Below are 280,294 nucleotides of genomic sequence, written 5' to 3' on the forward strand. Positions count from 1 at the left end.
TCAACAAAAAAGAATTAAACACATGCAACACCATAAAGAGTAATCTATAAGTTTCCCTTACCTCAAATCTCTCAAAATCAAGGAAAAGGAAGAAGAATGGGACTCCCTAAGCTCTCATTGTATGACAACTTCAAACCTTCGATTCTCAACTCCCAAACCTCAAATTCCAACTCTTCTACAATAATCTATGCTTTGGGGAATAGGATCGAATCACTTTTATGAAGTCAGAAGGAAAAATAATCCCCTTTTGCTCCAAAGCCTATGTCTTTAAAATCTCTCTCTAAATTTTTGAAGAAATGAACTTGTAAAGTTACCCATATAATTCATATAACTCATTGATTTGTAGTGGATTGAACCGAATTTTCAACAAAAAAGTGAGTTAAGTTGATTTACTTTTTAACTAATCTGTTGTGTACTAACCTAGGTGAGTTGAGTTGGCACAACTCATGACCTAATCCATCCTATTGACTTTTGATGGTTGATTTAGATGTGTTCAAATTTTGAAATAAGATGTGATATATTTTTTAGAATGATTTAGAATTATTTTTCAGGTGGTCCTAATCCATTTAGTATTTTATATTATTTGATAAATTGTAATTTTTTTTAACAATAATGTATTAATAATAAAATAATATTTTATAAAACATGACATTGTATTTATAATATTATTATTATTTTAACTAAATCTTAATTTAAGTTTATATTTATCTTATTCTACGATTTACTATATATATATATATATATATATATATATGATATTTAGTACTGATATTCTATATATTTGAGTCTTAAGGTCATGTTCACATAAATAATTTAGTCAAAACTCATATTAGATGAAAAAAAATGACATTGTCAAGGGTGTTAAAGACCATTTAAAACTGATTTCAATCATATTTTTAACTACTAAAATATATTTTACCTTTTATTTAATATATATATATATATATATATATATATATATATATATATATATATCAACTAGTGGAAAAAAAATCCATTTTAAATTTCATATTACGTGATTCCCTTTAATCAATTTTTCCCTTCAATCTAACCTTCTATTTTTATTTTTAAATAGTTTCATTAAGTTTAAATAAATTATCAATAGTTTAAAATAATCCTATGTCACAATTTAAATTATTTATTGATTAAAATATAATTTGTATATCTAGTGATATTTATTCATTATTGTAAATTTTAAACAGAATATAATTCATTTATTAAATATATATTTTTATCATAAATTTAAAACATGTAAAAAAAAACAATTTGTTTAGTGCTGTTTTAAATCATAAAAAGACAACCCTTGAAGTTAATTTTGACGTTTGATAAATTTCTCTTTTAATATCTTCACGAGGTACAAGTGTAGGCAACTTTTTTTAGTAACTCTAATACCACACATGACAGATTTATATGGTAATATGGATTATTGAAATCAACCAAACTTGTATATCATAGTTTAGAACATAATCCATTCATTGGCAAAGGATTGGGAGACAGAGGATCCCAATTCCCAACTCATCTTTTTTGGAAGTTGAGGAATTTTATGCCATAAGCAAAAACAAACATGAAAAGGAGAACCCAACCCAAGTGAACAACAATAACCACTGGGAGGAAGCTATACTCATAACCAAAGTTTTTCTTAATAAGTTCTTTCAGTTCTATATTTTCAGCTCCTGGGATTTCCACTTGTGCATTTTCATTACCAAGTTGAGAGGCAACAAGGCCATAGAGTGTCCAAGAATTAGGAGTAGCCCAATAGTACCATCTCCACCATATAGGAATTTCCTGCAACATTTAACGCAAGTGCCGAATGAAAAAGAACCTCTTTTCCAACATCAAATTATGAATGAATCAATATATGAAAGTGGGAGATAAACGTACCGTCCTAGGAATCATAAAGCCAGAAAAGACGTTCCAGACGCTCAAGAATAAGGAATTGCAAACGGAAGCTATTTGGTAACTCGGGGTTAGGGAAACAATCATCATTCCATATAATGTGTAGTAGATTAAACACATGACCATGAAGTACAAGAACGAAAAAAATTTCGCTGCCTTCCATTCTAACCCCATCATGGAGTACATAATGAGACAATAGATGACCGATTGAATGGCGTTATAAATTGCCTCTATTAACACCTAGACAATCAATGAAGTACACTAGTATAAGAAATCTATCGAGCAATTTTCTCCAATAAAGATACATGAAATAAACAATAATTGAATTTGTAATTAGTTTCTTGTTAAAAATCACTATAATTATACCTGACTAATTGCATAGGACAATGTTGAATACATCCCCGCCGCTTTTTCACGATACAATACAGTTCTTTCTATGTCAACTATGGGTTGCACTCCCATAGTGTTCATGGTTCCAAGGAACATCACAGCAGAGTACATGGATCCTAAAAAATCTAATAAATCTTGTTGCTTTTTGCTGACAATCAAATTAGTTTAGCAAACATAATCAGTCAATATTAACTCGAAATTCGCAAGGTCAATATCATAGCAAATACACTTGTAACACTTAAGAGCAAAGCCTTATTTTATTTTCAATATTATAGACAAATAAATTGACTACATAAATTATTAATTAACTTACATATTTTTGGCTTTTTTCCAGAAGATTAGACCAAAGAGTATCCCAAGGACTATTGTGAAGAAGTATCGAACGGCATTGTACGGAGGATTTCTCCAATAGGACCAATATTGTTTCCAAAAACAAGCTTTCAACTGAACAAAGAATGATTGGGAATATTTGGATGGGAAGCTCAAGTCATTGGAACCTACTGGTGGAGTACTGAGCTCTTTGATAAGCTCTTGATTCCTTCTGCAGAAAGTACCAAGAAAACAAAGTTATCATTCGCAAAGCTAGAATTCTTGTACTTTACCATATAACCCTGCATAGTAGTAAATAATCAGAAAGGAATAAACTTACTGGTAGAGAGTAGAGTTAGCATAAATCTCCACAAAATCTATGCCAAGTTGAGCCTCAATTGAAGCAGTGGTAACCTCAAGCATCCATGTGGCAGGATTATAGCCATCCTTGATTTTTGGAACACCTTCAATACACTGAAGCAAATATGCATATTATATATAGATAAAAAAAAAAGTTTGCCATTGAAATTTTAAGTTTCCCATTCAAAACATAAAGCAAGGAATCAAGAACTCTTGAAATGATAGACAGATAAAAACTTCAATACTTACTTCGAAATATTCTATGAGCTTATGTGAATGATGACCAAGAGGTCCAGCATAAATAACTTGTCCTCCTCTTTTCATCAAAAATAACTACAACAATGAAGAAATCAAATTGAACATCTTATGCAATACAGAGAAACAATCAACTAAAGAAATAACACATTTTGCATAGAACTCTAATCATTTCATGTTCCAAATGAACCTCATCAAAAGCTTCAAAAATGTCTATGCTTGGTTGGTGAATTGTGCACACAACGGTTCTCCCAGTGTCCACTGTGTTTCTCACAGTTCGCATGACAATAGCAGCAGCTCTAGCATCAAGGCCAGATGTTGGTTCATCCATGAAGATAATTGAAGGGTTGGCAACCAATTCTACAGCAATAGTAAGCCTTTTCCTTTGTTCTGTTGATAAGCCATCCACTCCTGGAAGACCCACTAGTGCATTTCTGATTGTGTTAAGCTCAACCAATTCCATAACTTGTTCAACAAACATCTAAATCACCCAACAAAAATAGGACAAAATCAACATTAAAAAATAAAAATAATTAAAATTTAATTTATTCGTTATGGCCAAGAAAATATAACAAAGTTTGTCCCCCCACACCTTTCGCGTTTGTTCATTTACATCTGAAGGAAGGCGAAGCCATGCTGAAAATAATAGTGATTCATATACAGTAATATTTGGAGAATGAATGTCATTCTGTTCACAATAACCACTAACACGAGCAAATGTTGCTTGGTTCTTTGGGTAACCCGAGATGTTAATACTTCCTTCAATGTATCCACCTGTTTTTCTTCCAGCCAACACATCCATAAGGGTTGTTTTCCCAGCACCACTAACACCCATAAGTGCTGTCAATACGCCTGGCCTAAATGCACCACTGGCATCATGTAGTAGTTGAAGTCTATCATCGTTTATTCCTTGACTTTTCATTTCCTGATACCATAAAACAAAACCAAAAGCTTTTTACTATAAACAATTCCCAATAATGTTCACAAGAGGCCTGAAGTTCAAAGTTTCTAAGAAAAACTTAAAACCATTTTGATCAACATATAAAACCATTAATTTCAATTAGAAAATTTACATAATTCCAAGTAAAAAACTAGAAGAGAAATAATAACACACTAACATACTCTATTATTGATTAAAAGTTATTGTTTTTTTTAAAAGTCTGACTTCTTATTTATGAATCTTTTTTTTGTTTTATAAGTTTTAATAAATTCTAACTAATTAAAAATAATGTGGTAAGTAATGCATTGCTTTTCCTTAAAACAAAAAATACTGTGTTACTATATGCATTCAAGAAAGGGAAGTTCCCAATGAAGTCAAAGTTGTTGGTCAGAGCATGACCGCTCCATGTTATTATGTGTTGAAAATATTGTAATACGTACACACCACATTTTTAGTCTACTTATTTTAGGAAGTATGAGAGAAAAACTGATCTCAATGAAAGTGATATTACAATATCATCGGAAGGCATGTGATTGTAATGTTTGAATTCATCAACTTACGCTAGGCATGTCTACATAGTACTCCACATGATTGAATGCAAGTGAAAGAGGTTGAAATGGCAGGACCATTCCTGTTCTTCCTTGACGAGAAACATTTCTCATTTCCTTATCTATACCTGTTCGCCAATAAGGTAAAAAATTTAATGATACAGTCAGTCAATAATTTGAATTGCACAAGAATAATTCGCGATTATTTTTATCTAAAAAATGATGCAATTGCAATGTCATTAAAACATGATATGCAGTTCAAAATCTCAAATTCATAAAGTAGAAATAGCGCAACTAAAAACTTGAATAACACTGAAATACACTTAAATGACCAAGAATTACCTTCAGTGGCATGTTGTCTGGAGATTGAATTTCCACTCTTCTCGTCATCTTCATCTGTAATGAATGCTTTTGAATTGCCAATAGCTGAAATTTTGGTTTGATTAAAAAGGTTTAGTATCGTTGGAAATTCCATTGATTTTCATACTATTAAAATCAAATTGATATATCTTACCATTCATAAAAGTTAATGCAACAACGCTGAGAATGTTGAAAAGAAGAACAAACCCAAACAAGGCTCCAATGCATATCCAAAACCAATATTCATCACGGTAAAAGCCTCTAGCCTTGAGAAGTACTTTCCCAACTGTTGGTTCATCTATTCTAGGGTCCGTATTTGGCTACAAAATATACAAACATATTTGACCATGTTTAGACCTTTTTGAAGTAATCTAGCCTCATTGTAAAGTTTTTCATGCTTAACATAGGCAGTGAAAAATAAAAGGATTGAGAAAAATGTTTCTTACTTTACTCCATCTTTCATCTAAAAATTCATTTATTACAATAGCAGTCTGACCATACATCATAGGAGAAGCATAATATCCCCATGAAATCCATGGTTTGATATTATCTGCAAGTATAAAAGAAAAGTTGCCGAAATAAAGATGAGTAAGAAACATAGCAAATTCAATTTAAATGTTAAAATTTAAAATTTCCATAGACTAAAAGATTAAGAAATGAATGATGATGTCTTACCCTTGGCAACAATAAATCCTCCAAGCAAAAATACTAGTTGATAAGTCAAGCCACTCAGTATATTGGCAACAACATTTGATCTACCAACTACACCAACGAGCCGAAATAGAGAGACAGACATCTGATGAATGCCAAACAATGCCAAGAATTGTTTGAAAAATCTGATGAAATAGAAGGATCGGAGTGAATTTCATAGTTTTCATTGTATATTAATAATAACTATTATTACCACAAAGCCAAAGTAAAATAATAAAACAATCGAAAAGAGTAAATAGTTTATATATTGATTTTACCTGTCAGTCAAATTGGCATTCTCATGTATGATAACTTTATTGATTTTTATAAATTATTTTAAAAGTTACATTTATTATGATTTCTAATTCCTTGGCGGTATAAAATCTTTTACATTGCATAGAAATTAACATCAGTTAGAGTGGGAAAAGTAAGACTATATTTAGAAAAGGCAAACCAAGAATACCTGCTAGCTGAAGGAGCAAAACCAATTGTGTAGTATGTGAGCACAGTCCATATTCCTGTTTCTAGAAAGGAAATAGGGATCCCGAGAATCCATATGGGTAACCCGAATGCCCATCCAGGGTAGAACATGAAATCCCTTTGTTTGTAAAACACAGGAAGCCTGGAAACAATCATGGCTTGTTCTGAGAAGCCATTGAACATCATGTTCACTAGAGAAAAAAATAGTGCTCCAAAGAACTTATTTCCATCTTCAACAGATCCCACTGGCATTTTAGTTCTAAGGAACACAGTAAAGCCTAAAATAGATAAGATTATTAACTGTGATATCCTATAGACGTAGAGAAACATGTTGCGTTTCATAAGCAACCATTCTCTTGAGAAACATGCCTTCAGTAGTTCCATATTTGATATACCATATTTGTCTTTAACTAAGGCAGCACGATGGGTTTGTCTCTTATCATAAGGAACCTTAAACTCTGTTGCAAGTTGTTCTCCAATGTGAAACGATTGGAAGGACTCCGCAAACTCAGGAACTGAAACATATCTATAAGGTTCATCATTTCTAAACCAATACTGTGGTTGATCTTTCTTAGATGTTACTTCTTGTAAAAAGTCAGCAACTCCCTTTCTTGGTGGACATTTGAAACCCATGTTTTCAAAGAACTCTAGCACATGTTCACGGGGACCTTGGTAAACAATATGACCGTCTGAAAGTAGGATAATGTCATCAAATAGTTCAAATGTCTCTGGTGCTGGCTGTAGAAGAGAAATCACCATGGTTCCATCCATTATATGAACCATTTGCTTCATGAACTCGCATATTTGAAAAGTGGTTGAACTATCCAACCCTGTTGATATTTCGTCCATAAAAAGTGCCTTTGCTGGTCCTACTAGCATTTCCCCTATACCCAATTACAATTGAAATAGTAAGTATATATTCAATGTACAACTTGTTAGTTGCAAAGTTCTAAGTCATTAATCATAAAAGAAAAACATTAGAAGAAAGAACTATATTTTTTACACTAATTGAACTAAATTATTTTCAATTTCATAATTTATTTATATATTTATTCTAAGGATGTAATAATAAATTATTTTACTTTTCCTCCTTGCTTTAATTTGTAAAAAATAAGTATCTAATTGACCTGTTGTGACACGCTTTTTTTGTCCACCAGAGATACCCCTTCTCATGTTATCACCAACCATAATATCAGCACAAATATCCAATCCAAGTATCTGTTGAAATACAAGAGAAATTAATGTAAATAAAAAATGTTTAAGCATATATAATATAACTCTAATTTCTTAAAATATGACCTTTGTTTGTTTCAATTTCCTTGAATTTTATTTTTATCTCTAAAAATAATTAAAAAAATTATGTGCTTATAGTCTTTCATACAAACTTTAATCAAATAGAATCTTAAAAAAAATTACATTTTTTTATATAAGAACTAAAATAGAAATCATTATATTTTAAAGAAAATATATTTAAGTCTGAAAATGAATAGATAGAAACCAGAGGTAATACTAGTTAACATGAAGTTGAGTCAACAATGTTACAAACCTTGAGAACATAATCTGTTTGCAAATTGTGTTTTTGACCCGATATGGCTGTAGCCTTCATAAATGCATCAATCTCAGGATCCGGCTTGATTCCTTCTTGTTTCTCCCGACGTAAAAGTTCTTCCACCATATGATACCTTGTGCCAACTCCTAGACAACGCCCTGAAAAATCTAAGGTCTCTCTCACTGTCATCTCTCCGTAGTGAAGGTCATGTTGACCAATATAGGCACAAGTTTTTTTAGCAACAAATTCATTTAGTTCATGGCCACAATAAGTGATTTTCCCAGAGACCTGATCATCGTAGCATACATTTGTCGTGGATAAAAAAAAATTACACGTGAGTTGATAAGAACTGATTAAGAAGAAATTATTAATTGAATGGAACCAAACAAACAAAATAAAATGAGTGAACCTTTAATTCCGGGTCAAGCTTCCCTGCAAGTGCTAGTAGTAATGTTGTTTTCCCTGCACCTGGCGGGCCTAGTAGTAGGGTCATCCTGATTTTACCATGTTTAATAAAATAGGAATAAGAATGTTATTAGTATTAGGCATCTCTTATCATAGGTCCATCATACTATTATTGATATATTTTTATTTACTTGTAATAATAATAAATAAATATAGATAATATTTATTTTAGGTAAGTTCTAGAATGGAGATTGTTATAAATATATTGAGTGTGTGTTTCTCTTATAAATATATTATATCTCTTTATCAAGAATATCAATATAAAAAAATTACTTTTTTTTATATATAATTTTGTTAATGATAGAATATTAGGGATGATAATAGAAAAGTTAACTTTACTCTATCAAATGATGCTTTCAAAATCATACACTTTAAATGTCATTAAATAAATAATAAAATATAAATATAAAAAATCTTATTTTGTATATATAAAAATGTAATTTTTTTCTATAACTTATTGTCGTAAATAGATAAAAAAATTAAACTTATTATTTTTTATTCTTAAAGATTATCAATGAGTTACCTTGAAGGTTTGACGATTCCACTAACATCTTTAAGAATAGTAATCTTTTTTTTCTTGGAAGGTGCGAGGCGGAACAATTCAAGAATCCTCTTTTAACCACAACAAATGAATAAAATACAATTATTTAAAGTTAAATAAAATTAATAATATATCAAATTTAACAAAATCATAGATTCATTAGTAACATCATATGGTTAAAATTAGTCTAAAAGAATTGTACAAAGAACCTCAAAAGTGTTGAGGGTGGCATTAAGCAGGGTAGGAAGTGCTCTAGTTCCAAAATGTACATTTCCCTCCACAGATACTTTCTCGTATCTGACTTCTATTTTTGGAATTTCAATTCCCACCCTGTATTACAAATGTTAATAAAGTGAGAAAAGAAAAAAAAAAGTCCTACTAATATATAACATTGACCACTTTCTTATAATAATTTATAACAACTATGATGATAATATATTCTTAGTTCTTATTTCTATATTTTCTTGAACTATTTGACTTTTCAATTAATATTACAAATTATACCAATATTATATTTGTATTGAATATAAAAAAAAGTCATTTCATTAATGAGATATAAAAAAATATTCCACTAATTACAAATAAAATTAAACTTTAAAGAATAAAAAATGTTAACAAATTATTGATAGAACATATTTTTATACTAATAATAATAATACTTTATATAATTCAATTAGTCCAATAAATTGCATTGATTATTGTAAAGTATATACCTTTTAATTCTATCAGTGAGTCTAAGAAGAAATTTCTCATTGTCATCATCAACAAATTTGAGTACACTCTCGAGCAGCTGCTTCTTGTCTTGCATGCCTAGATGAGTTACATCAACAGGACAATTCACAACCCTTCCATTATCAAGCACAATACTCATCATGCCTTTTCTCATGCGATCCAAAGTAGGCAAACGCTCTATAGCAGCCCATTTGAGAGCCTCCTCTTGTTCGTGTTGGCTGCGTGCACTGCCCCTTATATTGAACACATCCGAAGAAGCTGTCCAATCTGTCCTAAGACTTCTGGAGGACCAGCTCTGGCTCTTTCCTTTCCCCATCATCAAATCATCTCTTGTCAGCGATGTTGATGCCATCTTAGTCTCCAACACTACGATAGTGTATATATGTATTATATATGGCACTGGCTCCTAGGTATCGATCTCGAATATCACGTTCACATTCACATATGAAACACCGTTTAGAGTTTCAAAGGAGAGGGTGATGAATGTGTGTCTCAAATGTCGCGTACATAAATTAATTAAGTACTCTGATCAAAAGGAGAGGTGATGACAAATGGTGTGTAGTGTCGGTCTATATGTATGCATGGATCAGAGAGTTGTAGTTATGAACAATGTTGACCGTTCATTCAATTGATTCACACTTTCATAGTGATTACTGATTATATACCTTGGTCAAAGAACAGAGTGAGTAAATATTAAATTTTTTACACCTTTTCTAGAATTTTATAACTAATATATTAAATGAAAAATATTGAAAATATCAAATACAATTAATACATATGATAAAAAATATAATACAAATTAAAAGAAAAAAATACTTAATATTGTAAAAAAAAAATGAGATGTGAAAAATTGATAAATGATACTATTGTCAACCTTTTTTAACACGTAATCATAAGCTGTGATCGTCTGATAAATGGTAACAAGCATCTGTTTTCCTTAATTACTTGTTAGAAATTATTATAACATTCGTGCCTTATATTTCATGTATGTGGATATGCCGGGTTTAAATAAAGAGTTGATTTTATGTCTTCATTAATGAAACTTTCTTGTACGTTAATTGCCTATTGAGACTAAGAGAATAAGAAAATAATAGTACTTTATTAAAATAAATTATTTTTAATATTATAAATTTTAATTAAAATAAAAATGAAACGTAAGACATATGTAGTAAAAAATAATGTTGCTATTTATATGAAAATCGACATAATTAAGTAATTAATAAGTAATATTATTCAAGGATACATAAATATTTTTTATTTAATTTTAGATGACATTTTAATGAGTGAATCAATATTATTTGATTTTGAAAATTAAAAGAACATGATTATTGAAAATTTTAAATTATTTTTGTGTGTGTCCACGTGTAAGTGTGGAAAGAGGTCTTGGAAATTCTCAGATACTAGTTAAAACAATTATTATCCCATAATTGAAAAAAAAAAACAAAGAGTAAAATAATATAAATTTATAAATGTGGAAAAGTTTGAAGCATTAGTTTTACATTCATATAATAATAATACTTTTAAAGTTGTAAATTAAATTATTTTTAAAAAAAACTTATTATTAATAATTATATTTAACAAATATAAATATTATATATATATATATATATTTCACATTTTATATACTAGAGGAAATGAGGTACTACTTCCTTGGTAATTAAAAAATAAATAAAAAATAAGTAAAGAGTAAATAAGAAAGAGTGGAGAAAAAAGTAAGTAGTTACTTTTGTTTTAAAAAAATAGTAAAAGAAAAAGTGAAGAAAAAAAGGTCACTTTTATTTTCTTAAAAAGAATGTGGAATAGTTATTTTTCTTTTAAATTTCACTCTTTAATAACTAAAATATATATTATTTTTATAGTATAAAAATTCAAAATAAATAGATATATGAAAATGAGTTATTGTATTTATAATACTACATGTTATATATATATATATATATATATATATATATATATATATATATATGTGTGTGTATTTATCTTGTCATGGGATATTGTATAAATGTTTATTTCACAAAGTTTAAATATTATTCTAGTCTAATAATATTTAAAAAAAGTTAAAACATTACAAATACTAAGGATTAAAATTTATAAAACAGTAATTAAAATATCAATAAAAGATACAATAACTCAAATTAAATAAATAAAATAGTGTAATTTAGAATTTTAAGTTAAAATTTTTATTAAAATAATTATATATAAATAAAGGTGTAAGATGAGATAGATATATAATACTTTGTGAATCAATCTCCACCCTCTCCTTTATTTCTACAATATTTTATCCTTCCATTAAAAATTCTATTTTGTAAATACTTATAAGATTCAAGTACATTTTGTTATCTTATAAAAAAAATTGAAGGAAAAAGAGATATAGAAAAAAAAATGATAACCTAATCTATTATTTGTTTTAGTAGAGAATCAGAAGAAAATAAAGGAAGAGAGAGAAGTAGAAGAGAAGTAGTAATTTTATGTTCTTTACAAAGAAAAATAGGTAGAGAGAAAAGTGATTATGATATCCAACTAAATATAAAATCTCATCTTACATGACAAGAAAATTGACAAAATTGAAAGAGTTTCGGCCAAAATTACATAAATATTATTATTATAATTATATAATTTATGTATTACGAAAATGAAACTTTTGAAGAAAAAGATTGGCAAAAATTATTTTTTCATAAATATTAAAGTTAAAAATATTTTTTTATTTTTTATATGAAAATATTTTTTTGTTTTTAAAAAATATTAATTATGCTATATTATATATATATATATATGAGTTAATCACATATACATTGTTAGTGTAAAATTTTTTATACTGACAATCAATTATGTCTTTTAATCGTGTCATGTCACTGTTAAAAGTAAATATGTTTATAATGATATGACACAATTAAAATATATAATTAGTTGCCCGTGTAAAAAAACTTTACACTGACAATATATAGGTGATTAACTATATATATATATATATATATATATATATATATTTATACAAAAAATAACGATAAATATGTTTTTACAAGAAAATGTATTTTCTTTCTCTTCACTTTTTTATCCAACCAAATAAATAAATAAAATTCTCTTCTACTTCTCTCCTATTTCTTTCAATCCAAGCATTTTCTATTCATTGAGTCCATTTTTTAAAAGTAAAAAAAAAATAGTGTTTTTAAATAAATTATTTTAAAAGAAATAATTCTTTAAGAAATAAATATGAGTTACTTCATAAAAAATATATATAATTGTTTATTTTCTTTTTATAAAATAAATAAATACATAAAAAATAAATAAGTAATTATTTTTTACTAAAAAAAAGCATTTTTATATGAATTTTTTTATATAAACAAATTCATTATCTATTCTCTCTTATTGTTTTATATCCTACTTCTTTCTTCATTACTTCTCTCTTTACCCAATCAATACATAAAGTGTGATACTCTTTCGGTATTTTTTTTTATAAGAATTAAATCAGAGAAGTTGATTTGAATTTTTTTCCATAAAATTTAATATAAAATATCTCATGCATTAATATATATTTTTTATAATGATTTCTTTAATTATGAATCTTTTTATTTATGTTCAATAAATAATATGTAAGAATAGATACATTATTGTATTATATTTTATGGAGTCTAATTTTGTCCATGGAAAATTTTTTGGAAACCTTATGTTGTCCTTTTACATTCTTAGTAAAAAAACACTTAAAACAATATAAATAAATATTTTAATAATAATAAATATTGAAGGAATTTAATATTTGAAAAAATAATATATTTCATTAATTGTTAAGAGTAATTTTTCTTTTATAAGAATTAAATTAGAGAAGTTGACTTTTTTTTTTATAAAAATTAATATAAATATCTCATGCATTAATATTTTTGTAATAATATCTTTAATTATGAGTCTTTTATTTATATTCAACAAATAATATGAAAGATACCTTAATGTTTTATATTTTATGGGAGTCTAATTATGTCTATGAAAAGAATTTTGAAAACCTTATGTTCTCCTTTTACATTCATAGTAAAAAAATATATTTCAAACAATAAATGTTTACTAATAGTAAAGATTGAAAGAATTTAATATTTGAAAAATAAGAGTATATTTCATTAATTGTTAAGAGTAATTTTTTAAAAACATAAACTTTGGGCAATAATATATAAGAGAAAGATCATATTTTATTTAAAAGAATCATAATTAATTAATTTTAATTTTGACTAATTAATTAAAAGTGAGTACTTAATAAGGTATAACATGCGCTTGGGCATGTTCGAAACTCGTAGATATAATAATTGGATAGATCAATTTTTATTATTTTTAATAGGTTCATATATAATATGAATTTTGTTTTTGAAGTAATTCGATAATTTGATGTGAGTATGAATTTTATAATAGCATTTGTTTCAATTTTTTTATAAAAAAAATAAGAAATACTAATGAATATAGAATTATTATACTAATAAATTTATTTTCATAAAATATTTATAAAGAGAAATGGTTTTGTTTAGTTGCTACAACGGTTAAAGTTTTTAACATTAACTATAAAGATCTTAAATTTATGTTTTTTTTTTTACTATTAGGATAATAATAATATTGATGACAACAAGAAAGATAATAATAATAATAATGGAGATAATAATAATGTGATGGCAATGTAGAAAAACAATGATTGTAATATGAATAATGACAATAATATAATAAAGGTAATTATATTGGCAGTAGTAATATTTGGTAATTTTATTTGTAATGTTTTAAATTAAACTATATATTTTAATTTAAAATATTTATTTGTTAAGTAAAATTAAATTAAATAAGAGGAAGTATTAGGGGTATTCCAACCTATATACACAATAGAATCAAAATAAGTAGTGAACATTTGACATCAAGAAGTATTTAATGAAAACAAAACAATAAATACATACTTCCTAAAAATATTTTTAATTTAAAGATTGAGATTAAATATTTTTATTGTCACATAAAAATATTATTATGATAATATATGTTCACAACTATATATATAAAAAAATTACTTATACTACAAGAGTAAATCTTAGATCTATTTCGATTTATAACTTTTATTCTATATCAAATTTTAATAATCTAATAATTAAATTAAAGTTTTTAATGTATAAATTAAGTGTGTAATTTTTTAAAAAATTTGAAAACTATATAATATTTTATTTTTTTAATTCAAATTGATAAATAATTATAAAAATATTTTATATATTAATTTAAATTTATATAAGAAAGTAACTTAAAATTTTAAATTGTTTAAAAAATTTGTAAAATTAATTTATATATTAAATTTTTTTAATTCATCAAACTTGTTAAAATTTAATGTAAATCATACTAAGTAAATCTTTCTATTTATATATAATAAAAAAAAAAGTAAGTTCTGTCATAGACAGATGCGACCTAATAACACTACATCGACTTTTTCCTTTCAAACTGTTGCAAAATTATTTTATTTTATTTTTCATAAAATTTATAATTATAATAATCAAATAGTTACAACGAGTATAAATTCTAATGTGAAATAATAGTAAGAAAATTATGATCAATATACTAAATTTATTACGACAAATATATTGTAGATTCTTTTTAATTTTATTTCATCCAAGATATTTTCTATTGATAAAAACAAATTACTATACTTATTTTATAATAATTAAAATAATTATAACTATAGTAAATATATTTAATAGTATTAATCGATAGATATTTCAATTTGAATTAGGACTAATATGTTGGAAAGTCATTATATTTTAATTTTATTGAGAGTTCTTTTTATGTTTATATACCAACAATTAAAACTAAAAGTCTCGTATATGCTCATCATCTTCAATTTGCTCCTTAAATCTATTTAAGGTTATAACATATCATGATACTTAAAGGGTTTACCTCTTCATCAATGTGTTTTAAGTTAGTTCTTAGTTAATGTGTTGCATATTGATATTACAAGGAATGTTATATATAAGGATATATAAAAAATGTTATTATAAATATAATATATATAAATATAAATCTATTTGACATATATTTATATTTAATGTTAATAATTATATCTCATTATATCTTATATATATATATATATATATATTTTAATAAATATGAGAATATATTTACTATCATATAGTTAAATAAAAATAGTTCTTAATGATAAATATCTCACATGTATTATTATGATACAATTTTTTCTTGTAGTGTGATATTTCATATTATTTTTTGTTTCATCTTATTTACACAATTTTTTTAAGGATCTATGAGAAAAAAAATAAGAAATTAGAAAACTAATATGGCATCCAAAAAAATGTTACATTTCTAGAGTTGAAAATGAATATAAAAAAAAACGAGAAAAAAAAATGAAACACAGTCAAATGGACCAAACGTAAAAAAAGAAGAAAAAAGAGGAAAACAAATACTTTCGTACTCATGATATAGAGTTTAATATTTTATCTTCATAGTCGCAATGCTTTTACTGAGAGGGGGAAAAAATCCCCTTGTATTTTATAAGGAAAAGAAAATGAGATAAAATATGTAAAAAAAAAAGGAAGAAGAAAAGTTATAACTGATTGAATGGGATAAAAAGAAGGATTTAAGAAAAACTAGATTTGTTATCGGGAATGGAGTTATTTTGTTACTCACATGATATTATGTGAATTATAAAGATGATGAGAATATTTAATATTTTTTTATAAATAAAAATATTAGTTAATCTTAATTTGGTTATAATCAAAGAATACATGAATAAATATGTTATAAATTATATGTTTTTGGATTTGTCTTTTCTAAAATGATGAGAATATTTTAAAGAATAAAATATAACAATGTTGATTAAAAAATTATTGATTGAAATAAAATTAAATATATAAATAATAAATTTTATAATTAATTATAATATTTCTCGATATTTTTTTTAATCAAAGATTATTATTACACCTTATTTTTAAGGTGAAATATTTTTATTTTAGATGAATCAAACTCATTTTTGTATATATTTTTTAAATTATATTTAAAGATTATTTTAAAAAAGTATTTATGTATTAGTAGCTTTTCTATGATATGTACTAACAACTAGGTGTTTTTTATATATAGGACATGGCTGAATATATATATATATATATATATATATATATATATATATATATATATATCGAAAGGAATTTTTTTTAAGTCAAATTTACAATTTTTATATATAAATATCAATGTTTGTTGATAATTAATAATTAATATTATTTTATTATGTGTTTATAATTTTCTATATTAATGTTAATAAGTCACAATTATTTACATGTTTTACTATATTTTGTTTAATATTTATAATTGTCAATAATTAATAAGTAATATAATTAATTATTAACATTTTGTTATGTTTCTTATATTAATATATTAAGATAATCGATAAATACAATAAACTAATAAAATATATAAGTATATGTCAAGTTTTTATTATATTAATTTAGTATATAGTGAATATATATATATATATATATATATATATATATATATACTAAATAGAAAAAATATTTACATACATGAAAATTTTGTTATATACGTGGATTTTTTTTTAAATATCTCTTTTATAATAGACAAATAAACTAACTAATAATTTTTATATGCGATAAATAAAAAATATACAAATTTTTATATAAATTTACAATAATTTGCATACTACAAAATAAACTTTCTTTGTATATGGATGCTTGAATATTTCTGTATTCTAAAATTTTTATCATAGAGAAAATATTTTAATATGAAATTACAATAAAAGAATACATATTTATTATAATAACTTAAAAAATATTTTAAAAAATAACTTAAAAATTACCTTCTCATTAAGTAGCAACAACTCAATATTAGAGGTTATGCCATAATTCATAATTTCAACATCTTTTTGTCAGACTTTCATAATTTCATGTGATCTGAAGATCAATTTATTTTAAAAAAAAGTTAGCATAAAAAAACCTAGATAACCTTAATTTTTTTTTTTTTTGCATTGAAGCAAATGAAACAAAAAATAAACACAATATTAATAATATAATGAAATACAAAAAAGTAAGTACAACATAATAAAACATGGATTCTGTCAAATAAATAAATAAATTAGGGACAAACATATGCAAGAAAAAAATATACTAGAAGAGAGAGCTTTCCTTTCGAATTCATTTGTACTTGCATCTCCTTTGAATCAGGTTGACAATCACCTTCCTCATATCAAAGTTTAGTTATCTAGAAAAATTCATGATTTAAATCACTAACTGCAATTAAACTGCAAGCAGATAAATCAGCAAAAGATCGAAAGCATGTGAAAAATACTAAAAGAAAACATGTAAAGGTTATTGGCTAAGAATTTTTTTAAGAACAAAAAAATGTTAATGAAAAAATATTCAAGATGAAAATCATTTATATAATAAAAATAATATACAAAAGAAGAGTCAATTAATACTGAAAGTTACATATATTGATATGCATTTATTTAATATAACGAAAAATTATCTTATGGAAAAAGTAACCTATTGGGAGTTTTGTATTAATTATTAGAGATGGTTGTTTCACTTTTTTTTGCTGTTAAACATTTTCACATATTTATTTTCTTTTACTAATTTTCATTAGCAGTTTATTTTATAATAACAATTATATATAAAAAAGTTTTTAAGGAAAGAAGTTGTTTCCTTTATGTTATTTATTTATAAATAATATATATATAATAACTAATAATATATTATAATCTTTTCAAAATTATCTCAATATAATTAAGGTCCATTTTAAAATTAGTTATAGAATGTGTAATATTTTGTATCAGGTAAGATCATATTCGTTATAAAACATTTGATACAAAATGTGAATATTAATCTGACTAAAATATCACATTATATACTTAATTAGCCATTTATTATAAAAGAAAATAAGTTATTTATGTCAAATATTAAATCGTAATAAAATGTGTTGACATGTATGACAAGTTCAAGACCAGCACAAAATCTCTAAAACACTGCATGATTGGCTTTATTGACTCCTTGACTTTTCAATTCCTAATACCATGAAACAAAATAGTAAAAAAAGAGAGAGTAATTGACCTGTTGTGACTTGTGAGACGCTTCTTTTATCCGCCAGTGATACGTACCCCTTCTCATGTTATCGTCAGGGCTGGGTATGACCTTAGGTATATATAGCTGACTTGTGAGATTCGCAGTTTGTATGGTTAACGGATATATATAACCTTTAAAAATATTTTTCAATTCTTTTAAGGGTTAATCACTATACACTCTGTAAGTATAAATTTTTTTTTATATTGACAATCAATTAAATTTTTTAATTATGTCATGTCACTGTTAAAAGTAAATGTGTTTATAATGATATGACACAATTAAAAGATATAATTAGTTGTCCATGTAAAAAAACTTTAAACTGACAGTATATAAATGATTAACTCTTCTTTTAATAGACTTGCGGGCTTGTTAGTTTAAAACATGTTTAACGAGACATGTACCAAAAAAAAAACATTTATCTCATCGACAAAACTTATCTAAACTTTTTAAAGTGGACTTTATTAGTCAGATTTTAAATAGAAATTAATTCAGAACGGGGTTCTAATATTAATATGGATGATAACGTATTAGTGATATATTTATATATATTATTATGTTAAATGTAGTGATATATTTATATATATTATTATGTTGTGTTTAAGTTGATCACATTGTATAAGTTGTTTAAAGCTGTTTCTGATGATATTATTATTGTGTTGAAATATATTGAAAATTGACTTATTGAGTTGTAAGTTGTGAAGTTATTATCAATAGTGTGATTATATGTTAAATTCTTTTTACAAGCTACCGTCCTATGTTTTTTCTTGTAATTGAGATTGCCATAATCATGATTCTTCATAGGAGTAGGATAAGATTAGAGGGATGACTTCTGCAGTCGATGGTAAGTTACATCGGTGATAGCTTTGTTTTATTGATAACTACTTTGATGTGTTAAGGTTGTGTATAAGTGCTTGATTGATAGTGTATAATTTATTTTGTATTCAATTATGTATTTATATAATATATTTATATTTGTGCAGGATATGTAATATAACCCATGAGAGTTTTATTTTCAATAGTTTATCCTTCTAGCCTCTATAGATATAACTTACATGTTGTTTATATAAATGTTACATGATCACCTTAGATATATTGTCAATTATATTTTTGCTAAGAAATAGTTGAATTGTCGTAAATGTGGAACTTATCAAGTCGTTACAACTCCATCTTTTCATTTGAAAACAATTTAAATACAAAACTAGGTACAAAAAGTTTTTCTTTAAAAAAAATCGCTCATGTAAAAGTTTCCTTTTTAATGTGTCTATGGGTGACACATGAGTAGGTAACTTAAATAATTTAAACACCAGTAAACCACATTTAACAATTTGCCAAAAAAAAATTAAGCGACCAACTACTAAATTTACCTACATATATATTATAAGTGAAAATCATCCGAATATTATAGGGGTTTGCTATTGTTTAGATGGCATAAAACATTCCTTAATTAAAACCAAAGGAAAATAAGGATCTAGCTCCTCTATAGTAAGAAGATTTTACTTTAGAAAATAAAATGTAATAATAATAATTAATTAAGAAATTAATAATAAATATTATACTTAATTTTAAATTTTATTATACATGCATTTATTTTTATCAAAATTTCTCATTATTAATTTTTGAATCAATAGTTATTATTACATTTCTCTAAAGTGCATCTTTCACTTTATAAGAGAATTCCTGCCTATCTTCTTTGGAAGTTGAGGAATTTTATGCCATAGACATAGCCAAATAAGAAAACGAGAACCCAAACTACATGAACAATAGTAACTACTGGTAGGAAGTCATAGTCATAACCAAAGCTTTCCTTGAGGAGTTCCTTCACACTAATGCTTTCACCTCCTGGGATTTCTACTAGCGCATTTTTGTCCCCAAGTTGAGAAGTAACAAGCCCATAGATCGACCAAGCACTAGGAGAGGCCCAATAGTACCATCTCCACCAGATAGGAATTTTCTATAACATTTAAGAGAAATAATTTAATTAGAAAGTGTTGATACAATCATAAATTGCTACATTGAAGGTATTTTTATTGGTTTCAATATTAAAATCTCCACTAACCATATATATATATATATATATATATATATATATATATATATTTGAAGAAATATAACTTTCTAAATGTAAAAGAAATTAAAGAGTCTTATTTCTAGCATATCAAACATGGATTATATATCAAAGTGGCAAGTAACATACCGTCCTAGGAATGACAAAGCCGGAGAACAAGTTCCAAAAGTTCAAGAAGACAGTACTACAAATGGTAGAAATTTGGTAACTTGGGGTTATTGCTACAACCATCATACCATACAATGTGTAGTAGATAAAACTCATCAAATTGAAGTAGTAGAATGAGAACAATTTCCCTGCCTTCCATTCAAACCCAATCATAGAATAAAAGACAATAGTGTAAATAGCTGCTTGAATTAAGTTATAAATTGCCTCGACTGTCACCTGCAAAATCAATGAAATGCGTTTTAGTTTGATGATTACATATTAATATTATTATTCTCCATTGGGATAAGGCTTCTACCAAGGAAATCTATGTAATAAAGATGCATCAGTTTAAAACATTCATAAAATTATTTTCATTGAACAAATAACAATGGAATTTATTTGGTTTTGGTTGAATCCAAAGCATGCCTTTATTGAGTATATATAACCTTATAAACAACTATAATAAGAAAATTTGATTTAGATATCTCTTCATATACATAATGCATTTATACCTGACCAAGTGCATAGGGCAATGCTGAATACATCCCCGCGGCTTTTTCACGATACAAAATAGTTCTTTCTATGTCAACAATTGGTTGCACTCCCATTGCATTAGTGGCTCCAAGGAACAACATAGCAGTGAACATGGCTCCCAAAACATTGGATAAATCTTGTTGTTTTTGGCTGTCAACAAAATTAGTTCATCAATAGTCAATATTAACTTCAAATGTGCAACATTATCAAAATATATACCAATACATTGATAAGACTTGAGAGGAAAATCATCTTCTAATTTAAAGATTATAGACAAGCTTGAACAAATATGTAAATTATTCAATGACTTACATTGTTTTGGCTTTATTCAAGAAGATTACACCAAGCAACAAAGCAACGAATAATGTGAAGAGGAGTCGAATGCCATTATAGCTAGGATTTCTCCAATATGACCAATATTGTTTCCAAAAACAAGCTTTCCACTGCACAAAGAATGATTGGGAATATTTGGTAGAGAAGCACAAGTCATTGGAACCTGGTGCTGGGGTGCTAAGTTCTTTGATAAGCTCTTGGTTCCTTCTGAAGAAAGTATAAAGAAAATGAAGTTATATATTTTATAAACCTAGAATTCTAGTACCATATAACCATGCATATTAGTGACAAAATCACAACACTTACTGGTAAAGTGTAGAGTTAGCATAAATCTCTGCAAAATCTATGCCAAGTTGGGTCTCAATTGAAGGAGTGCTGATGTCAAGCATCCATGTGGCAGGATTATAGCCATTTTTTATTTTTGGAACACCTGCAATGGCCTAAATCAGAGAATGTGTATTAGATCTATAATCAATAAACTCCAAACACAATGCTCAAACTATAAAGAAAACATTCGATACTCACTTCAAAGTATTCTACGAGCTTATGTGAGTGGAGACCAAGAGGTCCAGCATAGATAATGCGTCCTCCTCTTTTCATCAATAATAACTGCGAAATCAAAGAAAGAAAATTGTTATATATATTACTCAGATATAGAGCAACAATCTACTAAAGAAATGACACATGACACATATGAACTCTAGTTAATTCATATTCCAGACATACTTCATCAAAAGCTTCAAAAATGTCTATGCTTGGTTGGTGAATTGTGCACACAACGGTTCTCCCAGTGTCTACTGTATTTCTCACAGTTCGCATAACAATAGCAGCAGCTCTAGCATCAAGGCCAGATGTTGGTTCATCCATGAAGATAATTGAAGGGTTGGCAACCAATTCTACAGCAATAGTAAGCCTTTTCCTTTGTTCTGTTGATAAACCATTTACCCCAGGAAGACCCACTATAGCATCTTTAATTGGTTTAAGCTCAACCAACTCCATAACTTCCTCAACAAACATCTACATCACCAAACAAAATTAGAACTACATCAAAGATATTGAAAAAAATGCTGCATTAAAAACTTAGTAAATTGTTCATTGGCTAAGATGACAAAGATTGTTCCAACACACCTTTCGTGTTTGTGTAGTTACATCTGAGGTAAGTCGAAGCCATGCAGAAAATAATAGTGATTCATATACAGTAACATTTGGAGAATGAATGTCATTTTGTTCGCAATAACCACTGACACGAGCAAATGTTGATTGGTTCTTTGGATAACCTGAGATGCTAATACTTCCTTCAATGTATCCACCTGTTTTTCTTCCAGCCAACACATCCATAAGGGTTGTCTTCCCAGCACCACTAACACCCACAAGTGCTGTCAATACGCCTGGTCTAAAAGCACCACTCACATCATTTAGCAGTTGAAGTCGATCTTCGTTGATTCCTTGACTCTTCATTTCCTGATGTATTAAAACAAAATTGAAAACCTTATTATCAAATAAAAATAGGTACCAATAAATTTCAGGGTAGGCTTGATGTTCAACATTTTCATAAAGTGATAGTTTAAAACCACTCTTTTGTGTTGTCTTATTTTGTACGTCGAAATTTTTAGCAATAAGATATGTTATCCAAAACAAAAGTACTCCCCTCTTTTTCATTCTACTGTTTTGGAAAGGAAAAAACATTTTAATGAAAATGATAGAATAGCACCAATTAAGATGATACTTACATTCGCAAGATTAAAGATATTTTTTAATCACAAAAGAATGCATAAATTAAAATTAAGTGACTTACGGAAGGCATATCAACGTAATAGTTCACATAATTGAATGTAAGTGAGAGAGGTTGGAATGATAGGACTATTCCTGTTCTTCGTTCTTGATTAGAAGAGCTAATAATGTTTACACTTGGACCTCCTGTTTATCAAAAAGTTATAGTATAAATGAAATGGCCTTATTAAATAATTTGATTTGCATGAAAAGAATGTGTGATTAAACTTCTCTAAAAATGTTGCAACATCTTGAATAATATGTGTACTTCAAAAACTTCAACTCATTAAGGAGAACAAGTAGCAACTAAATTATCTGATTCCTTTTCCAAACTTAATGTTGTCGGTTATTATAACCTATATTTCTATCAATAACAATAAAATACCGTTGAAATCACCAAGAATCACCTTCATTATTAATGATATGTTGTCTAGAAGTTGAATTTTCATTCTTGTCATCTTCATCCGTGATGAATGCGCTTGAATCACCAAAAGCTGAAATTTCAGCTTCATGTTAAAAAGGTTTACCGGTGCTAAAAATACTATTCACTTATGGACTTCAAAAAAAAAAAAAAAAAAAACTTACGATTCAGATACATCAATGCAGCGACAAAGAGAAGGTTGAAAATAATAGCAAACCCAAGCAAGGCTCCAATGCATATCCAAAACCAATATTCTTCTGTGTAAAAGCCTTTAGAGTTGAGAAGTGCTTTTCCAACTGTAGGTTCATCTATTTTAGGGTCTGTATTTGGCTACAAAATGTACAAACATAGTTGACAATACTTTAGACATTTTGAAAAGTAATTTAGCCTGATTGTAAAGTTTTTCATACATAACATAGGCAGTGAAAAATAAAAGGAATGAGAAAAATGGTTCTTACTTTACTCCATCTTTCATCTAAAAATTCATTTACTACTAAGGCATTTTGTCCATACATCATAGGAGAAATGTAAGAGACACCTTTCAACCATGGCTTAATATCATCTGCAGGCATATATAAAGGCAACATTTGTCAACAATGTAATGACTATAAAAGAAGAGCTACAAATATAAAAAATTTAACTTTAATATGAAAAGATTAAGAAGCGATTGATGTCTCACTTTTGTCAATAATAAATCCTCCTAATACAACTATTAATTGAAAAAGCAAGCCATTCACCACGCCAGCAATAACATTTGTTCTGCCAACTGCGCCAAGGAGTCGATATAGAGAGACAGACATGTGATGAATGACGAAAAATACGAAGAATTGCCGGAAAAACCTGATGAAACAAAAGGATATATATGTGTGTGTCAATATTCATGATTTTCTCCTCATAATTAATAGTCTCCAAAACCAAATAAAAAACTAATTTGAAAGTAATCTCTAAGTTTCTTACTACTACCATGTTAATCAGGAAAATCAGAAGGCAAATTAAGTCATAGTATTACTATACCTGTCAGCTGAAGGAGCAAATCCAATGGTATAGTATGTAAGGATAACACATAATCCTGATTCCATAAGGGATATTGGGATCTTGAGAACCGTCATAGGTAATCCAAGTGCCCATGCAGGGAAGAACATGAAATCCCTTTGTTTGTAAAACACAGGAAGCCTATTAACAACCAAGACTCGTTCTGATGACCCATTAAACATCATATTCGTTAGATTAAAAAACAGTGCTCCAATGAATTTTTGTCCATCTTGAACATTTCCCACTGGCATTTCGGTTCTAAAGAATACAGTGAAGCCTAAAACAGATAACAATGTAATTTGCGACAACCTAAACATGTAAACAAACATGTCACGTTTCATAAGTAGCCATTCTCTTGAGAAGCACGCCTTCAATATTTCCCAGTTTGATATGCCATACTTGTCTTTCACTAATGCAGCAGGATGAGTTTTGCTCTTATCATAAGGTACCTTCAACTCTTTTGCAAGTTGCTCTCCTGCGTGAAATGAATGGAAGGATTGCACAAATTCAGACACTGAAACATACCTATAAGGTTCATCTCTTCTAAACCAATACTGTGGTTGATCTTTCTTAGATGTTACTTCTTGTAAAAAATCCGCGACTCCTTTTCTTTCAGGGCATTTGAAACCCATGTTTTCAAAGAATTCTAGGACATTCTCACGTGGACCTTGGTATACAATTTGACCTTCTGAAAGTAGGATAATGTCGTCAAATAGTTCAAATGTCTCTGGTGCTGGCTGTAGAAGAGAAATCACCATTGTTTCATCCATTATATGAACCATTTGCCTCATGAACTTGCATATTTGAAAAGTAGTAGAACTGTCCAATCCTGTTGATATTTCATCCATAAATAATGCCTTCGCTGGTCCTACCAGCATCTCCCCTACACCCAAGTACAACAGATTAGTAGATAATAAATGTTTTTATACAAACCATTAATTGGAAAATAACCAAGCCGTTATTGTCAATACTTTTTTCATATCAAATAAAATCCCATAGTAGCATCATCCATAAAGATTTGAAGTTACTTGCTAGAATGAAATTAGTTCACCAATATAATAAAAATAAAAATAAATGTCAAAAAGTAATATTGCATTTTTTACAATCAAATATTAGGATTTTAACTTTCAAAATGATTATTATAAAACTCAATATCACACTATATACGATAATATGTAATTGGATATAATAATATAAAAAATAATATATTCTTATTCAATACTCCATTTATTTTAAAAGTTATATTGACATTATAGCGTTATAAAAAATTCATATTGACGGACACTTTTGAATTTCCAATAAAATGTTAATTTTTATTTTAATTTCCCCCGAATAAATATTAGTTTTGAAATATTTAATAATGCATTTATAATAATTGAGCAAGAGAATAAAGAGAGATCTGGACCAAACCTACAGTCAAACTAGTTGAACTAAGAAATGGTCAGTAAACATTTAACCCTATAAAAAAAAAACTTATTCCATCTTTTAATTGAAAAAATTTAATATTGTAATGATTGATATAATTTTAACTTAATATTATTATGATATGATAGATAGTCATATCAAATATATTTATTTAATTTCTATTTGGAGTTGCTAATAGATATTATTATTTTTTATTGAACTTCAATGTTATAACATATATATTTGATTTAATTTTATATTTAATTTTGAATATTATATGTTATGATGTATGAGTTGCTTGTCATTAAAAAAGGTATGAGTTGAGTACCAAGTCACAAATAAAATGTTATTTTTTGTTTAATATATTTTTACATATTATATTAAAAATTAAATAATATTATTTAATGCTCGTTTTTTCAACTACTATTAGACCACAGAATCTTAAACTACTATCTTTATATTGATTAGTTTTAAATTTATTGAGTAAAATATTTCTAAATCTGTGTTTCTAAAATGTTTTAGTAAAATTTAATGGTCCAGTTTTAAGTTATTAATTATGTTTCTAAATCCATGTACTTATCAGTTAATTTGAAATGGAGGAAGTAAATTAAGTCTGTTGGTTAAGCATGGAGAGAAGTAATTTACCTGTTGTAAGACGTTTCTTTTGTCCACCAGAAATACCCCTACTCATGTTATCCCCAACCATAATATCAGCGCATGTATCCAGTCCAAGTGTCTATAAAAATATAACAACATAAATAAAAAGTAAATATACACACAAATAATTAGTACCTAGACATTAATGCTTTTATGGTAGCTAGGAATCCTTCTATACTACCAGTATTATTGTAGTATTATATAACCTAAAGTTAAGTCAATGCAGAGAGTTTATGCTACAAACCTTGAGAATATAATCTGTGACCAAACTAGATTTTTGGCCTGATATGGATATAGCTTTAATGAATGCATCAATATCAGGGTTTGGCTTAATTCCTGCTTCTTTTTCCCTTCTTGAAAGTTCTTCCAACATTTCATTCCTCGTGCCTACACCTAAACAACGTGCTGAAAAATCCAATGTCTCTCTCACTGTCATTTGTCCACAGTGAAGGTCATGTTGACTAATATAAGCACATGTTTTTCTTGCAACAAATTCATCTAGTGTGTGCCCACAGTATGTGATTCTCCCAGAAGCCTGCTCATAACATAAAAATAATCGTCATAAAGAATTACACATAATTAAGATGATAAAAACTAAGAAGAATTAATTGTGAATGAACCTTCAAATCCTGGTCAAGCTTCCCTGCAAGTGCTAGAAGTAATGTTGTTTTCCCTGCACCTGGAGGACCTAGAAGTAGCGTCATCCTAAGGTTACCATGTTAAATAAAATAAGGTTAATTAATTCTCAAATAACATTAAATAAATATTAAAATTATTAATTAATCAGTAAATGTCATCCGCTAATGTTTTATAAGAATTTTTATAAGCTATACCTTGAAGGTTTTAGGATTCCACTAATGTTTCTGAGAATATGATTTTTTCTCTTATTGGAAGGTACAAGGCGAACCAATCCCATGATACTCTGTCGAACACGCAATAAATGAATCAGAAAAAGTTATATGAAACAGCATTAATACTTTCAAATTTAACTAAAATGATGAACACGTGTTATCATCAATAACATATACTAGTATAAAACAAACAGTTAATTAAAGTTTATATGTATTTGTTTCGGTCTCAAATGTAAGTCAGAAAACAGATTAAAAAAAATTAAGTCAAAAAGAAAAAAGTTAATTAACTTCATTTAATTTTCTCAATCTCAATAAGGAAAAGTGAAATTCATTCCTTAAACTACCCTCCAAAGCTCACTAATTGATTAAAAAAAATCAATTTTATATATGTTTCAAATGAGAATACCTTTTCATTACTTTTAAAGGTTGTATAATTTATTTTCCTTGGATAAAAATATCATTAAAAATAAATTTTTAAAAAAATAAACCAAAGGAAAAAAAATAGCTAAAAAAAATCACCTCACAAATGTTGAGTGTAACATTAAGTAAAGTGGGAAGTGCTCTCCTTCCAACGTACACATGTCCCTCCACCGATAAGTCCTCATATCGGACTTCAATTTTTGGAATTTTAATCCCCACCCTGTATTTTTATAACATAAAACTCGGTCAACAAATATTTATTAGCAATTAATAATATCAATAATAAAAAAAAATGTTGAAAGATGAAAAATACTGATCAGCTGTGGACAAGAGTCCGGACCAATGATCCAATCAATCCGAATTAAATCGAAAGAAAAATTTAAATTGATTAAGATAATCTGCAGATTGATTCAAATTAAAAAACTACAAATCAATCAGTTTGATTCGAATATTAGATCTTGATTTCGAAAATTAATTCAAGTATTAATGGATCTATCTAATTAAATAAATATCTTATTATTTTTTATTTTCATTGTGTTACTCATAATAAATAAACTTGAAAATTTGTAGACTTATTATAATAATGTATTTTACAAGTTATTTAATATAACTAATTATTATTTATCATTTTAATAATAACTTCAATAACTCGATGTAAACTAAACTAAATTGAATATGATAAATAGCATTGATCAGATAAAAAACAAAAATAAAATAAAATAAAATAAACCAACCGAAATATTTAAAGTTGATCAAATGACATGAAAATGTTTCCAATTCTATTCAATTCACGTCTATTCTTAATACTAGACAAATGCATGAGAATTTTTCTTTGGTAATGACAAATGCATGAGAATTTAGCTTCAATTATCTCGTTAATACAATTATAAAAAAAAATGAAAAATATACCTATCAATTCTGTCTCTGAGTCTACGTAAGAATTTTTCATTATCATCGTCCACGAACTTTAGTACACTCTCTAGTAACAGCTTCTTGTCCTGTAACCCAAGATTGTTGAAATCAACCGAACAAAACTCAACCTTACCATTATCAAGAACTACTCTGAGCATCCCTTTCCTCACGCGATCCAAGGTGGGTAAGCGTTCGATCAAGGCCCATTTGAGATCATCTTCATCATCCTCTTCGATGTGTCTACTTCTTGTGTTGAACACACCTGAAGGGGTAGATTCCATCCACGTCTCAGAGGGCCAACTCCGCCCATTTTTTCTTCTCGCACTCTTTGACATCATCGAAGCCATCTTTTTGCTAGCTGAAGTGATCTCAGTGTCAGATAATCTCAACTTCAATTAAAAACAATATGATAGCAACATGTTATATGTGTATTTCAAATATATAGCATATACTCTAAGCATTTTTAGTTTGAAAGGAAAAATAGGGAGATCGAATGTAGAGGTGATGAAAATCTGTGGTCATGAATGTGTCATAGAAATGCACGTGATGTATAAAGAAATTTTTAGAATTTGGAATAGTATTGTAAAAAAAAAAGGGTTATCCAACAAAAAAATATAGATGCAATAATGTAAAAATCAATTAAATATACAATTTGTAGTATAATATAAAGGAATCATTCATACATTCATTTACCTACTTACATTTATTAAAATATTACTATAAGTTAATAGATTATTATAATTTTTTATTTATAAAATGCTATTATAGATATAATAACATTACTTTATCTCAATATTATTCTTTATACTTTTTCTATATTTAATTATTTGATAAAATTGAAGTTACACATTAAAAAAAAATTATATATACCCAAGTCGATCCTATTGGCAATGGGCAAACGACGCTTACGCGAGATCTCGTATTTATAATAATAAAGTAAAATTTAAGATAAATAAACTTTAATATATGATTTAAATTTAGTAATTAACTTAAATATATTTCTAGTTAAAAAATGTTAAATTTAAAAAATTTTAAATCTTAAATGACTTGTAGATAAGAGTCATAAAATATAAGTGATAATATAACTTAATTATCATTTTATAAAATTTACAAAAATTAATAACATTATTAAAATGTTACAAAAATATCATTTTAATAACATTTTTAAAAATATTAACATTAATATATAAAATATCGTTAAAAGTCTATAAGTTTTATCTTACACTTATAAAATGTAATAAAAATATATTAAATAATATCTACTAATAATTTATCAATATTTTTTAATATTGTTAAAAACACTTTTTATGTTGTTCAAAACACTTTTTGTTGCAGTGATTATATATACGGAAAATTGTAGAAAATTATCTTTATTCCTTTTTTTTTTCTTTTCGTTTTTACCGATTTCAGATTTACTCAAATGAATAATCATTTATATATTTCTTGCTGTGCTGTATATTTTGTTTTATTCATTTAATTTTAACTCTAAGATACTTCGTATGTATTATTATGTTCTTTAATATTATACTCTTAATATATATATATATATATATATATATATATATATATATATATATATATATATATATGAGTGAATATCAACTTATATAAAAAGTAACTGTGGTAGACTAAATAACTACATGTATATATTAAATTACAATTAAAATTATTAAAAGATTAAAAAGGCAGAAATTAGGGAACATTATAAATTAAATGAATATTAGACTCTTTTTTATTTGTTTATCATAATATTATGAATTATCTTCGCTTTGTAGTGACTAATCTAAAAAAAAAATCTTAATTGATCACGTTTAACATAACTTTTTTTCCAACTACATTTATTCATTAACAAAACATGAACATTATAACTTACTAATTAGTTAGCATTATTTAATTACTAATTTCATTTAAAAATATTTTTTCTTCTAAATTATCATTAATTTGAACTTAATATAAAAATAAAAACGAGTCAATGAAAATTAAATTTTAATAAAAATATTTTAAAAATAATATTATTAAATTAGTTAAATTTACTTATATTTAATTACAGTCGAATTGACAAATGAAATATTTAGGAAAGATAGTAACTTTGATTTTATTGTTTGTTGATTTGAATGTTGTGTATATGTGACGGTTTTATACCGTGATTCTAAGAAAGATTAAGTTATTATAAACTAATATTTAATCTGAATTCGTCACATAAAATTTATATATTAATATTTTATTAATAAAAATATTATATTAAATTTATTTATGTAAGTGATGTTATTGGTGGTATTGAGAGATTAAAATAATTTTTTAGTTATAAAAATTAAAGGATTGATTTTTAATTTTAATAAGTAATAATAAATTTATCTAAATTTTAAATTTTAAAAATATTCTTTTTTATTTCTCTCGTTCTTTAGTCTTTTCTTATTCAAATATTTGACTCTTTGACTACATGTGATTAATATATAATAAATGAGATTTAAATTATTTCTAAAAGGTTGTTTCTTTTATTATCAACTCAATTAATATATGCATAAATGTTTAATTAATAATAAGTTCCTTTTTAATTACTACTTTTTGCTAGATTGACTATATATAATTGAGTAGAAAGGAAATTTTCTGATATACAGTCTAAAGTCAAGCTAGCTGCCAAATTTTCTGCTTGTTTACCAAATTTTGTGTGCCGTCAATTTCTGCATGTGCCTGTAAAGCATAGACGATCTACATTTGTCATTGTGGGCCAAATCTCCTCACTAAATTTTATATATATATTTTCATATATATGTATATAATAATAAAATATCTCACTTACGATATTAAAAATTAATTGTTTTTATTAATTTTTGTGTTTTTACATTGTAAATAAAAAGTCAAAATAAATGTATTAATTTTTGAAGTACTTTTTTTATAATATATGATTTAAACATATTTTTAATCTTTTAAATTTAAGGTAAATTTATTTTTGATTTCTCAAATTTAAAATTAATTTTTTTATTTTTATAATTTTAAAATTTTTTATTTTAATCCTTAAACTTAAATTTTGTTACAGAATCTATTAAATACCATTACATAAAATCTATTTATCAGTGTTCTTGTTAATGAAAATATCATATTAAACTTAATTGATATCGTATAACTATTTCAATGTCCCTTTGATTATGTTATTAATAGCTTAAGAGACTAAAATAAGATTTTAAAAATTATAAAGACTAAAAATAATAATTTTAAATTTAAGAGATCAAAAATAAATTTACTTTAAATTTGAGAAACTAAAAACATATTTGGTCAACATTAGTTATATTTAAATAAAGTAAATCAAGATGTGATTACGTGTTCAAGACTATATTATGCTTTTTTTGAAAAGAAAAATGTCAAAATTTTAATGCTAGATATAAATGACTAAATGATCATTTAGTTACTTATTATTATATAAAAATAATAATTTAAAAAATGTTGAAAATATAAAATTATTCAATATATTTATAAAAAACAATTTTAATGTATACTTATATTTAAAAAAAAGTGTATATATATACATGTTTATTACTACATATTTATATATAAAAATCATTTTTATTACTTAAATTTTCTTAATTCGCCAGTGTTGTAAAGTGCTATCTTTCTAAAGCTGTCAAAGTACTTTTTTTTGTGTGATCAAAGTTCTAACCAGATGTCAAATAGCAATAGATGCAAATGCAATATACTACAGTTTGGCTACAGATGTGTTGTTTAAAATATTATTACTGTTGAATTGAATTACATTGTTACATTACATCATCCAGTATTCTTAGGGACGCTGTTTAGCTAGCACAGAAATAGCCAATAGGATATGTGGCAACGTAAGAAGACGATAGAGCAAAAAGAATAAGAAAATTGTAGTTGCCACTATAATAAAATTGTCGTATAATAATACATATTCTATACTGATACTATATATGTCACTAGAAATTACTTTTACTTATATAATAAGTACAATATATGTCAGTATATTGTTAAAAAGTTTGGTTATAGACTATAGTAACACATAAAATATATTGTTAAATCTCATTCAAAATCAACATTAAAATTGTAACTATATGTCAACGAGATATATACTTACATATATTGTATATCTATAATGACATTTTTTGTATGTTACTATAAGTAACAAGTGTAGTGCGCCAATAACCATCAAATTTTATTAAATCGGGAAACTTTGAAAAACCTTTTTATTAATGAAAACCAGGCCTGAGTAACATATAGCAAGTCCAACAGAAAATGGTCCTCAAAATAACATATTAAATAGATAATGTGATCATTTGTTAAATGTATTCATCTATTGATTAAAACTGGTCAAAAAGAGACAAAAATAAAGTGAAAATGAAAAATACAAATATAACTTAGTTTAAATTAATAAATAAATATTTGAGTACATACAAATTATATTTTAAATTTATAATAAATAATTTATATTGTAATAAAAAAATAGTTTTAATTATTGATAATCCTAATAAAACTATTTAAATTCAATATAAAATTAAAAATGAAAAGGTTAATTTGAAAGAGACATGTGAGATTGAGAAAATTTTCTAAAAAAAAATGTTTCTAATTTAGTAATCAACAAATAAATATGTAATAGATGAACTAAACTTACAGATTAAATATTATAAAGAGAACAAAAGTACAATTCAATTATATATTTTCAAAAAAATAATAAAAATATTATTTGTTTTCATTTAAAAATATATATATTTTTTAAATTATTTTAACATTGACAAAAATAATTCTTGCTACTACATATATTTTGGTGCAATGGTGAACTCATTGTCACGTAGTTTTTGTGTATTGAGTAGTATTTTTTATATTAAAGTTTACATCACCAAATTCGTAAATTTGGGTGTATCATGTTAAAACATAAGATTACTAAGACGTTGTCCACGTTGCATTTATGACGATCGAATAATACAATCACAATAGTTATAATACTTGTGTGTTATTATATATAAAACTCTATTACTTAATTTAACAAAATAAAGAAAAATAATTAATTTAATTAATTTTTTTAGTTTATCAAGAGAGACACACCAAGTGAGACTTTATAATTATGTTGGAGAAAAGCCCTTTGTAGGTTCATTTCATTCCAAACCTACTTTTCTTCTGATATCCCAGCATTAACAATCCATTAAAGAAAGTACGAGTTTCAAAGTTTAATTTAGTTAATAACAATAATTTTATGTTATTATATATATTTTTTAAATTACTTTATACAATTTTCTTTTATTAATTAATACTCATATATTTTCTATAGTTGAAATATATGTCCTATGTTATTTATCTTTCCTAATTTCATATTTCTCATAACTATAAACCTCATTACTTAATTCAGCAAAATTAAGAAAATAATTAGTTTAATTAATTTTTTAATTTATCAAGAGAGGCACACCATCAAGTGAGACTTGTATATTTAGAGAAAGTACGAGTTTTAAAGTTTAATTTAGTTCATGATAATAAATTTGTGTTATTTATATACTTTTTAAAATATCTTATATTATTTTTTTATTAATTAATATTCATATATCTTTATATCAGTCCCATATTATTTATCTCTTCTAATCTCATGTTTTTCATAACTAATTAATTAAAGTATAAGTTCTTTAAAAAAATTATAATTAATATATTTTATCAAATTAAGAAAAAATATTTTAATTATAAATATTTTAGTTTAAATATAATTAATATATAAAATAATATAAATTAAATCTTATATAAAAATAAATAATTATTTTAAATTAATTCTTATAAATAATAACTTTATAAAATACTAACATAGTAGTAATTATTACAGTTTAAAATTGCAATAATGCATATTAGTAAATGAAATAGTAAAAGCAAAGTGGAATCATACATCAATAAATGAAATAGCAAAAGTAGGGTTTGACTTTGACCACTGATCAATTAGGAACGATCCATTAACCATTATCAACTGAAACATGAAAAAAGTTATAACCCATAGACCAATCACTCTTTTTCTTACGGTTACATTGGTTGTGGGTCAAGCTTCGAATTTTCTCACCCTAAATAAAAGAAAATAAGAATCGTATGTAATAAATGAAACAATAAAAGCAAAAAGGAATCATACATCTGGTGCACAGTATAACAGTAGAAATAAAATAAAAATGTGGAAAAGGATAATTAATTTCGTTCTAAATAGCCTTCAAACAAATAATTAAACAAAGGCTCGTGATATATACTTTTTTTTTTTTAAGTACGTCCCCTTTATCATTTTTTAAAAAATAAATATATTTTTTTAATCTTTAATGTAATACCCTCAAAATTTAATTTAGCATTTTTTTTCCTTATTTTTCATTCACCTCTTTCATTATCTCTTTTCTGGTTTTATATACATCTTTTTGTTTTCATCCCATTTCAACAAGTACTTTTTAATTTTTTTGATTTTCACATTATTCTCTTCTTCATTTTCTTTGGGTTTTTACATTGTTACTCTCTCCTCTTTTATTTTTTACACACATTAGATTCAACTTTCTCGATAGTGTTAAAATTGTGAGTTAGACATACATTTTTTTCTAAGTATTTTCTCCCCTTTGACACTTTCAAAAAACACATTAAATTTAATGTTTCAGAAAATACTTTTCAAGACACTAGTTTTAATATTCTAGAAAATATTTTATGAAATAATGAAATTAGTGTTCCAGAAAGTATTTCCTAAAATTGTATTTTTTAAGGCTTAAATATGTTTAAACTACCTCAAATTAGCTCGATTTTCATATTAATACTTTTTTTAAAAAAATTTGTTAAAATTATCTGACAATTTTTTTTTTTAATTTAGTACTTGACGTTAGTTTGCTATGTTAAATGATGACGTGACAAACGAACTGTCACATCATCACCCAATAGTGTCTACCATGTCATCCAAGGGACTGTCACGTGGACATGGTGATGATGTGACAAACACTGTTGGGTGATGACGTGGCAGTCTGTCTGTCACGTCATCACTTGACAGAGGGGGACCAACTTCAGGTACTAAATTGAAGAAAAAAAATTAGTTAGGTATTTAAAACAAAAAATAATAAATTAATAGGTAGTAATCTGAAAACCGACCTAATTGAAAGTAGTAATCTGAAAACCGACCTAATTGGAGGTAGGAATTTGAAAATCGGCCTAATTGAAAGTAGTTTGAACATATTTAAGCTGCACTTGAAATTTTTTTCGAAAGTATCTTAATTCATGGCACAATATAAAACATTTGTTGCTTTTGTTTCTAGTTACAGGTGTTTTATGTCTTCTTCATCTTATTAATCTTCACTTTTCTCCACTTCTTCATTGTCCACTATCTTTGTTGGAATTTTTGGTCCATTTTTTATGACAAACTAAAGTTTGAAGTCGATGGATTGTATGAATATTCGCATATACTCCTTTCACTTAGTGTAATTTATGCAATCGAAATATGGTGGCCTCAAAATAGGTTGTCCTTCAGTGACAATTTTCAGATTACTACCTTCAATTAGGTCAGTTTTCAGATTACTACCTTCAATTAGGTTGATTTTCAGATTACTACTTATTAATTTATTATTTATTGTTTTAAATACCTGACTAATTTTTTCTTCAATTTAGTACCCCCTCTATCAAGTGATGATGTGGCAGACAGACTGCCACGTCATCACCTAACAGTGTTTGCCATGTCATCACCATGTCCACGTGACAATCCCTTGGATGATGTGGCAGACATTGTTGGGTGATAATGTGACAATTCGTTTGCCATGTCATCATTTACAGAGGAAACTAACGTTAAGTACTAAATTGAAAAAAAAAATTGTCAAGTAATTTTAACAATTTTTTTAAAAAGTAATAATCTGAAAATCGAGTTAATTCGAGGTAGTTTAAACATATTTAAGTATTTTTTTTTATATATTTTAAAAAAGCACTTTCTAGAACATTACATTTACGGTTGCGAAAGCATTATATAAAACAACACATTTCAAAAAAGTACTTTTTAAAAATTATGTAAAATAACATATTTGCGAAAAATATTTTTCAGAATACTAATTTTACTATTTTAGAAAATATTTTTCAAAACACTAATTAAACTTCCAGAATATTTTTTTTCTAGAAGTATAAAAAAAAAATTCAATGGAATGCTTATGTCCTGTGTCATCCACTATAGTTACCAATACATGTAACTTGCAAAAAAATTCAATCAATTATTTCTTCCGTTATGCATAAGTAATATTAAATAAATTACAAAAAAAATTATAAATAAAAAATATAATTTTACAGTTAATTCGTACATTATATTGAATGTACAGAATAATACATTGAATAAAAATTAAAATTTAAAGAATGATAACGTTAAAAGTAAAAAAAATAGAATTTAAAAAACAAAAAAATAAAGTATAATTGTCATGATTGTCAAAAGAAGAAAAATAAAAAAGAATAAAATTAATAAAGAATAACTAGAGAGATAAACTAGAAGAGAAAGAAAAAAATGAAGAAAAGGATGAATGAAAATAATAATCTTAAATATAAAACTTAAAATAAAAATTAATTAGAAGGATATTTTAAGAATTTTTCTTTAAAAAAAGCATAAAAGATATATTTATAAAAAAAATAGGAGGTATACATATGATCATCCTTAAACAAAATCATACATGTAACTCAAAGTGACAGAATCATCAAATTTCTAAGTGATGCAGTATGTTCCTCCTTCCTGACACACTTGGCATATATATTAACTTGCGCATTTTCTGGGAAAACATCATTTACCAATCCGCATCTGATTTGCAAACCCGTAAACCTCTCCTCAATTCCTTTGCTCCAATTGAATCTTTAAATACGTTACCTAAGTATTCTCACAATCAAGGACCATTTTTATCTGTAAAATATTAATTTCTTTAAATTGTTCTCCTTCAATGTTGAAAATACGTACGGATATGAACTTCTAAGGTATAATGCACTATTTTTAAATGTTAGGAGATAAATAATATCTTGATAAAACAAGAGAAAAAAAAAATAATTTATATATAAAACTTACATATATTTTAATATTAAATTTTTTTAAAAAAATAATTACAAATAAAATTATAAAAACTTAAATCTAAAACGAATAATATCTCGCTATTTAAATAGAGGATACTTTGCACAAGTCTCGAAACTGATATTAATTGTACATCAATTTTTGTTTAGTATATATACAACGAAAATGTGTCTCGTTGTGTGTGTGTTATATATATATATATATATATATATATATATATATATATATATATATATATATATATATTAATCTCCTATTATTTGAATTAAACTTATATTAGTAATTATTGAACTTTCAAGTACAAAATGTGGTTACGTATGATATGAGGCAATTGTTGATGATATAGGAGTTCTGAAGAAGACTTTGATAGGAACATGATCCAGAGCTCCGAGAGCACCTCCGGCTACTTGAGCTCGCAGAAAAGGCAACGAGTGTTGTAATGAGGACATGAACTCCTCACTAAAATCCTAAGACTAATATGACTTTGCTGAGGCTATCTTTTTTGGAAATTCAAGAATTTGATGCCATAGGCAAAAACAAACGTGAAGAGGAGAACCCATCCTGCATGAGCAACAGCAACAGCTGGAAGGAAGTCATGGTCAAAACCCAAATTTTGTTTAAGAAATTCCTTCATTCCCATGCTTCCAGCACCTGGTATCTCCAATTCTGCATTCTTGTCACCCAGTTGTGAGGCAATAAGCCCATATAATGTCCATGCAACGGGAGAAGCCCAATAGTACCATCTCCACCACATAGGAATTTGCTGTAACATTTGGGAGAAATATAAGCTTTGACATGCAAAGAAAGAGTAACATAACATTTCTAGAATTAAATTATGTGTCTATTTTGATAAACTTCTCCATAACACTTCTAAGAGGAAAGGAAAAAATATGAAAATAAAATAAAATAAATTTCGTCATAAATTAAATAAAATAAGTTAAAATTAATTTATGTATAAGTTTATTTGTACCTTTTTTAGAGGAATTATATAAGAAAATTTCTACAAATTAATTTATTTAGATTATGAATAAACGTTTTTTATTTTTTCTTCCTATTTTTTTTTTCCTAGAAGTACTTCAGGAAAAGTTTATTCAAACAAGTTCTATGAATTACTTAATAAATCACTTACCATCCTAGGAATGATAAAGCCAGAGAACAAGTTCCAGAAACTCAAGAAGAAAGACATACAAATGGCAGCAACTTGATGACCCGGTGTTAGGGCTACAATCATCATCCCATACAAGGTGAAGTACATAAAGCACATGAATATATAGTAGTGGAACCAAAAGAAGTATTTTGCCTCCCACTCAAAACCAATCATGGGGAAAAGGATAAGAGAGTAAATGGTTGCTTGAATTACGTTATAAATTGCCTCTATTGCCACCTGCACGATCAATGAAGTGATTTTAGAACTAGGACTTTCTCCATGGATCTTATCAAAAGATGATTTGTCATTTCCAAAACAGAATAAGAAAAATGAATTTGTTAGTTTTTTTGTCAAGTTAAATCCATCTAAAGGGTGTCTTTATGTCACTGTTTCTTTGGTTTTGTACCTGACCAAATGCATAGGGCAATGCAGAGTACATCCCTGCTGCTCTTTCACGATAGAAGATAGTTCTTTCAATGGCAACAACTGGTTGCACTGATGAAGCATTCAAGGCTCCAAGAAAAAGCACAGCCCCGTACATGGCTCCCAAAAGATTCATCAAGTCTTGTTGTTTATGGCTGCCAATCAAATTTGATAAGCAAACACCAAAATGGAATAGTAACTTGAAATGCAAATTTTAATGTGAAAGACTATGAGTTAAGAGAATACCAAACATAATTGGTAAGAGTGGTAAGCAAAGCCTTTTTGTGTCTTTAATATTATAGACAACAAGTTCAATATGTACATTGTCGAATGACTTACGTTTTTTTGGCTTTATCCCAGAATATCAGACCAAACAGTATTCCAATGACTATAGTCATGAAGAATCGGACAGCATTATACTGAGGGTATCTCCAGTAAGACCAATATTGTTTCCAGAAGTTTGCTTTGCACTGAACAAGAAACGATTGGGAATATTTAGTTGGGAAATACAAGTCCTTAGAATCTGGTACTGAGGTACTGAGCTCCTCAATAAGTTCTTGATTCTTGCTGAAGAAAGTACAGAGAAAACAAGAGTTATAAAGACAGAATTCTTATAAACATATAAAGTAACATAACTATAGCATGAAAAATCATACCGGTAAAGGGTAGACTTGGCATAAATCTCTGCAAAATCTACCTCAAGACGAGCCTCCATTGAAGTAGAGCTGATGTCAAGCATCCATGTGGCAGGATTATGACCATCCTTAATTTTTGGCACCCCTGGAATAGCCTGACATACATGCACAACAGATATAAATATAGGAAACTAAGGTCTAAAGACGATATAGACATAGAAAAGCTTTAACACTCACTTCAAAATATTCTATTAGCTTATGTGAGTGGCGACCAAGAGGTCCAGCATAGATAACTTGTCCTCCTCTTTTCATCAACAAAAGCTACAGCAACAAAAAAAAAAACAAAGTTATATGCAAAAATCAATAAAACAAATAACAGAAACTTCACAGTCTAGAGTCCATACTTACCTCATCAAAAGCTTCAAAAATGTCTATGCTTGGTTGATGAATTGTACACACAACGGTTCTCCCAGTGTCCACTGTGTTTCTCACAGTTCGCATGACAATAGCAGCAGCTCTAGCATCAAGGCCAGATGTTGGTTCATCCATGAAGATAATTGAAGGGTTGGCAACCAATTCTACAGCAATAGTAAGCCTTTTCCTTTGTTCTGTTGATAGACCATCCACTCCTGGAAGACCCACAACTGCATCTCTGATTGGGTTAAGCTCAACCAACTCCATAACTTCTTCAACAAACATCTGCACCACCAATAGAAATATAACCACTTCAAAATTATATTAAGAGTGCATCAAAAACTTGGTTAATTGTTACTTATTAGTGACCAATATGGCAGTTTGTTCCAACATACCTTTCGTGTTTGTGTATTTACATTTGAAGGAAGACGAAGCCAAGCGGAAAATAAGAGTGATTCATAGACAGTAACATGTGGAGAATGAATGTCATTCTGTTCGCAGTAACCGCTAACTCGAGCAAATGTTGATTGGTTCTTTGGATAACCTGAGACGCTAATACTTCCTTCAATGTATCCACCTGTTTTTCTTCCTGCCAATACATCCATAAGGGTTGTCTTCCCAGCACCACTAACACCTACAAGTGCTGTCAATATGCATGGTCTAAAAGCACCACTAACATCTTGTAGTAGTTGAAGTCGATCTTTATTGATTCCTCGACTCTTCATTTCCTGATTAAAAATAACCTAAGAGTTAAACGAGATTTTATATTTATTACATTCAACAAAGCTAAGCTCTTTGTGATGTTACAAGACCAAGAAGATATGGACATTCGAAAGAAGGAATGTTTTTGTAATCATAAACATGTCATTGTAAGGAAAGCACAAATGAATTGAATGCACTTTCTAGAATTTAGTTACTTACTGCTGGCATATCTACGTAGTAGCTAATATTACTGAATGCAAGTGAAAGAGGTTGAAACGGTAGAACCATTCCTCTTGGTTCTTGGTTCGAAGAACTAGCAATTTCTGAAGAACTTTTCACTGCCATATCTATACCTGCTAATTTTCAAAAAGGATTAGAAGCTTAAAAGGTGATGGTGTCATTGAATTGCGAGAGAACAAAGTACAACCAATTTTTTCTAAAAACATCATAGCAAAAAGAAGAAAAGAATGTATATTCAAACACTCAAATCTAATTAATAGGAACTGTTGCACTTGCAACTAAATTAGAATAAAGATGCAAGTTTCTGAAACAAAATTCATTCTGTTGATTCGTAACCTACATTTTTCCAAATAAAAATGAAATATACTTGGAATCATCAAGAAATAAGGCAAAATATAGGTTCTCAAACCTTCAAGGATATGTTGTCTAGAGGATAACTTCATATTCTTTTTATCACCTTCGTCCGCAATGACTGCTTTTGAATCACCCAAAGCTGAAATTTTGGTTTGACATTAAGAGGGTTTATCAAAGGTGAAAAGTTTATTCAATTGCAGACTTTGAAAATCAAAAGGATATAACTTACGATTCAAGTAAGTTAAAGCAACAATGAATAAGAGGTTGAAGAGAAGAGAAAACCCAAACAAGGCTCCAATGCAGATCCAAAACCAATATTCTTCTGTATAGAAGCTTTTAGATTTGAGAAGCACCTTTCCAACTGTAGGTGCATTAATTCTAGGGTCTGTATTTGGCTGTAACAGATTAAAAAGACTGTTTAACAATGCTTCAAGTTCATATAATAGAAGTAACTAATTCTTGGAACAAGTTTATCTTGCTGTTTGCAAGGATGTAACCCAAGTGATGAGAAAATTGATTTCTTACTTTACTCCATCTTTTATCTAAGAATTCATTCATTACTATGGCATTCTGACCATACATCAAAGGAGATATATAATAGCCCCATATCATCCATGGCTCAATGTCATCTACAAGCACCAAAAGAAAATACGTTGCAATAAGTATTTGTGTGAACTATAGAGAAGAAAAACTCAGCATATGTGATCATATTAAGGCTTCTTAAACTAAAAGATTTATCCAAAATTAAAAAGTGATCAACGACTTACCTTTGGCAACAATAAAACCTCCTAGCACAAAAATCAATTGCAAGGTCAAGGTACCCAGTGTATTAGAAACAACTAGTGTTCTACCAGCTGATGCAACAAACCGAAATAGAGAGAGCGCCATCTGATGAATGCCAAATAATGCCAAGAATTGTCGGAAAAATCTGATGAAACGGAGGAACAATTGTGAATTAATAGCTTGTTATCTTCTAGTTCTAGTCTATGGCAGTTATAACTATTATAGCATAGCCAAAAAAGAAATAAAACACTGTAAATATGGTTAAAGTTGCTTTACATTGCCCAATTCATTGTACTAAACTCATTACCTGCTAGCAGAAGGAGCAAACCCAATTGTGTAATATGTAAGGATAATCCATATCCCTGATTCCATAATGGAGAGAGGGATCCTAAGAATCCATATAGGCAAACCAAATGCCCATGCAGGGAAGAACATGAAATCCCTTTGTTTGTAAAAGACAGGAAGCCTAAACACAGTCATAGATAGTTCTGCCATCCCATTAAACATCACATTTATTACACTAAAGAATAATGCTCCATAGAACTTTTCTCCATCTTGAACAGTGCCAACTGACATTTCTGTTCTAAGGAATACAGTAAAGGTAATAATAGACATGATTGTTATTTGTGATGTCTTGAATATATATACAAAAGAACTGCGCTTCATATGTAACCATTCTCTTGAAAAGCATGCCTTTAATAGTTCCCAGTTTGATATACCATACTTGTCTTTCACTAATGCAGCTGGGTGGGTTTGGTTCTTGTCATAGGGAACCCCAAGTTCAGTAGCAAGTTGCACTCCAATGTTAAATGAACTAAAGGCTTTTACAAATTCAGGAACGGAAATATATCTGTGAGGTTCATCTTTTCTAGACCAATATTGTTGTTGGTCTTTTTTGGATGTTACTTCTTGTAAGAAATCAGCAACTCCTTTTCTCTCTGGACACGTGAAACCCATGTGCTCAAAGAACTGTAGCACATTCTCACGTGGACCTTGGTAGACAATTTGACCTTCTGAAAGTAGGATGATGTCATCAAAGAGTTGAAACGTCTCTGGTGCTGGTTGTAGAAGAGAAATCACCATGGTCACGTCCATTATATGAACCATTTGCCTCATGAACTTGCATATCTGAAAGGTGGTGGAACTGTCTAATCCTGTTGATATTTCATCCATAAATAGTGCCTTTGCGGGTCCTACCAGCATCTCCCCTGCATCCAATTACGATTAAAGCAGATATTATTAACTAACACTCTAATAGATAATTACAAATGCGTATTTAAAAGCCATTAGTTTGAAAGATTCTAGGTCATTATTACAAGAATATTTGAATAATAATAATAATATATTTTTAGAAGGGAATTGAAACTCTAGCATACAACATGAGTTAGTTTAATTATATGGTGTGTGAGATTGAATATTTAGTAACTTCGGTTTGTTGGTTATGATGCGTCTACTAAGGAAAAATTTAACCTGTTGTCACTCGCTTCTTCTGTCCACCAGAGATGCCTCTTCTCATGTCATCTCCAAGCATAATGTCAGCACATATGTCCAACCCAAGTATCTGCCAGAACATAATAGATGTTAATGTTAGATTACACACATACAAAATGGATAAAATAGAGGCATAGAGGTCATTTTTAAAATTTGAAGTGGAGACAGAGAGAGACACCAACCTTGAGAACATAATCTGTTACCAAACTGGTTTTTTGGCCTGATAATGCTATAGCCTTCATGAATGCATCAATCTCAGGATCTGGCTTTATTCCTGCTTCTCTCTCCCTTCTTGAGAGTTCCACCAACGCTTCATACCTAGTACCAACACCTAGACAACGTCCTGAAAAATCTAATGTCTCTCTCACTGTCATTTCTCCATAGTGAACGTCGTGTTGACTAATGTAGGCACATGTCTTTTGTGCAACAAATTCGTTTAGCTCATGGCCACAGTAAGTGATTCTCCCAGACGCCTGATCACATCTCACCATAAAGCTCACTTTGTTATTAAAAAGATACACATAGGATGATAAGGAGATATGATTAAAGTAAGCCTTATATCCCTACAATTAAATGTACAATTTTAGTCTTTCAAAATTTTTATTGCAAATTTAGTCTCTATAATTTTCAAGATTAAGTAGTATTGATCTACCCATAGATCGATTTGTATTTGTATTTGTATTTAGTGGGATATATTTTTATCAAAGAAGTTTAAGCCATTTGGTACATAACAATTTTTTTCATGTATAAAAATCTTAAATCCTAAAACTCATGATCTCCAAGAATGATGAAAATCTAGTTGGTCATAAATATTTATAAAAATGTTTATAAATGTTATCCAAGAATGAATTATTATATTAAATAAATAAATAAAGATAACATGAAGTTTTTACTGTATTAAAACTTTAATTTTAATTTGAGAATGTTAGTTTTCTACCTCCCTATAAATAACTCAATGGAAAATCTATGTAAAAATCATTCTTTAGAAATAATGTTTTTTAAAACTGTTATTTTTTAAATGACAAACCAAACATGAAAATATAACACTTCCAACATCATCGGATTCCCTTGAAAGTAAAAAAATTTCCATGTACCAAACATCTCCTTAATATTTAGTTTAGTTGTGCATATTTACACATGTCTCTATATTATTATGCACTTTAGGATTAAATCATTGTGTTGATCATAAATTCGTATTTTTTTACTTTTTTAATTATGTGAGACTTTTTTATCATAACAAACATGTCATTTAAGATTAAATAGAAAATGTTAACTTATTTGTGAATGATATTGTTGGACAATTAGTTATACATGTAAGAAAACAATAGCATTAACAATTTTAAAAAATATTTTAATAGATTATAATTTTAATTGAAATAAAAAAGTAACATATATCTAGTAAAAAAACAATGTTATTCTTTATATGAAAATCAATATGACTAAGTAACTACTAAGTAATGTTATTCACAAACACATTAACATCTATTTAATTTTAGATATCATGTTGATACGTAAACTAATATTAATTTTAAAATACATTAATATTTTTTTGTTTAATTTTAAGTAATATATTCTTAAATAAATCAATATTAATTGATTTTTGAAAACTAGATGAGCTAAATTTGCAATAAAAAAAATTGGGATCTAAAATTTTCAAGTAAGACCAAAAAGTGAAAAGTGTGGGAAAAGTGAACCGATTGTAACAGATGATGAGAACAAACCCTTAAATCACGATCAAGCTTCCCTGCAAGCGCCAAAAGCAATGTTGTTTTCCCAGAACATGGGGGACCCAAAAGAAGAGTCATCCTGAGATTTCCACAACAAATAAAATAAGTTAAATACCATAAAACAAATTGCCAAATACAACTGGCAGTCAACAAACGAATAATGCATCAAATATAATGTTATTATTTTGTAGAACTCGATTCTTGAGAGAAAACTGTTCTAAATACAGCACAAGCAAATATTCATCCATCTTTGAAACTACTAATAACACTTTTCGCTTAAGCTATTCTGGTCAAACTTTGATAGAACTACCTTGATGGTTTCACGATTCCACTAATATTTTTAAGAATCTGGATTTCTCTCTTCTTAGACGGTGCAAGGTGAAACATTCCAAGAACACTCTGCCGTATATAAACAAAATAATCAGAGAAAGCACTAGTATATTTAATAAATCATCATGTTTTGAATCTGATTCAATGGACAAAAACAACAAGGAACAAAACAAGTACCTCAAAAGCATTGAGAGTAGTATTAAGCAGGGTAGGAAGTGCTCTACTCCCAACATACACATCTCCCTCCACCGATAAATTCTCACACCGAACTTCAATCTTTGGAATTTTAATCCCCACTCTGCAACATAACAAACGCAAACCATGTAAAAAAAAAAAAAGGTGATAAATTAAGTAAATATAGAGAAGTAACATGATACATGAATTAAACACGTACGTACTAATTACCTATCGACTCTATCTCTAAGTCTGTGTAGAAATTTCTCATTATCTTCCTCGACAATCTTAAGTATGTTGTCGATTAAGAGCTTCTTGTGGTGTAATCCAAGGTTGGCAACGTCGACTTGGTGGAGGACCACGTGACCATCGTCGAGCACGTGCTTGAGCACGCCTTTTCTCATGCGTTCAAAAGTTGGCAAGCGCTCTATGGCGGCCCATTTGAGCTCTTGCTCGTCCTCCTCGTGCGTGTGGCGGCCACTCAAGTTGAACACGTCCGGCGCCGCCGTCCACACCTCCCTGAAACTCACCGACGTCCAGCTCCGGCGACTGCTCGTTGATAGGGCCAAGTCATCCTCCGCCAGTGGCAGTGCCGATTCCATTCCTCTTTTGAGTTATGAACTTATGATTAACAGCTTAGTTACATGTATATATATGTGCGTGTGTCTCCTGCAAAACATAACATGCACTTGGTTTGCAAGAAGGAGGAAGAAGCGGTGGAAATGGATTGTTGTTTGTGTGTATATTATATATATAAGACTATGAGTGATGAGAAAGTTACGTGTGCTCTGTGAAAGGATTGGAAGAGGATCGCTTTCATCATTCATCATTCATCATTCAGCTAGCTAGTTGGCACGTTTTTTTCTTTGTTGGAAACTTGGATCATTTTCACCCCCTTAACTGAACTTACATCACCCTAAATTTTTTATTTGGTAGGTAATGTTAATGTTTTGTTTATTATCTCTTTTTTTGTCTTATTACTTATTTATTTGAAAATCATCAATATGCACATGGAAACTTTTACTTAAAGTTCACGTGATTACGTGCTTCATTTAATGTCAATACAACATAGCAAGGGATTAATAATGTCACGAGATCATTGATGATCGTATATGGTTGACAACATGTTTAAATATATGTACGGTATTATTGATTTTGTAAAATATCATTAATTTTATAATATAATGAACATGTTTGTGTCAATAATTATATAGTTAATAGTATGATGAAGTTATTAAAATGTCTTAATGACTAATTTTGTCTCATAGGTGGTTAATAGTATTATAAGAATATTAAAATATTTAATAATAACTAACCGCTTGATAAGCAAAATATTTAACTACACCATCTCATGTGTTGTGTTGGGTGGATTGGGGATGAACGAATGGTAATATTGGTACTTAAGTGTGTTTGAAACAAATTAAGTCAGTCTAAAGTGAAGCATAAATAAGTAAATTACTATTTAGTAATGAATTTTGAATAATATACACATAATTTTAGATTGAATTCTATTGTTATAATTTTTACTTATGAGGGAAAAGGTGAAGAACGTACGTAGCTTGTGTATTATTATTCTATTTTGACGTAGTTTTATTGGCTCGATACGATTGATATAGATACGTGTTTCCAAACAGGCTGTAGTGTAATATAACATGCCTTAATCGTTCTGTCTCCGAAGAAAAGATTTATTTTGATTACAGATTGAGGTGAATTGATCACCTGTTCCAACGTACAGGTTGTACTAGGTCATCATTATCTAATTATTATTAGTTAGAATTGATTCGTTAGCAGTGTTAATTAATTAATTATTATGTGACAATTAAGCAGCGCACCTTGGGAAGATATTCCCTTGATGATGTCCACTAACCCCATTAATTACCCAGTTATAATATAAGGTTTCTAAAGATTCCAAAGCGATCTCTTCCTTAGATTCCCTAAGAACAACCAAAACGAGCGTTTAGGTGATCTCTTCTCGCAACAACATGGACCTATTTTACGATTAATTATATAAATGATGCAATTGGAATGAAAATGCCGAACATCATATTTGTGTGAAATTTTGTGTCTGCCTTTTCTAAGTCACAAGGCCTCTTTTTTATTCTTTTTCTTACACTTTTTTTTGTTTATTATTATCTCTTCTATCTTATTTTTTTAGTTGAATAAGAGATCTCGATCTTTTTTATTCATTAATACCAACATAAGGAAATGAGTGGGAGATATGTCACGAAGGAAAAAAAAAGTAATTGATACAACAAATGATGTAATGCGTCAAGCAAAAGAGAAAAAAAAAAACAATGTAGAAGAAGAGTGAAAAAGAGAATAAGTATATATATAAACATTATTGTTTTAATAGCATAATCTTTTTAAAGGCATTTTTAAAAGAAAATTATATGTTATTAAAAATACCTTTAAATATTAATTATGAACACTTTTCTCAATATAAATTTGCATATGAATATTATTATTTTAATAACATATTAATTACATAATAATAATATAATATATTATTATTTATGTAAAATCATACTTGAAAATGCTAGTGAAGGAGTTTAACGTCAAATCCCCCTCATTTTGAATTAGAAAAAATTAAAGATGTAAAATGGGTCAACAATGAATTGGATTTATTTGGACTTATTTTTTTATTGAATTGAAAATCTTAACCCAATCATCCAACTCATGGTGGGTTGGAAGTTGGGTCCAGTTGACCATCCAATTTATAAAGTTATAATTATTTCTTTTAATAAATTTTCTTTAAATTTTATATCAAATATAATTTTAAAAAAGAAAAAAAAATGTTATAAAACTAGTAATTATTCAAATGATTTAAATGCTCAAATAAGACATGTACTTAATAAGTCTATCAATAAGAATTAAATAAATTTATCAAAAATGTTAAATTAAATTCACAATATAACCACAAATAAGTTTATCAACAATGATAAAAATAAATATACAAATACAATCATAAATAAATCTTAATAAATAAATAAAATATCATAAAATAATGTCAATAAGTAAAAATCACAAAATAAAAAATTATAAGTCAACTTAGCTCAACTTTTCATTTAATTCGAAGTTGATGGGTTGATACATGAGTTTATAAAATTGAAAAGTGCAATCAAATCATTAATACATTGCTTTGAATCTATATTTTAACATTAATAGAAGAGATGTAGGTAGTGCGCAGCCAATAACTCATTAAGTTAAATGAAATTATAATGTTGTCCAAAACATAACTTTACATGAGACTAACATTTGATAAAGAGTGATGCCATTCTAATTTATATTATTATAACTATTTTAAACATAAGGAGAGATTTGAAACCCAATAATATCCGCTTAATGATAAGATAAAATTGAGTAACTTACATATAATTTTAAATTCATATCTAATTGTCTCAGTGTTATATTGTACATAATAAAAAAGTGAGTTAAGAAAAGAAGGAAGAAAAGTGTAAAATAAAATAAATAATATAATTAAAAAAAATATAGTCTTATAACGTGGCATGAGAAAATATTTTTATATGAAAATAACAAATATATTTTATTAACCATTTACCATGAATAATTCATATTAAAAATATTTCATTAATAATTATAAATCTTTTCTCCACTCTCCTCTAATGAACCATTTCCATATATTATAGTATTTAATATCAAACTCAAATTTTAAATATTGTATATAATACAACATTGTTTAGAGATTTAATCTTAACACATCTATCGAGGAGTTTAGAAATCTTTGATTAACCCATATAGTCTACTTAATAAAAGAGTCGAGTTCGGACTTAACAAATATTAGTAGAATAGGGGTGACAATGAATCAAACTAATTCAAAAATAATTTTAAAACTCAATTTGATTATTAGTTCGTTAAATTTGATTCATGAATTAAATGAGTTGAATTTGAGATCAATAAATAAATGAGCCAGACTTAAATTACTTATAATTCGATTCATGAATTAGCTTGATGTATAAATATATAATTTATATAATTGAATTTCTATTGAATTCTAACTTATTAAAATTTGAAAGATTTTTCAAAATTTAGTTATAAGTTAATAATATCCTAAACATGATTTCATAGTTATGAATTGAATTTTTTTATTATATTATGCAAGGTAACAAAGTTTTTTATTTATATAAATTTTGGTTGTAATTGTGTGTTTTTCATTATACCTTATAGCCTTGTAAAATCAATAAAATAAGTTTTGTTTTATTCTTTCCAAAAACAATTAAATAAATAAATGTTTTATCTAAAATCTATTAATAAAATGAAAATTTGAAATGTATAGGTTTCAAAAATTTGAAGTTTTAGTTCATGTGATTTGAGTTGAACTAAACTTGAATCGAGTTCAAAAATCATGTTAAATTTCAAGTTAAGTCAAATATTATCAATTTTTTTCTACTTTTTTATTTCTCTCGACTTTCTCATCTTTCTTTCTCTTCTCTTTCTTTTCTATATTTTTCTCTCTATTTGCTCTTACTCTTCTTTATCTCTTGTATCAATATTAAAGTACAAAATTTTAGAAATAAAATCAATTTGTTTAGTTTATAAAAAAAAATTAGAAATGAAAAATAATGATTTTTAAACACAATTTTAAAAATGATGGATTTGATTATTTTTAAAAAAAATATATTTTTGGACATCTTAATTAATAGCTCTAACATTGCTATATCCGCTAAGAAATGATGTAATTGCAAGACTTCTGATACTTGTGCATTACTATATATCATAATTTAGAATAGGATGTTAGTTGTTATTGTTAGATCCTTTATTTAGACGTCATATATATGATGATAGAACAAATATTGTGAACCACACGCCAAGTACTTTCCTTCTCATGTGAACAAATATTAATGATCATGCCAAATGAAAAAACAAATAAACAATTTAATTTCTTTCAAACTTTATTATTTAAATATTTATAAAAATAAGATGAAAATTAGTATTATCACCTGATTCTATATATATATATATATATATTGTTTACTTTTATCAATAACGTTAATTTTATACAATATATATAAGAAATTCTTCAACTTTTGTATATAAGGATTTTTAACTTAAATATATTAACTTGTACAAACTTTTATTGTGATGTATCACCATTATTTTTCTTTCATAATACAAAAATCTCTAACAATAATTTATAGTCTTGTATAAATGAATAGTAAGTTTAAAAGTATCTTTTTAATAATTGTGTATTAAATTTTTTATTATTTACACATTTGAATTTGAAAAATTAGATCTTAAGTCATAATCAAATAATTACCAAGGCACCACTTTTATATTTGTTCAAGGTACTAAAATACTCAAAATTGACCCTTTATATATAGAGGTTAAAATAGGACATTTTATTAACTGTAAAAATAAAAATAAAATTTAAAAAATTATAGGGAGCTAACGATTCTAATAACAACACTAGAGAAACTAACACAATGACACGAAACTTTAATTTATCAACTTTAAGGCTTACTCATTTTGCATATATATTCATATAATTAACCTACATAATCTACTTAATAAAAGAGTTGAGTTAGGACTTAATAAATGTTAGTAGAATAGAGGTGACAATGAACTAAATTAACTCGAAAATAATTTAAAACTTAATTTAATTATTAGTTTGTTAAATTTGATTCATGAATTAAATGAGTTGAGCTTAAGATTAATAAATAAATAAGTCAGACTTAAATTACTTATAATTCGATTCATGAATTAGATTGATGTATAAATATATAATTTATATAATTGAATTTCTATTGAATTCTAACTTATTAAAATTTGAAAGATTCTTCAAAATTTAGTTATAAGTTAATAATATCCTAAACATGATTTCATAGGTTATAAATTGAATTTCCTATTATATTATGCAAGGTGAAATAGTTTTTTATTTATAAAAATTTTGGTTGTAATTATGTATTTTTTGAGTTGTACCTTATAGCCTTGCAAAACTAATAAAAATAAGTTTTGTTTTCTCTTTCCAAAAACAATTAAATAAATAAATATTTTATCTAAAATCTATTAATAAAATAAAAAATTGAAATGTATAGGTTTCAAAAATTTGAACTCTTAGTTCATGTAATTTAAGTTGAACCAAACTTGAATCGAATTGAATTTGATCTTAAAAGAATTCATGTTAAATTTCAAGTTAAGTCAAATATTATCAATTTTTTCTACTTTTTTATTTCTCTCCACTTTCTCATCTTTCTTTCTCTTCTCTTTCTTTTCTATATTTTTCTCTCTATTTGCTCTTACTCTTCTCTGTCTCTTGTATCAATATTAAAGTACAAAATTTTAGAAATAAAATAAATTTGTTTAGTTTATAAAAAAAAATAGAAATAAAAAATAATGATTTTTAAACACAATTTTTAAAATGATGGATTTGATTATTTTAAAAAAAAACACACACACAAACATTTTTGACATCTTAATTAATAGCTCTAACATTGCTATATCTGCTAAGAGATATTGATGTAATTGCAAGACTTCTAATACTTGTGTTTTATTATATTATAATTTACATTGCAATGTTAGTTGTTATTGTTAGATCCCTTTATTTAGAGTCGTTGTTGATATATATGATATTGAACAAATATTGTGAACCACACGCGAAGTACTTTCCTTTTCATTCCTTCAGTTGAAACCAAATATGTCATAGGTTCATGGGAGCGAGTGGATTGCAACTTGCAAGTAATAAATCATTATCGTCTTCAGCTAGTTGACTTGTTTGAGATATAATAAAACTTTAACGTGATCCTCAATTGGGAATTGTCTTTGTCTAAAAGAATCTTTTCGAGAAAGATCTCTTTTGAATTAAGGTTGGACATACTTGACAAATTGAGAGTTTCAAGCAACGCGCAAATCCAGCTTACATGTGTTCTGGGAACACAATCAGTCAATCATTCTACAACTTGATCAACTTATTATCAAGAGTATATCTGTGGTTGTCATCCCAGGTTGATGTTGCAGGGTTACGTTTCCCAACTCTAGTTTATATTAATTTAGTATTGTTATTTTGTTGGGTTTTTTTTGCTCTTATTTCTTTTGAAAAATAAAAAAGGACTCTGACATAAATTTAAATATCATGTCATGGTACCGTTTACTAAACAATTCAACAAACCAAAAAGTACTTTTTGAACATATAACTGATTTTGTGTTAGAAATTTTATTTCGTAATAAGTATCAATACTCCTATTTCAATTTATTTATAAAGTCGTTAATTGAATATTATCTTAATGAATCAAAATATTCATAATGTGATTGACGAATAATAGATTTCACATGATAAATGTACTTGAATAGTATATAGTATATAGTTGAATGGAACCATAATATACTAAAATCATTATAACATGAAAGGATATGGTTTGAATGGATATTATGAATGAACTAATGAATTCCTGTATGAAGGGTAAGTCTCTCTATAAATGTATGTATTGAAACATATGGTCTTGAAAGTTTTTGTCTAGACATACTTACTCATGTAGTTTGAGAAAGAGAGGGGGGATTGTAACAGCCCAAGCAACCCGCATGTGGATATTGTCCGCTTTGGCCTACGGCCTCACGGTTTTGCTTCTGGCAATGGCACGCATGCCACCCCAAAAGGCCTCCACACAAGGAAGGTATCCACACCCATATATATGGCATGCTTCGTTCGCCTTCCTAACCGATGTGGGACTATATCCACCCCCCTCAAGGGAGTCCAGCGCCCTCGCTGGCACACCGATCCGGGTCCCGGCTCTGATACCAAATGTAACAGCCCAAGCAACCCGCATGTGGATATTGTCCGCTTTGGCCCACGGCCTCACGGTTTTGCTTCTGGCAATGGCACGCATGCCACCCCAAAAGGCCTCCACACAAGGAAGGTATCCACACCCATATATATGGCATGCTTCGTTCGCCTTCCTAACCGATGTGGGACTATATGTGAAGTCCCACATCGGCTAGTAAGGTGAACGAAGCATGCCATATATATGGGTGTGGATACCTTACTCTTGAGGACGCGTTTAGGGATGCCATGAGGGCATTGCCTAGAACAAAACCCTGAGGCCTTAGGGCAAAGGGGACAATATCTGGCCATGTGGGGTCGCTGTGCTACTCTGATGGGTTGGCAGGACTTGCCTTGGAGGACGCGTTTTGGGGTGGTGTTGGCCATTCCCGAGAACAAAGCCGTGAGGCCGTGGGCCAAAGCGGACAATATCCTCATGCGGGTTGCGTGGGCTGTTACAGAGATTCTATCCTATAACCATTGTTAGTTAAGGAGTATTTGAAGCCATTCAAGAAAATTACTAGAACATTCAAAGAAGACTTAATTAAGAGAACTTGAAGAACAATAACATCAAGTACTTCTTATTTTGACCAAATAACTTCAAGTAATATATATGAACCTTGTTTCATTATTATGGTGTCCAAATTCATGCAACTATGATCTTATTTATTATTCATGTGATGAGCAAACTATTTAATGATCATGCCAAATGAAAAAATAAATAAACAATTTAATTTCTTTCAAACTTTATTATTTAAATATTTATAAAGATAAGATGAAAATTGGTATTATCACTTGATTTTTTATAGAGAGGCTTTTAAAGCAATACCGTATAGTTTACACTATAAAATTATGATATCATAAAAATAAAATGTAATCTAAAAGAGTAAAAAATATTATATATATTGTTTACTTTTATCAATAACGTCAATTTTATATAATATATATAAGAAATTATCTAATCATGTATATTTTCAACTTTTGTATATTTATCAATAACGTTAATTTTATTACACTTATTATGTTTTCTCTTATCATCCTTTAAAAAAATATTAGTAACATTCTTTATTATTAAATTATAATTTGAATACCTAAAAAGAGAATAGTCTAAACATGTCTATCAACAAAGTTCTCACTTCTTAACCACCTCAAACTTTTATTGTGATGTATCATCATTAGTTTTTTTCATAATACAAAAGTTCCTAACAATAATTTATAGTCTTGTATAAATGAATAGTAAGTTTAAAAAGTATTTTTTTAACAAGTGTGTATTAAATTGTTTATTATTTACTCATTTGAATTTGAAAAATTAGATCTTAAGTCATAATCAAATAATTACCAAAGCACCATTTTTATATTTGTTCAAGGTACTAAAATACGCAAAATCGACCCTATATAGAGGTTAAAATAGAACATTTTTAACTGTAAAAACAAAATCATAAATTTTTTAAAAAAATTATAGGGAGCTAATGAGTATTTAAACATAATTTTAATAACAATTCTAGAAAACAAACACAAGGACACGTAACTTCAATTTATCAACTTTAAGGCTTACTCATTTTGAATATATTTTCATATAATTTTACATATAATTAATATTTAAAGAAGCACTTGCGCTAGACACTCCAATTTCAATAGGATACGTGAAGAAAGTACTCAAGTCTGATCAAACATGTTGCCCGTGAAAATACAAGTTCGATTGAAAGTGGAAAATGTCAATTTTTATGATAACAACCGCAATCCTATCCAAACTAATGGTGTATGTTTGAATTAGCTTGTTTCATGTTTAAAACAGATAATAAAGCTTACTGTAAATCTATTAAAAAAAATGTTTTTTTTCCTCTTCAAATCAAAAACAAAAACAAACATGCAAGTAAATCATTTTGAAGACGCATTGCTCAAAAGGTTTAAATAAATAAATAAAGACGGAGCAACATTAACGACCGTTATCAAAGTAAATCATTTTGATGACGCTGAATTCTCAATCAACTTAGCATCATTTTGTCAGATGGCTTACTAATTAACAATGACCATCTTTACCATCTTAGCGCGTGTTTGTTTTTACGTTTGCAAAGGGCAAATGTGCATTCATTTCAAATCCATCCAGAGACATCCTTTCTTCATTAAGGTGCTTTGGAACGTGCACGGCTATTCAAATTTCAAACACAGCCTTAATCACTAATCATTTTACTTATAGACGCCAAACCACTTATAAAACTAACCCATCAGATGAGAGAAGGATGATGAGACCCCCAATCATCTAAAGAATGCTCGGACATGTATTACTAAAGCCTTTCCTTCACCACTTCTTCGATGAGATATTTGCTGTTCCACACAAGCACCAGTGTCTCGGCATGCACGAATCTTCTACGAGACCGTGGGACAGGGGCTTGGAGATTTAATGCACATCTTTGAGATTTGCATCTAGCTATCTTCAAGGTACTCAAACAGTATCTGTCTGCATACTGCAGCACATAAAAAAATATTAGAACATCCCAAGGTTCATTCCATGGCGCTCTTGAAAACGTGCTGATAGTTAAAAGATAAGACTGGCTCAAGTTTACCACGGCAATATGAATCGTATCACAAAATGGAAGTATGAATGGATGAAAAATGAGAAGATGAATTATAGCCACTAGACTTGCACATTGATAATAATTCCCCATAGATTGGGATGACAAGTCAAGAGCTGGTAAAATAACTAATTACAGAAGTGGAATGGTGGACTTACATTTGGAATGTCAAAATGACCTTCACTTGCATCGCATGTATCCAGTGACAATTTTCGAAGCAATGGCATCTGTAAGTTATGACAAGATATTCAACATCTAATATCAAGTTTCCAACATTACAGAACCAAAAATAAATAAATATAAGCAAAGTGCAACCTCTGAAGCAGCATAACCTATGAAGTTTCTGTATAGCCCAGGGCCCTGCATAGTAAACGACAGCTTCAATATATGATTTCCAGAGGGATCCACACAGCAAATGTTAGCTTCTCTTTTTCAGAAAGTTGTGGGAAAAGACAGTTGAGATCTTACACATAAGTTAGTATTATCTCATTAGTCAAAGTCGCGTAAGTTTCATACTTTAGAAAGCGTAACAAAAGGTGTCTCAACGCAAAAAGAATGACTTCTGAGTTTTTATTTGTAATTATATTGCAGTTCTTATTTAATCACTCAGAATCAAGTTATCACATAATCATCAATTGAAATGTTTAGATCTTCAGAATAGAAGTAAATAAATAAAGAATATAGCTAGGATAATAATGTGCACATCAATCAACAAAATCACAACAGGGCTCAAATGCCATGTCTTGCACTAGGCTTGGAATCTGAAACGCACCATTTTTAGTAAAAAAAAAATGTTTCAACAATTAAAAGAGGCAGAGCCCCTCCCCCTTACTCCCATTCCTTCCTTCTGCTTCTCAGTCAAGCCGCCCCTCTTCTACTATCTATTCTCATCTTCCTCAACTTAACTTGTATTTCCTCACCTTAAAGCATCCTGTTGTCATTGTACTTGTAGAGAAACTTTCAAGCTCCACTCTTTTTGTTCTCCACCTACACAGCTTTGGAATAATTTTATAAAGGGATAGTGCCCTAGGGAGTGAGGGGTACGTGACACTAGAAAAATCATTATTTGGGCTCGAAGTATACCCCAACTCTGAAAAAATTAGTTCATAGCATGTTCCCATTTTTAGAGAAGGTGTATTTTAGCTCTAAGCATAAATCTACGGATTATCTTTAAACATATTTCTAAAGCCTTGTTGAATATTTGGTGGTGCTTAGATTTGATAGTCACTACTTCCATTGCAATTCCAAAGTAATCTTGGGAGCTAATTTTCTTCATCGTTGCAAGTGGATAGTAATGATTATGGCTTGTTTTAAATATTTTATGATTATTTTTTTAATTATTTTGTTTTGATATTAATGTCTAAATTATTTACTTGGGGAAACAACATTTCTGATCACTTCAAAATTATTGCATTATGATTTTTTGTTCAATAACACAATTATATTTGTGAAATGTGAAGTTGTTTAGTGATAAACAAATTTGAAACATATGAAATTAAGACTTTTATCATTGATGAATTTGGTTCAGTTTGAGAGTGGTTTTCTATGAATTATATTTTGAGGGAACCCAAGCTAGAATCCCATATCCATTAGTGGGGGTAACGGTCTAAGTGCACCTAGTTATATCCCAAGATGAAACTGTCAATGCACAGAGAGGGTTGTCAACAAGATGGAGCTAGCCCGATATGAGATGACATCATATGACATGACTTAGAAGAGAGTTGTCCATTAGATAGAACTACCCATGAGGAAGTTGCCACTCTTACACTAGGAGAGGACTTTGAATTTCTAATGGCAGGTTATTTCATTTTTATCTACATCTATTCAAATTTGAAACTTATGGACTTAAAAGAAAATAATTTCTTATTCGTGTAAATTATATTTTGATGTATATTGCTATTCTTTAAAAAATTAGATTACATACAATTATTTCAATTGATTTAACATGTTATAATCAATGAAGCCCATATACCTAGTATGACACGAGTATGATATACGACAATTTCTTGAAATTTAGAATACGATATGTCCCACAAACGTTACTACAAAATTATAGGAAAATTTATGTAGATGTAAACTATTGGTAAAGAAATACACATTTATCATTTATCATTAATTCATAATAATGATGATCACAATTCACAAAAAAAGATATTTGTAATCATAAAAAAAAAATATATAGAATTCAGTTTCTGCTCATACCATAACCAATTTTAGTTCACTATATCAATAAAAGCATCTTTGGTAGAACTTATAACAAATATGAGCTCTATACAATAGCCTAGCACTCAAAAGCATCATTACTAAATTATTGTCTAATGCTATTTGTATCACTCTCCTCTCCCCTTACAATCATTTAGAAGCATAGCTTCTAAGTCTTGTTTTTCCAGAGACAGTTGTGTCAATTCGAGAAGTCTAGCACCATTAGCAAGTGGATGATGTATATCTCTACTAATGTGCCACAACCTTGTCTCTCCTTTTTATACCCTTCATCTAGATAAAAGTTGAAGGTTCAAATACACATAGACCAAATATTCTACCCATTTTAGATCTATTTTGTTTTTCTTCAAAGAATGAATAGAGAAGTGTGTACTCTAATTCCTCTCAAGCATGAGAAAGAATATGGTTACACATGAAGCTTATGTCAAGCTTTTTGGATATTTCTCCTATACGAATCCAAGAAGTATCCTAGAAAAAAAGTTTTGAAAAAAATTGAAAAAGATTGGATACTTTTTGGTTACGCATCCGAAAGTATCTAAGCAGTATCAATATCTAACATGGGTACAAGTACAACACCAATACTTTTCCATTTTTGAAGTATCCAAGCTTCATAGGTTATAATCAAGCCTTATTTGTGAACCACACTAATGCACTATTTGTTCCCCCTTACCTTTTCATAATGGGTAATATGTCCTTACTGAGTCTATGTGACTCATTTGTTATTTATTTTTCATATCATCAGACAACTAAAGTTTCAGAGTACTGGAAATTATTGTCCCTCCCAATAGAACATTTAGTTGATAGGCCTCCATTGTTTTTATGGTACTTTTGACATTCAACAGCTTTAGAAAGTATTATTCTGCAAGATTTACTAGGAAATGGTGCTGAAATGTGTTAAACAGGGAATCTTTCATTATTCTGTTTTCTATTATATGGGCTGAATATTAAAAATAATATCAGCAGTTATTCTTTTCAAATAATTGAATCATGAATTTAGGAATCAGTCTTAATTAGCAATTAAGGGTTGTGAATCATCTTGTAATATATATAGAACAGAATATATCGAGATTAGGCAACAAGCCAAAAATTCTTGACAACATGATGTTAGTGCCCTTGACTGTTGATATTTCAGTAGATTTTATATATAACTTGGTTTAAAAGAAAAATTCAGAATGTTTGTGGTGCTTAAGGTCACCAAACAAAGTAATATTTCAGTCAAACCTAGCCTGTGCACCAAGCCATATGTCCTATTTTGGGTTGGAACGGAGACATCAGGGGACAAGTAGCAATTATTTCAAATTATAAATTTCTTATAATATTAATAGTACATAATCATAAGCTTTAATTCCATTTTGTGCCTCCAAAGTTTTACTTTTTTGGCAAATTTTGCCTCCATGTTGTTTTTTTTCACAAACTATGCCCCCAAACTTTCAGATTTTGGCAATTTGTACCCGCCTATCAATGTACCAACAGAGTGCTAACGTGGATAAACTCAATGATGTGACATGTATGACCTGGATAAACTTTGCACCCTCGAACTCACTTTTTTGATGAAATTTGCCCTCAAAATTTGGCAAAAAAAACAAAAGTTTGAGGACACGAAGTATAATTAGTCCTTCGTCAAACATGTTATGTCATTAAATTTATTCACATCTGTTACAGATATTGTGAATATATTACAGATATTGTAGATACATATATTATGGTTATTATCCTCACTATCAATTAGGGATATGATTAGATTAGTTTCCATAATATAAGAGATTAGTATCTCTATCATTTATTGTATTCACTCTATAAATAAGATTCGTGTGTACAACAATACACACAATTCCTGAATCACAACATGGTATCTAGAGCTTAGGTTCTATTCCTTTAGATTTTTTTTCTTTTTCTTCTTGCAGAGGCCTTCACCCACCGTCGTCGGCCGCTGCCTCCGACCACCAGCCCCGACCGCCGCCGGCCGACCACCGCCGTTGCTGCCGGCCGACCACCGCCGCCGATCACCGATCGCAGCCGATTGCCGACCTCCGACCGCCGCCTGCCAATCGCCGCCGCCGGCCACCACCGTCAATCGCCGCCCGCCGCCGCCACCCACCTCCGACCGTCGTCCATATCAACGACCTCCAGTCGCCACTGATATTCGTTTTTCATGGCTGCTTCTACTTCAACTACGACATTTACCAACATCCCTCCAATTCCTTGTTAAAAGTTGATCGGAGAAGCCAATTATACCACTTGGGCAGCTACGGTTCAGCTTTGGTTTCGTGGTCAAGAACGTGCCGACCACTTAACCACTCATTTTTCTGCAATTGCTACCGATAACCGTGAGCAGTGGCAACAAATTGATGCCTCACTGTGTACGGTTCTTTGGTTTTCTATTGCTCCGAACCTTCAACATTCTTATCAAGCATTCGACACATGTTACGATGTTTGGCACAAGGCCAAGAAAGTTTACGCTAATAATGTTTGTTGGAATTCAAGTGTGAAGCAAAGTCCCACATTGGTTAGAGTTGGGCATGTTGAGTAATATATAAATGAGAAAGACCCACTTACCTAATGCCTTAAGGTTTTAGGTTATGTTGTGGTGTCAAGCTCACTTGTATGACTTACTTACTACCCATTGTATGGAATGCTCCCTAGTGTTCTAAACTCCCCAACATTGGTATCAGAGCCGATGGTTCGACCAAGTGACTGGTGATCGGCTCAAACGAGTATTGGCTAGATCCAAGAGTGGGATCCTAAATGGAATTGGTAGGAGATCCAAGAGTAGGATCATCCCTTGTATTGAAAGTCTCCCTAGAGATGTGGAGGACGTGTGTCGTTGAAGTGCAACGATAGTACAAGTAAATTCTGCTTGAGGGAGAGCGTGACCATGTGGAAGGGATTCACACTTGAGGGGGAGTGTTGGAATTCAAGTGTGAAGCAAAGTCCCACATTGGTTAGAGTTGGGCATGTTGAGTAATATATAAATGAGAAAGACCCACCTACCTAATGCCTTAAGGTTTTAGGTTATGTTATGGTGTCAAGCTCACTTGTATAACTTACTTACTACCCATTGTGTGGAATGCTCCCTAGTGTTCTAAACTCCCCAACATTGATCTAGGATAGGCGGGACTTGAATTTTTCCCAATACACCCCCTCACGCCTATGAGGCATGCATCAATGGTGGGTGACTCATTTTTAAAGTGGATCTAAATGGCTCTGATACCATGTTAGAATAGTGGATTAAGCCTAACTCAACCCTACAAAACCGGCTTGTAAGGTGAGGGTTGCATTTCACTTATATACTATTCAATTGCCTAATCTCTAGTCGATGTGGGACTTGGGTTTTTCCCAATACACCCCCTCACGTCCAGCACTATTGGGCTTGGTACGTGGATAAATGGTGGGTGACCCTTTTTAATGATCTAGGATTGGCGGGACTTGAATTTTTCCCAATACACCCCCTCACGCCTATGAGGCATGCATCAATGGTGGGTGACCCATTTTTAAAGTGGATCTAAATGGCTCTGATACCATGTTAGAATAGTGGATTAAGCCTAACTCAACCCTACAAAACCGGCTTTCTATTGCTCCGAACCTTCAACATTCTTATCAAGCATTCGACACATGTTACGATGTTTGGTACAAGGCCAAGAAAGTTTACGCTAATAATGTTCAACGTCTTTACAACGTCATCACCAATATGATGACCACTAAGCTTGAGAATAGGACATACAGACATATTTGAGTAAGCTTGACCATCTGATTGCTGATTACAATAATTTAATGTCTTACCCCTCTGATGTGGCAAGCTTTGAGAAACAGCGAAACCAGTTCTTCATGATTCTTGCACTTGCTGGTCTTCCTCCTGAGCTTGAGTCTGTCCGTAATCAGATTTTGTCTGCCCCTATTATTCCTACATACGACATTGTTAGTGAACAATTGTTGTGTCTCTCCATCTCTCATACTGTGGCTACTCCTTCTGCAACTGCTGCAGACTCCTCTGCTCTTGTTTCTCACTCATCTAATCGTGGTAGTGGACGTAACGAAGGTCGTGGAAAACAGAATCGTCGTTGCAATTATTGCCACCTCTTTGGTCATCTTGAAGTCAACTATCGCAAAATGGCCCGAGAACAGTCATCATTCAGCTTCGAGCAGCCCAACAATCTGCCTCGCCTGCCACTACCGTGGCTCACTCTGGTAATCCTGTAGCCTTTATGTCTCGGTCTCCTCTTGGACCTTGGATTCTTGACTTCGGTGCATCTGATCATATGACTGGTAATCAATCTTATTTCTCTAAATTGTCTTTCTCCGACTCTTTGCCACCTGTTACTCTTGCCGATGGTTCTCAAATTAAAGTTCATGGCATTGGTCAAATTCACCCACTCCCTCACCTCCCTTTACATTCTGTTCTGTTTGTTCCTGGTTGTCTTTTTAATTTAATTTCCATTAGCAAACTCACCAGTACCCTTGATTTCTCTGTGTTGTTTGTTAATAATTCTGTTCTTATTCAGGATCGGCGTACTGGACAGACGATTGGAGCAGGACATGAGTCTGGGGAATTGTATCGTCTCTCATCACCGATTGTGTGTATTTCCACCTCTGCCGATCTTGCTCATCAACGTCTTGGTCATCCCAGTTTGGAAAAATTACGACTTTTAGTTCCTAGCCTTTCTATCGTTAAAAACATCCAGTGTGAGTCATGTCAATTAGGGAAACATGTCCGTCAGTCTTATCAATCTAGTGTCCATAAATGTGTTGTGTCACCATTTACCCTAGTTCACTCCGATATTTGGGGACCTAGTCGAGTCTGTTCAACTTTAGGTTATTCTTATTTTGTTACCTTTATTGATAATTTTTCGCGTTGTACTTGGGTTTTCTTAATGAAACACCGTTCTAATGTTTTTCATATTTTTCAAAGTTTTTTCACTGAAATTGCTTCTCAATTTGGTCAATCTATTAAAATCTTACGCACTGATAATGCAAAAGGGTATTTATCTTCAAAATTCCAGTCTTTTCTTTCCTCCCAAGGTATTCTTCATCAGACCTCTTGTGCCCACACACCACAGCAAAATGGTGTAACTGAACGCAAAAATCGTCATTTGGTTGAGACAGCTCGTACTATTCTCCTTCATCACAAAGTTCCACTTCGATTCTGGGGTGATGCGATTCTTACTGCATGTTTACTTGATTAATCGCATGCCCTCCTCTGTTCTCAGCAATCAAATCCCATACATCATCTTGTATCCACAAAAAGATTTCTATCCTGTTCCACTTCGTGTCTTTGGTTGTACATGTTTTGTCCATGATCTCACTACAGGTAAAGATAAGTTTTCTGCTAAGTCTCTCAAGTGTATATTTCTTGGTTATTCTAGACTCCAAAATGGGTATCGTTGTTTTTGTCCACAACTTCAACGCTATATTGTTTCCGCTGACGTTTCCTTCTTTGAGTCATCCTCTCCTTTCTTTTCTGAGGATATTACTAGTCATACTTCTTTGGATGATCAACCTACTATTCCAACTCCGGCTCCGGCTGTAGTAACTGATCCACCACCATTACTTGTCTATCAGCGTAGGACACGTCATCCACAGGTGGTTCCATCTACAACTCCCCCAGCTTCATCTTCTGCTCCAACCGACTCTCTGGCAACGTCTCCTGCACTTGAACATCCTTTGCCTGAGTTACCTATTGCCATTCATAAAGGTATTCGAACTACCCGCAATCCTCATCCTTTATATGCTTGTACTCTTTCATGTCATCGATTGTCTCCTTCCTACTTTTCTTTTGTTTCCTCTTTGGATTCTGTGTCTATTCCCAAGTCTACAGGTGAAGCTATGGCTGATTCTTGGTGGAGACAGGCGATGCTGGATGAAATGGATGCTTTGCAGACTAGTGGCACGTGGGAGTTGGTACCTTTACCACCTGACAAGTCTACCGTTGGTTGTCGATGGGTGTACACAGTGAAAGTTGCACCAGATGGTAGCATTGACCGCTTTAAAGCGAGATTGGTTGCAAAGGGCTATACTCAAATCTATGGCCTCGATTATGGGGATACTTTCTCCCCTGTCGCCAAGATGACGTCTGTTCGCTTGTTTCTTGCTATGGCTGCAATTCGTCATTGGCCACTACACCAATTGGATATTAAAAATGCCTTTTTAAATGGTGAATTGCAAGAAGAGGTTTATATGGATCAGCCCCCTGGCTTTATTGCTTCCGGTGAGACTTACCTTGTTTGTCGTCTTCGTCGTTCTCTTTATGGCTTGAAGCAATCTCCTCGTGCTTGGTTTGGACGCTTCAGCTCTGCCTTGATTGAGTTTGGTATGACTCATTGTGAGGCTGACCACTCTGTTTTCTTCCTTCACTCTTCATCTGGAATTTGTATTTATTTAGTAGTGTATGTTGATGACATTGTCATTACTGGTGATGACTCCGATGTATTTGTCGCCTCAAATCTCATCTTCAACGCCAATTTCAGATGAAAGACCTTGGTCCACTTAGATATTTTTTGGGGATCGAGGTTGCTACTCCACTTCTGGTATTGCATTTTCCCAAAGAAAATATGCTCTGGACATTCTTACTGAGACTGGTATGGTTGATTGCCGCCCTAGTGATACTCCGATGGATCCCAACATCAAGCTTCTTCCTGGTCAGGGGGAGCCATTGGATGACCCAGAAAGATATCGTAGACTTGTTGGCAGACTTAACTATCTTATTGTCACCAGGCCAGACATCGCATTCCCAGTAAGTGTGGTAAGCCAATTCATTAACGATCCTCGTGATAGTCATCGGACTGTAGCAATGCGGATACTCAGATATATCAAGAAGGCACCGGGCCGAGGACTACTATACGAGGACAAAGGCAATTCCAAAATTGTCTATTATTCAAATGCTGATTGGGCAGGATCACCATCAGACAGAAGGTCTACCTCTGGCTATTGTGTTCTAATTGGAGGCAACCTAATTTCATGGAAAAGCAAGAAGCAAACTATAGTTGCTAGATCCACTGCGAAAGCTGAATATCATGCTATGACAGCAACTGCAAGTGAAGTTACATGGCTACAACAACTTCTCAAGCAACTTCAAATTGGAGACACTTAGGGAACTAAACTCATCTGTGATAATGAAGCTGCTCTCCACATTGCCTCCAATCCAGTCTTCCATGAGCGGACTAAACACATAGAAATAGATTGTCATTTTGTAAGAGAGAAAGTGTTCTCAGGAGAAATCACCACTGAATTTGTCCACTCTAGTGACCAGTTAGCAAATGTGTTCACAAAATCTCTTAAAGGACCTCGGGTTGATTATATTTGTAACAAGCTTGGTGCATATGATATATATACTCCAGCTTGAGGGGGAGTGTTACAGATATTGTGAATATATTACAGATATTGTAGATACATATATTATGGTTATTATCCTCACTATCAATTAGGGATATGATTAGATTAGTTTCCATAATATAAGAGATTAGTATCTCTATCATTTATTGTATTCACTCTATAAATAAGATTCGTGTGTACAACAATACACACAATTCCTGAATCACAAGAACATCAAACATGTCATGTCAACAATCTATTAGTATTTTGACGAGAAATTGACAAGAGAGCACAAATCACCAAACTTTAAAAGTTTGGGGGCATAATTTGAGAGAAAAAAATTGGGGAAAAGTTCAGGGGATACAAAGTGCAATTAAACCTAATCTTAATTTCAGAAAACAATAAAAAATGAGTGGAAAACCTAAGACAAACAAAATCAATTATCATTTATCAAGATGGAAGCGACCCAAATATTTTTACTTGAAAATATGCAACAGCTTATCAACTGACCTTGATTCGTAATTTAAATATGCACGAGATGTAATGAGAATTTTCTTAAAATAAAAAAAAAAACTTATAGAAAGCTCACATTGTGACGCAGCAAGATATCTTCAAGAGCTTTGCAGCCAAGAAGAGCAGAAGCCCCATTAGCTGTTGCTTCTCCACATTCCTAAAAAAATATGCATCCTTGCAATTAAAATTTACATATAGAAACCTATATTCCTAGAGGATAGATAGTATGATAAGGCTTCAGAACAAAAGAATCTCATTATGTTATTAGCATTAGTTATCTTTATAAATAAGACCTCCATGTTATATTAAAAAGGTAAGGACTCTTTTTCCATGTCCCTTCTCTCTTCCTCATACTTGTGAACAATGTAGGAACTATGATCACATGCATCATCTAAAGAAAAAGTATTTGATGTATAAAAACAAATTAAAAGGAAATAATTGCCATAATCAAAGGATTAGCACTCAGTCTCCACATCAAATGAATAAGCATAACATTTTCTGAGCTCCCGATAATGAAAACCAATTTCTTCCTCCCATTCCCCAGCAGAAAAAATTATTCATTGTTATAAAATTTCTGTCCAGAAGATGACAGCTGCAAGCCACATATATTGCTTGGTTTCATATTACACAAGAAACAACAGTTCTGTATGAATATTTATGATTATCTACCAACATGCTATAACCATGTGTGAGATAATTCTAAGTGTTTCTAAAGGGGAGGAATTAACAAACCTCTAAATGGATAGAGACCAAGCCTGGCCATCCACATGAAATTATCTGTAGAGAATCTGCAATGAGAAATAACAACTTTGACAAACATATAAATTATCACCAGTTGATTAAATTAGCTGTGGTCAACCACTTTGCTATAACTGTACAAGAGAAAATTCACCATCTTGCTATTACCCCCTTCCTCTTTTAACATTTTTCTCTTTGTTGCTATTGATTAGTGACCACTAAGGAATTCTAAGTAGCTATAGTGGCTGTTCCAGTTTATAATATTTTTGTTATCTAGAGGGTTCAACTTGTTCAAATTAGATGCATATGATACAAAATCATGTCCTATGAATTAAGTAAAGTTCACTTAATAATCATTACAACTAATTATTCCTTACCTGGGTCAAGAAGAGGACACCCTAGCAATGAAAGCTCAACCAAATTTCTGCAGTTTTGAGTTAGAACAACCAAATCATCATTTGTCATCCATCGGGTTACTCTTTCAAGTCTCAACTTTGTTAGATTTTGCATAGGGAATTTGAAGCTTGACATGGATATATCACCAAAACAATAGCACATAGCTAATTCTTGCAAGTTTTTCAAGGAAGTAATTAAGTTTATCACAACAATATCAGATATTACCTGTAAAAAATAAAAACAAAAAAAGCAACAAACATAATTTTAGCAATGTGATACAACATCTGATAACTGAAAGCAGAAGCATACATAAAGTACAAGTTATAGTTAAAACAAGAAACATGCATTTCCTAAAGAGAAATGAGAAGAATCGGAAAGACAACAATTAGGCTATAAATGATGAAACTAATTCAAAGTATAAACCTTGACTCATCTGAGGAGGCAATAAAGATGGAACTCCATGAACTGTAGATGTTGAATGGAAAAGTTTAACCACTAAATTAATTGAAGGATAGAGTTTCTCCCTTGTTCTTCCATACTATGAGTAATTGAAATAATTTTTCTATATTTTTAGGGAGCAATAAAGAACCTCAAATCACAGTGAAGATAATTATCACCTGAAAATGAAGGATTATTGTTTCTAACAAGGGGCAGATTGCAGGTAATTGTTTCAAAGCATCTTCACCCAACATTCCACCTAAACCTACATTGATGGTTTTTAATGACATCAGTGCAGGTTCCAGAGCACTCAAAGAGAAGGAAGAAAAGCCCCATCCAAATTCAATTTCTTCCAATCTACACATTTTTCCTAAATCAGCATGTAGTTTTTCATGCAAAGAGGAAAAGCTAGATTCTCTCTTTTCAACACAATTGTCTCCCGGAAACAAATTTTTACAGTCTCTTGCTTTCAGACACTTTAAGCGTGGATTTCCATGAATAACATAAGCTAATGCAGCCCCAGAAATCTGCAATTTCACAAAAGAAAAGAAAATTTGAAAAATCAAAATAAAAAAAGTAAGTAATTATCATGAAAGTAGTGTGGGTGGCATGCAAAATACTAATATATTTGTACTCCATGGTGTCACAATTACCCAACCAAAATGTCTCTGCATATCAATTAAATTTTATTGGGAAATGTTTTATGATATAACAGTAGGTGCATTAGTATGCATAAAATATATCAGCTAAGCACACAGAAGAGATTTGCACAAGAGAATTTGGAATAGAGGGATGAAACTGAATAACACGCTACAAACTTTGACCAGCCTTTATAATTAAAGCAAGCATAAAGGTTTATAATGTGTATGTAAGTAATAAATGCATCTAAAACAACAGCAAGGATTCAACAGGAGAAGGATATAACTTGTTTATTAGCCAATCTTAATGCAATTAAAGGAGACATATACATCATGCTTAGTTATTTTAGGTGGAGACTAGCCCTGTAGGTTTTAACTACCATCTATCAGACCCAAAAACCTTCTTGTAAATTAGAATGATGCAAGCATTCTGACCACATGTCCTTAAACTTCAGCAAGCAGTACAGTTTCAGTAAAATAACAAGACATCAACAACTATTACCACTACAAAGATAAAGACGAAAAATGCCAGTTTCAAAATTGACAGCAAACCTTAGTGTTTGAAACATCAAGCATCTCCAAGGAAGAACCTACAAAATTATACAGTGCCTGGTCAACCAGGTCAGTCCCTCTCAGGCATAAACTCTTCAAAACTTGTGTTTGAGACATAAGCTCTAGTAGAGATGACTCACAAACACCTACAAAACAAAAATTCATCATTTGTTTTTCAATGTAAAACGGAAGTTCATAAAAAATGAAAAATGTAAAATATTCCTCTCAAAACAACAGTACTTGGTGTTGTACAAGCTGTTTTCAATTGTAAAGCATAATTTAGTCCCTTATTACATTTAAAGAATAAATGATTCATGAGGTTATCACTAAAATGAATTCTTTCGCCTCAAAAATGTGAGGCACAAGCTTGGAAATAAAACATAAAAATTGGTGGGCTGAGCACCTAGTTCCACATGCAATCAAAATTTTAAGGCCTAACATGTCGAGAGATCATAAAGGTGATCCAAAGAAAACATTATTATTTGAGTGATGTATGCCTATATCAAAAGCAAACACATACAGACAGGAAAAATCTGGATTTTCCCCATACCATACAAAAAAAAGGTATGTTAAACCATTTTCATTTTTCAGTCCTTTGTTTTGTTCACATGAAACTTGATCTAAGGGAGGTAAAGTTTATCATAAATGACCCAGTAACTTCTGAATGTTAAAAACATATGCAGCCAGTAAAAGGTATTTATTGAAAACTTATACAAGCCAAGTATTTACATATTCACTTTCGCAGTTCACCCAAATAAACTACGGAAGGAATACAACTTACCCCTGCAGCCACCCATATGCAGTGTTTCCAAATTAGACACCACAGAAATACCTATAGCGTGTACCGAGGGGAAGTTGCTACTATCAATAGCTGAGCAAAGAGCTTGAACTGAATTTATCCCAAATGAAGTATCACAAGTCACAATAGAATTAAGTTTTCTACACGTGGATATGAGGTCTGATATTCCAATATCGGTGACAGAAATGCATCCTTTAATATTCAGGTGACGCAATGAACCACATAATTTGGAGATGTAGCGAAGACCCAAATCTGGCAGGAAAAAAATATTGGATGTTAACATGGACAAAAACATGTAAACTATAAGAAGAAAAAAAATATTTAGACTTTATATGAATATTTTCGCCAGAAAAACCCATACCACTGACATCAGTTCTTCCTTCCAATGTGAGTTTTGTAACGTTAGAAAGAGGTGGTCCAAATCTATTAAATAGCATGATTTTCACTTCTTCATAAGGCTTCTCTGGTACCCGTGGTAGCACAGCAGAACTAGAGGATAAAACTGTAAATAATGCCGGTACCACTGGGGTAATATCAACAGTCAAGTCAATTTCGCAGACCATAGGACGTGTCTCCAATAATTGAAGGAAACTGATTGTCCCAATGTGCAAAAGATAAGCTGCTTTTAATATTCTTAAAGAAGGAAAGGACTTGCAGAAGCAATCAACAGCATGTTCAATAAGCAAATATCGACACTTAGAGATATCCACCTCCTGAACTGCTTCAAAGGTTAAGGTTTTTGACAGATTTTGTGTGAACACACATTTATCTCTTATAGGATGACCACAATTAATAAACAATTGTTTTATAATATTCTTTTGCATGGGATCTGTTAAACATGATTGAGGGATGAGTGACAGAAGAAGTATGGTAGATGTTATTTGCGGGCAACCAGAAAGGTTCACTCTCTGCATACAATGAAAATTTACGTCACAAAAGCATGATAGCATTTCTAATACATTATCAGATTCCTACAGACAGCTAATAGACAAGTTGGCTAAGATATTAATCAAAATGATGTGATTGAATAGAAATTGCAAATACTTAAACCAAAAATCAGAAGGAAGTAAGAAACCAATGGATACTTTCAATAAAATGTTGATTTACAGAGAGTCCAAATGCCAAAGACATGGTAGTTACACGACTAGAAGGATTAAAAACCACATTAGAATGTTTTATGGGTCTCTTGACATTAGATAACAGAAAAGTGAACTTCGGTCTATGCAATGCCTATCTGTTCAAGTAATAACTCGCAATATTTTTGTCCATATCATCAAAAGAAATAAAAGATAGTATCATCTTTGACATTTCACTTAAGTTGGTATGGAATATGGAGGGACATTGCCAGTTCATTTTCTAATTCTACTTCAAAATGTTCATATAGAAGCAATCTCAATTATTAACCAAGGATTAATAAGGCACAATTCATACAAGATAGTAATCATTCTTTTCATTTATTTTCTTTCTTTCTGAAAAATTGGGCAATATCATAAATGCAAAGCATTAAAGGATCCTAATCTAAAGCAAAAAAAAATAATCAACAAAGCCAAAATCATTGAGTGGCTTTCAAGTATTAAAAGTACCTTCGAATATTCTGTCAGCCTAATCCTGAGATGATGCAAGTCTCTATACTCAAAAGTATCCAGTGAACCCATAGGAACAATATTTAATAGTCTGAAAATTGAATCAAGGCTTTCCTCAGCCAGCTGTTTAAAATAAAGGGAGTTTCTTTTTCCTGTTAAACAAATAAAAAAATTACCTTACATTAACTAGGAATTTCTGCATGAAAAATAAAGACTTCAGGGCTTAATATTAAAAAGCTGAAGAAAATTGTATACCTAGAGCAAACCACAAAGGCAAAAGGCCTACACGAATCTGTTAAGAAGCAAAAATAAATTTATATGTAGTCTAAGCATAAATGACATGGAAGCATATAGAAAAATTGTCATCAATGGGAAAGCTAAAATTTTGATGGAAAAATATTAAACAAAATTTAAGACCTTGATTAATATGTGTGCCAATGAACATTCAAATGATATGGAAGCATATGGCAAAATCGTCAATTTATATGCCAATTTAAGACCTGGAATTTTACATTTCTCAAAAATGCATAGGGTCATTTGATGTATGTCGGCGAGGGTTTAAAATGTGTGCCAATGAACACATATTGTGGGATAACTATCAAGGTGAGTAGAATTACATGCGAAGGACACTGGGAAGAGGGAACATAGGGAATCATTTCATGTAAGCATAGGAGGTGAGAGGCAGTGAAGTAAGCCAGTTTCACCATTTGAATCCTTAGTTTCTGATGATGCTTGTTATCGTCAGTATGCATCAATAAATAATCTTTACACCAGCACAGTCTTGAATGTATTTCAGGCAACCATTTTTATGAGATTAAATTACACCAATATTCCCTGATTAAAATTACATTACAGGATCTGACAGACCACCCTTCTATTCTAAAAGCCAATATATATCTTTTGACAGTTGAATGAAACAGTAATGTCATAATCACATTTTATCAGTATGGTTCTTTTGTAGTAAAATGTGGCTGTTGTCACTCACTATTGGGCTTGGCTGTTGTAGGTTTGCAAAATAAAAGATTGATAGATGTAATTTTTAATAAACATGTAATGATTAGAGTAGTTTGCTCTTTTTCATGAGAACATATGTTACTTATCCATCAATTACATTGCAGAAACTACAAATTAAGCTGAACTGAGACTAGCAAGTAGAAATCTAGATCAAGTTATGCTCTCCATATAAATGTAAGGCATCTAAGTATGGTTGCTTAAGTAGGGAAGTTCCCTTCTATATTTGACCACATATAGCAACAAGCAGTATATTCCATCAAAGTCTAGTGGCAACAGTCAGAACTTTAGAATATTTGGATTCTAAAAGTTTTAGATTCTTATATCATAATGTTAATGATTATTATTAGTTATAGTGTTTAGCTGAGTTCAATTTATCTCTTAGGAAGTTGATATATTTTAATTGTTTTCTTTAAAATTGTTGTCATTTAGTATTTTTATAATCACTATTATTATCAACAGATCAATCTGCTGAGTGGGAGATTCACTTAAGCATGTTTAAAAATTGAAATCTTAGTTTCTCTTTTTTCACAAGGAGAATTTGGGTTGTACTTTTCTTATCACAAAATCATAACATCTCGCAAATTCACAATTATGCAAGGTTACTTTTCCCCTTTCCATCTTCACCTTATAATTTTAAAAAGTAACCTTGTCCATAAATAGCATATTGTTGACAACATTCTGGTTTCAGTAATATAGTGAAGCATGTCCTTTTGTTTAGAAGATGGAAACAAACAGGATTCAGTTTGACCCTCTATGCAAGTAATTTTTCCCTTGACTGTTTCCATTATAGAATGGACTCAGGGCTTTTATATCAAATTGGGGCATATAACCTCACTTGTTTCAAAATTTCATTGCAGTCGTCTTCAGCTTTGCTTGGCCTCTCAAAATTTTCCAAGTTACTTTCAAGCCAGAGAAGAAGTGCATCAGAAACATGCAGCTCACTGTCAAGATACTATGACATAAGAATCTCAATTTGCTTAGTAAATTACATAGTATTAAATGAATCCATTTCATAAATAATCAGTCAACCTGTCAACAGTCAAGTGAGGGTGCTTTACTGAAGATAACAGCAAGTCATATGGAAGTTTTCCAAAAAAATTGCTATGCTTTGCCCACATCTGTAAAACAAGAAAATAAAAGAAAAATCTTCCATCATGTCACTTTAAATACAAAAATAAAAAAATTAAGCTTAGCATAAAGTAGGGGATAAAAAAAACAGAAATATTGTTGTCAGAAACTGTGTTTGTACTCTTGTACTGAAGTCTTTTCAAGACAGGCTCACCAGAGCCTATATCAGAGATGCTCATCCAGATTTTAGGCAGACAAAATGTTTAAGTCTTAATATTTAACATAGCAGAACTAATATCAGCAACGATAGAGGGGCAAAACATCCTCTTATTTCATTGTATGTTATTGTCCCTATATTAATATAAAATTCAAAATTACCAATCATGAATAGTGGCTCACAGCAGCCAACCACAGAAATGCTACAACACAATAGCAGATAGCAGGATGGTTACTATACCAAAGATTATTGATACAAACTAAACAATTTATACTACACACAAATAAACACTCAAAAAAATGCCCAAAATTAAAGATAATAATAAGCATAAGGATGCAAATTAACTACAGACTACATGAAGTTCACATCTTATCTATCAAACAAATTAACTAAAGGAAAACTGGCTCACTCAAAATATCAAGAGGTAAGTGGGTAATTGCCTTTCACATATCCATATGCATTTTATCTGACTAACAATATCATGATCGTATCTTCAGCAATTGAAGTCTGTTTTTAATAACCACAATTCCATTTTAATTTACAAATACAAGATATGACTCTCAAGTTTCAAACAGTAGTATGAAAAGCAAGTCTCTTGGTGGCACCATATCCTCAGGAAACAAAGTAAACAAAGCACACACACAGGACAATACTATGCATGAATAAAACAAATCATTATATCAAGGGTATAGGTTTCAGTTCAACTCTCAGAGATATCTTGTTTTTGGAATTCACATTCACATATCCTGAAAACCCACTCTAAACTCTAAAGAAATTGTCACCAAAGGGATGCTAACATGATAATATATGTACAACCGCACAAACATTTCAGTAATAACTTGAGTCCATAATAGAAATTAGAGAAAAACATAACAGAGAGAAACCGAACTATGAGATCATCATTAAGAGAAACAGTACAGAGGATAAACCCTTATATAGCTAAGCCCTGTGACGCACTGCTGAGTCAGCAACTAACAAACACACTAACTGACTTTCTAACAGAATAAATGCAACTGAAATTACAGAACATAATAGTCCAATCAATAGGTATGTAAAAGCACCTCACAAGATTTATTTATGGGCAGACAGAGACACAACGATGCGTGATTAACAATTGAACAAACATTCCAAAGCATGAGATTACTGTTTATTGCACAAGCTCTAGTGAAAGAGTTGAGTACATACAAAATTTCTTGCTAGGTAGCCCATACATAAGTGCAGGATAAAGTCACTTGCTGCAAAAGCCAATACATTAAAAAAAAAAAAAAAAAAAAAAAAAAAAAGACAATTGTTAGAATAAACTGTGTGGTGTTATAGCCAAAAGCAAGAATAGAAAGGGCTGAAGTTGCAAGTTAATCACGTTTTCCATTAAAAACAACAAATTTTACCAAGGTCCGAGCCAAATTTCCAAATTTGAATCAAGTCCTCTAGTTGTATTTGAGTAGATTGAAACCCTTCAGGTGAGAATGCCTCAGAAAGCCATGTCTCACACTTCAAGAGAAGTGTCTCCACTCCAAAATAAAGCGCACCCTGAGCCATACAACAACAACACAAACAGCATCAGACAATAGAATGTCAAAATGACAAATACATTAACTACAAGTTTAAAGTTCTCCGAACATTGCAGTCACGGATTGCCCAATCAACGTAACAGCTCCACTTGTACCAACAGCATTAAACTAAAAAGTGAAAAAAAAAAAGTGTACCTCATAAAGAGGGAAGAAATTATCCAGTGCAATATCCAACACGCAGCCACACATATGCTTGAGAATTTGCAAAAATTCGCTCACATTCCAATTGATAGTGATAGAGCCCAAGCATGATTCGCTGTAGGAGTAATAAGTTGGCGGATTATTAGTTATCATGAGTTAGTAACGGCATATAACTAACTACAAGGTTTACATCACAAGTTTATCAGAACATGCATGCAAGAGCTTGAGTTCAATTTAAACACAATGACGGGGAAAAGAGAAAAACAAATCGCAAGGCTAACATAATTTCTACCTGAAGCTCCCGTCGAGAAGACCACGGAAATACAGAGATTGTTCAACGAGCCTGTTATGAAAACAATTGCAACTTAATCGACACTTGAGCCGTAAGTTAATACTTAATCGAATTCAATGAGAGAGTATAGGGAAGGAAGTGAAGAACCTATTGCGGTGTGCCTGAACCTTAATCGTCGGGAAGGTGAGAATGGTTGGGAAATCCCAAGCGAGGATATCTGTGGTAGACACGAGAATCTCATCGTTTAGGGTTTGCGTTGTTTCGATTGGATCAGTGTTGGTGCAGAGCAGGATAATGTGGTCGTCGTCATCGTCGTGTGAGACCTCCATGGATTGGCGTCAAGTCACTAGTACTACTCGCTTCGGTGGTGCCCGGAGCTGCTGCTTGGTCCTGCGGCGTTCGGAAAAGAGAGGTGAAGAATTATCGCTCGATGCCTGAAAGTTGAAATTTATGAAAAATGATGTTATAGATACACGTGAAGTGAAGAAACTAAAATGATACACGTTTGCTTCCACTAATTTACTATTCACGATAAAGGAGGGGAAGATGAACACGTGTTTGTTTCCGGTGAAATACATACTAAGAAAGAAAAGCGGAGAGTTCTTCGATAAACCATAAAAAAAAGTTAAGAAAGTTACGTTAGCAACGATCGAAAGACATGATTGTCCTTCTAAAAATTACGTGCATAATCAATTATGCATGGTACATATGTGCAACGACGGATGCAGGTATAAGAATGTGGGGGCAGTTGCCTCGGGTCGTTCCCAAACTGGAACGGGTCGTTCCAAACTAGTAAATTGGCTTAAAATTCCTAGTTGAGAACGGACCGTTCCAGTTTCTTAAAAATGCAATCCCAAATTTGTAATGTTAAAAATTTCTTAAATTTTTAATTGGTAAAAATTAATTTGTACAATTAACGAATGTATCTTCATTTCATTCTAATTTATGTCAATAATTTATCAAATTTTTTAATTTATTAATTAACTTTCAAAAAATTTATTGTACATTTTTTTATATTAAGAAAATTTTATTATTTAAATATTGACATCAAAAAGTGGAAATATAAAAACAAAAGTAATACATGTTTATAAAATTAAAATAATAACACTTTCATAAATATTAATAAAATAATATTAAAAAATATAATTATCATAATATATTTTGTCATTATTATTTATTATTATAAATATTATTATTATGGTTAAAACCCTATTTTGGTCCCTTATAATCTTTTTTTGTTTCAATTTAGTCCCTCATTAATTTTTGGTCTTAATTTGGTCCCAAATTAATTAATTAGTTTCAATTTAGTCCTAAATTAATTAATTGGTTTCAATGTGGGACTTTCCGTCCAAATTGCTTTAACGGTGTTAATAATTTTAATATATATATATATATATATAATGTTTTAAAATTAAATAATTATTTATCTATTCAAATTAACGTATATTATAATTTTCGATATTATATCAATAATATTATTAATATATTTATAGATAAACTAATAATTTGATAAATATAACTTGTTATATATTAATATACTTTTACAAAAATATAAGTATATTAATTAGAAATATATATCTGATCTTATATATTTATATTTTTGTAAAAGTATATTAATATATATTAAGTTATATTTATCAAATTATTAGTTTATTTATAAAAAGGGTAAAAATATTATTGATATTAATTTATCAGTAATATTAAAATACTAATAATATATAAATTTTATTTATTTAGTAATAGTAAATATATATCATTTGATACATTAAAAAAATAATATACATTAATTTAAATAAACAAACAATTATATAGTTTTAAAACATTATATATATATATATATATATATTAAAATTTTAAAATTATTAAATTTTTAATGAGAAAGACTAAAATTCCACAATTATGATATTTGAGAGATTAAAATTGTTCAATTAAAAATTGTGAGACTAAAATTACACAATTATAATCTTTTAAGGACTGAAATTACTCAATTAAAACCTTAGAGATCAAAATTGCATAATTATAATATCAAAAACACAATTAAGTAAAGAATATTTTATTCACAGTTCTGGAACGGGCCGTTCTGAAATCAGAACGTCCCGTTCTGATTTCAGAACGGCCCGTTTTGAAAGAAGAACGGCCCATTCTGATTTCAGAACGGCCCGTTCTGATTCACTGGTGGTGTTTTAATTTTGCAACCAGAACGGCCCGTTCTGGTTTCAGAACGGGCCGTTCCGGGTCCAGGTGTATTAAAAAGAATTTTCTCATCCACGTGGATGCCACGTATGCATCTACGTGGCATCCACGTGGCCAAAAGTTAACTCCGTTTAAATAATTTGGACGGAAGTCCCACATTGAAACTAATTAATTAATTTGGGACTAAATTGAAACCAATTAATTAATTTGGGACCAAATTGAGACCAAAAATTAATGAGAGACTAAATTGAAACAAAAAAAGATTATAAGGGACCAAAATAGAATTTTAACCTATTATTATTATCATTATTATTAATATTATTATTATTTATTATAATTTGTATCATTATTATTTATTATGATTCTTATTATTTTTCTAATATTTATTATTATTATTATCATTATTTATTATTTTTTTTAATAAATTATACTTATTAATATAATTTTATTGTAATTATTATTATTTACAATAAATAATATTATACTCATTTTTAATCCAAGGGTAAAAGTGTAAATTACATATTCATCTATTAAATTTTTTATTTTTATCTATCATTAAATTTAAAGCAAATATTTAAATTAAATTATTTTTAAATTAAGATTTTATATTTATTTTTTAGTTAAATTTTTTTATATTTATCTTTTAATTATAATAATTATAAACTTTTTTTTAATCTAAGAGCAAAATAGTAATCTTACAAAATCATCAATTAAAAAATTTATTTTTATCTATCACATCAATCAATTCACTCACAAACTTTCTCTACACTTTCCACTCATTTTCCCTTAATCCAAACAACCTCACTTTCCACTCATTTTTCCTCCAAATTCTTTCTTTTCCACTCCCCATTTTCCATCCTCAAATCCAAACAACTTTCCACTCATTTTTCCTCCAAATTCTTTCTTTTCCACTCCCCATTTTCCATCCTCAAATCCAAACAAAGCCGTAATGTTGCTGCGGAGAAATAAAATCGCATTTTAATTATTCTTAGAAAGCAAAGTCTATTTTTTTTCTTAATCGGTAACAATTATCCAACTCCTAATGTAGTTATTTTAACATAATCTAACTCATCGGTTCATTGAACTATGAGTCTTATAAACCTCTTTAATACTCTCATGGATAAACAAAAATATTATATTCCAAAAATATCGATAATTTTTTAAGAATAATTTAGAGATTTAATTATATAATCTATTGCTTCCCTCTTCAATTTTACAACTCAAGGGAATGAAAAAAAAACATATTATAATGTATGATAAATTTTAATAATTTAATTATTAAATTATAAATTTTTAATGTTTAAATTAAGTTTATAAACTTTTAAAAATTATTTTATTAATTTTAATTGACAGATAGTCATAAAATTATTTTATATACAAATTTGAATTTATATAATAAAGTATTATATAATTTTTAAAGATTTAAAAATTTTGTAAACTTTATCTATATATCATGAATTTTTATTTGAATGATTATATTGAAGTCATTTGACCCCTTTTATTATAATATATAAAAGTAAATTAATATTTATTTTTAAGATAATTTAAAACTGTTAATGCAACAAAGTATATATAATTTTTTAATTTGTTATAATAATAAAAACTTGGTAAACGGACCTAAAACAAAAGTTTTCATATGCTTATAAATTTCTAGGTACATACATGTATGTATCTTGCTATAAAAATAAAAATAAAAATAAAAGTAGTTAATATTATTCTTTTTGGATGTGAGTCGTGACCAATATAGATCACCAAAGTTACGCCTTCTACTTATTCGGCTAAAAATCTAATCACAGTCATCACATATCATTGTAATTGCTCTTTTCAATGAACTTACAATTTTAATTTGGTAAGAATTTGCATCTCAGGGCCTTGCGAGAGTATCTAATTCTATCTCAATCCATTCGAGTCAGATGCTAATATTGGATTTTCTTATTCGGTTTACCATATGACACTAACCCCCTACTTCCTAACTTCTTAAGGCAAAATACCGTCATATAAAACTAATTTGCAACATAGGCTTACATATAAATTACATCTCGACACCGACATGGAGCTACAAATAAGGGAATCCATAACATGAATGTCATTCTAAAACAACTCGAATTCTACATGCTCTCCTGCTTTATACTCTAAGTACTTAGCACCATTGCCCTGTAAGTTCATCATGTCTGAAACTCCAAAATCATACAAGTCTGGAAGTTCTGGAGGGACAGCGCAACGAATTAAGGCCCAGTTAAGCCCATCGAAGAAGGGATGCTGTTTAATCTCGGCGGCCCCTTTCTCTGAACCCAAACGGTTTTCAGGGTCTTTAACCAACAACCCTCTAATCAAATCCTTGGCTTGGAAACTAACCAATGGGCTGTCAGGGAATCTAAGACTCTGCAACACTACATTCGCCAATGTTTCTTCATTGTTTGAACCTTTAAAGGGTGTTCTACCATATAAAAGTTCATAGAGAAAAACACCAAATGTCCACCAGTCAACAGCAGCTCCATGTCCCTCTTCTTTGATGATCTCCGGAGCCAGGTATTCATGTGTGCCAACAAATGAGTTAGATCTCGCATCAGTGGGTTCGGCCACAAGCTGTGGCAATGATCTGACCTGGGTAGCAAGATCAACTTTTAATTTCCTTGCTTTTGCAGTGGTGGGTAGGAATCTTGGGCTGAAGCATGGAACTTGACAAGATGGTTCAATGCAGAATGGCTCAATGCAACTTGATTGTGCACTTAGACCAGAAATTTTTGCAGGGTCAATATCAGAAGATGATTTCAGAAGTGTTGGGTTAACAGCACACCTTAGGGAGAGATCAAAATCTGTGAGCATAATGTGGCCATCTTCCCGAACAAGAATGTTTTCGGGTTTCAAATCACGGTAAACAACTCCAAGCATGTGCAAGTACTCCAAAGCTAGAAGGACTTCAGCAACATAAAATCTGCACGATACATGAACATTAGTTTAAGAAACAACCAAATGATGCTTCCACTATATGGTGTGAAAATATATTATTACCAAAATAATCGGCAAGCAATTTCAGCAATATGAATGGTGGGGGGCTCATTTTCACCATTGTACAACAACAAAAAATGAAAAAACAATATCTTTTTTTATCAACTCTAAAGAAAGGAAATCAAAAACAGGGGTCAGACTTGGGGAGAATACAGCCAGGTTTTAGAAATACAGGGTGAAGCAGCAGTAAGAGGCTGGAGATTCAGTTTGTGGACACGGGGAAGATTACATTGCTGGCTGAAGCACGGGAAAAGGTAATATGTGACAAAAATTGCACAACAACAGATAGTGAACATATCAGTAGTAGCCTCATCTATCAATAACCCCTTAGTCACGGATACGATTTTATTATCTGTTTCAAATCTATCAAATTTATAAAATGAACAAAGTTTCTATAAACAAAGAATGGACAAATCCCAAGTAATCATGAAGCACAATCAACGTGAAACAAACTACTGACTTTATTTCATAACAGGTATGATTTACTATGAAATGGATTACTAGTTAAACAAGCCGCAACAGGGCAGAAGTATTCTTAATTGATGCAGCAACTTAAAATTCATAGATTCATATTCAGTATACTACAGCAACAAAGTATAAACTATCCAGAAGAAACATGTCCAAAACCTATTCAGTACACAAGATAATAGCATATATGCACCACAAAACATGAAAATGAGCACAAGCACTGCAAGAATAATCAAGCAAATTAGATATATTTGTTTATAGCAGAAAATACTTGAGCGGTTGAGATATCATCTCATTTATTGCACGCCTAAAATTTAACGGGTGCGTGGTTGCATGTACCTTCTGACCTAAAACAAAATAAAATGCTAATATATAACTGGACAGTTGCTCTTAGTATCTTACCTTGCTGCTGGCTCCGAGAAACATCTACCAAGCTGCTTCTGCCGTAGAACATGAAGATCTCCACCTGGACAATACTCCATGACCAGACATGATAGATTATCTGACGTAAATTGCACATACAACGTGGGAAGAAATGGATGATCCAGCATCCTTAATATTTCTCTTTCAGTTTGAGCCCTAGGCATCTTCTTTCTTCTTTCCAAAAATTCATTGTCCATGACCTTAATAGCAAACAAGCAACTTGTGCCAATCAGTTCCGCAAGATACACAGTCCCAATGTCTCCACAACCAAGTTTCTTTAAAAGATTGAAGTTTCTCAAGCCCAAGATTCCATGCTGCATTTGAGCATGTCGTATGGCTGCCCACCTGACATCCTTTGACATGTGGGGCCTAGTGCTACGACTTGAGCCACTAACATTGCTCTCATCACTGGTACTTGTACTACTACTGTACTCACCTTGACTACTCTTTGAACTTTGTGAAAATTCAAGTTGCTCCTTCAACTTGGGGTTCTTCACTTTTGCAACTGTTTTGCTTTTATTATCGCCATTTGACACCAAACCAGGTTTATTTGAACCAGATTTCACATTACTTAAGTTTACTCCATTTCCAGGACCGGTAGAGTCCGAGGCCACAACACCTTGGGTTTTTTCTGCACGTGTATTTTCTAAAGCACACCTACATCTCTCACAAACCAATCGAGGTGTACCAGGAGCTGGCTTATTAACTTCATTGGGTGTAGGACCACATAAAGCCGAATCCGAATCCTCCTTTAGTTTCTTCTTACTCAGATTCTTGTTCCTGATAACCGATTTAACTGTGCGGGAGGCATGGCGTGGCAGTTTGCTAACTCTGTTGCCATTTGCAGAAGTAGATGAAGAAGATACTATTTGCAACCTACCTTTCCTCCCGGTATTTGACGCCAATGATTTATTTCCCAACTTTTTAGAGGAAGAATCATTTTTGGGCACCTCTGATTTGCTTCCAAATGTATTACAAAGGGAGGGAGAAGAGGCAGATGCTTTTTCTTCTGTTTCAACAGGTACCACTCGCTGCGATTGAATCCCAACTTTACTTGATGAGCATGCCAAATCACTTTGAATTGATGAAGTGCCAGAATCATACTGAGCCATTGCAACAGCAATTCCCCGAGACGAATGAATGTTCCGGGTCGATGATGTGATTTCAGCAGTTTGATAGGATTGAGAGGTTTTCTCCAAGGAAAGAGACTTACTTTTTTCGGGCACTACAGATATTTCGATTTGACGCTCCTTGGTCTCAACATAGGAAGGCCCAGAACGACTGGTTTCAGCTACAACTGAATTGTACAATGTCTGTATCTTCCCAACTTCAGATATTCTTGGAGAAGCTGTTGACTTTGATAATCGTTTCAGAGCGGCCATTTCTGATGCCTTAGATATACAATGGTCTCTTAATGCTTGCTTCAAATTAACAGGCTCAGAAGTCCCAACTCTTGGGGACCGAGGAACACCCATTGTAATTGGCTTTTTTAATGCACTTTTCAGCTTAGAACTTGCACCATCTTGTAAAAGGCCCAAATCCCTTGATGAAGATTTAAGAGCAATCGACTCAAACAGCTTATTAATATCATCATCTAGATCGTCCTTGTATCCCAGTTTCAACAGCGAAAGTTTCTGAGTTTTTGCGGACGTGCTACACTCAGAATTGGACTGAAAAATCCCAGGAGCTTTCCTTGTATTTCGCTCCTCCCTTGCTTCAACTATTTCACAAGTGCCAGAGAATGAACCCATCACAAGACAAACTGCTCAGCTAATACTTTCTCATATAACGGTAACACATAAAGGCTGATTCTCAATGCTCAAGTCACTACTCATTGATTCATTTCAGGTGTAGTGTATATCATACATCATAAGATCACAATTGAAGGAAAGAGAACCCAGCATCCAAACCATTCCTTGGTCAAATCAAAATCGAAGTTTGAATGGTACATCCACTCTTTTTTCCCGGCTATATGATATTTGAAACCCTGCTGTAACAGCCAACATTTGAAAGCATCAGCAAACCAAAAATATAATATGAAAACGGTAATTTAAGAAACAGGGAAGAAAGCTGAGTTGACAGATAAGGTGAGATCCAAATAAGTGTGAAACTCGGTACTTAAATTATTTTCCCTTCCCCTTCATTTTCTTATCGGTCCTCCAACTCCCACAAATAGTCAAATACCCTCCCCAATCAAACAAACCCTAAGAAGCAAACAAATTGGACCGAATCATAATACATTCAAGCAAGCCAGACTCGGGTACACATACCCAAATCCAAGTCCCTTGTTATTCTTTAAACCATTAAGACCCCCCCCCCCCTCTCCAAAAAAAGATATAGGGAACCATTCTCTTTTCTACAAGTGTTAACCTAATTAGTCAATTCAGCAGATCAGGAGAAATGCAGAGCCAGAAGAAGCCATAACATAAGCCAGTTTTTGGTTCTGGTTCATAAGCACATTACCCTATTACGAAAGGAAGGAGTGGTCCTATGAACTCAGAATCAATCCCCTACCCTAAAAAAAATGGTCCCAACACCAAAAGAATTAAAAAAAAACAAAAAACAAAAAACAAAAAACAAAAACAAAAAAAAAAGAAAAGTATCTAAATACACAAATTTGTGGACGGATTAGAAACCCAATTCCATCAAATCCACAACAGCTGAAAAGTAAAACGACTGAAAGCGCAAAAGAAAAAGGCTGAAATCTGAGTTTAGAGTTGCAGAAATGTACAGTATAAACAAACAGTGCGTGTTGCGCATATGCATACGTATAGGGTCGACGAGTTAGCAGCAAAATAGAAAGAAAGACGGTGCGATCGGAAAGCGGAAGCAGTAGCAGCTAGCAGAAGCAACGGAGAAGAGAGAATGGTGCATTGACGGTGCAGCCTCAAGTGAAAAGAAGAAAAACCCTAACACATGGAAGACACAGAGGAATGAGGCGAGTAGAAACTAGAACTAGAAAGGTTATAGAGAGAGAGAAACAGAACGTAGCATGTTTCTGTTCCGTTTTCAGCAATGGCACTGATTGCTTTGTGCAGAGAGGACCCCACCGGAAATACAATAAAATGAAAATTCCAAATCCAAAGTGTAAATACACATAAATTCTTCATTTATGAAACCGAAAATGTTGAAAAGACACATGGGAGGAGAATGTACTGATGAGAGATGAGGGCATGCTGGGAATTTTAAAATGGATGAACGTTTCCCATGCTTGTTTTCGCTTAGCCCTACACGCGCTCTTTACTTCAATAATGTCCCCACTTTTAAATACTCTATCTCACTTCTCACATTTGTACGATTTTATTTCAATCTCAGATACCTCTTCTTGCATAATAAATACTTTGTACCTATAGTTTAGAAATAAAATAAAATAAAATTCATAGTATCCCATGTACCCTTTGCGTAATTTATTAAATTTGGATGTTACTCTTGGGGCTAATTAAATATTCGAATTTAAATTATATAATATGATGAGACTAATCTTTGTAAAATAAATTAATATTTTTTTCGTAATGTTTCGTACCTTTGTTACATGCGCGTAGGACGTTTACGAATTGCTTAGTTGGGCCAATAGAGGTCAACTTTTTGTTATTAGCTTCTCGTTGGATTTAAGCAATGCGTCGTTTTAATTTTAATTTAATTAATGAAAATGAAATCATTTCTTATTTTCAAAGAAATGATGAGAAGGCAATTTGCAGTCAAATGAGAAATAAAAAGCTGTAAAGAATCTGGTTTTTTCTTTTCCCAAGGCAAAACTGAATCATCGTGTTAATCATACTGTTCCCCATGGTAGAAATTCTTAAATTGTTACTGCGACTCCAGATTCCAGAATCTTTAAATTATAAACCCCATTTCCAAAATCCAGAAGTGTTAGTAGTATTTATACAGGTTATCAGATACTGACTATGAAATTTTGTATAAGTAAACAAAATTAATTTAGTTAAATATATTTAATTTTTACGATTTTATATAAGCTATATATTATATTTATTAAAATAATTTTAATTGTATTTATTATAAATAATATTTTATTTATTATTTTAGAAGTATTTTTAAATTAAGAGCATTAAATAAAATTGAATTAGTTAAAATTTATTTCTATTTAGATTTAAAATTTTAAATATTTTTTAATTATATATAAGTTTGATAGGGAGTATAATATTACTCCCATATTCATATCTACATTCAGATGAAGCAAATGACAGAAAAGCACATTGTTTCTTAACATACCTAAGAGATTAATGATACTAGGTTGCGTGAGAGTTCCTATCAAAATTATGCATTCCGTCCTAGAAGCAATTAATGGTCAATGTGTGATAATTACATTTAATAAGAATAATTAATTGCATTAGTTACATAAAGGTCAAATCACTATATTACTTTTAATTTAGACAATTTTTTTAACTACTTTTCTTTTGTTATTACTGTTTTTAATTAAATATTCAAATAAAATATATTCATGTGTTCCAAACGATAAATAATAATTAAAAAATGTTTTGATTTTTTAATTGCTTATTCATTTAAAGATCTTTTGTTTTAAATTGTTCTAATAAGTATTCAATTTTTATAAGTAACGTTAAATATAAACTTATATATTCAAATCATAATTAACTTTTCCATCAATCAAAGTTTATTTTTATAACTTTATAAAATAATTTTTTTATATGACTAGATATTTTATAAATTAATTATTATTTTCCTTGCCAATAAATTAATATCATAAATACTTTTTAAATATTGGCGTAAAAAATATTATATATATATATATATATAGATGAGGGTTCAAACGACACCGGTGTAACTTTTATTAAGTGTTACACCACTTAATAACTTTATATTAAATGTGAATTTTGAAAATCCAACAGTTAAATTGAAAGTTCATATCTCTTAGATCATGTATATCAAATTTTGTTAAAATTGAACAACAACTTGAAGGTAATCAAAGTGTTCATATTTTAGTATATTTTGAAATGTATATATTACACCAATTTTGTTTTATGAGAATGAAGTATCAAATCATCTTAGATTAACATAAAATTTGATATACATGATCTAGAAGATATGAACTTTCAATCTAACGGTTGGATTTTCAAAATTCGTATTTAATATAAAATTATTGAGCGGTGTAACACTTAGTAAAAGTTACACCGGTATCGTTTGAACCTTCCTCATATATATATATATATATATATATATATATATATATATATATATATATATATATATATATATATATACCATTTTAGGCATCAGCGCGCTCATTTATGCGGAAGAAGAAGAGAAGAGAAGATAAGAATTATAAGAACAAATTTACAAAATCTTCTAAATATTCAAAGTTACTACTTGAAAGAAGAAATATGCTAATAAAGTTATTATATTCTTCATCACTATTAATTTCTTGATTATATATATAAACAGGAATTAAAAATGAAATTTCATAAAAATAAAATTCGATAATTACAAAAGATTCAAAGAGATTATAATTATCATACAGATGTACATGTGCAAAACCATCAATAAAATATTTAAGCATTATTATTAAACTTACAAATTTTTACAGACTCATTTCAAGGCTGGGCGTCTTAACTATGAAGGAGACTCAAAGGAAGATAGAGGTTTTAAGGCTCAGGAGAGCTGTGTCCTCTTACTCCGAATGAATACTCTTTTATAGATGAGAAAAGAGCCTCACGACTTAAAGCAACACATCCTATACATACACGTGTTGCAATCTAAGAAAAAGAAATTACAACTGGCAAGCCTTTACTTTCGGCTGCCGACACAAACGACAAACTAAAGAAAGCATCTTTTGGACGACGTGGGAGAAAAGGGACCCACGACTTCTTACTCAGATGCACTAAACTATTCTTCAATAGTATTCCAGTACTGATCTTCATCTGATTTTATCTTCAATTTTTCCAAGATACGTTGCACTTGTTCATTCATTTTCTTCTTATTTTGCATATTTTGTTTTTCAGGATGTTCTTCAACATTTTTCTTAATTAAAACAATCTTTTCAGATGATTGCTATAAATTAAGAAAATCAATTTCTTCATCTTCTTCAGGCTTCTGGGCCATTTGGATGGCATAACAATCTTCAACTTCTTCTTCGTCTTCAGAGTCTGAACCCAAGGAAGATAAGGCTTCCATCAGTTTTTTCTTCAAGAGCGTCTTCTCTTCTTTGGATGAGGAAATTTTCTCTAAATTTTCAGATGTTAGAGATTCTCCTATTTTCAATTTGGGCTGGACCTTATATGATGATGTTTGAAGGCCCATTGTTTTCCATTTTTGAAAACGATCTTCAACATATTTTACTTCAAATTTTTTCCACCAAAAAACTTTTGTTTTTCTACAAATAGTTTTCGGGTAGGTTTCTTCTTTGTGTTGATGAACTTCAAGAAGATGGGCCATGAGCCAACTAATTTCCATGGCTGAACAGAATTTTATTAATCTGAGATGGGGTAATTCTTTTGGGGTAAGAACTTTATATTTTCGGTATATAGTCAAAACATTTTCAGGTATGATAGATTGGACTGGGCTGATTTTAAAGAACCAATCTACAAACCAATTGGGAATTGAACTAGGTAATTCATTTTTAAAGGAAATGTACCAAGAATGTTTTGGGTTATTTTCAAGGAGAATATATGACCAGGCCTTTTGATAATCAAAATATGAATATGAAGGAGGATCGAAAGGTCTGGAAAAGGTTTTTTCTGTGAAGGGATGGGTCTTCCAATCAAGGTAAGAGAGGACCTTGATAATTCTTAATTTTGAATAATTTACTATAGAAGGATCTCGGGTATCTGATACAGGAGTTATTTCAACAGAACCTGTATCTATTAAAATAAATTGATAAAACTTTTTATTTTTCTTTAAATTTTCATTTTTTGGGATCCAACTCCATTTAGGAGGAGCTAGACTTTGCATAATCTTCCATGGATCTTCTTCAGTCCAGTGATCTTCAAGAGTAACCACATGTTCACAATTTTCTAAAATATGAAATTCTTTAGGGATATTTTTGGTGGTAGAGGAAGTGGCCTTTTCAGGGGTTTTTGGGGTATGGGCTAATACAGTAAATTTGTTTTCAAGAGGGGTCTTCAGAGTATTTGGGAGTTTTCTAGTCTGGTTTAAATATGAGGGGGAGAAGTCATCTAGCGAAAGGCTAGATGGCCCAGATTTTTCAGGAGGATTGGGCTGAGAGCCCATTTTCTTTATGGGGTTCGACATAAACGGAGCCCTGCAAAAATTCTCTTGTTAAAAAGTCTGGTATAGAATTATTCTTTCCTTTTATAAATTCAATTTCAAAATCAAAACAAGATATTAAACTTTGCCATCTGGCAAAAATTTGTTTAGAAACCAGGTTTTTAACATCTTTTTCTAAAACTTCTTTTGCAGATTTACAATCTATTCGTAAAAGAAATTTTTTATTTATTAAATCATGCTGAAATTTATTCATGCATAAAACAATGCTCAAAATTTCTTTTTTAATAGTACTATATTTGGATTGGGCTGGGTTCCATATACCCGAATGATATTTTATTATTTGTTCAGGGTGGTTATCTATTTTTTGTTTTAATATTCCTCCATACCCTTGGTCCGAAGCATCTGTTTCTACTATTAGTTGGGCTTCAGGGTGTGGTATTCCTAGACAAGGTAAGGTTTTCACTTGGGCTTTTACTTCTTGAACTATTCTTGTTAATTCGGGGGTCCAAGGTTTTGGATTTTTTCTTAACCTATTATAAAGGGGTTTACAAAGAATTCTTATATTAGGGATAAAATCTGCTACATAATTTACACATCCCAAAAATCTTTGTAATTGAGTCTTATCTTTTATTTCATTAGGAAATTTTTCAGAAAATTCAATACTTCTTTTAATAGGAGTTATTGTTCCTTGATATATATCATGACCCAAAAATCTTATTTTTGTTTGAGCCAATTTTATTTTCTTTTGAGATATTACCATTCCATTTTTCTTGATTAAATTCTTAAATATTCTTAAATGTTTCATATGTTGTTCAATAGATTCTGAAAAAATTAACACATCGTCTATATAGACTAATGCAAATTTTGAATAAGGATTTATGATAGTATTTGTAACAGCCCGCGCAACCCGCATGAGGATATTGTCCGCTTTGGCCCACGGCCTCACGGCTTTGTTCTCGGGAATGGCCAACACCACCCCAAAACGCGTCCTCAAGAGTAAGGTATCCACACCCATATATATGGCATGCTTCGTTCACCTTACTAGCCGATGTGGGACTTCACAATCCACCCCCCCTCGGGGAGCCCAGCGCCCTCGCTGGCACACCTGCCCGGGTCCCGGCTCTGATACCACTAAATGTGACACCCTCTACCCCAACATCATTAATAAACATAACCCTGAGGACGCGTCTAGGGATGCCATGAGGGCATTGCCTAGAACAAAACCCTGAGGCCTTAGGGCAAAGGGGACAATATCTGGCCATGTGGGGTCGCTGTGCTACTCTGATGGGTTGGCAGGACTTGCCTTGGAGGACGCGTTTTGGGGTGGTGTTGGCCATTCCCGAGAACAAAGCCGTGAGGCCGTGGGCCAAAGCGGACAATATCCTCATGCGGGTTGCACGGGCTGTTACATTTGGTATCAGAGCCGGGACCCGGGCAGGTGTGCCAGCGAGGGCGCTGGGCTCCCCGAGGGGGGGTGGATTGTGAAGTCCCACATCGGCTAGTAAGGTGAACGAAGCATGCCATATATATGGGTGTGGATACCTTACTCTTGAGGACGCGTCTAGGGATGCCATGAGGGCATTGCCTAGAACAAAACCCTGAGGCCTTAGGGCAAAGGGGACAATATCTGGCCATGTGGGGTCGCTGTGCTACTCTGATGGGTTGGCAGGACTTGCCTTGGAGGACGCGTTTTGGGGTGGTGTTGGCCATTCCCGAGAACAAAGCCGTGAGGCCGTGGGCCAAAGCGGACAATATCCTCATGCGGGTTGCACGGGCTGTTACAGTATTCATTATATTTTGGAATTCTGATGGAGCATTTTTAAGTCCCATGGGCATTACATTCCACTCGTATTGACCAAAAGGAACTACAAATGCAGTTTTATACTTTTCTGATTCTTTTACTTTTATTTGATAATATCCACTTTTCATATCAAATTTTGAAAATATTGTTGCATTATAAATTCTATTTATTAATTCTGATTTATTAGGTAAAGGATATCTTATCCATTTTAATGCTTTATTCAAAGGTTTATAATTTATGACCATTCTTGGTTCTCCTCTTTCTATTTCCGAAGCATTTTGGACATAAAATGCTGCGCAACTCCAAGGAGATTTACTAGGTCTTATTAATTTTTTATCTAAAAATTGTTGAATTTCTTTTCTACAATATTCAAGAGTTTCTTTATTTAATTGTACAGGTTTGGCTTTGGTAGGAATGTCTTTTTCAGAAAAATCATCTTCATATGGTAATTCAACTTCGAAATAATGTCGTTCCCAAAAAGCATTAGGAACTTCAGAGCAAATTTCTTTCACTATTTCTTTTTCGATATTTTCAAATTCTTTTTTGATTTTAGAATTTTTTAATTTTTCTTCTATTTGTTTATATTTTACCTCAGTTTTTAACAGATTAATTTGTTTAGTTTTAGCTTCTATTCTTGTTAAAAAATTTTCTTCATTTAAGTCTTTTAAATTATTAATATTTTTATTTTTAACAGGTTTTATGAATTCAAATAGAAGGTCTTTAAATTTTATCCCTTCTTGAGAAACTTCAAAAGGATATATTTGAGTAAGGAACGGAGTTCCTAAAATCATTTCTTCATTAATATCTGGAGTTAGTATGAAAGTATTTTTAAAACATTTTCCTTTATTACAAATATGAGCATTAGAAAGCTTATATTTAACTTTTAGTTTATTCGAATTTGCTGCTCTTACCTTTTGAACAGTTTTTTCATAATATTGAGTAGGTATCATACTTTCTCGTAAGCAATTTAAATCTGCTCCAGAGTCAACTAGAGCTATAAAATCTTTATGAAAATTTTTCCCGATTTTTAAACTTATTTTAATATGCCACTTTTGTTGACTGATTTTAATTTGACTTATCGAAGGTTGATTTTCGATTGTAGAAGGTTGAGGATTTAATTTTTCAAGAATTTCTTTTATCTGTTCCTTTTGTTGATAATTTTCTTGAGTTATTTCAATTATTTGAGTTTTAATATTGATTATTTCAGTTTTTAAATCTTTTATTTCTTTTTGTAAGTCATTAATAGTTACAGGTATTTCTTTTAGAGAGGCTTTCTTTACTATTTGTGCAAAATCATATCCTTCAAACTCAGGTTTGGAGGTAGATTCGTCACGATTTTCTTCTAAAATTATGTCTTTTAATTTATTTAAATATTCTATTTTATCTTCTTCGTTGGTTATTTTATCTACCATTTCTAAAGCTATTTTGATTTCAGCATTTATTACATTGATATTAAATGCACAAGAACAAGGATTTTCCTCACATTCGCATTCACTATCTTCTTCACTAGAAGTTTCTATATTCTCTAAATATTCTTCCTCACTTGTTTCCTCTTCACTTTCAGATTCATATAAAAGTATTTTCTCAATTTGTTCTTTTAATTCATTTGTCATATTTAGGTTATTTATTTTTTCTTTAACTCTACAATCTTTTTTCATATGTCCATATCTTCCACATTTAAAACAAACTATTCCTTTATTTTTATTAGAAAAATTTGGTTTTTTAGTAAAATTTTTATTATTATTATTATTATTATTATTATTTGAAAATTTTCTCTTCCTAAAGGGTGAATTATTTTTCTTTACAAAATTGTTTCGTCTTTTAAAAGGTTTTCTAAACTTCTTTTTAATTTTCCTAGAGGGTGGTACTAACCCTTCGTACCCATATTGAGCACAGAAGTTTCCTAACTCTTTTATTCCACTTTCTTTCTGCCTTTTCATTTGTTTTTCTAATTTCATATTATTACAAATTTCTAAAGCAGTATTTTTTATTACAGCTATTATTCGTCCATAAGTTAATTCAGACAAATTTTCAGGATATAAGGTATTTAATTTTTCTCTAACTTTTGTGGCAAAGACTGGGGGCAATCCTGCAATAAATTTTTCTTTCCAAAATTTTTCTTTACAATCTTCCCTAGTCATAACCATTATTATGAAGTTATCTACGTACCATCTAAAGTCTCCTAAAGTGGGACACCTTAGATTATGTAGAAGAATATTCGTTTTAGTATCAAATACAGTTGAATCTCCCATAAAGCTTTGAATTATAGTTATTATTAAGGTTTCTACCATTAAGGGAGTTCCATCCTCAGATTTTACTACTGTTAAAATATAATTTCTTTGATCAGAAGAGAGATAATTATCCCACCATCCTTTTAGTGCTCCTGTAAATCCAGCTATTAACAATTTAACAGTTTGTTGTTCACTATGTTTTGCTCTATATGCTGAAGCGGCCATGGACATTTCATGTGTTTTTCTTAAGATTTGATGTTCTGTCATCCCATCTATATTCCATTCAGAGATTCCTTCACCATTAAAGGAGGAAGGACTTTCTAAATTCCATTCTTCGAATTGTATATCTGGAAGGGTTGGCCTTTGATAATAATTTCTAGTGGTAGGCATATTATGAGTAGTTTGTGTTTCAGTAAATTTTCTTTGTATTTTAAGTATATTATCTTCTAAATCTTCTATATCTAAATTACCTATTTCTTCTTGAGGGATATCAAGTATATTGATATTTTTTATATTTAATTTTTCTAATTTTTTATTTATTTCTGACAATAAATTGTCTGTGTTGTTTCCTAATTTAAATTCTTTATATTCTTTATCTGTAAATCTAGTGGGAGTAATTAAAGATCTTTCTAAAGGTTTTATTCCTAAAGGATTTTTATCCGTACTTTCTAGTTTTTCTTCATAAACTTTTAAAGCTACTTGATGTATTAATTGATTAGTATAATTTATTTGACTATGAATATTCTGAATATCTAATACTGTGGGATTTTCATCTAGATTTCTTCTTCCTATCATTTTAAAGGGTGATGCTACTACTTCCTTATTTTCTATATTTGGAAATTTAACTTCTTCTAAAGGGGGTATTTCACTTATTTTTTCTCCTGATTTAGTTTTCCATATTTTAGTAGCATTTTTTAGAACATTAACAGTTAAATTTTTAAAACAGTTTTCTTCAAACCATAAGAAATATGGAATATTTTCTTGAATTTCTTCTAGATGTTCATAGTATTGTTCTCTAAGAGTTTTTAATTCTTCTTGGGTAAATGTTTCAAAAAACCATTTTCTTTTTTCTTTATTTTCTTCGGCTAAAAATTCTTGTTTTAATAAATTTTTATTTATTTCGAATTTATTAATAACATTTATAGTAGAATCTATATTTTCTTCTTCAGCAAGTTCAGTTTGTGATGGAGAGTTATGAGTTTTTGTTTCTTCCCAAGTATATTCTGGGGTTGGGACCGTATGGTTTGGTCTAATTCCTTTTAAATTCATGTTTTTATGATATATTAAGCTTGATCTATCTAATGATCTTCTAGCAGTATGAAAAGTATTAGGGGATGCCCTAGAGCTTTCTCCTATTCTTAAAGAATTTATTCTTCTTAAAGGGGCAAAAGAAACTTCAACAGTTCCTGATTTATATTCTACGATCTCTTCTACTTCTACTGGTTCTGGGGGTTCTGGTTTTAATATTTCTTCTAACCTCCATTTTAGTCCAGTTGTTATTTCATTATGTTTTAAGGTTTTTGGTATTACTGCACTTATTTTTTCAGGATTTACTAATAACATGGTAGTTTCATTCTTCGGATTCATTAATAAGGCTTTAGGAGCCAACTGAGTTTTCATTACTTTATAATATATTCTATAAAGTATTGCTATAGGGTATGAATTTTCATTCCATTTATTTTCTTGTATTTTGACATCTAATATTAAATTATTATCGGTATGGTGAAAACTTTTAAGTGCTATTGAATAATTTGGATAGTTATTAATATATGCTGGTCCATTATGCAAATTTGTTTCAAACATAGCCAATATCTGATTTTCAAGTTCAGTAGGCCTATTATCTCTTAAAGCTACGAATATAGGAGTATCCATGCCTAACCTAAACAAAGGTTTAATAGCAATTTGAATAGAACCTATATGCATATATTTATAATTTTTAATATGTTCAGCTATTAAGGCTTTAGTTATTAAAGGGATTTGTTCATGACTTGTTTTAAGATCAATTTCTTTATCTACTGTTTTTATAACATATTCAGAGGTAAATTTTGAAGTCCATTCTTTTTCATATATACTAGAGATTTTCAATTTTGGAAGGGTCCACCTATTTAACTGGTTTTCTATTTCTGGGATTATTAATTCATGTTGTAATAACTGATTCATATTATTCTCTTCATCATTTTTCATATCTTCTTCTAACTTGTCTTTTCCTTTGAATATTTTTATTACCCTTTCCATCCTATCACACAAGTAGTCTAACGGGAACACCTCGGGTTTTACTGCCTCTCACTAGGTCTTACTACCACTCTCCGGCTTACCAACGTTTCCACTACCCACAATGAACTAGGCAAAGTTGGGATAATAAATTATTCTGGGGAAATTTCAAAGTCAAAAGATGATATTCAAATGATGCAGAAAACAAATATGTTTCAATTATTCAACAGAATTAATATTCTCAGAACTTATATTTCCCAGTAATGGTGGTTGAGCCTCCAAGTTAGGTCAATATAAGAACTTTAAATATTAACACTATATTAGCCAAAATTTTTCAGGTTTTTGGCTCTGATACCATTTTAGGCATCAGCGCGCTCATTTATGCGGAAGAAGAAGAGAAGAGAAGATAAGAATTATATATATTATTTTGGTATTTAGAAAATTAGATGTTAGAGCTAACAATTAATGATCAATTAACCATTGAATGTGATAACTATATTTAATTAATTAGTTAATTGCAATTAATTTCATTAGATTGCGTAACGTAAAAGTTAAATCATTACATTAACTTCAATTTTGACAATTTGGTGTAAACTTCCTTTCTTTTATTTTTTAAGATTTTTAATTGAATCTTCTGAAAAAAAAAATAATTAAATGTTTAAATAAAATGTTTTAATTTTTTACGGACAATAAATCAAAATTAAAAATAATAGTATATTTTATTTTTAAATCGATTATCCAGTTAAAGATTTTAATTTTAGTTTTTTATTATTAATCATTATATTTAACCTTATATATATGTGCGCGCATATTCATATTATAATTAAGGTTTTTTTCAATTAAAATTAACTTTTAAGGTTTTGAAATTAAAGATTGTGAATGATTGCATATTTTATATTTATTATCAAGAAACTGAAAATTTAAATAGTTTTAAAAAATAGTTTTTATTCATGTTTTGTATGCATTTACATATACTTATAAATATAAAAAAAATTCCTAACATATATTATTAATCACAATTCAGTCGATCATTTTCGTACGTAAAATAAGTTAATAGTTGCTCTAAGAAGCAAACCAACTGACCAAAATTAAAAGTTATGTAAAAATAATAATAATAATAATTTAATAATAATAATAATAATAATAATAATAAACTATTGTTAACAAATTGTATATCAGAGTTAACATTTAATGGTCATGTAATTACGATTTTTGTTTTTTTCATCGTATTTAATTAAACTAATTAATAATACTTATTTGCCTTAATTATTTAAAAGTTACTACATTGTCTTTTATTTTGGCAATTTATTGCAAATTATCAAACTATTTTTAAGTACTAAAATTCATCCGTGTAAAACTGTAAATAGTTTGAGGTGTGTTTCTTCACTATAATACTGTGTTGTTTTGTCTAATTGTTCATTAAATTTCAATGATATTAATAGTTTGTTGTACTTGTTGTTTTAGAGTTTTGAGGTAAGGGACCTAAAAGTTAAGTTATAGGTAATCATAAATAAAGTTGAGTTAGTTTAACTTAAAAAAAATATATTAAAAAAATTTAAAACATAAATTTTATAAGTTCATATTTTAATTAATAAAAACTAGAGAGACTATATTTCGAACTCAATTTTCTACTTCTTCTTTGTTATAAAAAATTCTTCCTTATTCTTTTCCTATAACTAAAGTTTAGGAGATTCAAACTTTTGAAGCTAAAGATCTGAAGTTTAAGTCATGCAAATTTATCTTTTTCCTTTTCTCTTCTTTATTGATCGACTAAAAGTAAAAGAAACCTATAGATTGATTTATTTGTGTTGACTTTTGTGTTATTTGCCCCATTGGTGACATTTATGTTGAAAATGCATGAAGTTCATGTTGTGGGATTTCGAGATTTTCAAAGGATGAAAATGGGTTACTGATTGAGTTTGATAATGATTGCATGTGATTTTATTAGGTGTTTTGAGTTATATGAGGTATGGAGAAGAAGAATCATGGATTGCATGTGTTGTATTTGATGTGGGTTGTTATAACCAGAATCACAACACGAATGATGCAAATATATGTTTTTAAAGAAATCGCCATCAATATCTTATTTTGAGGGGAAAATTTTGAAAACTATTTAAAAAATGATTTTTCAAATTAAAATTGGGTTTGAAAGTCAATTACTTATAGCAAAAATATTAAAATCTTATAATACTTGTTAAAAACAACACCCTTAATTAATCATGCAAAGTTATATAACTATAAATATTTATTTTACCCCTAACTCTAAGAAAGAAATATATTTTTTATCCTTTACTTAAAAAAATTTATATGTGAAAAAAAAACTAGGGTAAGAATTTATGTTAGCAAATAACAAGTCATTCAACTCTCAATTTTTATAACATTAAAAATATAATTATTCAATTAAAGCTATAGATATGTACCATTGTTAACTTTCTTTAAAAAGATAATTTTTTTTTATCCTATGTCTAAAAATTTATAATAGCAAATAACTATTTTATAAACTTCTATGATTTATATATATGATATTAAAGTTAAAAGTGTTACTCTATTAATACCACTAATCATTGCACAAATATTTTAAAAATAATAATTTATATATGAAATCAACCTTTTTTTTTTTGTATTTTTGTTTAAAGAAATGAAATTTGCGTTAAGATTTAAGTTAGCAAATGACTAATTAATAAACTTTTATGATAACATTAAAAAAATTGTTATTCAATCAATATTATCAATTTTTGCATTTATTTTTTTATATTTTGTTAAAAGATACAAAAATTACATATTTTTTGCCTTTTTGTATAAAATAAGATATTTTTTGCATAATAATTCAAGTTAGTAAATAACTAGTCATTAAACTCTTGTAATAAAAAAAATGTTAAAAATAAGAAAAAAGTTATTCAATTGATGTTATTGATTATTGCATATTGAAATAAATTTTAAAGAATATTTTTTCATATAAAAATAACTTATACCTTATTCTATGCATAAAAATTTACACTAACAAATGATTACTCTATAAATTTTTGTAATCTACGTGATATTTATGATAGGATTGTTATTCAATTAATATCATAAATCATTAATTAAGATAAATATTTAATTTTTCACTCTAAATACCATGATTGATCTTATATATTAGAAACACTAAAATTTAAGTTTTACTCCATTTTCGAAAGAATCAAAAGAGAAGAAAAAAAACTCAACAAATAAATGAAACCATCTAACTTTACACATGCTGTGACTCAACCATATCAATTTTTAAATATTTATTATTTTATATTTTGTCCCTCTGAAATAATAGAAAAAAACAAGTTACATGTACATGATAAAAAATCATAGACATGCATCTTCAGTTTTCTTATTATAATACAAAGTAATATATATATATATATATATATATATATATATATTTAAACATGTCATTTTTATAAAGAAAATTAAAACATTATTGCTAACACACACATCAACGTTGTGGTACAATAAAATAAATAAAATGAAGGATAAAGAAAATAAAACAAAAAAACTAAAAATTTAATAAAAGACGTTGAAGTTTAATAGTGAGACAAAAAAACAACATTGCAACCCGCTTGAAGGGATGTGACGTCTATGAAATCCAATGTTATGGCTGACTATGCAATCATATGGAACGAAATTTGTTCAATGATCAATCGTTGAATGCTAATTTATTGCAAAAGCGCATAAACAATAAAAAAAAAACAAATGATTAATCTCTCAAAGAAAATTTACTCAATATCACTATAAGGATAATACGTGGAAACAACCTTTTACAATAATTGTAGGTTTCATTTCATAGTGGAATTAGTTCCTAACTAACTCTCCACTATTTGATCACTTCCGTATTTTTAGATGCTACGTGACTACTCTATCCTTTGGAGAAGTCTTCACGTTATCTTTATTTATTTGTTTGTTTATTTTATTTATCAAGACTTCGTCTCTTTTTAGAAATAACAATCAAATAAAATTAGTTATTCACATAGGTAGCTAGATTTTGTTGGGAGAAGGTGATTTTATTAGAGGAGTATCGTCTTCTTGCTTAACTAGAAGTATATGGTTGTTCAATGTTTATGCCTATACGAAGAACATCAACTTAACCTTCATATTTTATTTTAACAATGAGTTTTGGTTATTCAACAGAGTTTCAAAGAGCTTAGCTCGCTCAACTAGAAATTAGTCGCTCAATGATGAGTTATAAAGAGCTCAATTTGCTTAATGAGATAACGTTCATTTAGTAAATAGTAAATGGTCGAAATAGGGTTTATGACCTTCATGAAAATTGTAGTCTTAGATGTTAACTTTTCAATGACTTTAAAATCACCTAAAAAGAAGATTTATAACTCAATTTATGACATTTTTTAGTGAATAAAGGTTAAACTGTCAACTTTATGTTTAATTATTACGGTTTTTGTGATTTTCAGCATAGTCGATGTTTTGATAAAATTGAAGATCAACATAAAAGTTGTAGATAACCTTCTTAGATTTCATATGACACAAAGATGAGATTGATAGGATTAGTGGAACTACATATGTGTTGTTTTATGTGGAATTCATTGTTGTATGCTAGTTGATAATTACATGTTGTAAATTATATATGTTAATTCTCTTATAGCACATGGTAATGTGTGATGTTGTATAAATATGTACACATTTCTTAAGTTGAAAGTGGTATGTTGAATGATTTTAAGTTATGATAAACATGTAATACATGTTTAAGCTGAGATGCCTAAAAACTATAGGAGAGTATAAATTTGTTTTATAAATTAAAATATTCATTTGTGTGGATATAAGTTGTGATACTCAGATAGACCTAACATTCTTTATATTTGACTTAAGAAATCAATTTAAGTTATATACCTGGCACCCTAAGAGGTCTAACATTGTCCATACTTGACTTGGTTACGATAGGTCAGACGTTGTGATTTGATGGGTCTAATCACTTTAATTGCTCACCTTTATCATAGGAGATCATCATAATTGATATGCATGACGATACATATTAGTTGTTTAGAGATGTTTATGATGATAAAGTTGTTTGTGTTGTAGGTTGATGCATTGTTTATATGATGATGTTGTTGACAAGTTGAAAGCTACTAGGTTGTATAAAGTTGAATGTTATGTTGATTCTTTCACAACCTTACTCTTTATCTTCCCCATGGTTGGATTGCAATGATCATGTTTGGTATGAAAGCAGGAAAAGATTAGTTTGGTGACTTGGATGTTGGTGGACAACCATGTTGGAGATGTCCCGGTTTTGGTGACATTGTTCATATGCAGTTTATTGTATAGAGACATTGATCGACGATATGATTATTTTGATTACAGTTTAGTATATTGCTATATATGTACATGGTATGTATGTACTCCCTAAGGGATTTATGTTTTCAACCTTATTGACAGGAACTATTTTAAGTTTTTGCATTTTATACATATAACTATTACATGTATGTCCTAGTAATTGTTGTATGAAAATACTAATATAGTTGAGTAATTTATGTTTTTCGCTATGTAATATCGTACTATACTAAGGGTAGGACTTGACGGGCCTTTACATTATTAACCAAAGATTGAGAGAGTGAGATTCGATTCAAAGAGGAATCAAACTAAAAAAAAAAAAAAAACTTTTTAGTCTTGTTTTGCTTTAATTACATTTTGTTACAAAAAAAAAAATCCGTTTTTGAGTTTTTTAAATTGGATAATCAAATATAAAAATTTAAATTTTTCTAGACAATCAACCGAAATAACAAAAAGTATTTTGATTTTTCAATTAATTATATAGTAAAAAAATATTTTATTTTTAATTTTTAATTAATACTAAAAAATTATAATTTACATTAAATATAAAGATATTCAATTCATAGCTATTTTTTTATCAATCAAAATTTATTTTAAATACTTTGCAAAGTTAAATTTTTTAGTATCTGCATATTTTATGTTAATTTATATTTTTATTATGAATAAACTAAAATTTTAAATACCTTTTAAACATTCACGTTTTTTTTCTTCCTAAAATAAGCACTGTGTCGAACCAAAGACTCCATGCACTATTTATCTCTAAAGTTCATAATCAGATGTTACAATTAATCCAAAAATTTAATTTATATAAATTAAATATTTATTCTATACATCATACGTGTTAAAATATTAATTTATGTAATGTCCACTAATCCATTTTTTTTCTTTATTTGTGCATGAGAAATTTTAGAAATAGTAGATATATATCATTCTAGATTATTTTCCCCTTTTTTAACTATAGTATTCATGCTAAGTGTTTATCATTAAAAATGATAAACCATTTAGTCATTTACTAATTTCATTTGCGATAACATTAATATTCTTGACTCGGATGATTTTCGGACATAAATTACTTATGGTTGTGTTTTCTACTGTTTCGAAATGATTCCAAACGAAACACTTGCTATACTCATAAAAAACTTTGAGGTATAATTATTACCTTCAAAATATTAATCAATTCACAAACCTTATGAAAGGAACATGTCTCCAAACCTACAAGTACATAAACTAATCGACCAATCATTTTCTTTTGTTTTCCCTTGTGTTATGGAACAGTACCGAAACCCTTTTGACAGAATGGAACAAAATCAGGACATAAAGATTATATGAGCCTTCAGAAAAGATAGTACTCAAAAAGAAAAATTATTTATCTTCAGTCATCAGCCCAATAATTATTGAAAGTGAGAGCAGGTTTGCTACCAAAAATCAATTGATAGTTGGAAATTGGAATTCTCTGCTATTTGTGTCCCCAATCACACAAATGAAAATTTGAATTAGAACATGTTTTGGATTTCTTGTTTGAAACAAAGTGTACAAGAACAGGAATGGCACTGAAATCAAGGCTAATTTTAATTTGCTCATAGCAATGTGGTTGTAAATAAATTTATTCATCTTCAAATTTAATTTTAGGAATTAGGACTTAACGTTCATCTCATATATTACACTTAAAGTCTAATTGAATGTAATGGGAAGTGGGAACTTGAATTGCGCTAATTTGGATAAATTTTTCGGGTAACACTCGTAAAATAGAAGATAAAAGGTAAACTTAATCAAATTTATTTCACAAGTTAAATTAACTTATACAAATTAATTTATACATATCAATTTTTCAACAAAAAAAAAAAGACGAGGAGAATATATAAGAATCTAAAATAAATAAATTGATTTAAATTTATAAGAGATATGTTAATTTATTTTATCTTTTTATTCTTATTTTTTATTTTCTACTCATTTTTAAAGTTAATCTATAATAAACCTTCATACAATTTTAGTTTGACATGCATACAGTACTAATTTTCACGTATAAGTACTTATCGAAAAATTTATCTAAATTAAACCTTATATAACACACACTCACACATACAAATTAAAGAAAATAAATTAGTTTAAACTTATGAGATTTTTACTTTTTTTATTCTCTTCTCATATCAAAATTTATTTAGAAGTTATTACAAAATAAACCAAGATAGCTAATGGCATTACTCCAACGCATAAAGTAAGTAATATGATCAAAGTGATATGAAAATTTAAAATGAGAAAGGTGATCAAAGTGATATATTTGATATGGTGGAGAAATTTAAAAAAAAAAAAACAGTTTTTAAGGTTGACTACCAACATAATTGATTTATAGAGTCGGTACTGTTTATATTTATTTTAATTAAGCCAAGAGTATTTGATTGAATTTGATGTTAATAGATATTTTTGAGTACCTAATTATTATTGTTATTGTTTTTTTTTTTTAAATCATTTAACATAAATATGACATTATAGTTTTAAAATTACAAAAACAGAATATAATTAATTAAAAAAATAAGGAAATCATGTACATTCTGTTCTTTTATATTTATTATAAATTGATCATACAAAAGATCTATTAAAAACCATTAACATTGTATCACTCATATTTTCAGTACTTGCATATTCAAAGTGATTTTGATTAATATCATACAATTAATTGATACATATTTCAATCAAAATAAAATTTAAAACAAAAGTGTCCATCCACAACTTATGCTGTTACAAAATATTTTTTATTAATCAAAATCAAGTTAATTTAACGTTAAAGATATAATTTTTATTTAAAAGTTATTATTTGAATAATGAGTTATAAACTCAATTTAATCCTATAATATAAATTTGTATGACAATTATTTATATATATATATATATATTTTTTGATTGTCTTATATTTAATTAGGGAAAAACTTTCGTAATAAATATAAAGTGATATGCGAAATGGGCCAAGAAAGGCTTAGAAAACAACAGCGGCGTTAAGCTAGACGTACGGGGTTATGGAGGGTGGGCTATTCAGCTTAGCACAATAATGGAGCAACTCTACAGCTTTCAGGTTTTTTATTTTTTAAGTTTGAATTCAGATGCAGTGTGCAACGAACATATGTTAATCATTAATTTTAAAATATTATTTTTTGTTACTTTTTTATGAAATCAAGAAGAATAATTATTTTATTAAAATTAAATAGTATAAATACACAGACACCTTATATCATAGCTACCAAATAGGTTTTAAATTCAATTTTTACTTGTTTAATTGGAGCATTTTTAATGGTATTATTTATGTCGTTTTTAAATTTAAAAAGCAATTGTTATGCAGTTTCACTGACGGAGCATGACAAATTTTATAAAAGATTTTTTTTGTTTATATAAGTAACGTTCTTAACAGTTCTAAACAATTGTGTGACAATTGTATGATTGATTTATGTTCTTAAGGATCAGTAAAGATAAGATCGTTAAGTTCTTAAATCTCACGTGATACTATAATTCACAAAAAAATAATTGCGTAATTTCATAAAAGAATTTATGTAATGGTAACTTAAACTTTTTTTACATTAATATTTAATTATAAATTATTATATAATATAAGTTTTTTCAATCTTTTATAATTACTTTAAAATCATAAAAAAAATTCCAATTAGTTTATGATATAAAAATTATACTAATAATTTTTTTTTTGAAAAGTTAAATAAATTATAAGGATGTTTACCCGATAACAATTAAGTCTCTATATTTTATGAGTTTTTAATATTTGTGATATTAAAATTTTAAATATATGAAATATTATTTAGATATAAAAAGATAATGTTTAGAATTAGAATCTTATATTTATTTTAAAAAACTATTTACTCCTTTAAGATTAGAATGCAATATTGATGAATAAATGTTCTTGAGATAAGAAGAATTATCCAAGAAGTATATTATATAATTAATTTAAATTTATATAAATAATTGTCATTGGTAAAAATTGTTAACTCGATTTATTTAATTAAAATTGTAATTAATATTAAAGTGAGTTTATCTTCCTATATTATCGGTTGTAAATTGGTTTGAGTTAGATTACATGTGATCTATTCTGAAAACTAATAAATATGGAAACACATGGAAGGGACAACATAGATTTATAGATTTGGAATAAGAACAAATGTAGTAAGGTAGATATCACATGGGGTGTAGTGGGCAACCGTTACTTATGGTGAAAGGGATGGTTGCAGGGGTTGTCTTTAAAGCCAAGGTACACCCAACTTTAGGTCTTGAAATTCGGTCTTTTCACTCTTTTTTTAATAAATAATGAGGACACACATGCTAAGACTACTAACATAAGTCCAGCCACAGAATTATTGTACCAATACGAACTGCAAATAATTTTGTCTAATTATAACTACTAGGTTTTAGGCATAAGAAAATAATCAAAGTATCTCTGAAAATAATTGCAAACATCACTCACATACATCCATAAAACAAATGAAAATTTGTATGGATCTTTAACCCGCTTTTGCCGTGTCATCACATTGTTGTGCATGCTGATCCAAATCCTAATAATGGATATTTGTATTAACAAATATATCAACTACCGACTTTATAGTAAAAGTTGACAGGAAAATAATATAGGATGCCCCCCTTCCTACCGTACATGGTTGGTTGCTTCTTCACAGTCGTAGTCACCATCACACCAATAAAGCAATTATGAATAAACACTGGTCTTTTCAAGGATTCTTCGCCCCTTCAATCTGTCTCCTTCTCATGAAAAATTAGGAGAAAGGTACAAGGCGTAATATTTTGGTTTTTTGCTTCATATATTACTCGTTTTTTTATTATTTAAATTATGATCTTTTAGTATTTAATTTGAGATCTTCAACAATGACAACTTTCGACGGCCAGTCATATTAAAACTGGAATCCCTAAACTTTAGTAGATGAATTTTCTTTTTACTGTGATTAATCAAAATAGTATGCTTTGACATATGATTTTGTTTTATTTCAATATTGCAGTGCCGTTTTGCAATTTGCAAGCTCCCATCCAACTTCTATTTTGTTCCTTTTGATGATGGGAAATACAACTTCTATTTTGTTTGAATTTCATTATTAAGTTTTAAAAATATAATTTTTGGAGAGTATGAGTAAGCAAAAAGTATGTGAAAGTACCCAAAAAATGAGTAATATAAAAATTTAAAACAACTAAATTAATTTTCAACAACTGTTCAAATTAAATGTGTTTTTATATTTTATTTTAAAAAACAATTTAAAAAAAAAAACACGCCGTTTGTTCATCCCATGGCATCATTCGTCTCTTGTCCCTTTCTATGGAAGAGTCTTGGTTCAGCATCTGCTGCTTATTTTTTGTTCCCGATTGACCATTGGAACCTTGTATCTAGATCTGATACAGGTGTGCCAGTTATTCAAGTTATCCCGGCCCAATATCAATTATGGGCCACTTCCGCGGAAAAGGAACGTTCTTATTGAAGATACTGGTGTGAGTGTTTTGATAAATACTGAGGAGGTACACGATGAACAATATATGATAAATATTTAAGTTCCTAAATAATTTTTACTGGACAATACAAACAAATTAATGTTAAATTTAGAGTCTATTTGATTACAAGCTATAAGTGTTCAAGAGAGAAACTTTCAAAAATACTTTTTAGCTTATATTCAAGCAAACTCTTAATATTAATTATCACATTGAATTATTATTATTATCTCAATAGAAAATAATAATAATAATGATGATGACGATAATAATAATATGATAGTGATGATGATAATAATAATAGTGAGAATAAATATATGGGTCAAGGTTCGCAAACCAATTATTAGCCTGTAATTTGTTTAGATTTAGACCCTTTTTTAAAAATCGTTCATCCAAAGCAAATTTTTGAAATTCTCAAATTATGAGTATGACAATAATATGTTTCATTTTGAACAAGGGTATTTGAACTTTTAAATTTTTAAGACATTATGACCGCAATGTTTAGATGGTATATTTGAATGTTTTGATTTCTAGGACATTATAATGTTTTTGTTCCAATGTATGTTAAGACTTTGATCTTTTATTTAGAAAAAGAAAAAAGAAAGATAAACAAATTCCTTCAATTTGATTTTTTTTTAAAAAAATTGACAAATTTTCATTTGGTCTAGGACCCGTTTGTCCACAAACATAATCGAAGGACCAAAAATTTACATTTATTTTCATATTGGGCCTTAATCTCCTAGATTGGAGTAAGGAGATAATAAATATAAATAATGATAATAGTAAGAGATGGTATTAAAGGATAAAGAAATATTACTACAACTATGATCGTAACGACCGTGTTTGTAGCTTTTTCTCATGCAAAACTCGTAAATGTACTATGATGTTAGTACAACATAATGGTAATATAATAAGTGATGGTGGTAAAAATTGTCTCATAATTTACTGAATACCAATAAATATAATTTTTATTTTGTTCTGTTTCAACTTATTTGTCTTATTCCATGATTTTTTTAAACTCAAACCCGAAACAAATGTCTTCTCAACCATCATGATTTTCAACAAACCAAACGAATAACAAAATCCAACCTTTTAATTAATTATTTATTGTGATTGCATTTACAAGATTCGTAGTCAAGTTTACAGGTTACTATGAAATAACTCATTGTCTATTGATCAGACTTACTAGGTGGTTGTTGTTGACATTTCTAGGTACAAAATTCAATCAATGAAAAATGACATATATTCATATATACATTATATATCAATTTAAATAAATACAACAAAGTATCAAATAATTTTTAAATTACATAAAAATTTGTAAACTTTTCTATTTATTAACAATGTTTAATTTATTAAAATTAATATAAAATATGAATTATTAACCGAAATAATGATCAAAAAAGTTATTTAGGAGAAAGTAAAATGAAGTGACACTCCATTGTCACATTTCGAATCATTCTTGCATTAATACTTCTTCCTCTTGTTTTGCAGGCTACATGAAACATGATTAACGGATTTTGGTTATAAGGAGTTTATGCTAAACATTTTCTACATGATATTGAGGGAGAACCAAAAGATAATATATTGGTTTGAGCTTAATACTTTGTTAAGACTCAATACTATTGATATTATCATGGTATACCCAGAGATAGCCTTGGTGTAGTGAGTGAATATTTTTAGGTGTATACACAATTACTGCCCGTTTATTTATTATTAATTTCTAACTAGTAAATCATAATTTGAAATTCAAACAATATAGTTGATGTTGAAGAGCCACGACATTTTACATTTGGTATGGCTGTTTCCTACGAGGGACACTACGGAAACAAGATGACAAAAATTATGAAACAACCCTTGCTAATTTGCTATTGGATTTGCAGATGCTAATTCTGACGGAGGTATATGGTTGCCTCTAAACTCCATAGACGAAATGATGATTTTAGGTTGCTAATAAACCTCAGCACACTTTCCATACATCATTCAGGTATAGGAAATCATATTGAACTGCTGAAGAATGGCCTCTCACACCTTATGGAAAGGAAGGTTGAATACCATAAGGGTGAAATCAAGGTTAATAAGGGAACATATCTAGAGATTTGAAAGACTAAATAATTGTGCATTTTGATCTGCCTTAACAACTCAGCGACAAAGTCTTCGAGACAATGCCATTTAAAACAATAATCCAGAATTACCAAAGCCTAAGTTTGAGACACATAATGGAAAAAGACAGATAAGTTGTTGGGGCAATTTTAGAGAGTGAAACTACTCTAGAAAAAGGCTATTGCCAAAGTTGCTATAGAACAATAGCAGCGAATGTCAATAAGAATAACAGTAAATATCAACTATTCCTTCCTATTGATGCAGAATGAACTCCCAATCAAACTCTTCTTTCAGCATAAACTAATTGCAATTCTCAAGTACTCTCTATTCTCCAATATCATTGCTCACAACACTAAGAAAAACTTGATCGCAAATTTCAATAGAATAACCTCTATTAATTCCAGTCGGTAGAAACTTGCTGAATACCAATAAAGAAAAGTCTCATGACGAAAAACTAAATAAGGGATTATATATATAATAGTAAATCACAGAGGAAGTTCAACAACATTCCAAAAGTAATCAATATTAATCCCAAATCTTTCAATCACACAAATCATTGGCTTTGAATACTACTTTAACCAAAAACAAAATTGACAAAACTAAATAACTCTAAGTTGATAATATGTTCCGGAAGAAGGTTGAAAGGCCTACCAATTAATCAAAGAGACCGAACCCCATATCCTGCATCAAAAAAACAAATAGAAAACGAAGCAATCAGATACACTTCCCAAACTAATCAAAGTCATTGCAGTATAACACATAACATAACAACAGCGCCTCTGTTATATTCATGTGCAATTTAAATATAACAAACTAAAACTATTACAAAAAGGTTAAAACAGCATGACGAAAATAACTTACGTCATCCGATTCCTCCTTCTCTTCCTCCTTTTCCTCCTTCTTCGATTCCACGGCTGCCGGAGCTGCAGCGCCGCCTCCCCCAGGAGCGGCCGCCACGGCAACGGCGCCACCGCCAGAAGGCACTGAGGGCAACTTTTCCCTACCGGCGGCAATAAGCTCTGCAATATCCTTTCCCTTCACCTCAGACAGAAAACTACTGATATTATCGTCATTGACATCTGCTCCAACTGAACATCGAAAATTAAATTAAATTTAAAAGTGAAATTCGCATTGGTGAACAAATAAACAACTTAAAATAAATCTTAAGAAGTGATTGAAAACGGATAAAGTGTACCTGAGCCGAGGATGTCCCTTAAATCATCAGCGGAAGGGGCACTGTTGCCTCCTAATACGGCGAGCAAATACGCGGCGATAACTTTCATCTTGCTCTGGAATGTGAGTGTCTGAAAGAATGAGCGATTTTAGAGTGAAAGTGAGTGAAGAAAAGTTATGTGTTCTGTAATTTCATAAATAGGGTTTCGATGATCGAGTGCTAGGGTTTTGATTGTATTACCCTTATCGTATCATGGGCCTGAGCTGCATCCGGTCCAAATAATGTTTGCTGATGCAAACAGGCTGGTCCTCCTAAGCTCGTTATGGGCCTTCTTCAATAAATGAAAGGTTTGATGATATACACTTCCATTTTTTTATACATACATCTCCTTTTTTTTAAAAAAAATATTAAATTCCTAAATTATCCTTAATATTATTTGGAATAAAAAAAAATTATTCTTGAAAGTGTTTTTCAAAGGTTGATGATATATACACCTCCTTTTTCTTATAAGTACACCTCCTTTTAAAAAAAAAATAATTAAAATTTTAAAATATTCTTAATTTTTTGCTTATTTTTTTTTTAATTTTACATTCATAACATTTAATTTAGTACTTTTTTTTTTACAGATCTTTCTTTTTTCTTCTTTTTTTATTTTTTTTCAATTTTTACATGCACCCCGTTATCTTTCCTTCACCCCACCTATTTTGATAGCATGTAAAAATTGAAAGAGAAAAAAAAGTGTGAAAAAAAGAAAAAGTAGAAAATTGAAAGTTAAAGGTATAAAATTAAAAAATATATATATAATATTATAATTTTTTAAAAAAATAAAAAAGGTGTACTTATAAAAAAAAAACAAGAGGTGTATATATCATGAGCCTTCCGAAAAGAACTTTCCGTCAGAATAATTACGGAAAATACTTTCCAAAATACTAAAATTACTATTTCGGAAATAACTTTCCGTCAAAATAATTATGGAAAATACTTTCCGTAACACTAGAATTACTATTGCGAAAAATTCTTTCCAGAATATTAACAGTGTGTGTATTTGTTACCATTATTCTGGAAAAAACTTTCCGCAATAGTAATTTTAGTGTTACGGAAAGTACTTTCCAGAATTATTCCGAAGGAAAGTTATTTTCGGAATAGTAATTTTAGTATTCCGGAAAGAACTTTCCATAATTATGTATAAATACACCTCCGAAAAAAATTTTTCAGGATAATTTGTTTTATATTTCAAATAACATTAAGGATAATTTAAGAATTTAATATTTTTTTTAAAAAAAGGGAGTGTGTATAAAAAAATAGAGGTGTATATATCATCAGCCTAAATGAAAATCCATGTATTTTTCAGTTAAAATTAAAACAGATCGAAATGGCTTAAACGATTAGGATTCAATTGCTACAGAGGACAGAGGTCACATTTAAATTATTATTATTTTTTATTTAAATTAGTCGGTTCACTCGTGTTTTCATGGGATTTATTTTTGTTACATGTGTTGACAATAAATTTATCATTAAATCTTCTTTTTACACCGTTTTAAAAGATGTTTAAAATATTAATTTTTTAATATAATTTTATCAATGTTATTTTTTAATCTATGTCAAATTTTAACGTAATAATAAATATTTTTATGTAAATTTTATAATTACTTTTACTTTAAATTATAATAATTTAAATTTAATGCAATTAATATTTTTATGATGTCATTACATTTTCTTATATTAATGTGTTATTATACTATATAATTAATAAAATTAATTTTAATTTATAAAATTTATATAAGAAAATTTGTTGGAAAGTATGTATCCCTTACGTAGAAAAAAATATAAAATAATTTGGAACTACACTATAGAGTGTTCCAAACCTATATTATAGTGCAATACATATGTGATACTTTTGAGTTACAATAGTAAGCTATTACTTTGACTTTCTCCTTAAAAAAAAATCAATTTAATGTCATGTGAACCAATGGTTCACATATCATATATTAAGTTAATAAGAGCAGGTACTACAGACAATGAAAGTTATGGTTTATTTTTTTATTTTCGCACAATATCCTAAGACTTCAGCATAAATTAATTTAATTTGACCAGAAGATAAATAATGTCTAACTAATAATTATTTTTATAAAGGATTAAATTTATATATTATCTAAATAATTCAACTTTGAATTTAACATAATAACCAATAGTGTTCAACTCTTTAGTTGAAAGGTATGAGTTAAAATAATTTGGAATATATCAGAAATCACAAATGACTTTTCTTATTTCTTGTTGATATGGGACTTATCATGAGTGGTTCACCTTAGATTGTACTTACTAATTTATGCTTATTATTGATAATATCATGTTAAGAAGTTTTATTTGAATCTCTCTATATAACATAATTTTTTTTATGTTAATTTTGCAAAAAAAAATGATAATTATATTAGCATTTTCTATATGGTTAAAAAGTAATATTATTTGAATTTTATGTGAAATATTAAGAAATATATATTAAAAAATTACGTGTATTTTTATTATGTATAACTTTTAGGCTAAAAACCTATTTTGGTCCCTTATAATAATTGTTTGTTTCAATTTAGTCTCACTTTTATTTTTTGTTTTAATTTGGTCCCAAATAAATTAATTAGTTTCAATTTGGTTCTTAATAAATTAATTGGTTTCAATTTGGGACTTTTGTCCAAATTATTTAAATGGAGTTAACTGTTGGCCACGTGGATGCCACGTGGATGCATAGGTGGATGCCATTTTTTTTAAAACACCTGGAACAAGAACGGCCCGTTCTGAAACCAGAATGGGCCGTTCTAATTGCACTTTTGGTATGTTAATTTTGCATCCGGAACGGCCCGTTCCTGGTGCAAAATTATCACACTAAAAATGCAACCAGAATGGGCCATTCTGGTATCAGAACGGACCGTTCTGGTTTCAGACTGCTAAACATCATCGATCAATGATTATAGTTCACGGTTGTGAATCATGGAAAGAAAAAGACCCAAGGTACAAAACATTTCAAATATTGAATTTGGTAATATTGTCAATGAAAATTGATAACTTCAATTGCTAAACAGTTAGGCTATACAGTGTATTATTAATGACAGTGCAATGTATCACTAAAGACAATGATAGCAGATTTTATTTCATTTCAAACTGGAGTGAACCACTTACAACCAAATTGACACTAAAGGATGAAATGACAATGTATTTTTTCTTGAAGTCATTAATGATGTACCCCAACAACAACAACCTGTTCATAAAGAGGTAGAACCTGAAGTAAAGGAAGAGGATACACAAGACTAACATTTTACCACACAACCATATGCAGGGACAGATCTAAGTTAATCATAGTGGGGGCACTTGCCCTCACTAATTTTTTTTTTCATTCTTTTTTTTATATATAAAATATTAATAATTTTATAAAATATATATTATTAATTATATTTTAATTATGTTGTTATATCTAATATAATAAATATCAAATTTTTAAAAATTTAATTGTTAAATTAAAAAGTTTTTCATGTATAGATCAAATTTATAAAAAAAATTTAAAAAACTAAAAATCATATGATACTTCGTTAAATTAATTCAAATTAAAATATAAAATATTTTTGTTTTAAATGAATGTAAAAATTTAGAGGACATTAAAAGGAAATAAATTAATAATTTTATTATGTTTATCCTATTAATTTTTATCATTTTATTCCTCTAATTTTAAATAAGTTACAAAAAATTATAAAGTGACATTTAAATATTTCTTTAGAAAGAAAGAGAAAAAGAAAAAGTTATTACTCTATTTATAAGACAATTGTATTTTATAAAAATAAGTAATTTTAAAATTTTTACCATAAAAAAATATTTTTCAAAATTATTATATTTTTTAATAAAATTAATAAAGAATATTCTATTCTCAGTTTTGGAACGGGCTGTTCTGAATCCAGAACGGCGACCGTTCTGCTGTACTCTTTGTGTGTTAATTTTGCATCTGGAATTAATTTTGCATCTGGAACGGCCCGTTTCAGATGCAAAATTAACACACCAAGAGTGCATCCAGAACGGCCCGTTCTGGTTTCAGAACGGGCCGTTCTGGTTTCAGAACGAGCCGTTTTGGTTCCAGGTATTTTAAAAAAATTGGCATCCACGTGGCATCCACGTGGCATCCACGTGCCATCCACCTATGTATCTACGTGGCATCCACGTGACCAACAGTTAACTCCGTTTAAATAATTTGGACGGAAGTCCCAAATTGAAACCAATTAATTTATTAGGGACTAAATTGAAATCAATTGATTTATTTGGGACCAAATTGAAACCAAAAATAAAAGTGGGACTAAATTGAAACAAACAATTATTATAAGGGACCAAAATAGGTTTTTAGCCTAACTTTTATAATTAATATTTGGCTTAAACATATTTTTAACCCCTCAAATTTTGTTTTAATTTTCTCAAATTTAAATTATTGTGTTTTAATCCCTGTGATTTTAAAAAAAATAGTCTTTCATGTCACCAATAATAAATATAAAAATAACAGATTGAGACGGTTATGGAGTATCAATTGAGTTTAATGTGATATTTTCATTAATAAGAACACCGATAAGTTGATTTTATGCGATAATATTCGACAAATTCTTTAACAAAATTCAAGTATAAGAACTAAAACGATATTTTTTGAAATTACAAGACTAAAAAGAACAATTTTAAAATTAAGAGAGTAAAAATAAATTTACCTTAAATTTGAGGACTAAAAGCATATTTAAGCCTTTAATATTTTAAGTTTTTTTAATTTACATATACTTTTTTTACGAAATTTACATTTACTTAAAACTACAATAATTAGTAATTAATATAATTAATGTTTTGTGATGAGATTGCAGCTTCTTATTTAATGTATTATTATATAAAAATTTATTTTAATTTATAAGAATTATATATGAATTTTATTCATATAATAATAGTGCATAAAAAAATATATTGATTTTGAAATTCTAATGATTATACTAATTTTCATGATTCTAGAATTCTTGAAATTGCTCTTTGTATAATGTTTCATGTAATATTGTACATTGGTGTTAATTATTGTTATTTTCTTTAAATAACTAATGGTTAAGGTAATTTGTTATTGTGGTTGAGAAGTTATGAGAATTAAGGAATCCTCATGAATTTAGGTGATTCAGAAAGTTTCTTCGAATAAAGGTTCAATTTGATCTTGAAGGAAAAATATAAAAGTTTTCTTTTAAGAATTGAACGTTATAAGTTCATTCTTAGTAATCATAAAGAGGTAAACTAAAGTGAGGAGCTATAAGATTTCTAAAATCTTCCTCCTTCTTTCCAGGCTTCTGAGTATGTAAGGATTGTTGTTAAGTGGTGATTTAAAGCCCATAAAGCTAAGAATCAGGATTGTGTTGTTGTGGAGCTTTCAAGTTGCTCAAAGCTCGTTCTTATTCTTCTTCCTTGAATCTCTTCAACTTTGATGTAAGGGGAATTAAGAATTGATATTTGTTGATGTTGTGTTGTCCATGTTGAATTATATTTGAGTTGTTGCTTGAATTACATGTCTTGATGGATATGTGTTGTTGATTTTAGGTTTTGGATTTTTGGTTCATGAAGGTTAGGTGCTTTGATGAAGATTTGGAGAATGTGAGCTATTTAATGATTGCATGTTGAATTTCTTGTTGGATATGAGTTGATAGTAGTGTATATGTACTAGTGGATGTGTTGCATATTGAATTTCATGGTTTTTAGGTAAAGGGAGAACAATTTTGGGGATATGCAAGTGCAAAATTCACCATCACATTGGACGGGCCTTTAACATGACTCAAATTAGGGGGATTTTCTGTCTTACTTGTATTAAGTGATGGTTGGTGGCACCAACATAAAGAGAGAGAAAATTCTTTGACTTGATCCTGTTAAACGTGGTTTAAATGGCATTGAGCATAAGGAAGGAGAATTGTCTTTATTTAAATTGACATCGGATGTTAATGAAGTGACATTAGACGTGAGTCAGACAAAGACTCTCTACCATAAATAGGGTTGGCCATGAAAATTGACCATACCAGGCATGAGTTGAATAATGTCGGTTATGGACGAGACAAAGAACTCCCTGATTCAACAACATCGGGTGTAAGTCATATTGAGCAAAATTTTAACGCTGGTGTTTGTTTGAGAGATAGCTAATATCTCTGAGTTAGGATTATCATATTCAATTACCTTCCTTCTTCTCATGAGTGTAAAGCCATTACTCTCCCCAAAGCTCTCAACTAGGTTACGAAACAACAACTTGACAACATTATTTTTGAGTCAAATTGTAAACGAGTTGTTGACTGTGTAAAGGGTCTAGCTTTGGATGCTTATGAATTCGGGAGTATTACTAGTAACTGTAAGCAAATTCTTAGTAGGTTTAAAAACTGTGAAGTTAGTTTTATTTCCAGACAAACTAATTTAGTTTCTTGTAATTTAGCTAAGTCACTCGATTTTCAAGCTGGTCAACATGTATATAGAAGTCATATCCCTCCATGTATTGTTTATCATATTGTGAATGAAATTAGTTAGCTTGATTTTTCTAAAAAAAAAAAAATAGTTATTACTTACAATGATTTTACTTGATTTAAACAAAATCATTATCTTTGATAGAGATTACATTTGGTTCTTATCTGAAAAAAAAATACCAAATTTGAATAAAAATGATATGTTAAAAATAATAAATAAAAAACTCTAAACTCTAAACTCTAAATTTTAATATTAATATTTGAAAAATGAAACCATATCAAAAATTAATTCATTATTTTTAAAGTATTTGAAACTTGAAAAGGATAAATATTTCAAATAATTGTTTCAGTGATACTGATTTTTCAAAGAGTCACTGTCAACCTTAGTTTTGCGGCATTTGCTTTAGTAGTTTGGGGCCTTTGGGCCCTCAACATTAAAAGCAAGTTAATTTACTTTATTTAGAGGATTTCATTTCATCTCAAGTTTGCAGCTCTTATTTTGGAATTTTGGCAAAGAAAAGCAAATTATCTGATTGATTTAAAGAGGATACATTTCTTTTATAAAAAAAAACACACCAAAGGGTAGTGCAACTAAATAAATCCTTTCATTTTTACAAGTTAAGATTTGGAATCAATTTCTTTTTATACTTTTTTTTATTTATATTTTTTACACTAAAAGTAAAGTAGACAATCATAATCTCATTAAAAATTCTTTAAAAAATTAGTAGTTGATTCTAATTTTATATGAAGTATTGTCTAACTCTAATATAAACTTTAAAGTTAAAAAAAAATATTAACAATTTGAGTAGTTTTTTGTTTTCTGTACAATAATTTGAGAAGTCTTTAAAATCATCCCAACAGTTATTTTCAATTTCCTATAACAGAGAGATGCTCTGTATCTGAAAATTATAAAGCTTATTAATTTAAATTTCCACACATCATAAAATTAACTGTCAATGTAGTTACCATGGATAAAAAAAAAAAACATCAATGCAGATTGTTCCGCTGTTTAAGTTTAACCGGCGGTGATTTCGACTTTTTTAGTTTGTCTATGGAATATCTACCACCGATAGCAGTGACTAATCTCCTTGCTACATTGAAGGTAACTCAAAAGGTGGAATAATTGGCCCCAAGATTTAACGCGACTATATATACAAAACAGGATTCGAACTAACTTGTTGAAGCGTTGATTTCAACTTTTAGAATTGTGTATGAAATTACTAGCTAATTACATATTTAGTTTCCATGATAAATGCGATATAGAAAGGCAAAAAAAGTCAATTTATAGGAAAAAGGGAAGACGATCTTGTCTAAATAATTTTCATAACACCACATTTTATTAAGAAAAAAAAGAAGAAGACATAATTAAGCGCATTGAATGGCTATAAAATGAAGTGTCCCTTCTCCAGCTTGTTTGAAAGCGTAGGAGACATGTCGAGTTACCGATGAGTGGAGCACCCCATTTATGATCACTACACTGAAACATCATCGAACAACCATAGTTATCGAGTTATAAGATAAAGCAGTTCTAGTGAGTAGTGCTTTGTCCTTGTCCCTAGCTTAGCTTGTTCTGATCCATGGAAGTTCAAACTCACTCCTTCGAGTTCCACCTTCACACCGACACCTACTTCCCTCCCAATGCCACGCCCACCAACCAACTCTCTCCCGGACACGCCACCGCCGCCCTCAAGCTCCAGAAAGTCTACCGGAGCTACCGTACCCGCCGCAGGTTGGCCGATTCCGCCGTCGTCGCCGAGGAGCTATGGTATGTCACTCTCTGCATGCACATATGCATACCCTTTTTAGTTTTTACATCCCTATATGTATCACAAACAAATATTTCACAATTCATGTGTCAAAGTACTCATTATTTTATTTTTCATTAATATATGTATTTTGAAGGTGGCAAGCCATAGACTATGTAAGACTAAACCACAGCACTATTTCCTTCTTTAATTTGCCTGAAACCGCTGCATCACGCTGGACTCGGGTTAAATTGAACGCTGCCAAGGTATCACATCGCCTTTGTCTATCTTTTTTTTTTCTCTTTTTGTGAGTTAAAAAAAAAATGGTGTCGTCGTATTATAGTCAGTGATTTTGGTACAATAATCGCTAAAGTCCAAATACAACACCGGGTCTTATGCTTTTAGCTTCAATTATTTTTGCGCAGGTGGGTAAAGGTTTGTCCAAGGACGCCAAGGCACAAAAATTGGCTTTCCAGCATTGGATCGAAGCTGTGAGCTTATTATTATTAACATATTATTATGATGATGATGATATATGGTTCTCGTGCGACCTTTTTTTATGGAAATATTATTTAATTATTTGTGTTTTTCTGTGCTTGACGATTCATGCTTGCGTAATTGAATTTTGATTAGTGTAACTACAAATTGTAGATTGATCCACGACATCGCTATGGGCATAACTTGCAATACTACCATAAAGAATGGTGTAAATCAGATGCTGGTCAGCCGTTTTTTTATTGGTAAGATTATTTAATTACTTGAGTGAAGAAAAAGGTTTAACCTTGGGTTAAAATTTAACCGGGTTGGTTGTGATTTGAGTCGGCAAATGAAGTAATCATTCACTAATTGGCCGCGTGTTTTATGTGCACAAATATTTTCACCTGCGTATGGTGTTTCGGTACAATAAGTTGAGTTGTCTGGCTGGTCTCTTGGTAATTGGAAGCTTTATATGACAAACAACGTCATAAACATGAATTTTCTAATTGATAATGACGATGTTATTTGATGTTTCCATTGTGGGAACAGGGGAATCCTCTTGCTGTCATACACCTTGTAAGGTTCAGCATCTAATCCACTCAAGTTTCTCAATACCATACCATCTCTAGCTAATTATGCTTTTGTATACTCAAATTACTTGTGCTTTCTTTCTCCATGCCATACTATCACTTCACTTACAAATTATGTGGAATTGGAAAATTGAAATAGAAATTTATATCTTGTTTATGATAAAAATAAGTGTCTGTAAATTGGTTTATTGTCTCTCATCTGAATAAACGGTTTATCATAGTGGGATCTCCAACAATAGTGGCTTCAAGGTGCAGGGTAAGATGGAAAGGGGGAGAATCAGCGAACATAGTTTGATTTATGTCGCTGATTTTTTTTTTTTTTTTTTTTTTAATTTATTCTCCCGCAGGTTGGATTTAGGAAATGGGAAGAATCTTGATCTTGAAGAATGCCCTCGATCAAAGCTTCAAAAACAATGCATCAAGTACCTGGGGCCTGTACGTTTATCTCTGACTTGGATTTTGTGTATGTAAGTGTGGTTAGGTCGGCATTCATGCTTGTCTGACATTTTGCTCCATGTTTTGCTTTCCTTTTTCTACTGGTTCTTATTTACCTAAATTAGCAAGAGAGAGAACAATATGAATACATTGTACGCGAGGGCAAAATTATCAACAAGCAATATGGGGATTTACTTGATACAAATGAAAACTCTGACGATGCAAAATGGATATTTGTAATGAGCACCTCTAAGAAACTTTATGCTGGCAAGGTAACAATTTCAAGTTCGGTTACATTTTAAAATTAATACTTTATTTAAATGTAGCTTGCCATGTCCTTCATGTACTACTAATACATTGCATTAACCTTATAGAAAAAGAAAGGATTATTTCATCATTCTAGTTTCTTGGCTGGAGGAGTGACATTAGCTGCTGGAAGGCTGGTAGCTGAGCAGGGAATTCTTAAGGTGATTTAACTTAATAACTTCATAGGTTGTGTGATTAAATTATTGTGCTAATGAAACTTAGGAGATTTGCCTGCTAGCTCTTTATAGTGACAAGGAGATAGAAGACAACTATTTTTTATTTTTTATTTTTGCATAATCATCCATGGACTCATACACGATAAGAACTTTTAAGGGTGTTTCTATTGATACTAAAGAACATTTTTTAGTAGAAAAATTTCTCAAAAATACTTCTAAATTTATATCAAAACATACTCTAATTAACAAATTTGACAACTTTCAATTTGTGGGCCACAAACATTTGATTATCAATGACACAATGACTTTGACTTTTCAGTCCATCTCTGCTTATAGTGGACACTACCGACCAACAGATGATATACTTGACGGTTTCTTATCATATCTCAAAGAAAACGGTGTCAAGCTTGATGAAGTTGAGGTAATTGATCTACATTAGGATATTTTCTATAAAACTAAACTTTAGTAGTAGTTGTTGATTTTGTCAAGATGGTGTTTGTGAAAATTTTTTAAGGCTATTTGAAAATAAGTCTTTTTGTCATTAGCAGATAATGTTTATTTATGGTCATGGTTATGCAAGGCCTAAACACTTGATAATTGAAGTGAAAACTTGGTGGCAATCACTTATATACTTTAAGGATTCGTGGTTTCAGTTGCACAAGGCAAATGAAGACTCTGATATGTACGAGGAAAGCAACAATGTTAGTGAAAGACCAGTAACATCTGAAGTGTCTATCGGAAAATTGTATGTGCCTGAAATATCTGAGGAAGCTACCAATACTCCATCCAAGGAGGATCCTCAACCTGAATGTGTTACTTATGCAAGGACTTTGTCAGGTGGTCTTCAGAGTCCGAGAGCTGTGGTGCCCAAGACTGCAATATTGCAAAGAATCAATTCCAAGAAGGCTTCCAAGTCCTACCAATTAGGACACCAGCTTTCGCTTAAGTGGTCAACAGGAGCTGGACCAAGAATTGGCTGTGTTGCTGACTACCCTATAGAGCTTAGAACACAGGCCTTGGAGATGCTTAACCTCTCTCCCAAAATTCCCCCTACCCCTTCTTCATACATGCGAATGAGTGAACTTGTTTTGCCTTCACCTTATCCAACACCCAGAAACTCCCGCGGCAACAATATTGATGGAACTTGTATTAAGTGATCTATGTTTAATAACCTTAGGCAAGAGCTTACTATATTAAAATGTGAGTTTGAAATTAACTCAATTTTACAAAATTAGTGTATAATATGTATCCTGCTTGAATTGTTGCTTTAGGTTTTAAAAACCAAGCTTAAAGTTGCTTTAGTTAATCAATGTTAAAAAATATCAATTTTTGGTATCATTTGAACTTTCTTGATGACTTTGGTGTTATCTTTTAAGGTCCAATCGTCGCCATGATCTTGTCCCAAGCTCTTTTTTTTTTCTTCCACTAAAAGTGAAGAGATGTTTGATATGACAACCAATTGTGAAAACTTTATGCTAGTTCAAGGTGACATTTAGATAACTCTATTTGGATTTATAAAGGTAGTTAATAAGTTTTTATTTTATATAGATTATTTCAATAAATTTTATTTAGAAATTTATCAAAATAAATTCGTTTTAATTTCTTTCAACGAAGTTAATAATTAAACTTATAAACATGGTTTAATTTGATTAGACCATGCACTAAACTTGCTCTAATGAGATCAAGCTACTGTACATGGTTGGTGGCAGATCAAACTAGCACAAAATGTTTATGTTTCAACTAGCTGCGATGAGTGACTTTATATGGTAAGGAAAAACTTCCGACTTCGTCGCTAAAGTTCCATAATACTTGTTGTTCCTAAATTATTAAAAATTTAAAGAAAAAACCTAGTTTAATTTAGCAACGTGCTTTCTCTTCTGAAATTGTTGTTTGCTTGAACTGCATATATGTTGAGGATAGCCTTCTCCAGCTGCATCGGCAGTGACAAAAAAAATAGTTCAGAATAGAAAAAATGGCTAGGAAAGATTAATTAAGGTGCAATAGTAATAACTCTACAAGACGACATAAGCATGAATATCTGATGCAGAAAGAGTTAGTAGTCCTGGCCACAACCACAAAAACAGATAAGAAAAGGGACGACTTAAGGGGACGTAAAGAAAATAAAAGCTTAGGACTTAAAGGTAGAACCACAAAGAAATACAAATATATTATATTTTGACCATTGACTTGGAAACTGCGCACAGATCAATAATGGCCAAGAGATAGTGATCGTGTTTCTTGTGACTACTTTTGTGTCATCAGCACCACCAATAAGTAGATGGTTTCTGTTAAAAGACAAAACTCGAAAGCCAACATGATGGTTATTGCTGTTAAAAAGGTTTTTCCTCGTGTTTGTGCAAAGGGTAATGAAATACTGTTGGTGGATATATGGTACGGAAAAAGTTTTTATTTTTTTTAGAAATTTTAAATCGAAATTTTAATTTTTTTTATGTTTAATAACTATTTTTAAAATAAGATTTTTAGAAATATAATTTTTTGAAAATTATTTTTATTTTATTTTTCTAAAAAAAACATTTGGAGGATAGAAATCCAACATTGATGAGATAGGGAATATTTTTTTATATATAAAAATTATGGTATCTTTTTTAAAATAAACAATATTTCTTTCCCTGTCTCCTTATTTCTCTTTGGGGGTTGCTACTGTACCCATGATAAATGAGGGGTTTTGGTACTGATATGTATCTGATATGTATGTACACATCATTTAAATGTCATGTCAGCCTTTTAAATAAGAATTATTTTATATTTAAATTTTTACATTATTTATTTTTAAGTTTTTATTAATATTTTTATAATTATACGATCTCCTCTCCCCTCCGTCTCCCACCTCTCCCACGCCCCTCCGTCTCCCACTCCCCTAACCTGGATCATTTCAGTAGTATTTATTGAAAAGTTGCTTATACCCCTTAAAAATTAGAACAGATTGGAGGGTTCACTTACTGCTATAAGCCTCAAATTTCGTACTGAATCTCCTAGAGCGCTCCAGAGTTCTTTGAACAAATTACTTTGTTTGTAGAAGGATCATAAGTCACAAGAAGAAATGGATTTAGAGAAATCAAACCAACATCATAGAAATAGCATATCTCAAATTATTGACATCTGCAGTTTGATTTATCCATAAAATTTGCCGAATCATTTCAATCCCTTCCTCTGAAAAATGAAAATAAAAAGGAAAAACCCATCTATGAGGACATGATTCTAAACGCCCGAGGACCACCACGCCCGCCCCAACGCCACCTCTGCCTCCGTCGGCGACAGGGCCACAGAAAGAACACGGGCCTATGCGTCCTGTCCGGTTTGGGAACCGTCACCAACGTCACTCTCCGTCAACCCTCTGTCACCCCCGGCGCCATCGTCACTTTCCACGGCCACTTTGATGTCCTCTCCCTCTCCGCCACGCTCCTCCTCCACGACTCGCCGGCAATCGCGGTCTCCGCCTTCGCCGTCTTGCTCGCCGACCCGCAGAGAGGGAAGAAACACAGAAGTAAACATTCCGAAAAAAAAAATTAAAAACGTGAACTTCATATTAACTGACGTGGATGTAAATTTTAAATAATTAAAAAATTATAAATAATTTAGATTTACACGTAAGTGACACATCATCAACAGTACCGGTACCCATCTTTTATAGAGGGTACCGTAGAAATTCTCTTTCTCTTTTTGCGAGGGTACCGTAGAAATTCTCTTTCTCTTTTTGCTTTTCTTTCTTTCTCTCTCCACCTTTCTCATTCTAAGTCTCGCTTCCCCTCTCTTTACCTTTTTCCCTCCCCTTCTCTCCTTCAATTTCTCTTTATTGTTTGTTTTTTTCACTTTCATTTAGAGATAACAAAATGGATCCATACCCACATCCACAAAAATACCTGCATGTGAGTCGTGAGATGGATAAATATCTATTTATATGGAATGGATACAAGATAAGAATAGATTCACAAAATTTAGTAGGTATTATTATGGTATCCAACCCGCTCCGCCCTATAATTATAATATATTAATATAATAGTATAATTACTTAATAATAATTTATTTATTATATAAATATATATTAATTAATATAATAATATTACTATTATTTTAGATCAAAGATACAAGATGAAATTATTGAAGTATTTTTTTCTTAAGTTTTATGGTAACTCATTTTCAATTGAAATTAATAATATTAATAAATTATGCTACTTATTGTTTGAAGAATATCAAATTAAAGTTAAAGAGAATAGTAAATTTTTTGACTTCACAAGTAAATGTTAATGAATCAAACTTGAATAATTTAAATATTAAAAATTTTCTTAGTGATTATAACTTATTTGTGAATGATATAATTAAAATACAAATAAGGTCTTAAATAGAGTTCTACTTGAAGGAATTTGTTTTGCCTAGGAATGTTACTTTTGACATTCTTGGATAGTGAAAAATAAATGAGATCAAGTATTCAATTTTGTAAAAAAATTATTAAGGATATTTTGGCAATCCTAATTTTAACCGTAGCATCAAATGCTACATTTAACACATGAGGTAAATTTTTAAGTTATAATCATTTTAGGTTCCATGAATTTACTCAGACATTTGTGTTTGTACAAAGTTAGTTGAAATATAGATAACAAGGTAATAAATAAATAAATTTTTTATTTAATAAAGTTGTTTTATTTATTTATTTTTTTAATTATTAATTTAAATTATCCAATCATTTATTTTCTTGTCATGTAGTTTCTATTGGTATTACTAGATCAAAACAATTTATAAATTTGAAAGATAAACGTTCGTAAAAACATGGAGAAGTTGATTCCAATGATGATGTCAATTGTCTATATATTTTTTTAATTTATAGTATATAATTTAATCTAGCTAATTTTTGTATAATTTTTTTTGCAAGTTTTGAAAAATATTGTTAATACATGATCATGATGTTAGAAGTTTAATTACAACTTTTATTATGTTGATTTTTTTTAAAAATTTATTTACAATAATTGAATATTTTGTAATCTTTATTTATATGAATTGTTATGTTATATTTTTGTAATATTAAAGATTTGATAAATTAATATTATATTTATTTGTGTGAAATATTATTTCTTTATTGATTTATTTACTTTTTACATAAGTAAAATGTGGGTCACAAGTGCAAGTATGGGTACACAAGTTCCCAACGGATATATAGATGATGATTAAAATTATTACTCGCGCAAGTGTGAAGTTGGATATAATATTATTTTTAAGATGAATATTATAGAACCTTACCTAGACTCTACCTATTATCATCCCTACTCCCACTTCCCTCCCTCTCCCTTCCATATTTTTTTTAATCTTTTTTGTATGTTATTATTTCTTGAGCATATTACTTTTATTAATATTATTAAAATTTATTTTGTTTCTATAGCTTAATGATATATGTTAATATTTCTAATTTTTTTATTAAATAAAATAAAATAATATATTTTTATTCTTTTTAATTATGATATAACAAATTTTTTTATTAAATTCAATATTTAAACTATTTAAACTATAAATTTTCAACTTTTTAAAATAGTTTAATGTCATATTTATAATAAGATTTGATTAAATAAATATATTTAATAAATTTATTTTAATAAAAAAATATTTATATATTCAAAAATATAATATTATAGCAAAATATAAAAAATTTTAATTCATGAAAATCTTTAATTCTTGAAAATTTTGTATGAAATTTTTTTTAAAAAAAACTTTTATAAGTAAACAATCTTATTTAAATTTATAATTCTCAAAATTATCATTTCTGAATATAATTTTCCCCCCTACTAAATTATACTGCTAAATGCCTCATTACATCATTAGATTAACGTACGCCGATAATTTGCTGTGCCTAGATGGATATTGTTCATTAATTATATAAACTCCAAGCGTCATTAGTGATTACATAATTTTCTCCAACTCTAATATTACAGTTTCTCTGCATAGAATTATAATATAAAATCACGTCTTTTCACACAAATTTTTTACATAGTTAACGCCCCGCCGCATGCTGTAATACTTTTATAAATACTCTAAAGTTTGATCTGTATCACCCATTTCTTTAATAAAAAGTATAATTTCAACGCGAGATAAGTACATATTAATGCATTATTCACGTTTCTAAATTCTAAATCTAAAATTCTTATATGAAGAGTCTCGTCAAAAACATGTTTTATAACTTAATGTAACTAATTAAAAAAACTTCATGTAACTTTATAATTCTAAGCAATTAAAAAAAAGTATATGAGTAGAGGATTGTAAATATGCAATCAAACAACACACTGAAAAAATATGAAGATATTTTCTCATAAAGAATAAAGAAATTTGCTATTGTTTCGCATTTTGTCGGAGAGAAAAACATTTTAGAAATTCCCTCCCAAATTCTGAAAGGTCCATCTATTTGTCTCTCTAAAATGAGATTGAGAATATTACTTTTTTCTTTGTATCTCATGTCTCAATAAATAAAAAATTATATTAAATAATAAAATAATCAATATTTGAATATAAATTTTATATATGAGTATTTTTAAGCATTTTAAATAAAAAATAACTGTTTTGACTGGTTTGGCAAGTTTTTGAATATGTTTACTTACTGATTTTTTTTAAATTTTTGCAATAATGATTGAACAGTTAGCGGATTTCTATGATATATTATTTTTAAAAACAAAACAAAATTCTTATAAATTTGACTTGATAGATTGTAATATGTATCCATACATAGTATAAAAATACTTGTTTGATCATAAATTTTGGTCATGTTATATTGTATTAGACATTAATTCCTTTTGAAACTGGATCAAGGAGAAAACTAGAAGGGGTGGAAAGATTGTGTTTGTCACGTTATGGTTATATGGCTGATCAAGAATAAATGTGTTTGATAATTGTTTTTAATTCCCTCCAAGACAATTTAATTCATGTGTCAATTCTTTATAATCTAGTGGCTAATATTTTTAGAAGTATAACTTTCCATGGGACTCGTAATTTTGGAGGTGAGATGGAAAAGGTCAAATATCGCCAACACTATTGCGAGGGTTTTGATGGAGTTATTAAAAACTAAGATGGACATTTTTATTTGGCTTTTTATGGAGGTACGGTTGAAACTTCAATCTTGCTCACATCGATCATGACTCTACTTCATGGTATATGTATCTATTGGAATCTAGGGTATATACATGGATATATACATGTGGATTGTTTTTCTGATTCTAAACAAATAGTTTAACTTGTCCTGAATAATTTGTCCCCTTACCATCATTTTGCTATTGAAGTTACAATTATTAGGAAGTACATGAGGTGAGAATGGGTGTTTACATCCCGTCATACTTAAAAAGAAGGTAATCATTATACAGATTTCATGGTTAAAATAGAATGTTGCCAATGTGAATCCTTTGATGTTGGCTCTTAAGGCTGACCAACTGAGTTTCATTTTCTAGATAATAATGTCATTCTTTTCCTTTTTTAGGTTTTCTTTTGATTCTCTCTTGTAAAAAAAAAAGCATACCAAGTGTTATTCATGTTTGGCGCATACTTTATTTGGTTCAAGGAAGATCACAGTTTTCTTTTAGTAAAGCACAATATAGTTTACATATTATAATTAGGAATTTTGGGCTAAAGACTTAACACAATTTACAACTTCTTAACTCATTACCTTTGTACTTTTTTCTTCTTGGTGAAATGAATGGTTAAAAAAAAACCCACAAAATCAATTAAAAACCATGAAGAAACAAAGTATGAGCAATATCAACTCTTATAAACGAAGAAAAGAAAGTCTAACATTATTAAATACACAAATATTAACTTCTAGAGACAATCCATAATTGGTTATTGTACTGTGGTGGTCTCCCATTGGCCGACCCGAGGCATATCGACAAAATGCCGAGCCCATAATAGGGACCCAAATATGGGAAGATTCACTGGCTCACTCAGACAATCAATAAGATCCCACAATCCATGGGAACGGTAATAAATACCGGGAGTTACGAGTCCACAATGGGACGTGATTTATGAGATCATAAAGAGGAGTGTGCGATTCATATCTGTAACGCTACACCATTATATATAGCAATGATTAGGTCTAAGAAAGTAGGTTACTCTCATCAAATGTTCTAGGTCAAGACTGCTGTCAAGTTCTTTTAGCTTGATATCGCTAAGGGTTCTTCGGCGGCGGTCTCCAATACCGGAACATTTTTATGTACTGTGGTTGTCTCCCATTGGCCGACCCGAGGCACATCGACAAAATGCCGAGCCCATAATAGGGACCCAAATATGGGAAGATTCACTGGCTCAATCAGACAATCAATAAGATCCCACAATCCGTGGGAACGGTAATAAATACCGGGAGTTACGAGTCCACAATGGGACGTGATTTATGAGATCATAAAGAGGAGTGTGCGATTCATATCTGTAACGCTACACCATTATATATAGCAATGATTAGGTCTAAGAAAGTAGGTTACTCTCATCAAATGTTCTAGGTCAAGACTGCTGTCAAGTTCTTTTAGCTTGATATCGCTAAGGGTTCTTCGGCGGCGGTCTCCAATACCGGAACATTTTGGCGCCCACCGTGGGGCAGGTAAAACTGCATCCCACACCTTGGTTGCCTTGTGTTATCGGGAGGTCACGATGCATAGGTTACTAAGGAGCAATAAAAACTATCGAGAAAAAAGAGGCATAGGTATGATCGAGGTCAACCAAAAGGCGTCAAGGAGATGCCATGAGGATAACATAAGTATAAAGGCAACAAGAAGGAACGAGGATCTTCCAACGAACGCACGCACTGACCCAGCGTCCTCTCTTTTTTCGCATTCCCGGAGACGTCGTCGTTTCGCCAGGGCCGGCGCCTCCTCCTCCTCACTCCAACATGGCCTCCGCCGACAAAACGAAGCCCTCCTCCGCGCTCTCGCCCCTCGTAAGCGTCGTCGTTTTGGGCATCGCCTTCATTCACGTCTCCACCATCTTCGTCTTCATCGACTGTTGGTTCGGCCTCCTCTCCTCCCCTGGCATCATGAACGCCGCCGCCTTCACCGCCCTCGCCGCTGCCTGCGCCCTCACCTACTGCGCCGCCATTTTCACGGATCCGGGTCGGGTCCCCTCCACCTACGCCCCCGACGTCGAAGACGTCCACAGCCCCGTCCACGAGATCAAACGCAAGGGTGGAGATCTGCTCCCTGACTTGGCCTGCTTCTCCTCCAAACTCCGGCACCGATCCGCGAGGAGCGGAGCGCGTGAACTTGTCTCTCGCCGCAACTCATCGAAGTCACCGGAGCTGGCTTGGGCCTAAAGGTTGTTCGCCACGTGTCGGTGGCCGGCAGTGATAGCTATCCGCTGCGCTCAGACCTATTCGATTGCCAGAACACACGCCCAATTAGAAGATCCAAACCTTGGTGTGAAGAGCACCTTAAGGTTAGAATTTAGAAGACCCAAACCTTAGTGTGAATAGCACTTTAAGGTTGGAATTTTGACGATCTACACCTTGGTGTGAATAGCACCTTAAGGTCGGCATTTTGACGATCAAGACCTTGGTGCAAAAGAGCACTTTAAGGTCAGAATTTAGACAGTCAAGACCTTGGTGTGAAGAGCGCCTTAAGGTTAGCATTTTGACGATCAAGACCTTGGTGCAAAGAGCACCTTAAGGTTATAACTTAGAAGACCCGAACCTTAGTGTGAATATTACTTTAAGGTCAGAATTTTGACGATCCACACCTTGGTGTGATTATCACTTTAAGGTCGGAATTTAGACGATCAAAACCTTGGTGTGAAGAGCACTTTAAGGTCGGAATTTAGACGATCAAGACCTTGGTGTGAAGAGCACTTTAAGGTCGGAATTTTGACGATCAAGACCTTGGTGTAAAGAACACTTTTAGATCGGCATTTAGACGATCCAAACCTTGGTGTGAATAGCACCTTAAGGTTAGAATTTAGAAGACCCAAACCTTGGTGTGAAGAGCACTTTAAGGTCGGAATTTAGACGATCAAGACCTTGTGTGAAGAGCACTTTAAGGTAGGAATTTTGACGATCAAGACCTTGGTGCAAAGAGCACTTTAAGATCGACATTTTGACTACCCAAACCTTGGTGTGAAGAGCACTTTAAGGTCGGAATTTAGACGATCAAGACCTTAGTGTGAAGAGCACTTTAAGGTCGGAATTTAGACGATCAAGACCTTGGTGCAAAGAGCACTTTAAGATCGGCATTTTGACTATCCAAACCTTGGAGCGAAGAGCACTTTAAGATCGGAATTTAGACGATCCAAACCTTGGTGTGAAGAGCACCTTAAGGTTAGAATTTAGAAGATCCAAACCTGTGTGAAGAGCACTTTAAGGTCGGAATTTAGACGATCAAGACCTTAGTGTGAAGAGCACTTTAAGGTCGGGATTTAGACGATCAAGACCTTGGTGCAACGACCACTTTAAGATCGGCATTTAGACGATCCAAACCTTGGTGTGAATAGAATCTTAAGATTAGAATTTAGAAGACCCAAACCTTAGTGTGAAGAGCACTTTAAGGTCGGAATTTAGACGATCAAGACCTTGGTGTGAAGAGCACTTTAAGATCGGCATTTAGACGATCCAAACCTTGGTGTGAATAGCACCTTAAGGTTAGAATTTAGAAGACCCAAACCTTAGTGTGAAGAGCGCTTTAAGGTCGGAATTTAGACGATCAAGACCTTAGTGTGAAGAGCACTTTAAGATCAGAATTTAGACGATCAAGACCTTGGGGCAAAGAGCACTTTAAGATCGGCATTTTGACTACCCAAACCTTGGTGTGAAGAGCACTTTAAGGTCAGAATTTAGACGATCAAGACCTTAGTGTGAAGAGCACTTTAAGGTCGGAATTTAGACGATCAAGACCTTGGTGCAAAGAGCACTTTAAGATCGGCATTTTGACTACCCAAAACTTGGTGTGAAGAGCACTTTAAGGTCGGAATTTAGACGATCAAGACCTTAGTGTGAAGAGCATTTTAAGGTCGGAATTTAGACTATCAAGACCTTGGTGCAACGAGCACTTTAAGGTCGGCATTTTGACTATCCAAACCTTGGAGCGAAGAACACTTTAAGATCGACATTTAGACGATCCAAACCTTGGTGTGAAGAGCACCTTAAGGTTAGAATTTAGAAGACCCAAACCTTAGTGTGAAGAGCACTTTAAGGTCGGAATTTAGACGATCAAGACCTTAGTGTGAAGAGCACTTTAAGGTCGCGATTTAGACGATCAAGACCTTGGTGCAACGAGCACTTTAAGGTCGGCATTTTGACGATCCAAACCTCGGTGTGAAGAGCACTTTAAGGTCGAAATTTAAACGATCAACATAAATCAAGTCAAACGGTGCGCCCCAAGTTGCGACCCAAAGTAGGTCAAGAAAATGCCTACGTGACATGCTCTTCACACCTTAGTGCTCGAGCATGGAGAGCTATGTACCATGATGGTCTCCCACAGATCGACCAAAGTAAGTCGGCAAAATGTTGATCCAACATGCTCTTTGCACCTTAATGCTCGAGCTTGGAGGGCTATGTACCATGAAGGTCTTCCACAGACCGACCAAAGCAGGTCGGCAAAATGTTGACCCAACATGCTCTTCGCACTTTAGTGCTTGAGCATGGAGGGCTATGTACCGTGGTGGTCTCCCATTGGCCGACCCGAGGCACATCGACAAAATGCACCATGGAGGTCCCCCAAAAACCGATCAAACCGAACCTACGCAATACCGACCCAACATGCTCTTCGCACTTTAGTGCTTGAGCATGGAGGGCTATGTACCGTGGTGGTCTCCCATTGGCCGACCCGAGGCACATCGACAAAATGCACCATGGAGGTCCCCCAAAAACCGATCAAACCGAATCTACGCAATACCGACCCAACATGCTCTTCGCACTTTAGTGCTTGAGCATGGAGGGCTATGTACCGTGGTGGTCTCCCATTGGCCGACTCGAGGCACATCGACAAAATGCCGAGCCCATAATAGGGACCCAAATATGGGAAGATTCACTGGCTCACTCAGACAATCAATAAAATCCCACAATCCGTGGGAACGGTAATAAATACCGGGAGTTACGAGTCCACAATGGGACGTGATTTATGAGATCATAAAGATGAGTGTGCGATTCATATCTGTAACGCTACACCATTATATATAGCAATGATTAGGTCTAAGAAAGTAGGTTACTCTCATCAAATGTTCTAGGTCAAGACTGCTGTCAAGTTCTTTTAGCTTGATATCGCTAAGGGTTCTTCGGCGGCGGTCTCCAATACCGAAACATTTTTATGTACCGTGGTGGTCTCCCATTGGCCGACCCGAGGCACATCGACAAAATGCCGAGCCCATAATAGGGACTGTTATCTCGTTTGGCAAGTGTACCAAATCGTATAAGTAGTTCAATGAAAGTATGAGTATCGTCTCCCAAGGGACTTGCGCAACACTTTGCAATTTCACTTGTTATACTAACTAAGCTACCGAAAAGCAATAAGAGTTTGATTTGCTGCAGTAAATAATGCAAACAAGCAATAACAATTCTTTTTGGAATTTTGGTAAACACTTAGAGTGCAAAACTTGATTCTAATGCAATATTAATAAATTGTTGGGGTTTGACTTCACTAAACCTTCCTCTCATGCTTATCACTAAGTTCACAATAGTTATTATTCAGAATTTATCAATCACTCTCAAAAGTAACCAACCCTAATCTCTTACAAGTTGGCATCTAAGTTGCTAGCTTAAACTATCAATCTCTTGCATAGTTTAACCTAGAAACCAGCTTTAAAAACAAGAGCTTAAGAAAGACCAATGGCATTTACTCTATCTCTAGCAATAAGCACCATTAGCTGCTCTATTTCAAGTCAAAGGTTTAAAATCATTTCTCAATCTCTTAAAAACCTTAAGTTCAAGTTAAGGGTGATCAAGCCATAACAAGCATTATGCACAGAAAAGGAGCAATAAAAACTGAATAACAACTTAGATTGATAGCTTAGAGTTTACACATGAGAATGGGTTTAGTTACATCAAACCCCAACAAGGGTGAGTTTAGCTACACATAGACATATAGAACTCTACAAATGATGAAGAAAGGAAGAAGCTTGATCTTGAAGGTTCCAGAGCTCTCCAGCCGCCACACAAAGTCCAAGAATGATCCTCCTTACTTCTCTCCTCGAAAATCCCACTTTTAGGTCATAAAAGCTTTTGTCTTATGTGAATAATGACATGTCAGCACAATCCACGCTAAGCGTCAGTTCCACGCTTAGCGTGGGGATCAAAATTCTGTTCAGGGATTCTCTGCCATGCTGAGGCTAAGCGTGGATCTGGGGCTTAGCCTGGGAACTTAACCAAAAATTCCTTCAACTTCAAATTCACCACTTTGTGCTTGACTTCCTTCCTTCTTTCCTAGCTTTCTCCTAAACTACAAAACAACAACCAAATACTTGTAAGTTACCTAAAAACATGATTCAAAAACAAAATGTGATCACCTAACAATTTAGATATGTTTTGAGTTAAAAACAAAGTCTAAAGCAAGGAAAATTGATATAAGTGCTTCAAACTAGGCCATAAACTTAATGAAATCATAGCACTTATCAAGGACCCAAATATGAGAAGATTCACTGGCTCACTCAGACAATCAATAAGATCCCACAATCCGTGGGAACGGTAATAAATATCGGGAGTTACGAGTCCACAATGGGACGTGATTTATGAGATCATAAAGAGGAGTGTGCGATTCATATCTGTAACGCTACACCATTATATATAGCAATGATTAGGTCTAAGAAAGTAGGTTACTTTCATCAAATGTTCTAGGTCAAGACTGCTGTCAAGTTCTTTTAGCTTGATATCGCTAAGGGTTCTTCGGCGGCGATCTCCAATACCGGAACAATTATCTTATCAGCTACTTGATTAGTTTCATACAACACATGAGATTAAATTAATTCTCCCCTACCAAGTTGAAAGAAGTAATACTTTGTACCAATCGAAAACAAGGATGATAGGGAGCACATCCTTCCTCCAACAAAGTCACCACAACATTAGGATCTGATTCTACTATAAAGTTTCTAAACCCTTTATTCTAAGTAATAGTTATACTAATATGAATTGCCCATAACTTAGGTAGAGGCACTAAATAGTAGCCTATATTTGCAGAAAAAGCAAAAATAACAACAACATAAGGGTTACGAAAAACACCTCCTACACATGCCTTTATTGCTTTAATTGAGGCATTACAATTTAATTTCATCATAGCTATTTTATTAGCATTGATCTTGTCCTCAATACACAAACAACTTGTCCTAATAGATAGTTCAATTGCCATAATGAGGAATTTTATTTCTATAGGTTGTGAAGCACTATATATCTTGAAACACAAACTTATTCCTACATCTCCAAAATACATCTAAGGCCACTGCAAATAAGATGTTCCATTGTCTATTATTTATGCTGGAATGTTCACTTAAATTTGTTAGGAGCCATGACGATAAAACTTTATCAAAAAACCAAGAGTGTTGTTGTCTAGAGAGTAACACATACCAAATAGTCCTTATAAGGGGGCAAAATCGCATAACATAGGCCAGATATTCAACACAATGTCCACAATGTAAACAAGACCGATCTTTAGTCAAGTGTTTACTATATTTGACTGCATTAGTCAGTAAACTAGAATTGGCAATTTTCCACAACAAGGTGTTGATCCGTTCAGGCCTAGGCCATTACCAAATTTCCACAAAAAATGGGTTCCTCTCATTATATGAGTTGGAGCTTGTTTTCAGCTATGTATATGTTGAAGAAATAGAGAATTTACTTGTTGAGGTTCCTTTCCAGGATAACACATCAAGACCTCTTAGATCGTTCGGTGGGAGTATAACATGAATTCAATTTAAAACATGCTCTTCCACACACATTATTAAGATTATGAAAATTCCAATCACATGTTTCCATTACTCTAAGTTACAGAATGAATTTTTCAACTCATTTATGAATCTCCCCACATGAAGCTTCTACACTTCTTATCTATTTCATCACAAATAAACAAGGGTAATTTACTTGTTTGTATTGCATAAGAAGGTAGAGCATGTAGAACCAATTTAACCAAAGTAAGTATTCTAGCAAAGGACAATTTTTGACCCCTTCCAATTTGATAACATGACATTTACTTTAGTCATAATAAACTTACATGTTTCTCCGGAAAATTCTCTTGTGAATGCCCAAATACTTCCCCAAGTTTCCCGTTAATTGAAATCCTAAGGCTTAGCTAATCTGTTACTTATGGTGCCACCTCACATTCTTTGAGAAGAATACACGAATTTTATCCTTGTTAATTTTATCTTACAGAAATATTCCAAAATTATGGTTAAACACACTTTTCTTTCTTTCTCTTTTAAATTTTATTTTATTTAATATTCTCATACACATCGTTAAATTTATCATTTCAAAAATTAAGTTGTGAAATATAAAAAATATTCACTTCCAAAATTTGAATTTTAGAATTATAAGAAATTTAACTTTTCAAATTTATTATTTAGAAATTAATTTCCTTTCATAATTCCAAAATTTAAATTACCGTTGAAAAAATTGAGTTTCTAAAAAAATATTTGCATAAATCTTTTTGATGTGTTACTTAATGAAGTTCTTATTTTTAATAATTTTTAACTAATAAAAAAAGAAAAAATGATGCACATAATTATTCAATCACAAACTATTATTTATAATATTTTTTTTTTATAATAAACAAGTAAAAGTCAAATACAAAGAGAATAATCTACAACTTTTACACACTCGTACTTAAGGTTAGAGCAAGTTTATCATCTAAGAAATATCCCTAGAGACTTTGACTAATTAGTATATTTTTGACATCTCTTCAAATACACATTATCTACTCATTATACAATGTTCAAGTTAGTTGAATATTTATCGAGTGAAAAATTTAATACAAGAATCAACACTATTAATATATAAATTTAATATCATAATGTTATGTCAATTATTTCATGATTTTAATGTACAAATTATGAAAAATCATGAGACTTGTGAATGTAGGATAAACACATATGAAGTCAAAAATTAGCCTTAAGGGGGCCAGGAGATTTTTTTTTAACAATTATATGTAGACTATAGTCTATAACATCACAAATAATTCACTAATATTTATATATTTTATTTATCTCTTTTCTATACATTACATTTATATATATATATATATATATATATATATATTATTTTTTAAGTGTAAACTAACATAAAAATTTTCATCTATAAATTATTACATTTTTTAAAATAAATTTTAGGAGTCACAAAAACATTTTTATAATAATTTTGATGTTTTTTAAAATAATGGGAGAATCATAGCCCCTCCATATTCTCCCTCACTCCATATATACAATTAGGGTTAAGACAAAGACATATTACATTATTTAAATATTTTAAATTTTAGATTACGATTAGAGTTTTATGGTGTCTGTGCTTCTCACGAAAACAATAACACCATTAATTTTTTTTTCCTTCAAATAATGTGTTAAAAAATGTGTATGTTAAAATTTATTGACACATAAGCATGAGATATATATGCATGTTCTTCTTCTTTTCTTATTCTAGTCCACTCATTCGGTCACTCCTTACTCCTTCCGATTTTCCAACAACATTGCTGAATTCATCAACTTTCATGAGTATTCCACCTCCACTTAAGATTACTTACTAACTTGGATATGAATGAATGATGTTGTGGTTCCAAATCTGGATTGTTCAACCCAATTAAACTGAAGCCAAGATGGCGGTCAGTTATAAAATTAAAATTATAAATTTTATAAAATTAGAAGATTAAATGTTAGTTATTACTGTATTGATTATAATTTTATTGGTGGGTGAAAATGTGAGTTTAATTGTTTGTGTGAAAGTGGCGTTGTGGCGAGGTATGTATTGGCGTTTGATTAGGCGCTGAAACGCTTAATTAAAGTAAGAATGGAATTTTAAAAAGGGGCCGACTTTTGCAGTGCGGCAAATCGCCTACGTGGTCAAATTGTGGAAACGTGGCAAGCCAAGATACATCGCTGCTTATTATCAAAGATGTCCACTAGTGAGCTGGCATGACACGTGTCACTCATCTACAATCTGTTTGCTTCTCCTGCTAACCAGTGAGTGATTTGATGATACCCTCCCTCTCCCTCTCCCTCTCTCTTCTGTTCGGTTCACTCTTCCCACCGTTTCAATAATATTCACACACTCTCTCTCTCTCTCTCTCTCTCTCTCAGTATCTGTTTGTTTTCTCTGGTTGCGGCATGAACGTCACCATGGATGCGGAATCAGAGAAGCGCTCTGCATCCACCTCCTATTCTACTTCTCCGTCTTCCTCTTACTCGTCTTCGTGCGACCGTTTGGATCGGCTCCTCGACACGGAGGAGATTGAAGCGGCCGAGACTCTGGCGCACTTGGCAATGCCCGAGACTCACTCCGCCGATAAATGGTGCAACCAACCCCGAGTCACGCGCGACTCACCGACTCAACACTCGGAATCGGATCTCTCGCACTCTCCCCTTGGCCCTGGGGTTGGTTTTCTCTCACTATTCTTCTTTAATTTAATCGCATAATTTCAGCCCAATTTCAACGCGCATGACCACTTCACTACGCCGAATAGTACTTCTACTATTGAATTATAGTATTCTATGTTTTTATGCGCGACTCCAACTTACGCGCAACTCTATGTTTATATATATCATTTTTATATCGGTGATATGTAACTATTTCAATTTCAATTATATTAAGTGTTCCATAATTGATCAGAACCATAAACAAATTAATAATGCTTCTTCCGCGGTTCTGAACCGGACTTAACACTTAACAGTAGGGACCAGTGTTTATCTATTTAAGACTCACCGATCGTCTGGATTGCATTTTTCGTATATATTTAGAAATAAAGGAAGATAGTTCCACATTCTTTTGTCATGACTGGTTAAGTTTATTGGTTTTGTAACTTTTGTTAGTATCGGCTTTAGGACTGAAAGTCACTACTAGTGAACTTTTTTTTTTTTTTTTTTACTAAGAAAGAAAATACTTATACTATCAATTTTATGTGCACATGCATAACAAATTATGTGTACTGAATTTTTAACAAATTTCTTATCAACGACTTACATTATTTATTTTATTCTTAGAGGAGTTAATCCATGTCACATTATATACATCTATTTTTGGTACTCTGCTAAGTGGACATTCCTACGATAAAATTCATGTCCATGCCCGCAATAACAATTTTATGGCAATGCTAGTGCCTATGATAAAACAAACTAATAACACCTCTAATATTTGTTGCTTGAATTTATTTCCATTTTTTTTAATCTGGTAATATTAGGAATACCTAGTGCGACGCTTTGTTAATGTACATCCATGCGTGCGTAACTGTATTTTCTTCACTTTCTTTTGGTTTCCTCACTTTTTATACTATTGATTAACATTTATGTCCCTGCATTTTCTGGAGAAATATAGAAACTTTAACATGGTCAAATATTTTAATTTCCTTGGTATAAAATTGGATAAGTCAATTAACTAGAGTTCGTTCAATAATTAAGAGAGTATCACCAAGTTGTAACATTTTATGCAGGAATTTAGAAATGGTTTAATTTATGGCAGGGCCAAGCTATTGCAGGTCAGCAGCTAGATGAAAAAGTATCCACTACTACGTCTGCAGAAACAGAACGTATTCAGCAGGATGACTGCTCGAGAGACATGAAGGTGGAGCAGGATGCTTATTTATTACCTAACTCAAGTAACTCTTTGGTTAGATGCAGCAAGTCAAGGCGAAATTTAACCGAGGTATAAGACTGTGATACTTTTTCTACTGTAATTACTGGGTATAGTACTTATAATTTACTGGGCTTTCTGTTCAGGAAGAAAAAGAAGCAAGGAGGGTACGCAGGATATTGGCAAATAGAGAGTCAGCTAGGCAGACAATTCGCCGTAGGCAGGTATTTACATAGGCAAATCAATTCACCATTGTTAGTTTGCTTGTCACCCAAAATCTAAACCTTGAATACACCTAGCACATGCTTGATGTGCTTGGCAGAAATGCAAGAGTGGACTTCATTTTTTTCATTTGACATGGCTTGTATGTCTGTCAAATTTATTGTTTATGCCTTTCAATTATCATTAGGGATCTTTAGATTAACTTACTTATTATTCATTCCCTCCCTGATATGGTTGTTCATCGGAAATTGCTTGTTCACACTATACTACTTAGTAGTTGGATGATGATCTACACTGTCGTTGTTGCATAAGAATGTACCATGATCATAGAACAGCACATTTTGTAATGTCCTTCAAACTTGTTTTATAGTCTCAGTCCCTGTTGTGACACTAGCTATGATTGCTTTTATAAGTTCTCACTTCTCACAAGACAGAAAGGTTAGAACTTAAATTTCTTGAAACATCTAATTTAGTGTGTTTTTTTATAGTTCATCATAACTATAACAAGTCTATTTTATCGTATTAAGAGTTTGGTAGCTTTAACAATAATTTAGGGTGCATTAACTTGTGTTTCCATTTTTTATTTTCAAATTTTAATTACAAAATTATCACATTGTTTTCAAATTGTTTCCTATTTTCAAAGATTTGAATAGGAAACAAAAAAAAAACAAAAAGAAATTGTTTTTTTGTGTTTTCTGTATGAATCTTTGAAAAAGGGTAATAAATTGAAAACAAGGTGGCAGTTTTATATAAAATGTGAAAACAGAAACTGAAAATGAGAAGTGAAAATACATGCAAACGGGCCCTTAGTTTTAAATAACATGACACCTCCAAGTTCCAAAATACAAATGCTAACATGTAGTTGATAGCATAGCGGGAACGAAAAATTTAACTTCAAATAAGTTGATGCCTCATCCACGTGTCAAGATACAAAAGTTGACTAGTATTCAATAGCACTTTGGAAGGATAGCAAAGCGGAGTTGCCGTGGACTACTATGAAATTCAAATAGTGGTTAGAATAGCCCACCATAGCGGTCACAATAGTGGCCAAAATAGAAGCTTTTCGTGTGCTATGGTGACGACACCATGATATAGGCTTCAAAACTCATTTTTACCCATGGAACATTATTATTTGCAGTTTTTATTTTGGGGAAATTATTCCACAAAAAGTTAATTCTGTTTTGACCCCTATTCCTTCACACTTTACAGGACTATTTTTTATCTTATCTTGTCTTGTCTTCTGTTTTTTCTTGTTCCTTTAGACTTCTAGTTCACATTTTGCTAATTTTTTATACAAGTTATGTTCTTTTCCTATTAATTGCACCGCCATCTTTCATTTTTTTTTGACTTTTTTGCTATGTTCTTATTGCTCCTAGATTGATGGTAATTGCGTGTAAACTGTGACATCTTATTTATCATGGATTCTTTTTTTTTTTTTTCGAGTATTTGTATGTGTAGCATAAATTATTCAGTTTGTGCTATAATAATATTTTAAATAGCAGTCGTATCGCTTCCCGCTATAGCTTCTTGCCATTTTCAAAGTTTGCCACTACAAGTCACTATCAGAGATTGATAACTATGATCAAACTATGATCCAAAGCCTCAATCCCTCGTTCCCACTGTTGTGATCCATGTATGAGTAATGCTCATATCGCTATATCCATTTTTGAAACAAATACGATGTTTGGTTATCTCTTATTAACAAAAAAAATAAATAGTTTAATGTTTGCCATAGTTGATAGCTCCTCTAGCTATAGATGGTACTCTAAATTTTTCTGTCCTAATCAAAGTAAATGCATATTATGTTAAGAAGATATCTGATCTATCTTTTTTACTAGCAAGATCTTTGAAGCAAAACTTTCAGATTAGGAGTTCCATTTCTATAATATTCTATATAACAACATATTTTCTGCTGGACCAAAAGACTCTCAAATCTGTAGTTGAATTATGAATGTATATGTAAAAGTCATTGCAGACTTTAATCCTGTATTACTTACGTGAATGATTAAATTTAAAATAAACCTGATACTTGAAATGAACTATTATTAAAAAAATATTCTTTTGAGCTGTCTATTTGTTCCAGTTGATCAATTTCTCATTGAAATATTGATAAGTTTCCTCTTTTTATTTATGTATATATTAAAATGTTTCAGGCTCTGTGTGAGGAGTTAAACAGAAAAGCTGCCACTTTGGTGGTGGAGAATCAAAACCTAAAGAGGGTATGGTACTATCCCTTGTTTGATATCTTCTCATTGAGTCACCTTTAATGTCTTCCTTTTTATTTTGTTGCAATTATTTGATTGAAACATCTATTTTAGATATTTTATCATTTCTCAATTTATTTATCCTGTTTGATGTTTATCTGATTATTCATTCTTCCACATTTTGTGACATTTCTGGTATAAAGGAGAAAGAGTTGGCTTTGAAAGAGTATCAGTCGTTGGAGACTACAAATAAGCACTTAAAGGCACAAGTAAGATGTTTTGCTGTGGTAGAAATCTCTAAGAATAGTATAACTCTTGTTTGTAGAGGATGTATATCAAAAGAGGAAAACCAATATTATCTTCCATTTGCAGATAGCCATGTCAATAAATACTGAAGTGGAGAAAGCTCCTGTTGAACCTGAGTCATCTGTGGCTAAGGTAACACCTTTCTCTGGTAATGGTTCATGGTTCCTTTATAACCATTTTCCAGTTCCACAGATATTTTGGCCTTCCATCCTTGAGTCTTCCAATCCAGTTCATTTACAAAATGCACCATTTAATTATATCGCCATTCCATCCAATGCTAATGTTCCATGTTCTTCCGTGTCTGAATCATGTCGCAAGCAAAATAGCCTTATAAATGATAATCGAACACAAAATCCATGTTACGTGTTTCCATGTCCTTGGTTATTCCCTCTTCCACAGTTTGGAAATGGACAATCATCATCGCCTTCCAGTAGCCTGAAAGATAAACAAGATAATCTTTCTCAAGGTAACCAATGTAGTTCTAGTTCATCTTTGAATACACTGGCAAATGTGGATTATCAAGCAGCTCTACCTATCAAACTTACAACAGAAGCTTCTGGCTGGGCAGAGCCCAGACCTGTCAATGACCATGGCTGTGCCACTCCAATATTTTCTTTAGATGGAGGTGAGAAGAAAACAGGATGTAACTTTATAGAAAAGTTTCATGGACCTGTACTTGGATGTAATGGTCATGCTTCTGCTGTCAAACCAGAACATGAATTTCAATTACATTCTGCTCCTGACAACAAAGTATCTTCGACAACTTATATTGCAACTTCTTCACTGGAAAAGAAACAAGAGCAGCAGTTCATTTGCCCGGGGAAAAATCTAGCGGATGTAGTTGCTGCAGCAGAAGCAAGAAAGAGGAGAAAGGAATTAACAAAGCAGAAAAGCATCCATAACCGCCAGTCCCGGATGCACTGTTGACTTCTTAATATGCAATATTTGAAGTTCAAAGGGAGCAAAAGTTCATCCATTACCGGCTTTTGCACCTGCTTATGGCTTGATGGAAAATTTATTGGAAATTAAGGGGAATGCAGGTTTACTATATCCATTGAGGACCTTTGAAGAAAATAACTGAACTCCAAATCATGTATAGCGGTGACATAGTTGAAGGTTTAATTTTTTTTTTCTTACAATCTTTTAAAAAAAAAAAAATTACTTCTTCCAAGGATTTTTTCCCTCCTGCTGAGAAAGAGGCAAAGGGAAGTTGGTTTCTTAATCGGTGAAGCTGACCAAATTTTTTATTGGTAGTTATTATAATCCGGATTCTTTAACTTTTCAATTTCTGATCAGTTATTCTCAGAAATTTTGTTGTCTTGCAAGGATGCACGAAGAAAAATTTAGGCCCATGTTTGTACTTAAACTGAGATGATCTTTCAGCGGAAGTAGAGATTTTTAAAGATATTTAATAATTTTGAGCTCAAAATGCAGTTAACCAGGTCTTTTAGCACATGCGGACAACCTTGTATGTGACATGGATGCTGTAACATTTCAGAGCCTGGATATCTACAGACTTTTTATTAGCTTATATTTTTCATCCACAAATATTTGTGGTAGGCCCTACCTTAAAATGGGTACTCTCCTTTCTTTTCCCTATTTTCAAATCATTTTCCATAAAAGATATTAAATTGTTGATGATAATTCTCATGAGCTTTTATGACTTGAGTTGAGACCCTACAACTTAATTACGAGAGTATGATTTTATGGCCAAATTCTTCTTCTTTAAGCTAAAGAAAATAACTAACTAATTGTACACAACATGGGGAAGAAAGAAAACGCCTGAACTTTTTTATTTTGTATTTTATTATTTTTTTATCGCCAAATAAACTCCCGAATATATTTTAATTCAAAAACTCCTGAACTCAAATTCCTAACTTATGCAATGTGCCCACTACGGGCTTTGGTTCAATACAACGGCTTAAAGATAAGTATTGGACTTCTGACTGTGTGTTTAGAGTCATTCCATTCAAGTGATGCAGTTAATATATGAGTATCCTTCGGCATTGGAGGTCCCTTCATGACAACCTTAAATGACAATTTTTGGTGCAACTGCCTAAACTTCAACGTATTTGGGATGACCTTCACGGAGAGACCCTTGGGAGCCGTAACTTTAGCCTTGTAAGTTGAATTCCTAGATCCTACGTTGGTCACAGTCCGATGAAAAACTGCGGAAATTCTAGAACTGGAATCGAATAGCTGGATATGCATGCTGGGGTAGTTGATTCCATCAGAGCCTGGCGGTGTCTTCATGCTTGAGCAACTGAAATTTTTGCTGCCTATTAGTATACCAATGTTGGTGCTGTTGAAGCCTGACTTGCAAAGGAAGGCAATATAGGAGTTGACTCTAATGTCGTAAACCAGGCCAGGATGCAATGCTTTCACAGGGTCAAGCTGTCCTGACCCAGATCCCAGTTCCGTTAAATTGTCCCCGATTTTGAGAGGAGTGGCTGAATAGTAGAGACCAAAATGTTAGATTTGAAAATGAAAATTTTCTTGTCCATCAACAATTTTAGTGGGATTGATTCTGATTTCTCACCAGTGGTCATGATAGCAGATTTAATTGCAGCAGGAGTCCAATCAGGGTGGAAGGATTTGACATAGGCAGCGGTTGCAGCAGCATGTGGGCATGCCATAGATGTTCCTGATATTATGTTAAATACGTCGTAACGGTTGTCTTCATGGTACCCTGTCAGTGTTGCCAGTTTGGAATAAGCAGCTAGAATGTCCACTCCAGGGGCAACCAAATCAGGCTTCACATACATGCATTAGGTAGACATTAGAAGGCAAGCCAAATGGAAAAGAAGAACAAAAGGGAGATACGAGAGTCATGAGAACCTTGAGGATATTTGGGGTGATGACTTGAGGACCTCTCGATGAAAAAGAAGCAAGATATGGAGCAGGGACTTCTGCAGTTGTTGTCTTGTGAATAACCGCTCTAGCATTCCTGAATTCCATGGAAAAAGTAGTTATTGACATTGTGGGCATGGAGAATGGAAAAAGAGAGAAAGAAACAACGTACTTTTTTGTGGAATTGATGTAGCGATCGATGATTTTGCCGACAGTGTCGGCTTCAACATAGGCCCCTGGAATAACGGTGGTGTAGGAGGCGTCTATTGGGTCTTCAACACCTATGATGGCCCCTGCTCCTCCTAATTCTTTGATGGTCAAGTCCTGACTCCCAGTACCCCCAACGCAGTACACTATCCTCCCCTTCACTCTGTCCTTCCTTAGAGTCCCATAGTCACAACCACTACACCGTAACTATCTATAATCATTACCATTCTCAAACAATCACATAAGGATCAAGCATGCATGCATGATTCATGAATAACAATACCTAGCACTGCCAAAGCCGTCTCCACTATTGTTCGCCGCAAGGAGTCCACTAGTCAATGGATACATCTTTTTCTCCGGGGAAAAGGTATTAATAGAAAGTCCCTACATGATTTTAATATCATTTTAATGCGGTTTAATTGTTTCAAGTTTGAAGCACCAACACACGAAGCAACTTTACTTACAGTTATGTTGTTTCCATCACCAAAGGCAACGAGTGTGGTGAACTGGCGATCAAGGGCGGAAGCCGCCACCGTCAAAATCCAGGGAGCGGAGTTCTCGACCGACATGGGGCGAGGGCCACTGTTGCCGGCGGAGCAAGAAGTGAGAATCCCTCTGGTCATGGCGTGGAATGAGCCGATGGCAATCGGGTCGGAGAAGAAGTCACGTGAGGGGCCACCGATGGAGACCGACAAGAAGTTAACGCCGTCGGCGATGGCCTCGTCGAATCCGGCGAGCATGTCCATGTCGCTGCAGCCCACGCTCCAGCATACCTTGTACATGGCAATGCGCGCCGATGGGACCCCGCCCCTCGCCGTGCCTTTGCCGATGCCGTAGAGACTCGCGTCCTTCACCGCCGCGCCCGCCGCCGTCGACGCCGTGTGAGTGCCGTGACCCATGTCGTCCGCCGGACTAAGGTTGTCCGAAGCTGGGTTGCTATCTTCCAGATTGAAGTATTTTGCTCCAATCACCTTGCTGCCATGCATTCATTCCACGAAATCAAATCAATCTTGCATACAAATATATATAATTGTTTATAATTATAATTAATTTCATCTCATTTTCATCTAACTCTTTTTCCTATCTTACACCATCCCACTTTGGAGTGACTAGAACTCTTGTTAAAATATTGTTAGATGTAGGACTTTTGATATAGATAACATCTCTTACTCTTTTATCTTGAAGAAGGTCACTAAGGTATAAATTAATTTTGTTCGGATCAATTTATTATTTTGTTAAGATACCCTAGCTAATATATTGTCAATAATTTTATATAAAACGTAATTATTATTCTTCTGTTCATTAAATTGTAGTTATATGCTAGGGACAGGTTTTATAAAAATTGAATAAGAATACAAACAGTTAGATTATTCTTATTTTTATGTATTTTAAAAGTATCTTTTACATTAATTTAATTTTAGTGTATATGTAAATAAGGTAGGAAATATTTTTAGATTAACAAAAAATTTTGCGATAAGAATTCAACGATGAATTCAGATAAAATTATCTAATTAAAAAGTATTAAATCGTGTAAGAATAGGTTTAATTGATATATAATTTATAAATATGGTGAATCAATTTTTGTTGGTTATTTATGTGGTTATTGGAGAAAAACAAGTGATGCACGAAGAATACTTGTTGCAGCCAGTAAAGTTTGCTCCCGTTACACATTTGCCCTTCCATCTTCGTGGGGGAGGTCCATACCCCTTATCGTTGAAACTGGGGCAATCAACCCAAATACCTGTTTAATAAATAGAATAACAATTAATTAATCTCTTTGTTTTTTTACCACTATCACTAGACAAATCTTTTCTTGATATATAATATACCTGTATCCAACACGCCCACAATGATATGACTTTCTACGTTCGAGTTTCTCTTCACGTTTTGGGGCATTCCTAGAAAATCCCACGACCTTGTTGTGTGTAATTTGCGGAGTGTATTTGGAAACACAGACACCACACTGTCTTCCTCTGCATAATTATTTAAAGAAACATTTAATTTGTGTTTTAATATCTCTTTTAATTTCCACAATAGTAAAATGAAGGAGTACCTCGCAGCATCTCTGCCTCATGTGGCAAAAGTCGTGCAGCGAATCCGTTGAAGCTCTTTCCATAACTATATATTTTGGACTCTCTGGCTAATTGCTTGCTGTAGTAAAAACAAAGCAGAACCATTAATCATTAAAAAAAAAAAAAATTATAATCAAATGCGTTTTGATTTGATAGTAGAGATCATTACTTTCCAATCGCAGTCTCTAGCATGTTGTGGTGGTGGCTTTCCACAGCATAGGGTCTAGCCACTGGTAGTTCTCCCATGTATACAATATATGGCTGTTTTATTATTTTTCCCACAAAATTCACATCCATTAAGAAAAGTGTAATTAAAGAAGCATAAATGAATCTGAAAAAATAGTCCCAATAAGTAGGGTAACTGAAACATGTTAATTGGGCACGCATACCTTTCTTTCATTTTGATCTGATCCTTGAACGTGTAAATGATAATGACAGAAGACGAGTAGTAGAAGTAATAGTAGCCAATTGTGTAACATTTTTATTGTATGATTCATTCTACAACAAATATTGTGTTTTGGTAAAAGAATATGTATCTATGTTGGATAGTATGAGGCACAAAGGAAGTGGTAAATTTTTGTTGCATGTTATAGTGGAAGGGATGCAGATTATGCGGAACGTGAAAAGAATGTCGTTTTAACGGAAAAGGGTAGGGAAAGACAGTATTTGGTGGCTTGGATTTTGGATCTTAGTCAAGTGATGACCATTGCCAAAATACTTGCACTTCATTCAACCGTAACAGTTAATTAGAAATGAAAGAGTAACAGTGTCATTCTGTCATTCGTTCAGCCCAAGAGTAATCCAAAGACTAAATCAAAGCCCAAAACCGAGGCTTTATTCCATATCGCTCCACGGAAAACCTGTGCTTGCACTCCCAACACATTTCATTTACGTTCTTCTATCAGTTATTAAATAGTTTTTCTTCTGTTAACCTAAAATATAATTATTAGGAAACAATCCTGTTTTAAAATCATTAAATTATATTTTGTGTTTGATGCATGATAAAATCCAACTGACGTATTATCAAAAGTTATTCAAACAAGTTAATCGCCACTTTTTTAATTAAAGTAAAGGATGATTAAATTGTATTTTCAAATAAATGTGAGAAGTTATATTTTAAATTACTTATAATTTTTATTTTCACTTTTTTTATTTTAATTTTATTTTAATTTTTTCTTAAGTTAAAATTTTATCAAAGACTATTTAAATTTAAAGTACAATTTTATTAAATAAAATTAATGACTTTTAACTTTAATTATATTAATAAGTAAATAAAACGTTGAGACTATTTGGCTCCATAAAATATTTTGTTTTTAAATTTAATTACAAAATGTCAGTGTTAATTTTTTTAACAAATTCAATTAACGTGGTGACATGTTAAGTATGTCTTGGCATTCATATGTTGATGTAATATTGGTGGACAAAAACTGCACCACTGTAACATTACGGAGATCTACACTGCACATTTTAGTTTTGTTTCATTTTTTCATTCATTTGTTTTATTTTATTTGTATTCAATTTTTTTTAAATTTATTAAATTAAAAACTATAAAAATTATTTAATAATGTTCATAAATAAATAAATAATAATAAAATTAAGAAAAAATAAAACTAAACGAAACAAAAAATAACTTTAGGGAACAAAAAACAAAAAACAAGTGAGAAATGACATATTTTCATGATGCAGAAGGACTAAATTTTTTTTTATATATAGTTTTAAGAATTTGTTTGGATAAAATTTTCAATTAAAACTTATAGGAGAAAAAAAAAGAAGCAAAAAAAAAAAAAACCTTTTCATACAGTAAAAGTGTAAAACTAGTATATGATTAAGTTAAAAATAAGATTCTGGAGATTATAATAAAAAATAAATTTTGCAAATTATATATATGCATAAATTAATTTTAATTATATAAAAAAATATTTCATTTTTTTTCTTCTAAAAGTGTATTTTAAAAAAGTTTATCTAAATATACCTAAATTCATTTTCCTCTCATTGCCCAAGGGAAAAAAAAAAATCATATTAATGGATACTGGAGATGAATTCGTGTGTGTTTGTTTTTCCGTTACGTTGAACGTAACCTAAAAATAACACATGAGTTGCTTTAGCTTTTTTCATCAGAAAGTGAAAATATGCCGTTTAAATAGTTTTGAAGACACACAAAGTCAGCTATATCTCTTGTTGGGCCTCGTTATAAACTAATCCAAACAAGTGCGGTCGCAAATTAACATCCCAATACTTAATCTGTTAATTAATAATGATTAGTGATAACATATAGTAAGTATAAAGAAAATATTATTATTATGATAAAATTTATTGTACAAATATATAACAACTCTACAATAATAATAGTAGTGAATTTTTAATTCTTCACGTTTTCGATTGAAACTTCTCCTGCATCAAGATGTAAGGTGACTTTGTTGGGATAAATTTCTTAAGTCAAATAGAAATTTTTTATTAATCAATATTAAGAACCGTTGTCTTAGGTTACAGAGTTAATGCTAATAATACGTACATGTATCCATTGACGTTGATCAAAAGGTTGCAGCGAAATAGTCTTTTGGTGCAATGATCTTTCTTAGCTAAATCACTGGATTCCTTGATGGGACTTGATGTTACTCTTCTAATGGGGAGACAGAAAGACGTGTGTTTCTAATTTGGCATATTGGGGACCATGACCATCTTTATGATTTTAAACCTATTAGGGTTCCCATTAATCCCTAACGGGCCAAATCTGGTTTTCACTTATATGAGTCCATATCAGCTTTTTCCTGTTAGCAGTCTAAAGGCTCACTAAAATTATATCACTTTTATTGAGTCCAACTAAATGTAAATAACTAATATAAATACTACAAATAATATGTGCAACCCACAATAATTATTAGAAATAAAATTTCTAACAATCTCCCACTTGGGCTTTATATTCATTTAAGTATTTGTATCACAAAAATCTTTAAGCGCGCAACCATATGTTATTTACTTTTAGACTCCCCTTAAACAATCTGATCCATCTCATACAACAACAGGGAATCACTACAGCTTTCATCACTATCTAATGTGACTAAATCATAATGATCACCACAATTGTATGCACTCAATGACATAGATCAAATATGGATAAGTGGTATAGAAATTACATGCAACGTGATCTTAGTCATGTCTATTTCCAACTGGTCCAAACTTTATTCTTTATAGAGATCCATTCAAAACGCAACATATATATATTGCACAAAATAAGCTCAAAATAGAATTGTCAACTTTATTTCTGTAGAAAATCCAAATAATACAAACATTTGAAAAAATTAAAAATAAAGAAGACACAAAATATAAATGAGACTCCCACTAAACTAAGATACTATAAGGAATTACACTCATATGAGTAGTGTGTTCATGAAAGACTTTAGGCACCAAACCCTTAGTAAGTGGATCAGCTAGCATAAAATTAGTCCCTATATGTTCTATAGAAATTTTCTTATTATGAATTCTTTCCTTAACAACCAGAAACTTTATATCAATGAATTTTGACTTGGTTGTACTCCTATTGTTATTGGAATAAAGAACTGCAGAGTTATTATCACAATAGATTTTCAATGGCCTTTCAATGCCATTAACCACACGTAAATTAGTGATAAAATTTCGCAGCCATATCGCATGGTTGGATGCCTCAAAACAAGCAATGAACTCCGCAGCCATGGTTGATGAAGCTATAATAGTCTGTTTAACAGACTTCCAAGAGATAGCTCCTCCAGCCAACATAAAGATGTATCCAGATGTGGAGCGTTTACTGTCTTGACATCCGGCAAAATCAGAGTCCGAGTATCCAATGATCTTTAAACTGTCAGACTTCTGATAAGTGAGCATATATCCTTTTGTTCTCTTCAAATAGCGCATTACACGCTTTACTGCTTTCCAATGCTGCATCCCAGGATTACTTAAGTATCTGCCCAAAACTCCCACCGTAAATGCAATATCGGGACGAGTACAAACTTGAGCGTACATTAGACTTCCCACAGCTGAAGCATAGGGAATCTTTTGCATCTCATTTCTTTCAAGGTCATTATTAGAGCATTGTTTGAGGCTAAATTTGTCTTCCTTGGCTATAGGGGTATCTCCTGGTTTACTATCTTTCATGCCGAATCTATCTAAAACTTTATTGATATAGTTCTCTTGTGATAACCTTATGATTCCATGAGAACGATCTCTTAGTATCTTAATACCTAATACAAAAGAGGCTTCACCAAGATCTTTCATTTCAAAATTCTTTGTTAAAAATCTCTTGGTTTCGTGCAATAACCCTATATCGCTGCTGGCAAGCAGTATATCATCGACATATAACACCAAGAATATATGTTTACTTTCACTAAACTTATGATAAACACAATCATCAACTATATTTGCCTCAAAACCATATGAGGTAATAACTTGATGGAACTTGTGATACCATTGACAGGAAGCTTGTTTGAGACCAGAGATGGATTTCTTTAGTTTGCATACCATGGACTTTGAGTCACCAGACACAAAATTTTTTGGTTGCATCATATAAATAGTTTCTTCAATGTCACCATTTAGAAACGCAGTTTTAACATCCATCTGATGGAGCTCTAAATCATAATGAGCTACGAGTGCCATTATTATTCTAAAAGAATCCTTTGAAGAAACCGGAGAAATGGTTTCTATGTAATCAATGCCTTCCTTTTGAGTAAAACCTTTAGCAACTAAACGAGCCTTATATCTCTCGATATTACCTTTTGAATCCCTCTTGGTTTTAAATATCCATTTACAACCAATAGGTTTCACACTTTCAAGTAATTCAACGAGATCCCAAACATCGTTGTCTTGCATAGATTTCATCTCATCCTTCACGGCATCAATCCACTTTTGAGAGCTAGAACTTTGCATAGCTTGACAGAAGTTGATTGGATCATCCTCTGTTAAACCAATGCCATCCTCATGTTCTTGAAGAAACACAATGTAATCATCTGGAATTACACTTTTCCTTTCTCTAGTGGATCTCCTTAATGACACTTCTTGAGGTTGTTGAGCTTTCTCTATAGGTATTTGAGGGAGAACCTCAATATTGTCTTGTGTTGGGACAATGTTAGGAATAACTCCATGATTGTCACCTATTACTGGGGTAGGTACTGGAATAGTAATAGGCACGAGGACTTGATCACTGTCAATGAGGTTTTTCCTCAAAGACAACATTTCTTATGTTCTCTTCCTTCCCAAACTCAACATCCTCAAGGAATCTCGCATTCCCCGTCTCAAAGAATGATCTAGTAATGGGATTGTAAAATTTATAGCCCCGAGAGCGTTCAGGATAACCAACAAAATAACAGCTAATAGTCCTTGACTCCAGCTTGCTTTCATGCGGCCTATAAGGACGCGCTTCAGCCGGACAACCCCAAATGTGTAAATGTTTTAGACTTGGCGTTTTACCCATCCATAGCTCGTAAGGAGTTTTGTTAACTGCTTTACTTGGTACCCTATTTAGGATGTAGACTGCAGTCTTAAGCGCTTCTCCCCACAATGACTCTGGTAAGGAAGAATGACTAATCATACTTCTCACCATATCCTTAAGAGTCCTGTTTCTACGTTCTGCAACACCATTCATGCTTGGTTTCCCAGGCATAGTATACTGAGGAACGATGCCACATTCCTTTAGGAAAAGCGCAAAAGGCCCTGGACGTTGTTCACCTGATCTATCATATCTACCGTAATATTCACCACCACGATCAGATTTGACGGCCTTAATTTTCTTTCCAAGTTGAAGCTCAACTTCAGCTTTAAAAGATTTGAAAACATCTAGGGATTGAGACTTCTCATGAATTAAAAATAGGTAGTCGTACCTTGAATAATCATCTATGAACATAATAAAATATTGTTGTCCATTCCAAGATGCCTAGGGAATGGTCCACAAATATCTGTGTGAATTAATTCCATAACATCCTTAGCCCTTTCGGCACCTAATTTTCTAGAATTTGTTTGTTTACCCTTAATACATTTAACGCAAACCTCAAAGTCTGACAAGTTAAAGGGTTCAAGAATCTCATCCACAAGCCTCTGAATTCTCTGTTTAGAGATATGGCCTAAACACTTATGCCATAAGGTGGCTGGGTTCTCATTTATTTTACGCTTCGTACCACGAGAATCAATGTTAAAATTTTCTTTATTGGAACTAACTACATCTAGTAAGTATAAATTATCAATTAAAGAACCAGAACCAACAACATTTGAATTTTGATAGAGGCTAAATTTATTATTTCCAAATGAACAAGAAAAACCAAATTTGTCCAAACTACAAATAGAAATTAAATTCCGCCTAAAAGACGGTACAACAAAAGTCTCAAATAAATCCAAATGAAATCCAATTTTTAACTGTAATCTAAATGTTCCAATAGCCTCCACTGTGACCTTGTTGCCATCACCCACATATATAAATCTTTCATTATCACTTGGCGGTCAGCTCCAAAGGCAACCTTGCATGGATATACTAATGTGAGTAGTAGCACCAGAATCTACCCACCAAGTATCACGTGGTACAAAAACTAAATTAACTTCAGAACAAACAAAAGAGAAAAAATTACCTTTCTTTACACGCCAAGAGGCGTACTTGGGACACTCTTTTTTCATGTGCCCAGACTTCTTGCAGAAGAAGCAAGTAGGTGTGTTCTCATCCTTTTTGACTTTCTTTAGTTGAGAAGTCCTTTCTACAACATCTTTATTATTCTCTCTTCCTATTCTGAGAGCTTGACGCTAAATGAGCACTTTCAGTCTTTTCTCTTTGCTGCCTTTCCTCCTCTTGCACATAGTGAGAAATCAATTCATTCAAGGTCCATTTATCTTTCTGAGTATTATAACTCACCTTGAATTGTCCAAAGTGTGTAGGAAGAGAAATCAAAACTAGATGCACGAGCAAGTCATCAGACAACTCTAACTTTAGTGCTTTTAGTTTTGACGCGAGATTAGACATTTCCATAATGTACTCCCTTATGTTTCATTTACCTTTGTATCTCATAGAGATAAGTTTAGCAAGCAAACTGCTTGCATCAGCTTTCTCATTACTGGTGAAATACTACTCAATGGCATCAAGGAAACCTTTAGCATTGTGGCTCTAAAAAATAGAGCCCCGAAAAACTTCTGGAACAGATCGCTTCATGATCATCAAACACATTCGGTTTGAGCGTTCCCACTTTTCAACCTTATCCTCATCCGGATTTTCCGGATTTGGAGTGGGTTTCTCAGCCCGAAGTGCAAGATCAAGATCCATGCAGCCAAGAATTATCTCAACTGCTTCCTTCCAGGCCTTAAAGTTTGTCCCATTAAGCATTGGTATACAATTAATTTGAGCAGATAAGTTAACAGCACTAGCAACAACAACTGTAATAGAACATAGAAAAAAAATAATTTAATTTAATTACATGCTCACAGTAAAATAAAATAAATAAAACATGCAGATTATTTACATAATAGACCCATTACAAGATATCGAGCACAACATTAATTCTTTGTCTTTGGACATACAAATCAACTTGTTAGTGGTACTCTCAATGCAACAATCAAATATTGACAATTAATTCTGTCAAATAATAGCCTTTCTTTGGACCGACTATTATTCACATGATTGTAACTTTATAATTGTCACATATTTATCATCACAGGCATGTTATTATTTGGCCAAATTGTGTCTTCCTTTGGGATGAGCACAAATCGCATAAATAATCTCATACTAACATCTAATGTAATTTTTAATCAAATTAATTTTTATAATAGGGATTGCTTTGGCAATATATTACATTAATTTATTTAATTAAAAATTACCAGACAAATTAATTAATAAAGAGGGTCTATAATCTGCCAACATTCGTACTCAAATTTGATATATATATATATATATATATATATATATATATATATAAAATATCAATTTAAATTTGAACATAATATCAATCAAATTTCAAGAAAATAATTCTTACGCGAATGCCATTAAAAATTCGATAATGTGAAATTCAATATATTAATCATATAATTTTTCCAAATATCATTTAATATAACAACAATGATTTTGACAAAAACACAAAAAAAAATCCCACTTATGGTGGTACTCAAAGGATCAAACATAATATTATTTTCCCACTTCCGGTGAGAAAAATATTCTTTTATTTCATTGTTGCACAATTAACTCACTTCTGGTGAGAAAATATTTCTTTATTGCATTGTTGCACAATTAACTCACTTCTGGTGAGAAAATATTCTTTTATTGCATTGTTGCACAATTATCTCACTTCCGGTGAGAAAATTAAAAATTCAAAAATTTTCTTCATTTGACAATGTCTTCCGGATCATTGCAAAATTGTTACATATACAAATACATAACATTCACAGAAAAATCTCTTTAATTAAAAATTTAGTTTTTAATCGATCTCTTTATCCGTATAATCAATTAAACCAAATTGAAGCAAAAAAAAAATGACCAACGCATTCAAATACACGTATTATCAATGAAGAGAAAAAAAAATTGTAACAATACGCTTTAGAACCCCATAACCTAATAATAACGGTGGCTCTGATACCACTAATGGGATAAATTTCTTAAGCCAAATAGAAATTTTTCATTAATCAATATTAAGAACCGTTATCTCAGATTACAGAGTTAATGTTAATAATACGTACCTGTATCCATTGACGTTGATCAAAAGGTTGTAGCGAAATAGTCTTTTAGTGCAATGATTAGAGAGACGTGTGTTTCTGATTTGGTATATTGGGGTTTATGATTTTAAACCTATTAGATTTTCCATTAACCCTTAACGGACCAAATCTGGTTTTCACTTATGTGGACCCATATCAGTTTTTTTCTGTTGGCAGTCTAAAGACTCACTAAAATTAGATCACTTTTATTGAACCTAACTAAATGTAAGTAACTAATATAAATATTACAAATAATATATGCAGCCCACGATAATTATTAAAAATAAAATTTCTAACAGACTTCATAATCATTCATCGCTATGATTGCATTCATGCTCATAAATTTATATTTTTATTTCTTTAAAAATGTGGAGAGAGAGACTATTAACTTTTCTTACATTGATAATGTCATTTCAGCATGAGCAACACGATTCTGTGTGTATACTCTCTTCTTCTTCTTTTTTAAATAAAAATTCAAAGCCATTTTCGTTCACTCTTACAAAATCAACATTTCCATCACTCTTTTTTTTTTTTTTCCTCTCCAACATATCCACTTAAGCTTGTCTCCTCAAATCTGACATCATGATACACAACGTACAGCATAGGATTCGTTTTTACAATTTTAATAAGCTCGCGAGTATTAATTATAACATCAAATCGCACAAACATGAACTATTAAAATTTAAAATAAATCAAGTTGCTTAATTTCGTTCCAATTTTTTTTTATCTCATAATTATTGATATTTTTAAAATTTTAAAATAGGTATCTATGTTTAATAATTATTATAATAGTAATTTATTACAAGTAATAAAAAGACTCCTTAAATGTGGAAATTAACCTTGAACACTAAAAAAAAATATAGTATGAAGTAGTACGAAGATGTTATCAACGTATTTTATTCACCGACTTATTGGAATTAAATTAAAAATCACAACCATTAATATATTTTGTTATCATATTATTTATACAAAATATTTATTAATTTTATAATTGACTAATTTTTATATAAAAAACCATAAATATTAACATGTTCTTACATGTCTCTTTACATTTTTGTAATATTTAGAATTGAAAAAAGAAACAGATAATACAAAGTTACAAAGAGAAATTGAATCTATTTTGGTATAAGTTATAAGCATTTTTTTTTATTAAAAATAAAGAATTTTTTCTCTAATGAAAAAATCTCTCAAAAGTACTTTTAAGTCTATGTTAAAGCAATCTCATATTGCCTTGATGTGCTAAGAAAACGTTTGGTGAAAGGTAGTCTAAGTATAAGAAGCTGGAAACATATGAGCTTGACATCAACATGGTTTTCTACTCGAGGAACCTTATGCATGATCATTATATCTTAGCCAGAATGATGCTATGAATTTATTTGTGAAGAAAATCAATGTATATATGCATATCCTATTGTTGCACCAGTTAGTTAATTAAGATACCCAAAACTTCATGATAGTCTTACTCACAGATGACACCACAATAGCCAGGTTACCAAGCATATAGGAAAATCCTCTTTCCATGATCTTTGTCAACAAAGAAGTACTATACCCATACCTAGCTAAAAATCTAAATAGATGCCCTTGTCATGAGTCATGAGATTAATGATGAAATGCTAAGATTCTAAGATGAATAGGAGTTTATGATGATACTTGATGTACAACGTCCTTAAGATAAGTAACTAAGAATTTATGATGATATGTGGAGTCTCCTTAAGATGAAAAATAAAAATTTTGTGATGACAATTGATGTACAACCTCTTGTATGATAAAACTTTTGAATCAAAGTGATGATGTGAATCTTATGAGTCACGAATCATATGCATATAAATTATTTATTTTGGAGATACAAGGATATGAATCCTATATTAGAAAGGTCCCTTTTTAAAGTTATTTTGATTTAAACCTTGAGAGTGAGGTTAATGAATTTACAATCTTCGTACCAGTTTTCATGATTAATCCTATGTGGTTGGAGTACCCTATTGAGACTCTAGATCCTTGACAAATTGTTGGTGTGGATGTTCACCTCAATGAGAGTGGTGTTGATAGATACTCAAGATGAGGTGATTTGTTAACATATACTCTTAGGCTAACTACCTTCCATGCGATGATATTTTGACTTATGAGTCATATATTATAAATAAAGTTGTCAAACTAATTTTCCCAACAAAAACACATTAGTTGCTCTTATGTTTTGGGCACCCAATCCTCCAAGCATCTAGCTTTATAATGTTGTTCAAACTCTGCATGTTTCACCCAGTAGACCCATTATTTGACCAAAGCATGGACCTACATAATTGAATTATATTTTCCGCACCAAAGCATGTACTTTTTCCACAACATGAATAAAACATGCCTTTGCCGTACTTTTTGTCAAGATATATATAATACCCAAATACTTCCTTAATTATGTTGGATGCATGTCTGATGATGAAGATATTGGCCAGCTAAGTCTTGATCGTAGGGTTAAAATTCCTTCAGTATCTATATTAATGTTCAAGTCGGATTCAAAAAAATATGTGAGATAAATAAGGGTCAACTCTTATTATATGAACCATTCACTAGTTGTTAGTCATCATCAACAGATTGATACACAAAGCCAGCTATTGAATAATGCATATAAGAAAATGATATGGAGATAGTGGAAGAGAAACATTCTATAGCACCGAGAGATTAAACCCACACACATCCACATAATGGTTGAAACTTGTCCTAGGGCAGTAGAGCCTTAATGGATTTCATTCTCATTACAACTTTTCTAACTTCCTCCATAGTAAATAACCCGTGTCAAAAGGGCCAAATATTTTTCATTGCTCAGTTGAGGAAATTGATCCAATTGGGGTATCAGTAGAAATTTTTTTTTATAGTATCTGTGAGCCTCTTGTTTAAGGATACATGTGTTAGTACACCAAGAGTCATCTTCTAGATATAGATAATCATGAATTTTGTTTCTCTTTCAATTAATCATAATTTGGGTATAAACACATTTATTTATTGGCCTACAAAATTTAAATCCTACACAAAACTGGTGCTTATTGTCATTGGTGTGTGTGGCACGAGGAAGACGGATGAAAATATATAAAATGCAGGCGCAGCCCTCGTGGGAGTGCTAAGCAACGTACGTAGGGAGGGGCACATGGCCATGTGAATTATTCCTCAAATCCATTTTGGAGATGCTATAATAATGGTACTTTATAAGGTGAAGTGAGTTTCAAACTTTGATAATAAAACCAGACAAATTAATTATATCATGAATCGTAATTTGGAAACAAGTACACACACGCACGTGACCATGACATTCTTTCGTTTTTACATCTTTTAATAGTTGTCGACTTGATTCTGTCTCCCACAACTAGGGATGACAACGAGGTGAGTCGGATACGGTTTCATAATACTTGTTCTTATTCTCGCGAGTTAAACTCATTTTCGTTCTCGTTTTTGTATCTGTCGGGTATATAATTTTCATCCTTATCCCCATTCCCGTTGGGTATCGAGTATACCCGCACCTGTACGTTAATTTTTTTATTTTTTATTTTTTGTAAAAAAAATATGATATTTTTAATTTATTTTTTTATTTTTTGTAAAAAAAGTACATACCCGTACCCGTACCCGATTTAATATATCAAATTTTACCCGTACCCGGTCAAATTGGATATTTCCCGTCAAAATTGGGACGGGTTCGGGTATTACCTGTGAGCACGAGTATATTTGTCATCCCTGCCCGCAACTGATGCCCGCAACTGGTACCCGCAAGACAATAACATAGGCATCCCAGCTAAGCAAAATGACAATTTTTGTTTGCTTTGCCAGACAAATTTGACACATTTATTTATTTTTTATATATACTACGTGGATCTTAAGATTAAAGCCAATAATCTTTGTAAGATTAGTTATACCAAGTTCATCATCCGAGTATTAACTCATAAATTTAAGATTATAACTTAAAGATGGAATGATTCTATACTAGTTGTCCATGTGTTTAGTTATAAACTGAACATATTTATAACTTACTTTTGTTTTAAATTTTTTATTTGTGTATAATTAATTTTGATGATAAAGTAAAAATTTTAAAGACTTTATGCTGAACTACTTTGATTTCTCACTGCTAACCTGACCGCGGCTGTAAATTTTTGTTATTTATGATTAATATATTATAAAAGATAAGATAATTTTATACAATCAAAGTACTAAGAGTTAAAAATATTATGACTTGATGTATATAACTCAAATTTGCCATTGCATATATATTTTAAAAATTATCAATTAAAATAATTATTCAGATATTCAAATTTAAATACTCAACTTAGCCAATTTTATTTATTTATTATTATTATTATTATTAATTCTTTTCACTAATGAAATTTTATTTATTATTAAAGCTCTGTAACAAAAAATGACTTTACTTCCTTCTCATTCCACAACAAACATCTGATTCCTGCTTTTGTGAGTTGTAGAAAGGTGATCCAGATTAGTTGAGTTAAGGATTAGAGTGCTGGAGTGTTAGCGCAAAGCTACTCAAAATTCATTCCTTTTCTTATTCTTCATCTTCTTCCTCATTTCACCTCGGTTTCGAGGTAAGGGAACATAGAACTAAATTCTTATTGATTATTGATGTTGTGTGATGATGGATTGCATCTAAATTGTGGTTGTGTAGAAGATATAATTCTTGTATTGTGGGGTTATGAGTCTCTTTGAGCATGTTGGGGGAGATTCAGGTGATTAATATTGATTAATTCATTGTTGCATGTTGTATTTGTGGTTGAAAATGAGTAGAATGTGGTGTATAGGTGATTCTTGGTGTTGCATGCTTGAATTCTTTGAGTTTTAGATGGGATTGAGCAAATTTGTGAATTTATCAAGTGTAGAATTCACCATTGCATCAAACGAGCTTCAAGGTGTTAAGTGTGACTCATCAATTAGGAGTCCTCTATCTTAAATTGCATTGATTGTGAGGAGAGATAAAAGTCTTTGATTTGGTCACACTGGATGTAGGTTGAATGGCACTGGACATAAGATGAGAGAATTGTCTTTGACTTGGTGACACTGGATCCCAAGTTGTGTGGCACCCAACGTGGCCAAGATAGAAACTCTTTGTCTAAGTGACACCAGATGCCAATAGAGTGACATAAGATGTGAAGAGAGAGAATCATCTCTACCCGAAATAAGGTCGAGCGTGAGTTTAACCACATCAAGCATGATTATCCTGGGGGTTTCTTTATCTCGTTCATGTTGGGCGCAGGTGAATGGTGCCAAGAGTGAGAGATAGATAACTCCTTGTCTTAGTGACGTTAGAGGCAAGGTGGATGGCATTGGGCATGAAGTGCCAAGTAAAAATATGTTGTTTAGTTGAACAAATGGTGAACATGTGTAGTTTAGTTGAATCTACTACATGTGGCATGTTGATATATGTTGTTAAATCTTTATACATTGATCTGAGATGATGTATATCAATGATTAAACTGTTGATAGTTGAATTTTTTTGAATGATGTTGGTTCTATATGCATTGATTTAGGATAATGTATATAAATGACAAATTATTGGACTGTTAAGGTAATGATGTTGAGAATGCTTAAAGTATTTAGGCATGTTATGTTGATCGATATAGGACTAGAGGAGAGGGTCTTTTCAAAAGTTGGATATTCCATTATCTGGATATTGGTGTAGTATCTTGTGAGCTTAGTTGTTGAAAAATCTTTTTCGAATAGTTGAATCTTGAAGTGAATAGTTGAGTCTCCTCTAGGACCTCAGTTGATATGATATGTGGGTCATGTCGAGGCATACTAGCTATAAGTGATCATAATATCGAGGTCAGGTCAAACTATACTAATTACAAGTGACCAATGTTGATCTGTATGAAGACATACATATATAAAGTAACCATTTGGAGTAAGGTACAAGGTCGAGGTAAACCCCTATCGAGTACTAAAAAGGCGTAGTATTTTGAGGATAGTCGGTGAACTAATCTCATAGGTGACTTGGTTATCCAAGCTAATGTTATAGTTGACTCACACCTAAACTGTTTTACCCTGACAAGAATACTAGAGTTCTTAATTTAAGTGACGATATACGAAAAATCATGTTGTTATGAATTAGTATCCAATTTGATTGTTGATCTAGCAAGTATAAAAAGATCGTGCTGGTTCGGTAATATCAAGTCACTTAACCAACAATTTAGAGTTATTATTTTAGTATTGAATTACTGTAATATTTTATATATTTGTGTAGTCATTATATGCCTTTAATTGTTGTTTAAAATTTTTACATGTATATATATCCATGTATTGTATATATCTTATCCTGCTGCGAGTAGATGAATTGTTAAGTATAAGAATAATGACGAGTCATTATAAATAAAAATTGAATTAGCTAATTAGATAAGAAGTTATTTTTTTTTTACAAACCTCTTTGTTCATTCTAATGTAAAATAGAAGTTTGTATTTAATATATAGATGTCGATATAATTAATATTTATTTTTCTTTGTATAATCCCATCTTTTATAGCACTTAAGTTTTTTTTTATAAAAATAATTACCAATTATTATTTTACAAGAATAATAATAAAAAAATAATTGCTTGTTAAAAAAATAATTACTAAATAGGCGCTAAAAATATTTTTGGTCAATTCACTATCAAAATTTGTGCGCATAGTCGGCACTGATTAGAGAATGAAAACTGTCTGTCCAATTTTGCAATTTCTTATATAAACAAAAAAATTGCAGAATATTACGAGATGCGTGCTCTACTTACATTTAATTAGAAAGAAAATTCCTTATATTTTAAATAAAAGAATATTATATCCGTACTATGTTCTCAAAATATTAAATATATATTTCATCAATTCTTTTTAGTGAGGATTGTTAAGATTTTTTTTGTTTGTTTGTCCGTGGTATCCTATGACTGAGAGAAAATCCTTCCTTAGACATGAATATGAGAATTGAACTAGCTACCACATACTTCAAAAATATAACTATTTGTCAATTATATGTTACCATATTAATATAAATATTGTTAACTAAGATTATATAATTAATAATTTTTTGAACTCAAAATTATACAAGTGATAATATAATTAATAATTAAACGATTATTTGCAATTTGTCATAGCTTAAAATTAAATAAGTAAAGTTATACAATAGTATAATTAATTAAACTTAGTTTTCAATATTGTGATAGTGCTATGTTCCTTTACATTAGAATTAATTTTATATAAATTTGCCTATCTGATTTAAGTTATGTTAAAATAAATATGGCTTTTTGTAAAAAGAAAAAAAAAATAAACAAGAGTAATGATTCATAAACACTCATCTACTCCGTACACTATATCAATATTTATCATTTCTTCCTATTTTATTTTCTATCATATCAAATCATGTATCGTACTTATATTTTTTTTTCTTCTCATTTTCTCTTATTAATCAAGTGTCCAATATACTTTGGGTGTTGTTCTTACCTTAAGTCCGATGACCTTTTTCTAGTGACAATGTTCATCATTTAAAAGTCGAGGCTAACGAGTAAAAGTGGCATATGCCCTTCTTCTAATGTTTTTCCTACCGTAAATTCGCTGTCATAGTTAGAATTAACACATCCGAAGTATTGTCCACTTTAGTGCTTGTTGAACTGTCACAATTTTGTCCTTTAAAAGGTGTCTCGGTAGGTTAAGGAGTAAGGGTGTTTATAAACTACTCGTAGCCTTAATTCTTAAGTGATGTAAGACTTTTAGACAAAAGAGAACATTTAACATCACATTTTTCAACAATTAACTACACAACGCAAGTCTATATCTTTAGCTAGTTAGTTGTAAATTTTGTATAAACCCATTGAATTCATAAAGCATCGTCCAAATGCACAGAAGAAGAACAAAACATGCAAAAACAACTTTTTAAAGCTTATTCAATGTTATAGTTGTGAAATCTGGTAGAATAGGAGAACACACTAACACCAACATTCTAGTGGTGCAAGACTCAGCAACTGTTCGCCAGTCTTTTTCCTCGTCAATCACTCACCTAGTATTGCATTCCGCAATAATATAGCATACCGACCAGTGTGCCAAAAAACACGTGGGCTCCCTTTCTTTTCCCCATCAACTGACATGAAACAATCTCATCTACATACATACCTTATTTGTACCATATATTGGAAAAAATAAAGTACGTATCTGCAAATACATGATTTACATAATGGGCCAAAAAAAATGATTTACATAATAAGTTTCTAAGAATTTAACCGTTGATAGTGTTTTTATGCAAGAATATAGCAACGAGAACCGAAGTGTACATATATGTGTATCATTTAATCGCAAACATTCTGGTATATATGGATGATTAGATTATGAGAATTTTATGAAATTAAAGACACATAAATTTACTGATGGGGAATATTGATTATAAATTTAGAGGGTGGTGTCGTTGACGTAGCTTTACGGGAAGGCCGCAACTAAAAGTGGCAGTGAGGCCAGGCGAGAAACGTGGGTTGGTGCGATGATAGGGTTCGAGTAATTGGATGTGAAACCTTCGAAGCAACGAAATTGCGACACTCTTGAGTTCCATGAGAGCCATTTCTTTCCCCAAACACACCCTCATCCCCGCTTGAAAAACCGGATACTTAAACGGGTTCTGAGGGCAAAACACCCCTTCCTTCAACCACCTTTCTGGCCTAAACTCACAACAATCCAAACCCCATATTTCCTCCATACGACCCATCGCATACGCATGATAACTAACCCTACTCCCTCTCTTCACAAAACTCCCATCAGGCAAAACATCATCGTCCAAACAAAACTTGGAATCGAATTGAACCGGTGGGTACAACCTCATGCTCTCATACGCCGCCGCATGTAAATACTGCAACTGCTGAACCTCTTCGAAGCTTCTTATCTCCTTATTATCCTTTCCAATCACTCGCTCCGCTTCTACAAGAATCGCTGATTCCACTTCTGGATGCTTCGCCACTAGCCAGAAGAAGCTGGTTAGAGCCGAAGCCACAGTGTCCCGACCAGCTAATAAAAAACTTATTATAATGTCTTTTAAGTATGTGTCATCGTTGACGCTTCTCATGAAGCGTGACAACAAGTCCTTCTGAGACGAAAACCCCTTTTTTCTTCTCTGCCTTATCACCTCCTTCGCTAAGATGTCTATCATTCTAACCGCTTCTCGAAGCTTCTTCTCCGACCCTAAGTTCAGCAACCTCTTCAACTTCCAAATCAAAGGGGACACCGACATGGCTCTCTCCGCGGAAAGCTTCGAAGCCAAGTCAAAGGAGAGAGCGAAGTTCGATATAGGCAGAGAGAGCTCCAGACACATAGGGTCCAAGCCGAAGGAGAATCTGCAAATGCTGTCGAACGAGAATCTCTTGAAAACGTCCTGCAAGTCCAAAACGCTCTCGTTTTGTTTGACCATAAGGAGAGGTACGAGGCGGTGCTGGATTTCGAACCTCACAACATCAAAGGCGAAGGAGCGTATGGAGTTGCTGCTGAGTTCGAGGCTGGCCATCTTCTTCTGGAAGCTCCAGGATTCTCCGTCGACGTTGAAGATTCCCCGGCCGAGGAAATCGGCGAGGATGGTGGAGAAGGGTTTCCCCTTGGGGAAATTGTCGAACCTGGTTTTGAGCATGTGTTCGACGTTGTCGGGGTTGGCGGTGATGGTGTTGCGGAGCACGTGTATGTGGATTGTTTTTGTGGGGGAGTTTCGGAGGAGGTGAGTGTACCAATCGCAGAGGTTGTCGAAGGTTTTGGACCAGCTCGAAGTTAGATAGGCTTGGCACGTTTCGCAGTTGCAGAAGAAGGTCCAGCGAGGGGAGAGAATGAGAGTGAGAGTGAGAGTGAGAGTGAGGAGGGTGATGATGGAAAGTGAAAGACAGAGTAGTGTGGCTAAGGAGACGTTAGTGAAGAGGTAGCAGAGAGTAAAAGGTTGAAGCTCCATGGATGGATCATAAAGATAAAACAGAGGTACACTTTGAGGATATAATATATAACCTATGAGTATACGTGTGTACGTACGTGCTGCTTAATTTTTATTTATATATTTTATTAATTTTGAGAATACTAATTTAAAGGGTTTTTTTTTTTATAGTATTTATTAAAGATTAAAGATACTCGTCAGCATGAATTCCAATATTTTAATGACTGTTTTTATAATTTATTCTTTTAGAAACTTTTTAGGAGATTTGTTAACTAAATTGGCGGGTTATTTATTTATTTAATTAGGACATATAATAAAATATTAAAGAAAAAAGAAGTAATCGTGATAAGGTTCAGTTACATGTTATAATTTCTCTAGTGAGAGGGGGAAATTATTATGCTATTGGGACTACCACGTATTAATATTTTTTTTTATGGAGAAATTATCCAAACAACTCAAAATATATTGTGTTGTATTCGTTCATGAGTATATTTTTCGTCACATCTTATGTTTTGGCTGGGTTCTAGATTGGTTTAATGGAAATGGAGTCTTATTAAAACGTATTTTTTGACCCTGCCAAATTACATTTTTCATAACCCAATTTAGTCTAAAAAATACTAAAATTTGAAGAAAAAATAATAAAAAATGAAAAATAAAAAAGAGAAAATATTATATAATATAATATAATACAAAATAAAAGTATAAAATAAAAAAGAGATAAATAAAAAATATAATTAAATAAAATAAAATAACAAGTGAGATGTATATAAATAACTTTTTAAAAAAATTGAAATTTTTATGTCAATAACATCGGTTAATAATATCATAATTTTTTGTTATAAATATTCATTATGGTGTGTTATTTACACTGTTGAACATTTTGACAATAAATCTATAATTATTGTCCTTAGAATAAGATTAAACCAAAATTCATCTTTATCTTAATAAAAATTAATCTCAAAATTATTAAAAGAATGTTCAGGTTCCACTTTTGTTTGCTTTCCAACCAAAAATTTCACATTGCTCACTATATTACTATGCACCTCCTCCTTCTCTTTTATAAGGAGCAAACCCCAAGCTTTCAAGGATAAACAAAAATCTTTACTAATTAGGTATTTAAAAATTGAGATTAGTAAAAACATTGGACTAAAGTAACTTTTTTATTAACCTAATGAAAAATATTAGGCCTATAATTTTATTTTATTTTTTCTTTGAGACTTCCAATAAAGAAGCATGAGAGATGATATAACAAATTGTCCTCTTGATGACTATTTTTTTATTTTATAAATATCTATTATTTATTTAATTTTTAGAAATATTTTATTTAATATTTAATGTTTGTTTTTTCTTATAAATTTATAATAATAACTTTTATAAATATTAAATAAATGAACTTATCAACATGAAAAAGAGAGTTAAATAGATATGACATCTTTTAGTCTTTTGAAATTTCAAAAATACAAATTGTGACAGTTTGATATAATTAAAAAAAATTGAATTAATTTCTATAATCTTTCTATAATAAAATAAAAATAAAAAATTTAATGAATTGAATGACTTTGATGATATACACCTTTGTTAATTTTATATTTTAAGACATGAGTTGTTAAAGTTTAGAAATCTCAAATTTAATAAAAGTAAATTTTAATTAAAAAAATTAATATCCAAATATTTTCTATTAAAAGATTTATATAATCATTATACATGAAGATACATATTGAGATAAATATTTTATAAATTTTAAATAATTTTTTAATTAATTAAAAATAATCATTTTATGACAAATATAGTAGAATATTAATATTTTTATTTTATATAATTGATTTTTAAACCCAAAACTTAGTTTTTAAAAATATTTTTATTTAATTTTTTAAAATATTTTTCAAAAATAAATATAGATCACAAGTTCATATTTTTAATATATTTTATGGTTCCATGACAATCCTCAATGATGCATCATTTCATAATAAGCTCATAATTATTTTATATCATATCCTGGTGAAAGAGAAAGAGAAAGGGATTTAATATTTTTTAAATCTAAAAAATGATAGGGGTAGAAAGTACGTGAAGAAATAATACTCTTGAGTACATATTACAAAAATATTATTTTGACACTATTTTATGTATTTATATTTTACGCCTCTTTTTATAGGGAAAAATAATGAGAAGATATAATGTAAGGGTTTTATGAGTAAATATATTTAAAAAAAGATTAAAAAAATTCTTCAACAAAAAAAAATTTAACCTAGGACAATGGACATGAAGAACCCATTCCCTTCCTAGTTCCTAGAAAACAAAGTGAGTTACCTATAAAATAACTCTGTCGCTATGTACATAAACTCACATGTTGTATTTTACAGACTCGAGGATCCAAGATCTTTGAGCTTTTTTTTTTTTTTTCTTTAATCTTTTGGCTGATTTCCTCTTCTCGAGTTCTATAAGATACTGAACTATTGGGCGATCCTAACAATAATTAAATAGATGCATATAATAATTTTATAATAGCAAGATCTGAAATAAGATTAACTATCTCATGAACAGATGACAAATATGAAAATTTTAGACAAGATACAAGTTAAATGGTGTCATTTTAATGCTTGCATGAAAACTTTTGTTATATGTGAAATCTATCAATGACAAAATATCTTCTCAAATACTTACGTGGTCCAATATACAAGTTTTCAACCAGTCTTTCAATAATTAAATAATCATTGATTGTCCGTTTGTTTGTAATACACAAAATTCAACTTAAACCTCATTAATTTTCATAGCTTGATGCAAACTCTGTCAGGATCTAAAAGTAAATCTCGATTCTTTTTCAAAGATAATATTAGTAGACACCCCATAAAATTGTGCTATTTCTTTGATGTACAATAAGTGAGCTTTATCAATGACCATTTCTTGTTGATAGGTAGAAAATGCACACATTTAGTCTACCCATCAACAATCATCGAAATAATACCATTGTTTCTAGTAGCTATGGGCAAACAAACTATGAAGTGCATAATGATGTTAAGTTAAAGAGATCTCGTAGCCCAGAGGTAAAATTCTTCTAATAAGTTTCTATTGACTCTCAATTTAACAAATAAATAAGTTAAATTGATTACTATAATTTTGACTAACCTTTTAAGTAGATATTAATGATTTGCTTAAATTTTTTTAATGTCATTAACTTCATAAGGGTGTCACTCTTTACCTATTTTTAGGTATAAAAAAAGAGTTAATCACCTATACACTATCAGTGTAAAGTTTTTTACATTGACAACTAATTATATCTTTTAATTGTACAATGTCATTATAAACACATTTACTTTTAACAATGACATGACACAATTAAAAATATAATTAGTTGTCAGTATAAAAGAATTTTACAATAACAATATATAGGTAATTAACTCGTAAAAAAAATATGAAGTTATTCTCCTCTAAGGAGAGATAGGACTACGATTACACCCCCAAACGGATGGGGAGCGGGAATTGGAGAATATTTTGATGATTGGTGGAGCGGGAGAAAATGTATTCGATATTTGAATTAATAAAATACATTTTTATCAAATCATGTAAAAAAAAATAAAAATAAGTGTTCTAATGTGACCATCCTATTCGTGACTAGACCCAAACAAATAATGCAACTTCAACTCCTAATTCCAAGCCATCCAATCCCTTACTCGCTTATTCCAATATCAAATCATGTTATTCACTTTCTCTGCCATAGCGAATGCCTTCTTGCATCATCCACCATCAACACTGCCCCCACTAACCATTGACTACCTTCAACCCCTTGTCTACATAACCATAATATTAATCTCTACGTTTAATATAGATAAAGATGACCAAAGGATATTTTTATATTTTTATTTTTGTAATTATTTTATAGAAATTAAAACAAGAGATCTTATTTTAAATATTGAAAATATATGAGTTAACTTTTTTTTATAAAAAAAGTGCAGATTTTATAAAGTTGTGAAGAGTTTCATTCATAATATTGTATTGATTATATATATAATATTTTACTAAAATCATAGACAATAAGTACAATTTTAATATGAGATTATTTTTTTATAAGTTGTGTTATACTTTATTTTATCCAAAATTACAGTATAATTGAGAATTTAGACAACTTGATTTACAATTTATTGTTGATATTAGTGTCGAAAATGTGTCGAGGTAGGTTTAACTCGACTTGATATGATAATATTTCACTTAATTCAAAATTGGATTCAAATTTGACCTAAACCATTTTTTTCAATTGAACCCAACTCGATTTAGGTTTATTAATAGTTCGGTTAAACTCGTTAGCTGGTAATCAAATCACATGAATTAAAAGTAAAATTATGCTTGAATAGCAATAACCATGTTCTACTAGTGTAAATTAGTCTTTAATTGTCAATATTGCAACATTGCGTGAACCATCTCCATATATAAAAAAAATTAATCTTGTACATTTTAAAATTTCAATTTATTAGTAAAATTTAGAAAAATGATTTTTATTTTTTGAAAAGATAAAATATAAATTATTCTATTAACTTTGCAAAGTTATAAATTATGCCTAAAAAATATATAATTACAAAAGTTTACATAAATTAAATCTATTCCGTCATGTATATAAAAAAAAAAAGAGTTTGTAACCATGAAATTATAATATGTCAGCTTCTTTTATTATTATTAACTTATGACTAAATTTTGAAAGTTCTTTCAAAATTTAATAAGTTAAAATTAAATAAAAAATCAATTATATAAATTATATATTTATAAGTCGAATCGATTCATGAATCAAAGATGTTAAACCATACTCAACTTAAATTTAACCATTTATTTATTGAACTCAATTTTTAACTCAAGTACATATTATTAAATTTATAAATCAAATTCAACGAGTTAATTATTAAATTAAACTATTTTTCAATCCTTTGAACCTCATTATCACTTGTAATTAGCGTTAAAAAAAGACATATTTAGCTGTTATCTATACGGCTAAATGTAGTAAAAAAATTAAAAGCTCAAAAAAATATACAAGATATTTATTAATTGGATTTTTATTGTGTCCACGGATACATGACATATAAAAAGTTAAAAATAAAACAATTCAATGGAAAATAAAATATTTTTTATACCAAAAACATTAAATTGATTTAGTTTTTTTTAATTAATTTAAAACATTTAATAAGATATATTTAATAATTTTATACTATGTGTGTGTTTATGAGCACAAATAATTTTTTTTTATTAATTTACTTATTACACTGTCTTATTACAAATAAATGCAGAAACTTAATAAAAACTATCACTTAAAAATGTTAGTTTTAGGTGTTTCTTTCCATCTATTGTTTCCTTTCTAAAATCTTAATCCCAAGATTTCGGACACATTAATCAACAAAAAATATCTTAAAAAGAAAATTTTTAACTTAAAAAATTATTACATATATTGAATTTTAAATTTCAATTTCTTATTCCTAATTAAAACATTAAACTAAAATTAGTAAATCAAACACTTTCGTAATCATTAACAAGTCGAAGGAAGACAAATGATCACAAGGCATATAATTGCTGATCATAATATATATATATATATATATTATGGGGCATGTGATTTTGGTTCTAGTTCCTCGCTCTATATATGAAGAAGAAAAGGCTTCAAATGCAAGTAGGTATAAAGCAAAAGAAGGAATGAAAAGAACGTCATTCATGATCTCATATGGACCAATTATTATGGTAATTAATTGACTACTGAGTACAACGATTTGGTTTGACGTCAAATAGCGATACTCCATGGCCATGCTTATTGGGCCAACCAGAATAGCAGTGGCGTGCATGATGGGCCAGTCCATGTGCCCATCTTCCTGGCCCACCATGCACCTCCATCCATTCATTCCATTATCTCAAATCTCAATTTTTAAGGATGTTGTAGATCATGTCTACGCTGACAGTGGGGACGAGAGTCATGCATGCCCATCGAGTACTCCAACAAAATGTATTCACATAATTAATCACATCTTGAATTGAAATTGCTTAACCATGCACTTTAACAAATCTTTTAAACAAAAAAAAAAAGTATTAATAATTAAAGTGGTTATGTAATTGTGATCACAATAAATATGATGTTGGACCGTCCCGGTCGGGTGCCGACCGGTGAACGTGGTCCGACATGACTCTAACACAGGACAAGCAAGGTTCGATCTTCGTCGAGGCGGTCATCTGAATGACCCCTTGCGATTGGTTACCGAGATGATCCTCAGGAGCTCGACCTTAAGCCCCTTCGCCTTCTAGGCTTAGGGCTGGAAGGCAAGTGGACCGTCCCGGTCGGGAGCCGACTGGAGGACGTGGTCCGACTTGGCTCCCGGCCATTGGAAGAATCAATCAGAACCTAAACCAATCCCCCTCGTAGAGGTATTCGGTCTACAGCCGACTATGCCTCATAGGAGGGGACTGGCCGATTGTAATTGATCCCACTCGCCTAAGAACCCTCTCGGTCAATGACCGAGTAATCCCCTCTCTACGGTATTAGTCGGTCGGTAACCGATCCCAGTTCCCTATGTGAATGTCATCCCTTAGCAAAAGTAGGGCCCCAACTTTGTTCTCGTGTAGTGTTTTACGGATAAGAGCGGTTAAGGAAATCCCTATATTCTCGGGGCCCGCGAGGCCCATAAACAAGAAGACTATAAAACTAAAAACCCTAGAGTTAAGATGACAGATTTTACACTTTGAATACTCTGGCTTTGAGGCTCGACCTAGAAAAAAACTCTAGCGCACCTTTTGGCCGGAACAGATGTTGAATAAAAAGTTGAGATTATTTTTCGTACAAAATTCAGACACGTTAAACAGAAATGGTTTATTTTCTTTCTTTGAGTCATTCGTAAAACAAACAATTTATTAAGCGATTTTCTTTGTTATGACCAGATAGCAATTTAATTAATTTAGTCCTAATACAATTTTAATAAATTAGAGTTATTATGGAGAATACTTGTGATTTTGTACAAAAAAAAATTGATAACTCTTGATTGGTCTAGTGAAAAAGAAAGTTAATTTCCCCTTTTCTTTCAATTATAAGTCAATCTTTGTCTTTATTTTTTTTAAGGGTTTAACAACAGGCTGAAAATATAGCACATTTAATAAAACAAACTTGCAGTTTTAAACTCAAAATTTCTATATAAGTTAAAATAATCCTCAATCAGTTGATCTACAAATTTATAGAACATGATTCTCACATTTAAATAAAATTCCATATAATATTCCTTAAAATATGTTTTCCCCACTTCTATTTGATTCTGTTTGTCAACGCTGGAAATAAGAATTACAATTTTGGATGAGAAAGGATTTTTAATGTAAAAGGTAATGTAGATTTGGAATTAAATGAACGGCGCGTGTTTTTATTGTTTCGGAATATTGAGATCGCGAATTCTCTCATTCTAAATATGTAACCCCAAAATAGCAATTAAATTAATTGTTCAATAAAGGAGAGCAGGACGTATTTTAAAAAATACAACTCTGAAAGGCAAACATGGATGAGGCGTTGAACATTTTTCAACACCTTTTTAACACTTATGAAAAATAAAATAATAGGAAGAGAGATAGAAAAAAAAAATGATAGGTATTGGAACAATTGAAACATAAAGGATGTCCACATGTTATTGTTGGGCATTAAAATCACCTATAATATCATTTTTTTTACCAACAGAACCAAATTAAATTACATAAAAATAATTGAAAATTATCAGTTAAGACAAATTCCCTTCTTCAATATCACTATTAAATATTTTATAAATAAATATAATGGCAATAATTAATGATTCATTTTTGGATCACTTATTTAGGCAATTCGCTAAATTCATCTTACAAAGGAAAGTTAGTATAGAAGTAAGCAAAATAGACTGCTCGAATTCCTTATAACTTACACGACTTTTGTTGGCATAAGTAGCTGGTTGAGTTAGGTTAAATTGATCAATATTTTTTTATATAATTTTATTCTAATTTTATAAAGAAAAAATAATGTCATGCAAAATAGGCCCAATAGTTTTTTGTTTTGTTTACACTTCATGGGCTTTAACTTGATCCAATTGACCTAATTCTGTTTTTACCTTAAATTTTACAATTCAACTTGATAGCACACCAAGACATCGAGCCTAGACATTATTATATATGGTATTACACACGACCCACTTAACCATAAAACTAATAAAACTCATGTTTTAGGCCTTCTCCAAAAAAATATATATTTAACATTAATATTTGTATAAATTTTTTTGTAAAATTCATATTTTTCTGTCACTTTTTTACTTAAAGACAATTACTCATGAATTTAAATTAATAAAAATATTTGTTAATTAACGTCATTCTCTTAAATACATTGATTCTCATAAAAGTTTCCATTATCTAAATATATTAATTCTTTTCAAAATCAATCACTTTAAAATTTGCTTCTAGTGATAGAAGTGATGGTGTGAAAATGGAAGCAGATTATTCAATTTTTTATTGTTAACGATTTGGTAAAAATAAATGATAAAGACAGAGAAAATTAATTTGTTGCAGCTAGCATGGAGGAAAAGAGAAGATTGTATTTGCACATTGCAGTGAGTTGAAAGAAAGAAGAGAAAAGAGTAAGTGGGGAGGAACTTAACGAAGAAAGGGACGCATGCATGCATTAGTTTTAGGCATGGTCGAAATGAATGTGTTGAAGAGTGTTCATGGTTCGCAACTTGTTATAGACTGCATGCCATCCAGCCTGCGTGGGGTGCACAAGGTCCCAAAAGAAAGCAGATTTAGGGTCATCACAAACCCTATACATCTTAACCTTGTTCTTGTCCACGTCCCCACACGTGTACCCGCTGCTCACTCCCACGCAGCACGGTTTCAACTTGTTGCCAATGTGGTGGGTCGAAGGGTCTTTCTGTTTCTGTTTCAGCACCGACAAGAAGCTCTCGTAGAGGTTGAGGACTAGGAAGGTGGATGGCTCCATGCTTCGTTTGTTCAGTTTGCTCACTGCTTCGCTCAATAGAGAGTTGTGGAGAAGTACGAGGGCGTTTGTGGTCTCGTTGCAACGTTCGTACGAGGTTGCCACTGTGATCGAGGGAAGGCATCCTAGGGGTTGTAGACCACCCACCACTATTTTCTTCACTCCCAACCCTTTTATGCGAATCAGATTCTTCACTGTCTGACTCACCACTGCGCCCACGTAAGCTGGCAAACCCTACAAATGAAAAATAATATTTAATCAAACTTAGAATCCAAATTCAACGTATATAACAAATGAAATGAATTTACCTCAGCAGATCCATTTGTTGCCAAGTAATAACTGTAGTCATTTCCAGCGACAGAGACGAGGGCCACTGATTTTGTGAGATCTAAGGCACTGTACACTCTTTCTTCGATGAGTTGCTGAAAGAAATCGATCTGGGTTGTCATGTTTGGGAGTGGAAACGACGTCTTAAACACACCACTGCCCCCAAACGCAAAGTTCATCCCATATTTCAGATGATTCGGTATCACTTTCCTCAATCTGTATGGGATTGGCGATTTCACTTTCAAATGCTTTGCTGCATCACAATCAAAAGTACTTTCATCAACATGAGATATGTTAAAAAATAGGATAAAAATGCATTGACAACACTCTTATAATAATTTTTAAACAATGCGAAACTTTTCAACATTCTTTTCTTAATTGAGTGAACCAAATAGCTATGATTCATAACTAAACAAATGAAAGAAAGTCAAGAGGTCTCTAATTAAGTAGTATTTCAACACCAAATTAAATACTTTTGTTTCTATAGTTGAGCTAAAAGTAAGGCAACGCTTTTACTTTTATTAACAAAGCTGCACAAGTCTAGATCAGAACTACTCGTGATAAAAGACTCCATTTATGGGATAAGAAAAATAAGTACGTCCCATAGCCAAAGACGCTTTGCTATTTGACCAGACAAGATTCAATGCTTCATGATGAAAAATATATAGTACACTTGCATGTTAAACCATATCAATTCAATTCTAATGACATGAATAAATTAGTTATATACGTTTTTTTTTGGCATAATTATTACAAGTTTGGAATTTTTAATGTTTTTAGAAAACAGTCATTTATCTTTCGAAACTTTCTCCAACACCATAAAATATAAATTATTATTCTTTTACCAAATACGCATTTATTTGTTATGTACCCAAAAAAATCATACAACGAAATTCAATTTGTATGCTTCAGATAAATAATGATGAAAAATATCTATTAACTTTCGTAATCCCTAAAATTTGAGTGACTAATATCTCTTACCAATAATATTTTTTTCATCAATAAAACTCAAATGAGGAACTTATTAAAAGATTTCAAGTCAAACAAGAGTGATTGGTACTTACCAGAGTGGAGCACCGAGTGGTAAAGCAATGATTACAAATAGCAATAATAAGGACAAAAGTGGCTGCATCCAAAGCTTGGTGTCACGCGAGAAAAAGTAAAGAGCATACCGCAAATGATCCGATGAAGTGAAAGATGATTTTGATTGTATGTAGTTTTTAGCGGAACCGCCTGTCCTACTATTCTATCTTTCAAATTATTGTATTACATGATAAATTAATATTTAAAATAAAATTTGATTAATTTTAATGGTTACACTTGACACCATACAGATTTTTTAAAACTTGGACGATCCGGATCTGATGACGAAAGAGAGATAAAATGCAGTTTCATCGATCGATAGTATACAAACAAAGTACAGGAAAAAAAAAAAGTTGACATGTTACTACATAAGCAGAAAAAATGCAACACTTTAGTGGCAAAAGACAGAAGGGCACAACAGAAGAATTATGTTTGGATTCATGTATTTTGGTTGGATATGAATACGTAGAAGTAATAATAATTTTTTATATATAATTTGTGTGTAAAAATGTAAATAATAGATGTGAAACTAGTAGAGAATTAGCAACGGAAAATGAAAAGTGGGAGGCCGGGGAGGCATGAGCCCCACCATTTGAACATGTATAAAGAGTGGTATTAAAATAAACTATACAATAATTTGATATGAAATGAAACAAAGCAGGTCCAAAAGCAAAAACTTTTGTTGAGACTTGAGAAAGAAAAGCTAAAGATAAAATAGTGAGGCAAAAAGAAAAGGTAGCACATACCAATGAAATCGGTGAGGACTCTACCGTCGGAGAATCTTCCGGCGGGCTTGCCGGGAAAGGTGATGCCATAAGGGTCTTTCCATGAAGTTGATACACTTTTCTGAACGTTGCCTGTGTCGGCATAGGAGTCTCCGAAAACAAACAATTTTGTTAGGTGATGGTGATGGTGATGGTGATGATGGCGAGCCTCTGCTTGCATCACCCTTTGGCCTGAAATAAGGTAAATAAATAGATTAAATTTTGAGACAACATAAGAAAAAAGGAGACATAGAATGAGCGTATTTAAGCTTGTGTTATACCTGAGAGACATAGGATTAAGAAAAGAGAGAGGAGGGAAAAGAGTTGGTTGCGCGAGTTCATGATGAGTGTTTTGAAGAGAGGAAAATTGAAGTATAAGAGAAAGCTGAAGAGAGAGGAAGTGAAGAAAAAAACTAGATAGACGATTTATTTTTATAGGGAGCGAGACGAGGTTTCCGAATCCCCCCGTTTACACGCTCTAATTTACTTGTATAATTAAGGGTAAAAATTTATTTTGATCGTTCAATTTAGTCCCACTTTTATTTTTTGTTTCAATTTGGTTTCAAATAAATTAATTGGTCTCAATTTGGTCCTAAATAAATTAATTGGTTTCAATTTGGGACTTCCGTCCAAATTATTTAAACGGAGTTAACTGTTAGCCACGTAGATGCATAGGTGGATGCCATGTGGATGCCAATTTTTTTTGAAAACACCTGGACCCAGAATGGGACGTTCTGAAACCAGAACGGTTCGTTCTGGTTCTAGACTGCTAAACATAAACGATCAACGATTATAGTTCACGGTTGTGAATCATGGAAGGAAAAAGACCTAAGGTACAAAGCATTTCAAACATTGAATTCGTAATATTGTCAATGGAAATTGATAACTTCAATTACTAAACAGTTAGGCTATACAATGTATTATTAAGAACAATGTAATCTATCACTAAAGACAATGGTAGCATATTTTATTTCATTTCAAACTGGAGTGAACCACTTACTATCAAATTGACACTATACAGTAAAGGATGAAATGACATGGTATTTTTTCTTGAAGTCATTAACGATGTACCCCAACAACAACAACCTGTTCTTGAAGAGGTAGAACCTCAAGTAAAGGAAGATGATACACAGGACTAACATTTCACCACACAACCATAAGCAGGGACACATCTAAGTTAATCATAGTGGGGCACTTGCCCCCACTAAAATTTTTTTCATTCTTTTTTTTATATATAAAATATTAATAATTTTATAAAATATATATTATTAATTATATTTTAATTATGTTGTTATATCTAATATAATAAATATATTAATTTTTTTTATATTTTATTTTATTGTTTAATTATTTTTTATTTTGTGGTAAAATTATCTTCATTTTTAATAAAGAAAAAATTTACTTACTTCAAGAGTAAGTCTTGATATATTTATTCTATTTAATAATTAATGTTCTATATCAAATTTTTAAGAATTTAATTGTTAAATTAAAAAGTTTTTCATGTATAGATCAAATTTATAAAAAAAATTTAAAAAATTAAAAATCATATGATATTTCGTTAAATTAATTCAAATTAACATGTAAAATATTTTTGTTTTAAATGAATGTAAAAATTTAGAGGACACTAAAAGAAAATAAATTAATAATTTTATTATGTTTATCCTATTAATTTTTATCATTTTATTTCTCTAATTTTAAATAAGTTGCAAAAAATTATAAAGTGACACTTAAATATTTCTTCAGACAGAAAGAGAAAAAGAAAAAGTTATTACTCTATTTATAAGACAATTGTATTTTATAAAAAATAAGTAATTTTAAAATTTTTACCATAAAAAAATATTTTTCAAAATTATTATATTTTTTAATAAAATTAATAAAGAATATCCTATTCTCAGTTTTGGAACGGGCCGTTCTGTTGTACTATCTGGAACGGCCCGTTTCATATGCAAAATTAACACATCAAGAGTGCATCCAGAACGGCCCGTTCTGCTTTCAGAACGGACCGTTCTAGTCCAGGTGTTTTCACAAATTTTGGCGTCCACGTGGTATCCACGTATACATCTACGTAGTAGCATCCACGTGGCCAACAATTAACTTCGTTTAAATAATTTGGACGGAAGTCCCAAATTGAAACCAATTAATTTATTTGGGACCAAATTAAAACCAATTAATTTATTTGAGACCAAATTAAAACCAAAAATAAAAGTGGGACTAAATTGAAACAAACAATTATTATAAGAGACCAAAATAGGTTTTTAGCCTATAATTAATTATTAAGTTAATTTTGATAATTGAATCATTTAGTATCAATTTAGTAAAATGGTTGAGATTTATACTTTTTAATTAATAATTAGGGCTTGATTTCTAATTTGGACAAAATTATAATTTGAGATACTATTTTATTCTATAAAAACGTATCTGATGAAAGAAATTATATATTTAGTATAAAAAACTTATAGTTGTAAAGGATTTCAGTAAATTTTAAAATGAGTGTGTTTGATAAAATATTTAAAAATTTTATAAATTTCTTTTAGTAGCTTATAAGCTAGTTTGATTAAAATTTATTTGACAAAAATATATTTTTAGAACTTATAATTAATAAATTTTTAGCTTTTTTCTTGTAATTTGTTTGAAATTTCTTTTTACCTAATTAATTTAGAAATTAATTTTGTCTACATGTTCTATTTTTATTCTAATTATTAAATAAATTAATATGTCATTTTACATTAAACATTTGTCTTTATTTAAAAATATGGATCTTACTAACTATGCTAACGAATCAATATGTATAGAAAAAAATTATTGAAAACTACCGCATTCGTTCCTCATATGTAAGAAAGAAAAAAATACATTTTTTTATTCTTTATATAAGATTATTTAAAATTATTTTTTGAGTAAATATCTTCGATTAATGTTGAATAAATGTTCAACATTAATGAGAATTTCTTACAAGGATCGGAAAATACGACTTGCGTACGTTAATTAATTAAGAGAAAAGTGTGAGATGATAAGTTTCATTAAGTTGTTGTTTTTAGTAAATAAATAAATAAGTCTTTTTTTAATAAATAAGTGCAACTCATTCCCATCAAATCAATTTCTATAAAAATAAAGTGATATATTTAATTGTGACTCTACTTGCAACACAAAAATAATTTTTTAAAGGATATTATAAGAAATATAAATAAAAAAGAGATAACTAATGTTATATTAAAAAAATAGAATGACACTTATTTTGAGAAATAATTTTTTTTTCTTAGTGAACACATATTATGCAACGAATGAAGTGCTTACTTTAAGATTTGTTCCTATTTTTCACATAAAATTATTATGTGATGAAGGGAGTAGTTAGAATTTTCCTTATTAAAATTGTATGATTTTGAAAAATTATAAATATTATAACCTTACATTTTATAAATTTGTTAACCTTATAAAACTAATACCATAAAATTCATAACAACAAGTATGAATTTAAAAGTAATAATTATCAAAATAATTAAAAAAAACAGCATTTACAATAATTTACGTTAGAATAATAATATTTAAATTATTTTTTATATATAGATTTAATTCTATTTCATTTTTATCTAAGTGAATTTTAAAAATGTAAAACAATAATTTCTAATTGTATCCTAATAGCATGATACCGAGACATATTACTTTCGTACTTTTTCTATTTTTTTATTCATAGTTGTTTTGACATTATTTTTTTGTTCTTTTTTTCAATGTCACTTTTCTAAAATAATAAATTGTTATTTTTTTATTTTTATCTTTAATAATTAATGTATGTTTACTGAATAATGTGTTTATTCATTTTTAATGTACATGTTTTTTCTCCAACCACTTAAAGGATATAACATAAAAATAAGTAATAAATATTTTAAAAAATTAAAATATTAATCATTTTCTTAATTTTTGTACATAAATTTTAAACGTTAAATAAAAAAAATGGAAGGAATAATATTTACCGAGGCGTTTACCATTTTTACCATTTTAGCTTAATCCATTATGTGGACTCAAAGCTGATTTCAATGTATGTGAGGGTTAGTAATACTTTTTCTAGATCTATATGAACACAAATAGAACTAATTTTATATAGATTAAGAAAGTATATTAAATATATTTAGTTTTTATAATTTCATGTAATAATGTTCTCATTTATTATATAGAATTTTTTTGAATTAAGAATATAAAAAAAAAAGTTAACATTAATAAGTTGTTTATATTTAGTAAAAAAAAAAATTAAAGCATGATTTGCTTTGTGTATATAAATAGGGAATCAGTAGTTCAAACGACCCAAATGTCATTCATAAAAAGTTATTTAATATAAGGTGGAGAATCAGGATGAATATATCATTCATTAAGGACATTTAATGACTAAGGCCATGAGGATAGACATCCTTAAACCCGGAGTTGGGAAAAATCAACGAGGTACCATATAAAAGGAATCCGAATTCTCTGACTTTGGAGAAAGAAAGTTATGGTAACTTAATACATCTCAACCGTTAAATGTATAAAAATAAATCAGATTGTGACACGTGTACAATATATATTTTAACTTAAATGTACACGTGTCACAATCTGATCATTTATTACAAATCTAACCGTTGAAATGTATTAAGTTACCCTAACTTTCCCTCCACAAAATCAGGGATCCATTTCCTATAAAGGGAGAGGAGAGATTCTTCTGACATGTCACACTCTTGAATGTTTTAAACTTGAATAATTACTAAAATTTTCTAGGAACTGTCCTTGATACCGGAACAAGGTATCTTATAAAGGGAGAGGAGAGATTCCTCTAACATGGCACGCTCTTAAATATTTTAAACTTGAATAATTACTAAAAAAAATTAGGAACTGTCCTCGATATCGGAACACTTACGCTAATAAATTACGAGAGTAGAAACATAAAAATAAAAAAAAATAAAAAAAAAATCTTATTTGTGCATTAGAACTGGCTCCATATTTAAAAAAAAAAAAAACAATAGTGATTTGATAATTTAAAAATAAATTATACTGAAATGGTTAAATGGCCGAGATAAGCTAAGGAAAATGGCCTCCACTCGCTCCAGGATTGTGAGATGACGAAGACCCTAGTTACAGTGAAAGTCAATCGGTTAATACCATGTTTGGAAAAATCTTAAAATCGCATCTACAGTAAAGGAAAAATCCTTTTCTATATGGTGGAAATGATGTTTATGCCGTGATTGGTCGTCCCTCAGATATTATAACTATTTCGTAAAAGTCTTAAGAAATAAATATGTGTCTTCGTTATAATTTAATACCTTTTCTTTTTACCAAAAAGTAATCATGTACTTAATTAATTTAACTTAAGATTGGTTTTCATACTAATAATAAAATATATAAAAAAGTTTAACAAATGAAGGATTTAACTTTCCCGACTTATAAGTTGCTCATATGAATGAAACTAAAGTTGATTACTTTAAGTATAGTTTGTTTTAAGTTTTATAGGTGAAAAGTGTGATTAAAAAGAGAAAATTTCTGTAAAAATAGTCGAACAAATTCTTCAACAAAAAGTAGTTATGCACCAAAATTAATTCCCTCTTAACTTTCAAAGTTTGGTCTCCAAAAATGTGAATTTATTAATAAGTTTATTATGTCAATTTATAAATAATCTAATCTCAAAATTTATAAACAAATTTTAAAAAAATAAAGACAATATTGTTAGCTTATTATGGTGGAAAAGCAAGTGGACTAGTATATTTTTAAATTTTTACTCTTTGTCATTCCTTGACTAAAAATTAAAAGTTGAGCACGGGCTAAATACAGTTTAAACCATGTTAATCTATCATAATTTGATCAATGAATCATTTGGAAAGATGATTTGTCCCATTTATGGCCAAATACAATTATGTTAATGTTAATCTATAATAATATGAAAAGGAGCTATCAATGGAGAGTTTTGATTGATGAAGAGTTATGATTAACAAGGAATTACATAAAATATCATAGTGTGAATTGTTGTAGAGTGAAATTGTTGAAACGTCAAATTTGAAAAGTATTACAAAATAACTAATTTATCAATAACAATTATGCTAGAAAGGTTTAGTCAAGAAATAAAATCAGACACTTCTCACATCCTACCTAAGACTATGTAAGTCTAGATAAGTCAAAGTCATCGTTAAAGGTAATAATGGATTTGACATTAAGGCTCAAACCCAATAAAGTTAATATAAATAGTGACGTATTGAGAGAAATAAAGGTACTTTTACATTTATTACAACAATTGCGGAAATCTGTATGACTATGAAGACTAACTTAAGTTTTGAAGTGTCTTTGCATGTATCATTTTTTAATCCTATCGGATAGGTATGGCCAAGGACTATCCATCTCAACCTTAAAGGTAATAACACCTAAGAACTCTTTGGATAAGTAGAATCGAAGACTACCAAGATATGGAAGACGAAGACAAGGATAATGGAGGTTAGAAGAGATGAAATTACATAAGTACCCCAATGTAGGTATCCCTAATATTATATTATTTATTATAATTAGTTATATAATTAAAGTACTTTTATTGATGTACCTACATTGGGGTAAAAAGAAATACTTATTTCAAAAAAATTACTATTTGAAGGTGATTTTTTTGTATAATTTTTATTAATAATTCTTCATCTTTCAAATGCTTACAATGAATTTATCCGAAACATTAAGAAATTTGCTTTCACGCCTCTAACATGTGATAAATAACCTTTTAAACTCTTAGATTATAAATTATAGGTCTAACACTCAACAATACAAAATCAACTTGTAAGGTGAGTGTTGCCCTAACTTATATACCCTTTAATTATTTTATTTTTAATCGATGTAGGACTTGAGGAAAATCTTTTAACTCTTAAACTTATAAATTTATATATATATATATATATATATATATATATATATATATATTATTTTTCCTACAGATTAAAATTGGCAGGAAAATCTGCAAAAGAAATTACTTGTGAAATTTTTCTACTATTTAGTAAACATTATTTGTGAATTTATTTTTACAAGAAAATCCGCAAGAAATAAGTTAAAAGTCTTACAACATTTTTGCAAATTTTTACCATGAAATATTTTTTTTCTATAATCATTAAAATTGTAACAAAATTAATTATAGATTATTTTTCATAAAAATATTTGTAAAAAATTTCTGTAAATTATTTTTCACAAATAAATTTACAAAAAAAATTTATAAAATTATTATTGCTAGAAAATTTGAAAAAAAAAATCTACAAATATTTTTTTAGAAAAATTCAAAAAAAAAATTATAATAGTAATATGAGGCCCAGCATCACCAAGTCTTAAACAATTATCTTACTTCATGCTCAATATTATTCAATCCACGTCTGAAATAACCTAATTAGAGGATAATAATAAAAATAACTTTAAAACATGAAATATGTCTATTACAACATAGAAATACCAACTGTACTATTATGCTTGAATTGATGCTTCCGGTCTAAAACTGAGGAGATATTTGTTCTTGCCGTAAATGGAACACAGATGATATGCTTATTGCACGTAAAACAGAATCTCGCCTCTTGTTAATCCTTTTCAAGAAGACCAATGAAAAACTGATAGTTTTATCGGTTGGTGAAAGGATTAATCTTGATTACGATCGATAGCAGGGAAAACATCATTGGGGTCGTGGATATGTGGATTATCTTCAACAATGTATATGGGCCCCCACATTTTTCACTTATTTGTTTGCAAAGTCTCTCCCTCATGAACCTCGTATATCTGTTCACACGCCTTCTTCATATTCGTCTCACTCTCAGGCACCATCTGAACCCTGAACACTAGCATTAGTGCCACAAACACGTACAAACAGGGCCAAGATATCTTCTCTGCCATTGTTACGTTGTTGATCATGAAGAACATACATAAGCCATGCCTAACACTAGTATTCTCTCGATAACACATCTTTGGCCATAACTTGAAGAGTCATATATATATTTATATATGGATAGAGTTTACTTAATTTGGCTGGTTGTTGAAGTGGGATAATCATGTAATGTGCGGGAGATGAAATCGTTCCTTCAACAACGCCAAGCTTTTCCTTATCCTTTCTTTCACGTTTCCACAATTAAACATGCATGCATAGACTTGTAATCTTGATACTCATTCATGAACCATTTTGAAGAGACGCATCCTTGATCAAGCAGAATTTGGAACATTACTAATTATCATCACTCTTGATCTAGTTGGGCTTTAAAGGCCCACATGACTGATGTGTGTGTGTCTAATTATAAATTGGCATGTCAAAATCATATACACTTGAACATGGGTAAGTTGATGGACCCGAGTTCGTGGACTGGTCCGTAAGTATGTAGTCTTTGCAGATAATAGATCCATTTTTTTTTAAATTTGTAATTATGTTTAATTTTTTAGTCTGGTCTGTGAAGTCCGCGGACTTGATAGATTTAATCTGCAGCGTGCAGACTAATCCATGAACTTTACTAATTAATATGTTTAGATATTAAAACTTTAATATTAAGTTATATATTTAATCTTTTAAATTATTATGACATTAAAACTATGTTTAGTTGGTATGTATTTATCATTTAAATTATTTTTATGCTATTTTGATACTTTTATTATTAAAAGTTTGATACTATTATATAAGTATTTGTAATTACTTTATTTTAACATTTTAATATTTAATAAAATATTTTAACTGTTGATAAATTTTAGTATTGATGAAATTAAACTATTTTTTTTTTTATTTTATGTATTTTTATTTTTTAAAAATATTTTTTTAATCATTATTTAGATTTACGAATCAATCCGTTTTATCCATAAATTTTGACAGATCGGATATAGATTTAAAAAATAAATGTATTTTTTTTACAGGTCGAATTTATTCAATCCATATAAAATACAGATTTTACATGTTAGATCTTAAACAGATCGGATCGGTTTAATTCAAACTTAATTACTATTCAAAATCAATTCAAGAATTAGATATTGAGCCAATAATTCTCAATCGTAACTGTACATAAATTGACTTGAGAAGCTGTATCAGTCATGAAATAATGGAGTTAAAAGTACTTCAGAACGACTTGTGGACTGAATCACATACAATAATTACTTCAAGTAGAGGCAATCGTACATGTTGACTATTAATATTTTAAAAAATATTTAAATATTTTGCCTAGTTGTATATTTAATATTTAAATTCAAAACTAAAGATTAAATTAAAATAATAGCAGCTCGGCGTTAATACTTATGTTGAAATTTATTTATTTGTTATTAAAATATATTTTATGAACAATAATAATTAAAGAAAGAAATAAGTTAATATAAGTCAATTTTTTTTAAAAAAAAGATAGTTACTTTAAAATATATATATATATATATATATATATATATATATTTATTTTTTTTTATTCGTCCCTGGAGTATCCACCGCTGACAGCAGTGACTAATCTCCTCGCTACGTTGGAGGCACCTCAAAGGGTGGGATATCTGGCCCCAAGATTTAACGCGGCTGCATACACACAAAGCAGGATTCGAACCCCTGACCTTGCTTAAGCGTGGATCAACCCCTACCGCTGAACCACACGCTTGGGGTTACTTTAAAATATATTTAAGAACCATGGTTGATAAAACTCTTTAACTTAATTAAAATAATAATATTTGATTGAATGTAATTAAGTTTATAATATATAGTATGCATGTGTTTAAGTTTAATTGAACAAATTATATTTGATGAAAAATTAAAATTCAATTGCTCACCTCAATGAAAAATTAAAGTTGATATATTTTGATTTAAGTAGTGGCGGCTTGAGTACGGGTTAGAGGAAGGACCGTCTAGGGTTCCAATCCTGAAGGAACACTAAAATAAATTATTTAGTATATAATATTGTACGGTCTAGGACGAAATCCAACTAGGGGTCTCCACGAGGGACATGTCGGCCATGGCTAAGTCGACCCCCTGTCTAGCAAAGCCCTTCCGCTTTATAGGCTCAGTGCTGGAGGGCTAGTGTACGATCCAGGTCGGATTCCGACCTGCCTACTACGTATGTCAGGTCGACTGTAGCTCTTGCCGATATGTCAGGCCGACTGTAGCTCTCACCGATATGTCAGGCCGACTGTAGCTCTCGCCGATATGCCAGGCCGACTGTAACTCTCGCCGATATGTCAGGCCGACTGTAGCTCTCGCCGATCACCCCTTTAAGAGTGGTTCGGTTATTATTCGACTTGGTTTCTCTACTTAACCTGGTCGGTATATTTTCGATTCCTTCCGCTTACAAGAACCAACTCGACCAATACCCGACTGTACCCTCAGTACGGGTATGGTCGGTTGGGGGCCGACATAACTCTCGCATACAGGGACTACCCGATAGCAAGGGCAAGGTCCCACTGTCCCTCACCAAATATTAGCCAGATCAAAACGGTTAAGGAAATCCCTACATTCTCGGGGCCCATAAAGCCCGTAAACAAGAAACTATAAAAGAAAAAACCCTAGAATTGAGAAGGCAGATTACACTCTTGAATGCTCTGGCTTTGAGGTCTGACCTAGGAAAAAACCCTAGTGCACTTCGTGGCCGGAACATTTTGGCGCCCACCGTGGGGCTACGGTGAAACTTTTCCTACGCCCCAAGTAACACAGGAGAACCCGCACTTTACCATGGCGAGAGGCGACACATCCAACAACGACTCACAACACCCTACCATGGAGGAGATGATGGCATTGATCAACGGATTGAGGGAGGAGAATGCGTGATCCAGGGAGAGAGAGGAGGCTATTCAACGAGAAAACGAGGAGATTAGGAGGCGGGCGGACGAGATGCAAGCTATGATAACGGCCAACGCCAGGACGGTGGAGGAAGATGTCATGATGGAAATCCCCAGGGATTTTCGACCTTTTTCGGAGGCCATAGAGGCCGAGACCATCCCGAGGGATCATCGGATTCCCCAAGTCGAACCTTTTGATGGAACTCAGGATCCCAGTCAGCACTTGACGAATTTCCGCGCTCAAATGTTGATTTGTGGAGGAAATATGGAAGTCCGCTGCAAACTATTCATGGGTACACTCAAAAAAGCAGCACTGGATTGGTTTAGTGGTCTCCCTGACCGATCAATCACCGACTTTGATGTCTTTAGTCGGCTCTTCATGACACATTTCGCCGCTAACAAGAAGAAACCACCGATCACGTCGGACTTGTTCGATCTCAAATAGCAGCGGGAGGAGTCGTTGAAGGACTTTCTGCAAAGGTTCAATGAGGTCGCCTTGAGGATAGCGTCCTTGGATGAAAGGATGGCAGTCATCGCGTTCTAGAAGGGCTTAAGGTCTGGAGCTTTCGATATCGCGCTAGAGAAAGCGAGTTGTCAAACGATGTCGGAGGTGAGAGCTTTCGCCCTGAGTCACATCAAGACGGAGGAGGGACAAATCAACAAAATGGAAGCTGAAAGCCGAGAAGCTGGGGTCATCCCAAGAGATTTTTATTCCATATAAAAATGTGAAAAGGATTTTTGCTGAGAAGGTTTTTAATGAGGCACCGCAAACCAATAATTCCTGAATCCTAATAAACATCATCCCTTATTTATCTTATATGATTTCTAACATGTGTTATTTTGAAGGCACCACAAACTCGTGATTGTCGGCAAAAGTCCGGCTGGGCGAGTATAAATAACTCGAAGACAAACTCGTGATTGATCGGTAAAAATCCGACTGGGCGAGTATAAATAACTCGAAGACCAAACTCGTGATTGATCGGTAAAAATTCGACTGGGCGAGTATAAATAACTCGAAGACAAACTCGTGATTGATCGGTAAAAATCCGACTGGACAAGTATAAATAACTCGAAGACCAAACTCGTGATTGATCGGTAAAAATTCGATTGGGCGAGTATAAATAACTCGAAGACCAACTCGTGATTGATCGATAAAAATCCGACTGGGCGAGTATAAATAACTCGAAGACCAAACTCGTGATTGATCGGTAAAAATCCGACTGGACGAGTATAAATAACTCGAAGACCAAACTCGTGATTGATCGGTAAAAATCCGACTGGCGAGTATAAATAACTCGAAGACCAAACTCGTGATTGATCGGTAAAAATCCGACTGGACGAGTATAAATAACTCGAAGACCAACTCGTGATTGATCGGTAAAAATCCGACTGGGCGAGTATAAATAACTCGAAGACCAAACTCGTGATTGATCGACAAAAATCCGACTGGGCGAGTATAAATAACTCGAAGACAAACTCGTGATTGATCGGTAAAAATCCGACTGGACGAGTATAAACAACTCGAAGACCAAACTCGTGATTGATCGGTAAAAATTCGACTGGGCGAGTATAAATAACTCGAAGACCAACTCGTGATTGATCGGTAAAAATCTGACTGGGTGAGTATAAATAACTCGAAGACCAAACTCGTGATTGATCGGTAAAAATCCGACTGGACGAGTATAAATAACTCGAAGACCAAACTCGTGATTGATCGGTTAAAATCTGACTGGGCGAGTATAAATAACTCGAAGACCAACTCGTGATTGATCGGTAAAAATCCGACTGGGCGACTATAAATAACTCGAAGACCAAACTCGTGATTGATCGGTAAAAAACCGACTGGGCGAGTATAAATAACTCGAAGACCAAACTCGTGATTGATCGGTAAAATCTGACTAGGCGAGTATAAATAACTCGAAGACCAACTCGTGATTGATCGGTAAAAATCCGACTGGGCGAGTATAAATAACTTGAAGACAAACTCGTGATTGATCGGTAAAAATCTGACTGGGCGAGTATAAATAACTCGAAGACAAACTCGTGATTGATCGGTAAAAATCTGACTAGACGAGTATAATTAACTCGAAGACCAAACTCATGATTGATCGGTAAAAATCCGACTGGGCGAGTATAAATAACTCGAAGACAAACTCGTGATTGATTGGTAAAAATCTGACTGGGCGAGTATAAATAACTCGAAAACCAAACTCGTGATTGATCGATAAAAATCCGACTGGGCGAGTATAAATAATTCGAAGACCAAACTCGTGATTGATCGGTAAAAATACGACTGGGCGAGTATAAAATAACTCAAAGACACAAATTCATGATCGCTCGGTAAAAATCTGAACTAGGGGGAAGCAAAACTCAGCAGAGAACACCCAAAATACTAAATCATTCTACGGAGATCGGCATTTGTCTGACCCGTAGGCTTATCATGTCCCACACCTCGGCCAAAAACGCCACATCTTAGCTAGAAGAACATCTTTTTATTTCACTCTCGGAATGGTGGGCATGGGGGCTATTAGTTGGATTCATTTTAACTCGGAAAATTTTCCACTTATTTTGTGAGTTGGTATTTCGCCGATCGGATTGTCAAATTTCATTGTAACAAAAAAAAATTCTCATCATTTATAGTCGGAAATTAGGCGACTTGATTTTGGTGAATTTCGACTCGGTATTTCGGTGACCCAAGGTGACTGAGTCGGATAGTTAACCGACTACTCCATTTGAAGCTTTTTAACCGGGTGAATTTTCTCACATCCCCTACCAGAGCCCGAGGAGCCACGAATTGAGATAACGAGTCAGTGAATCTTCTTGGTCTGTCCCTTGCCTTAGCCATAAAAGTGTGCTCAACAAGAATCTGACTGTATGTATCGACTGAGGATAAGCCTTCTCGCCTTGCACGCTCAAGGCTGGAGGGCTAATGTACGGTCCAGGACGAAATCCGACTAGGGGCCTCCACGAGGGACATGTCGGCCATGGCTAAGCCGACCCCCTGTCTAGCAAAGCCCTTCCGCCATATAGGCTCAGCGCTGGAGGGCTAGTGTACGGTCCAGGTAGGATTCCGACCTGCCTACTACGTATGTCAGGCCGACTGTAGCTCTCACCGATATGCCAGGCCGACTGTAGTTCTCACCGATATGTCAGGCCGACTGTAGCTCTCGCCGATATGTCAGGCCGACTGTAGCTCTCGCCGATATGCCAGGTCGACTGTAGCTCTCGTCGATATGTCAGGCCGACTGTAGCTCTCGCCGATATGTCAGGCCGACTGTAGCTCTCGCCGATATGCCAAGCCGACTGTAGCTCTCGCCGATCACCCCTCTAAGAGTGGTTCGGTTATTATTCGACTTGGTTTCTCTACTTAACCTGGTCGGTATATTTTCGATTCCTTCTGCTTACAAGAACCAACTCGGCCAATACCCGACTATACCCTCAGTACGGGTATGGTCAGTCGGGGGCCGACACAACTCTCGCATACAGGGACTACCCGATAGCAAGGGCAAGGTCCCACTGTCCCTCACCAAATATTAGTCAGATCAAAACGGTTAAGGAAATCCCTACATTCTCGGGGCCCATAAAGCCCGTAAACAAGAAACTATAAAAAAAAAAACCCCATAGTTGAGAAGGCAGATTACACTCTTGAATGCTCTGGCTTTGAGGTCTGACCTAGGAAAAAACCCTAGTGCACCTCGTGGCCGAAACAAATATAAAAACAAAAAATTACATCATTAAATTATACATAAAAAATATTAAATAACATAAATTAATTATAAAAACTAATTAATTAATAGATGATTTTCTAATTTTCAATAAAACCCTACTCATAATTTTAGAAAAATCAATCGATAATATTAAATATAAAGATGAAAGTGAGATATATTATTGATTTATTTTCTCTTTTTTTAGTTTCAGCATGAACCTTTGTTAACATAAAATTATAAATAAAGTTTGTCTAAAACTATATATTTTTCCTTTGTTTCCAATTTTTCTATCTCTTTTTATTCTCTAAATCGTGACCTCTCTTACTTCACAAGAATCTAAAAAATAAATTAAGAACGTACTTATGTTTAGTCATTATTTTTTAACAAATACGTACATGATTGCTTATTGTTTACATGTTTGAGTTTGAGAATTGGAATCCTTTGTAATATTTAAATAATTTATGAAGACATCATTTATTATTTCTTCTGGGGCATAAAAAATTCATTGACCATGTATTTAACAGACTACTTAATTTTTAATATTTGGGAAATTGCTTATATAATTCTTTACTCCATGAGAAAATGATATGAAAATAACATTATAAGAAATTAAAAATTACTAATATTTGGGGTTGGTAACATATCATGAAATTTAAGAAATGATTATTGTTAAAATGAATTTCAGGGACTAGAAACTTTATATTCCGAAACAGCTTATATTCTTTGTTTTTTACGAGGTATATTCTCATATTCGAATATTACGTTGACTTCATAAACAAACGTATGCAACTCGTCAAATTTTTTGGAATCTTGCATAACCAAACAACTGCATTCATATGAAAATGATGGCGGTAATGGAATTATGAATTTTCTGGCCAAACGAGCGAAGAAATCTTTAGCGCGATGTTCAAACCGAAATTCAATAATACCCTTGTGAGAAGCAGCATGCAAGTTAAGTAGGAATCGTAAAAGAATGACTGCTTTCTTTTAAAAGAAGAGTACCGAAATCCAAACACAAGTCATTTCATGAAAAGAGAATTGCATTGGTACATTATGAGCTCTTTGATATTAAACGGGGTAAGATCGGGTTGAAGGTGGGAATGGCAAACATTCCGAACCCTTGATACCCACAGTTCTTGTTGACATTGACAGCACTAAAGGAAATGACCTTATACATAATTTTGCAATTAAGAAGCTATCCTGTTGTATCACTTTCCAAAGCTTTGACATCTGTTGGAAGGATAGTACAAATGCCTACAAATCAGGGTTTCATCAACAGCTCCCTGACATAATCAAGAACTCCGTCAACATCCACAGTCCAAGCAACTGAAACAGGAGAATAACCCGTCCATGGGTTGCTCGTATTCCATCTGCATAAATGAATCCAAATATGTTGAGAACAATATAATATTATCATCAAAATAGAAAATAATAAGGGTAAATTATGTAGTTTTAAATTTGGACGAACTTTTTCAATCCTTGGTCCATAAGTGTATGCCCAACACTGATGCCTTGTGTCTCTACCCTCACTACCCCCTTCTTGTATGTGAAAAGATCTGGACGTACAACTGCCACAAAACTGACAGGATCGTGGAGGAAAACTCCTGAAAATCATCATTCCCATAGCAACTTTAATAATTCACTAAAGATGTAGAAGTATAACTTGACAGCAAAGTAGAATGAAAAATTACCATAGACACCGTCAGATTTTACATGCCAGTCCCTATAGAATTTGCACATGTCACTTAAGAGAGGAGCATACTTTCCTTTAGATTCCTTCAGTTCAAGGAGATCAGCATCTGAAATCAAATGACAATGTTCAACTTATGGGCCAGACCTAGAATAAAGGCAACTAACTCAGGATAGCCCGGAAGTTGGAACAAACTGCTATTATAATCCCACCTGTGAATTTAACTTGGGTTGTAATGTTTATTCCAACAACAACAATATTTGCCCCCGAGGTAAACACGGTATCTGCTGCTTCTGGGTCTCCATGGATCTGCAAGTAAAATGGTCATTTGGATTTTGGACTAGAACCAATACGAGATGAAATCAGATTATTGAGATTTGAAATTAGCCTAAAATAATATCCGTGTAATCTAGTATTGTTTGGAGTTATGGATATTGTATAGCCTTCAACAAGCCAAAAAGAGACTTTCTCTTCTTGAAAAAAGAGAATGTTGGATCACATCAAGGACTAGGAACTTATTCACCAACTATTAGCAGTTGCAAGCTTTTTTACTTGGTGTGTAAAGAAAATGATGGGAAATTAGGAAATGTTTATTTTCAGAACACTTCTACAAATTTTTAACCGATAAATTAATATTACTAAATAATTACATTCGTTGATAACTAAATTAGTGTTGTACTTGTACATAATTTTAATATCTTCGGAAAAAAAAAAAAAAAAAGAGAGGCGAAGCCACTAAGTCTAGGAGCTCAGTATTGGATATTCAAGTTTTCTGCTGCATATTTTTTCGAACGCAAATTAGCCTGTATTTTTTTCTTCTTATTTCAGGAAACATACAAAACAGAAATCACCCCTTACATTTGCTTCTGCAGCAGGATTCACATTCCCCAAGGCAAAGAATGACCCACCAAGTATAACTATTCTCTTCACTTTGCTTGCAAATGAAGAATCTCTTTTGATTGCCTAATAATGGAATTGAAACGTATCAGATCAACAAAAGTAGGCAAACTACAGTTGGAAGTTACGAAAGGCAGGACCATACACTGTTACTAGATAGCAATGTACAACTTACCAAAGCCAAATTCGTTAGTGGTCCAAGTGCTAGCACAGTTACTTCACCAGGATATTCTGAGACCTTCTCAACCAAAAACTCACTAGCACTCTTCTCAATTTTCTTAGCATTAGGTGGGGGCAGAAATGTGTTCCCCAGTCCATCTTCACCGTGAACAAAATCAGCAACACGAGGCGTTCCACCCTTTTGCAGAAAATAAAAAGCATAATTATTACTAGAAAATGGAGTGAAATCAGATCATGTCTCAACATTTTCACGCCCATGACCAATTAAAACATAATTTGATCGAATCAACATTAGAAAAGCTCAAAACTACACATTAAAATGGTACCTTCAATGGCTCAGAGCTGCCCTCTGCAACTGGAACATTTTCACGGCCAGCGATCTCACACTATCCTTTTTGCATATCAAAAACACAATCAAGAACACCTTTCCATAAACACGAAAGACATGGAAATTTTGGGAACAGAAATACACCGCCCAAAGCGATGGAAATTTTGAGAATAAACACATACCAAGAGCAAAGCATTGCGTGTGGCAATTTCAGTAGTTGCATTACCGAAGATGGATGTCAAACCCAGAATCTCCACCTCTGGACATTGAAAAGCCATCAAAATGGCCATGCTATCATCTGCACAACCACAAAAATGTCATTCCTATTACACTAATGAAATGACCAGCCACACTAAATACAAATCAACCAAAAAATAGATTTCAGACACATAGATCCACTGTCCATGTAACAGTCACATGATTCAATCGCGCTTTTTTTAATTCAAAATTTAGAAAAAGGAAATGGCAACCTAATTCAAGACGGTAAAAGCCTAAAGACTCAGAGAGAGCTCAAATAATCCTGTTTTCATTTCTTGCTTTCATTTTTAATCACAAATTGGTTACATGTTTTCTGCTTAATATTCGTACAGGAGACAAAAAAAATAAGGTAAAAAAAAAATCAGATATCAACATATATGTTAAGTAAGGGTCATCCTTATCTTATTAAAAAGGACAACAAGTGGATAGTAAGTTGAATTAAACTCAATCTCACATTTTTAAGATATATCAAATTTTATTTTAACAATTTTTATTAGATCTATTATATTACCAATTATCAAGTAGGTCAATAAAGATTGATTGAATTGATAAGGAACACACTCATATTTAGAAAGGACTTGAGTTCAAATTGGTCAGTAATTTATAAATACTTTTATAAACTTTGGTAGAGCCTTCTGTAAAAAAACCAACATCAGCTAAACTTTTTTATGTAAAAATAAAAAAAAGACTATTATCGGGTCATTATTAGATTACAGGTAAACTTTCGATCGTACCAACTTTATGGTCGAGATGTCTAAATTTTGGCATCACGGGATTGAGTTAGGCCAACCCTTGGTTCTTAATAATATAACGAATTCTCATCAAAACTATCTCATCCTACATCTCTAATCTAAAATATTGCAAATTAAAACTCAAATTCACAAGTAAATTTGAATATCGTGGTGAGTTTTGTAGTCATTGATATAACGGAGGAACGAAAGCGTAAATGTTAGGTAGGGATTAATTGAAGCGGCGAGGGAGTTTAGGGGAAAAGCAAAAAACGAAATGATTAAAAACAGAGCGGATTGAAACTAACCGATTCCGGGATCGGTATCGATAATGAGCTTTTCAGCGTTTCCGATGGCACCGTTGAGGCCACCGTGAGCGTTGTTGACTAGAGAGGCCATGATTGGATCAGAGAACAGCTAGGGATTCAGCAAATTGCGAAGTACGAAGGAGGAAGAAGAACAATAATACTCGGTAGATATTGGTATCTGTGTACGTATGTATGTGCGTAATCGAGAGCGTATACACACATACACACGCAAGGAAATGCAGGGAGATGAAGAGGAAGATGAAGTTTAAGATAGGCGATGATAACATATATATACTACAATTTCTGTGCGCATAATGCCTTCGGCTGCTATGGAGCTTTTCTCGCCTATGTAATCCTATCCAATCAATACCATACACGTGGCTCATCCAAATTCCCTTTTTCGCATCCTCAGACACAATTCTCGATGCAGAAAGGTGAGAATCGTACAAAATGCTTCTCTCTCTTTTAAATTCACCCATTTAATTAGTATATTTTTTATTAACTCAAATTTATAAGTTCCATCAGACCATTCAACTCAAATAATTAGGGTAGGTTGAAATATTAGCATGTATAATCCACATGTCAAATATTTATCATATATAACTAAATTTATAATAATTTATATATAAGAATAATATGTTCAGTTGTGCAAATCGAGCTTTAGGTTATTTTTTATGGACTACGGATTATTAAGGATAAATTTTTACATTCTCACGTTATAATAAAAATTTGATTTTTTTATTGATGTTCAATTCTTGAATGATAAGTGTAGTCAAATATATACATGTTACTCTCTTCTTAACCAAATTGTCTAGATGTTAAGAGAATTTTTTGAATTAGATTGTGTTCATGTCCTCCAAGAAACAAATCAAGTAGTTGATGATTTTGCTAAGTTAGGATTAACTCTCCCTAAAAGAGTGCATTATTTTAAATCTTCGCCAAATTGGACGCACTTTTTATTACTAGCTAATAGATCTGTTATTTGTTTTTCTCGTAAATTCTAGTTTATAGTTAGACTTTTAAGCTCCCTTGTTAATAAAAAAAAAAAATAAGAATAATATCATGTTTTAATATATAAATTTTATTTAAAATTTTTATAAATAAATATTTTTAAACAAATAAATTATAATATTATTTTTATTAATTAATAATTTATTTAAAAAAATTAAAAATTAATTTATAAATAATTATGATAAATAAAACTTGAATTAGATTAAAAAAAATTAAAAATGTTATTGTTAAAACAAAACCCTTAAAAAAGGTTGTTATATAGAGATTTATATTTAATATATAAAAATTGATATAAATAAAATTTAAAATAAATTATGTATAAATAAATATTATATTTAAATATATAAATTATATATATAATTTGTATAAATAGATATTTTTAACATATAAATTCTATTTTAAATTTATGATAAATAATTTATATTATAAAAAAATATTTATTAATAATTTATTTTAAAATATTAATATTTATTTTATAAATAGTTTTGGTAAATAAAGATTGAACTAGAAAGAAAGATAAAAGAATTCTCTCAACCTCTCTCATTTAAAAAATATCTAAAAATATTCTTATACAAAATAACGTATTTAATATATTTATAAATTCTTGACATGTAACACAGATGATGCATAATTATTAAGATCAATGCAAAGTTTATCAAATAAAAGTCTTATTAATATTTTTCTGTTTAAAATATAACTCATTTTTGTTTTATTTTCTTTATTAGAAGAAGAAAAAAAAAGAAAAAGACAATTTTATCATTTGACAATTAAAAGAAAAAGACAAGTCATTATTAAAGTATCTGATTCAAATTAAATGAGTGTTACATGTTTATTTCTTATGAACTTTTTTTAGTAAATAAAGTCGTTTTACTTCGTAGTAAGCTGTCAAACTGAATTATAAATTATGAGTAAATTAATTATTCAAGTTTTTTTAATGTTTATTTTTTATTCATAACGCTTAACTTTAGATAATAAAGTATATATCAAGTGCTAGAAATAAAGTATAAGCACCGTGAAAAAAAATTATGTTATCCAAATACAAACTACCATATATGTTAACTTTGATAATATAAAAGAATTTTTAATTTTTGATAGTATTAAAAAATTCATACAAACAAAGCATATTGTTAAACTCTTAATTTTAACATTTTATTTAAAAGTTGTATAAAAAGAAATTTTATTTAGAAGTGGTCGATAACCTTTAATTTATTTATTTATTTACGTTGCTGATAAACTTTTATTAAAATTAGTGTTATAAAAAAGTTGTGAATCTTTTGAGCACCTTTTTGTTTCGCACAGTATACTTGGAATATACTTTTTTTATTGGTACAGAATTTGGAATCATTTAAAAATTTCCATGCTAAACTTAGAAGGTGATGGTCCTCATATTTTTAAAGTACAAAAGGACGGCTAAAATATAAAGGCTTTTTAAATTCAAATTAACCTCAATTTTATATACGACTAGTCTTCATAAATAAAAATCAACTTCTAAAATTTGTCTTTTCAAACACACTGCGATATAATTTTTATTTTTATTTTTATTTTTAGATTTTTGTCATTTTCAACCTTTTGTTCATAAAAGAGCGTACTACATGTGGAGAAAGTTTTGTTATCAAATCTAACCATTCGATATGAAAACAACAGAAAGTGGGTTTTTTTTTTCTTTTTCGATTCGTTCCCGGAGTATCCACCACTGATAGAAGTGACTAAATCTCCTCGCACCTCAAAGGGTGAGATAGTTGGCTCCAAGATTTAATGCGGCTGCATACATAAGACAGGATTCGAACCCCTAACTTTACTTAAGCGTGGATCAACCCCTACCGCTGAACCACACGCTTGAGGTTAGAAAGTGGGGTTTATGATTACTTTATGCATTATATTCTATAAAAATAACTTGTAAAATTACTTTCATTTCATACGAAACTAATAATATTTCATAGGTAGAAAATAATTTCCATGTTAAATTTTTTATCATGACATTAAATTGTTTACCTGCACGATATATTTTAATCACACTTTTTTCATTTAAACAAATTATTTTTTAAAATTTCCATAAAGTCATAAACAGAATTGACTATACTATGTTAAATTCTATTCTATTAAAATAAATAAATATATATATATATATATATATATATATATATCAATCAAAATATCATATTTCATAAAATAATTAAAACAATCATTTTTAAAATCTTAACTCATCTTATGAAATCTTTTAAGTTTTAAATTTTTAAACTATTAAAAATTATATCTGAAATTCCTTCAAATGCCCAAAATTATTAAAATAAAAATAAAGGTGTTATATACAAATAAACCAACCAAAGAACTTGTTCGTGATAAATAAAAAAATAAAATAAAAGACAAAAATTTGAATAAAAAAGTACTAAAAATAAAATTACTTCTTTACCATGACATAAAGAACAGAAATATAATTAAATTATCGCACTAACACTTTAGGGAGACAATAATTTTATATGCTTTTCAATAAAATAATAATAATCTTATATATGCTTTTAACTTAAAAAATATATTTTTCTCTTCGTTACCAGCTAAGAGTGACATGGAGGATAAGACTTACAGCCAATGTGTGATCGTTATGTTTCAAAATTGAAAAGATATAATTTTAAAAGGACAGATATATTAAAAGGCTTTTCATGCCACGTTCAAATTACATGCGATAATTTCATTAACTTCAAATTATACTTCCAAAACAAAATCACAGTGATATGGCAGATACAAAATTTTATACATTCATTAAAAAATAAATAAAATTATTAATTTAAAATAACTAAAATTAAAGTCTGTTTATAAAAGTCACATGTGATCCATGTGCGATCTATCTAACTGATGCAACATTTCATATTCTAAAGGATTATTAGTTTTAATTATTACTTGCATAAATTAAAAATTTCCACATGCATGTACAATAAAAACAGCTGGATGCCCATTGGTATTCACATATCACAATTGACCTTTTGTATACATGGATGCTTCCTGCGAATATTCAAAACGTAAAAGTTAAAATAAAATAAAATACCAAATGCATCCAATTAACGGTACAAAGTAGAAGGCATCAATGCTTACAAAGAATTTACCCCCATGGATATTTGGTTGTTGGAATACTCGGGAAATAAAAATAAAAATAAAGGTAAGTATTCAATTCCCAACGCGGAGAAAAACTCTTTAAAGTTGAAAGTTAATTATAAAAAAGTTACATCAGATGAAAAAATTTTAATATAAAATTAATTTTAAAAAACTAAATATATACAATTAATGATTTAGTGGAAATTTTATTAGAGTATTTTCATATAAAAATCATATTAACTTAAATATATTTTATATATTATATATTTATATGACATGAAATATAATATATAATGCATAAAAATTCTAAGAGCGTGTTTCATTGACTTATAACTTTTATTTAGAGTTTTTTTTATTATAGAAAGTTATTTTTTCTCTAATAACAAAATTTAAGACTTTTTTAAATTTGTATCTAAATGGAATCTAAAACACATACAAAAGTATATATATATATATATATATATATATATATATATATATATATATATATATATATATATATATATATATATATAAGATTTTTTTTATGAGAATAACAGATTTTATGTGAGAATAAAAATTATCACCTTCAACTATCTAATTAAAATAAAAAATTACGATTAAAATACTCATTAAAATATATAATAGATTCATGGTCTCTCACTTAACAAATTTATTTTCCAAAATTTTCTAATTTGTCTATCCTCGCATTATCATTATCATTATTGTCACAACAAATATCGATGTCATCATCATCATCAATGGTGGCAATGATTTCAATAATGATAATAATAATAATAAAGATAACTACGATGATGGTATGGTAACTATTTATAAACTTGTAATCTAAATCAATTATTTCAATTTAAGAATTAAAATTGAGTGTTTTGATTCTCACATAAAAATTATATTCTTATAATGTACGGTCCTAATAAATGTTTTTGAGTGTTTTTCTATCGAAAATAAAAGAAAAAAAAATCTCTAACAAAAGTGTACCGGAAGGTCCCTATCGGTCACGTTGACCAACACGTGCCATTTCGTCAGACACCCATGCATAGCCACGTACAAGCATCATCATCAACATCGGCTCGGCATGAGGCCGAGAACCGACATCAGTCTGGTTAATGCAAATATGGACCATCATCATTCATGGAGTCGGCTCGGTCAGGTGCCGTGCCGACATAGAACATACCGGAAGTATACAGGCTGCCGTGTACGGACTGGACGGTTCGGTCATTTGCCGCTCCGACTAGTATTGATTAGACGGCTCGGCCTCTTGCCGAAGGGTTAGGCGAGTCATAACAAGTAATCACAGTCAAGAAAGGTAAGTACATGATTAAAGCCTAAACGACCAATTAGTACCGTATTACCTAATTTGGTAAACATCTGATAGGGCCCATCACGCTCAGGCCCATGTCAGATGCTATAAATAGGTCACACGTAACAAGGTATGTCACTGTTCATTTTTAACCTAGATACTCGCGCATATACTGACTTGAGCGTCGGAGTACCTTTTGCAGGTACCTCCCCCCCCTTTTGAAGACATCGTTGGAGCTCTTATTCGGTCCCCTTTCACCAGGAAGAACAGGAGTGTGCCCTCAGACAGGTACATTTTGGCGCCCACCGTGGGGCCGAACCGAGAGCAAATTCGAGATTTATTGTTAGAAGAAAGCATGGTGAAAACGAGGAAGAATAACGTGGAAGAACACCAGTCCGAAGACGAGCATCAGTCAGGGGCCGAGACGACAGAAGAAACAAACTTGAATAGTATGGTGCGACAGATGAAGGAGGAGATGGCCGCCATGAAGCAACAACGGGAGAGAGACGCGGCCGAAATGGCTGCACTACGGGCGGAAAACATCGCCCTCAAGAACCAGTACCGTGATCCTACGTGGAAGCCCTCCGAGACAACCCATACTCAAGGATCGTTCCATTCGCATGGCCAGCACACCTCGGTCCCTTACACCTCTGTTGCCCCTGCCGCCCATGCCTCGGCTAGCCGACCGTTACAGCCCATGCCGACAGCATCCCACCGGCACCCCTTTACACCCAATATCATGCAATCCGCCCTCCTTGACAACTGGAAGTCCTTGTCTCTCGACAAGTACGATGGAACCACCGATCCAGATGAACACGTTGACGTGTTCCTGACTCAGGTCACCTTAAACACCACCGACGACGCCGCCCTGTGCCGAATCTTCCCGACGTCGCTGAAAGGACGAGCGTTGAGCTGGTTCACCCGGCTCCCGGCCAACTCGATCGACTCGTTTGGCACCCTAGCTTCCCAGTTTACCATCCAGTTCGCTACAAGTCGACCACACCAGTTGACTTCTCTATCACTGGTTAGTATCCGTCAGGAGAGGAAGGAATCACTTCGGGCGTTCATGACCCGTTTCAACAAAGCAGCACTGGAAATTCGCGATCTGAACCCTACGGTTGCTCTTCATCATCTAACTACTGCCCTAAAACCAGGCCCCTTTGCCAATAGCATCGGTAAAAAACCGCCGACAGACATGGATGACTTGCGCCGACGCGCTGACAAATATATGCAAATGGAAGAATTGGCGGAATTTCGAAGCCAAGCCCGAGCGGAAACGTCAGCAAAACCTGAGAAAACGACCGAGACGACCTTTCGAAGCCGTCCTAAAGAACCTCTTCCTCGTGAGAAACATCCCCGAGGGCCGAGGTACTCCCAGTATACACCGCTCAATACGAGCAGGACAGCTGTGTTGGAACAAGCACTCGCTTCGGAAATACTCACAGTTCCGAAACGGGCGTCCACCCCCCCGAGGGCCGATACGACCAAATCCTGCAGATACCATCGCAACAGAGGACATTCGACAGAGGAGTGTGCAGCCTTGAGAGATAAGATCGAGGATTTAATCAAACAGGGGCAACTCCAAGGGTTCGTAGGCCAACCCAACTCGACCAGGCATGTTGATCGTCCTAGGCAGTATGAACAATCCAGCCAAAGGAGGGCCGAAACACGTTCGTACCGCGAACGTAGCCGGTCTAGGGAACGGAGAGAGCGAAGAGAGGAAGAACCCTCGACACAGCCTAGACGGGTAATCAATACCATAGCTGGTGGTTTCGCAGGCGGAGGCTCCACCTCATCGGCGCGACGCAGACATCTACGAGCCGTTCGGCATGTACACTCGGTTGAGACATCCCGACCCCACCTACCAACTATCACTTTCACAAAAGATGATTTTAAAGGTATTGATCCAGACCAGGATGATCCAATGGTCATTAGCGTTGAAATTCACAACTGTATTGTACGTAAAATGCTAGTGGACCAGGGCAGTTCAGCCGACATTCTTTATTGGAATACATTCAAGCAGTTGGGGATTCCGGAATCCGAGCTGTTCCCCTATGACGAACCTCTGGTTGGGTTCTCTGGCGAACGAGTACACACGAAGGGATACATCAAGCTGACAACACGGTTCGGGTTTGATGGGGATGAGTACAGTGATATCCCGGTTAAATATGTGGTGGTGCATGCCAATACATCATATAACATCCTGCTTGGTAGGCCGTCACTGAACCGACTCGGCGCAATTGTATCCACACCACATCTGGCAATGAAATTCCCAGGCCGGTCCGGACAAATAGTCACCATCCATGCCGATCAAAAAACCGCCCGAGAATGTTACTTTACCAGCTTACGTTTGCCAAAAATACAGGAAGAAGAGTCAAAGGAGCCGAGAAGAGTGCATTCGGTCTCGCAGCAATCGGTTATGGACCTCGACCCCCGAATCAACCAGGATGAAAGGGTAGAGCCCACGGAAGAAAAGCAACCATTTCGAGTCGGCACATCTGATCTTCAAGTCACTTACCTAGGCGCCAACCTGTCTCACAAGGTGCAGCTTGCCATTAAACAAGTGGTCTTGGAAAACAATGACTTATTCGCATGGCAGCCATCCGACATGCCTGGCATCGACCCCAATTTCCTGTGCCACAAACTATCCGTCAGTAAGGAAGCTAGACCGATTGCTCAGCGGCGTCGAAAAACTGGTGAAGAGCGTAAAGCAGCTATCGAAGAGGAGGTGTCAAAATTACTTGATGCTCGGTTCATCCGAGAAGTGCACTATACAACATGGTTAGCCAATGTTGTTATGGTCCGCAAGCCGAATGGGAAGTGGCGCATGTGTACCGACTACACTAACCTGAATAAAGCCTGCCCAAAAGATGCCTACCCACTGCCAAACATTGACCGACTTGTTGATGGAGCGTCGGGACACCAGTTCTTGTCTTTCTTAGACGCATACTCCGGATATAATCAAATCCGGATGCACCCCCAAGATGAAGACAAGACGGCCTTCATCACTGAATCGGCCAATTATTGCTACCGGGTCATGCCGTTCGGGTTGAAAAATGCCGGAGCCACTTATCAACGTTTGATGAATAAAGTTTTTCATGACCAGATTGGTCGAAGCATGGAGGTGTATGTCGATGACATGGTGGTAAAATCAAGTACCGTGTCGGCACATACCCAAGATCTGACCGACGTTTTTAGAGCCCTTCGGCATCATCAAATGCGATTGAACCCCGAAAAATGTGTATTTGGGGTCTCAGGCGGCAAATTTTTAGGGTTCATGCTGTCCAGTCGAGGCATTGAAGCAAACCCCGACAAGTGCCAAGCCATTTTGAATATGAAGAGCCCAAGCACTTTAAAGGATGTACAAAAATTAGCCGGCCGCCTCACCTCCCTGTCCCGGTTCCTTCCATGTATGGCCGAAATAGCCAAGCCTATTCTCGTTTTGCTCAAAAAGACTGAAAAATTTAAATGGACTCAGGAGTGTGAGGAGTCATTCCAGCAGTTCAAGACACGCCTTGGGGCTCCTCCAATCTTGTCTAAACCAATCGGTCAACTAGATATGATTGTGTATTTGGCTATCTCGAGCAGTTCCATCAGTGCCGTTCTGGTACAAGAAAATCAGGAGCAGCAACAGCTGGTATATTTTATCAGTCGGACTCTTCAGGATGCCGAACGACGCTACCAGCTGATAGAAAAGGTAGCCCTGGGCCTCATCTACACGGCTCGTCGACTTCGGCAATATTTTCAGAGCCACAAGATCATTATCCGAACCGACTGCCCAATAGCCAGAATCTTACGCAAACCAGAGATCGCCGGCCGAATGGTAGCATGGTCGGTCGAACTCTCAGAGTTTGATTTGTCCTTCGAACCGAGAGGTCCCGTCAAATCACAGCATCTGGCAGATTTTGTTAACGAGCTTAACCCCCAGGACATTTTGAAGATGAGCCGTGGACTATGCACGTCGACGGCTCCTCTAATGCTCAAGGTAGTGGAGCAGGGATAATTCTGGCTAGTCTGTCGGGCATCACAGTCGAACAGTCTCTTCGGTTCGGTTTTCGGGCCTCTAATAACCAAGCAGAGTACGAAGCGTTGCTGGCCGGAATGCGGTTGGCAACCGAAATGGGCATAAAAAGAATTATATGCTGCACTGATTCAAAGATTGTGGCCGAGCAAGTTAATGACAATTTTCAAGTCAAGGACTCAAACCTACTGCAATATTACTATCTATTTCAAAGGCTAAAAGACAACTTCAGCGAAGTACAGGTTCGGCATATCTTGCGCAATAATAATGAACGAGCTGATCAGTTGGCTCGACTCGCCAGTAGCCGAAAACCGGGACAATTGCGAACCACCATTCACCTTGAGGTTCCTTCCCCAAGTGTAACCACCGAATGCATGACAGTAGATGAAGCACCCTCATGGATCACACCCATTCGGAAATACATCACTCACGGCGAATTACCAACCGACCCGGTGGAAGCAAAGAAGTTGCGCATTCGCGCGGCTAGATACTCCATGATTGCCGAGGATCTCTACAGGCGAGGTTTCTCATCCCCGATGCTCAAATGTATAGATAGCCACCAAGCTGACTATGTAATGCGAGAAATCCACGAGGGCATTTGTGGATCTCATTCCGGAGGACGAACGCTAGCAGTCAAGGTTCTGCGTGCAGGTTACTTCTGGCCGACCCTGAAGGGGGATTGTGCAGATTTTGCAAAAAAATGCATTCAATGTCAGAAGTATGGGAACCTCATTCATGCATCGGCCACCGAGCTGCACACCATCAGCTCTCCTTGGCCGTTTGTCATATGGGGAATTGACGTATTGGGACCATTTCCGGTTGCAAAGGGGCAAGTTAAGTTCCTCCTCGTAGCAGTAGACTATTTCACAAAGTGGATAGAGGCTGAGCCGCTTGCTTGCATCTCTGCTGCCAACGTCCAGAAGTTCGTCTGGAAAAACATGGTTACTCGGTTCGGCATTCCATATGCCATAATCTCCGACAACGGTTTACAGTTCACGGATAAAAAATTCAACTCTTTCCTGCAAAACCTTGGCATTCGGCACAGATTCACATCAGTTGAACATCCTCAGTCGAATGGACAGGCCGAAGCTGCTAACAAAGTCATACTCACAGAATTGATGAAACGACTCGGATCAGCAAAGGGAGCGTGGGCTGAAGAGTTGCCGGAAGTTTTGTGGGCATATCGGTGCACACCTCAGTCTACTACTAAAGAAACCCCTTTTCGCCTAACATATGGTGCCGACGCAATGATACCAGTTGAAATAGGGGAGCCATCATTCAGACGGCAACATTTTCAGGAGGACTTCAATGACACATCTCTTCGGGCTGAACTAGATGTTCTTGATGAGGTGCGGGACAAGTCGCAGGTAGTAGCCGAAGCATGCAAGCAACGCATGAGTCGGCGCTTCAATTCTAACCTCAAACCAAGAATATTTCATGAAGGAGACCTTGTATGGAGAGCAACCGGATCGACAAGGCGCAAACCGTCTGAAGGCAAACTGGCAGCTAATTGGGACGGCCCGTTTCGAGTACGACACGCTCTAGACAACGGAGCATATAAGTTGGAAGAGCTATCCGGCAAAGTTCTCCCGCGAACATGGAACTCTACACACTTGAAGACTTACTATAGCTAGTTGTCTATTTCACAAATTTGTAAACGTTTTAAGGGTGCACTCTTTTCCTTGAACTGGTCTTTTTCCCTCTTAAAAATATAGTGAAAAGAGGTTTTGGCCGGCAAGGTTTTTAACGAGGCATCCATTTATCAATGACAACACGATTCAATCATACTTTATTTTTACAATCATGCTTTAAATTATTCAAGTCTTCCCTCCCGAGATGTCTCTCGGCTAAGGATGTGACTTCCAATTATTTAACAAGTCTTCCCTCCCGAGATGTCTCTCGGCTAAGGATGTGACTTCCAATTATTTAACAAGTCTTCCCTCCCGAGATGTCTCTCGGCTAAGGATGTGACTTCCAATTATTTAACAAGTCTTCCCTCCCGAGATGTCTCTCGGCTAAGGATGTGACTTCCAATTATTTAACAAGTCTTCCTTCCCGAGACACCTCTCGGTCTGGGACAACAAATTTTATCAATTCAATAGTACACAAGATAAATTGGAAAATTAAAAGATGATTTCATTCAGGCGCCATCGGCCTCAGAAAGTACATTCATTGGAGGGCACTACTGGCCCATTCATACAACAAAAACATTCAAAGAAAATCCTACTAGCCCATCATTCAAGATTGCACCTCAACCTCCCCCTGCACTGGACCATCTTCCGGGGCACCTTCCTCGCACACCGTCTCCTCGTTCGGTCCGGCAACCCGTGCTGGGGCCTCCTCATCCGGTTGCTGGTCCGGGGGGATGGCAGTCATGTCCACTAACTTCCCCTCAAAGAAATCCTTGGACATATCTAGGTGGAAGTCAGGAGGAAAATCGCCGAAGTAGCAGGCTTGACGAGCACATTGGGCGAAACCGGCCTGATGCTGACTGAGAACCTTGGCACGTGCCTTTTCCTGATAAGCTCCAAAGGCAATCTTCTCAGCTTCCAGCTCCTTGCGCAGAACTGTCACCTTCTCAGTCTCGCCCTTTAGAGCAAGTTCGAGACGCTGTACCTTTAAAGCCAAGTCATCGGCGGTCCTTCCGCGGCGGTCCATCTCGGCCTGGTACTTACTGTTAGCCATTTGGGCGTCAGTCAAAGCAGCCAATGTCTCTTGAAGAGACTTTTCCTGATCAGCTAGCTGTTTGCGCAGCTCATCAGCCTCACCGTTTGGCTGCATGACAATGCTTTGTGCCATGGCCACAGCACGCACTTGGAACTCACAAAAGAAGCTCCATTTTTGCGCCGAACTCATCCGGCTCAGCAGCCCCTGGCCTGCCTCAGAGGTCAGGTCTTGACTCAGGAAATCCTGAGCGTTCACATTGCCAGCCAAGAAACTTGGTGCCGACAAGCTTTCGGGAACAGGGAGGCTGGCCACTCGGCGCTGTTTCGCCCGGCGACTCTCCTCCTCGGCCCTAGAATCAGGCCTTCTTTTTTCTGGTTGGGGCCGGGTGGTCTTCTTTGGCCGAGGCGCAGGCCCGACCCCGCTACCTTGACCAGCTGGATTCACGGGCGCGGCGGGCGTAGGCCTATTCGCGGTATTCGACGCCAAGTGGTTTCGAAGCAAATTGCGAATATCCAAATCATCATGACCCGCCATTATACCTGCACATCATTAGTCAAAATCAATGATAACACTTGAATTCAAACAAGTAGGAAAAATACCATACCAATTAATTCTTCGACTACGTCAGCCGAATCAAACAATCGGACAAGAGGACGGCATGGGAGAGGCCGAGGCAACTTGTCTAAAAATTCAAGACTTCGTCTCTCCTCCGGAGACAGGCGTGATTTGGAAACCGTGTCATATTTGCGCGGCTTCCGGGTCCAGTAGAAGGGAAACAGTGGATTCCCCTCAGTGTCAAAAAAATATTTCTTTCCTGGTTCCGGCCGAATCATCACCTTCATAAATCCCACTTTAAATTTTTTGTAGGAAGTGGTAAAAGGTTGTAGCAGACAGTCACTGTGGCGAATCAAAGACAGCCACTTGGCCTTCCTTGTCGGCCGAGAAGTGTAGAAACGCAAAAATAGATGTGGAGTGGGAGAAAGGCCGAGACCCAGACACAAATGCCTGAACCCTTGCATAGCGGCCCAGGTGTTCGGATGAAGTTGACTTGGCGCCACATTCAGAAGCCGAAGTATACCCATGAAGTAATCGTCAAACGGGAGAGATATCTTCAAATCCCGGAACATATAATCATAAACATAGAAAAAGGGGTACTTAGAAGTCCCCTGACCCAAATAAACAAAGTCTGGATTTGACACCCCGTCGCCTCGGCACGGTTGAAAGAAGATGGCAGAAGGTTCCTCATCTTCAGGAAAATCTAAAAACTTCACAGCTGATACAAAATCCACAAGAGATTTCTTACTCGTATACCGAGAGTATACACTGCCAACCTCACCATGCACCCATGAGTACCCCGGAGTTGATATGGACGGGAGCGTTCTTGACGATTCTCCACCCCGGCTCGGCTGCTCATCAGAACCTACAGCTGATGCAGAACCACTCCCACTTTGAGAATGACCGGACCCAGAAGCCGACCCCACGGAGTTGTCCCCATTAGATGCCGAAGCCGAAGGCATATCCTGGTTCGGCGTCGCCCTTAACCTAGATTCCCCTTCGTCCCCAGAAGAGTCAATGTTAACAACGTCTAAATTAGCCATTACGTACCTGATAGTTGAGCTTGACCTATCGTTGAGAACACTCACAAACAGCTTCGGCTCAGAGCAACTAATAAACTTGCACGAAAAAACCCTCCTCTTTGCACCTATTTATAGGCGCCTTTAATAAGCACCTGAAACGACACCCCCTTGTGCATACCGTTGGATCATTTAAATCCAACGGTCCAAAGATATGAAACTCTTCGCATGCGTCAATAAAGCCCAACGGATACAACTTTTCGTGTTCCACACCTCCTAGCATGCGCCATTAAACGCATAATGATGGCAACCCTTCACATCCCATCAGCAGTTGTAACCCCTCACGCGTAATTAATGTGTCAGTTATGCACCAGAGCAATCAATGCTTACCAGCTACGCCTCAGAGAGGCACTTTAATCATAACCCTACACATTCCTGAGTCTTTCGTTGTACCCCATTCAGATCAATTAACCCTTTGCGTCGCTTCCCTCCTCAAGGCTGGGGGGCTTGTGTACCGGAAGGTCCCTATCGGTCACGTTGACCAACACGTGCCATTTCGTCAGACATCCATGCATAGCCACGTACAAGCATCATCATCAACATCGGCTCGGCATGAGGCCGAGAACCGACATCAGTCTGGTTAATGCAAATATGGACCATCATCATTCATCGAGTCGGCTCGGTCAGGTGCCGTGCCGACATAGAACATACCGGAAGTATACAGGCTGCCGTGTACGGACTGGACGGTTCGGTCATTTGCCGCTCCGACTAGTATTGATTAGACGGCTCGGCCTCTTGCCGAAGGGTTAGGCGAGTCATAACAAGTAATCACAGTCAAGAAAGGTAAGTACATGATTAAAGCCTAAACGACCAATTAGTACCGTATTACCTAATTTGGTAAACATCTGATAGGGCCCATCACGCTCAGGCCCATGTCAGATGCTATAAATAGGTCACACGTAACAAGGTATGTCACTGTTCATTTTTAACCTAGATACTCGCGCATATACTGACTTGAGCGTCGGAGTACCTTTTGCAGGTACCTCCCCCCCCTTTTGAAGACATCGTTGGAGCTCTTATTCGGTCCCCTTTCACCAGGAAGAACAGGAGTGTGCCCTCAGACAGGTACAAAAAGTATGATTTTAGCATTCAAATTTAGAGGATTGTGTATTGCATGATTCTTCTTCCCACCGACTATGTTAAGCTTATAACCACTGATAGGTTACCAATTGAATTATGTCGATGGACTTGGTCAATCTATATCGTGATTTTCGTGTAGATTTGATTATGATAATAAATATGATTTATAGAATCATTATATAAGAAAAAAATAACAAATGGGATCATGATCAAATGTAACAAAATTACACCACACACAGAAAAAGAGGTAATAACGACAATAATAATAATGACAACAATGTTAATAATAATGATAGTATAAACAACAATAATATTAACATTATTATTATTACTATTATAATCACCAATATCACTTTTATTATCCACATATGAAAATAACAACAATAATATATAATATATGATAAAAATAATAATAGTTGTGAAGGTAATAATCATCGTAATAGAGACGTTTATATAAATTTGTCATTGAAATTCTATACAATAAACAATAGATAATTAAATACATAATAAAATCATAAGAAGCGCAACCAGGACGAGTCTATTATTCTCGCGTAATCGGTTTAAGGTTTGATTTCCTACTCATATAATACACTACTTAAATAAGTTAGGTTGTTTAAATAAGTATTATCAACCTTGTCAAAAAAGAAAGCGCCACCAATCAATTAAATAAATAAACGATTCTCTAATCATACTAAATGTTAAATAAATTTGATTAATGACTTAAAAGGTGTGGTCCATTAGATACGATAAAACAAACAATGACTTGATTAATAGTTAAAAAATAAAATTATTAATTTTATTTTGCAAACTAAATTCTTACAAATAGTGGTGTGCAAAGGAAAAAATAAAACACAAGAAGACAGTTAGATTTTATTTTATAAAATAATTTCATCTAATGAATTTAAACTAAACACGTAGAGAAAAAAATACTTTCCATTTATTTAGATTTATGGTATAAGTAAAGAATAAATAAAATAAGATAACTCTCTTTTCAACATATTTTAAGAGAGAAAAACAGTGTGTGAATTGCAAGATAAAATATGAAATTTCTAATAATAAATTCTTATTCATTTAGAACTCTTGTCCCTATGATATTTATTTGTTATTGATAATAGACGTCATGCAAATAACGTTTATCAAGAGTTAGTATCTGTTTTTTGTATTTTTTTAGAATGATAAAAAAAATGGCATTAATGAAGTAGTTGTACAAGTGTCTGAGATAAATTATAATCTGTCTATAAATTGTTTAACGTTATTATCTGTTAAATTATAAAAATAATTTACACATATGCACTAAATATAAGCTAAAAGATTATGAGAAAATAGTTATTCTTAACATGCAAAATATGGAAATATCCTTGTCAAATAATGAAAAGGTGAGGGAAAGATCGCCGAGAAGGGATATATAAATATAAACCAAGGTAGTAGGGTGTCAAAAAAAATTTATAGAAAAGTGACGAATTCATAAATTTTATATTGTAAAAATAATTTTTCATATACATCCATCTGTGGAAATTATACCTATATTGTAGATTTAATTTTTATATTACACTTTACATTATAGATATAATTTATAATTATACATATATTAAAAAAAAAAATTATTGCAGCGATTGCCCTCAATATCCCTCGATTTGTGAGTTAAGGGTTGTTCATTTGGAAGCCTCACTCAGGGACTAATTCAAAGGCTGCACAACTTGGCCCAGTACCTGCAAGCCCAACCAGTAAATCTTTCGTCATATATGAGAAAACACTTGGTTCAACAAAAGGGAATGTTGAATAAAAAAATACATATATCATATTTAATTTTGAGAAAATTAATGCACAATACAGGACAAAAGATATACCACTGTATAAAAAGAATATTTCAAAATCCATAGTTTAATAAATTAAAGAACATCTATACAGAAGAAGCATCAAGTTGCACTATCAAATTATACTATCATCCAACACGACTCTCATTCTCTAAATGCTTCGAGCTTGACCTTGCGTTATTCTCATAAAAACATGATTATTGCAGTCTAATCATTATAAAATATGCAAGGGTAAATTAGTGTACAAAAGAATAAACATACAACAAATATAGAAGCAAGGCAATTATACTATAACAATATCATGTAAATCACACATAACTTCGTCTCATGGCTTACAACATTTCAACATGACATTCAACAAATTTAAAAGGTAAACAATAATCTCATCATGAACTACCAACCATGCCACCCAACAAACACACCAAGTAACATATGAACAACACTAAAATACGACATCATATGTACAACACCTAAACTATATGCATCGTCACACATTCGTCCATGAAAATCTTCTACAACAAAGGTGAATAATTTAAGTAACTTGATCCTACCAAACCAACATGACCTTATTACACCTATTAAATCAACAACTAATTGGGGTACCAATCCATAACAATATGATTTCTCGAATATTGTCACTTAAATTATACAGTTTAGTATTTATGTTAGGATATAATAGTTTAGGTGTAACCCTACCATAATATTGGCTTGCATAGTTAAGACCCCTATATAATTAGCATGCCAACTACCCTTTAAATACTAAGCCTTCTAGTACTCAGTCAGGAACTAAGCCTATGATCATGTACCTTAGTCAATTTGTTACTTTATACATGTATGTCTCGACTTTGCCCACATATGGGTCAACATTGGTTACTTGTAATCGGTATAACTTGATCTAACCTTTATATTGTGGTCACTTATAGCTGGTATGGCACAACCTACTCCACATATTGTACCAACTAAGGTCATAAAAGAGACTCAATTATCCACTTTAAGAGTCAATCACTCAATAAGGATTTTCAATAAATGGGCTCGTCGAGCACCATACCAATATCCTCACAATGAGATATTTAACTTTTGAAAACACCCTCTCCTCTAGTCTTAGCTCGATCAATACAGTACACCCTAATGCCTAAATTCCTTGAGCATTCTCCATTCAACAGTTAATCAACATAACATGCTTGAATGCTTAAAGGATTCTCAATATCAACACCTCAATAGTTCAACAATTATTCATCTATGTGCATTATTCTAAATCAACGAATATAGAACTAACAACATTAATCAACGTAAAAACATTCAATAAATTCATCTAACATATTCATATTCAACATTTTCTCAATAAAACAAAAGGATTTCATAAGTCAACTCATGCCCGATGCCATCCATCATGTGCTTAACTCATTAAGACATGGAACTTTTTGTCTCGTTCATGCTCAATGTCATTCATCTTGTGCCTCGCATGGAGGAGATCAAAAAAATCCCTTTGGACAATCATGCCAGGCCCTAATGCAGGCAAATACGATTCTTTCCTCATACTAGATGTCACTCTACTGGTGTTTGACATCAATTAGGTAGATAACTATCTTGGTCACGTTGGGTGCCACACAACCTAGGGCTCAACATCACCGTGTTAAGGACAATTCTCTCACCTCACGCCCGATGCAATTCAACCTATACCTGACGTGACCAAGTCAAAGACTTTTCTCTCTCTTCACACCCTAATTCACCAATCTTGCACCTGACACGAGTGAGATAGAGGACCCTTAAGTTGAGCCACACCCGACGCCACAAAGGCACATTCAACATGACAATGATACTTGCATATAATAAACTTGTGAATTGGCTCTCCCTTCACCTTAAACCCAGGAAATCCAAGCATGCAATCCACTTAAACATACATATGCATCATAAGTAACTCGAATTCAACCTCAAAATCAACATGTAATCATCTCCCAACCAAATCCACTAAAATCACTTCAACATGCTCAAAAGCCCCCAAACTCCACAACATGTAATTTCATCTCAATCATTCAAACATCCACGAAATCAATTGAATTGCAGATAAACAACAAGTTACAACATATATAGCCCCTTCCAATAACTCAAATTAAGCATCATAACCAGCATGCAACTTCTAATCTGTTCAACATTTGTGACACCCTTCTACCCCAACCTTAATATACAACAAATGTAACAATATAAATTTTTTTCTTTCTTTTTGAATAAATAAAATCTTTCATAGTTGACAAATGTCTCAAATATCACAAGGTAGAAGATTCACATTCATAACTCATAAATCATAACTCCAATGTAAAAATTACAAAGGAAAAGAAGTTAAGATTTTCAATACAATTTAGTGACAACAAGAAATCATATATTTATATATATATATATATATATATATAATAATACAGGAAATATAAATTAACTCCAGTAAAGGTGACAGTGCCTCCTGGTTAGGAATTAATTTATATTTTCCAAATCATGTAATAAAAATATAACAAAGATGTTCATTCTGGTCTTTTATCAAGAACGTTCAAATTACAATTCTTAACATACATTTTCCTTGGATTATAAACTTTATCTACGTTATCTCTTCGTTAGAAATTACAAAAGAAGAGAAACTAAAGTTATTAAAACAATAACATATTAAACTAAGCTAACTATGTCCCGATGTCACATCCTATCAGAGCATGCCCAACTGAAGCCTTAAGCCTCATCACCAACATCCTCATGATGTTGATCACCTGCATCATAATTTAAACATATACAAGAATAACAAGGGAGTGAGAAACATCTCACTCAGTTTCAGGTGCAGAAATAAAGGTTAAATAGCCCACACACACACAACAAATATAAGTCACATGTAAATAACATACATAAATAATCAAATATTACATATATATTCATTTATCATGCTATGATGTCATGGACTCGACTCATAAATGCATGTATGTGGCGCCATAAGGAAGTTTCACATATCATCACTAGTGACCCTAAGGTACACCTTGTTAGCATGTTACATCGTGGGTGACCCTAAGGTACACTTTGTTAGTCGTGGGTGACCCTAAGGTACACCTTGTTAGTCGTGGGTGACCATAAGGTACACCTTGTTAGTCGTGGGTATGCGGCTTCAGCGGCACACCTGGAGTCATATATGCATATGATGCATGTCATACAGTCATTATTTCATTAACTCAACATTTAACTTATTACATAATTTCGTTTAGTACATCATGTTATCATTTTTCATGTTCTCATAGTCATAGCTTGTCTCAATAGTCCATTCTTAGGTCTCATGTCATTTGTCCATATTTCACATGGTCATGTCATAAATACTCCTCATAAGGTCCGCACAGGAATTTACAGAGAACATTTTTTTTTCATATTAAAACTTATTTATTTTTAGCATTAATTCCATATTCATTTATTACTTTCAAGGAACAAAGTAACAAGGAAACAAGTAACAAGGAACAAAGTAACAAGGAACAAAGTAACAAGAAACAAAGTAGAGCAAACAGAAAGACAGAACAACAGGCAAGGGATTGGGAGCCAATCCGATAAACAAACTATCCAACAATTATCCCCACAACCCCGAGCGAGGTTTCTCACTCCCCCCTTACCTGGATAAGCAGAGTTGAAACTTGGACAGGGCCTCCTCCTCTGGATTCCCTCTTTCTTTCCCTCTCTTTCTTTCCCTCTCTTTCTTTCTTTCTTTCTTTCTTTCTTTCTCTCTCTCTTTCTTTCTCTCTCTCTCTCTCTCTCTCTCTCTTTCTTTCTTTCTCTCTCTAAGATTTCACTTTCTTACCCCGTTATAAAATTTTCACCCCCCTTGCCTCTTATTTATAGGCATTCTGGGGTCCCCGGAACGGCCTGTTCTGAATTCGGAACGGCCCGTTCCGGATCCTTCGAATATAGGCAAATTTTTCCACTAGAACGACCTGTTCTAAAATCGGAACGACCCGTTTTCAAAGTGCAAAACGACCCGTTCTAAAATTAGAACGGCCCGTTCTGGGATTCCTTTTTACACAGATTAATCATAAGTGGAACGGCCCGTTCTCAACACCAGAACAGTCCGTTCTTAAACCTAAACGCCCCGTTCTGGGGTTGATTTTAACCCACATTGACCATACTTGGAACGGCCCGTTTCCAACTAATATTTTTAGGCCATTTTATTACCCTGGAACGGCCTGTTTCACTTTTTGGAACGCCCGTTCCACTTTTTGGGAACAGCCCGTTCCGCTTTTCGGAACAGGCCGTTCTGGGCCTAAAAAAATCAGAATTAATTTTATATAAAATTTTCATAAATAATTTTAAATTATTACAAACCTCTATAAAATTCCTTTAATTAACAAAAATAAGTATATAAAAATAATAATATTCAACATTGTATTAGTAAAAAATTCGGGCTGTTACAACATTAAAGTTCACCTCAACACATCTCAAAGCACCCAAAACTCACAAACACATGAATTTCACCCCAAATCCATCAACATAATCCTTAATTTAGATATATTCAAGTTCATTCCACTCCAATAATCAATCAAGAAGTTGGTTCTAGCTTTCCTTACCTCATAATCGAAGAGAAAGAGGAGAACCCCGCACCAATCCTCCAAGGTCTTCAATTCTCAGCTTTTGAACTTGAATCAACCAACAGTAATCATAACTAACAGGAGAACGATCCTACAAGAACTTTGGAGGTAAATAGAATAAGAAATCCAACTCGCTCTAAAACACTTCTCTCTAACTTATCTCTTTGAGGTTCTCACGAAATGAACATCTGAAACTCAATTATTAAAAAAAATATTATATACTACTATCCTCTCATGATCAAATTGAACCTTTGTCTAGAGAACTTTCTAAATGCCTAGAAAATCCTTAAGAGTTCCTTAACTCCTAGAGTCCCTCAACAATAGACCCATAAACATCACAACAAATAATTATTGATAAAACACAATAATTAACACAAGAGTGTTACATAATATTTAGTGTTTTGACATATGAAGCTATATATATATACACACACATATATACATATATATATATATATATACATACATACATACATACATACATATATACATATACATATATACATATATGTGTGTATATACATGCACACATAAGGAGCGACTTAAGTGAGAACATTTGTTAATTTGAGAACATGAGAATAATTAATAACAACCTTTAGATCAAAATAAATGATTTGGATTAAAATATGTTACCACATATTGTCATCATCATAATTATTTTTATCATTGTTGTCCTCATCCTTATTATTGCAATCACACCACTGTTACTTCACTGTCATTGTTGTCATCACCATCATTATCATTGACACCATCATCACAACCACCACCGTCGTCGCTCACGCCATCGCCTTCACCATTGCCATCACCACCACCACTGTCATCGTTGTCACTATCACCACCACTATTATTGCCAATGGTGGTGATGATAATAGTGACGATGACAACAATAGTAGTGGTAACAATGATAACAATAATAACGATAATGGTAGTGGTGATGTGGTGGAGGTGGAAGTGTTAAAGTTAACAATAATATATATATATATATATATATATATACTATGATGGTAATGATATGTGATAGATTTATATATAATTTTTCAATCTAAACAGTTTATTTTAATCTAAGGGTCGTTATTAGTTGTTCCCATATTAACAAGTGTTCTCACTTAAGTCGTTACCTATATATATATACATATGTATAAAAGATTTATTAATAAAATAAATATGAATCACTCATTTAAAATAAACGCAATCAAAAATCTTTTATAAATTTTTTTTTTCATATATTTTGTCATTAAATATCATGTCAAATAACTAACTAAACAATGCTAAAATTTAATGATCAATAAAAAATTAAATTGATGGTAAAATAAAAAATTTATATTTTTATAAATAGAGAGATAAATGCCTCTATTTTAAAATAAAATAATTAAAATTGTAGATTGAAAAAAAAAACTAAAATATTAATTTAACCTTTATTGATTTGAAGATTGTGGTGGTGTAGTTTACCAAAAAAAAAATGATAGCATTATTTTCTTTTTAACAGTTTTCCCCATATTTTCCAATTATTATTTGGTTAAAATTTATTATATTTAAAAAATTTATCGGGTATTCCACCATTAAAAATAGAAAGAATAGTAGAATGTGAAGAGAGAATGTTGTTGTCATTCTTCTAATGATAAGGAGGGCCTTGGGCCATTGACTTTTAAGGATCGTTTGTGAAGATATTTATTTTTGGTCATTGAATACTGGTTGGTTTTTTGTTTTATTGATTTATCATAATAGTGGTTGATTAAGAGTTAAGATATAGGAGAAGGTTATTGTCCATGTACTAGTTAAGATTAGGATTAGTGTGAGGCCTTGTACTTGTAGTCATTTATTAATTTGAATTTTATCCCGTAGTTGGATTGGGGTGGGTCTAAGTCTAAGTAGCTGCCACGCACGCCTTCTCACCAAACACGCTTCCACTTTCGCTGTATAAGAGTTAAATGCTACCCAAATTAAATTTAATTGAGCCCCAAAATAAATAGCGCAGCAGGCTGTCCCTTTTTTCCATCTGAAATTAGGAATAATTTAATTAAGAAAATGAAGAATAATGCATAATGCATAATGCATAATTTTGTGCTCCCATTGTCTGGTTTCGTGGTGGGTTCCCCTTTTTCTCTTTCCGAGTTCCTACTCTGTTAAGATTCTTTCCTTCTTATCTTCTTCTCCTTCCTTCCCAAACCCACAAGGCCACAACCACTCCTTATAAATCAGGTACTAACTCTTCCCCCTTCTCCTCCCATCCCAATACCCTTTTATTTTTTATTTGTATTTAAAAAAGAAAACAAATATTTTCTTTAACTTTGGTTGCGGAAACTAAATTCCCCAATTTTCGGCACGCCTTTCTTGAATTTCCAATCTGTTCATTTTCTATTTATACATAATAAATACATAATCCCACACCAGATTAGATTCATCGCCTTTTCAATTATTCCTAGAATCCAAACAAACATATTCTTCTTCTTCTTCACCTTGTAGATTTTTTCTTCTCATCACAGATCCAAAACATGGCGGAAGAACACCGATGCCAAGCTCCCGAAGGCCACAGACTCTGCGCCAACAACTGCGGCTTCTTCGGAAGCCCCGCCACCATGAATCTCTGCTCCAAATGCTACCGAGACATACGCATGAAGGAAGAGGAACAAGCCAAAACCAAATCCACAATCCAAACCGCTCTTTTTCCATCCTCCTCCTCCTCCTCCGCCGCAGATGATTCCTCGCCGGCGCTCGTTGAATCTCTCCCTCAACTGGCGCCGCCGCTTCCGCTTCCGCTTCCGGCGAGCGCGAGCGCAGCGGTTCAGGCGAACCGGTGCGGCGCGTGCCGGAAGCGCGTGGGGTTGACCGGGTTCAAGTGCAGGTGCGGAACCACGTTTTGCGGGACCCACAGGTACCCCGAGAAGCACGCGTGTGGCTTCGATTTCAAGGCGGTGGGGAGAGAAGAGATTGCACGTGCTAATCCCGTGATCAAAGGTGAGAAGCTACGGAGGATTTAAGCCGAGCCGTTCCATGATTAGGTTGAAATTGGGTTTAGTTGATCAGGGCCGTCCGTCCGTCGTGAACCGTTGATATTAAGCGTGTGTAAAAATCTATTGGAAAGCTTCAATAAGTCATATTTTCGGAGTGTTCATTAAAAAAAAATGGATAAATGTTAGGTCCACGCGCGTTCGGAAATTCAGGGGTTTCTATTGAAATGTAAAGCACTTCAGTTTAGTAATATTTTTCTTCCGCATTTCTCGTGGGTGGCGCGTGTGTGCGTGAGTTTTTTTTTTTTTTTTCTTTTCTTCTAGTGCTCTCAGAAAGGGAAATTATCGTCTGCATTTTACCAATTGTTCTCTTTTTTTGTTGTTACCCTCTCTGGATTTTTATTCCAGAAACGTACATGGGTCAAAATAGACGCGTCCAATATAATTTAAAAAACTCATAGTGGCACGTTGTGGGCACCTCACCTCACTCGCTGTGGGATTAAATAATTTAGTAATTTTTTCAATCAAAATACTCAATTTAATCGTGTTGTTATTAGCTACCACAAAAGTAATCCTGTTGTTATTATCACGTTATACGTCATTATCATTTTATAATGCGGCAAAAATCAGCCTCATTATAAATGTGTGGGGATAAATTAGATTAAAAACTAATGTAAAAGGCTGTGCATTGTTTCTCCTGTGGGGCCGAAAAGGTTGGAGAGTGGATGTAGTCAAGGCCCAATGGCCCAATGGGAATTGTCTTGGGCTTGCCTTTGGGGTTTCCATGTTGGGCTTTAACGATAGTAATCACTCGTTAGTCATCTAATTTAGGGAGCGCATGTTAAACCCAAAAGCAATTCTTTATTGCTTTAAATCATGTTTAGTGCTGCCTTGAACCAGTTTTGACGTGCATCATAATGGAAGTAAATAATAGTAGCTTCCGTGTTTGGGATGTGAAAGTTATAATTATTAACTTTTTAAATTCACGTCCCAATGTAAAAAGATCACATCTTGAAAAGATAGAAAAAAAGAAGAAAAAGAGATGTGGTAGAAGATGATTTGTAATTGATCAATATGCATATGTAATATCCTGATAACAGATTACAAGTATATCAAAAAGATACTTATCTTTCAGTTACAAATAGATTAAGAATTATTAATAGAACTTAAATTTATCCTATAACAAAAACTAACAGATTTTGTTACAGGATAAAATATCTAAATGTATCATAAAATTTTATCTTTTAACAGAAAATGGAACCAAACATATGTTATGAAACTTCAAACATACACATTTAAAGTGCATCCAAACACACTTATATTATATGACTATATGCACATCAAGTGACACATAGTGCAAAATCAAACATGGTGAATTTGTCATGTCCAACTAATCTATTCTTATTCTATTAATAAATGATCATTACTTGCAAAGATTATAATAATTTAGTGTGAACATATTTACGAGTTCGATGAGTCACTAAAAATAAACAATTTTACTATATTTTAAGGATCGAAGCAAGTGACTATTGATTAGTCACTTTAGTTGAATTCTTATTCGTAAGCTAGAAATCAATGTAAGTTTAACTAGTATGTTGCATGGTTAAAAGATTCTTCTTTGATCTATCTTGGAGATTCATGTGAGGTTTTGTCCTCTTTCTGACTCACTGACAATTATGGGACGGTTATGAAAATTTATTATTAAAGTGAGATTTTTTTAAAATATCAAAATTAATATTTATTTCTCACATTATCCAATTCTTAACTAAATAAATAAAATTTGCTATTGGATTTTCAATTTTTTATATGAAAGATTCTTTTTATAAGAAATTATCCTTACTCATGTTCCTTCGCTCTTCTCACTTTAACACAATGTTTAGTTTAGATGAAAATAAAATAAAAAATAAAAAGGGAAAGAAAATATTATAAAACTTTATGATCTTGTTTAGTTGGTTGTAAACATGAGAAAAAAATAAACATTATGAGTATGTTTCACTTGAAAAGTGTTTCTGCCTAAACCGAAAGAAAAATGAAATATTATAAGAAATATTAGATTTAATAATATATGTAAGTATATATATATATATATATATATATATATATATATATATATTTTGTAACATTATAATCTATATCTATATTTTTTTAACAATATACTAACATATATTTGTATTTATAATACATGTAATAGTATTTTTAATGATAAATATTCTATCATTATATGATATATGTTATTAATTATATGACAATTTTTTTATAGTAAAAAAAGAAATTTGAAAGTGTTTCATTATTTGAAAGAAAAGAAGAAAAAGAAAAGGAAGGAACACACATTTTTCAAAATACTTTCCTTCCTCTTGCACATGAAATGAGAGAGGAAAAAAAACCTGCAAGCTCTACATTGAAATGGACTTTCTCTAATTTGAAAAGAAAGCAACAAAAAAGAGAGTAGCAACATGAAATTAATTACTATTATATATTTTATAATTAGGTCACATAATTTAAAATAAAAGTGATATGTCATTTTTATTAGAGCCATTTTTTCCTTTTAGAAATATATTACTTTCTTTTCCCTTATTTTTTCTTTCTCTTTTCTCTCCTAACAATTAAATAATCGTCTCATTTATTCTTTTTCTCACTTTATCTCCTTTTACTTTTTTTCTCCTCTTTCTTCCATAAACCAAACAAAGCATATATAGAATAAACAACTCTCAATAAACCGGCGTTAAACTATTCTTACATATGGTGCCTGCTGTATTTACCAAGCTGTTCATAGAATCATTTTCTTCTGGATCTTGAACGGGAACTCACTGTCCTCTTAATTGTCTATTCTTTCAAGTCCTTTCATATGATATAATAACGCTCTTAAGACAACAATATGGCTACAGACCCAACGAAGAAGATGACAATACTATGACCCAAGGGAGGTGCTTCTGCTGAGCACCTAAGAATTATTAATGCACAAGATGCAACCAGAATGACCTGGAACCATGCTAGATTGTTGTTATATTGTTACACACACAATTATGCGCATATTTTTTGTTATATATATATTTATTTATTTTTATAGAGCCTCATTTATTTTATGTTTATAAAAAATATAATATAAATTTAAAAATACTTTATTATGTAATATCTGAAAACGAAAGAATTATTCATTCACAAAAAAACTCAATTAGATTCTATTTTAGAATTTTATTTGCTTGCCCAATTTTGTCCAAATGCCATAAATTACAGTAACCAAAATTTCCTATTCTCAATATATTTCATTATTTCTTCTTCATGGGAATTTACATGCAAACCAATGAATCAAAGAAATGAGATGAAAAGAAAATGAAAAATAAGAGAATCAAGAATCCCATTTATTCATCAGAACCATAATCTAGCGACAATTAGAAGCATGTTTATATATATTCACATCAAGTTGGTGAAGGATTTTTCTTCTATTCTGACAAATGACCATGTTGCCGAAACAAACATTTGATTCTTGTGTGGATTGGTTATTGAGGGTTTCTATATATTGAAAAATCCCGAGTCTGATTTGGCACAGATTCGAATCAAACTGAAGTGCATTGAATTTAAACACAGTATAACTCCATTGAGCTCTGATATCATATCAAATATCAGTATAACACGAGCAGAACTTTATAGCTCTTCATGAGCAGCATCTTGTTGCTCTGGTATCTTTGAGCATGCTTTCGAGCTGCTTAAACTCTCTATCCAAACACCATCAGCCACAACCGCGTCAGAATCATTGTTTCGGTGCCATGACCAATGCGCATGTGTTTCATTTAGTATCCGTAACCTTCCATGTCCAAAGCTTGACTCTCGATACAACGATAGCGGGCTAGGAGGGTTCTTAAACCTATTCTCAACAAAACAATCAATATACAATAACATCAATCCACCAAGAAAAGAAAAAACTATAACCGAAAATATATAAATAATTAAAATTAGTAAATAGTATCTCACGTTAAGGCAAGTCCCTCGCGGTTTCCTCCATCCCCAATAGTCACATACATCGGTCCACATGAATCAGCCTTATTGTCGTAAATTCGAGTCTGCAAATGAAAGAAATATATATATAAATATATACATGAAAGTGAAATAATTAATGAGTAAATTAAAAATATTGAAGAGGTGACATACGAAGCGTTCATAAGCATGAACATGGCCAGCAAAAACCAAGTCAACGCGAGCATTATAAAGCAACTCCTCCATGGCTTGTCTCATGGATTCGCCTTCACCTTGGTGTGCCTCGTTAGTATTATACCAAGGTGCATGAAGCAGCACAATCACCCAAGGTGTCTTGGCCCTATCAATGTTGGCGAGGTCAGATTGAAGCCACGTGTATTGGTCTGATTGGTGGTCAAAATCAGTGTAGGAACCTAGCATGATGACGTGGGTGGCGGCAACCTCGAAGGAGTAATAGAGGTTGGAGGTGGAAGCACTTTGTTGGAAGGGCATGGGCCAGCGAGCGTTGTAGGCCTCGAAGCCTTTGGGGTAGATGATGGGGAAAATCTCGATCTCGTGGTTCCCTTCAGTAACCATCCATGGCCTTTTACTAGCATATGGTTCCACTAAACGACCAAAGGAGTCCCATAAGGGTTGCTGGGAGTCTGCATAGGATAGGTCTCCAGGTAACAGGAACACGTCGTAGTCGCTGCTGTCAACATGTTTTAAGGTTGATGCAGTCCATTCTGTTTGTCCCAAGTCACCTACATATATACCATAGTATATAACATGAATAATTACAAATGTTTAATCTATTGAGTACTTTCCTTGTGATATCTAAAATTGGAATGAGTAATCTTTGTTTCATATTAGAGCCGAGAATGATTACAAATGCACGTTTAATCTCCAACATATTCAATATTATTAATTATTAATGTTGAAGATTCCACATTATATGTATAGCATAAGTTAATTTTATAAAATTGAATTAAATTTCTAATTAATTTTTTTAATATGATATGTATTAAAGGATTTTTTATTGGCTACTTGTATCTTGGCCCAAATTTATTTTTCTAAGTAAGACTTTCAAGCTAAACTAATTGTCATTGGATGTATTTTTAGGCTACTTTCAAGCCTAATTTCTTTCTATCTCTTTTTCTTTCTCTCTATACCTTTCCATGCCATTATTCTCTCTTCTGATGAAAAGTGACAAACCTAGATCTAGCATAACCTTTCACAAATTCTCTTATAAATCTTCTTAATATTTAATAAAAATATTAAATAAAAGCATATTCATTTAACATCCAAGAAGTATTAAAAATTTAATTCTTTTATTTAATAAATAAGAACGTCAATAATTAATAAAATTTTGTAATCAAGATTTAGAATCATTCTTAAAAGAAATTATGAAGTAGTGATTGCGTATTAACTTTTACAGGCAAGTTTGGCAACTAACTGCCTAATATAACTAGTGGTGTACACATGATGCACCCTTTAATCCTTAAAACTTAAAAGGAATCTTATCCTGTCCCACGTTATCTTTGCGTTGGCTTGAAGAACGCCTCAACTCACTCTAACCAACTCATCTTTAACTCATAACTAATGTAACTCTACACTTACACTCAACTTTACAAAATAGAAATGTGTGGTAAGAATTATCTCTGGTTCATATACTCTAATTTGATGATGTCACTAGCCTTTAATTAATCTCCCACGCAAACACGAACAAAAACATGGAAAGGAAAGCGTAACAGGCGTATGAGAAAGTATAATGAAAGAGAGGAAAGCAAATCGTGAAGCAAAGGAAATCCCTAGAAGAACTCACCAACGATGACAAACTGAATGGGCAAGTTGGGTGGGGGTGTCTTGAAGGAAAACTCAGGACCAGAGGCACCGCAACGGTAGTAGTAAGTAGTAGATGGCTGCAAAGGCCCAATAACAACGTTGTGGATCTGGCCCGAGGTATAGAAAAAATATTGGTACGAGGTATGCTCCCCCGTTGCTTTGGCGCTATATTCCCCTGACTTTGTTCCATACTCCACCACGGATTCCGCCTGCTTCTCTTCGGTTATCCACGACACCCTCATCTTCTCTTTCCCCACCAATGAAATGTGCACCTACATTACATATATGTAACATAATTATAAAACCAATCTCCTACATAAATTATTAAGGTTTTATAATAATATATAGTGAACCTGTTGGGGTTCCGAATTGGATCGTTGGTGGGGAGTGATAATGAGTTGACCAGCTGGCTGACGAACAAAGTTATTGTTGTCTTGAGAAAGAAGGGGTTGTGGGAACAAGAGGAAGTGTAGGAGGATCGGGAATACCATAAGGGTCTTTCTATATTTTCCTATCATCTTCTTCTTTTGGCTTGGAATTGTTGGTTCATGCAATTTGTAGCTGCAACTCGTTTTGGGTGTGGGGGGGCTACTATTATATGATGGGGTTGCGCAAGATACACAGTGTGATAAGGAATACATTAAAATTGCTACTAAAAGAAAAAAAAAATGAATTGGGTTTGGGGAGGGTGTGTTTGCAACGGCTCTGACCAAAATATTTGGCAATTAAAATCGTTGAATTGCTATGCTACACGCAACCCTCTATATGTAATTGGCCATATATCCTTCTCCTTCCTTTCTTTATGTTTCTCTTGGCCTTGTCAATTTCTATCATTTCTTAGACACACACGCATCCCTTCAACGTTTATATTCTCATCATACCTTATGGAATCGCGTTTGCACTTTGCACAAACAAATTGATACGTGTAACCTTCTCAAACTATTACTAAATTTGTAAATTGATATAGATACAAATCGTGGGAGCGGTAAGGATTAAAGCCTAGAACACACTTAGAGCATGTTTTAGTTGCTTAAAAACAAACTTAGAGCATGTTTGAGAGAATTCCCCCCACCCACCCACCCCTCCTATACCATTTCAGCTATTTTTTTTTATATTGAAAATTTTGATTATAAAATAAGTTGCAGCTAGGTTTGCAGAAATAATAAAATTTATGAAAGAAAATTCTTAAAAATAAGTTGTTTTCTTGCAAATAAGGATTGAAACTTACAATTATTTTTAAATTTTTTTTTTCCTTTCACCTTGGTATTATATAAAAGTTATTTTTTTTTGTTATATTCAAATAAAATTAAATATCTTAAAATATTTTTTTAACAAATTTACTTAAACAAAATCTCATTTCAATAATTATAAGCAATTATGACAATAACCAATTATACATATAATTGCTTATTAAAACATATAAATTTTACTTTTGTCTTAAACAAACTCTTAATTCATAATATTTTAAAACTTCAATTAAAATATTTGTAATATACATATGTTGTTATAAAATTATAAATCAATATATATGATATAAATTGTTCACTTTTATAATAATTATTTTAAGAAAAAATGATTTAAGATTGATTAATGATGTAAAAAAGTTTTATCTTTCTAGTAATTATATTGTTCCATAAATAGATATGCAAAATTTAGTTGACTTTTTGTGAGATTTATCCTCACAATTAATTTATTTTATTTCTAATACTAGAATTCCAAATCTTAATTGATTTAAATTCATTTTTACATTAAGTGTGTGTTTGGAATGACGTTATTTACTTACGTTAGATTCAAAAATTATGTTAAAATTGATAATAGATGCAAAAGTTATAAATATTTGCTTCTTCTAGACGCATATATAAGTTGATGTGATGTAGTGTCAAACACACACTAAAACCATCATGTTGGTGAAAAAAATAGTTATCAAGAAAAATTTTAAGCTCTTATTTTAAAATTTTAAAGTTATTAAATAAATAAAAATGACATAGTTTTGTATTATATTTTTTTTTATAATTTATGAATTCTATTTTTAATGATTATTGAAAGAGATATAAATGTATTGAAAATTTACAAAGCTAAATTTTGCCCCAACAATTTTTTATTCATATATTAAAATGCGTAAAATATTACAAAATTCTTTGTTTATTTATAAATTATTATAATTAAGATACAGTTTAAAAATGTATACTTGGACTTTCATTGTCTGATTCAGAGTCAGAATATATTTTACGAAATTCTATATATAGATATACAATTTTAATATAACTTTTATTTTACTGTAAAAAATACGAATATATAACAGAAGTGAGATTTAATAACAAAAATATAAGATTCGAGAAACAAATACCGAAAGGTATATATGTGTATATATAATAACATGAAAGAGAACTGTATTTGTTGGAGTGTACAGTAATCAAAGAAGTCTTAGTTGGATAGATATCACGCTTTAAGATTTTAATTAGTTTGCATGTAATATCAAATTTGCTTGCGTGAATGATTTATATCGGTAATAGAGATCTTTCCCAAGTTCGGTATGAAGTATAAAACAAACATCATTTATGTATTTTTTTCCTTAGCAATTAACATCATCGATTATTTTATTTTTTCTTTCAACACCATCAACATACACTGAGAACTTCAGAGGATAACAGTAGCAATGGTGGCCTAGCAATAGTCGCATGGGAAAGCAATTACATGCGTGTTTGGTTCAGCTTTTTATACATATGTTATAATAAATTTTCACATTCAAATCTCATATTTACGTAAGAATTATGAGAAGTTATTTTTATTCACCTAAAAAATCATATTACAAAATTCAAACCAAACACGCACTACTTTATCTCATTTTATTCGTTTACTATGCCATGTTCATTAACAAGCTTGGTAAATATACAGAAGAAGTTTTTTTTTTTTTTTGAGAGTATCCTAAGTAAAAAAATACTTATTGACTTTATGATAATTAGTCTCATACTGAGAAATTTGATATATATTTTCTTTATATATAAAACTTGAACCCGATAGTTTATTTTTAGAAAATTGGTTATAATTTCGCATATAGATATTTTGAGACATTAGGGAGGTTATTATCTTTTATGGTTAAGCGTATTTTAGGTACACGTGTTAGACATCAAACATACAAACAACGACTTCTAGATTCTCAAAAGTTAGCTTATTCTTGCCGACAAGTAATTTTTATTTTTCGGAATATCTTTAGAATATGCTTCCCAAAAAAATTGCTATGGATTTGGAAGGAGCCGTGCCTATTTCATAAAATGGACAAATATATTTATGGAGAAAAAGGTTAAAATATTATGAACAGCCGTGCATTAAACGCAACTGATAATACAATTTTATTATTATCGATGAAAATTTTTTAAGTTATAAAACTATGAGCAAGAGTTGAATAAGTTACAATTTTAGAATTTTTAATTAATAATAGTTTTTATATATATAATAATACTGTGTTTAAAAGTTAAGTGAATTTTCGTGTCAAATTTTTTTAAGCGAATTTCTAATAATATATTTTCTAACTTTTTTTTTTGTTTTTTCTAATTTTTTTTATCATGATTACATTTATTAAAAACTATAAAATTATAAGTAGGTATTATTTAAGGAGTGAAACTTGATTTATGTAATCGTGTGATTTACATTAAATTTCGTTAATAATAATGTATTTAAACACGTGTGTTGCATACTAATATTATTTATTACCATACTAATATTAATTACCATGCATATACCGTATTAATAAAGAGTGTGATACATTAATAATATATTAATAATGTTTTTGGACAGCAATAACATGTTAATATTAATTAACATTATTGTATTAAAAAGTATTTTAAAACAGTAATTAAAGTGTGAATCAAGTTTTGATACTATATCATGTTCATGGTATATTTTATATTGATATTTTAGAACAAATATTTATACATTTTTTTTCATTACATTTTTAATCAAGTACTCTTATGAATTAGCTTTTATGGTTTTGGATCTTTTCAACCCTTTGCCTTTATGGGTTATACTTATTGTACTCATTGCTTTTAAGATTTTGGTTTTCTGCATTAACAATTTTTTTAAAAATTTTATTTTTAGGTTCTTAAATTTTTTCATTACATTTTTAATCAAGTACTCCTATGAATTAGCTTTTATGCTTTTGGATCTTTTCAACCCTTTGCCTTTATGGTTATACTCAGTGGCAGAACTTGAAAAAAAATTTCAAGGATGTCAGATTATTTTTAGGGGTGCCAGATTATTTTCATATATATATATATATAATTATAAATTAAATTTTTTATTAGTTAAAAAAATAATAAAATTTCTCTTTTTTTAACTTAATTTTTTTTAATTTTATTATAATTAATAATATAATAATATATAAATATAATATTAATATATATATATATATATAATAAAAAAAAGATTTAAAAAAGTTTGGGGGAGCCGTGACTTCCCCGTCCCTACGAAGATCCGCCACTGGTTATACTTATTGTACCGATCATTGCCTTTAAGTTTTTGGTTTTCTGCATTAACTATTTTTTTAAAAAATTTATTTTTAGGTTCTTACACTTCTCCGCTTTTATGATTATGGATATTTGTACAGTTACTTTTATTTATTTTTTTAGGTCCCACACCCCTCTATATATATATTAATAACTCAGTCAATGGTGATGTAATAACTTTTTTACTTGTCGTATAAAAAGATAATGCTCTAACGTTTCATAATAGGTGTTATACATTAGGGAAAAAAAAGTCTTAAAATAAATGTTAGTGGACCGTCTCGGCCGTAGACTCATTGGTATCACCGACTATAAGAACTACACCTTAAGCCTTTTCGCCTTATAGGCTCAAGGCTGGAGGGCAAGTGGACCGTCTCGGCTGTATGCCGATTGATATCGCCGACTCGGCTGTATGCCGATTGGTATCGTCGGCTCGGCCGTAGGCCGATTGGTATCGCCGACTCGGCCATAGGCCAAATGGTATCGCGGACTATAAGGGCTACTATGCATGTGAGGTCGACTATAAACCTGTGCACTGCCCAGGCCAATTCACGACCTGATCTCCCCTCATTTGATCACCCGACTGTAACCTTTGCCGACTCACCCTCTTAGAGTCAATCGGCATATAACCAATTTGGGCCACGTCAACCAGATACTGATCTCACTCACCCATAAAGGCCTACTCGGTCATTATCTGATTGGACACTCGGCAATGGAGAGGTGATGACATCCTTACTTGCATGAACTTGAGATGATGAGCAAGGAGGAGGACGCCTTCTCCAAGGATCAAGTTCTTCAAAGGTGGACCAAGGTTTTAGGGTGGATGATGATGTAATGGACGAAAATGAAGGTTGGGTAGAAGGTGTTTGAGGAAATGCTTGAGAATGGTACTCTAGGGTTGGCTCACTTCATAATGATGAAGGCCACTTCTAGGGTTGTTTCTCTCAAGGTGGAGATGGTAGGGTTTGGCCGAAAATAGCCAAGGGTGACTAAAGAAAGATATAAAGGCACTAAAGGCTCTCTTTATATTCAATATCCAAAGTATTTACAAGGTGTGGGGTGTTGGGTATTTATAGGAGGGGAGACATCTAGGGTTGCATTTGGAGTAGGCAAATGCATTCCAAATGAAATGCAAATGAACCCTAGATGCAACTTGGTGGCCAAGGATGGAATCTTTGGGTTTAGATTGGCTATATCTAGGTGCATGATAAGACCATGCAACCTTTGCCCTCCACTTGGGCCTAAGCCTTTCTAACACCAAAAATAGATCCAATGAACACCAAAAAAATGTGTCACCCTTCTAGTTAACACCCTAGCCCAAAATTAAAAACCCTAATCATCTAGAGCACCCCATAATACAAGGGTAAAAAGGAAAATACAAGGGAAAATAATTTCTAAGTCCTAAACACCCCAAAATACAAGGGTAAAATTGGAAATACAAGTAAAATAAATTCTATGATTAAAAAGAACTTAGGAGCTAAGGTCCAAAAGTGGCCTCACTAACCCATTCCTCTTGCCTCCTTTAATATATCACCTATTGGTCTTCTCGGCCTTAGTGTTATTCCATCAAGAGGTCCCACCTTCACTCACCAAGTATTTCCATATTAGAACGGCTAAAGAGATCCCTACATTCTCGGGGCCCATAAGGCCCGTGAACAAGAAACTATAAAACCCAAAAACCCTAGAGTTGAGGGGGCAGTTTACACTTTTGAATGCTCTGGCTCTAAGGCACGATCTAGGAAAAAACCCTAGTCCACCCTTTGGCCGGAACATTTTGGCGCCCACCGTGGGGCTACGGTGAAACTTTTCCTACGCCCCAAGTAACATAGGAGAACCCGCACTTTACCATGGCGAGAGGCGGCACATCCAACAACGACTCACAACACCCTACCATGGAGGAGATGATGACATTGATCAACGGTTTGAGGGAGGAGAATGTGCGATCCAGGGAGAGAGAGGAGGCTATTCAACGAGAAAATGAGGAGATTAGGAGGCGGGCGGACGAGATGCAAGCTATGATAACGGTCAACGCCAGGACGGTGGAGGAAGATGTCATGATGGAAGTCCCCAGGGATTTTCGACCTTTTTCGGAGGCCATAGAGGCCAAAACCATCCCGAGGGATCATCGGATTCCCCAAGTCGAACCTTTTGATGGAACTCAGGATCTCAGTCAGCACTTGACAAATTTCCGCGCTCAAATGTTGATTTGTGGAGGAAGTTTGGAAGTCCGCTGCAAACTATTCATGGGTACACTCAAAAAAGCAGCACTGGATTGGTTTAGTGGTCTCCCTGACCGATCAATCATCGACTTTGATGTCTTTAGTCGGCTCTTCATGACACAGTTCGCCGCTAACAAGAAGAAGCCACCGATCACATCGGACTTGTTCGATCTCAAACAGCAGCGGGAGGAGTCGTTGAAGGACTTTCTGCAAAGGTTCAATGAGGTCGCCTTGATGATAGCGTCCTTGGAGGAAAGGATGGCAGTCATCGCGTTCCAGAAGGGCTTAAGGTCTGGAGCTTTCGACATCGTGCTGGAGAAAGCGAATTGTCAAACGATGTCGGAGGTGAGAGCTTTCACCCTGAGTCACATCAAGACGGAGGAGGGACAAATCAACAAAAGGGCAACTGAAAACCGAGAAGTTGGGGTCGTCCCAAGAGATTTTTATTCCATATAAAAACGTGAAAAGGTTTTTTGCCGATAAGGTTTTTAACGAGGCACCACTAACCAATAATTCCAACTTTATTAAATACCATCTCTTTTATTTTTCCATGATCGACAGGTGTGTTATTTAAAGGCACCAAACTCGTGATTGTCGGCAAAAGTCCGACTGGGCGAATATAAATAACTCGAAGACCAAACTCGTGATTGTCGGCAAAAGTCCGACTGGGCGAGTCTAAATAACTCGAAGACAAACTCGTGATTGTCGGTAAAATTCCGACTAGGCGAGTATAAATAACTCGAAGACCAAACTCGTGATTGATCGGTAAAAATCCGACTGGGCGAGTATAAATAACTCGAAGACCAAACTCGTGATTGTCGGCAAAAGTCCGACTGGGCAAGTATAAATAACTCGAAGACAAACTCGTGATTGTCGGTAAAATTCTGACTAGGCGAGTATAAATAACTCGAAGACCAAACTCGTGATTGATCGGTAAAAATCCGACTGGGCGAGTATAAATAACTCGAAGACAGACCAAACTCGTGATTGATCGGTGGGCGAGTATAAATAACTCGAAGACCAAACTCGTGATCAATCGGTAAAAATCCGACTGGGCGAGTTTAAATAACTCGAAGACCAAACTCGTGTTTGATCGGTAAAAATCCGACTGGGCGAGTATAAATAACTCGAAGACCAAACTCGTGATTGATCGGTAAAAATACGACTGGGCGAGTATAAATAACTCGAAGACCAAACTTGTGATTGATCGGTAAAAATCTGACTGGGCGAGTATAAATAACTCAAAGACAGACCAAACTCGTGATTGATCGGTAAAAATTCGACTGGGCGAGTATAAATAACTCAAAGACAGACCAAACTCGTGATTGATCGGTAAAAATTCGACTGGGCGAGTATAAATAACTCGAAGACCAAACTCGTGATCGATCGGTAAAAATCCGACTGGGCGAGTATAAATAACTCGAAGACAGACCAAACTCGTGATTGATCGGTAAAAATCCGACTGGGCGAGTATAAATAACTCCAAGGCAGACCAAACTCGTGATTGATCAGTAAAAATCAGACTGGGCGAGTATAAATAACTCGAAGACCAAACTCGTGATTGATCGGTAAAAATCCGACTGGGCGAGTATAAATAACTCGAAGACAGACCAAACTCGTGATTGATCGGTAAAAATCCGACTGGGCGAGTATAAATAACTCGAAGACAGACCAAACTCGTGATTGATCGGTAAAAATCCGACTGGGCGAGTATAAATAACTCGAAGATAGACCAAACTCGTGATTGATCGGTAAAATGCCGACTGGGCGGGTATAAATCTGGAGGGTCGGCTTGTCCCCATTCAACCCTTTCAATTGGTATATTGACGACAAAATATGAACTTGGTTACTCATACACAGTTAGATATCGGAAGACCCTCTCATATGATTGATTTTTAAACTTAGATGATTTTCTTTACCTTGTTCAAGTCGGTATTTTGGCGACTAAATATGAAACTTGTTGCTTATTTCAGTCGGATTTTGGACGATTTCATTTAATTGATTTTAAGCTTGGATTTTTTCCCTTATCTTGTTTAAGTCGGAATTTGGATGATCAAAGGTGAATTTTTATTACCAAAATGAATCGGAAATTGGGCACCTCCTACGTTATTGATTTTAACTTGGAATAGTGCATTTACGTCCTTGATTTGGAGTCCTAGCAATCAAAGATGAATTTTCTCACCAAAACGGAATCGGGATTCGAGCGACTGTAAGTACGGGACTCGGCATTTGGCCGAGTTTACTTTGAAAACTAATAGAATTTTGAGTACGGAACTCGGTGTTTGACCGATTGTCTATGGAAAACTTAGTTTTTAAACTTAGAAAACTTTTGTTTAAAAATCGGCATATGGCCAATTGTATTTGGGAAAAATACGTTTTAAAACTTGGAAGATTTTCATTGCGTCACCCGGAATTGTGGCGATCACTTTCTGTTTGAAAACCTCAAATGTTACAATATATTTTGGGGTCATTGGTCATTGCAATCGGAAATTAAATGATTATCTTTGGTTCAAAAATCCCTATTTTTAACTTAGAATTTTTCCTATTTGTCGTGTGCTCTCGGTATTTGGGCAACTGAACAACGGTTTTCAAAAACAATTAAGCTTGTAACTTAGAATTCTTCTCACTGGCCATTCGAGCTCGGTGTTTAGGCGACTAAATGGTCTTCAAAAAATCCTCAAGTTTGATAACTTAGAATTTTTCTCATGGATCAAGTGCGCTCGGTATTATCTCTTTCTTTAAATTGGAATTGGGGCGATTTGATTGTCAAAACTTAAAGGTTTAACTTAGAAAATTTTTCATCCTTCACTAAGTTAATATCTCGTCATTTTGATCGGTAAATAAATGATTGCTAAAAAGAAAGGACATCTCTTGTCAAGTCTCGAGGGATCAAGAATCGAAGCGACAAACGCCCCAAAGACTACACCTTAAGCCTTTTCGCCTTATAGGCTCAAGGCCGGAAGGCAAGTAGACCGTCTCGGCCGTAGGCCGATTGGTATCACCGACTATAAAGACTACACCTTAAGCCTTTTCGCCTTATAGGCTCAAGGCCGGAAGGCAAGTGGACCGTCTCGGTCGTAGGCCAATTGGTATCTCGGACTATAAGGACTACACCTTAAGCCTTTTTGCCTTATAGGCTCAAGGCTGGAAGGCAAGTGGACCGTCTCGGCCGTAGGCCGATTGGTATCACCGACTATAAGGACTACACCTTAAGCCTTTTCGCCTTATAGGCTCAAGGCTGGAAGGCAAGTGGACCGTCTCGGCTGTAGGCCGATTGGTATCACCGACTATAAGGACTACACCTTAAGCCTTTTCGCCTTATAGGCTCAAGGCTGGAGGGCAAGTGGACCGTCTCGGCTGTATGCCGATTGATATCGCCGACTCGGCCGTATGCCGATTGGTATCGCCGACTCGGCCGTAGGCCGATTGGTATTCCCGACTCGGCCGTAGGCCGATTGATATCGTCGACTCGACCGTAGGCCGATTGGTATCGCCGACTCGACCGTAGGCCGATTGGTATCGCGGACTATAAGGGCTACTATGCATGTGAGGTCGACTATAAACCCTTGCACTGCCCAGGCCGATTCACGACCTGATCTCCCCTCATTTGATCACCCGACTGTAACCTTGGCCGACTCACCCTCTTAGAGTCAATCGGCATATAACCAGTTTGGGCCACGTCAACCAGATACTGATCTCACTCACCCATAAAGGCCTACTCGGTCATTATCTGATTGGACACTTGGCAATGTTGAGGTCCCACCTTCACTCACCAAGTATTTCCATATTGGAACGGCTAAAGAGATCCCTACATTCTCGGGGCCCATAAGGCCCGTGAACAAGAAACTATAAAACCCAAAAACCCTAGAGTTGAGGGGGGTAGTTTACATTTTTGAATGCTCTAGCTCTAAGACACGATCTAGGAAAAAACCCTAGTCCACCCTTTAACCGGAACAGACTAATTTTTTAATATAGTATTAATTATTTATTTTCTATTTATATGACTAATGATATTATGAAGAAAGTGAGTTTATGTTACACAGTCTCTAATAAAAAATTAATCAAAAAGTTAAATTATTATTATTTTATTATTTATTTGTTTTTTTAATTTATGTAAAATAATATAAAATAACATTTGCTATAAAGGGAGGAATAAATAAGTTTGTGGTGCATTATTTTCAAGCCAATATCTTTCACATGATAATATAAAAAAACTGAAATCAAGACAAATTGTTCCACTCCATGGTTATTCCCACAAGACACTATAGTGACAACAATTGACCAAGCCAAACACCCAATTTATCGTAACCACAAACACCTTGACAACGCAACCCTATGATTTCATACCCAAAACCACCATACCTAAGTCGAGGTATATTTTTGCACAATGAGGCCCAATCGCAAATCACAAACATGCAACAACCACGTCTTCCATATCAATTTTTTTTTCATACTCTTTGATAAAGTGGACTAAGATTTTAATTTAACTTTTCCATATTTATTTATGAGATAAAAAATGTTCTCTATTTATATACATTGTTATAATATTTTGTCAATTGACGCAAGACTAAACTTTTATAAATGACCCAATAACAACTTGATAGTGAGTGACACGATATATTAGATGATAATTAATCACAAAAATTTAGACTTTCATGTCATATGAAGAAAGTGAGTTAGAATTTTAATTCAACTTTATAAAAATAATTTACAACATCCCAACATACATTTTTTATATACATTACCTCAAGTCAATGTACATAATGATTCAATCATACTAATTATACTTAGTATACTAATGCTAGACAACATATTCATAACAACATATCAGTGCCCAACCACCATTTTTAATTATATAACTACATATCAGTGTTCAACTCAAAGTTCAATCATACAAAAGAGTAGCTTGTCAATGCTTATCAACGTTTCAACCATACCATAAATAGCATATCAATGCTCATTATCATCATCCATCATACAACTTCTACATATATCATCACATAACGACATACATAAACTCAATAATTCTCACATTATATATACAACATGCAATAGACTTAAATACTCTATTCATGTTCACAAAACTTTGCAATCACCCAACTCAAATTCTCAACTTCAAATAGTTTTGAATCTCACTAGCAACAAGATCACAACTCTAAGTCTCTCAGAAAATCTAAGAGAAGAAGAAGAAGATTTAGTCACCAAAACTTCTCATTCTACTCTCTCTCTAAAGTCTTTGAGGAATTGAGTTTATGAGACTCATTCTTAAAAAAGAATCTTTTGTATTTCCTCCTATTAAGATCAACTAAACATTTAGACAAAGATTCTTGAAATTAATCAAACTATTAAGAGTTTTTTAACTCTCAAAAACTCCACAACACACTTCAAACATCATATATAATATTACTAAACGACAATAATTAAGACTTACAATGTTGCATCCTATATTTCATTTATATCATTAAAAAAAAGTGAAAATTCCAAAATTTTGAATGAAATAATTCAAAGATATTTTGATGGAAATTGATATATGAAATTTGATAATTTATTTATAATATATAATTAAATAACAGTATTTAACGATAATATTTTTATGACTCCAAATGATTTTTTTTTTACAAAAGGAACAAGTATTATGTATATTTTTTTAAAATTTTCAAATAATTTAAGCTACTTTTTGAATTATTTGTTTTAACTAATTATGTATGTGTTTCTTATTATTTTAAATATTTTTTTTAATATTATTTACACTTCTATTTTAAAAATAAAATTAATCCGATAAAAAAAAATGTTGCTTTCAAGATATGAAATTTTCTTTTGATTTCCATTTTATCCAATATAAGTTCATTAGTCTACGAAATCCAATGAACAAATAAGCATTGATCTAGAAAGACAAATTAAGAAGCAAATCTAATTCCTTCCCATTTCAGTACAAACAAGTTGACTTGTGAGTGCAAAAGCAAAAGCATTAACAACGATGCATGCATTCACCCTTTGCATGCCCTCCACGCCCCGAAGTTCCAATTATACTCTTCGCCCAGACAAAGGAAAAGTAAATCGCAGTCGCAATGCCAGAAAATCATATCGCTATCGTCGTCATAATTTTCTTTCCCGCAGAATGCTTTCTTGTAAGTTTTCATCAAGTTTTCGTGCGAATCATTAATTAAACCTCTTAAGAAACCATATTGGTCAATTTATTTCAGGATTTTGTTTCCCATTTAAATATTTAATTGGGAGCAGAAAGAATCAATTAATTATTGAGACCCTCTTTGAAACATTTTTATTTTAAAATACAATTTTTAATAAAATGAATTATTTTTTTAACGTATTTCCTAAATTGTTTATTTTATAAAATAGACAATTTTCTATTTATTTTAATTATGACACAGATTTTTATCTACTTATTAGAAATTTTCTATTTTCAAAAAGCACTTTTTTTAATAATATTTTTTAATTCTAAACAAATTGACACATTATTAGTTGCCTTTGTTTTGTGACAATGGTTACGTATCGTCCAAATCATTATAAAAATGTTGCATTTTGCAGATATTGTTTTTAGCACTTACCTTTTTTAATAAGAAATAATTTATATAATTAGAAAGTTAAGAAAAAACACTTTATAGTAATGATTTAATTTAGCATGTGCGATTTTTAATTTTTAAATTAACCTAAATTTATTACTATTTGGCTTCTGAATCTTTCGAAAACTAAAGAAACTAAAATGTGGTGTAAAAATTAAAATGTGTGAATTTTACAATATTAAATATTTACATGTGGTATGTTACAATCTTAAATTTTGACTTTTAAGGTGATATTTTCAGTTAAAGCTTTATATTTAAGTCAGAGATTGAACTTTAAATTTTAATTAAAGAACATAAGTGACATATTATTTAAGATAATAACTTAATTTTGGTTTGAAATTGAATTATGCTTTTGTGTTATCAATTTTAATTAATAATATTTTTATTAAATATTTGACTTTATAATTGGTTAACTAATTAATATTTTTTTAAAAATTAATTAATATGTTACTTATATTACTAATTGTATAATCAATAAATTAAATTAAAAATAAAATAAACTCTGTTGAAAATTAAAAAGAAAAAAAGATAAATTTAAAGAGATGAAAGGTTTAAAAAAAATTTAAAACGCTTTAGTTGAAAAAAAATCAACTTAAACATAATTTAGTTTGAATTTATTTTAAAAATTATTTAAAGTTTAAATTATATAGACAAAAAAAATATTTTTAAAAGAAATTATCAATTTCATAACTATGATATATTATTTATATTGATTAATTTAAATATTAAAAAATATTTATTATAAATCATAACTATATAAAATAAACATTTATCATGTATCGGGTAAAATACTAACTAATTGCTAGTACTATATCTTCTCTACCTATAAATTATTATAATTATCTTAAATGATATTATTTTTGAAATAATTATTTACATAATATTTTTAGTCTGTCTAGTGTTAATGTTAAATGTTTATTATATATAATTTAAATTTCAAAATAAATTATGTATATAAATAAATATTATGTTTGAGTATATAAATAATATTTAAATTTTGAATAAATAAATATTTTTAAATATAAATTATATTTTTAAATTTATTTTAAATAACTCATTTTATAGTACAAGATTATTTTTATTTATTGATAATTTATTTGAAAATATTAAAAATTTAATTTATAATAATTATGATAAATAAAAATTGAATTAGATAAAAGTCAAAAGAATTTTTAAAAATCTTCTCACTAAAGAAAAATTTCTAAAAATATTTTTGTACAAGATAATCATTCATATTTTTATATATAAGGGTTATTATTTAATATATTTTAAAAAATTATTTATTAAAAAATTAAATTATACTTTTTTGTATTGTACAAATTAAAATATTAAACTAATATTTAAATTGTGCTGACAATTTTTTTTCTTTATTTTTTTTTACTTTTTATGAATAGATATAGAATTTAAAAAATATCTAGTTTAAAGTTTGAAATATTTTTAAATCTAAATGTGAAATAAATCCTAAATTTTAGGATAATTAGTCTATTAAAATTAAAAACCTAATTAAAAATTTAAAACAAATAAAATTAAAAAATAATTAACATATCTAGTCAACATAACGGAATTTTAACGAGTCTAATGAATAGAAAATTTAATTAAAAAAATTAAATTCTAAATATTATTTTAGAACGATCTTAATTATAAAGATCTAATTAAAAATTTAGAAAACCTATAAAGGATTAATTTAACCTTCAAAATTATTACTTTTACACCACCCAACTTTGAAAAAGAGGAAAATAAATGGTAAATCATACAGTATCTAAGAAAAAATTATTAATAATTATTAAAAAATTTAATAAGTTATTTAATAATTATTTAAATATGATATGATAATATAGAACCTAAAAAAGTAAAATAAGATACATAATAAATATCTTACATCATAAATTTTACAAATAAAACGTAATATGTTTAATGTTATAAATCTACATACGAACATTGCTCCCACGAATCGATCGGGATTTCTGGATCCCTACGGAAGTCGGAATTGGAAGAAGAGTTTCATTGAATTAAAAAGAAAAAGTGATATCAAGGAAAATAATATTGATGAGTAATGTTTAGAGAAATATTTTATTTACTTATAGTATTATTGAAATAAAAAAATCCAGGTCATTAAAATATTTTTTTAAGGAAGAAGAACCAAGACACTTCTACATTGAAGATTTGACATTTATTAGTTCACTGTAGGAACTGTGAAGTGTGAACGCTATAAATAACTCGGGACACAGATAGGTAGAATATTCAAATCACGTAATAGCTAAATATTTAGTGTTACTCTCGTTCCGATCTGATCTGCCACCTCTTCTTCTTCTTCCTTCAACTTCAACCTTCGTTAATTTAGTGAAAACCTTAGCACTGAAAACGATGGCGGTTCGAATATGTGTGCTTTTGCTTTTGCTAATCATCGGAATCGTCGAACTCGATGCCGTTTATGGTTACATTCGACCACCACCTCGTGAAACTCTCTATGTTCCAAATGCAGATGAAGACCCCAACACGCCTCAACAGGTGCACTTCAACTACTACTTTACAATTTCACGTTTAATTTTCTGCATTCACTTTATAAGTTATTATTGCTTAGATTATTTGCATGTCCTCTCACCAAAATCGCAAAGTTGCTGGAAATTCACATTAATTTTCTCATTTAATGTTGCTGAAACTCCATGGCCTGCTCATTTATGTTTGAAGTTCACATTTTCAATGGGAAAATGATTTTTTTAACAATAAAAAATTATAATAAGGATAACAAATTTCAAACATAAGACTTTGTGATCTTTAGTTTAAATCATAAGAAAATTATTTGAGTGTATAGAAGTTTATCTTATCCAAAAACGAAAAATATTTTGTGATCTGATAGTAAATAAAGTAACGTAAGGTACCCTTCATAAGTTGGTGTTTATCCTGCAAATACATTTTTTGTTGTTGGTTAAATTACATTCTTATAGTTTTCCTTTTTTTTTTTTTTTTTTTTTATTATTAATTCTCAATTTTAATTTTTTATTTTGAAATAGAGACTTTTTTATTTTTATTTTGAGAATTAGTAATTTTGATTCTACCATTAATCCAACCTTGGTTAACAATAGTAGTTGTCCGAAAAACATTTGTCAAAATTATTATTTATTTAAATTATATTTTTAATTGGCTAAACATCAATTAAATTTCAGATGATTACATTAATAAATATAATTATTAAAAAATAAAAGAAAAGAAATTTATTCTAAAACATTAAATTAAATATTTACTTTAATAAAATCATTAAATAAGGTTATTTATTTTTATTTTGATAACATTATTAAATCATGATATTTATTTTAATATTATTATTAAATAATGATATTTATAAAATAAATAAATAAATTTATTTATTTATTTTCTTTCTTTATTTTTAGCAGATATCAAATCATAATTAAGACTAAAATCGTATAATTTTAAAAGTAAGACATTAAATATTTTTATTTTAAAATAAAAAACTAAAGTTATAAATTGATAAAAATAACAGAGTAAAAATATAATTTAATCTAAAATTTTCATGTTGATACTCTAGAAGATAAGTTAAAAAAAAAAACTCATGTTTAAGTTGATTCTAAATATAAATAAATTTTTACTAATTTTATTTTATTTAAAGTTATATTTAAAAATACTCTTTTATTTAATTAAGATTTTATTTTTAATATTAAGTTGTAAGAAATGGTAGTTTAAAAAATAAAGTTGTTTTTACCGAAAAAAATAGTTATTTTTTAAAGAAGGCTAATATAATTAATTGGTGATAACTAATTTTCTTGGTTAACATGAATTAGGTTTTTTTTCCTTGTATTTAAAAAGCAGATGTCTCTGTTTGTGTCCATACTGGTTAATAGTTAGTTAGGTGAACAAGAGAACATGTTTGATTACCAAAATAAGAAAAGTATTGGCTTAATCTGCTACCAAACCAATATGGTTGAACAGCGACTGAGAGAGAAGAGTAGCATAAGCAAGTCCTTCACACCATTTAACGTAGAACAACACACTACTTATGTGGGCATCAACGTTTGTTTGTGTCTCACACTCTCTTCAAAAATTTTAAAAACATTTTTTAATAATTTTTATTTTATGCTAACTGTTCCGGCCAAAAGGTGCACTAGGGTTTTGTGTCGTCCAGGTCGCAATCCGACCTGGTCTTCTATTCGGCAATAGGGCGATCATGATCTTCCACTTGACATTAACTCAACCAAAGGCTCAGCACAGACATAGTCGGTCATAGTCCGACTCTACCTGCAAACTCGATTCCTCTTGTTACCCGGTATTGACCCGACTGGACCCTCGGTATGGACCTAGTCGGTCGTAACCCGACTGGACCCTCCGTATGGAACCAGTCGGTCATAAACCGACTAGACTCAGCCACGCTAACCCCGCGCCCTAGTGATAAGAACGGTTAGGAAAATCCCTTCATTCTCGGGGCCCAAGAGGCCCATGAACGACATACCATAAACCCAAAACCCTAGAGTTGAGAATGCAGATTACACTCTTGAATGCTCTGGCTCTAAGGCACGATCTAGGAAAAAACCCTAGTCCACCCTTTGGCCGGAACATGTTTCTTTCTCGGTTAAGCTTTCGTGCCAGAGCATTCAAAAGTGTAATCTGCCTTCTCAACTCTAGGGTTTTTAGTTTTATAGTTTCTCGTTCACGGGCTTCATGGGCCCCGAGAATATAGGAATTTCCCTTAACCGTTCTTATTTTAAAGATACTACGTTAAACGCTGGATCGATAAATCGGATCGTGATCAACTAGGCCCATTCCCAAGGGGTCCAGTCGGGACTTAGCCGAGTGGGATGTCGGCCCTGAAAGATTAAAGTGGGGGCCGACATGGCTTAAACTATGATGCATTCTCGGCCACGGGCCGAGTGGGTCTTTAAAGAGTGGGGGTGTCGGAAGAAGACCGAAAAGGGTGTACATGGGTCAACTCGGCTATAAACCGAGCGGCCCTTAGGGAGCCAGTCGAGGCGACGACGAAATTATCGTAAGAAGGGACATCCTTTCGGTATCCGACCGTGACGCTACACTAACATATTTTAAATATCATGGTCGAGGGTATTCTTATTGAACATAACTTTTCTTTCTGCATTTTCTTTTTGGTGGACACAATTTTGAGCTTGTTTATTTAAGTTTTTCGTTCTTAAAAAATGTATTTTAATAATAAAAAAGTAATATTTTATTTTTTGACGTGTTTGTCTAACAATAGTAGTTATTAATTTGTTGATATTTATTAATTTTAGAAAGATTGTCCCTTTTGTGTGTGTATGATTTGTAAATTGTCCTAATGACTTGAGTTAGTGAACGGAACGCCTTACGACTTATAGCAATATGAATTTGTCGTGTAACTCTCGTGTTCCTTTGATAAATTTTCATCTACTTAATTCTCTCTATTTATATATGTAAGTGGAGAAAATTTCGGAGGCCTAATGTTGAACTGGGTGGGCCTTTCAGGTGCACATATCTCAAGTGGGCCAAAACATGATGAGGATATCGTGGATCACAGGGAGCCCAACTCCAGCAAAGGTTTCGTACGGTCCATCCCCTTCGGCCAACGCAGAGTCTGCGACAGGGAACACTTCTTCATACCATTTTCTGCTTTACGAATCCGGTCAAATCCACGAAGTCGTAATTGGCCCCCTCAACCCCAACACCGTCTACTACTACCGTTTGGGTGACCAACCCTCTTCCCAAACACGACAATTCAAGACCACACCCTCCCAATTCCCAATCAAGTTCGCAGTAGTTGGTAAGTGAAAATGCTCCATCAACATATAAAGTCATGGAATTAAGAATGTTACATAGTTTTTGTCTTAGCAACTTATGTCTTGAATGTAGGGGACCTTGGACAAACGGATTGGACTAGGTCAACTTTGGAACACGTGGGTAAGTCAAACTACGACATGTTAATACTACCGGGGGACTTATCCTACGCAGACTTGGACCAAGTTTTATGGGACTCCTTTGGTCGATTGGTTGAGCCATTGGCTAGCCAGCGTCCTTGGATGGTCACCCAAGGAAACCACGAGGTGGAGAAGATTCCGTTGATTCACAGAACGCCGTTCACAGCGTACAATGCGAGATGGCGCATGCCGTTTGAAGAGAGTGGGTCAGACTCTAACCTCTACTATTCCTTTGACGTGGCTGGAATTCACGTGATCATGCTTGGCTCCTACGCCGACTTTGACGCTTCCTCTCCACAGTACCGATGGCTTCAAGGGGACTTGGGAAAGGTGAACAGAGGGAAAACTCCTTGGCTTGTGCTGCTCATCCACGCACCCTGGTATAACTCCAACACCGCTCACCAGGGTGAGCCTGAATCCGTTCACATGAAAGCTGCAATGGAAGGTTTGCTCTACCATGCCCGTGTTGATCTTGTTTTTGCAGGACATGTTCATGCCTATGAACGATTTGTCAGTATCTATCTACTATTTCTTTTTTATTATTTTTCTCCCACTATTTCTTTAATTTTAAGACTCAATTTTTTAAATTTCAGACACATGTTAATTACATAATAATTAATGCAACATGTTAATATGTTAAGATTGATTAACATATTCCCTTGTTTTGTCAGACACGAGTTTACGAAGATAGAGCTAACAATTGCGCTCCGGTGTATATCAATATCGGGGATGGGGGTAACCGTGAAGGCCTGGCATCCAAGTAATGAATTAACATTTCTCTTTTTTTTTTTTTTTTCTTATTTATTTTAATTTTGGCAGTTAGAATTTTTACCGTAATTATGTTGTGTATTACTTTTGTACAAGAAATAATGATTTAAACTTATAATTACTTTTCTATGGTCTGTGACAACAGGTACATAGATCCCAAGCCAGAGATATCCATATTCAGGGAGGCTAGCTTTGGGCATGGTGTACTTGAAGTAGTTAATGCATCACATGCACTTTGGACATGGCATAAGAACGATAACGATGAAGCAGTTGTTAGTGATTCTATCTGGATTACAAGTTTCTCCTCTAATCCTTGCAAACAGTGATACTTGAGCAAAATAATGACCCTGTATACCTTGTATGTCAACAACAAGATGATAGTTGACATAATCGTTTAAGTTTATGGTAATCATTTTGAAGAAATAATGTCATAATTGAAGTGATTATGTTGATTCGGTTTAAAAAAATTCTTAGGTAAAGTTTAATTAAAAAGCACATTTTTGTTAGCAGATATATTTCAACGTCAATCGATAAAAAAAAAACAACTAGACGAATTAGATTAAGTGAACATTCAACCAAGTTAAAAAATGAATCTGTTTAAAGATAAGATCAAGGTAGGTTAATCAAGAGTAAAATCAACTACTGGTTTAGCAATGAAGTTAAAAAAAAAAAGGTGAGAAATTTTGATGAAATAAATATTTTAGGCTTAAATATATTTTTAATTCTTTAAATTTGTAGTAAGTTTATTTTTTACCATTTAAGTTTAAAATTATTATTTTTAATTTTTATAATTTTTAAAAATCTTATTTTAATTTATGGAATCATTAATAATATATATATAAATAACAGATTGAGACTGTTACACATTATTTATTAAATCTAATGTAATATTTTTATAAGATACAATAAGAAAGTTTTATGTGATAATATTTGATAAATTTTTTAACAAAATTTAAATATAAAAATTAAATAAAAATTTCTAATTTAAATTTATAGAAATTAAAAAGATCAGTTTTAAATTTAAAAATTAAAAATAAATGTATTTTAAGATTAAAATCATATTTAATCAATAATTTTTTTTATAAATTTATTTCTCATTTAAAATTAAAATTACTTTTTCAGAGACATATTGTAACGAGCATAAGGCTAAGGAGGGGAACCATCCCTCAAAAGCCGGCCCAAGAGGTTGGAGAACCTCCTGCCTTATAAGGCCTCCCTGGTAAGGAGACCTCCCCGATGTGGGACTTGTTACATTACCACCCCCTTCGAAAGCCAGCGTCCTCGATGGCTGCACTCCACGGTACTTCACTCACCGGCACTTCACTCGGCCCTTGCCGGTCAGAACCCTCCGATGGTCAGAACCCTCCGTGGGTAGCCCTTCTCGATTTGGCTGGCTCTCAATGAAAGCACCATTGTAACGAGCATAAGGCTAAGGAGGGGAACCATCCCTCAAAAGCCGGCCCAAGAGGTTGGAGAACCTCCCGCCTTATAAGGCCTTCCTGGTAAGGAGACCTCCCCGATGTGGGACTTGTTACACATATGCTATAATATAAGGCCTAGTATCATCATGTGGACGTTGAAAGGACAAATGTAATAATTTACATTGGAAATGCATAATTGGGCTGGATTTTATGGGAATGAGCCTATCCTTTTTACGAACTAGTTTATAAGTCCCAAAATACAAATTAACTCATTTACTCTCAAAATCTTCCAAATTCCGTAATGTTAGAGTACGTTAATCAATAGTTTTAAGCTATTTCAACCTTATATATTTTCTCTCTCATCGTGACTCGACTTAAATCTATATTAAATTTTAATGATTGAATTATTAAATTAAATTTTTTTAATAAATAAATTAAATTTATAATTTTTTATAAAATTTAAAAATTATTTGATATTTTATTATATAGTAATTTAAATTGACATATACCCATAAAAAACATATGATGCATTAATTTGAATATATATAATGATGTATTATACTCTTTTCAAATTTAGTAAAAAATAGTAGAGTTGACTTTTAAATTAATTTTTTAATTTAATAATTAGATAATTAAAATGAAATGTAAATAATGAGTAATTAAGTAAAATAATATTTTAGAATTTACGTAAGTGAATTCACTTACTCCATAAATATATATAATTTTTGTTTATTTATATCTTGCATAATAAAATCATGAATTTGCAAGTGTGTTATATCTTCTCACAAGAAAAATATATAAACAATATTGAATTAGAAATTTCAAAAGTATACAAATTTCTTATTTAGGTTGATGAGATTTGTGTGTGTATGCATAAGGACAAAGGAGTGAACTCAAAATCAACCAATGAGACATTATATATTAATGCAAGTAATGTTTTTAAGAGGGAGAAATGAACGAGCTCCATGAGGAATAACCCAATATTTGGTTGATAATTTCACTCTCAAAAGGAAATTAGCCACATCTAATACATTATCCAACAACCATGATACTTAATGTGATGCTATTCATAACTTATGAGTAGATATGATGTTAGCCCCAATTCACATCCAAATTCTCGTTCAATAATTTCAAGCTCATAATCTTGAAATTGGCTAGAAAATAAGTATTTTAATTATCGACATCGACTTCATCCATAATTACCATCATTATAATAACTTAAAACAAAATATTATAAATGGTTCAGAAGCTTCATTAGCACATAATCACAATATAAATGGTAGGAAAACATGGTTTATTTGGGTAATGGGTGAATAGAAATTTCATTAGAAGTATACTAGATTCTCAAGATGAATTGTACAAAAAATAAAAGTGCATAACATCCTCACCGTCCTTTCTTTTTTGCCCCTTTTTTGTATACCCTTTTAATGATTTCACATTCCATTTGTTAAATAAATCACTCCTAATCCTAAGCATAAATAAATGAATACATACATTTGATCAATTATGTACAAGCCCTGGCATTCAAGTAAGTGATTATGCCATTCCAATATCCCTGGTGCCACAAAAAAAAAAAAAGAAGAAATTTTTTACCACTCAAATTTTTTTAAATGGATCTTATCTACGGAGGGAAGATAAAATTTGGCATTTTCTTCTTCTCCTTTCAAGTATTAATGCACAAAAATTGTCGAATTTCAACAAATTAAAAGAAATAATAATATTAAGGCAATGGGAATGATTATAGCCAACAGTACCCAACACATGAAAATTGTGAAATGAAAGTGAGAATCATGAAGGACTAAAAATATAAGAGGGACGACATAAATAAAAACAAAAGAGTAATAACTGATAGGGGAAATGGTTAAGGAAAGGTGCTGAATCCAGATGGTGGTTTCACAAACCCAATCTAAATCATCATTACAAATCTTGGGATGGCCTAGCCCACCATCGTTTTATAAACCCTAGAAGGAAGACCCATTATGACCCCTGTTATGTCCATTATGCAAATTTTTCAGTTGCATTAATCATGCCTATTTTGCCACTGCTCACAAGAAAAGAGTGCACAGAAAATAGTAAAAACAAAATTCCAACTGGAGATGCTCTTAGGAATAGTCATTCATATAACGCCATAAGCATCATTATAGAACCGAAACATGAAAATCTTTTAGGCTCCTAACCTATCATTTTCTGTGCTTACACATGCATGATTGTTGTGTCAGAAACAGAAGGGACACATCCCCCACCTGTGCGTGACGACCTTCTCCTTATTTTTCTCTCTCTCTCTTTAATTTGCTCTATAACACACACATTGTTCACTTTGTCCCACCCTTGCCTTTGCTAACTCACTCTTTTCTCTCACTGCTATTCCCCTTCCAACTCCAATCTGTTTCCACCACCAAAGTTTTGAGTTAACTTCCTTCAAAAGGTGATCTTTTTCGAAAAGCCTAAGAGAGAAAGACATATGACCCCACCTCTCTCATATTGTTTATTTTAATATTCACGCATAAAAAGATAGACGAGGTATATTGTGTTTTGAGAACCATTTGATGAGGCTATTGTTTTAGTATCTGGTTTAACTTGTTTCCAAATATTTGAAAACAAATCTCGTTGTTATTCTATCTCTGGTTGGCTTCTTTTACCTTGAGTGTTCTATAATTTATTTGTCTCAGAAGTGTCTGGCCTTTATCTATCTCCTACGTGAATTCTTTGGCCTTTGTTTTCTCTTGCATTTAATTATTATTTTCTTTAATATGAAATGTGCCTATGAGTAATCTTTTTGTCTTTCACTAGCTCTAAGATAACATCTCATTCTTTATATTATATCATGGGGTTTTAAGTTCCCCACCCTAGCTATCCAAATTTTTATTACTTGGAACATTTGGCTATGTTGTTATCAAATATTTGAATAGCTATATGGGTGTGAAAACTGAGAATAAAAGAACTTTGTTGATTACATACGCATACTCGTACGAAACGAAGATGTTGGTATAAAACTTTATTTTTATTTTTATTTTTTTATGTGTGACCTTTATCCTTTTATTCCCTCGTGGGACAGCCGAAAAAAACCATTTCTTTTAGTGTTTTCAACTTTCAAGTGAGTGGAGATTTGGATAATTATTTTTTCAAAGCAACACATTCGCAAGAAAGATTGTAAATAACTGTTTTTTTCCTTTTTGATTTCAATAAATTATTATGGTTCTTCTCTGTTTTGAATTTTTTAATGATGGCATTTCCTTCTTTTAGCTCACGAGCTCGATCTCTTCTTATGCTTTTTTCAATCATATATCCTTGTGTTTTTCACGATGAAGTATAGATTTTAATAAATTTAAGTATGTATTTATATATATAAAGTTAGTTTAGATTCTATTATTGAAGTATGCATGTCTCAAGGGATAGTACTTAATAGTATTATTATCTCAAGATCTTATTGCTATCTATTTTGATTTTTTTTTGTATATATATATATATATATATATATATATATATATATATATATATTCTGGTTTCAGGATAGGGCATTGAGAATAATTTTGGGAAGGAATTGTTTACATGGAAAGGCTGAACTTAGAGTTGTACTTCCAGAATTGTCACATAATGAAACAGAATGAAAATTTGAGGAAGAAAGTTCAACTTCTTAATCAAGAGAATCAGGCACTTTTGTCAGAACTCAAAAAGAAGATATCAAAGGGCAACACAAAAATGAATGCTCCAAACACCATTCTCGACCTGAACCTTGGCTCAAGTTCCAATCAAAATCCTTCTGATTCCAGCAATTAATCCAGCTGTTACAGATTAAATGCATCATATGGCCCCAATAGGACATCTTTTTTTTTTTTTTGTGGGTGTGTAAAACCAAACTGATCATAGTTGTTGTAGTTGCCTCAGGCATATGATAATACTAGCATTTGTGATCCGATTATTTTCGCTTGCATTTCCTTGTTTATCGTACCCCTCTTTATGGGCTTTATATATGAATTTCTAAAATTATGGGATGTATGATGTATTAGACTCGATGATAGAAAGGAATATAAATTTATATGTTTAGCTCTCTTGCCTTTGCCTTTTCGTGTGTGTATGATAATGAAATGTGTTATGCTTGTGTATAGAATTTGCTTAATCTGTTTCGAGTTGCGGAAATATTTCTTACGCAATTACACTCCTACTACCCTATGATAATTCCATTGGTTTGCCATTGAATTCATTCATGCTAGTGTTTTATAACTTGCCAATTAAACATAAATGGCTAATTAAGTTGCACACAATACAAAAATGAAGTGAAATTAGCATCTATGAAAGGACGAGTATTAAAAATATATTCTTTAATATACTATTTTTAACATGTATTGTAGCCTAATGTTCCTAATGTGATTGAAACTAAACATTGTGAAAAACTTTGTTAAAACTTTTTTATATTGAAAAAAGAAAAAAACAATGGTTACTTTTAATCATGGTGAAAAACCTTGTTAAATTTATGTAGGAGCATGTGTTTGAACATGCATGTTATTCCCAAATTTTTTTTTGATGAAAATGCAATCAATTAAGTCTTAGTAAAGACAACCAAAAGTTAACCGAGACAGTCAAAGCAAAGCAAAAATTGAATGAAAATAATACAAATATAGCTTAGATAAAAAGAAAGTCAATATTGGTATATCTGAGTGTTTTGTTATATATATATATATTTTTTATTTTTTTTAAGATTTATTATTTCATTGAAGTCTAATTCATAGGAATGATAGGAAAGGTTGAAAAATATTTGTATGATCGGTAAAATGAAAATATTTTATTTATAGAAAAAATTATTCTACGGATTAAAAATTGATTCCATTAACTTGGAATCAATCCTCGCAAAGTGAAATTGAGATAAAAGTAAAAAAGTCAAATTTTGAACAAAAACTTCTCACATAGAATCAATTCCCTCCCTATGGAATGAATTGATTATCACGATTTTACTCTTTCATTCCCATTCTTTATTTTCAACCATTTGTCAGTTGCTTTTGTTCTGGATTGTGCTCCCCTTCCTCCCTCTTTGTTGCCATCCTCCTCTTCCTCCTTCTTGTGTGTTTAGGTAAGTTATTTTTCCCTTTTACCTTTTTTAATGTTATTAATTGTGTTGCTTATGCTAATGTAAATATGTAATGTTGATTTAGAGATGAAGCGAACGTGATGATGGTGGAAAAGATGGTGGCGAAAGGCATTGAGGAGGAAGAAAATAGGGCTTGCTAATTTTATAAAAACTAAGAACCTATTAAACTATATTTTAATTATAATATGATTTATATGTTAAATATTATATAAAAATAAAACATTATCTAATACTAGTGATTTTTATTTTACAACAATTGTTATATCTTACATCAAATTGTATTACAATTAAGTAATTTTAAAAATTAAATTGTAACATGTTTCATTAAATTAAACTAAATATTAACTTTTCCAATCCGTTAGGTCCCTTTTCGATTAAGTAAACCTCACCGACGCGAACCCAAAAAAAAAAGAAAAAAAAAAAGGTTCCAATAACACCGTGGTCGTTACTCTCTCTACTCTCAGAATCAGAAACCCCCAAATTCGTAGATTGAAGCTTCTCAAAACCCTAGTTCCTCCCACCAGATCTCAATCTCATGGCTAATAAAGAGTTCAAAGTCCCGCCGGTGGCTTTCCCCTCCGCCGGAAACCCCGCCGCGCCGGCCCCAAACCTCCAGCAGCGGCGCGTGCCCAATCCGCCGTTCCAGCCGAACTCCGGCATCCCCTTCATGTCCTTCGACATAGGCTCCGCCGCGGCGTCCACCTCCTCGGGGCCAATATACAGCGGCCCCGCCGTGGGCGGAGGTGGCGCCAACTTCGACGACGAGGAGCCGCTCCTGGACGAGCTCGGGATCCACCCGGAGCAAATCTGGAGCAAAATCAGATCCGTACTGAACCCGTTTCGGGTGAACCACTCGGTCCACAAAGACTCGGATCTATCGGGCCCAATTCTTCTGTACATGTCCCTTTGCCTCTTCCAATTACTCGCGGGGAAGATCCAATTCGGCGTCATATTGGGCTGGATCGTCGTCTCTTCAATCTTCCTTTACGTCGTTTTCAACATGTTGGCCGGTCGAACCGGTAACCTTGATTTGCACACCTGCACCAGCGTCGTCGGTTACTGCATGTTGCCGGTGGTCATCTTCTCCGCGCTCTCGCTCTTTTTACCGGTCGACGGGGTCATTCGCCTTTCGGTCGCTGCGGTTTTCGTGTTGTGGGCGACGAAAGCTTCCACGGGGCTCGTCGTGTCGCTCGCCGACGGCGGCGACGAGCATCGCGGCCTCATAGCGTACGCGTCTTTCTTGATTTACACTCTGTTTTCGTTGCTTGTGATATTCTAGGGTTGTCGTTGGCGCTGAGATTTTTGGATTGGATGTTCGGTGGTTTTACTTCTTCCTGCATTTTGAACCTTGTAATTTTTTGGTGTAGTCGTGTTACGAAATAGGAAATGGAGTTATCGCCCTTGATTAAAAGGTTGTGTTTAAAATAGTTGTTCCTGGGTTCACTTGCGGGTGTGTGTTGTGGAAGTATATATATACTTGCTTTTTTGTTCTGATTTTGGCAGATCTTCTAGCAATTAAGGTTTTTGTATGTGGCTGTTTGGTGCTAGAAAATCATGGGTCTAATTGGAAGTGTAAGATGTTATTAGCATAGTACATTGTGTGTTTGTCTAAATTATACTGGGTGTGTTTAGGTAGACAACTTAATCAAGCACTTGTTGAGGAAGATTCTGTTTGGATAAACTTCTCAATAATCACTATGGGAGAAGAAAAGGAGAAAAGAAATTGAGCTTCTCCCATGATCTCAAATTAGTTTGTGTATAAACTAATTTGTAATTGCTCTTTCATTTAATTTCTCTAAAAGTTAATTTTAGCTCATGTTTAGGAAAAGCTTAATTCATTCCCCCTTGTTTTTATTTGATGTGTTTATTGAAGTTTTTTTCCAAATAGTGTCCAAGTGTTTGTCATGTGAGCATTTATGTATAAGTTGTTTCTATAATCAAAGAGGAAATAAGGTCAAATTGTTTTTGTGTAATTGTAAACAGATTTCTAAAGCTATCTTGAAGATCTTTTTGAAATAAGCTGAAGATAGCTTATGACATAAGATAAGAAGAGTCTAAATAAGCTGTAAATAAACTCTTTCAAATGCACCCCAAGTCGAACAGTTTGGGTTCCTTTATATATCTTCATCAGAGATTCAGAATAAATGCTTAGTGATCCTAATTTCTAGCAATGCTGCTGGGGTAAGGGGACTTCAACTCAGAAGTAACATGTGAAGCTTGATTTTGCATGCTGAAGTTATAACTATTTGTTAGGGGACAGGAAGAGGGAATAATAGAAGTATACTCCAGAAGGAATTAGATAGCTAATAGGTGATTATATGTTGAGTATAAGTAGGAGGGAGAGATAGGAGAAACTTTCTATTATATTGTAATAGAAAATTGTTTTGAATTGTTAAGGGCATTTTCCTTGAAAGGCTGTTTCTCAGCCCTATGGAGTGTGAAACCCATTCTCTATTAGGACTTGCTTATCATTTTTGCTTTTTGAGTTTGGGCTTATCACTAATTAACTCGGGTATGTAATTTTCTTTGATTGTGATATGGAGTATCATTTTGATTGACTAATAACTACTTTGACAAAATACATTTAGTTATGACAACATGTCTTAACATCCACCATGGTTAATCTATGATGGATGGAATATACTTTTGTATAAGTGACATCTTGACAAACTGTAGAGTACTGTCTTTATGTTTGAGGAGCTTCAAATATGGCCATGCTGTTTGAGACTTGTATTATCATGAAAAATATCATAGCTATTAAAACCAGACTGTAATGAGTGGTTCATCTGGTCAGACCAGGAACCAGTCTTGCATCCGATCCAAAATAATCACAAAACCGTTTGATAACGGTTTCCTTTTGCCATTCAACTGCATACAAGCCTAACAATGCCTCTAGCACTAATTTCGTTGCCAACTTCCTATTAGTTATCAGTAGTTTTCTGTTGATGCTAGTGGCTACACATGGTCTACTAGCTGCTACAGTGGTTTCTCCAGTGTAGAAGAAAACTTGCTGGTTCACATTTTGCAGTATAGCTAAATTTAAATGAGCAACGCTTCCTGTATACCCCAGTAAGTTTCCCTGTGTCAGCCACCCAGCCTGGTATTCAAAATCAACCATTAAACTAGAGTACCCTAATAGCTGATTTTCTGAGTATTTGGAGTGCCGTTCACATATCTTACTCCATTGTTTGAAACCATAATTAATGCATCGAGTTATATAGATGGTTGCTGCAACTTTCATAGATGGAGGGGTCTTCAGCATCTCATACTCCACTAGAGGTAGCTCTACCTAGAAGATAGCTAGTAACTCAAGCTTTATGTCTGCTTGAGCTGGCTTTAGGAACCTTCTCAACCCATCACAAGGAGGTTTGCTGCACAAATTGCCAGCACACAGCAATCTTTTGTTGTGACAAATTAAAATTCAAACTCTCCAGAGTATATTTATCAGTGATGGATAAGGCAAATGGATGACCAACTAGTGCCCATGTCTTTAGATCAAACAGAAAACAGACTTGCGATATCTTACACTCCCTTGTATGTTTCTTTAAAAAAAAAATCATTCAATTTCCTATGTTTTTGTGTTTGCTTGCTTGCCCTGTAATAATTATTTTGATTATGATAAAATTTTTATTTGTTGTTTTTAATTTCTATTCCACTAAGTAGTGTTGGTTTCAGCTTAATAATTCTACCAAAAAGCCTTGGCTGGCTCTCTATATTGAGTGAGACTTTTGATAAAGATGGAGTGTTACAGAGGGCGGGGGTGATTTTAAGTCAGTCTTTTGAGAATGAAAAAAGGGATGGTAAAGCCATATAGTATTTTGGTAACATTATTAACAGTATGTTAAAAAAATTAAAGATATTATTTAGCTATTATCAATTCAACTATGGTTGGATCATATTAAACCTTAAATCAGTACTTTCATCGGTTCAATGATTGATATATTTTTCAAAACATTGATAAATATTTTCGCAATCAAAGTTTTCCGTGTTCAAACCGACGTGAAGGTATGAATTTTATTTTGACGTTCATTTGCCAGCTTGCTTAAACCTACTGAATCTTGTTCTCATTAGAGTGTAAATCCGTAGCAAAACTTGTCATGATGTTTTTATGTATGAAACTTAATAGGTTCAAGCATGGGTTTGAAATATGGATTTCGTGCTCTGAATTTAAATTGCGAATGATTAATACTACCAACATTTAAAATCTGTGTATGGATCAAATGATTATCCGAGCTTAATTTCGTAGGTGTAAATAATAATCAGAGATATTATCTACTAGGATTTTTTTTTTTCAGGTTCAATTGTTATTGAATTTAGGGATTGGTTGGATACAAGTTTAAAAACGTTTTTATAACTTTTATACTGAAAAATACTCTTTATTTTTAGGAGAGAAGTTTTTAAAAGTTACATTTCTATTCTTTTGAAGTTGATGATTCTACCGTTGACTGTTAGGATTTTGGTTAATCAAAGTCTGATTCAGAATCGAGGCTATTGAGTGTTTGGGGTTTTGCCTGTAAACGGTAATGTTCGTTACAGTTTAATCCAGAGAAATAATAGTTTTTCCGTAAAAAAAGGTCAGAAAAATCATGAAAGAAATTTTTATTCCCTAAAGTAAAGTAACTAAAAGGCGCATTTAATTGTATTGTCTAAGGCATCCCTATGGCTGGGTACATAGAAACAGAATAAGAGGAAACGATACGATCTAATATAATTAAGGATTGTCAAAATATATATATGACTCTGCTGCTTGTATCTCTGCCGTGGGATCACCTACTAACTACAGAGCTGCGACAAGGCATGGAATTGCTTCCGCCTTTGGGCTTTTGATTATTTAACATCTTATTTCTTTATTCACCTATTAATTCTATTGGACATGAGGTCCAATTTACACTCAGACTTTAGATTTCTGTTCAATTACTTCATTGTCATTCTCAATATAATATCATGCTATACGAAATATTATCTATTTAATAATAATTTATTATTATTATTATTATTATTAATATATAATAAGTAATATATATTTTAAAGATAATATATATATATATATATATATATATATATATATATATATATATAAATAAGACATTTGAAAAATAATTTGAACTCGTCCTCAAAATATATCTAATGTACATATATGACTCGAATATGTCAAATTTAATTTTAAACTAGGTCGGATTAGCAGATTGGGTCGAGCCATGCTCATTTCTACCCAATATTAAAGAAGTTGACTCTAAAATTATGTTTTACTTATTCTAGTTTTTTAAATACTTTATTACAGAATAAAGACATCATTATTGGTATTTGTTCTATATTTTCTTTTTACAATTTTTAATTTTAATTAATTCCTTACAACATTTGCTAAATAAAGTATTAAATATACATTTATCACTACATTACATTTAAGTTTTTGTGTGTTCTCAGGAAATTACTACTTTAAAAACTGAGTTTAATTTATCTTGCACAAAACAATTAAGATGAAAGGTGTTCTTTTTCAAATGATTTTAATACAACAAAGGTTACACAAACGAAATTTTTACTTAAATAATTTTTTTTTTAAAAAAATTACAAAAGTATCAACTGTGCAGGTTTATTTACCAATGTAGAACTGTTTACTGTTCATGCTCAGAATTCGGTTCCCGGGGAACTGAATTCTGAGCTTCAAAATCTTATTTTTTTTGTTTTTACAACTCAGAATTCGGTTCCCGGGGAACCGAATTTTGAGTTACTTTAGATTTTTTTTTTTCGTGTTTCTGGCCCATTTTGGGTAAATTTTGGAAGTGGAACGGCCCGTTCTGGAAGCGGAACGGGCCGTTCTGCTTAAAGACATAGAGGCCTTTTTTTAAAATTAAAACGGGCCCAGAAGGGCCCATTCCAGAGTAAAAATTTTAACATGTTTTTGAATCTGGAACGGTCATGCAACGGCCCGTTCCGGAGGACGTTTTCAGGAAGTAGACCTTGGTTTGGAACGAGCCGTTCTGGTTTTGAAACGGCCCGTTCTGGGCAAAAAGTAAAAAAAAGATTATTTTTTTTTATTTTTTTTAAAAATAAAAATAATAAAATTAACATAAAAATTATAATAATATCAATTAATCAGGATTCATGAAAAAATATTTAATATTAATGTTTAGAAGTTAAGAAACATTTAATATCAGCTATAAATAATATATTTAGACAATCACTTAAGATAATATCTGGCGTTTAAAACGTACAATTATCCCTGAATTATAGGGAATATATTCTCTCCGACTATAATTATCGGATAAAATTTTAACTATTCAATCAATTTTATTAAAATAATATATTTAGACAATCACTTAAGATAATATCTTGCGTTTAAAACGTACAATTATCGCTGAACTATAGGAAATATATTCTCTCCGACTATAATTATCGGATAAAATTTTAACTATTCAATCAATTTTATTAAAATAATATATTTAGACAATCACTTAAGATAATATCTTGCGTTTAAAACGTACAATTATCCCTGAACTATAAGGAATATATTCTCTCCGACTATAATTATTGGATAAAATTTTAACTATTCAATCAATTTTATTAAAATAATATATTTAGACAATCACTTAAGATCATAGTTTTAAAGACCGGACCGGTCATCGAACCGGTTAAGGTACTGGATCAGTTGGTCAAAGGTTGAACCGGTGGGTCACTAGTTGAACCGCATGACTCGATTTTATTTATTTTTATTAAAAAGTATTCATATTAAATATATTTTATATTTATAAATTTTAATAAATTCATATCTTATTTTAAATTTCAATTTTTCTATCTTATTTAAAATTATTTTTATTTTTATTTTGTAAAAAAATACATAAAAAATTACATGTTAAACGGTATATTAATACAAATTAAAAATATAAATAATATGTACATATATAATATGCTTGCAATTAATATCAGAAAATAATATATGTAATATTTACATAGATATTGCATTATTAAATATATAATTTAAAATTAATAATATACTATAAAAGTTATTTAAGTTGTATATATTGCAAACAAATATATTAGAACAAGTAGTCATTGTTATATTTAATAAGACTCCTTGCTTTTTCATTAAGAGATTCAATTTTCATTATTATTTTTGTGATTTATGATTCCTTAAAAAAATTAAATAAAAAAAGTGGTTGAACCGTAAAATTGACCGGTTCAATCCGGTTTGAAACGAGTCGACTGCATAATCGATCCAACTTCAGATTCGGACCGGCTGGACCACCGGTTCCCGGTCCAACCGGTCCGACCGGCCGGGTCGGTCCGGGTTTTAAAACACTGCTTAAGATAATATCTTGCGTTTAAAACGTACAATTATCTCTAAACTATAAGGAATATATTCTCTCCGACTATAATTATCGGATAAAATTTTAACTATTCAATCAATTTTATTAAAATAATATATTTAAACAATCACTTAAGATAATATCTTGTGTTTAAAACGTACAATTATCCCTGAACTATAGGGAATATATTCTCTCCGACAATAATTATCGGATAAAATTTTAACTATTCAATTAATTTTATTAAAATAATATATTTAAACAATCACTTAAGATAATATCTTGCGCTTAAAACGTATAATTATCCCTGAACTATATGGAATATATTCTCTCCAACAATATAATTATCGGATAAAATTTTAACTATTCAATCAATTTTATTAAAATAATATATTCGGAACGGGCCGTTCCACTTCCAAAATTTGCCCAAAATGGGCCAGAAACACGAAAAAAAAAAAAAAATTTAAAGTAACTCAGAATTCGGTTCCCGAGGAACCGAATTCTGAGTTGAAAAAACAAAAAAAATAAGATTTTGAAGCTCAGAATTCGGTTCCCCGGGAACCGAATTCTGAGCATGAACAGTAAACAGTTCGGTAAATAAATCTGCACAGTTGATATTTTTGTAATTTTTTTTAAAAAAAATATTATTTAAGTAAAAATTTCTACACAAACTGATTCACTTACTCCTCAATTTCAACTTGGATCAATTAAAGCCGAAACAAGACCTCAATAATATTAATCTCCTAGAAAACTTGCGCTCAAAATTTTTATCCTGATCTCTCGATCTCAAGGTGTGCATATTTGTATTCCCTCTTAATCACCAATCTCATGAATGAATTAATAATTAAGAGTAAACACAAATATGTTTTATATTCATATGCAAATATAATTCTACCTTATTTTATTTCTTGCAAAAAAAAAAAAATTGTCAGTTTTAGCTCCTTTATATTTTTTTGGTGTATTTTTTTTCCTATCGTATAAATACAATTAATAATTGTGATATGCCTTCTTACATCGAATTAAAATATGATATTTGTAATTAATTGTTTTTTTTTTCTTTTTTCACAATCTAGCTGTATTCAAATTTTTACAGATTTCAAGCACTTTAAGCAAATGCATGCCACAATGTCTTTCTAATTATGCCGTAAATTTTGAGTAGCCAGCCTGAAAAGCTTGAATTGCAGCTGTATTGTGCCATTAATTATTTTCGCTTAACGATTGCATACATACGTATGTGATACACTTTTTGAGAGCAAGCATAAATCATTTATGTATTTATTTATTTTTCATTCATACTTGGATTAAGAGGGAAGACTGCATACTTAATCTCATTAATCATTATTACGTTTCTGCGGGATCAGCACCCCAGAAGATATGAGCGTCAAATTAAAAATTGTTATATATTAATAAAAACTATTATACTATAGGATTTCCTTTTTTACTAATAAATTCTTTATTTTATACAAATTAAATTATTAATATAAATATTATAAATTTATTTAACAGTATAATATATTATAATAAAATTGTATAATTTTAATACAGTACTATTAATACATTATAGTCAAATTCTTATAATAATAATAATAATAATAATAATAACATAAGGGTATTGATATCAATTTTTTATATCAATATTTCTTGGTTAACATGGTGACTTATCTTTTTTGTATAAATTAATTTTATTTTTGTTTAAATTCATTTTTTGTCCTTATAGTTTTATGAGTGTATAATTTTTGGTCTTCCAAAATTTTTTTATTGCAAATTTGTTTTTCCTAGTTTTCAAAATCATGCAATATTTCACTTATTAGCTTGTTAACCAAAATTAAATAGAATATGTTGAAGTATTTGTAAATGACATTATCTAACAGTTACTTAATCATATTGACTTTTATTTACGGGTGACAAATAGATGGATCAAGCAAATTTTTAAGTGAATCATAATAAAAATAATTCATTAATCCATTTAAATCTATTAAAAATTCACATAAAAACTAAATATATCTAATCCATTTAAAGCAAAAAAAATTCATCCACTCTACCCATTAACAAATTTTTAATAGATGGATATCTAATCCATGCATAAAATACACGTGGTTAAAAAATTGAATAATTTTTTTATTGAAATATTGTATTTTTCTTTCATTTTTTTTTATAAGTCATTACATTTTTATATAATATTTTAAAATTCACAAGATATTTTTTTATGTCAAAATATTCTTTTAAAATCTTAATCAAATAGACATCTTATATTGAAAAGTAATGAATAGATAACTAACCATTCATAAAATTAAATAAATGAATTATATCTGATCAATTATTTATTTTTATTGTGATGGATAGATTGAATAAATTCACTTGTGAATAGAATAGATGGATGATAGATAAATGAATTCATTATCACCCTAATTTCTTGTAAAGAATAACATTGTTATGTTTCTTTTTTATTTTAATTAAAATTGATTATTTATTAAGATAATTTTTAAAAAAATTTAATACTACTATTTTCTTATGTGAGTTACTAACTTTACCTAATATCATTTATAGACTCGTCAACATTTTCTCTGAAATTTTGTAAGACATGTTCATAAAAGGACTTACATTACTTTATTTTAAAAATTAGAAAAACTAAATTTTCAATAAAAAATTAAAAAAAAATCAAAATTACACATCACATATATTTAACCTTTATTAATTTTTATTATCCTTCATAGTTTCTATGATAAGAACATCGGAACATGTAAACCTACATTTAAAAGGGTGCAATATAATCGGTTTTCAAACACATGACATTTCTTTTTGCAGTGTGAAGATAGGCTGGAAATTTGGTGTATGTATTCCTGAAGGGTCAATCCATCAAGATAGCGAAAAGCAGACGTCATAGATGAGCAAGCCTCGTATTACTGAAAATAATATGAAATTCAAAGGTTTTGCATCTGAGTGGAGGGAAAATTAGTAAGATGACAATGAAGTGGGTACAAGTAGTCACTCATGAAGTCCCCCTATAATTAATTAATACTTTCTTTTTTTGTCAAAAGCTTAATTTAGTTGAGAAGAGAAAAAACACCAATATGAAACCCGGAAACAGAATCAATGGAAAGAACGAAGCGAAACCCTAAACTATTAAAGGAAAAGAAACGACATGGTTTACCAAACCTCTTATTTCTTTATATAAAGATCACCTCAGAGTACCCAAGAGGTAATAATAATACACGTAGTACGCTATAATACAGATCGTACAACATCTTCTGATGGAAAATAAAAGAAGCATACACCTTACACACGTCAAACTAGAAAATGATTCTCTATTTTCTGACAAGTTTTATTTGGGCCACATGTGAGGATCAATTTCGAGTACTGAAACACTTTGTACTTAATGCTTTATTCAATACTACCTTGGTTGCAGAAGCAATCACCAAGTATGCTCGCTAGCGTCTTCTTGCAGCCGTTTCCCTCTGTGCATTGAAGTAGACAGCAGCCACAGGGAGGCCAAGGTCATTCTGTGCGGCGAAATTGCGTGTGTTGAAGTGATCCCTTGAAGCAGGTGGAGTAACACACTGCCTACGCTTTTGCTTGAACAGGACAAACACAAACCTATGGATCCCAATATTAGGCTTTGGGATCTCATAGCTCACCAACTCTTTCCCTACAACAGCAAGATAGATCATATTTGTCAGTCTCTCTCATCATCAGTAGTAAGTTGAAAGTTCCCTTATATACCAATCATTTACATGAACCTACCAAATGTGGCATCTGTTGTGCCTGGAATATCTGTCACTATCCTGCAAAAAGAATATTTCCAACAAATTTGTTGACTGTTAGATACCTATGAATGGCTAGTTTACCTTACATATATATACCGTTAATTATGTTATGTTTGAGACTTCGAGATTTATTCACCCTTTGAGATTGTTTTGGTTTTAGGGTGGATGGATTTGGTAGAACGTGCTACTTTTACAGAATACAGTTAAAGGTATGTATATATGTACCTTCTTCATTTACTTCAGTGGTTAATTTGATGTGATGAAAGGATGCATATATATCTTGTAAAACTTCAAACTTCTATTAGGCTTAAAATACACAGACATCTGACGTGAATATTGTCAGATGGGTAAACAGTTAAGTACTTTTAAATGATTATCTTAAAATTTTTGTTGAGTTGTTAAAAGAATCCAGTGGCTATGTGGTGTGGTGGGTTTTTCTTTTATGTTATAAATGGTTAGTTTAGTGTTACAGCTTAAGTATTTAAGCAATGTTTAATAAACTAAAATGATGGTATAATTGAGTACCAGTGCAAGTGCTCTCTCAGATAAGGATCACTAGGGCCAGGAACATCCGGGTCTGTCATGATCTGTGACAAAAAAGGGAGACATTTAGCTTAATGATTCAGTACTCTTGAAGAAAACTCCAATAAAAGAGGCATATAGTGTGATTGTGTGAGCATGATTACAGAAAACAACAAACGAACACACTGGAAAACAGCTTAATTTTTTCTTTTTTTTCACCCCTTTGTTCTTCAAAGAAAAGGGAATATAAGAAGAGATACATATATACCAGTGTGAAGAAGGACCTCATATCACCACCATCAATCTCAACCTTGGGTATGGTGTTGACAGTGGAAGGGAAGAGCTCATGGCCATTGTAGACTTGCTTCTTGTTGTAACTCACAGTCATTTTTATGCTTGTGGTGAAAGAATCAAGAACTTCTCCTATGACTCTTCCCACTATTAGAGGCTCTATAGGCATTCTTGCCATTATAAGAGGAAGAAGGAAGAAGAGAGAAGAAGGCTTAATTTGTGGAACTGAGGAATACAACTCGATGATCCTGCTGTGAAAGGGAGTGTGAGCTCCATATTTATAATGTCCCAAAAGTGTCTTTCAAGGTATAGAGTGTTTTCCCCCTCCTTTAAAATATGTTCAATACATGGTTTAGATCTAGAGAAAAATACAAGTTCTCTTTGGGAAAAACAAAAAATGAAAAAGCCTATAAAAAACAAAATCAGGTGCATCCGTGCAGGTGCTCCCACACCACTCCTAATATATTTTAATTTGTCCATCGCTACAACAATATTGCCATTAGGTCTGGGATGTTTGTGCTGCAGAAATCACATTAGTCATGATATGTGACAAATCCTCTCTCTCTCTCTCTCTCCTGTTCACAAGCACAGAATGGGTCCCTTGGAATCGGTTCTTAATTGATTGGCTGTACACTGGATGCATGGATTTCTCATCCAATAAAGCAATTTTAAAAAAAAATTCTTATATATCATCTCTTATATATCCTATACTTGTGTCTATTCCAGTTGAAAAAAATGTGGAGAAAAAAGAGTTCCCATTTGTTTTCTTCCCAGTTTGATCAGGTCAGAAAAAGCATCATGTGAAATCCTGCATGTGGGTCCTCTCTCTTTGCTAGTTGTCAAGCGTCTCTGCCGTTTTATTAAACTAAAAGCATAAAAGGCAAAATTCTAGGAAATACACCCACATTTTAGCATTCTCTACAAGGCATTAGTACCATGGACGTGCAGAAATTTTTGTTGTATGCCTTGCGTAGAGAACCTTCCTTAATTGCATGCAAACAAAATGCAAAATTTCTGTTTGTGGGTGCGTGATTCTCCGTGTTGTCTCTGCCATAGTCTTTCTTTTAATTTTGTTGGAAGATTCTTGAGGAAGAGGGCATAATTAAAGGAACTCCACCATAAACGCTCAAGGCTATGGCTACACTAGCTACATATGCCTATGGGACTAGAAGTTTTGTGAGTGCCTAAGGTCATTTCAGAATAAAACTTAACTCTCAGATTCAGACCAATTTCCAAAATTGGAAAAAATGAAGAAGGTGGACCTTCTTTATCAAGAAACCATTTTGCTCTCCTCATCTCTCCATGTGACATTTTATGTTATTCAACTCCTGTTTGCATTCTTTTGTAGGAGAAAAGGGCTCGACGGGTGTCAACATGCGCATCCTGTGCTGCTTAAAAGATCACAAATTAATTCTAGTTCCAAAAAATAACCCTAATTTTTGGTGGTGGCATGTTTCCTGCATTTAATTAATTAAGCAGTCATTGGTTTTGTTCGTTATTTTATATCATGATTTGAAAGTGGAATATAGACCGTTTATTGCATAATAAATTGCAGGTATCCATCGTTTCACTATGAAAACATGATATTGTTTAAATTTAAGAGTTATCTTATGCGCCGTATGGAGTCCATGATTCTAAAATTTGTAGGTCAGAAACTGTTAGTTGCCTATTTTGGTAAGTTGATATTCATTTTTCCAAATTTAGAAAATTGAAGCTTTTTTTTCTTCCTAAAGTTCCAATATCATTTTAATTAAAATGCTTAGTTGCCCATATATGTTTATCTTGTTGTTCCTGTTTTGTTTGTCTTACTTGAGCAAAAGTTATTGATGTTCCAATATTATTTTAACTTTTGCATAATTTTAATTAAAAGAACATATTTTTGTTCCTGTTTTCTTTGTTCCATATATAATACCAATATGTTTGTATATCTTAAGCAGGGAATATATATTCTTTAGTCATGCATATTGGTATTATATAAACAATAAGAATAAATTGTGTAATTCATAGAAAATTTTTGCTAATAATAAGGATTGTGTTTAAAAAGGTGGTAAAGAATGTTTAGTTAACATTTTTCTTAAATTGGACTATGTACCAGTGTGTGTTTGAGAAATATTATTTTTTGCACGTTTCATGTGTAATGTGAAAAAGTTGACTGATTCAGAAACTATTGAAAAAAACTGTTTTTACAAGTTAAAATTTTGAAATTTATGATTATTTCTTGGCATTTTTTTATTTTAAGTTAATTTTATTACATAAAATTTGATCTTTTTGTTGTATTTAGACAAAATTAAACATCGCAAAATTGCTTTTCAACAAACTTATCTAAATATAAATTTATTCTACTCATAATTGATTATAACAATAATCGATTACATATATAATTAATTATTATAATAATTTAATTTTCATATCTTTCTTAAATACACTCTCCATATATATCAAATAGATAAATAGACACTAGTTTTTTTTTTTTTTTTTATAACAAAATATTATTTCAACTTAATACCAAGGTAGAAAAGTATGTTAACACCTAGACGACTCTTAGAGATATATACAATAAAGATGATCTATAGACCAATTTGAAAAGGACAAATAAGAACCTTCCAATTTTCCTGAAAATCAAAATAATGACCGAACCTTAATAACATCTAAAGATATAATAATTGATATCAATTGAGCCTCCCTTAAATGCCATATCATTTTTTATATGTCAAATAAACACTAATAATCCTTATACTAATACACACTAATCCTAAGATATTTTTCCATTTATAAATTTATATTTTTATTTATTTATCGGTATATATTTATAATGTATATATGTTTAAATATCGTCACTTTATCAGTTTATTATGTAAATAGCTCCATAAATTAATTTATTATTTTTTCTTTCATTACTTGTTCCTCTTCAACAGCTTCTCATCATCTCATTATTAGGATCTAAATTTTCTAGTTGGGAAGTTCGAGTAATTTACATGGATTCTACGTCCGAACATTTATTATATTATAAAAAAAGGCTCCTAATTTCTTCTTCTTCTTTTGAAGTGAAATGTGGATAGTTATGTTAGTTGTACATGTATTTAAGGAAGAAAAAAACTATAGTAAGATGTTTGTTAAAGTTCAAATGATGGTCATTAAGTATGAATAAACTATATTAATAAGAGAATAAAGGTCTTGTGTGTGTTCACAAATGTTTTTAACGGAGATATATTAATTATTATTTTTTATGATAGACATTTTATATCATTACCATATTTATTCAAAAAAAAATCATATTTAAATATGTCTATCAAAATATGATGATAGATACTTTATACCATTATCATGGTTATCAAAAAAAATCATATTTAAGTATTTTTCTCTATCAAAAATATGAAACTGTTCCATAGTAAGTGAGTATATATAAGATGGTTTAAATTATTTAAATTACTTACTCAATTTAGAAAAGTTAATTACTATTTTTGTTCTTTTTTAATTGTCATTTTCTTTAAGAAATTTTGTTTCTATTTATTTATTATTTTAAAAAATTCTTGACAACATTAATTACTTTTAATTAGTTATATACTTATATTTTACGTAAATTTTAACTAATTTATATATTGGTAATTAATATACATTTATTATGGTCAACGATAGAGATCCAACTCCCGTGTTTGTTAAACAAAATTGAAGAAGAAAAAAATTGTTACAGTGCTCAGGTATTAAAGTCTACTATAACTAAAATTATTTGTTTCATTTGAATTTGAGAATACTCTCATTTAAAATGCAAATTACAGTTAGCATATACATAAAAATTACGTGTTAACGTGTGCAACTATTTTTCATAACAAAACATTATTTTCATCTTTTTTTGGTTTTCTTGGGCTTCCTCTATATCTAATGAGAGACAGATCTTTAAGGATATGATTAAATTGTAAAATTAAGAATTGCTCTCCTTTTTAATTTGTATACATATAAATCTTAAAATTGAGTTCATTTATGAGAACATGTTTTTATTTCAAAGAACCACAGACTTAAGATAGCCAAAGTCTCAAAATTAGTAGAGACTCATTTTGGGATTTTAATTATTTTCTTATCACATAAGATTTAAATACACTCATCAATTTTCACTTTCAACTGGAGTTGTTAATTTATTTTTAGTATGTCTTTATCTTTCCATTCACGCAAAAACTGTCATTTAGAGAAAATTGTTTTAATGGTTAAGCAACCTTAAAGCACATTTACCATTGCATTTTCAGTTTTCACCTTTTAATTACAGAGTTGTTACATTATTTTCAATTCCTTTTCAATTTTCAGAGATTTATACAGAAAACTGATAAAAAAATTTCAGTATTTCATTTATAAGAATCTTTGAAAATAAAGCCTATATTATAAAGATGGTAGATTTATAATGAAAACAAAATATAAAAAAGGAAATAAAAATACAAGTAAACAAATCTCTAACAAAAAAAGTTTATAAAAGCTCAATTAAAACTTAATTGCTCCGATTATATTGTAAGAACTAGCTTTAACAACCATCATAAGCAATTGTATTAGAGTTGTTCAGAGATTGTATTATTAGCACATCTTGAAATTCTTAAACTTTAGTCTTTATACTGTTTCACCATTAAAGTTGTTGAAATGAAAAATTTTACATGAAACAATTGTTTATATGAACCACAATCTTCAATTATATTATCATAATTGTGAGATAATTATAATATTGTTTAACTTTTAAAAACTACACCATAAAAGATAAACATATTATAATTCTTAATTAAATCTCATAAGACCCACCAAAAATAAATTAAGCAATTCCATTAGAATTAAATATAGCCCTCTTCGATCAATTAATAAAAGGGAATCATATGAATTGAGATTGAGCTATATTTGTAACCACATGTCGCAATATTACAGTGGATCAGCTGGTAATGCTCTTACTGCATGCAGTGGCAGCAGTGCTAATGAGGGTGCAACACGAATTCATTTTGCAATTATTATTTTGACATCTGAATCTGTTATGTTTTCCCCGCGTCAGTATATTTGGTGTCAGGTAAGCACTCATTATTGCATCGCAATCAAGTAATTCAACTTTTGGTTTTTGAATGGTCAAGTCATTCAAAGTCTTGAATTCTCTTTGGCTATCTTGCTTGCAAACCTAAATGGTTAGAATTTAGAACAATTCACATTGTAGAAATTGATATGGTCAATGGTTTAACTCTCATCAAATTTTATTGCACTGTTGATGCCTTTATCTGTGAGAAAACCTACATAGAGGTACTTAAATTACAATTAGAATTTTATATCAGTAATTTATATTGATCTATAATTTTTTTTATTATATGAACTATTGGAGTGAAACTAATTGTAATTAAAAAAAAAGCAGCACTAAAACTATCTAAGCATTTAAGTTTTATCCTTTACGTTAGGTTTATAAATTTATTAGGCTATACCAATTTATATCACTTTAAACCAAGCAAATGAAGATCTGTGGCAGTGATTGAGCAGTTTGGATATGAAGAATAAGGTTCGTTCCTTCAATAAGCATAGTATTAGTCTGCTAATAATCGATTATTCTTCAAATTCTTGAAAGAGGAGACAACCATATTAACTAAAGAAATTCTGATCTGCATACATAAAATAAAATGTTTTTGGCTGATCAATAAGTTAGAAATAATACGCCAAAAGGGGATGATATGTTATGTAACTATTCCTGACAATAGGATATAAACCACACCTGGCATGCACTTTCTTTATAATCACCATTATTTATCTTTGTTATATCTATTGTTTGTTATATTTTGTTATAGTCCTCTTCTCACGTCTATTTTATTTTCATGATCATTGACTCATGTCATATATATGATCTATTGTTTGTCTATTAGCAAGAGACTTGGATCTTATAGCACATCTGTTTGCAAAATAGATTAATTATTCGTTAGATATTCTTATATATACTTCAGATATAAAATGCTTAGACAGCTACAATAGTCTTGTTTATTAAGGGAATTCAATCGATTAGGCTATTCAGCCTCTCCCTCACCTAACAAAAAAAAAAAAAAAAACAGAGAGAAAGAAGGTATTTGGCATATCTATATATGTAGATTGTTCTGTTAAGAGATAAAAAAAAATTCTCTTGACAGCACGTAATTAACGGTTTAAGCTTGTTGTAGGATAGTTGAAATCTAAGGGCTTGATTTGATTCATTCAGTCATGCCAAAACCCTATATATTATGCAGGTAAATTATCTTTTTTTTCTTTAATTTGACAAAAAGAGTCGTTGGGAATTTACTTGTCAAAACCCTATATATGATGCATGATTTATACATTCAACTCATTAGGTTACATGTCAATTATCATTCTGTACGTGGTGTAGGGCCTGTAGGCAGAAAGAGAGTGTGTACTTGACAACGGGGATTGCTGCTAAGGGTAGTTGCTTCAAATGTGTTTCCCATGACTTAGGGGGAATTCACTGGCCTAGTGAAGTACCTGGATTTTCATTTGTACATATTTTTGAATTTTGAATGTCTGGTCATTTAATAGTGAGTGGATACTTCAGCCATATCCTGATTGAAATGCAAGCTATTCTTGAATCCTTTTTACTCATTCATTTGTATAATTCATCTGCAGAGTAGTATATTGTCTGGTTTTTCATCAGAAGTAACATCTATTTATATATACATGCTCAATTTCATTTTAAAACTACATTATGCTCATCTGAAGAGGCTTGCATTTAGGCCACCAATGTCAGCTTAAATTCTAATAATATAGCCACATGAATAGCTAAGCAAGCTCACTATTATTAGCTGTTTAACACTATTCATAAATTATGCTAAACTTTATCCATAACTGGAGCTTATAAGAGTACATATTAGAAAATAAAACTCACGTGTCCTTGTGTGCATGCTTAAAGTCACCAAGTAACTACAATTTCCCCAATTGTGTTTTTCTTAACTTGCTTCATTTGTATTTTTACACAAATATATTTTATAAGTTCTAATGTGAAGGAAGATATTACATTTTCTATATAAACATGATCATTTAATTTATTTTTTAACATGATTTTTTCTTTTAAAATTCACTATTACTATTTTGCAAGGTATAATGACAATATTAAAATGATTTGACTATAATTAATTTAAAATTAAAAAATATTTATTGATACTTGTCAATTAAGTAAGTTTATAAACATTATACAAGAGATTATACTATTATCTAAACTTTAGCAAAGTTAACAAGATATCATAAAGTAAACATGGGTAACATGTGACATAATATTTATTAATATTTTATAGAAATATATTTTCTATTCTATCTTTTAGAATTATTTAAAAAAAAAGTTATAATTCTTTTTATAAGATTGACATTTATATGTATCATTAGTATATTTTAATTTGACTAAATTATACTTTTAGTCTATCTATTTTTGTCAATTTGTAATTTAGGTCCTCCTATTATAAATTAGAGGCATTTAGTTTCCAAAATTTAAAATGAAAGAATTTTGATCCTCATGACAAGTTGACATATATTAATTGTTAAATTTTAACGTTTACTTATATTTAAATAATGTGATATTTAGTAACATGATATTTAAAGATAAAAAAACTAAAAAGATAATCATGCAAATAAGATTTAATAATGAAATAAATATTAATTATTTTTTAAAATAAATACAAGTGAAAAATTTTGTATATTACTTTTAAATTTTTATTCTTAAATATCATGTCATTAAATACTATATCATTTAAATAGTGTCAAGTCATAAAAAATATATTAAACATTAACAAGCAATGAAAATTAAATTGATAATAAAACAATAATTTTATATTTTTAAAATAATAAAATTAAATATCTCTACTTTAAAATAATAAAATTAATGTTGCAGATTAAAATTAAAAAAGAAGAGATAAAAATATAATTTTCTCTTTAAATTTTGTAATTGACCCGTCCTAATATTTATTCTTATCTCTGTCGATGGTTTAAACCATACCTCCAACACTTTTATCATTTTCTAAAGGTTTAATTGTACTTTAGGGATAAAATTCACAAATTTATAGTATAATTTTATGGTCAAATGAGCAAAAGTAAATTAGGTGTAAATTTCACGAAATTTTGAAAGTTGATTAGGAGACAAAATTATAATTAACTTTTTTAAATTTTAAGAACATATTTGATCTACCGTTAAAATTTAGAAAGGCAAAATTCATTGATATTTACTTTGTTATTTTATTATTTATTTCAATGACCAATTTGATTGTCCAATACAATTTCAGGGATAAAAGTTGATTGATAGTGTCCAATTTCAAATCATTTCGTCACGTATTTTTTAATTTTAAGGTTTAATTAATTTGATTAGTCATTATAATTTGAAGTAGTAAATTAATTAGTAATTCACTTTGTTTTTAATATAGATTAATATATTATATTCAAGTATAAAATATCAGGTTGTTTAAACTTAAAAAATTTATTATAAGAAATTATAAATATGTTATATTATAATACTGTATCATATTGCTATGGTGTAAGAACTATTAAGACCGCTTTAAAAGTAGAAAGTTAAAATAATGTATGTAAAGTTTTAGATTTTTTATTGTAATTTTTATAGATAAAAAAATATTTTTACAGCAAACTTATAACATTTAATATTCTTATATGCAGTTAGTACGATAATAAGTAAATATACTGTGTAACATTTTTTTATATTAATAAGTGACATTTTTATTGAATTTCTATACTTATACAAAATAAATTGAAATTCTTTATTAATAAAAGTTTAATGACAATAATAAGATTCCAACATAGCGATGGTAAAAATACCCGCACTCACGGGTATTTGTAAGTAAAATCTGCTACGGATATTAAATGGATAGGCTAATTGAGTACCCGCGGATAATGGGGACGGATAACTTTTTACCCGTTTATAAACGGGGTGGGGTGGGTATGATGTTATCTATAGCCGCGGGTACCCGTTTAATAATATTTCTTAAATATCCTAATTATTCTTGTACCACATAACCTTAAAACTATACTCTCTCATCTTTATGATATATGAGACTTTCATTTACTTTTGAGATTAATATATTTTAAGTTATTAATTATCTTACATTTTTATTATTATTTCAACAAAATTAACGTTAAATACAAATTCAAAATTAATATTGAATTTTTATTTTTAATATTTTAATAACATTAAATATAAACTTAAAATTATTTGTAATATAATTTTTTTAATTTTTTTAAAAATTTATAAATATTCATAGATATTCATGAATATCCTTGGATATTCAAGAAATTCATAGATACTCGCTTAATGAATACTCGCGCGAATATAAGATGAGTATGAACTCAATTTTCATTCAACAGAGCGGATATAGATTTAATATTACCCGTCCCATAGGGCCCATTGCCATACCTAATCCAACATAATACTTTCACTCCCACCAACTTAAATTAATTTACTACTTAAATTTGTAAATGGCTCCTTAGGGATAGTTTTAATGTTGGGATTCATCCCAAGTCCCACATCGGTAAAATGAAGGAACATTGGCTAGTTTATAAGTGTCCACCATTCCACATAGTATGAGGCCTTTTGGGAAGGAGCCCAAAAACAAAACCGTGCGGGCTTGGGCCCAAAGCGGACAATATCATACTATGGTGGTGCAAAAGGTGGACAATCGGGCCCTACAAGTGGTATCAGAGCCAACGGTTCGTCTGGGTTTGATGCGGGAAGACCCTCAGTGTTGTGCCTCGCGATGGAGATTCGAACTTGGTGCCTTGTGTCGAAAGTCTTCCTGATATTGTGGTGTTCAGGCGGCGTGTCCCGTAGAGTTAACGGCGGTACAAGATGGTGACGGATTATCGCTTGAGGGGAGGAGATCACGAGACATGTGGTCCTTGGTCTGAGGGGAGGTTTGTTGGGATTCATCCCAAGTCCCACATCGGTAAAATGAAGGAACATTGGCTAGTTTATAAGTGTCCACCATTCCACATAGTATGAGGCCTTTTGGGAAGGAGCCCAAAAACAAAACCGTGCGGGCTTGGGCCCAAAGCGGACAATATCATACTATGATGGTGGAACAGGTGGACTATCGGGCCCTACAAGTCAATTGTTGCGGAAACGTCTAGCAAATTTTAAACCAAAAGCAAAACAAGAAAGAAAGAACACCAAGAATTTAACGAGGTTCAGCCAATTATGCCTACTTCCTCGGACACTACCAAATATATTTCACTAAGAAATATTACAATAGAGAGAGAAGAGAAAACTACAAGCCTTAGAAGTTACAAATGAACTTGTAGTTGGGATGATCTCAAAGTGAAGGGAAGGGTTTCTATATATAGAACCTAAGGCACTACACATTCCCAAACCTATCCAATGTGGGACTAATTTGGCCACATCAAAAAAAACTTATTCGATGTGGGACTAAATTTGCCACACCATATTCAACAAATCTCCACCTTGGCAAATTTCATATTTTCAAATCTCTCATCTTTGATAGTGTCTACCAATGCAGTCTTCAAATTTTGATAATATTAATCAAGTCCAAATAGTGTTGGAACTTGATTGAATCTACTACCTTTGTCAACATATCAGCTGGATTCTCTGTGGTCCTTATCTTCTGGATAGCCACTCCACCTTCTTCGATAATCTCTCTTATGAAGTGGTAACGAACATCAATATGCTTCGTCCTTGCATGGTAAGTTTGATTCTTTGCCAACATGATTGCACTTTGACTATCACAATGCACCTTCACATGCTTTTGTAGAATTCCTAATTCACCAAGCAACCCTTGAAGCCAAATTGCTTCCTTCACAGCCTCTGTCAAAGCCATATACTCTGCCTCTGTTGTAGACAAAGCTACAATTGACTGTAAAGTAGACCTCCAACATACCGGTGCTTTTGCCAAAGTAAAAACATAGCCAGTAGTTGATCGACAATTATCCAGATCTCCAGCATAGTTGGAATCACAATATCCAACCACATTTTGACCATCTTGTTCCTGCCGCATATGCCATAACTTGGCCGACTCCAACTCCTTCTCGTCACTGGATGCCACTGCTGCAGTTCCAATAATAGTAGTACCTTGGTAATAGTACAACCTATTATTTTTCCGAACTCCTTTCATTACCACCAGAGCTCCAGAGATTATCTTCATTACTCCACCTTCTGCGTGCACCGTGAAACCCTTCTCTTCTAAGGCTCCCACAGAAATGAGATTTCTTGATAAACTCGGGACAAAACGAACATCCTTCAAAGTTCTGATTGCTCCATCACGATTCTTCAATCGAATAGAACCAATCCCATGTGTGGTAAGAGGAACATCATTTGCTGTATAAACAACTCCTTCTTCTAGTTCTCTGAAATCATAGAACCATTCTCGATTAGGACACATATGATTGCTGCATCCCGAATCAAGAAGCCAAGCACTAGAAGAGCTGGTTGAACCAGAAACAGCAAGTGAACAATCTGAGTCATCAACATACTCAGCTACATTTGAATCTGCAACAGTCTTAGATTGACCTTTGTTTTTTAGTTTAGGACAATCTTTCTTCCAATGCCCCTTTTCTCGACAAAAGGCACACTCATCTTTCCTAACTTTAGCCTTCGACTTCGATCGCTTCTTCTTTCCTTTCGCCTGGATCACCGGACGTCCTCTTGCAACCAAAGCTTCATTAGCCTTCTCTGAGCTATCTTTTTTGTCTTTTCTCCTCAGTTCATAGCTGTATAGGGCTCCACAAACTTCATTTAGAGACACAGCAACCTTCCCATGGAGTAGAGTTGTTTCCAGAAACTCAAACTCTTCAGGAAGTGATCCCAACAACATTAGGGCAAGATCCTCATCTTCAAAAGTCACGTCCAGGTTTAACAAATCAGCAACAAGCTGATTAAAACTAGTGATGTGATCATTCATTGTGGCACCAGGAATGTAAGTGAACCGAAACAACCTTTTCTTCATGTGAAGTTTATTCTGACTGCTTTTCTTCAAGAACTTTTCCTCCAACTCCGTCATCAACTTACTAGCAGAGGTCTCTTTGCAGAATGCATACTTCTGCTCTCTTGATAAGCATGACCTTATTGTACCACATGTCAATCGATTGAGGGTCTTCCAATCTTCCTCTCCCATACTTTCTGGTTTCTTTCCTTCAATTGTAATGTCTAGACCTTGCTGAAAAAGAGCATCTAGAACCTTACTTTGCCACATGCCGAAATGACCGCTGCCATCGAAAATCTCTACCATCAACCTTGGATTCCCACCAAAAGCTCTTTGCAAAATGCTTGAAGAAGCATTCAAAGTTGATGATGTAATTCTAAGTGGATTTTCTTTGTTTGCCATCTCAGCTCAATTCGAAAAGAGTGTTTAAAATTTGCTAAATGTCAAATAATAAAAATAGGTCCAGGATTAAAGAAAAATTTTATGATGTGCCGACTATAGAATACCTACAGCGCACAGAGCATAGTGTTTTTTTCCTTAAAATAACCCGGCTCTTGATACCAATTGTTGCGGAAACGTCTAGCAAATTTTAAACCAAAAGCAAAACAAGAAAGAAAGAACACCAAGAATTTAACGAGGTTCAGCCAATTATGCCTACTTCCTCGGACACTACCAAATATATTTCACTAAGAAATATTACAATAGAGAGAGAAGAGAAAACTACAAGCCTTAGAAGTTACAAATGAACTTGTAGTTGGGATGATCTCAAAGTGAAGGGAAGGGTTTCTATATATAGAACCTAAGGCACTACACATTCCCAAACCTATCCAATGTGGGACTAATTTGGCCACATCAAAAAAAACTTATTCGATGTGGGACTAAATTTGCCACACCATATTCAACATTTAATACGGAACAACCGAGTCCAGCAAAACATGAATTTTAAATTATTTAATGTACTATAAAAATGGTTTAATAGTAATGTATTAATAATAATTTTTTTATACTTATGTACGATTGAAATCAATTACAATATATATCAGCAAAATAATTTATATAACTTAATTACTATTTTATTTTATTTTTACAGAGACGTGATCAAAGTACTTGGCACGACAGGAAAATCGAATCTTAGTGAAATGATAGATCATGTATAATTGTATATAATCTAATCCTATAGTGTTTGAAAAATTATTAGACAGGAACGTTTGTCACCTACCGATGAAAAGAATGAACTCAATGAAGGGAAGATGAACCCAAAAGTTTTTTTGTCCACAGCAGAGAGATTGTAATGCTATAAATATATCCCTATGTGCCCTAAATATCTGTTGTTACACAACAAGAATGATTACAATGTTAGAATGATTTTACATCACGCTAAAATATGTCATTCATAACTATACTTATACATATTAAAAAATTATGGTCCCCTTTCACACTTCTTTTTACAAGTAAAGAACTTTATATTTCTGATTATAAACCCAGTTCATGACCAAACTTTTATTAAGTTCATAAAATATATAAAATAAAAAATTCAAAATTATAGTCATAATATATATATATATGGAGGTTATAATTCCACCAGTATAACTTTTATTAAGTATTACACCACTTAATAACTTTATATTAAATGTAAATTTTGTAAATTCAACTGTTAGATTGAAAATTCATATCATTTTATATGTGGATATCAAATTTTTTTAAAATTGAACAACTTGAAGCTAATCAAGTTTTGGCTAGTGGTTTTTTTAATTGTCATTGCCTCCACGTTCATGTGCAAGTTTGCTACATCTAGTTTTGGTGTACCACAAGTATTAAATTGTTAGTTATTAGTTGTTGGAGTTTTGGTAAATTTCTTTGTAATTAGCTTAAATTTTCATTCAGGAGTATGGTTTGTTTTAGTGGTTTGTGTTTGGTGAATTGGTGATTTTTTAACAATGTACTTTGTTATGTTTTAGTTTTGTATGGGTTGGAGTACCCCTTTTAATATTATTCACTTTTGCCTAACAAAAAAAAACTTAAAGGTAATCAAAATGTTCATATTTTAGTGTATTTTGAAATGAATATATTACGACAATTTTGTTTTATAAGAATGAAGTATCAAATCATTTTGAATTAATATAAAATTTTGTATATATAATCTAAGAGATATGAACTTTCAATCTAATGGTTGAATTTACAAAATTTACATTTAATATAAAATTATTGAGCAGTGTAATACTTAGTAAAAATTATACCGGTATAATTATAACCTCCCTTATATATATATATATATATATATATTCAACATTGACGAAATAACGTAGGTTAAAATGAGATATTGATCACTCGTTTTAATTTTAAGTTTAAATTTAGTCTCTTAAATTAAAAATTTTTCACTTTAATATGTTGAAGTGTCTTATTAATCAAATTGGTCTTTTTGCAAGCATTTTGTACAGATGATATTAATTTTGATTAACCTGACATTTTCACAATTTATTATGCGTCAGTAATTTGACTAAATTAAATTAGTGTGACAAATAAATAAGAAGACTACCTAAAACTAACAAAGATACTTTAGTCAATATTGTGTATATAAATAAGAGTTAATTATCTATATATTATCAATATAAAATTTTTTTATATTGGTAACCAATTATATTTTTTAATTGTACCATGTCATTATAAATATATTTACTTTTAATAGTGACATGATACAATTAAAAGGTATAATTAATTGTCAATATAAAAAAAATTTATACTGAAAGTGGTGATTAACTCTATAAATAATGTTAAAAAAATTGTTATTATTTAATTAAAATTATTATATATAAATAAATTTGTTGATCTTTTATAATAATTATTTATAAATTTATATATTAATAATAGTTTTTTATTAGTTAATAATGTACACCATTTCCCATAAACTTTTAATCTTTTAACATTTTGTCAAATGCGAGAATGATATAAATAAAAAGTTAATCACCTATACACTACTAGTATAAATTTTTTTATACTGATAATTAATTATATTTTTTAATAATATCATGTCATTTGTTTATTTAATCAAATAAAAATAAAATAAAATAATTTAAAAAATTGATTAATTACCAATATAAAAAACTTGATATTAATAGTGTATTTGATATTAATAGTGTATAGATGATTAACTCATAAATAAATAATGATAAAACTATAAAGCAAGCCAAATAAAAAACTTACCAAATTCAACCAAAATCATCGCAAGAAAGATGGTCAAAAGATTCCTCTACCCTGCTGGTAGGGGTGAAAAAAAACAAAACATGCCAGATTTTATTAGGTTGAAAATATATGATTTGAGTTTAACTTATTTATTTGTTAGAAGTATTTAATTTGAATTATATAAAAGTCTAAACTAGTCTATATATTTGTTTAAGGGTCTATATTTTAATGATTTAATTAATAGCAAGATAGATGTAGAAATAATTAATAAATATAAATATATGTTAAAATTTAATATGAAATTTTAATAATAATTTATTTAAAAATATATATATTTTTGTAATATGTAAGATCTTTAAAGAAGATATAAATTATCTTTCCACAAACTTATAAACTTTATTTTTTATTATAAGTCAACATGCTTAATATTTAAATAATAATAAATATATAATTTTAATGTATTATAAAAATTTTAATATAATAATAAATATTTATTTATTTTTATTTAAATTGATAAATTTATTAGTTTTAATAAATTTTTAAATAGTATAGAGTATGATTATGTTTAATTAAATAAGTTATAATAAAAGTCTTAACATAACTTATTTTCTTAGAAAAATTAAGTCTGTCCTAACTCTAATCTTATTGTAGACTATGTATGTCATAAGTCTTTATCCAGAGACTTGACGACCTATTTTCACATCTATTAGCTATCAATGGAATATAGTTCAATCAATTGAAAAAAAATAAAATTATTATTCAATAGCTATGTTTCTCCGAATTAAGTACATTCTTCTTCCAAGCAACCAATTCATAATTAATTTTAATGAGAAAGAAAAATATAAAATATAAAATATAAAAATGGGCATGTAACGCTTCTCGAAAGACATGAATAAATAATCATCAAGATCGATATTAAGAATATGTTTCGTAAAACATTTCAAGAATTTATAAATTTTTTTATTAACTTATAAATTAATTTTGTAAGCTCCGTTCTTCTTCTTCCTTCTTCCCCTCAACACTCTCATTTTTCCTCATTTCCTATTCTCTTATTCTATAATTCCTGAGCTTCCTTGTGGTGTTGATTGTGGTTAAAGGTGCTGAATAGAGGTGTGAGGAGCTAGTTGGAAGTCCAAATCTTCTTTTTCTTTCTCTTCCCCAGAGCTTGGATTCTTCTCTAAGGTGAGGGAAGCTAGATTGTAATCTCGTTGGTTGTGTGAGTTTAAGAACTCATTGGGAGTAAAAATGTTGAGAATCATCGATTGATTTAAAGAATTTCTCATTTTCGGAGTTTCGAAAAAATTGGAAAAAATGGTGATTTTGATGCGTTTGATGGTTGCATATTGAAATAAAGTTTGTTTTTCAGTCGTATGAAGTAAATGTATTTCATTTCATGGATTGCAAGTGTTTGAGTTTGCTGATTTTCAAGTTTTTGGTTGAAATTTTCAAAGTTGTAAGGGTTACTGTTTGAGTTCACGTCGGGTGCAGTTCTTGGCACCGGGCGTGCGTTCATCAGGGAACTCCATTGTCCAATCATGCCGAGCGCGAG

General features: G+C 31.5%; 18 protein-coding genes and 1 pseudogene across 21 annotated transcripts; 6 read left to right on the forward strand and 13 right to left on the reverse strand.

Annotated features, from left to right (window-relative positions):
• Window positions 1–1,351: 1,351 nt before the first annotated feature.
• On the reverse strand, window positions 1,352–10,404 carry LOC109796083 (ABC transporter G family member 39). The gene is made up of 20 exons (XM_020355710.3): window positions 9,497–10,404; window positions 8,993–9,113; window positions 8,766–8,854; window positions 8,187–8,271; window positions 7,775–8,065; window positions 7,356–7,446; window positions 6,212–7,112; window positions 5,734–5,894; window positions 5,505–5,608; window positions 5,213–5,378; window positions 5,041–5,124; window positions 4,711–4,826; window positions 3,803–4,135; window positions 3,401–3,691; window positions 3,205–3,288; window positions 2,936–3,069; window positions 2,600–2,827; window positions 2,263–2,434; window positions 1,882–2,136; window positions 1,352–1,785 (listed from the first exon to the last, which is right to left on the reverse strand). Exons 1-20 carry the CDS (start codon window positions 9,865–9,867, stop codon window positions 1,516–1,518), a joined length of 4,347 nt encoding a protein of 1,448 aa, XP_020211299.1. The 5' UTR covers window positions 9,868–10,404; the 3' UTR covers window positions 1,352–1,515.
• A 9,162-nt stretch (window positions 10,405–19,566) lies between these two features.
• Window positions 19,567–29,833, reverse strand: LOC109796084 (ABC transporter G family member 34). Its single transcript, XM_020355712.3, has 20 exons — window positions 29,145–29,833; window positions 28,335–28,455; window positions 27,798–27,886; window positions 27,585–27,669; window positions 27,209–27,499; window positions 26,953–27,043; window positions 24,886–25,786; window positions 24,551–24,711; window positions 24,330–24,433; window positions 24,036–24,201; window positions 23,858–23,944; window positions 23,476–23,597; window positions 22,809–23,141; window positions 22,407–22,697; window positions 22,206–22,289; window positions 21,987–22,120; window positions 21,660–21,887; window positions 21,326–21,497; window positions 20,796–21,050; window positions 19,567–20,552 (listed from the first exon to the last, which is right to left on the reverse strand). Exons 1-20 carry the CDS (start codon window positions 29,492–29,494, stop codon window positions 20,283–20,285), a joined length of 4,335 nt encoding a protein of 1,444 aa, XP_020211301.1. The 5' UTR covers window positions 29,495–29,833; the 3' UTR covers window positions 19,567–20,282.
• Window positions 29,834–38,359: 8,526 nt separating this feature from the next.
• Window positions 38,360–47,328, reverse strand: LOC109796805 (pleiotropic drug resistance protein 2). Its single transcript, XM_020356611.3, has 20 exons — window positions 46,818–47,328; window positions 46,590–46,710; window positions 46,393–46,481; window positions 46,077–46,161; window positions 44,538–44,828; window positions 44,335–44,425; window positions 43,172–44,072; window positions 42,849–43,009; window positions 42,607–42,710; window positions 42,311–42,476; window positions 42,137–42,220; window positions 41,707–41,840; window positions 41,181–41,513; window positions 40,780–41,070; window positions 40,609–40,692; window positions 40,393–40,526; window positions 40,076–40,303; window positions 39,720–39,891; window positions 39,296–39,550; window positions 38,360–38,929 (listed from the first exon to the last, which is right to left on the reverse strand). Exons 1-20 carry the CDS (start codon window positions 47,186–47,188, stop codon window positions 38,660–38,662), a joined length of 4,365 nt encoding a protein of 1,454 aa, XP_020212200.2. The 5' UTR covers window positions 47,189–47,328; the 3' UTR covers window positions 38,360–38,659.
• Window positions 47,329–56,251: 8,923 nt separating this feature from the next.
• On the reverse strand, window positions 56,252–76,936 carry LOC109796114 (ubiquitin-protein ligase). The gene is given in 19 exon segments (XM_083077648.1): window positions 56,252–56,822; window positions 57,089–57,157; window positions 57,246–57,290; window positions 67,045–67,125; window positions 67,701–67,756; window positions 68,084–68,327; window positions 68,720–69,067; window positions 69,731–69,876; window positions 70,512–70,842; window positions 70,844–71,437; window positions 72,113–72,264; window positions 72,368–72,404; window positions 73,962–74,067; window positions 74,156–74,244; window positions 75,597–75,646; window positions 75,800–75,941; window positions 76,118–76,238; window positions 76,416–76,466; window positions 76,563–76,936. Coding segments are annotated over 19 exon segments (3,024 nt in total). The 5' UTR covers window positions 76,745–76,936; the 3' UTR covers window positions 56,252–56,642.
• A 3,459-nt stretch (window positions 76,937–80,395) lies between these two features.
• Window positions 80,396–85,627, reverse strand: LOC109796149 (Protein kinase superfamily protein). 2 transcript variants are annotated; one of them, XM_020355807.3, is made up of 3 exons: window positions 85,277–85,627; window positions 82,488–84,498; window positions 80,396–81,543 (listed from the first exon to the last, which is right to left on the reverse strand). In XM_020355807.3, exons 2-3 carry the CDS (start codon window positions 84,257–84,259, stop codon window positions 80,700–80,702), a joined length of 2,616 nt encoding a protein of 871 aa, XP_020211396.1. In that variant the 5' UTR covers window positions 84,260–84,498; window positions 85,277–85,627; the 3' UTR covers window positions 80,396–80,699. The 2 variants fall into 2 exon arrangements, with proteins under 2 accessions (XP_020211396.1, XP_020211395.1); XM_020355806.3 differs by having other exon boundaries at window positions 85,240–85,627.
• A 23,662-nt stretch (window positions 85,628–109,289) lies between these two features.
• On the reverse strand, window positions 109,290–110,219 carry LOC109797483 (large ribosomal subunit protein P2B). The gene is made up of 3 exons (XM_020357535.3): window positions 110,041–110,219; window positions 109,707–109,933; window positions 109,290–109,526 (listed from the first exon to the last, which is right to left on the reverse strand). Exons 1-3 carry the CDS (start codon window positions 110,126–110,128, stop codon window positions 109,500–109,502), a joined length of 342 nt encoding a protein of 113 aa, XP_020213124.2. The 5' UTR covers window positions 110,129–110,219; the 3' UTR covers window positions 109,290–109,499.
• Window positions 110,220–111,868: 1,649 nt separating this feature from the next.
• Window positions 111,869–112,048, reverse strand: LOC114915874 (uncharacterized; annotated as a pseudogene).
• Window positions 112,049–117,869: 5,821 nt separating this feature from the next.
• LOC109797082 (IQ domain-containing protein IQM3) lies at window positions 117,870–121,568 on the forward strand. Of its 2 annotated transcripts, none has more exons than XM_029271038.2 (9): window positions 117,870–118,266; window positions 118,404–118,512; window positions 118,672–118,737; window positions 118,898–118,986; window positions 119,661–119,748; window positions 119,874–120,020; window positions 120,123–120,215; window positions 120,550–120,651; window positions 120,779–121,568. In XM_029271038.2, the coding sequence occupies exons 1-9, from the start codon at window positions 118,079–118,081 to the stop codon at window positions 121,385–121,387; spliced, it is 1,491 nt and encodes a 496-aa protein (XP_029126871.1). In that variant the 5' UTR covers window positions 117,870–118,078; the 3' UTR covers window positions 121,388–121,568. The 2 variants fall into 2 exon arrangements, with proteins under 2 accessions (XP_029126871.1, XP_020212578.1); XM_020356989.3 differs by having other exon boundaries at window positions 117,875–118,266; window positions 120,884–121,568.
• A 15,778-nt stretch (window positions 121,569–137,346) lies between these two features.
• On the forward strand, window positions 137,347–142,959 carry LOC109797089 (Basic-leucine zipper (bZIP) transcription factor family protein). Of its 2 annotated transcripts, none has more exons than XM_083077649.1 (6): window positions 137,347–137,750; window positions 138,832–139,014; window positions 139,089–139,166; window positions 141,318–141,383; window positions 141,572–141,637; window positions 141,741–142,959. In XM_083077649.1, exons 1-6 carry the CDS (start codon window positions 137,484–137,486, stop codon window positions 142,599–142,601), a joined length of 1,521 nt encoding a protein of 506 aa, XP_082933775.1. In that variant the 5' UTR covers window positions 137,347–137,483; the 3' UTR covers window positions 142,602–142,959. The 2 variants fall into 2 exon arrangements, with proteins under 2 accessions (XP_082933775.1, XP_082933776.1); XM_083077650.1 differs by having other exon boundaries at window positions 138,848–139,014.
• A 480-nt stretch (window positions 142,960–143,439) lies between these two features.
• LOC109796416 (subtilisin-like protease SBT4.15) lies at window positions 143,440–147,396 on the reverse strand. Its single transcript, XM_020356089.3, has 11 exons — window positions 147,193–147,396; window positions 146,973–147,064; window positions 146,785–146,882; window positions 146,561–146,704; window positions 146,367–146,472; window positions 145,196–145,706; window positions 145,015–145,115; window positions 144,697–144,927; window positions 144,513–144,621; window positions 144,214–144,427; window positions 143,440–144,124 (listed from the first exon to the last, which is right to left on the reverse strand). Exons 1-11 carry the CDS (start codon window positions 147,298–147,300, stop codon window positions 143,583–143,585), a joined length of 2,256 nt encoding a protein of 751 aa, XP_020211678.2. The 5' UTR covers window positions 147,301–147,396; the 3' UTR covers window positions 143,440–143,582.
• Window positions 147,397–163,788: 16,392 nt separating this feature from the next.
• Window positions 163,789–165,403, reverse strand: LOC109796417 (cytochrome P450 94C1). The gene has a single exon (XM_083077651.1). It carries the CDS (start codon window positions 165,401–165,403, stop codon window positions 163,868–163,870), a length of 1,536 nt encoding a protein of 511 aa, XP_082933777.1. The 3' UTR covers window positions 163,789–163,867.
• Window positions 165,404–173,914: 8,511 nt separating this feature from the next.
• On the reverse strand, window positions 173,915–176,948 carry LOC109797152 (GDSL esterase/lipase At5g03610). The gene is made up of 4 exons (XM_020357087.3): window positions 176,788–176,948; window positions 176,489–176,698; window positions 174,641–174,912; window positions 173,915–174,566 (listed from the first exon to the last, which is right to left on the reverse strand). Exons 1-4 carry the CDS (start codon window positions 176,846–176,848, stop codon window positions 174,027–174,029), a joined length of 1,083 nt encoding a protein of 360 aa, XP_020212676.2. The 5' UTR covers window positions 176,849–176,948; the 3' UTR covers window positions 173,915–174,026.
• Window positions 176,949–191,955: 15,007 nt separating this feature from the next.
• URH1 (uridine-ribohydrolase 1) lies at window positions 191,956–195,621 on the reverse strand. Its single transcript, XM_020356654.3, has 9 exons — window positions 195,346–195,621; window positions 194,234–194,349; window positions 194,050–194,109; window positions 193,719–193,901; window positions 193,505–193,609; window positions 192,859–192,955; window positions 192,648–192,755; window positions 192,425–192,560; window positions 191,956–192,326 (listed from the first exon to the last, which is right to left on the reverse strand). Exons 1-9 carry the CDS (start codon window positions 195,434–195,436, stop codon window positions 192,218–192,220), a joined length of 1,005 nt encoding a protein of 334 aa, XP_020212243.1. The 5' UTR covers window positions 195,437–195,621; the 3' UTR covers window positions 191,956–192,217.
• Window positions 195,622–201,095: 5,474 nt separating this feature from the next.
• Window positions 201,096–204,743, forward strand: LOC145958768 (uncharacterized). The gene has a single exon (XM_083076308.1). It carries the CDS (start codon window positions 201,096–201,098, stop codon window positions 204,741–204,743), a length of 3,648 nt encoding a protein of 1,215 aa, XP_082932434.1.
• A 13,812-nt stretch (window positions 204,744–218,555) lies between these two features.
• LOC109796823 (zinc finger A20 and AN1 domain-containing stress-associated protein 6) lies at window positions 218,556–219,765 on the forward strand. Its single transcript, XM_020356637.3, has 2 exons — window positions 218,556–218,750; window positions 219,035–219,765. Exon 2 carries the CDS (start codon window positions 219,044–219,046, stop codon window positions 219,527–219,529), a length of 486 nt encoding a protein of 161 aa, XP_020212226.2. The 5' UTR covers window positions 218,556–218,750; window positions 219,035–219,043; the 3' UTR covers window positions 219,530–219,765.
• Window positions 219,766–222,837: 3,072 nt separating this feature from the next.
• LOC109797068 (purple acid phosphatase 22) lies at window positions 222,838–226,212 on the reverse strand. The gene is made up of 5 exons (XM_020356972.3): window positions 225,649–226,212; window positions 225,276–225,567; window positions 223,646–224,214; window positions 223,469–223,557; window positions 222,838–223,361 (listed from the first exon to the last, which is right to left on the reverse strand). The coding sequence occupies exons 1-5, from the start codon at window positions 225,934–225,936 to the stop codon at window positions 223,142–223,144; spliced, it is 1,458 nt and encodes a 485-aa protein (XP_020212561.3). The 5' UTR covers window positions 225,937–226,212; the 3' UTR covers window positions 222,838–223,141.
• Window positions 226,213–240,827: 14,615 nt separating this feature from the next.
• On the forward strand, window positions 240,828–245,726 carry PAP20 (Purple acid phosphatases superfamily protein). The gene is made up of 5 exons (XM_020357633.3): window positions 240,828–241,102; window positions 244,058–244,352; window positions 244,442–245,016; window positions 245,178–245,266; window positions 245,420–245,726. The coding sequence occupies exons 1-5, from the start codon at window positions 240,959–240,961 to the stop codon at window positions 245,598–245,600; spliced, it is 1,284 nt and encodes a 427-aa protein (XP_020213222.1). The 5' UTR covers window positions 240,828–240,958; the 3' UTR covers window positions 245,601–245,726.
• A 6,436-nt stretch (window positions 245,727–252,162) lies between these two features.
• On the forward strand, window positions 252,163–253,272 carry LOC109796848 (uncharacterized). Its single transcript, XM_020356670.3, has one exon. It carries the CDS (start codon window positions 252,314–252,316, stop codon window positions 253,055–253,057), a length of 744 nt encoding a protein of 247 aa, XP_020212259.1. The 5' UTR covers window positions 252,163–252,313; the 3' UTR covers window positions 253,058–253,272.
• An 8,953-nt stretch (window positions 253,273–262,225) lies between these two features.
• LOC109797645 (protein TERMINAL FLOWER 1) lies at window positions 262,226–263,921 on the reverse strand. Its single transcript, XM_083077652.1, has 4 exons — window positions 263,634–263,921; window positions 263,369–263,430; window positions 262,821–262,861; window positions 262,226–262,725 (listed from the first exon to the last, which is right to left on the reverse strand). Exons 1-4 carry the CDS (start codon window positions 263,832–263,834, stop codon window positions 262,508–262,510), a joined length of 522 nt encoding a protein of 173 aa, XP_082933778.1. The 5' UTR covers window positions 263,835–263,921; the 3' UTR covers window positions 262,226–262,507.
• Window positions 263,922–280,294: the final 16,373 nt, after the last annotated feature.

This window comes from Cajanus cajan, chromosome 6, assembly GCF_000230855.2.
Source record: "Cajanus cajan strain Asha chromosome 6, NIPB_CcT2T_4, whole genome shotgun sequence".
In the NCBI taxonomy this organism is placed as follows: Eukaryota; Viridiplantae; Streptophyta; class Magnoliopsida; order Fabales; family Fabaceae; genus Cajanus; species Cajanus cajan.

What these genes read in the sequence shown, in the direction of transcription:
- LOC109796417 (XM_083077651.1), bottom strand. Translation starts at nt 165,403, where the DNA reads ATGGAGCTTCAACCTTTTACTCTCTGCTACCTCTTCACTAACGTCTCC.
- LOC109796805 (XM_020356611.3), bottom strand. Translation starts at nt 47,188, where the DNA reads ATGGAATCGGCACTGCCACTGGCGGAGGATGACTTGGCCCTATCAACG. An exon ending in AGCTTGATCGTGATTTAAGG is followed by an intron (nt 44,829 to 46,076) that starts GTTTGTTCTCAT and finishes AGATGTGATCAG; the next exon opens with GCGTCTGGGAGAATCACTTA. An exon ending in TTTGCTCCTTCTGCTAGCAG is followed by an intron (nt 43,010 to 43,171) that starts GTAATGAGTTTA and finishes CCGTTTCATCAG; the next exon opens with ATTTTTCCGACAATTCTTGG.
- LOC109797645 (XM_083077652.1), bottom strand. Translation starts at nt 263,834, where the DNA reads ATGGCAAGAATGCCTATAGAGCCTCTAATAGTGGGAAGAGTCATAGGA. An exon ending in TGAGGTCCTTCTTCACACTG is followed by an intron (nt 263,431 to 263,633) that starts GTATATATGTAT and finishes TTTTTGTCACAG; the next exon opens with ATCATGACAGACCCGGATGT. An exon ending in CACAACAGATGCCACATTTG is followed by an intron (nt 262,726 to 262,820) that starts GTAGGTTCATGT and finishes TTGCTGTTGTAG; the next exon opens with GGAAAGAGTTGGTGAGCTAT.
- LOC109796084 (XM_020355712.3), bottom strand. Translation starts at nt 29,494, where the DNA reads ATGGCTTCGATGATGTCAAAGAGTGCGAGAAGAAAAAATGGGCGGAGT. An exon ending in CTCAGAGACAGAATTGATAG is followed by an intron (nt 28,456 to 29,144) that starts GTATATTTTTCA and finishes ATAAAAATACAG; the next exon opens with GGTGGGGATTAAAATTCCAA. An exon ending in TGCCCTATGCACTTGGTCAG is followed by an intron (nt 21,051 to 21,325) that starts GTATAAATGCAT and finishes TTGATTTTGCAG; the next exon opens with GTGACAGTCGAGGCAATTTA.
- LOC109796149 (XM_020355807.3), bottom strand. Translation starts at nt 84,259, where the DNA reads ATGGGTTCATTCTCTGGCACTTGTGAAATAGTTGAAGCAAGGGAGGAG. An exon ending in TTCTCGGAGCCAGCAGCAAG is followed by an intron (nt 81,544 to 82,487) that starts GTAAGATACTAA and finishes TGTATCGTGCAG; the next exon opens with ATTTTATGTTGCTGAAGTCC.
- PAP20 (XM_020357633.3), top strand. Translation starts at nt 240,959, where the DNA reads ATGGCGGTTCGAATATGTGTGCTTTTGCTTTTGCTAATCATCGGAATC. An exon ending in ACCCCAACACGCCTCAACAG is followed by an intron (nt 241,103 to 244,057) that starts GTGCACTTCAAC and finishes TGGGCCTTTCAG; the next exon opens with GTGCACATATCTCAAGTGGG. An exon ending in CGTGAAGGCCTGGCATCCAA is followed by an intron (nt 245,267 to 245,419) that starts GTAATGAATTAA and finishes CTGTGACAACAG; the next exon opens with GTACATAGATCCCAAGCCAG.
- LOC109797082 (XM_029271038.2), top strand. Translation starts at nt 118,079, where the DNA reads ATGGAAGTTCAAACTCACTCCTTCGAGTTCCACCTTCACACCGACACC. An exon ending in GTCGTCGCCGAGGAGCTATG is followed by an intron (nt 118,267 to 118,403) that starts GTATGTCACTCT and finishes TGTATTTTGAAG; the next exon opens with GTGGCAAGCCATAGACTATG. An exon ending in AGAAACTTTATGCTGGCAAG is followed by an intron (nt 120,021 to 120,122) that starts GTAACAATTTCA and finishes TTAACCTTATAG; the next exon opens with AAAAAGAAAGGATTATTTCA.
- LOC109796416 (XM_020356089.3), bottom strand. Translation starts at nt 147,300, where the DNA reads ATGAATCATACAATAAAAATGTTACACAATTGGCTACTATTACTTCTA. An exon ending in CTAGAGACTGCGATTGGAAA is followed by an intron (nt 146,883 to 146,972) that starts GTAATGATCTCT and finishes TTTTTACTACAG; the next exon opens with CAAGCAATTAGCCAGAGAGT. An exon ending in TGAGGCAGAGATGCTGCGAG is followed by an intron (nt 146,705 to 146,784) that starts GTACTCCTTCAT and finishes ATAATTATGCAG; the next exon opens with AGGAAGACAGTGTGGTGTCT.
- LOC109797068 (XM_020356972.3), bottom strand. Translation starts at nt 225,936, where the DNA reads ATGTATTCCTTATCACACTGTGTATCTTGCGCAACCCCATCATATAAT. An exon ending in TTCATGCTTATGAACGCTTC is followed by an intron (nt 223,558 to 223,645) that starts GTATGTCACCTC and finishes TTTCATTTGCAG; the next exon opens with ACTCGAATTTACGACAATAA. An exon ending in CGCGAGGGACTTGCCTTAAC is followed by an intron (nt 223,362 to 223,468) that starts GTGAGATACTAT and finishes TGTTGAGAATAG; the next exon opens with GTTTAAGAACCCTCCTAGCC.
- LOC109796823 (XM_020356637.3), top strand. Translation starts at nt 219,044, where the DNA reads ATGGCGGAAGAACACCGATGCCAAGCTCCCGAAGGCCACAGACTCTGC.
- LOC109796848 (XM_020356670.3), top strand. Translation starts at nt 252,314, where the DNA reads ATGGCTAATAAAGAGTTCAAAGTCCCGCCGGTGGCTTTCCCCTCCGCC.
- LOC145958768 (XM_083076308.1), top strand. Translation starts at nt 201,096, where the DNA reads ATGGTGAAAACGAGGAAGAATAACGTGGAAGAACACCAGTCCGAAGAC.
- LOC109797089 (XM_083077649.1), top strand. Translation starts at nt 137,484, where the DNA reads ATGAACGTCACCATGGATGCGGAATCAGAGAAGCGCTCTGCATCCACC. An exon ending in CAAGGCGAAATTTAACCGAG is followed by an intron (nt 139,015 to 139,088) that starts GTATAAGACTGT and finishes CTTTCTGTTCAG; the next exon opens with GAAGAAAAAGAAGCAAGGAG. An exon ending in AGAATCAAAACCTAAAGAGG is followed by an intron (nt 141,384 to 141,571) that starts GTATGGTACTAT and finishes TCTGGTATAAAG; the next exon opens with GAGAAAGAGTTGGCTTTGAA.
- LOC109796083 (XM_020355710.3), bottom strand. Translation starts at nt 9,867, where the DNA reads ATGGCATCAACATCGCTGACAAGAGATGATTTGATGATGGGGAAAGGA. An exon ending in AAAAAAGCGTGTCACAACAG is followed by an intron (nt 7,113 to 7,355) that starts GTCAATTAGATA and finishes AATTGGGTATAG; the next exon opens with GGGAAATGCTAGTAGGACCA. An exon ending in AGGATTTATTGTTGCCAAGG is followed by an intron (nt 5,609 to 5,733) that starts GTAAGACATCAT and finishes TTATACTTGCAG; the next exon opens with ATAATATCAAACCATGGATT.
- LOC109797483 (XM_020357535.3), bottom strand. Translation starts at nt 110,128, where the DNA reads ATGAAAGTTATCGCCGCGTATTTGCTCGCCGTATTAGGAGGCAACAGT. An exon ending in AAGGGACATCCTCGGCTCAG is followed by an intron (nt 109,934 to 110,040) that starts GTACACTTTATC and finishes TTCGATGTTCAG; the next exon opens with TTGGAGCAGATGTCAATGAC. An exon ending in AGAAGGAGGAATCGGATGAC is followed by an intron (nt 109,527 to 109,706) that starts GTAAGTTATTTT and finishes TTTTTGATGCAG; the next exon opens with GATATGGGGTTCGGTCTCTT.
- LOC109797152 (XM_020357087.3), bottom strand. Translation starts at nt 176,848, where the DNA reads ATGAACTCGCGCAACCAACTCTTTTCCCTCCTCTCTCTTTTCTTAATC. An exon ending in AGTCCTCACCGATTTCATTG is followed by an intron (nt 174,913 to 176,488) that starts GTATGTGCTACC and finishes ATTGTGATGCAG; the next exon opens with CAAAGCATTTGAAAGTGAAA. An exon ending in CAACAAATGGATCTGCTGAG is followed by an intron (nt 174,567 to 174,640) that starts GTAAATTCATTT and finishes TTTCATTTGTAG; the next exon opens with GGTTTGCCAGCTTACGTGGG.
- URH1 (XM_020356654.3), bottom strand. Translation starts at nt 195,436, where the DNA reads ATGGCCTCTCTAGTCAACAACGCTCACGGTGGCCTCAACGGTGCCATC. An exon ending in CACGCAATGCTTTGCTCTTG is followed by an intron (nt 194,110 to 194,233) that starts GTATGTGTTTAT and finishes CAAAAAGGATAG; the next exon opens with TGTGAGATCGCTGGCCGTGA. An exon ending in ATCCTGCTGCAGAAGCAAAT is followed by an intron (nt 192,956 to 193,504) that starts GTAAGGGGTGAT and finishes TTTTACTTGCAG; the next exon opens with ATCCATGGAGACCCAGAAGC.